This window comes from Aotus nancymaae, unplaced genomic scaffold (genome assembly GCF_030222135.1).
Source record: "Aotus nancymaae isolate 86718 unplaced genomic scaffold, 86718_ANA_hifiasm-v0.15.2.pri h1tg000025l, whole genome shotgun sequence".
NCBI classification, from domain to species: domain Eukaryota; kingdom Metazoa; phylum Chordata; class Mammalia; order Primates; family Aotidae; genus Aotus; species Aotus nancymaae.
This window is the reverse complement of record NW_026988438.1, coordinates 12,890,821-13,179,178: the sequence shown is the minus strand read 5'-3', so window position 1 is coordinate 13,179,178 and position 288,358 is coordinate 12,890,821. Positions and strand designations below refer to the sequence as shown.

The following is a 288,358-nucleotide window of genomic DNA, read 5'->3' as shown; positions in this document are numbered from 1 at the left end:
CTCTCGGGGGAGCTGTGCCTCACCAGTACCCAAGAAAAAACCTGATTACACATGCCATAGGAATATGATTACCTACCTAGAATGATACAAACCTCAGAAAGATGTTGAAGGAACATAATTATTACAGGAGGAGGACTGGGAAAAAATGATTTAAGTTAATTTAGAAATGAACATCCTCTCACTGACAAGTGATACTCACCTCACTGCAGCATACTTAACAAAAATCTCAGTCAGTTTAATGTATTTTTATAACCTTAATGAACTGAAACCTAATTGTAACAATTCATTTCGTCCAGATTACAAGGATAACTACGAAGAGATTAAGAATATAAATATCTGGGAGACCGACATGGGTGGATCAAAAAGGTTAGGAGTTTGAGACCAACCTGGCTGACATCTCTACTAAAAATACAAAAATTAGCCAGGCGTGGTATTGTGCACCTGTAGTCTCAGCTACTCAGCAGGAGATTTGCTTGAACCTGAGAGCAGAGGTTGCAGTGAGCCAAGATCATGCCAGTGCACTCCAGCCTGGTGACAGAGCAAGACTCCATCTTGGGGAAAATAAAAAAGAACATAAATATCATTGGCAAATTATTTTGACTATTTCTTAGGGGCTGTTTTTCTTTCTTTGAAGATGAGTTCAATTTTGGAAAATAGTAAAGTTTGGCAAATACAGCAGGTGATTAATTGGACAATATATATATATAGCTTATTATGCAACATGTTAATGATAACTGAACTGACTTCCTGAGGAGTTGAAACCAGTTCTTTTGAGGACACAGTTGGTGAAGCTCATCCACTGAGAGTTTTGTGTTCTGAGTTTTGCTTTCACGGTTCTTCATGGGCAACTCTCTCAGTTTTTGTTGTTGTTTTGAGACTGAGTCTTGCTCTGTTGCCTAGACTGTAGTGCAGTGGTATGATCTCTGCTTACTGTGGCCTTGGCCTCCCAGGTTCAAGTAATTCTTTTGCCTCACCTTCTGAGTAGCTGGGACTATAGGTGTGTGCCACCATGCCCAGCTAATTTTTTTGTATTAAGTAGAGATGGGGATTCACCATGTTGGCCAGGCCAATCTTCAACTTCTGGGCTCAAGTGATCCACCTGCCTTAATCTCCCAAAGTGCTGGGAGCCACTGTGCCCGGCCTCAGCTCTCAGTTTTGAAACTAATAACCTATGTTAAAGATCTTGAGTTATTTGGTTCTCAGAATGACCTCCAGCTCTTTTAGGTTTTTCCTCATAGTTTTATAGCAATGCTAAGAGACCAATATATGCTATACTTTTGCCTGAAAAGGTCTGAGAGACTTTATTGACTGGGGAATGGAGAGAATATGGAGAGGCCAGAAGAATGGGAGCTCAGAAGAGCTGTTTGGAACTTTATCAACACCTGGGGGAAATGAATACAAAATGAGTCCTTTCCTTTGTTGACCTCAGTGACATGAAAATAAATGGCCAAGCCTTCTTGAGATCCACAGATCTTCATTTCACACTAAAAATGTGCTCAAAGATTCCATTGCAATGACTTCATAAAGTCTGGGGCTAATCAAATATTTCTTATTTTATGATGTTGGCTCTAAACTTGTTTTCTCACAGAAATGATCCTAACATACAAAAGATTGCAGGTTTAAATTTAAGTAGTGTTTTGTTTATGAAGAATTAAAGAAAGGACTGAGAGGGAGTATTTCAGGATCAGATAAAATAAAGAGTAGGATGAATAGCAGGAAATGAAAGAGGCTAAATAAAGATTGGGAAAGACTTCAAAGTACAGACTAAGAACCTGAGGTTCTACCTGGGAGCATGATGGTGCTGAGGAAGAGTTTATGGAAAGAACATTCCTCAGGTAATTTAAGTGTTGTCCTAAATGACAGGGGAAAGACAAAAGGGATGAAAATTAGTAGAGAAGTCTATTAGTAGAGAGGGAGGAATGAACCAGCAGAGCACAGAGGAAAGCTAACTGAAGATTTTAAATTGAACAGATAGTTCCACCATTTATTTTGACTTTTAGCATTCAGAAAACTGGGATTCTACTTTTCTTGAAAGAGCACATCATTATGCCAGTAAATAGCCTAGTGAGTCAAAAGGTGGTCTTGGGAATTTAGAAATGCAGGATCTCAGGCCCCACATTTTAAGGGTCTCAGGTCGTTTCCATGCACATTAAGTTTGGGAAGCACCAGGACTGCAACTGGGAAGATGGATTATGATGTTAGAAGGACTGAGTCGAGTCCTACCTGTCATAGTCATTCTTCTAAAGGTGCCACTGTGGGCAAGTTACTTCATATCATTAAGTCTCAATTCTCTTATTTACAACACAATGGAAGTATAATACCTACCTCAAAGGGTTATTAGGATGAAAGGAGGTAGAACTTGTAAAGCTCTTAATATGGTGCTTGACAAATAAAAAGTAGTCAATAAATGCAAACAATTGTTGCCCTTGACAATGTTGATGTTCCTAACAAAGGTCTAGGAAAAATTTAAACTTATGTTGAGTTTTACCTTTTTAATTTTCAAAATAATTTTCCTAAAGAAGAAGGATGGAAGAAAGGAAGGGAAGGAAGTAGAAGAATGGGGTGGGAAAGGAAAGAAGAACCATCTGATTCCCTAAAGGAATAGGCATATTAAAGACACTACCCAGATAGCTGGATTTTTCCTTTCTATTTGTGGAAATAATTGGCATTGTTCCCTTGGAGCTTTGCATAAAAACCATATGAATCAATCTGTCACAGATTGACACCACCTAAATGAACTCATTTTGCTCTCATTTAGTCCCAGTGGTTTTCTGCTAGTCAGCTAATCAATCTGACAAATGTAATGGTCCTCCTCTGGTCTCACTAGCAGCAAAAGCACCAATGTGTCTCAGCATAGGAACCTGTTATTTGGCACTAGTGACTGTTTCGGATCCTATTATTTCTAGAAGACGTTTAATACTAAAATTATTGCTTTAAGGTGAACAGTTTAGGGAATAGAATTGTACCTTATTTAAGCCAGGTGTTGTTTTTATTTTTGTTTTTGAGAGAGAGTCTTGCTCTGTCTCCTAGAGGCTGGAGTGCACTGGCGGGATCTTGGCTCACTGCAACCTTGGCCTTCCAGGTTCAAGCAATTCTCCTGCCTTACCCTCCTGAGTAGCTGGGATTACAGATGTGCACTACCATGCCCAGCTAATTTTTATATCTTCAGTAGAGATGGGGTTTCACCATGTTGGCCAGGCTGGTCTCGAATGCCTGAACTCAGGTGATCCACCCACCTTGGCCTCCCCAAAGGGCTAGGATTACAGGCATAAGCCACCACACCTAGCCTAAGCCAGATGTTTTTGAAGGAGTCTATCATTTGACAACAGTTACCTGTTTTGAATAGTCAAACAAATATGTTAGGATGATTCCCTATAATATTAGAAGTCAGGACTCTACGATTGTTTTTCTCAATGCCAGTATGGGAGGTTATACCTGTGGATTTGAATGTAGATGATAATCTGATCTAACTGATCTTGCCAGCAAAATATTATGAAGAATTCCTTTCCTAATGCTGTTCCCTCTGTCTCTGAAAGCCCTTATTGCTTTTTTTACAGAATTCTTACTTGTTCCTTAGATTGAGCTTAAGTGTCACCTCTGTGTAGACGTCCCCAATTGCCTTAGGCATAGTTTATGTGTTTACTCTTATGGTGTCTGGTACCTACTTCTGTCTTTTACCGTGTATCTCTCTGGGTAGTGCTGGCTGCCGGTGTGTCTGCCCCCTGCCCCTGCCCCCGCTTCCCTGGGATTGTGAGTTCTTCAAAAGCAGAAACCATGTCATTCATCTCTATTCCTAGCACTTAGCCTAGAGAAGCGGTTGTTGACTACTTCAACAAGTGAATTAATGGCAGGGTTATTGCCTGGACAGTATTTTAATTTCCTAGAGCTAGTATAACTAAGTACCACCAACTGGGTGGCTTGCACAACAGAAATCTATTTTCTTATAGTTCTAGAGTCAGCAGGGCCATGCTGCCTCTGAATTCTCTAGGTGATAATGGAGAGGAGACAGGGAAATACTGGGTAGAAGAGGGCAGTTCCTCAGCAAAGCCCTCCCCTCAGGCCTGGATACCCATGGCCCTGAAGGAGGACAGGCATGTTGGTTTTTGAGCCCAAAAAGTTGCCTTGTGGCCTGCCATGCCCCCTATCCTGCCCTTATATAAGCCTCAAACCTCAGGCTCCAGAAACAGCAGATAAGGAGACAGGCAGACCAACAGCAGAACAGCACAGCAGAGAAAGAGAGAAGAGAAGGAATGTCTGAACACCAAGAGGAGTTTGACTGTGGGGCGATTAGAGAGGAGTTCAGTCACTGGACAGCCAAACTCCAGGGGAGGGTCATCTTCCCACTCCATCCCCCCTTCCAGCTCCCTTTCCATCCTGCTGAGAGCCACCTCCACCACTCAATAAAACCTCTGCATTCATCCTTCAAGTCATGTGTGACCCTGTTCTTCTGGTACACTGGACAAAAGCCCAAGTACCAAGGGGACACTGAGCTGGTTAACACTTTAGCCATCTATGGATGGCCTAAAAGAGCACTGTAACATTGGGGCTTTAGGAGTTGTAGGCACCCAACCCTAGAGGCTGCCATAGGGCCAGAGCCCAAAAATGTTCACCCCAGTTCCTGCACCTGCCTGCTGTGTGCTCCCTGTCCCATAGGGGGTTTGAGCTTGCAGTGGCTGAACAGAGCACCACACCCCTATTGCATATCCTATAAGGTGGGCCATGTAAATCTCCCATCTCAAAGGGGAGAATCCATCCTTGTCTTTTTTTTTTTTTTTTTTCAGATGGAGTCTCATTCTGTCACCCAGGGTGGAGTGCAATGGCACAATCTTGGCTCACTGCAACCTCCACCTCCCAGATTCAAGAGATTCTCCTGCTGCCTCAGCATCCCTAGTAGCTGGGATTACAGGTACCTACCACCACTCCTGACTAATTTTTTGCATTTTTAGTAAAGATGGGGTTTCACCATGTTGGCCAGGCTGGTCTGGAACTCCTGAACTCAGGTGATTCACCTGCCTCAGCCTCTCAAAGTGCTGGGATTATTACCTTGTCTCTTTTAGCTTCTGGTACTCTGAGGTGTTTTTTGGCTTATGGCAGCAACTCTTCAATCTCTACCTCAGTTCTCACATGGCTATTTCCCTTCTCTCTGTCAATTTTTTTTTTTTTTTTTGACAGAGAGCCATATTTGATTAAGGACACCAGCCATATTTGATTACAGACCTACCCTACTCCAGTATGATTATGTATTAACTAATTGCATCTACAGTGATGTCATTCCCAAATAAGGTCACATTCTGAGATACCGATGGTTAGGGCTTCATCTTTCTTGGGGTCATAATTCAACCCAAAACATATAGTAAGGATCTTAGAGGAAATCTCACAGCAGGCATGGTCTATGCCTTCCACTCTATCATGGAACAACTGAATCCTGATTTAGAATTAAGATCACAGGCAGCTTTAATAAATGGTAGCCAGAAATGAAACATTAGGAAAAAGAGGTAAAAATACTATAGCAGGAAATTCATTAATCTCTCAAGTGGTATAAAAGTATTTCTCATCTAGACCTCCCCTCTAATGTTAAATGAATGAAAAGTAATTAAACTAAAATCTTTATAATTGTTAATGGAATGAAATACCATTTATTCTTTACACAGGTTTGACCCAGATATTAGATTCGCAAATATTTATTGCTATTTTATGTTAACTAAAATCTCTTTGATAATTTACCAAACTGTTGGCAGCTCAAATTCTAATAACTTTGGTAAATAACAGGAGAAAAGCAGGCTGATTAATTATTGAAGATAGCATGGGAATATAGCAGAAGAATGGTGAAGCTGGATGCAGTGGTGCACACCGATAGATAGACCCAGCTACTTGGAAGGCTGAGGCAGGAGGATTGCTTGAGCCCAGGAGGTCAGGGCTACAAATGAGCTGTGGTCCTGCCACTGCTCTGTAGCCCAGATGTCAGAGCAAGACTTTGCCTCTAAATAAAAAATAAAAAGATAAAAGGATAATGAGATGTTGATAGCCTAAGATGTTAGCAGTATGAGTGTCAGCATCAATGGCAGATGACACCCCATGGGACAGACATCAACTCATTTGACATTGATGATTGATAGCCTAGTTCTAGGTAGGAGCAATAGAGGTCTTGCAGACTTTGGCAGTGTATCTGCCATGAGGGTCCCAATGAAATGGTAGAGTTCCCTGGCCTCCCTCAGGGGATATGTGACAGGGTGTGGTTCTCTGTTCAGTGACTATGGGTTCAAACCCCTTATCAAAGGGGTAGCACACAGGCAGGTGCAGGAACGGGGTGAGTGCTTTTGGGCTCCAGTCCCATAGCAGCATCTAGTGGTGGGTGTCTGTGACTCCCACAATTGGACACATGTTACAGTGTGTTCTTTTAGCCTTCTTGTCCATGGGTAGCTTAAGGGTTAACCAAGTCACTGGACCCTCTGCCTTTTTGCAAAAGCAGGGGGCCAGCGTGGCAGCTTTCTGTATCCTGAGCTCTTGTCCAGTGTCCTGGAAGAATTGGGAAACACATGGACTTGAAACATGAATGTGGGGGTTTTACTGAGTGGCGGAGGTGGCTCTCAGCAGGGTGAATGTGGAGCTGGACAGGGGATATAGTGGGAAGATGATCTTCCCTGGAGTTTGGCTGTCCAGTGGCCGATTCCTTGACTGTCCCCAGGAGAACTCCTAACATTCCTTCTCTTTTCTTTCTCTGCTGTGCTGTTCTGCCATTTGTCTCCTCATCTGCTGCTTCTGAAGCCTGGGGTTTGGGGTTTATATGGGTATAGGATAGAGGGCATGGCAGGCCAAAAGCAACAACTTTTTGGGCACAAAAATAGGAATGCCTCTTCTTACTTATGGCTATGGGTAACCAGGCTTGAGGGTGCGGCCTTTGCTGAGGAACTGCCCTCTTCTGTAAACCACCACCATAATAAACCAGACCACAGGGGAAGAAATGGCAGACACCAATGGGTAATAAAGAAACCTTCACATAACACAAATCAGGAAAGCAAAGAGAAATGCAAAGAAAAGAAGATAGAATGAGAAAAGGGAAGAGAGGCTTCTGGGGAAATCAGGGAGGCCTAATGACAATCAAGGATCATCTCAACAACAGGGTGCAAATGTAATAGAAGCGGCCTTGAGAAGGGTGAGGTTGGGCAGATGTTATAAGACCTTCTGGCTAAGAAGCCTGTTAGAGGGTGATAATGGGTAAACAGTCGTTTTTTCTAGATAATGGGAAGAATATAGGGAATATCTAGCATGGCTTTGATAGGGGTTAGGGGTCTGAAGAGCTGGGTGTGGAGAAGGGGATGGCTAGGTAAGGCTGCAAGGATGTGGCAGGAGGGCTGTGGATGTACTGACCCAAATGTCCATGTCGGCCAGAAACAGGGCCATGTGTATCACTGTGCAGGTGTAGCCCTGCACTAAATAGCAAGCTGAGCCGGTGTGTAGGGTCTGGAATCTGATCTGGATGCCTCATACCAAGCTGTTGGCTCTGTCTCAAGATGGCATCCCCTTGGAAGAAGGAGGGAGACTTTTTAAAATCTGCAAAGCACCATGTGGGCTAGTATAGCTTTGGCCAATAGCAATTTTTTTTCTGGTCACTTTTTGGCCCCTTAGGCACTGATCCTGCTTCCATCTTCCCCTCCCATATTTGAAAATAGCTCTCTTTTACCCTCACCCATTCTGTAAAGCCTGTGCTTATTTTTTTCCCTCTTTTTTTTTTTTTTTTAAGAGATGTGTTCTCATTCTGTCACTCAGGCTGGAGTACAGTGGTGCAATCATGGCTCACTGTAGCCTCACCCTCCTGGGCTCAAGCAGTCCTCCTGTCTCTGCCTTCTAAGGAGCTAGATCTAAGTATGCCCCATACCCAGCTAATTTTTATTTTTATTTCAGATAGGGTCTCATTATATTGTCCAGGCTGGTCTCAAATTCCTGGGCTCAAGTGGTCTTCCTGCCTTGGCCTCTCAAAGTGCTGGGATTATAGGCATAAGCCACTGCACCCAACAGCTCTGATGGGGGTATTTGACATAAACTTCAGAAGGCCTTTGTGCTGTATCTCCATCTCAAGGTTTCCCATCAGTTACTACAAAATACTTTTCCTGTCTTAATATCCAGGCCTTGTCTTCTTTGATTAGAATCTTCTCAGTGTAAACTTGCACGTTTTAGGGATTAGACACTCTCCATTCTGAGGAATCTCTATATAACATGCACCAACAGTTTACAGGCTTCATTGAGAAGGAATGGTGTTTGAAGTCGTTCTCTTTCATTTCTTAAGCTAAAACTTTTTGAGTCTTGGACCCATTTGAGTACTTGTAAAGCTATGAACCATCCCTTCACAAAGGTACATGTAATTACACATACACTTTCAGTAGGTTCCAGATTCTGGAAAACTCTTTCATAGCACTCCCTAAGAAGTTATGTCCTAGCTCTAGATACCATTTGAGGTAGTTGTAGACCTTGGCATGTTGTATATTAATTTTCCTTTTGTAGAACTCATAGTTTCAAATATAAACAAAAACCTGATGTTACCAAATGTCTATGGCACCTAGAGGCATTTGTACTTACTGCCACTATTCTGAGAATACTCTATGATTTCTCTCTAATCTGTCTCCCGGTCACCAACTGTATTCCCTGAATTTATTATCTTAACCGGTTTATTATAAATGGCCTCCTTACTCTGTATCCTCATTCTTACCCTCTTTCATCCCATGTTCCACTCTTGCTTCCAGAGTGACCTTTATAAAATAAAATTCATGTTATTCCTTGCTTAAAAACCGTTCAAAGGCTCCCTGTTGTTTACAGTATGTGGTTATATATTTGTGACCGCTAATCCTTCATAAATCAGTGTGTAAAACTGATCTGTGTGTGAAATCTGTTGTTGCTCCAACTGAGACTACTTGAGCTTTATCAGAGAGAAAGTGGGCTGAAATGGTCTTGGAATTCAGTGTAGATTGGGGTAGAACTTGATGTGACAAGAACATCAAGCCAGGACAACAAAATGGTCACGTCTTTCCTAGAACTGCAATACCATCGTCTCGGTAGTACAAGCAGCAAAGAATTCTAATAAAAGAGCAGCACAGTGCTAATGGATGACAACATTTAAGTGATAGAATTTATGTGGGAGGTGATTGGTGGAAGCATGGGGAGGGGATGGATAAGTGACACAGTGATGAAAGAGAGCCACCAAAGGGTGTGTTGATGAGGGGTTACTGATGTGGGCAGGTGGACTCTTGTCTGCTGGGGCCTCCAAAAAGAGGTGAAGAGTAAAACCCTGAAAATTGTGTCTCTGCAGGATGAGGAAACAGGATTATTTTCTCACCAACACTTTCCTTTATTGTTTTTTGAGTGGTACCTCTAGACACTCCTAGGCATTTCTGGCTGGGCACGATGGCTCATGCCTGTAATCCCAGCACTCTGGGAGGCTGGGGTGGGCAGATTACCTGAGGTCAGTAGTTCGAGACCAGCCTGACCAATATGGTAAAACCCCATCTCTACTAAAAATAGAAAAAATTAGCAGGACATGGTGGCAGGCACCTGTAGTCCCAGCTACTGGGGAGGCTGAGACAGGAGAATTGCTTGAACCCTGGAAGTGGAGGTTGCAGTGAGCCAAGATTGTGCCACTGCATTTCCAGCCTGAGTGACAGAGACTTTGTCTCAATTAAAAAAAAAATTCAATAAAACTAAAAGTTGGTTTAAAAAAATTAAATTATTAGATTGTTGTATTGATACATTGTCAATGAAGATATTTATGGGGTACAATTTTATGCATCAATACATATGTTATATAATAAACAAATCAGGATATTTAGCAAATCTATCACCTCATACATTTATCATTTCTTAATGATGAGAACATTCAAAAGCCTATTTTTCACTGTTTTATAATATACTATCTTACTGTTAACTATCATCACCTTATTGTGCAATAGAACGCTAGAACTTATTCCTCCTATGTAAGTGTAATTTTATACCCATTGATCAAACTGTCCCCATCCTCCCAAAATTAGCTTTTTGAAAACAAAAAACTGACAAACTCTTACCTAGACTAAGAAAAAAAAAACACAAATAAAGTCAGAAGTGAAAAAGGAGACATTATAAAACCCATACCACAGAAGTACAAGGATCATAAGACATTACTATGAACAATCATATGCCAACAAATTGGACAACCTAGAAGGAATAGGTAAGTTTCTAGACACACGTAACCTACCAATACTGAATCAAGAAGAAATAGAAAATCTTCAAAGACCAATGACAAGTAAGGAAATAGAATCAGTAATAAAAATATCTTATCATGGAGAAGCCCAGAACCTGATGGCTTCACTGCTGAATCCTACCAAACTTTTAAAGAAGAACTGATACCAATCCTTCTTAAACTTTTTCAGAAAACTGAAGAGAAAGAAACACTTCCAGACATTTTATGTGAGGCTAGCATTATCTTGATATCAAAGCAAGCAAAAACATTATAAACAAAAAGAAAATTACAGGCTAGTAACCTTAATGAACATAGACACAAAAATCCTCCACAAAATACTAGCAAACCAAATTCAACACCACATTAAAATATGGTTCAACATACACAAGTCTATAAGTGTGATACATCATGTTCACAGAATGAAGGACAAAAGCCATATGGTCATCTCATTAGAGGCAGAAAAAATATTTGACAAAACTCAACATCTTCCATGATAAAAACTCCCAACATATCAGGTATAGAAATAATATACCTCAAACAATAAAGGCCATATATGACAATCCCAAAACTTTATGTTCAATGGTAAAAAAAATTGAAGCCTTCTTCTCTTAAGTTTTGGAATAAGACAAGGAAGCTTACTCTTCCCACTTCTATTAAACATAGTGTTGCCAGAGCAATTAAACAAGAGAAAGAAATAAAACGCATCCAAATAAGGAAGGAAGTAGGTGAAAGCTTTTCTTCTAAGATCAGGAGCAAGACAAAGATGTTCACTCTGATCACGTCTCTATTTAATATAGTAATAGAGATTTTTGCCAGAGCAATTAGGCAAGAGAAATAAGTAAAAGGCATACACATAGGAAAGGAAGTCACAAAATCATTGAAGACACGATCTTATATATAGATAATCCTAAGAACTCTACCAAAACACTGTTATTATAGAACTAGTAACAAAAATCAATAAAGGTTTAGGATACAAAAATAAACATAAAATAATCAGTAACATTCCTATGAACTAACAAACTATCCAAAAAATAAAGAGAACAATCCCCATCCCCCCTCTTTTTTGAGACAGAATCTCACTCTGTCACCCAGACTGGGGTGCAGTGGTGTGATCTCATGTCACTGCAACCTCCGCCTCCCAGGTTTAAGTTGTTCTCTTTCCTCAACCTCCCAAGTAGCTAAGACTACAGGCATGCTCCATCATGCCCAGCTAATTTTTGTATTTTTAGTAGAGACAAGGTTTTGCCATGTTGGCCAGGTTGGTCTCAAACTCCTGACCTCAGGTGATCTGCCAGCTTCAGCCTCCCAAAGTGCTGAAATTACAGGCATGAGCCACTATGCACAGCCACACAATCCCATTTATAACAGCTACAAAATAAAAGATGTGTATACAGAAAGCTAAAAAGTGTTGATACAAGAAACTGAAGACACAAAAAATGGAAAGATAGTCTATGTTCATAGATTGAAAGACTATTGTTAAAATGTCCATACTACCCCAAATTATCTATAAATGCAATACAATCTCTTTCAAAATTCTCATGTCATTTTTAACAAAAACAGAAAAACAAATCTTAGAATTCATATGGAACCATAACAATCATGAATATCCAAGGCAATCATAAACAAAAAGTCTGGAGGCATCATACTACCTGACTTCAAACTATATTACAAAGCTATAGTAATTAAAACAGCATGGTGCTGGCATTAAAATCAGAAACACCAACCAATGGACCAGAATAGAGCTCCTAGAAATGAACCTATGCCTTTATACTCAGTTGATGTTTGACAGAGATGTGAAGAACGCACAATGGGGAAAGGAGAGTGTCTTCCATAGAGTGCCAAAAAACTAGACAATCATAAAAACTAGACAGAAGAATAAAATTAGATCTTATCTTACCTCATAATATAAAAAAAAAATCAACTCAGAATGGTTCAGGGACTTAAATGTTAAGACCTACAACTATAAGAATACTAAGAGAAAACATAGGTGGAAAACTTCATGACGTTTGGATGGGCAATTTTTTTTTTTTTATTTGACCCCAAAACCTCAGGGAACAAAAGCAAAAAAAAAAAAAAGACAAATGGGATTTTAATCAAAGTAACAGCTTTTGTACAGCAATGAAATCAACAGAGTGAAGAGATATTCTACAGGCTGGGAGAAAGTATTTGTAAGTAATACAACCAGTAAGGGATTAATATGCAAAAATATAAGGAACTCAAACTCAACAGCAAAAAAACAAATAGCCTGATTTAAAAATGGGCAAAGGAACTGAATAGACATTTCTCAAACCAAGATATACAAATAGCCAACCAGTACATGAAAAAAATGCTCAACATCACTAATCATTAGGGAAATGCAAATTAAAACCACAGTGAAATTTCAAACATCTCAGAAGAGTGTGGCAGCTGTTTTTTCATGAAAAATATGAATAACAAATGTTGGTTACAATGTGGAGAAAAGGAAACCCTTGCACACTGTTGATGGGAACGTAAGTTAGTATAGCCATTATGGAAAGTAATGTGGAAGGTCCTGAAAACACCAAAAATATAACTACTATATGATCCAGCAATCCCACTTCTGGGTAAATATTCTAAGAGCTTGAAATCACTATGTGTCAAAGGTATTTGCACTCTCCTGTTCATTGCAGTGTTACTTACAATAGCCAAGTTATAGAGTCAATCTAAGTGTCCATCAACAGATGAACGGATACAGAAAATGTAGTATATTTACCCAATGGAATACTATTCGGCTTTAAGAAAGAAGGAAATTCTGCCATTTTCAATGATGTGGATGAACTTGGAGAACTTTATATTAATTGAAATAAGCCAGGAAGAGGAAGACAAAAACCACGTTCTTCCTTACATGTGAAATATCTAAAATGGAACTCTTAGAAGCAGAGGGTAGAATGGTGGTTTCCAGACTCTGCAAGAGTGAGGTAAATAGGGAGATGTTGGTAAAAGGGTAGAAAGCTGCAGTTAGATGGGAAGCAATAAATGATAATTATTTCAAATGGCTATGTTAATTAGTTTGATTCAACCATTCCATACTGTATGTGTGTGGGTTCATATGTGTGTGTATATACATCATAACATCACTGTGACAGCTTATAATCAGCTGTTGGAAAAGAAAATTTAAAAATAAATGCAAGCAAGTTTTCTTTATTGTGGTATGAAATTTGGATTTTATTCTAAAAGCATAGGAGAGCCATTGAACAATTTTAAACAGAGGATTCAGCAGATATAATTTACCTACTAAATAGATCACTCTGGGACACTTTCTTTTAGATACTAAAGAAAGCATTGTTCATAGATACTGAACCATATACCACAGACTTGCAAAAGTAAGTCCATATCATTGAAATCTTCACAGATAAATTTTTAAAGGTGGTAAGTAAAAATAATTATCCTGCCACCTTCATATTTTCCCACATGTAAATTTCTATTGCAAATTTTTATAATCTTCAACAAGTAATATTTCAGCTAAATATAGATGTATTTTGTTTTTGGCAAAAAATGGCAGTTCACAAGGTAAAAGATAAACAATTTCCTAATGATAAACTTGTTGTAAGTTCAAAAACAGGCAAGGCCAATATACCTTGGGAGAAAACAGTTTTCCAAGCAGAAGTGGAATATGCTAAAGTGCAAAAGGAGTGAGGCAAACAGCATGACATCATTCTCAGAAGAGCAAATAACCATAGATAGCTGAAGTGCAATTTTGTGTGGAAATTCAAAAATTGTAAGAAAAAGTAAAATGGGATTTTTTTGCTGTTCTAGAAACTTTAGATTGTATCATACAAAAATAGAGGTTCATAGACAACCCATCATCAGTGACAGAACATTGGCTGTCATTTTGTAATTACTCAAATATATGAGATTTATTGTGATGATGATTACTATTAAAACTTTTAAATAACCGCAGCAACAAAAACAAAACAGAAAAAACAAACAACAAAAAAACAGGCAAGGCTGTTTTCCTGTATGTCATCATCATGGCTTCAGGGCTCCATCAGAGGAGGAAATAAACAGAAGAATGATGGCCTGACTCAATCTTCCCTTCCTCAGAAAGAACCTCCATACTGTTCCTGAAGTCAGACAGAACCTTCTGATTCTTCATGTCTAATGTCATCTGTAGAACATTCCACACTGTGATCATCTAAGTGGATACCTTTCTTGACTTCTACTCATTAGCATTTAGCTGGGCTCAGACATTGCTACTTCAACAATGCCTGGATCACATGGCATTACTAAGATTTTAGAATCAAAATCATTCTTCCAGGAAAACTGAGTACAAATAAACTTCAAATATATTTGCTCTACGTTTATATAAAAGTGTTTACCTAATTTCAGGTATCTGTGTTGGTGGCATGCTGAAAGCAGCGGCATGAAGAGGATGAGGAATCAGTTAGCTCTGCTGGCTGTGTGATATTGGTCATGTTTAACTTCTGACTCATTTTGACATTTTATACTGTGGGGATAGAAATACCTGCCATACAGAGATGTTGGGAAGTTTAGAGAGTGCATTTACAGTGCTTGGCACCTAATAGATAGTGAACTAATGATAGCTCTTATTGCTATTTTATTTGCCAACTTTACCTATCTGTGGAGTTAATGTCTTTCTAATAATATATGAGTAAGTTAGAGTTGTAATCCCTGTATTTCTCTTTGATATATTTGTTCTATCATCTACTTGGTTACACCTCTTTTCCACAAAATACTCTACCCATAAAATAAGCCATCCCTCCCCAAGGGAGATGTCAGAAATCAAATTCTAAGCTTCTCTTACAGGTAGGGTACATTTGATTGGTCTAATGTAAATGAGGCTTTTATTTTTGCTGGTACGGGTGACAGGAGCAGCAATGGTGGTCATTTTCCAGAGTTCACAAAATTACGTTTCTGAGGCAGCCATAGCCCTTATGACAGCATTACTAGTGGTCGTAGTAAAGTCAAGTTACTGTTGACAGGGAAATTTGATGGTGCTGTTTGGTGCTTCATTCCTTATCTTTGAAAATCCTTTACCTAATATCCCATATTAAGCCCAAGCCTTTTTGCTTTATCTATCTGTGTAGATTCTATGTCTTTTTGGTTTTGTAAGTAAACTTTTTAGTTGGAATAAGTTTGGATTTACAGAGAAGTTTCAAAGCCAATTGGAAATCCACGAAATCACTCTCACTTCTGACACCAAATACAGGTTTCTAGGGTTCCTAAGATCACTCACTTCTAACACCAAGGGCAGGTTCAGAGCTCACCAATTCTACCATTAGGTTTGATTGTTCATTAGAAGGACTTGGAGAACTCACTGTAATCTATCATGCTCAGAGCCACAGCTTGCTATAGCAAAAGGCTACAGACCAAAATCAGCCAAGGGAAGAGATGCACAGTACAGAGTCCAGAAAAGTTTCAAGCATGGGTCTTCCAGATGTCCTTTCCCTGTGGAGTCATGGCCTGTGTTTGCTTCTGACAATTATGTTTGATAGTACACATGGAATAGGGCCCATCAGAGAAACTCACTTGAGCCTGGACTCCAGAATTTATATGGGGCTCAGTCATGTGGACATGGTTGGCCATCCACATGACTGACCTCAGTCTCACTCAACTCAGGACTACCGCCCTCCAGTCAAACTGTTAGATTATGTGGTGCTAACCAAGTTCCCCAGATTAAAAAAAAGAAAAAAAAAAAAAAAGAAGACATCTTTATGAGGCAGGAAATTCCAAGAGCTTGAAGATTACCTCCCAGGAGCTGGGGGCATAGGCCAGAACTCCCTTTGGACAAGGTTAAGTTCTTTACAATACATAAATCTTTTTTTTCCCAACTTTAAGTTCTGGGGTACATGTGCAGAATGTGCAGGTTACTTAGGTAAATGTGTACTGTGGTGATTTGCTGTATGGATTAACCCATTACCTAGGTATTAAGCCCAGCATCTATTACCTATTCTTCCTGATGCTTTCCCTCCCCTTGCCCCCCTGACAGGCCCCAGTGTGTGTTATCCATCCCCATGTGTTCATGTGTTCTCATAATTCAGCTCCTACTTGAAAGTGAAAACATGTAGTGTGTGGTTTTCCATTCCTGTATTAGTTTGCTGAGGATAATGTCTTCCAGCTCCATCCATGTCCCTGCAAAGGACATGATCTTGTTTCTTTTTATGGCTACATATAATTCCATGGTGACAATACACAAATCTTAATACAAATTTAAATACAAGTTTACCTTTCACCTCAGTACTGACACCATTCTTTTGTCCTAATAACTGCCATTTAAGTATCTTATATATTCTAAGCCATGAGCATTATCTCCAGTCACTGTAGCGATATTTTAAGGTAGCTGTTCTGACATTTTATAATTGAGGAAACTGGTGCTCAAAGGAGAAACAGACATGTCTGAAGTCACCAAGACAGTAAATCACAGAGTCAGATTTCAGAGCCAGCTTTAACTCCAAAGCCTGTCCTTTTCTGCAAAATGGCTGGTCTTACTTTGTGACTAATGCACTTACCTTGGACTCATAAAGTATAGACAAGACTGATGACTGTTGACTAATTCATTAAGCTATGTTTAAACATGTTTTTAAAATTAGTCTAAAAATTTATATTAGTCACATCCCTATGAGCATTTTTAAAAGAAAAAAAAATCCATTTGACATATTAATACAAATAGCATTAGTATATTACACAGTTCTGTCCTTGTATTTTTTGCTGTAACTTTTCTTAGGCTTATTTGAATCTCACTTCTTTCCCCCTTCACGGACTTTAGCTAAGTGCTCACTCTTAGTTTTAAAGTGTTTTATTTTCATCTCTTGTCAATAAATAAATCTAGTTTTCCACTTTCCTTAGTATAAGCCAACAAAATTCCAATGTGTTATATGGGATGTGTAAAAATTCAGAACTCCTTTGTAATTCTCATTTTGTTTTAGATTAAAAAAAAAGATGAACTATCTCAATCTTGAGTCACTCTCTTCCTTTGCTTAAGAGCCAGAAATGTAATGTAAGTCATTTAGTCAAAGGTGTAACAGACTATTGCTGCAGAGAAAACGAAGCTACAGGAGTGGGGTTCTAAGTATTTGGTGGGCTATAGTTAATCACTAAGGGCTAAGCATTGGGCACCACAGGGAGATGATAATGGGATGAAACTAATACCATGTCAGGCAACAAGAACTATATGTTCCCAACATTTAAAACAGATTTAAATACATCTAAGCCAGAAAGGCTGGCAGAGAAAATCTGCATGTGCACAGTTCTAAGGAGATAGCAATTAAGTTAACTGCCACCCACTGCATCTTGAGAAAACTGAAGCATGAGGATGTTAGGTGGCTATTAATAATAGCAGCAACAACGGCTACTACTTATTAAGAGGTTTCTAGGTGGCATGTGTTATATTAAACACAAGCACTTTATATCATTTACTCCTCATGTTAACCCTGAGATAGGAATAATTATAGCTATCTTCTCAAATTGAGGACTGAAGTTTATAGAAATGAAGATAGTTGGCCAAGGGGTACAACAATTGCTAAATGATGGAACCAAGATTTGAGTCAATTAAGTCTATGTCTAAACTTTTGTCTTTTACCACTAGGTACTATTTCCAACCATAGACCCATAGTCAATAAGGGGACCATTATAAGAATCTATCTTTCCATGGTTACAACCTGATAGAAACCAAGATGCCTTTATGCCTCATTGTTAGTTGTCTTGATACTGTACTGGGAACAGCCATGTTGTCAGGAAACAGAAAGAAAAAGTTGGGACAACTAGTAATCTCTACTGAAGCCTTCTTGTGATGGACCAATGGAGAGAAAATACATTTTCCTGGCTTTTTAGCCAAACTTCCATCTTTTGCCAATCCTGTGCCCTTAGGAATATTAACAGGTATTTGTACTAACAGATTTTGAACTTTCCTAAGCAAATAAATGTTCTCAGATTAATTTCCCTTCTCCTCCTCTGCACTTGAGAACCTCAAATTAATTCTGGTTTAGACTCAGCAGTTGTAACTGAGGCCGGAAATAAAAGTGAGGTTGACAAAGAACAATTTACTAGTAAAGATATCTTCCTATATAATCCTATCCTCAACCTCCCTAAGTATAGACTAGAGAGAATATATTCCCAGGACAAAAATCTGAGAGGCTTACCTAGAGAAATTAAATGAATAATCTAGAAAATAGAAAGTTTTATAATTTATGTGTTAATATTGCCATATGGTACTTTTCTACATAATGACACTTGGGGAGCCATAAATTTAATGGGCTTCCCACAAGTGGTTTTATTAATATCAGAAAAAATAGCATCACCACTTCTATTCAACATAGTACTGGAAGTCCTGGCCAGAGCAGTTACTAAGAAGAAATAAAACGCATACAAACCAGAAAAGAAGAAGCTAAATTGTTCCTGTTTCCAAATGACATGATCTTATATAGTTACGCACCACTTAATGATGTTTCCGTCAATGACAGATTGCATATACAATGGTGGCCCCATAGGGCCATAATGGAATATCTTATTTTTACTGTACCAACTAGTTTTATGTAAGTACACTCTATGATGTTTACACAATGACAAATATCACTTAACAGTGCATTTCTCAGAATGCATTCTACCCTTGACACATGACTGTATATAAAAAACCATAAAGATTCCACACACAAAAAAAACAAAACTAGCACTACTAAACAAATTCAGTAAAATTGCAAGATACAAAACCAATGTACAGAAATAAGTAGTGTTTCTTTATAGTAACGATGAACAATCTGAAAAAAGAAATGAAGAGAACAATCCAGATTATAATAGCTACAAAAATAAAATAAAATTCTTAGGAAGAACTTTAATCAAGGAAGTCAAAGACCTGTATACTAAAAATTATAAAACACTGATGGCATAAATTGAAAATACAGATAAATGGAAAAATATCTAATGTTCATGGATTAAAAGAATATTGTTTACTTGGGGTAGTATAGACATGTAATCTACAGATTTAATGAGATTGCTATCAAAATTCCATTGACATTTTTTCACAGAAATAAAAAACCCTGAAAGATCCCAAGTAGCCAAAGCAATCCTGAGCAAAAAGAACACAGAGGCATCACACCAGTGATCTCAAAGTCTACTACAAAGGCAGCATGATCCTAACATTAAAAACAGACACATATGCCATGTAGAGCACAGAATGTAGAGCACAGAAATAAACCTTGTGTATTTATAGTCAATAGATCTTTGACAAAGGTATCAAGAATGCACAATAAGAGGGCAGCCTCTTCAATAAATAGTGTTGAGAAAACTGGATATCCACGTGCAGAAGAATGAAATTACTTATCTCGCATCATATGTAAAATGCAACTGAAAATGGATTAAAGACATATTAAGGCCTGAACTATACACTACTAAAAAAAAAAATGGGGAAAAAAACCTCTTGCTATTGGTCTGGGAAATGACTGTTTGGATATGACCAAAACCACAAGCAGCAAAAGCAAAAAGGACAAATGGGATTGTATCAAATTAAAGAGTTTCTATACAGCAAAGAAAACAGACTAATCAGACAACCAATGGAATGGGAGAAAATATTTGCGAACTATGCATCTGATAAGGGGTTAGTATCCAAAATACACAAGGAATTAAAACAACTCAATAGTAAGAGAACAACTCAATTAAATAAAGGGCAAAAATATCTATTGAACAGATATTTAGCCAAAGAAAACATATAAATGGTCATATTTTTATATTAAAAAAATGTTCAATATCACTAATCAGGGAAATGCAAATTACAACCATAATGAGATATCACCTCATATCTGTTAGAATGGCTATTATCAAAAAGAAAAGATAGCAAGTATTGGCAAGGATGTGGAGAAAAAGGAACTCTCGTACACTGTTGGTGGGAATTGGCACAGCCACTACAGAAAACAGGATGGGGTTTCCTCAAAAAGTTAAAAATAAAACTATCATATGATCCAGGAAGAGTATATATCTGAAGGAAATAAAATCAGTTTATTGAAGAGATATCTGCATGCCACATTCATTGTGGCATTGTTCACAATAGTTAAGGTATGGAATCAACCAAATTATATATTGATAGATGAATGAATAAAGAAAATGTGATATAGATATGTACAGTGGAATACTATTCAGCCTTGAAAAAGGAAATTCTGCCATTTGCAAAAACATGGATGAACCTAGAGGACATTATGTTGAATGACATGAACCAGATAAAGAAGGCTGAATACTGCATGATTTCACTTACATATGGAGTTTAAAAAAGCTGAACTCATATAAGTAGAGAGTAGAATATTGCTTACCAGGGTCTTGGGTGGGGATGGGAGGGCATTAGGGAAATGTTGATCAAAGGATGCAAAACTTCAGTTAGACAGGAGGAATAAGTTCAACAGATCCATCATGGTGGACTATCATGGTGAATATAGTTAACAATAATGTATTATATACTTGAAAATTGCTAAGAGTAGATTTTAAGTGTTCTCATCACAAATTATAAGTAATGCATAATTAGCTTGACTAACATTGATGCATTGATTCTACAATGTATATATGAAAACATGTACACCATAAATATATACAATTTAGGCCAATAAAAATGAATTTTAAAAGTAGTTGCACTATAAGTACAGTTTATTATTTAATAAATTTTAAAAGTAGTTGCATTGTAAGTACAGAAGATTATTTAACAGTGATGAATCATATGTGTACAATGACAATGCAGCTAATCATATAAAGTAACTACTATTAGATATGTAAGAATATGTTAATGAAAGCACAATAAATGTTTTAATGTATTTATTTCAGAATAAGATCTACTATACAATAATAAAAGGGATACAAAAGAATATACAAGTTTAATAGCTAGGTATAGAATTTTTAATGCCATAGATAGAACATATCTAAATACTTTTCTTTCTAAATTTTGCATTTTACCACAAAGAAAACCTTACTAATTTTTATTTTGAGACTGAGTCTTGCTTTGTCACCAGGCTGGAGTACAGTGGCGCTCAGCTCACTGCAACCTCCGCCTCCTGGGTTCAGGAAATTCTTCCACCTCAACCTCCCAAGTAGCTGGGACCACAGGTCCATGCCACCACACCCAGTTAATTTTTGTATTTTTAGTAGAGATGGGGTTCACCATGTTGGCCAGGATGGTCTCGATCTCTTGACCTAGTGATCCTCCTGCCTCACCCTCCCAAAGTGCTGGGGTTATAGGTGTGAGCCACCGTGCTTGGCCAAAAACCTTACCTTTTTAAAAAATAAAGTTGAGAACTCTTTAAGCTATGTACTCTGGTCTTTATTTGATGAAATTAGAAATTAAAAGATGATTTATAAAAACTTAGAATTTAAAGAGTCTAAATAATCCCTGAATCAAAGAGAACATTAAAACTGAAATGACAAGATATTTATAAAGAAATGAAACAGAACACCACATATTAAATCAATGGGACTCAGTTGAAGCAGTTCAGGTAAAAATTTATAGGCTTTCAAGTACTTCATATTAAAGATACAATCCCAAAATAAAGGAATTTTGTATTTATCTTTAGAAAATGAGAAACAACAAAAAATAGTAATACCTTCAAGAGCCTAATAGGGAAAAAATTAACACAGCAAGCACAAAATCATGCAAAATTATAAATGACAAAATAAGGAAATAAAAATGAAAGTGAATGAGATTAAAATAATTTTAACACTGTACTATCTGCAACTACTCTATGGGAACAAACTTGAAAACCTACAGGAAAGGAAAATTTGTTAAAAGATATAAATTAGCATAATTATTCCAAGAATAAATTTAAAATGTCAATGGATCAATTAAAAAAAATTGATAGGAGAGTCAATATTTTTCATTACAAATGGTACCAGAAGCAGACAGCTTCACAAACAGCCAATTACAATGTTAAACAATTCCAGACAAAGCATGAACATTTCAACAATTTCATGAAGCCAGAATTTAAATTTAATAGCAAAAGCTAATGAAGTCAGTGTAAAAAAGAAAACTGTAGACCAATCTGACTCACGTGTGTAAAAATTCTATGTAAAAATATTATTGGCCAGGCATGGTGGTTCACACCTGTCATCCCAGCACTTTGGGAGGCTGAGGTAGGCAGATCTCAGGGTCTGGACATCGAGACCATCCTAGCTAACACAGTGAAACCCCATCTCTACTAAAAATTCAAAAAAATTAGCTGGGCATGGTGGCATAAGCCTGTAGTCCCAGCTACTCAGGAGGCTGAGTCAGGAGAATCGCTTGAACCTGAGAGGTGGAGATTGCAGGCAGCCAAGATCATGCCACTGAGCTCCAGCCTGGAAGACAGAGCAAGACTCCATCTCAAAAAATTATCAAATTAAATCTAGCCAAATAGGAAAATTATAATGCAATAATATCAAGTAGAATTTTGTCCTAGCATGCAAATATGATCCAAAATTAGTCTGTCAATAAAAATTATATGATTATATAAACAGAAGACAAGAATAGGAATTAAGAAGACTCAAGTTTCCCATAACAATTTATTTTAAAACTATCACCTTCCTTTATACTTTATCATTTGACTAGAGGTTACATAGAATATACGATGAGAAAATGAAATCATTGGCATAGCTTTTGAAAAAAAGAGAAATGACTTCTTTTGCTGATCACAGAATTGTATCCCTACAAAGTTTTAGAGGGTTTATCTACAGAACTTTAAAAATCATAAAAATCAAAACTTTATAAAAATCAGAGTATTTATCAATGTGAGTGAATACAAAATAAACATATAGAAGTTAATACATCTTCTCTAGCAATATGAGAGAAAATACATTAATAAAGCTATAAAATATTTAGATTTAAATTTAACAAAAAATGTATAGGGTCTACCTGCAGAAAATGATTACTGAAAGGCAAATAAGAGATATTTAACATTATTAAGTGGGAAAACAAGTGATAAAAATTCAATTCTTGATCCAAGATGGCCGAATAGGAACAGCTCTGGATTGCAGTTCCCAGCAAAAACTCAGAGGCCTCTGGAGGTGATCCCCAGGCAAGCAGGGTCTGGAGTGGACCTCCAGCAGTCCTACAGCAGAGGGGTTGGACTGTTAGAGGGAAAACTAAGAAACAGAAAGAAATAACTTTATCAACAACAAAAAGGATGTCTACTAAGAGACCCCGTCTGAAAGTCACCAACCACAAAGACCAGAGGTAGATAAATCCACAAAGATGGGAAGAAACCAGTGCAAAGAGGATGAAAACACACAAAACTAGAATGCTTCTCTTCCTCCAAAGGATCACAACCCCTCACCAGCAAGGGAACAAGGCTGGATGGAGAATGAGTCTGATGAACTGATAGAAACAGGCTTCAGAAGGTGGGTAATAACAAACTTCTATGAGCTAAAAGAACATGTTCTAACCCAATGCAAAGAAACTAAGAACCTTGAAAAAAGGTTTGACAAAATGCTAATGAGAAGAAACAGCTTAGCAAGAATTATAAATGAATTGATGGAGCTGAAAAACACAACATGAGAACTTCATGAAGCATATACAAATTTCAATAGCCGACTCAACCAAGCAGAAGAAAGGATATCAGAGAGTGAAGATCAACCCAATGAAATAAAACGAGAAGGCAAGATTAGAGAAAAAAAGAGTAAAAAGAAATGAACAAATCTCCAAGAAATTTGGGATTATGTGAAAAGACAATCTACATTTGATAGGTGTACCTGAATGTGATGGAGAGAATGAATCCAAGCTGGAAAACACTTTTCAGGATATTATGCAGGAGAACTTCCCCAACCTAGCAAGGCAGGCCAACATTCAAGTCCAGGAAATACAGAGAACACCACAAAAATATTCCTTAAGAAGAGCAACCCCAAGGCACATAATTGTCAGATTCACCAGGGTTGAAATGAAGGAAAAATGCTAAGAGCAGCCAGAGAGAAAGGTCGGGTTACCCACAAAGGGAAGCCCATCATATTCACAGCAGATCTCTCAGCAGAAAGCCTACAAGCCAGAAGAGAGTGAGAGCCAATATTCAACGTCCTTAAATAAAAGAAATTTCAACCTAGAATGTCATATCCAGCCAAACTAAGCTTCATGAGTGAAGGAGAAATAAAATCTTTTATGAATGAGCAATTGCTCAGAGATTTCATCACCACCAGGCCTGCTTTACATGAGCTCCTGAAAGAAGCACTAAACATAGAAAGGAACAACCAGTACCAGCCACTCCAAAAATGTACCAAATGGTAAAGAGCATTGACACAATGAAGAAACTGTGTCAACTAATGGGCAAAACAACCAGCTAGCATCAAAATGGCAGAATCAAATTCACACACAACAATATTAACCTTAAATGTAAAAGGGCTAAATGCCCCAATCAAAAGACACAGACTGGCAAATTGGATGAAAAGTCAAAACCCATTGGTGTGCTGTGTCCAGGAAACCCATCTCAAATGCAAGGATACACATAGGCTCAAAATAAAGGAATGGAGGAAGATCTACCAAGCAAATGGAGAGCAAAAAAAAAGCAGGAGTTGCAATCCTAGTCTCTGATAAAATAGACCTTAAACCAACAAAGATCAAAAGAGACAAAAAAGGGCATTACATAATAGCAAAAGTATCAGTGCAACAAGAAGAGCTAATGATCCTAAATATATACGCATCCAATACAGGAGCACCCAGATACATAAAGCAAGGTCTTAATGACCTACAACGAGCCTTAGACTCCCACACAATAATAGTGGGAAACTTTAACACTCTACTGTCAATATTAGACAGATCGATGAGACAGAAAATTAACAAGGCTATCCAGGACTTGAACTCACATCTGGACCAAGCAAACCTAATAGACATTTACAGAACTCTCCACCCCAAAACCACAGAATATACATTCTTCTCAGCACCACATCACACCTACTCTAAAACTGACCATGTAATTAGAAGTAAATGACTCCTCAGCAAATGCAAAAGAATGGAAATCATAACAAACAGTCTCTCAGACCACAGTGCCATCAAATTAGAACTCAGAATTAAGAAACTAACTCAGAACTGCACAACTTCATGGAAACTGAACAACTGGCTTTTGAATGTTGACTGGATAAACAATGAAATGAAGGCAGAAATAAAGATGTTCTTCGAAACCAACGAGAATGAAGACACAACATACCAGAATCTCTGGGACACATTTAAAGCAGTATCTAGAGGAATATTTATAGCAATAAATGCCCACATGAGAAGCAAGGAAAGATCTAAAGTCAACACCCTATCGTCAAAATTGAAAGAGCTAGAGGAGCAAGATCAAAAAATAAAAAACCTAGGAGAAGACAAGAAATAACTAAGATCAGAGCAGAACTGAAGGAGATAGAGACACAACAAACCCTTCAAAAAAAATCAATAAATCCAGGAGCTGGTTTTTGAAAAGATCAACAAAATAGACAGACCATTAGCCAGATTAATAAAAATGAAGAGAATAATCAAATAGATGCAATAAAAAATGATCAAGGGGATATCACCACAGATTCCGCAGAAATACAAATCACCATCAGAAATTACTACACACAACTCTATGCACATAAACCAGTAAACCTGGAAGAAATGGATCAATTCCTGGACACTTGCACCCTCCCAAGCCTAAACCAGGAAGAAGTTGAAACCCTGAATAGACCAACAACAGGGCTGAACTTGAGGCAGCAATTAATAGCTTACCAATCAAAAAAAGCCCAGGTCCAGATGGGTTCACAGGCGAATTCTACCAGACATACAAAGAGGAGCTGGTACCATTCCTTCTGCAACTATTCAAAACAATCCAAAAAGAGGGAATCCTTCCCAAATCATTTTATGAGACCAACATCATCCTGATACCAAAACTCGGCAGAGACTGAACAAAAAAAGAAAACTTCAGGCCAATATCCATGATGAACATAGATGCAAATATCTTCAATAAAATACCGGCAAAGTGATTGCATCAGCACATCAAAAAGTTTATCCATCACGATCAAGTAGGCTTCAATTCGGGGATGCAAGGCTAGTTCAACATACGCAAGTCTATAAACATAATCCACCACATAAAGAGAACCAAAGAAAAAAACCACATGATTATCTCAATAGATGCAGAGAAGGCCTTTGGCAAAATTTAACAGCACTTTATGATAAAAGCTCTCAATAAACTAGGTATTGATGGAACGTATCTTAAAATAATAAAAGCTATTTATGACAAACCCACAGCCAATATCATACTGAATGGGCAAAAACTGGAAGCATTCCCTTTGAAATCTGGCACTAGACAAGGATGCCCCCTGTCACCACTCCTATTCAACATAGTACTGGAATTTCTAGCCAGAGCAATCAGGCAAGAAAAAGAAATAATGGGTATTCAATTAGGTTAGGAGGAAATCAAATTGTCTCTATTCACAGACGACATGACTGCATATTTAGAAGACCCCACTGTCTCAGCCCCAAATCTCCTTAAGCTGATAAGCAACTTCAGCAAAGTCTCAGGATACAAAATCAATGTGCAAAAATCACAAGCATTCCTATACACCAATAACAGACTTAAAGAGCCAAATCATTAACGAAGTGCCATTCACAATTGCTACAAAGAGAATAAAATACCTAGGAATACAACTAACAAAGGATGTGAAGGACCTCTTCAAGGAGAACTACAAACCACTGCTCAACGAAATAAGAGAGAACACAAACAGATGGAAAAACATTCCATGCTCATGGTTAGGAAGAATCAATATTGCGAAAATGGCCATACTGCCCAAAGTAATTTATAGATTCAATGCTATCCCCATCAATTTACCTATCACCCTCTTCACAGAACTGGAAAAAAATACCTTAAAATTCATATGGAACCAAAAGAGAGCCCACATAGCCAAGATAATCCTAAATAAAAAGAACAAAGCTGGAGGTATCACACTGCCTGACTTCAAACTATACTACAAGGCCACAGTAATCAAAACATCACAGTATTGGTACCACATCAGAGATACAGACCAATGGAACAGAACAGAGGGCTCGGAGGCAACACCACACATCTACAACCGTCTGATCTTTGACAAACCTGATGAAAACAAGCAATGGGGAAAGGAATCCCTGTTTAATAAATGGTTTTGAAAAAACTGGCTAGCAATGTGCAGAAAGCAGAAACTAGACCCTTTCCTGACACCTTACACTAAAATTAACTCCAGATGGATTAAAGACTTAAACATAAGACTCAACACCATAAAAACCCTAGGAAAAAAACCTAGGTAAAACCATTCAGGACATAGGCATAGGCAAGGACTTCATGACTAAAACACCAAAAGCATTGGCAACAAAAGCTAAAATAGATAAATGGGATCTAATTAAACTCCAGAGCTTCTGCACAGCAAAAGAAACAATCAGTAGAGTGAATTGGCAACCAACAGAATGGGAAAATATTTTTGCAATCTACCCATTTTTTAGGGCTAATATCCAGAATCTACAAAGAACTGAAACAGATTTACAATAAAAAAAAAATAATAATAAACCCATTCAAAAGTAGGTGAAGGATATGAACAGACACTTTTCAAAAGAAGACACATATGAGGCCAACAAACATATGAAAAAAAGCTCATCATCACTGGTCATTAGAGAAATGCAAATCAAAACTACATTTACATACCATCTCACACCAGTTAGAATGGCGATCATTAAAAAATCAAGAGACAACAGATGCTGGAGAGGATGTGGAAAAATAGGAACACTTTTACACTGTTGGTGGGAGTGTACATTAGTTGAGCCACTGTGGAAGACAGTGTGGCGATTCCTCAAGGACCTAGAAATAGAAATTCCATTTGACCCAGCAATCCCATTACTGGGTATATATCCAAAGAATTATAAACCATTCTATTATAAAGACACATGCACAAGTTATGTTCATTGCAGCACTGTTCACAATAGCCAAAGACTGAGAACCAACCCAAATACCTATCGATGATAGACTGAACGGGGAAAATGTGGCACACATACACCATGGAATACTATGCAGCCATAAAAAATGATGAGCTTGCGTCCTTTGTAGGGACATGGATGAACTTGGAAACCATCATTCTCAGCAAACTGACACAAGAACAGAAAATCAAACACCGCATGTTCTTACTCATAGGCAGATGTTGAACAATGAGAACGTATGAACACAGCGAGGGGAGCATCACACACTGGGGTCTGTGGCAGGAAACTAGGGGAGGGACAGTAGGGGATAGGGTGTTGGGGAGGGAGAACATGGGGAGAAATGCCAGATATAGGTGATGGGGATGGAGGCAGCAAACCACATCGCCATGTATGTACCTATGCAATAATCCTGCATGTTCTGCACATGTACGGCAGAACCTAAAGTGCAATAAAATATATATACATATGAAAATAAATAAATTCAATTCTTTCAAGCTTGATGTATAAATGAAATTCAATTTTAATTGGTATTCCAATGCTTTTTGGGGGGAATAGTGGACAAGATTATCTTAAATTTTAATATACAATTGTATAAAGTCACAAATTATCAAAAATAAAAGCTGCAAAGGGGAAATTAATTTCTTAAATAAAGTCACACAACTGAAATAGTATATTAGCCAGAGAAATACACTTAGGTCAATGAGACAAAATAGGGGCTATCATGATACATTCCAGAGTAATTAGGAAATTAATATATGACAGGTACTATTTCAATTTAGTATGAAAAGGATAGTTTAAAAACTTTATTGATAGCAATGGCTATCTACTTGAAAAAATTAAGTTGGATGACTTGTTTCAAACTGTATCTCCAAATATTTTGCAGATGAGAAGCTAAAGCATCAGCAGAATGTAATTGCTTCTGGCCACATGGCTGGCGCAGGTGAAGCCAGGGCTTGAGGCTCTTGTGCTTCCAACTTCCTCTCTCTTCCAAGTGGCCTGTGTGTGTGTCCCAAGAGCTTACATAAGGAATTTTGCTTTAGCAGAGTCCCATGGAAAAAACAATGGCAGTTGGGTTTCTACCTTTATCCTCATAGATTCTAATAAGGGTTAACAATGGCCTGAGAGCCAAAGCTGGCCCACTGCCTGTTTTTACAAATAAAGTTTTATTGGAACATGCACACACACACACACACACACACACACACACTTTAAAGACATGCACAAATTAACTTACTAAAACAATATAAATCTGAAAAAAACTTCAGACACTAAGTATAAAATAGGAACTGGGTAGTTAAAATTTTAAATGTTTGTATTTGGATTATTTTTTAAGAGATGGGGATCTCACTGTGTGGCCCAGGCTTGAATATATATAGGTACAATCACTGTACACTACAATCTCAAACTCCTGGTCTCAAACAATCATTTAGCCTTAATCTCCTGAGTAGCTGGGAGGCACTACAAGTGCATGCCACTGGGCCTGGCTACCAATACACCCAGAAGTAAGAAACAGAAATACTTGACTACAGAAACATTTAATATTTTTTGTGTGGTTAGAACCACCACACACACAGTCAAATGCCAACTGTGAAAAAATATTTGTAATATGTATGATGGAAAAAGAAGTTAGTAGATATAACTTACAAAAAGCTATTGTAAATCAATATGGAAAAGATAACCTAATGGAGAAGTAAACAAGTGCTATGAACAAGCAACTAATCGTAAGATAAAACCCAGAGGTTAATAAACATATGAAAATAAAATTATTCATCTCACTAAAAAGCAGGAAAATGCAAATTAAAGTAATATAGAGGTATCACTTCTTGTTCATCACACTGGCAAAAATTAACGAGAGTGAGAACCTCCTTCTGGCATGATTTCTTTATTCAAGCATTCTTCCATTTAACACTTATTAAGTGTGTTACATGAGCCAGGCATTGTTCTAGGTGATGAGGATATAGCAGTGAACAAGAGACAAAAACCTCTGTCCTTATAAAGCTTGCAGTTAACTGGGGAAAATGGCAAAGAAGGTATTCATATTGCTAATGAAAATAGGAAGCGTTATAGCCTTTTGGAAGGAATTTAATATTTATTAAAATAAAAAATACATAACCAGCTTGAATATAACAGTAGACTTGAAGAGATTTCCATGATGTATGGCTGAGTGACAAAAAAGCAAGACTCTGGAATGTATGTAATTAATTATCCCATGGAAAAAAGAAAAGCAATGACAATCCCTCTCCCCCAACAAAGTATAGGTTTACATTTACGTACATCATGGATGTTAAAGCAATCATCTAAGGTGTCAAAACACATGCATGAACCTTAACATTGATCAGTTGAGGAGAGGTGCAACAGGGAAGCAAAAATCTCAAAAAGACTGAAATCTACTCTAGAATTTCATGTGTATATCCAATTTATCTAAAAACTTCTATATCTGATTTTTACTTTCAAGTTTTAAATTCTGCTTTCTTCTGGAGTAGTAATTGCTGGTAGATAAAAACTTTGGGTTAAAGGTGATGTTTTGATACTTGCATGTAATTTTTAACGATCAAGTCAGGGTAATTGGGGTATCCATCAACTCAGTTCAAACATCTTTTTATTTGGGGAACATTACAATTATTCTTTTCTGGCTATTTGGAACTATATAGTACATTTTTCTTAACCATAATTTAAATATCTGAGGTTCTATATTGATGGGAATTGATGTTAATAATTAAGCATCTCAGAGTGGTAATGCTCCATGTTATTATTTTTTACTCAAATGTCTTTTTTTGAAACATTTTAGTAAAAGTCATAAGCATGGATTATGTATGTTCCATATCACAAAAATATACAATAATAAGATGAAGATAATATGAATGTCAAAAATGTGGAGGAGAGTTGGGCAGTTTGGGGGGTTACATAAGGACTTAAATTTCTATTTTTCATAGTTAGCTGTCAACAGACAATGCCCAAAGGTGTTAAATCAAAATATAGAGTTTAATCATAACTTATTGCTAGGAAAGTAACCGTCAGAAAATATAAAACTAGAAATAGTTAAAAGAAGTTATCTCTGACATATAACAGAACTGACATTTGGGTGGGCAGAATTGGTATATATCTTCTATTGTAAATTGTTTTGTACTATTACATTGTTTTTTTCCAGAAAAAAGAACTGAAAATGTAACCAGTTACCAGCCAGATAACCCTGAGCAAGTTACCACTCAACGTCCCAGATCCCTGCCTGTAAATGGGAAAATAGCAGCCATTTCATAGAGTGAATGTGAGAATGTATGTGAATTGCTGACCACAGTGCTTATGATATAGTAAATACTCAATACATAATTTGTGAAAAAGAAATAATTTGTGAAAAGGAAATATTGCTCATTTCAAAACTAAATTCATTTTCAAGATTAAGTCTGTTGCTTCTGTTCTTACTATTGGTAATTCACCTGTTTGTTAGGTGCATCAAGCCATGCAAAGACATTTCCTACTGGAACTGTTAGCAAGTATTTTCTCCCATTCAACAAATTGCCCCTTCACTCTGTTGATTGTTTCCTTTGCTGTACAGAAGTTTTTTAGTGTAATATAGTCCCACATGTCTATTTTTGTTTTGTTACTTGTGCTTTTGGAATTTTAGCCATAAAAATCTTGACTTGACCAATGTCTTGGAGTGTTTCTCCTTTGTTTTATTCTAGTAGTTTCATAGTTTTTAGTCTGCTATTTAAGTCTTTGATCTATTGATTTTTGCATATGGTGAGAAAGGTCTAGTTTCATTCTTCTGTATATAGATATCCGGTTTTCCCAGAACCGGCTTTTGTTTGAGTGTATCTTTTTGAATAGCGTTTGAAATGATTGCTAAAATACTATACATAACTTATCACAGTCTAGTCATATCATCAGTTCAAGTGAAATATAGAAAACTTACCTCCTTTTAAGTCCTTTAACCTTCCCATTTTAATGTAATTCCATTAACTATTTCTTTTATATATTATATATATTTAGACTAGAAAGTATTAAACTTTATTTATTTATTTATTTATTTGGAGATGGAGTCTCGCTTTGTTGCCCAGGCACAATCTCAGCTCACTGCAACCTCTGTTTCCTGGGTTCATGCGATTCTCCTGCCTCAGCCTCCTGAGTAGCTGGGATCACAGGCACCTACCACCATGCCTGGCTAATTTTTGTATTTTTAGTAAAGACGAGGTTTCACCATGTTGGCCAGGCTGGTCTTGTACTCCTGACCTCAGTTGAACCACCCACCTTGGCTTCCCAAAGTGCTGAGATTATAGCCATGAGCCATTATGCCCGGGGCCAATACTTTTTTTCTTCCACAACCAAACGTAATTTAGAAAACTCAGGAGGAGAAGGAAAGCCTAGTATTTACCCAAATTTTTCCTTACTCTCTTCTTTCGTCCTTCCCAATAATCCAGCCCCCCAAAAACCTGAGAACTCAGGATACCCAATAGTGTAGTTCCAGGCCAAAAGCCAGCTTGAGACTCAGGAAGAATCAATGTTTCTGTTCAGTTCAAACCCAGAAAAACAGCAAAACAAAACACAGTGCTCCATTTCAAAGGCAGTCAGAAACACATCCTCTCTTACTCAGAAATCAGCCTTTTTGTTCTATTCAGAGTATCAAGTAATTGGATTAAGCCCACCCACATTAGGGAGCACAATCTACTTTATCAGGCTCCCAACTCAAATGGTAATCTCATTCTAGTCTGAAATATTTGAGGTCCAGGAACAAAAAACCAGGTAACTCATCACCATGTTGTTCTTTGTTCCCATATTCCTTAATGGTCAGCTCATTTTCTCCACCTTTCAGCATTTTCTTGTTGTTTTACACCACTTTCAGAGTTTTCAGTTGCACTTATCAGGAGAAATAGGGAAAAATATACTTGCTCCATCTTTCCAAAAGCAAATATGATTTGTTTGAAGTTAATCATTTTATCTCAGGCACTGAAGGAAAATAATTCAATCACTGGTTGGTCAGAGAGAGAGATCATCAATACTAAAAATTCCTTCATTGATTTCACCAAAAAGGTTCTTAGTCTAAAACCCCAAAACGAATCTCAGGTTACTTTTTCTATTTTCAAATATGAGTAATGCTTTTCAGAAAACTTCAGTTTTATTCTTTAAACTGAAAGTTCCTTGAGGTCAAGGGCTACTTTTGTAGTTCCATGGTTATTCAAAATATACTTGGGACATACTCTCTTTCCAGAGCTAGATTGAGAAAGATCAAGACCTAGTAGGAGTTTAATAATAATAACAGTATGGCTAAGGCTAAATACCAAGAATTAGGCCAGATGATTTTCCCAGAGCATCAAATATTATCTCTAATTTTCACAAAATCCTATAAACTGACAACAATTTCCTTTTACAGCCATGGAATTTAAGATTCCAAGAAATTAAGTGATTTGTCTGAAGAAACATGGCTTGGAAATAGCAAGGCCAAAAGTTGGTGTTAGGATCCAAGGCTGATGCTCTTCCCTTTACATTATAAAAATATGGAAAGGGAGTGGCTGGGCGCAATAAAAAATATGGCAAAAGAACTGGCAGGACTTACTTACTGCTTAGATTTGGGGTGTAATGAAAGAGAACGAATACAACTTTGGAGTTAAGGTTCTTTGCAGAAAAAGTGATGGCTCCTCTCAGTTACTAAGCAGGAAGAGATTTAATAGTAGGAATCAGTGCTTAGAAAATTATAGAGGAAGCAAAAGAGTGGAAGCCAGCCTGGGTCTCCAGAAATACTTTCCAGATTCCAGTTCTGACCTGCTAGGGATTTACTACTACAGATACTATCACTGGAATTATTGCATTCAAAAGACATCCTAACATATGGCTAGGTTCCTGCCAACACTACTGCCTTAGCTGTCACTGGGCCCCAGAATCTGGAGCCTTCCTGCTGCAACCATCACAATTCTTTCTCAGTACCTACGAAGATGAAGAATGGACCTGGAAATATGGCTGTAGAACCTCATGTCTACATGGCCTTGATTTGAAAAAGAGTATAGCTAAAAAGACAGCCTTCCCAAACTAGGTAAGTGCATTCAGTAGGCAGAACCTAATTGTTATTCTGACCCAGGATTGTAAAGGAATCTGAGAAATGTAGTTTTAGTTTTTCAAACTTTGTAATTAAAAAAAAAAATCATACTAGAAGGAGGGTGAACGGAGGACGAGCAAGACAAACCATAATATCCTCTAAAGGTCTTTAACCTACAGGACTGGTGGGATGAAGTTGCCCTTTACTGTTATTAGGGACATCGGAAGAATTTTGAAAAGGCTGATAATAAGTTCAGTATGTGAATTTTCACTGTGATGAACAATGGAAATGTCATTCAGGGATTAGGAATTAAGCAGGAGATTTAGATTAGGAGATATCAGCATATAGATAAAATCTAGTCACACATGCAGCTGAGACTGACCAGGTTTAGAATACAGCCTAGGGGAAAACAGTGCAGTTAAGGCTTGAATAACATGGATTTGTACTGCTCATGTGTCCATAAGCAGTAACCCACCTATGAGTCAACTTAGGTGTGAATTTTCTTCCAACTCGGCCACCCCTGAGACAGCAAGACCACTCCCTCCTCTCCCTTTTCCTGCCAGTCTATTCAATGTGAAGATAAGAATAAAGACCTTTATGATGATCTACTTCTACTTAATAGTAAATATATTTTCTCTTATGATTTTCTTAATAACATTTTCTTTTCTCTAACTTGCTTTATTGTAAGAATACAGCACATATATATATATATATACACACACACACATATATATAAAAGAATACATATAGCATACAAAGTATGTGTTAATCAACTGCTTATGGTATGGGTAAGATTTCTGGTCAGCAGTAGGCTAAGAGTTCAGTTTTGGGGGAGTCAAAAGTTTCACATGGATTTTTGAATGTGTGTTGAGTCATTTCCCTTAACCCCTGTGTTGTTCAGGGACCAAAACTGTACTGGCCATTTTAGTCTATAGATGAAGTCAGTTCCTAGGGGGAAGGGATTAGGTAATCAGTGCCTTATTTTCTGCCCAAAAGCCCAAGACAATTCCTTTTAAAAAGTAAAATGGCTTTTCTTAGAAAACTGATGCAGCATGAATACAACGAATGGAAAAATACAGTGAGAGCTTCAGTGTGATGATTTTGTAAAGATAAGTTATTAAAATTTTGTTACACCTAGAGATTTCTTATCAATTTAATTTCTAAAAACCAAAATATGTACATGGTATCAAATTATATAATACAAACAGTGAAAATTGAAAAGCCATAGTCTCCCCATCCCTCTCTACCCTGCACCGACTCTGTATCATGTATGAATTGAAATGAAAATGAATAACCAAAGACGTAACTGTTAATATAATACCCACTAGTAGTTTGGAGGTAAGAAGTGCAGAGTTTGTTCATGGGTCCAAGGTCACTATCCCCAAGTGATCCATACCTCAGGGAGAATGTTGCAACTTCATGATCATGTGGATTCACTTTTCATGCATTTTATCAATTGTTTGTAGTCCTGGTTCACCTGAAACCTCCCTTCTGAAGAAGCCTCTTGCTCCTCTCTCTATCTGCTGCTTTCTAGCCTCACTGCATAACTGTTGTCCTAGGAATCCCGCTCCTGGCCGTTTTGGGTTGCAGCTACCACAGTTTTCTTGAACTATGCTTTCTTTCTCCCCTCCTCCATTTTGGTAGAAACATCTTTAAATGACTTTTTGAGGAAGGGCTAAATGTTCTGTCATTGTTTGTCTGAAAATGCCCTTATTTACACTCTTCCTCGATAAGTCATTTTGTCCCCTTAGAATGCACCGCTCTGTAGCTTCAGAGAATCAGCACGGGCATTTAGCCAAAAACTGTTGTACATTAATTTCTGAGAAGATTCTGTTCAGAGGGCTGATTGATATGCTTTGAGTGTGTCTATGGTTAGATGTGTCTGTGGGTTACAGCTGTTTCCTGTTACAGTACATTTTACTAACAGCAAATTTGACTTTTTAGTAGCAAAAGTTACTTTTATGATTTCTATAGTTATGGTTTATTTTTAACTTGATTTTGAGGTCTTTCTCTCAAGAGTGACCATAAACCAAGATAATCACTTTCTAGGAGAGCTCTGAGCAGGAGAAAGTTAGATTCGGGTGTATCAGGCAGGTGAGACACAATGAGGAGGTAAAGCCAAATACATGAAACAAAAGAAAGTTATTACTTACGGTTAGGGGTGCCGACAGGAGACTGACGGGAAGGCTGGCAGCGGCAGGGAGCTCAACCGACGGGTGGGGAGCGAGAAGGAAGAGAAAGGAGGTGTGGGGCCAGGCCTTTATTAAGGTGCACAGGTGTTATCCCTTACAGTTTCCTCGGGGCTTGTGACTTTTTTAATTTAAAGAAAACACCTGTGAGGTCAGGCACTTGTTTACAAGACTCTGGTGTTAACCATTAAGTCTTAACATGGGCAGCACCTGTGGAATACGTTGGGTTTGGTTCAGTGAGATGAGGAAAAAATGGGTTGTATTGCAAACAACCACATGTGGAGGGAAAGTTTTAACTGGGCCAAAGGTGACAGGTTATGACTGGGCTTCAAATAACTTATGGCAGTCCTAAAAATGGATGCTGAGGCAGCTACTGTACAAACAAATCGATGGCAATCCACCCCTGGGTGCCCTGGCTTGATCTTTTAAATGTAAGACAGTTGTAGCTTGAGTGGTGAAGATATTGACTGCAAAGAGAATAATATCATTCCCAAGAAATAAGCATTTCAGTGTGGCACTATTGTTGGTTATGAGCTAATAATTGAGTAAAGTATATGTAAATATTGGTGGTATTGTGTCCAGCCAAAGGGTGGTTGTGGTTGGAGGTGCAAGGCAAGAGGCTGTGGTAGAAAGCTGGATGGGGTCACAGGAGAAGTCACCAGAAAGTAGTCGGTTCTCTCCCCAGGTGGCTGTGGAGTTGTCTGATATGAGATAGGTGCCTTCTGGGGAAAACAATAATCATCATTAATTTTAGTAATGTCTATCAGGTTTTCCTTTAGGCATGCAAGTGTAGGGTGTATTTTGGAAAAGAGCAAGGAGTATACCAGGATCATGGGCTAAGCGGACACTGAGTTCAGAAAGAAAAATTTAAATATCCTGTGTCAACTTTGTTCTTTAGGAGAGGCAGCCCATGGCTGTTGCTGAGTGAAGACTTTAGTGTAAGAGGTGAAGTCTCCAGCAGAGGGGGCAAAGTCATCTCCAGCAATAAGGTCTTGGGATGGTCTTGCAATGTCATCTTAGGCAATGAGAGCTGAAGCATTGAGATTTGGGCCCTTGCAAAGCTGTGTGGGATGTGGTACTGGGGTATCCTTTTAAGTGGGTACCTACTTAGGTTGATATGGGCTTCTGGATTGAAATCAGTAAAAATGGCCAAACCAGTAGTCATAAGGCCATCAACAGAATGGTGTGCAGCTGCATCTGATAGGGGGGGTGTGTGTGTGTGTGTGTGTCTGTGTGTGTGTGTGTGCAAGTGGATGTTTAGGTTTATCAGATATCAGATGCCTGGCCTATAGGAAAATCTATTTTTAATGAGTCCCAGGAAAATATATGCCTTCGATCTGGCATCCAGCCCTTGTGGGACGGACGGACTGACTTCTTTCCTTCCTTCCTCCCTCCCTCCCTCCCTCCCTCTCTCACTTTCTTTCCTTCTTTCTTTCTTTCATCTCCCTCTGTCTCCCAGGCTGGAGTACAGTGGTGCAATCTCAGCTCACAGCAACTAGCTTCAAGCCATTCTCCTACCTCAGCCTCCCAAGGAGCTGGAACCACAGGAGCACGCTATCACACCCAGCTAATTTTTTTTTTTGTATTTTTAGTAGAGACGGGGTTTCATTGTGTCTCAATCTCCTGACCTCGTGATCTGCCTGCCTCAGCCTCCCAAAGTGATGGGATTAGGGTGTGAGCCACCATGCCTGGCCTACTTTAACTTTTTAAAGGTTTTTTTTGTTCTGTAATTGATTATTCTGTAATTGATTGTTTAGTATATTGTTTTATGGTTGAAATAGCTTCTCCAGTTTCTCGACTTCTTAAGGGAATCCTCCCCCATCTTAAGCTCTGCTTTGTTCCTATAACAATTATGTACAAGTTAAATAGTCTGGTTTCTTTTTCTTTCAGGCAGCTGTGTTTTTCTAAATGTCGTGTGATTTTTGTTGTTTATTAATAAGAATGAAGAATTGGGGAGTCAGGTCTGACTTGAGCTCTCTCTGTCTCTCTCTCTCTCTCTCTGTTTCTGTGTGTGTGTGTGTGTGTGTGTGTGTGTTTGGCAGGGTGTCAGTCAGAAGGCTTTATTTAAGGTGAAATTCCCAGGAAGGAGCCAGAAAAGCTCTCAAATTTGGGGTTGGGGACAAATTACACTGCTTTTACTTACAGGATAGGACTAGTTTGGGTCCTGGCTCTGCTTCCTAGCAGCTTTATGACTTTGGGCAAAGTACTGACCTTTCCTATAGTGCAAAAGTGTTTTACAGAGCAAGGGCTTCCTCTTCAACATTCTTATATCTTTCTACTATACCTGACAGGGCTAGATATATAGTACAGTCCACCATTCCTTCCTTTGGGTCCCTACTGTACTCCCTTGCAAAACTTATGCCTACATTTTTATTGTCTTCTACTCACCTCAGAAAGACCTGTGGGCAGAAACCCAGTCTTATTTATCTCTGTATCTCAACAAGTAGTATAATGCTTGACACATATTAGGAGCCTGACAAATGTTAGTTGAATTAATAAATCTAAATCTCAATAAATACGCATTTCAAAGATGTGAAATTATGGAACTTGAGATAGCTCAAACTTAAAATCCTCTAAACTCCTTCTTAAAACTTCAACTATAGTCTAGATGTCATGTTGTATTACTTCTGTGGAAGAAGGGAGATCCATAATAATTAATGTTGACAAAGGAGTAATGAGCTTAAAAAATTATTAGCTAATATTTATTAATCATAAGATATTCTCCAAAACTATCTCTAGGTTGGTCAAAATGAAGACTCCAATGCAATAAAGAAATATAATTTAATTTAGTTTCATTTCTTTTCTAGGGTAGACAATGTTTATCTTATGAACAAATTTATTTTTTTAATCTCTTTGCTTCTGCAATTTTGATTGGTCTTCCAACTGCTGGCCATCCATCATCAGCAATTAAACTAGGTAAAGATTAATCACTGAGAAATTATTTACTGAAACTAGACCTAATACTGGGAACTTAATTGTAAAAGTACTTCCTCAGACTTCAACTATAGGCCTAATTGTTACATTTTCTATAAAGCTGTGCACTTGTTCTGTTCTTTGGTCAGAGTGATTTTTCACCCTAGCACAATTCTGTTTCAGTGACTCAAGTTTCCTAGAACTGGAGTGGTAATAGTGCGAGCCCACCAGCTGCAGATGTCCTGGTTAAGACCTTCTCTTCATTTTAATTCAATTATAACCAGATATTTTCCCCCTTGTTCATTCATGTTTAATCCAATATTCATATATATGAAAAGGAAATTTGATAAAGTTGTGAATGTATTATGTTTATATGTAGAATGTAGAAATTGAGGTTAAGTTTATTTCAGCTCTAATAAACAAAAAATCTCAACTAATTTTTACATTTCCATTCCCAGCCCTCTGGATCAAGTTCTTATTACACTGTGTGGATTATTACAGTATCATATTAATCAACTGGTATGCCTGACTTAGCTTTGCATGACCCTGGTTGTTTATTGTAATGAGAACCTACTGAATTGTTTTACCAGAAATATTTTCTTTGCTCTCCTATTTTTATTGTTGCAACAGGAGCAGAGCAAAGGGAATGTACGCTAAGATTTTTGTTTTTGGGTGGCAAAGCTCAAGAAAAATCTATTGTAACACTAAATATAGGGTTTAAGTTTCTAACAGAAAAAAAAATCTACCTATACAATGGAAGGTAGAAAAAATGAAAAAATGAAGCAAAGAAAATGTTTAAATAGAAAACAGAAAATAAGGGCCAGTGGCTCACACCTGTAATCCTTTGGGAGGCAGAGGTGGGCAGATCACGAGGTCAGGAGTTTGAGACTAGCCTGGCTAACATAGTGGAACCTCATCTCTACTAAAAATACAAAAAAAAAAAAAAAAAAAAAAAGGGTGGTTGTGATGGCAGGTGCCTGTAATCCCAGCTACTTGGGAGGCTGAAGCAAGAGAATCGCTTGAACCTAGGAGGCAGGGGTTGCAGTGAGCCAAGATTGTGCCACTGTACTCCAACCCAGGTGACAGTGTGAGACTCTGTCTCAAAAAAAAAAAAAAAAAAAAAAAGGAAAGAAAGAAAACAGAAAATAAGAAAACAGAAATCAAGTCTGGTGTGATGGCTCATACCTGTAATCCCAGCACTCTGGGAGGCCAAGGTGGGGGGATTAGCTGAGGTGGGGAGTTTGAGAACAGCTTGGCCAACATGGTGAAACCCTGTCTCTACTAAAAAATACAGAAATTAGCCAGATGTGGTGGCATGCACCTGTAATCCCAGCTATTTGGGAGGATGAGGCTGAAGAATCGCTTGAATCTGGGAGGTGGAGGTTGCAATGAGCCCAGATCATGCCATTGTACTTCAGCCTGTGCAACAGAGCAAGACTCCATCTCAAAAAACAAAAAAACAACCACAAACAAAGAAAGCAGAAATCAGATAGAATGTAATACTTATATAATAATTTGCATGTAAATGTGTTTAAAATGCTAATAAAAAGACAGATGCTCTCAAATTGGATTAAATTATTACTGCTTTGTCTTTAAAAACAGATTTAAACCAAAAGGATGCAGAGTAATTGAAAATAAAAAAATGTATATCACAGAAAAAAATGAACCAAATAATGATGTGGTAGCTATTTAACATCATGAAAAACTAATTGAAAACTAAAAGAAATGAGAACAGATAAAGAAGGACATGTATATATACTGATTTTAAAAACAGACTAGGAAGCTTTGATTAAGAACATATATGCGGCCGGGCGCGGTGGCTCAAGCCTGTAATCCCAGCACTTTGGGAGGCCGAGGCGGGTGGATCACGAGGTCAAGAGATCGAGACCATCCTGGTCACCGTGGTGAAACCCCGTCTCTACTAATACAAAAAATTAGCTGGGCACGGTGGCGCGTGCCTGTAATCCCAGCTACTCAGGAGGTTGAGGCAGGAGAATTGTCTGAACACAGGAGGCGGAGATTGCGGTGAGCCGAGATCGCGCCATTGCGCTCCAGCCTGGGTATCAAGAGCGAAACTCCGTCTCAAAAAAAAAAAAAAAAAAAAAAAAAAGAACATATATGCATATAATACAGCTTCAAATATATAAAGCAGCAATGAATGGATCTATGGGGAAAAACAAATAATCAATATTTGTTGTTAGACACTTTATACACCCTGTCAGAAAATGATAGAAGAGTGAATTACATAGAAACTTCAAAAAAATTCAAATTACCTGCTGACTTGACATGAAATGCTTATATGCAAAATCATAAGATTCATAATATGCAACTACATATCAATGACAAACTGGTTGAATATCAACAACTTAAAATAATTTTAAAACATATTTGTATATTTTATTTTATTTTTTTAAGAGACAGGCTCTCACTATGTTGCCTAGGCTGGATATGAACTCCTGAGCTCAAGCCATCCTCCTGCCTCAGCCTCTGGAGTAGCTGGGACTACAGGCAAGCACCACTGTTCCCAGCTTTCCAATTTAAAGAGTACTTTAATAGTTGCCAGCCACTGAAATGTTCTGAAATACTGATATGTAAAAAAGATCTGATAAGAGTAGTCTCAAATTTGACAATAATGTTAAAAAATTCATATGATATATACCAAGACAGAGAAATTAAACTGAAAAAAATTTTTTGAAACTATCAATAATAAAAAGCAAATTTCAATCTAAAGTGGAAAAGGAAAGACTCAATTAACTTTATAGTAATTCTATTAAAATATTGTAAATTTGTTGACATATGAATATGTGATCAAGGAATATGTGCTCAAAAATGCAGGGAAAATAGTATTTTATGGTTGTATTGTATAGTTATTTAATAAAAGCATGCATTTTTCTGTGTTTTTAATGTCTTTGATATTGTAAACATCTAAAAATTTTCAAGTTATTTTTATTTTGTTCTGATTCTAATTAATTCACCTTTGTACCTACCTTTGTATTTGTGATCATATTCTATTTCTCAAAGAGAGTTCCCCAAATTAACCATATGCTTCAGGATCCACAAAATCCAAATTTGTTCTTTCCTTCAATATAATAGTTCTAGCTCTAGATGGAGGCTATAATCCCTAACAAACTAAAACAGGAATAGAAAACCAAATACTGCATGTTCTCACTTAAAAGTGGGAGCTATATGATGAGAACTCATGAACACAAAGAAGGAAACAACAGATACTGAGGCCTACTTGAGGGGGGAATAGGGAGGACGGAGAAAAGCAGAAAAAAAATTGGGTACTAAGCTTAATACCTGGGTGATGCAATAATCTGTACAACAAACCCCCATCTCACAAGTTTATGTATATAGCAAACCTTCACATGTACCCCGAACCTAAAATAAAAGTAAAAAAAATAGCTCTGAAGAGAAACTCTAAGGACAATTTCTAAAACGCTATTGAAATATACAGATCTGAATTAGTAAATAGATCATATTAGTGAATGGTCAACTTAGTATTGTTTCAAAATGTCTCCTCTCCAAATTAATCTGTATATTTAAGGCAATTGAAATAAAAATATTATATAATTTTTCTTCTCAAATTTGACAGAATGATTCTAAACTTTACATTTCTCTCAGTCAGAATGTAGTCAAATCTAAAACCATACCAGTGATTTTAACAGATAGAATTTAATATATATAAAATTGTCAACCAGATATTGAAGAACAAAGAGGTAAAAAGAAAGCAATGACATTCTCTAGGCCTGGGGAAACAAAGGGAAGAGGTTAGAATTCTGGAGGAAGGGTTTTGTGGAGCTGGGACTTAGACCTTTGAGGAAGGGGCACAACTTGGCTAATGCCTCAGAGCTCTGACAAGGCAACTCATCTGGCTGATTCTGGCATGTCTGAGGCAGTGCCTGTGGTGAGGCTGATTTTGAGAAAATGGGAGAGACTATAAAATGAAGTCAACTGCTGGTACTGTAATCAACTGCCACTGTTGGGCGAAGAAGTTTGGCTGGGACAACACTAACAGGAAAAAAAGCAGATAAGAAGGAACAAGTGTCTTGTCTTCCTCCTCCCAGGCACCCTTTAATATCCCCCAGTAACAGAGCCTAAAAGGAACCCACTAGGAAAAGGAGAAATGCAATTTTACAAAGAGAGTGCAGAGGTTAACTGGAAGCTGAAAGACCATAGCTTAACAATCAGTATAGCATGGCAGAATACAGGTCTTTTAATAGTTGGGATTGTGGAGTCTGTCCTGCAGACTCTGGCCAAGCAACAGATAAATGGAGTATGCAGACACAGGTGTTTTTGCCTGTGAACACAGCTAGGGGACTGCATAGTTTAGCATAGTAGACGAGAAAGTGCGGCCCCTGATAAGCTGGAGATGTCTGCATTTATTTAGTACAGATTTAATAACAAAGGCCTATAGCAAACACCATTTGTGGGTAATTAACATTGTGCACCCCAATCCTGTGCGAGGATGATCAAAGGTTGAAATAGGTAAACACACTTATCTAGATAAATTCCTTTGCACTCCCTTGTTATCTGCCCTTTGCCATTAACTCAAAGTAAGATGATTAGGCTGCCTTCAGCCATAACTCTTTCCCTAAGCTTTTGTAAAATCTCCCAGCCATCCAAGAAGGTTTGTATCTTTCCTATTATTTTTGCCACCACCCTGACTGATCTCTTGCATCTCCCACCTTTCTGTTTTTTGCATCAGTTTTGTTGATTGAGGTGTATAGATGTGTGCAGCAACAGGTTTGTCAACCACAGTGGTTATGTTGTGTTCTAGCTTTGCATCCTAGAAGTAGTAAATGACATAAGACAAACATGAGTATAATCAGTAACATTCTTTTCCAATCAAAGTGTGACATGTAGTGTTACTTGGCACCTCAGTCCACTGTGTGCCATTACGGAGAAATCCCACCATAGGTATGTCAATCCTTCCTAGCCAAGCAGTTGCATTGTTAGAGGCTAGGAAGGGGGTGTCTGCCCAAGTACCAGGTGGGAAAAAGGCAGATTTAGAAGATAGGCACAATAGAGTGTAGCAGGTACAGGTTGTAGGCAGAATGAGAGAATAAAAAAGGGACAAATTATCTGGAATGAATGGTGTCTGTGTCTGAAGCAGGATTCGCTTAGCCTCCTGGCTTGTCTTCTTCAGCATCCCCTAGGTAATGTTTGGGGCTTGTGTCATTCGAGGAAGCCACATCATCCAGGTCTATGGGTCCTGCAGGGTCATTTCCATCATTTCTGGTATTGGGTTGGGTCTTAGACACACCACGGTATGGTTTGATGCATGGTACCAGAATCTAAACAGGACCTGAGGGGGTGTGAAAACAAGTATTTCCTCTTCCTCATGTTAGCAAATCATTTGAACCACACCATACATTACTATTCACCTCTTTCCATAAAACTGCAGGTTTTATGTCTTGAGAGGTTTTAGTAAAGTGCTTTCCAATAGCTGATTGAAATTTGTCATCTACATTTAAGAAATTAAAGATAACTAAGAGTCCTTACTCATATTCCCCCCTTTTTGTTTTCTGAGCATATTTTTAAGGATGGAGTGAATTACTTTTGTAGGCAAAACTACAGGAGTATGAGATAAGAACTGAAGTAGTTTGTCAGCAGGAAGGGCATGCTCTATATGGCCTCCATAATCATAGAGTGTTTTCTGAAGATCTAGAGATAGGGGCAATACTGCTTTGAATTGGTTTTTTACTCAAAGGAATTCTTATGACATCAGGGTCATAACCTACCGACAGATCGCATAGTCTGCAGCCCATATGGATAACTAAGTAGCTGGATATAGGGGAGGAATAACAACAGTGGTCATAATTAGAAGGAGGTCTGCAAAGTGACACCCCTATTGGGCTAAGAGGTCCCATCCCCAAAGGTTAACATGGATGGGCACGATTAGAGGTTATATAACTGCCTTTCTTACCTCTGAATCACAGCATGTGAAGGGGTACGTGATCTGCTTGGCTGTGCATGCTTCCCTGATGCTGACAACTTTTTGTTTCTAAATGACCTAAGTCCAAGTTACTGGCCAGTTTTGATCACTAATGATCAAAATATCTGCCCCTGTGTCCAATGAGCCAGTAAAATTCTTATTTCCAATTTTAAGGTAATCATGGGTCTTTGATCAGTGATTAATTGGTTCCGATATACTCCTGTGGATCCCATGCTTTCAGAACTTCCCTTTCCCCTTTCCTTTCCCTGGGTTTTGGGGACCCAGTATGGTAAGAGTAGTAACTGAGCTATCTTTGAGCCAGGGGGAAGAATATGCAGACCTTTACATTCCATCACAACTAATATCTCACCATGATAAACACTATCAATCACTCTGGTGAACACATTAATTCCTTTACTGGATAGGCTTGATCACCTTAGGACTAATCCTACTGTTCCCAGAGGCAATGGACCCCAGATCCCAGTTGTAATCCTTTTAGGGTCTTCTCCTTCTTGTAGCACTAATTCATTGGGGTAGAGTAAGCCTAGTCCTGTGTGCCCAGTGGTGGCTTCTCTGAGAGAGAGGACTGTGGGCTTTCCATCTGACTGAGGAAAGCCGCTGGCATTGCCCCAGTTGGGAGTAGGGCCTAGCGACAGCACCTCATGAAGTTTCCCATCTGATTACTTAGAAGGTTGCTGTTTTTATCAAATTTGGATTTGCACTGATTTGCCCAATGTTTCCCCTATATACATCAGGGGCATATAGAAGGAGATTCTCTTCCTGAGTAACCTTGCTTTCTGTTATTGGGGCAGTCCTATTTCATATGACCTGGTTTTCCACATAGAGAGCAATTTGGGATTTTCTCCCCTTTCACTTTAGGAGGCTTTAATGCCACAGCCAATATTTTGGCTTTGTATGTTTCAGTTCCCACCAGTTGACATGTTCGTATACGTTCCCTGATTATAGCTGCCTCTCCTCTGATTGCCTGCATTGCTCGCTGGCAGTTGACGTTAGCATTTTCATGAGCCATTTGCAACAATAAGGTATCAGTGGACTGAGCATGACTAATTTGTCTCTTAATTGCCTGGGTTATCCAATTGATGAATTCAACAAATGGCTCCTGAAGCCCCTGTAGAACATTTATAAAAGATCCCTGTTGAACTCCGCTTTCAGGAATTTGGTCGCAATCCCTGAGAGTGCACAATGATACTTGTGCATAGGCTTGGGGAACAAAACTTGTTGTTGTACATTGGCATGGGGACCCCTCCCCTGGAGCATAACAGCTGTTATGTCTTGCCCAGTCACTTGATTCTGGTTGGCTTGTTGTTTGCACAACTCATCATATTCTGTTTTCCAGAGGAGGAACTGACTAGGTTCTAAAGTTATTTTAGCTAGCACTGACCAGTCCCGTGGGGTCATATGGAAGTTGTCTGCTACGACCTCAGTTAATCCTTTTGTAAATGGGCTAGCAGCTCTGTTTTCTCTAATGCTTTTTCTTATGTCTCTATAAGCATAAAAATAAAATGAGTTCATATACCTGATTGCCTGTCAATTTTGCATTACTGGGCAGGTGAAGAGCTCCCCTTCTAATGCCAGTTGCCTAAGACAGGATCCCATAACTGCAGCATATCCCTTGTCTTATTTCCAATTTATTGGGAAAGGGGGCTCAGGCAAAAATCTCTTCTTTCTCTTTGGTGTTTTTACCTGGTAATGGTGGGACTGAGGGAGAAGGAGGAGGTGGTAAGGTAGGTGACAGTTCCTCTTTCCTTCCCTTTTTAGGCTCTTCTGTGTAGAGCGGGGCCAAAGCAGCCCTAACTAAGGCCCATAATGTTAAAGATGTTACTGGGACCCTTTGCCCTTGTGCATTATTGTGTTTAAGATTTCTTCCCACTTGTTTCCAGAGCTCTACATCAAGCGTGCCTTCTTCCGGGAACCATGGGTTATGGGAAACAACAGTTTGCATTAGGTGTCTTAATTGAGCCTGTGAAACTGAGGTTCCACCAGCTTTAAGCAACTGTTTCAGTACTTTGATATGCTGTTTCTGTTGTGCTGATAACTGTCCCATGATGAAACTCTAGCTTGAACAATTCCCTCAAACTTGGAAATCCCAAGTGGGCACCAATGAATTAGTGACTTGCTGACTGTACAGTCTCTTCACCTTCATTTTTGAGGGTTCTGTCATGATCCATTGCAGCATTCCTCACAAGGGGCACCAGCTGCTAAGTCTGTCCTGCAAACTCTGGCCAAGCAATGGATGAATGGAGTACACAGACACAGACACAGGTGTTTTTGCCTGTGAGCACAGCTAGGGGACCACACGACTTAATACAGCCAACAAGAAAGCATGGCTTCGATAAGCTGGAGATGCTCGCATATTTAATGGCAAAGGCCTGAAGCAACCACCATTTGTGGGTAATTAACATTGTCAACACCTGAGTAGGGGGCAGTCCTGTGCTCAGATGATCAAAGACTGGTTTCCAGAGAAATAGGTAAACAAACTTATCTAGATAAATTTCTTTGCACTCCCTTGTTATTTGCCCTTTGCCCTTAGCTCAAGATAAGAGGGTTAGGCTGGCTTCAGCCATAACCCTTTCCTGAAGCTTTTGCAAAATCTCCTGCCCTTCCAAGAAGGTTTGTGTCTTTCTTATCATTGTTCCCACCACCCTGACTGATCTACTACATGGGATATTTCTGAAAATGAAGTGTGAAAGCGAGGGGCATGCTTTCTCACGTTTTAAAACATAATATTAAAAAAGTTATTTCAAAAGTTTGGAACCTACATAAGAGTAGAAAAATACACCAAAGGGGCAGAACCCAGAGATAATCCTTGGAGACTTATTATGGAGACAATCCATAATAAATGGACAATCTTGATATTATAATACACTTGGCCTCACACATCAATCAGGAAATAACTTTTAAAAATATCACTGCATTGGAAAACCAGATTATTTTATGGAAAAGCATATACAATTGACCCTTCAACAATGCAGGGGTTAAGGGTGTCAACCACTCACTCAGCTAAACATTCACATTTAATTTTTGACTCTCCAAAAACTTACCTACTAAAAGCCTATTATTGACTGGAAGCCTTCCTAATAACATGAACCGTCAATTAACACATATTTTGTATGTTATATGGGTTAACATTATAACAATATTTGCAAAAATACAGTATGCTAGAGAAAATAAAATGTTATTAAGAAAATCATAAAGAAAATTTATTATTTGTTAAGTGAAAGAGGATTGTCATAAAGATCTTCATCCTCATCATCTTCATGTGGAGTAGGGTGAGGAGGAGGAAGGGCTGTCTCAGTAGTTGGCAGGGGTGGAATAAAATCCAGGTATAAGTAGACCACACAGTTCAAACCCATGTTGTAGGAAACAAGAATAAATAAAAGGTTCCTCTTCAAAGCTTTCCTCTTAGTTCATTATGAATAATTCATAGTTCCCTCAAAAGTTAATTTACTTCAAAGCTTTTGCTAATATCTTATAGTAGCTGTTAGTCATAATAAAGAAATGAGTGTATCCTGTGTTCTTAATTCTTATACTTTAACCTAGATATTTGCCCTGACATGCCTGGACAAGCCCAGGCAAGTCATAGATCATAGCTTATTTCTCTTCCTTATTTGGAAATGTTATTGCTTCTCTAAGCATTTCTCAAATTACTTCCTGTTCTCCTTTGCCTTTACCACTTTAGAAAAGTTTTAAGTTGCTAGCCAATTGGGTGCAGCCTAAATTGTGAAGTCCAGTTCCAGCCAATGGAATCAGGACACAACAGTAGGGTGAATGCATTACATATAAATGGCCCTGCCTCCTTTGTTCAGTGTCCTTTCATGGCAAGATGGCTAACAGAGCACTCTTTCTGCAGAAAGTAAAGTTGCCTTGCTGAGAAAATTAAATTTATATTCAAATGCTACTCTTTTGCAGCACTGAAAATTCACATAACAATTTGGGGGCTTATCCAGTATTGCCATCCCCACCGGGGTGGTCTCTGGTAATCTCTCATGAGGAGGTGCCCTGCTGCCTCTTTGTGGAGGCTTCAGGGGTAGAGAGCTGTGGCCCACCGCATGCAAGGAATAAACCTGGATTCTCAGCAATGCCGGGGGTGGGGAGGAAGAGATTCCAAACCGCGGCAACCAGGGGCCTTACTCAGCAATCTCATGTACAAGCCAAGGTAGGAAATGTTACAAAGAGGTGACAAAGTACTTCCTTGGTGGTCAACTTCTGAAGGGTTGAATGTGTGTGAATGCGTGTTGTTTGTGTGAATGGTGACAAGTCCTACTGCTGGATGCAGTGAGTGGGTTCTTTCTCATTCTGTGGCTACCTCATACAGCTTATGATGGATCCTGCCATGGAACTTATACTGGCGCACTGACGCTGAGAGCCCTAAATCTCCTTTGGGGGAGCATTCAAGGGGGATGGTATGAATGAGAAGAGGAACCTTCTCATTCATACCATCAGAAGGAACCTTCAGAAGGGGGAAGGGAAGATATAGGTCAACCTTCCATGGCAGGGAAGGCAACAAATTCCTAGCTTGAGGGGTTGAGTCTTCTGTAAAAATGGAATAAGCAAGAGATTTCCAGTTTAGGGGTTTGAGTCTTCCATAAACAGTATAGGTGAGAGATTCCCAGCTTTGGGGTTTGGCCTTCTGTAAATGGAATAAGTGAGAGATTCCTCGCCTGGGGGTTTGGGCCTTTCATAAAAACGGAATAGGTGAGAGATTCCTTTTTTTTTTTTTTTTTTGAGATGGGGTCTTGCTCTGTCTCCCAGGCTGGAGTGCCATGGCCCAGTCTCAGTTCATGGCAACCTCTGCCTCAGGGTTCAAGTGATTCTCTTGCCTTAGCCTTCTGAGTAGCTGGGATTACAGGTGCCCCACCACCATGCCCAGATAATTTTTGTATTTTCAGTAGAGATGGGGTTTCACCATGTTGGCCAGACTGGTGTTGAACTCCTGAGCTCAAGTGCTCCACTAGCCTTGGCCTCCCAAACTGCTGGGATTACAGGCATGAGCCACCATGCCTGGCCAGCTGTGCTCTTTCTAATGAGGGATGGAATCCCGGAAGGGGTCTTCCCCAGATCTGTCACTTCTTTAAATGCTGTATTTAAATGCTCTAAGGGCAGAAGCCACTCTTAAAACTGCTATTCTTATTTCTTGAGCATTCTCTTTACTTCTTGCCAGCTAATTCTTCAATCCCTTGTTATAGTCAATAATTCTGTGTATTAAATTTTATTTTAAACTTGCCTGTTCAAATTATTCTGTAGTTTTGTCTTCTGATTGGACCCTGCCTCATACAGCCATTAATTAGTAATTGTAGCACTATGCATTAGAGCATGATAATTATGAAGGAAAACATTACCATTTAATATTTGACTAGCAGGTCATTTTTTTAAATAATTGTTTCTAAAATCTGTGAAAGATAATTCAAAGCAATATTTTCCATGTATACTATAAACTATCATAAAAATAAAGCATTATCTAAATTCTCAAAAGGTTTAAGATGGAAATATGATTTGATAGTGTCTCCAATTTTCAAACACTTCAGTAAAAGAGTTTTTGAAAGGTACTGAATCTATGCCATTAAAACCAGTGATTGATAATAAATTTTAATCTGCTCAAAAGATTGCCTGGATGGCTATGAATGGTGTATTTCAAACTGTTGCTATCACCTTGGGGATCTTTGCCTACTTGGGGCTAAAATCCTCAGCAGAAGCAGGGCTAGGCACTGATGCTAACCAAGACCCTCCTGAACATCCAAAGGTCATTGGGATAAATAATCTGAGTAATGCCTGAGCAACTTACGTGGTGACTGGTAGTCTCTAAAATTCAGTTTCATTCTCAGTAATCTGGTTGTAAAAAAGCTTAAAATGCTCATCTATGGCTTCCTAGATTTCATGGATAGGCACTCAAAGACTATTATAGGTTTTTTAAATGAACATATATTTGGGCTGGGCACGGTGGATCACACCTGTAATCCTAGCCCTTTGGGAGGCTGAGACAAGTGGATCAAGAGGTCAGGAGATCGAGACTATCCTGGCCAACATGGTGAAACTCCATCTCTACTGAAGTACAAAAAGTTAGCTGGGCGTGGTGGCATGCATCTGTAATCCCAGCTACTCAGGAGGCCGAGGCAGGGGAATCACTTGAACTCGGAAGGTGGAGGTTGCAGTGAGCTGAGATCACGCCACTGTACTCCAGCCTGGTGACAGAGCAAGACTCCATCTCAAAAAAAGAGAGAACATATATTTGAACATTAGTTTTATTGATAGACAATAAAAACCCAAGATCATAACTTAAAGAATGTAATTCTTGTGAATGGTAGCAAGCCCATAGGTCTGGATTCCAGCCTTAACTCACTACCTGTAGACCTGTGGCTTGTTTTTTGATCCTCCCCAGGCCTCACTTACTTAGGCATGTAAAATGAAAATACTAATTTATCAGATTTCTTCCAGGGCTAAAGTTTATGATTCTATGAAGAGAAGAGCTTTCTCAAAGCTCTTCACATGCTTCCAGTTTAGACTCATTTTTTCATAATTCTTTCTGTCTCTGTTAGCTAACTTCTAAACACATTACTGACCCCACATACTAAAAGGCTACTAATGGATTTTGGCCTACAGTAGTGACTTGACTATCTTTTCTCTCATTATACAAATCTCCCTCTCTGACCACTTTGATTTGGGGAAACCAGATGACACACGTGAAAAGCGATTAATGTAAAGCAGAAGTCACTTAATATCTTATCACACATAAAGCTTACTATTTCTACGCATGTAACTTCTGCTTTACATTAATCGCTTTTCACCTGTGTCATCTGGTTTCCCCAAATCAAAGTTCAACATATTTTTTTCTTCATGTTCTAGAGAAGAATGCGATATTCACATAGCACATGTTTTATAAATATGTGTTGATTCCTATATGCTCTTCTTCTAAAGATGGATGAAAATAATTAAATGGTGGAAACCAAATCTTTTTCTTTCTGAGATGCTTTGCCTGAGGAAAAACAGAAACAGAAAAAAAGATTGATAATAGTTTTTTTCTAGTAATTTGTGTTTTAATTCTAAAAAATTGAAAAATGTAGAAGCGAATGAAGTAGAAGAATGTTTTATATTCATCCCCATCCTGTTCCCTAGGATGTTAACAGTTCAATGCATAATCTCAGAATCTTCTGGTAAATATTTCCGGTGCTTCCTGTAACAACATCTGGAAAAGTGTGCAGCTACACTCCATTACCAGAAAGACAAAGAAAGACAACTCTTACTATTAGTCTGCTGATAATACAAATAGAATACAGAACAAACAGCTACAAAGTAATTCTTCATTTTTCCCAAGTTGCTGCCCTTAGTCCACTCAGAGTCTGCGTGTAATGGACTTTGGAAGGCCTTTCTCACTCCAGTTTCCTTCCTTCTCCATTCCCCACTCCAGATACTTCTCTGTCTTTCCCAGCCTATGGAGGACTCCCTCCCTCCCTCCCGGAAGGCTCTCAAGGTTATGACACTGGTTTCTGGCTTCCTCCTGGAAGGTCCTGGGAGGTCCTCCTTGAGAATAAGGTATGAGTCTTTTCAGTGTTTCACAATGAAAGCTTCAACACATCTTTTCTTACTCATATTAACCAGCTCTCCAGCATAGCTTTGATGTGTCACCATCCTAAATAAGAAAGGATGCCTTACCAAAGAAGTGAGAAAGGGAAATAGGAGACGAAGAGAAAGAAAATCAGATCTATTGATCTATCTATTGATCCGTCTCTTCTATTATCAATAATAAATATATAATTCTATAACAATTCAATATTTTGTCACATATATATGAAATTATACATATATGTACACACACATATATAAACATGTTATAAATGTGATTATTCTAAACAAATGTACTAAACATATTAGTCTACAACTTGGTTTTTTTCACATAATACTCCTTTTAACTTACTTTTTTCACTTAAATTGTTATGGATATTTTTCTATGATAATATATATAAAATTGCTCAAATTTTAAAAAGCTATATGTACAATAGCTTATCTAATCTATCTCCTAAGTATGTATATTTAGCTTAGTTTGCACATTTGCTTTTGCATATAATGCTGCAATCAAATCACTGGAATATATATATGTATATATATATATATGGTCATTACACATTAAATATTTATACTGTAAACATTTTAGGATAAATACCTAAAAGTAGACTTGTTGGGTTAAATGATATGCACACTTAAACTTGAAGTTGATACTGCCTACTTACCTCCCAACCATGGTTGTACCCATTCATATTCTTATCAATAGCATGTGGGAACCCTGTCTCATCATGCCCTTATCAATTCAGGATTTTTTAATATTTTGTAAAATACTAACTAATATGATAGGTGGAAAACAGCATCCTCAAGTCTGAAGTTGCATTTCTATAATTTCATGTGTTTTTTAGTCATTTGCATTTCTAATTCTTTGAACTGTCTGTTAGTATCTTTTTTTTTAATGTCCAGTCCATCTATTACTGAAACCATTTTTAATGGAGATAATTATCTATCATATTGATACAAATATACAGATTTATTTTGACTTTTAGCTTTGCCTATTATTATTTTAATTAGGTAATTATTAATTGTAAACCACTTCTGGGAGTTAAATTCAACAATATTTTCCTTTTGGATTTGGCATGATATATCATAGTAAGAAAGACCTTCCTCCAATATATGATAATGTTTATCCATAAGCCTTTTTTTCTTGTGATATTTTTGATCTACCTGGAAATTATTTTGGAGAAAGATGTGAGAAAATAGAATGTTCTATTTATTTCTTTTTTTTCAAACTGGCAAGCCAGTTTTACAAGAAAAAAACTTTTTATTTTCATTTTTAAATTATCAAGTCTCAGGTATGTCCTATCATTTTAAAAATGTCTTCCCCTTACCACATTGAAATAGATGTTTTTGTTTATTATTTCTTTCTAGACATACCAAGGCCATTATTTATTTTTACAAATTCACTTACCTGGTCTGGCATCCCATAAGCTTGAGGTCAGACAATACTCAGTCTTCTTCTGTAAATCCAGTTTTTTGTTTTTTCTTGGAACCTTGATCTCTGGGAAAGCAATAGCAATACTAAGTTTCAGAGGCTTTGGAAACCCAGGCTGGTTATACAGCTTGAGGCCAGCAATGTTATCAGAACAATTTATCTTTGTACATTATTCAAGTTAGAAATACATATAATACTTACTTTTTTTTTTTACTTTTAATTTTTTTATTGTACTTTAGGTGCTGGGGTACACTTGCAGATCATGCAGGATTGTTGCATAGGTACATACATGGCAAGCTGATTTGCTGCCTCCATTCCCTCATCACCTATATCTGGCATTTCTTCCAATATCCCTCACCAACTTCCCTACCCCCACTGTCCCTCCCTTAGCACCCCTCAATAGACCCCAGTGTGTGATGCTACCCTCCCTGTGCTCACGTGTTCTCATTGTTCAACACCTACCTATGAGTAAGAACATGTGGTGTTTGGTTTTCTGTTCTTGTGTCAGTTTGCTGACTATGATGATTTCCAGATTCATCCATGTCCCTACAAAGGGCATGAACTCACTGTTTTTTATGGCTGCATAGTATTCCGTGGTGTATATGTGCCACATTTTCGTTTTCCACTCTATCACTGATGGGCATTTGGGTTGGTTCCAGGTCTTTGCTATATTGGGTTGGTTCCAGGTGCTGCAATAAATATATGTGTGCATGTGTCTTAATAATAGGATGATTTATAATCCTTTTGGTATATACCCAGTAATGGATTGCTGGGTCAAATGGTATTTCTATTTCTAGGTCCTTGAGGAATTGCCACGCTGTCTTCCACAATGGTTAAACTAATTTACACTCCCACCAACAGTGTAAAAGTGTTCCTTTCCTCCACATCCTCTCCAGCACCTGTTGTCTCTTGATTTTTTAATGATCACCATTCTAACTGTCGTGAGATGGTATCTCAATGTGGTTTTGATTTGCATTTCTCTGATGACCAGTGATGATGAATATTTTTTCATATGTTTGTTGGCCTTGTAAATGTCTTCCTTTGAAAAGTGTCTGTTCATATCTTTTGCCCACTTTTGAATGGGTCTGTTTGTTTTTTTCTTGTAAATCTGATTTGGTTTTTTGTAGATTCTGGATATTAGGCCTTTGTCAGATAGGTATATTGCATAAATTTTTTCCCATTCTGTTGGTTGCTGGCTCACTCTAACGACTGTTTCTTTTGTTGTGCAGACACTCTTAAGTTTAATTAGATCCCATTTGTCTATTTTGACTTTTGTTTCTATTGCTTTTGGTTTTTCAGTCATGAAGTCCTTGCCTATGCTTATGTCCTGAATGGTTTTGCCTAGGTTTCCTTCTAGGATTTTTATGGTATTAGGTTTTATGTTTAAATCTTTAATCCATCTGGAGTTAATTTTAGTGTAGGGTGTAAGGAAGGGATCCAGTTTCAGCTTTCTGCACATGGCTAACCAGTTTTCCCAACACCATTTATTAAACAGGGAATCCTTTCCCCATTGCTTGTTTTTGTCAGGTTTGTTGAAGATCAGATGGTTGTAGATGTGTGACATTCCGTTCAAGGACTCTGTTCTGTTCCACTGGTCTATATCTCTGTTTTGGTACCAATATCATGCTGATTTGATTACTGTAGCCTTGTAGTATAGTTTGAAGTCAGGTAGCGTGATGCCTCCAGCTTTGTTCCTTTTGCTTAGGATTGCCTTGACTATGCAGGCTCTGTTTGGTTCCATATGAAGTTTAAAAGTGTTTTTTTCCAGTTCTGTGAAGAAGGTCAGTGGTAGCTTGATGGGGATAGCACTGAATCTATAAATTACTTTGCGCAGTATGGCCATTTTCACAATATTGATTCTTCCTAACCATGAGCATGGAATGTTTTTCCATCTGTTTGTGTCCTCTCTTATTTCTTTGAGCAGTGGTTTGTAGTTCTCCTTGAAGAGGTCCTTTACTTTCTTTGTTAGTTGTATTCCTAGGTATTTTATTCTCTTTGTAGCAATTGTGAATGGGAGTTCACTCATGATTTGACTCTCTGTTTGTCTGTTATTGTTGTATAGGAATGCTTGTGATTTCTGCACATTGATTTTGTATCCTGAGACTTTGCTGAAGTTGCTTATCAGCTTAAGGAGATCTGGGGCTGAGAAAATGAGGTCTTCTAAATATACAATCATATCGTCTACAAATATTGACAATTTGACTTCCTCTTTTCCTAATTGAATACCATTTCTTTCTTTTTCTTGCCTGATTCTCTGGCTAGAACTTCCAATACTATATTGAATACGAATGGTGACAGAAGGCATCCTTGTCTAGTGCCAGGTTTCAAAGGGGATGCTTCTAATTTTTGCCCATTCAGTATGATATTGACTGTGGGATTGTCATAAATAGCTTTTATTATTTTGAGATACATTCCATCAATATCTAGTTTATTGAGAGTTTTTAGCATAAAGGTCTGTTGAATTTTGTCCAAGGCCTTCTCTGCATCTGTTGAGATGATCATGTGGTTTTTGTCTTTGGTTCTGTTCATGTGATGGATTATGTTTATAGATTTGCATAGGTAGAATCATCTTTGCATCCCCGTGATGAAGCCTATTTGATTATGATGGATAAGCTTTTTGATGTGTTGTTGCATTTGGTTTGCCATATTTTATTGAAGATTTTGTGTCAATGTTCACCATGGATACTGGCCTGAAGTTTTCTTTTTTAGTTGAGTCTCTGCAGGGTTTTGGTATCAGGATGATGTTAGTCTCATAAAATGAGTTAGGGAGGATTCCCTCTTTTTGTATTGTTTGTATTGTAATACTTTCAGAAGAAATAGTACCAGCTCGTCTTTGTATGTCTGGTAGAATTTGGCTGTGAACCCATCTGGACTTGGGCTTTTTTTGGTTGGTAAGCTATTAATTGCTGCCTCAAGTTCAGCCCTTGTTATTGGTCTATTCAGGGTTTCAACTTCTTCCTGGTTTAGGCTTGGGAGGGTGCAAGTTTCCAGGAATTTATCCATTTCTTCCAGGTTTATTGGTTTATGTGCATAGAGTTGTTTGCAGTAATCTCTGATGGTGGTTTGTATTTGTGTGGAATCTGTGGTGATATCCCCTTAATCATTTTTTATTGCATCTATTTGATTCTTCTCTTTTCTTTTTTATTAATCTGGCTAGTGATCTGTCTATTTGTTGATCTTTTCAAAAAACCAGCTCCTGGATTTACTGATTTTTTGAAGGGTTTTTTTTGTGTCTCTATCTCCTTCAGTTCTGCTCTGATCTTAGTTATTTCTTGTCTTCTGCTAGCTTTTGAATTTTTTTGATCTTGCTCCTCTAGTTCTTTCAATTTTGATGATAGGGTGTTGACTTTAGATCTTTCCTTGCTTCTCATGTGGGCATTTATTGCTATAAATATTCCTCTAGACACTGCTTTAAATGTGTCCCAGAGATTCTGGTATGTTGTGTCTTATTCTCATTGGTTTTGAAGAACATCTTTATTTCTCCCTTCATTTTATTGTTTATCCAGTCAACATTTGGGAGCCAGTTGTTCAGTTTCCATGAAATTGTACGGTTCTGAGTTAATTTCTTAATTCTGAGTTCTAATTTGATTGCACTGTGGTCTGAGAGACTGTTTGTTATGATTTCTGTTCTTTTGCATTTGCTGAGAAGTGATTTACTTCCAATTATGTGGTCAATTTTAGAGTAGGTGTCATGTGGTGCTGAGAAGAATGTATATTCTGTGGATTTGGAGAGGAGAGTTCTGTAAATGTCTATTAGGTTTGCTTGGTCCAGGTGTGAGTTCAAGTCCTGGATATCCTTGTTAATTTTCTGTCTCGTTGATCTGTCTAATATTGACAGTGGAGTGTTAAAGTCTCCCACTATTATTGTGTGGGAGACTAAGTCTCTTTGTAGGTCATTAAGAACGTGCTTTATGTATCTGGGTGCTCCCATATTGGGAGCGTATATATTTAGGATCATTAGCTCTTCTTGTTGCATTGATCCTTTTGCCATTATATAATGCCTTTTTTTGTCTCTTTTGATCTTTGTTGCTTTAAAGTCTATTTTATCAGAGACTAGGATTGCAACTTCTGCTTTTCTTTGTTCTCCATTTGCTTGGTAGATCTTTCTCCATCTCTTTATTTTCAGCCTTTGTGTATCCTTGCATGTGAGATGGGTTTCCTGGATACAGCACACTGCTGGGTTTTGACTTTTTATCCAATTTGCCAGTCTATGTCTTTTGATTGTGGCATTTAGCATATTTACATTTAGGGTTAATATTGTTATATGTGAAATTGACTCTGCCATTTTGATGCTAGCTGGTTGTTTTGCACATTAGTTGACACAGTTTATTCATTGTGTCAATGCTCTTTACCATTTGGTACATTTTTGGAGTGGCTGGTACTGGTTGTTCCTTTCTATGTTTAGTGCTTCTTTCAGGAGCTCATGTAAAGCAGGCCTGGTGGTGATGAAATCTCTGAGCAGTTGCTTGTTCATAAAGGATTTTATTTCTCCTTCACTTATGAAGCTTAGTTTGGCTGGATATGAAATTCTAGGTTGAAAGTTCTTTTCTTTAAGGATATTGAATATTGGCTCCCACTCTTTTCTGGCTTGTAGGCTTTCTGCTTAGAGATCTTCTGTGAGTCTGATGGGTTTCGCTTTGTGGGTGACCCGACCTTTCTCTCTGGCTGCCCTTAGCATTTTTTCCTTCATTTCAACCCTGGTGAATCTGACAATTATGTGCCTTGGGGTTGCTCTTCTTGAGGAATAGCTTTGTGGTGTTCTCTGTATTTCCTGGACTTGAATGTTGGCCTGCCTTGCTAGGTTGGGGAAGTTCTCCTGGATAATATCCTGAAAAGTGTTTCCCAGCTTGGATTCATTCACTCCATCACATTCAGGTACACCTATCAAACATATATTCAGTCTTTTCACATAATACCATATTTCTAAGAGGCTTTGTTCATTTATTTTTACTTTTTTTTTTCTCTAACCTTGCCTTCTCACTTTGTTTCATTGAGTTGATCTTCAATCTCTGATATCCTTTCTTCTGCTTCGTTGATTCAGCGATTGAAACTTTTGTATGCTTTGTGAAGTTCTCGTGTTTTTCAGCTCCATCAGTTCATTTATATTCTTCTCTCAGCTGTTTATTCTCATTAGTATTTCACTGAACCTTTTTTCAAAGTTCTTAGTTTCTTTGCATTGGGTTAGAACATGATCTTTTAGCTCCGAGAACCTTCTCAAGCATGTTTCTGTCAATTCATCATACTCATTCTCCATCCAGCCTTGGTCCTTTGCTGGTGAGGACTTGTGATCCCTTGAAGGAGGAGAGGCATTCTGGTTTTGGCTATTTTCATCCTTTTTGTACTGGTTTATCTACCTGTGGTCTTTGTGGTTGGTGACTTTCTGATGGGGTCTCTGAGTGGACGTCCTTTCTGTTGCTGATGAAGTTATTTCTTTCTGTTTCTTAGTTTTTCTTCTAACAGTCAGGCCCCCCTGTTGTAGGACTGCTGGAGGTCCACTGCAGACCCTGCTTGCCTGGGGATCACCTGCAGCAGCTGCAGAACAGTAAGGGTTGCTGCCAGTTTCTTCTTCTGTTATCTTTGTCCCAGAAAGATACCCGCCAGATGTCAGCCTGAGCTCTCCTTTACGAGGTGTGTCTTTGGTTATATGGGGGTTGGGGAGCTGCTTGAGGAGACTGTCTGTCCCTTATAGGAAGTCAAGTACTGAGCTGTGAGCTCTGTTGTTCTGTTCAGAGGTGCTGGGTGGGTATATTTAATTCTGCTGCAGCGGAACTCACAACTGCCTTTTTTTTCCCAGGTGCTCTCTCCTGGTAAGGTGGGGCTTTATTTATACATTCCTGTCATTCTGCTGCCTTTTTTCAGAGATGCTCTTCCCAGCGAGGATGTAGACTAGTCACAGTCTGCCAGCAGAGGCATTGCTGAGCTGCCATGGGCTCTGCCCAGCTGCTGTGTGAACTTCCTTGCAGTTTTGTTTATAGGGGTATAGTTAGAACTGCCTCAGTAATGGCGGTCTGCATCAGTAATGGTGGACTGTTTCTATAATGGCAGACTGCCACGGTAACGGTGGACTGCCTCAGTAATGGTGAACTGCCTCAGTAATGGCAGACGCCCTTCCCCTGACAGAGCTGGACCATCCTGGGTGACTGTCTCCCAGGCATTCCAGTTTCCAGTTGAAACAGTGCCCGGATTTGTGTGAGTTTTTGTGTGGAGACCCACTGCACTGGCTGAAACAGCTGTGCTGGAGACTTGTGGTGATTTTCTGCCTGGGAATCTCCTGGTCTGTGGGCAGTAACAATTCATTTGGAAATGTGGTGATCACTCACCCTCTGTATTTTCACTGGGAACTGCAATCCAGAACTATTCCTATTTGGCCATCTTGGATCCTCTCAAAAGTTACATATATTCTTATTTGGCCAGAATGCTATTTTCAATTTGACATATTTGGAGTGCCAAGTGGGATAATCATTTATTAAATTAATAATTAACAGCATTATGATAATTGCCATTTTAGTTACTTAGTTTTAGAAACCCAAATAGCTCTTAAAAATTGTTTTTGTTTGTGAAATATAAATGAGGCATAACATATGTAGATCACTCAGTCTAAATAATCACTGTATAATTTATTTTCTTCAAATTTGCTGGAGTATTATTTTATGAATAATATTTGATCTAGAATATTGAGATTTTTAAGAAAAAGAATCTAGGCCACGCATGGTGGCTCACACCTGTAATACCAGCACTTTGGGAGACTGAGGCAGGTGGATCACCTGAGGTCAGGAGTTCGTGACCACCCTGGCCAACATGGCAAAACCTTGTCCCTACTAAAAATACAAAATAATTAGCTGGACATGGTGGCAGGCACCTGTAATCCCAGCTACTTGGGAGGCTGAGCCAGAAGAATTGCTTGAACATGAGAGGTGGAGGCTTCAGTGAGCTGAGATTGCAACACTGTACTTCAGCCTGAGCTATAGAGCAAGACTCTGTCACCAAAAAAAAAGAAAAAGAAAAAAATCTTTTCTTTTTCATTCTACATTACTTATTTCATCTGCTAAGGTCTGAGTTATTGTTTCTCTTGCCAGATAAATATATTCAAATCCTATCTTCAAGGGGATGGTATTAGGAGGTGGGGGGTGGTATCTTTGGGTGTGATTAGGTTATAAAGGCAGAGGCCTCATGAATGTGATTACTGCCTGAAAGAAATCCTTCATGCCTTTGCCAGGTGAGGCTACAGTGAAAAGATGGCCATCTAGGAAGTGAGTCCTCACCAGATAGCCAATCTGCTGACCCTTGATCTTGGACTTCCCAGTCCCTAGACCTGTGAGAAATAAGTGTCTGTTGTTTATGAGCCACCCAATTTATGATCTTTTGTTATAGCAGCTTGAAAAGATTAAGACGTATCCTTCTGTCTTTCTTAAGCATTATAAAAGCTTCAGTGATACAATTTTGAAATTCTGATAATCATCTAAGCAAATCTAAGGATTAGAGCAGCAAAAAAAGAGAATAAAGAAATTGGAAGATTTCTGGAAATAATAACAGGTTATAACACAATGTTAGGGAGTAGGGAGTTATTCCTTCTGGCTGCAAATAGCCCTTATTCTGTAACATATGTAAACATGTTATTTCAGCTGAAATTAACAGTATGGAAAACAGAACGAACTTCACATGCTTTTAGAGAAGTAAATTGTGTGTTACAGCAATATCAATAAATAATGTAGAAGCATTGATGTTTACCATTGTAAACTTTAGAGCTGGACATCTCTGGGTTTAAGTCTCATAGCCGAAATTGACTGGATGTTTGAACTTGGGCAAGTTAATTTTGCTAATCCTCATAAAATAAACTCTCATATTTTTTGAGATGGCACATAGTCTTGGCATTAAAAATATTAGCTGTCAATAGTGTATACTACCAAAGCTTTTGAGATTTCATAGTTACCCAGGAACTAAGGAACCATAACAGCCAGTTCTCATTCACTCAGCAAACTGAAAAAAAAAAAAAAAGTTGTGGAAACACTTACCTTAGCATATCTTCAGGAACAGTCAGCAGTTAATTAAATTTGAAGCTGTTAGAATAAAGTGAAAGAGAACACGAGTAAGAACTAGTCAAAAAAAATCACAAGACACAGCAAAAATGCAGATTCACAAAACAGGAGATGAGAACTGAAGATATGATGATATTTACTAAGAGCATTTTTGATAAAACAATACTGCTGACTCCTCTAAAATACATTCTAAATAACATTTTTACTTTAAAAATATATTAATTTATTGTTTATTCCTTCTTTTATTCAACTTTTATTGTCATTGCCTTGGCATTTTTGCAGCTTTGTTGAGATATAAGAAAAACTGCATTTTTTTTGTTTTTAGCTCAGTTGCTTTCTTCTATAACTTTCACATTATTTTGATCCTCCATTTTTTTGTGTGTACTCCCCCAACACAAATACTCATCAGAAGAGACAGACTATGTTGTTACCTTTTCTCAGCCTTCAAATACTGCTTTCTCTCTTGTTACTTGTGTTGCTCTTCATATAAATGGAAAATTATTAGATGATTGTGGCAGAAAATATGTGGCAGTGCTGGTTATCACATGCCTGCTTAGCATGCTTTCAATTACAATGAAGATCCCAGTTCTGAGAAGGAAATTTCATTTCTCTAAAAATTCAAAAAGTAAATTGTTTATATATAAAATAATGTTTATATAATACTTGTATATATAATTTATATATGTCATGTTTATATATAAATAAAAATGTTTATATATAAAATAAGAGCTATCAAAATTTTAAAAGCTTAAAATTGTTCTCTTTTTAGAACCATAAAACTGACTATAGTTTCTTAGTCCAGAAAAATTAAAAGAATATTAAGTAATAGACAGGACTTCACACTCTTACGGTCTTAGCTACTTAAAAAGCACATTTTGGGCTGGGCGTGGTGGCTCATGCCTGTAATCCCAGCACTTTGGAAGACCGAGGCGGGCAGACCATGAGGTGAAGAGATCAAGACCATCCTGGCCAACATAGTGAAACCCCATCTCTACTAAAGATGCAAAAGTTAGCTGGATGTGGTGGTGTGCGCCTGTAGTCCCAGATACTCAGGAGGCTGAGGCAGGAGAATCACTTGAACCAGGGAGTCAGAGGCTGCAGTGAGCCAAGATTGTGCCACTGCATTCCAGCCTCGTGACAGAACAAGACTCTGTCTCAGAAAAAAAAAAAAAAAAAAAGCACATTTTTCTGTGTCTTACACAGAATCATATTGTAAAAGTGCCACTTGTCAATTTAGGTGTGATTTTGTGTAGCTTTTATTCAAAACATTATTTAGTAATTCCAATCAAAACTAAGGTACAGATTTTATGGAACTTGACAAGCTAATCTGAAGATGTATAAGAAGAGCAGTGGTCCAAAATGCACATGAAAGGAGCATAATCATCTGATACAGAAAAAGAAGAAGAAAGAAAGAAGAAATGGAGGAGGATGAGGAAGAAGAGGAGGAGGAGAAAGAAAAAGGAGGAGGATGAGGAGGATGGGAGTGGGTATAATTTTTTCACTAGACACAAGATTTATAATAAAGTTCCAATGACTTTCAAAGTATTATATTAATGTGGGGATTGATAGAAACCATGGAAAAGAATGTATAGTTTAGACACAGACATACATAAAGACTTGGTATCTGACAGAGGTGGCTTTGTAGATGAGTAGTCAGTAAATGGTGCCTAGATATTTAGTTACCAAAATAGAAAAAAATAAAGTCAAATCCTTACTTCACACCACACACAAAAGATGAATTAAAGACCTAAATAAAAAAAAAGGATATAACAGTTTAGAAAAAATATAGGAGAATACCCTTATAACCGCAAGATAAAAAAGGTATAGGAAACACAAACTGTCATAAAGAAATTGAGAAATTTGAAATACATGAAAACTAAAACTTTTAACAAAAGACAACATAATTATGGTAAAAAGATAAGCCACAGACTGGAAGAAGCTATTTGCAACACGTACAAGTTTTGCAACATATATCCAAGATATATGAAGAACTTGCACAAATTAAAAAAAAAAAGTATGCAAGTTAATAGAAAAAGGGCAGAAAACATCATCAATTCACAGAAAAGCAACCAGAAGAGGAAACACACACATACACACACACATACACACACACACACGCACACACACACACAATCTTACTAGTAGTCAGTAATCTTACTAATAGTAATTTTAATGAACATTATAATATCAATCAGATTGACACAATTTTAAAAGTATAAAGAATGATGTGAAGCAATTGTAATTTTATACACTCCTTGTGAGTATACAAATCAATTCAACCACCATAGCAACTTGGTAATAGATGGTAAACTGATAATTCCTATTATTCACAAAAGCCTGAAAATCTCCTCATAGGAAGAAAAATCTTCAGGGTTGTATTGATCATAATATTAGGTTGGTGCAAAAGTAATTGCAGCTTTTACCTTTACTTTCAATGGCAAAAGCTGCAATTACTTTTGCACCAACCTAACAGAAAAAAAGAGACAAACTATATGTCCATCAATGAACCAGAACTATGCATATTAACATAATGTTGCACAAAAAATACATTACAGGCTGAGCATGGTGACTCACGCCTGTAATCAGTACTCTGGAAGGCTGAGGCAGGCAGATCACTTGAGGTCAGGAGTTCGAGACCAGCCTGGCTAACATGGAGAAACCCCGTCTTCACTAAATGTTCAAAAATTAGCCAGGCATGGTGGTGTATGCCTGTAATTTCAGCTACTCAGATGGCTGAGACATGAGAATCACTTGAACATGGAGATGGAGGTTGTAGTGAGCCAAGATTCTGCCACTGCACTCCAACCTGGTCTGTCTCAAAAAAAAAAAAAAAAAAAAAAATTACAAAAGAATATTGTAGTATGTTACTGCTTAAAGTTTTACAATTTTGTGAAAAAACATATTGTTTAGGGTTATAAGCAGTTGTAGGAAAAGTATAAAGAAATGCACAGGAATGAGAAGCATCTACTTTGGGGTGATCGCTGCCCACTCAGGAAGGAAAAAAGGGAATGTGATAAGCTTAAGCCATCATAATATTGTAATTCTTAAACTGAAAGGTGGGCATCTGGGTGTTCATGATTGTAAATCTTTATATCTTTTTGTATATCTAAAATACTTGATAACAAATTTATTTTAAAAAGAAACAATAATAGGGTAGGGTGCATTTTTACCAAAGGCCAAAATAAAAATTATTGAGTTGGAATTTATACTTAGAAAAGGGACTTACATTTTTCTTAGTCACACTATAGTGATTGGGATGGGGGGAACACAGATTTTTTTTTCTCAATCTTTGTTTTCTCCCCACTACTATTGTATTACATAATCTTCGAAAAGGCTAAAATGAATCAGAAACTTGTAATATAGACAGTAAAGGTGTCCCATAATCCAATTCCTTCAGAATTTTGCAGACTTTACTCAACTGTTATTATTATTATTTTGGCTTGTTGAGGGAGCTAAGGCCATTCTGATTTGTGATCCTTTGTGAACATTGAGGATGTTGACAATGTTTAAAAGCAACTGATGTAGATTCTGAAGGTGTGGTATAAATAAGAGTTTCAAGCATATACTGAATAATGATATTATTTAGTGTATTTCAAAGTGACTCCTTTGAAAGATGCGACCGCATTGGATTGAGCAACCATAATTCCTACTGGACTTGCAATGCCCTTAGGCCTATTGATTATTTTCTGGATTGCAGTGACATGACAATACAGAGAGAGAGATTTGGAATGACATTCTGCCATTCATCACAAGCTGGAAAAGAACTGTATTAATGAAATAATACTTACAAGCATAACTTTGATTTTTACAAATGCGTGTTTGTTTTAGAATCTCATAGCCTTACATCTTTCAAGCCTAGGTCAAAAAAGAAAGAGGTATCTTTCTTTATTCTTCAGGAAACATAAAGTGCCAGAGCATATTCCTGATGCAGAAGCTGCAACAGAAAGTGGGATATAAGTGATCTCTATCCTCACAGAGTTTATTATTCTTTATCTGTATTGCTTTAATGGTGCTCACTATTTTTGTCATTTGTGAACATTTCATTCTACTAGACAGTGAGTTTGATGCCACCCTCATTTTCCAATCATCAGTGTTTCCCTATGGAATTTAACACAGTACTTTACAGCTACAGACAGTGAATCAACGTGTGTTGAATCAATAAATGAATGATTTTTCCCAGAATGCTTTGTTGGAGTAAAACAACATAGCTTCTCTTTGACTAAATTGGTAGAAACTAACTTAATTATGTTATTATGTCTTGGAGTCATATTAAGAAGTTTGCATTAAGGAAACTATTAAAATGAAATGATAGTGCAAAAATCAGCCTTAATATTTTTTCCTTGGAATTATAGAATATAATTTATAGCCTAATATTGGTGAATCATGTATGTAGGGAAAGGTTATAAATGTAGAATAATATACTTACTGAACAGGCTTAATATCTATTTAGGAGCAACTATTATTATGTACTAGGAAAGAATATTATTTTATAATATTGCTGAGGAAAAAGTTTTTAAAATTCTCTAAATATCTAAATATATCTTTATGATAGATAATACCTAAATAAGAAAAAGTTTTGAAATAATCTCTTACTTTGATTTGGTTTAAAAAATATTTTTCTTTGTGTGAAGACAAATTCCAAGGGTAAATATTTTGAAGAATTAAAAGTTATAACCTCAAATTTAGAGCACTAAGAAAAAGTATAGAAAATGTGTTAAAATTGTCTTCTACCCAGGTATACTCTTTTCTAACTCTCCACTTTAGAGGGGTTCACTGCTCTCTCGCTCTCTCTCTTTTTTTTTTTTTTTTTTTTGAGATGGAGTCTCGCTCTCTCACCCAGGCTGCAGTGCAGTGGCGCAATCTCTGCTCTATACAACCTCCGCCTCTTGGGTTCAAGGGATTCTCTTGTCTCAGCTTTTCAAGTAGCTGGGACTTCAGGCATGCATCACTATGCCTGGCTTATTTTTGTGTTTTTCAGTAGAGGCGAGGTTTCACCATGTTGGTCAGGCTGGTCTGAAACTCCTTATCTTGGGCGATTGGCCTGCCTCAGCCTCCCAAAGTGCTGGGATCACAGGTGTGAGCTACCGCACCTTGCCTGGAATTAGTCTGAGGGGGAAGCTGACAGCAATAGATCTGCAGTAGGCTTTATTGTGAATCCAGTAACTTTAAAATGATTTTCTGGGTTGGGTGTGGTGGCTCACCCCTGTAATCCCAGCACTTTGGGAGGCCAAGGTGGGTGAATTACTTGAGGTCAGGAGTTCAAGACCAGCCTGGTCAACATGGAGAAACCCTGTCTTTACTAATAATACAAAAATTAGCCTGGCATGGTTGCAGGCGCCTGTAATCCCAGCTACTCAGGTGGCTGAGGTAGGACAATCACTTGAACCTGGGAGGCAGAGGTTGCAGTGACCCGAGGTCATGCCACCACACTCTGTCCTGGGCAACAGAGCAAGACTATGTCTCAAAAAGAATTTTTTCCCATTGCAAAATTACTAAATATAGAATGATACATGATATACAGAATTCCCCTATTCTGCAGCTGGATGCCCCAGGAGCAGTAAATCCTATGTTCCCTAGAATTCATTTATAACTTTGCCCACTAATTTATGAAGGGCTTCTGCAAACTCTCAGAAAAGCTAAAGTTAGGCCATATTGAGGATCCAATTTCCACAAAGTGATGCTAAAAGGACCAGATGACACCTGCACATGTAGTAGGTTGTGTTACAGGAGAGAAACCTTAAGGTAGAGAACCCAAATCTTTAATAATGTGCAGTAAGCATGCCTGCCCTTTGCTCTAGAGGAAAACACTATCTCTATATCCCAAGACTGTTTGCTACAGAAACATCCTTAAATAGTCTGGAACAAAGAACAGTAAGTACCTTGCTGGCAATATGTGCAGAAATGTGAGCAGCTCGTGGCGAACTGTCTTTCAACATTCTCCCAGATGACCTGATTCGGGCTGGACTGATAGTTCTATTAAAAAAAAAAAAACTTTTCAAAAATTTCAAAATCTTTTCCTATCCATTAAAGATAAGAGGTTTTCATCTCCCTGACTAGTTTCTGTTTCCTCTAAATTGGTTTAATATTATTATTTAGAGACAGGGTCTCACTCTGTCATCTACGCTGTGATCATAGTTCACTGTAAACTTGAACTCCTGAGCTCAAAGGATCCTCCAGCCTTAGCCTTCTGAGTAACTAAGACTCCAGATGCATGTCACTGTGCCTGGCTAGTTTTTAACTTTTTGTAGAGATGGAGTCACACTATGTTTCCTAGGCTTGCCTCAAACTGCTGGCCTCAAGCAACCTCCTGCCTTGGCCTCCCAAACTGCTGGAGTTATTTTTATTATTATGTGTTATTTATGGTCTCTATCTTCTGTGTTGGGAATTTTCTTTAGATGCTTGATAATTTTAGCAGTTTGCTCACTAAAAACAGGAGACTAAATAGCTTATTGGTATTTCTGAATGCATAGGTAGGGCTTTGTTGCCTGTGGTGTTATCTATTGAGTGATTTCATTGAATCATCTGGAAAGAACATTGATGTCAATATGTTTAGGTCTTTTCTCCAGCTAATCAGTTTCCCTACATAAATCTCATCCAATCTTCTGTTTGGGTGCTAGTGAACTGGCTTTTAGGGTTCTGAGAACCCAGTGGTGGAATCATCACACATACATTTATGCACACATTAACAAAGTCTTTTTGTTTAAATAAAGTTCTCCCAAATCACACTTCTCTAATTACAAATAAGGTTAAGAATATTTTACCTGCATTTACTGTCAGTGTGTTTTCTCTTCTGTGAAATGACCATGTCACGTTCATGTTTATACTGAGTTGGATTTTTCTTTTTAGGAATTATTGATGTATTCCTGTTCTGAACCCTATGTCAACTGTCTGTGTGGTGTCATTCTGCAGGTTTTAGATGTTCTTTTCCTGCTATCTGCCTCCGCTGAGCATTTTCCTCAATATAGCCTTTCTTGATTCCTAGACTCTTGTGATGTGGCCTTTGGTCCAACACCCCACCAATGTACCAATGCGGCCTGAAGGTCCAGTCCCTATCACCACCCCATCCCCATGCTCCTCATAGGCCCTCCTGTGCTGTTAGAGGCCAGGTGGTGTACGAAGCTTTAAGAGCTCATTACCCATCCTACATGGTTCCTATTTTCAGGGGATCTGTTTTTACTGTCTCCAACTCCTTTATTGATTTAAAAGAATATTTTATCCATTTATCCATTTTTTCTTGCATTTTTGGGTGTTTTGTAGCCAGAGTGCATAGTGATCTCTAATGCAGTTTGTTGCTAGAAACAGACGTCTATAATTTATTTTTCTTCTTTCTAAACACTGTATCCATTCTGGCTGGAATTTTATAGGAGCATATATCTTCTGGCTAGGACTTTGAAATGTAAAATTGAGTTTATGCACTAAGGTTTAAAGTTTTTGTTTTTTTCATTTGTAGAAAAGAATACCTTAGTTATGTTCCCAATTTTAAGGGAATCTATGCCTCATTTTAGTTTTGTTTAACTAGAGATAGATCTCCAATGACTTAGTTATAGGTAATCTTGATAAAGTTGGTGGGTACATTTAATTTTAAGTAAACACGTTTTTTACAATAATGTCTTAACCAATGTTTCCTATAATAAGTGTTCTTAGTCTCAAGGTTGTAAGTTTATAATCTTTGGAAACATTAAAACAAAACTTTCAATATTGCAGAGATGCATTTTGGCTTTCCAAGCAGTCTAAGACAGGAACTTGAAATTTTCTTAATGTTTATGGCAATTGGTATGTACGTATTTCTAACCTTCTCCTTATCTAACAAGACACAATAACTGTGAATAACTGCCTGATACTTCTTCTAAAAGCCCCATGTTTCAAGTTTCTCATTCTTTCAAAAGTATCTTCATTAAAGTTCCTTGTACAGTAGTTATATTTTCTGGCAAAGGCTGAGTTAAAGAATATCAGGCTCATAGTTATCTGTTTCCATAGGATAAATAACTAAAAGTTGTTTAATGAAACTCTTTCCTGGAGAAAAAAGGCAATCCAATAGGTTAAGGCAACTACAAGTCAAAACTCTAAGGTAGCAATAGGCCTGAATGGTACGAGCTCTGAGAAATGACAAGACCAAGATACTTGTTTAAACAAATCTTACATCCATTTCCTTCATAAATTTATCTTAGTGAATTATTAGAAGCAAAGGAGATCATCATAATTTAAAAATGTTACTTATTTTAATTACATTTGGTTGACAATTTTATCTCATAAATCGTTTCTAACACTGCAGAAATTTTACCCTTAACATTGGTCCCTAACTAAGGTCCCAGAGTTTCCTTCAATTTTCTATGGGCAACCTAATGCATAAGGCTGCACGTACAAGGTCCTTCTATTACTGAACAATTAGCACAGTGCTAGGTGCTGGTGGTGATGGTGGTGGAAATAGACTGTTGTTACAAAAGACTACTTCTTTTTATGATGCAAAAATATGCATTCTTGTTGAGGCAGCAAGATGCAAATGAAACAAAATAGACTGGCATATAGTTCTCTCTCTCTCTTTTTTTTTTTTTTGAGACAGAGTTTCGCTCTTGTTACCTAGGCTGGAGTGCAATGGTGCGATCTCGGCTCGCTGCAACCTCCACCTCCTGGGTTCAGGCAATTCTCCTGCCTCAGCCTCCTGAGTAGCTGTGGCGTATAGTTCTTAAACATTAATGTGCATATAAATCATCTAACCTCTATATGCAATGCAGATTCCTAGCTCTCTACCACCAGAGATTCAGATTTGGTAGATCTGATTTTTCAAAATGCTCTGGTAATTCATTTTGAGCAACCCTATAATTGGAGCTTATAGTCATGTGCAAAATAATGGCTATTTTAGGCCAAAGGTCTGTCACAGAAAACTTCAAGGAAGCGGAGAATAGGATAGGATTGTAAAGCATGACTTGGGTTTTTATGTCTGGAAAGGAGAGAGAGAGAGAGAGAGAGTCTTTGGAAAAAAAAAAAAAGAAGTACTGTGAGCTAGAGGCTAGATTTGGAAATGGTTCCTATGAAAAAGAGCAATGAGTAGATTCTCCTGACTAAAGCATGGAGGTCATAGCAGCCTGCCTTGAGAAGACTGAAAAGACAAATGGCCAGTAAACACTTGTTGGATAGAATTGCTGGTTTCTTTCCTTCTATTTTTCCTTCTGGGGAATGTTTCCAGCCAGTGCTGAGAGATATGATTTGAAGTGGGAAGGAAATTTTTCCAGAATAACCTTAGCTCTGGGAGCTCATCATCTGCAGACCTGGAAAATTAAGTAATTTTTTTTCTTTTTCATCCCATTCTCTATTAAAAGCCCTAATCTGTCTCCTTGTCTCTCTTTTATGGAAGTGTGTACTTTCTATCTTATAGTAATTCAAAGGTTCATCTCGTCTTCCTCATTAGACTCTAGATTTTGTGAGGGCAGATTCTTAACTTATTCATTTTATTTCTTTATAGTCCATCATATAATGCTATGCACAAGGGCAGTATTCATAATATTTGTTTAAAGAATCAGTTGATGACATTATCACTTCACTAGACTAGGTACTTTGTACATAATATCATATTTAGATTTTTGAAATCTACTATGAGTTAGGCATTGTTATCCACATACTGCAAGGAAGAAAACTGAGGTTTGGAAATGTCAAGCACTTGTCTATTTTCACACAGCTACTAAAGGGCACAGTCAGAAAAGAATGCAGGACTGGAAACTCTAACTGACTTAAAGGATGTACTCTTTCCACTGCTGGATGGAACAAAGAAATGAATGAATGAGAGAATGAGGAGTATAAAGCTAAGTAATTCAAGGGAATGATAAATGAGATTTTAATCAGAATTTCAATCTTATTTTATTCTAGAGGTGGAAGGAAGGAAAGTTGGGGATTCTTCAGTTCTCAGCTCTTTGAAAAAAGGTGTGGTCTGCTGGAAGGGAGTGCCAGAGCACAGAATGTACAGTTAGAAGGTGCTGGAATGTAGGGCAGGGCCCACTGGTTATTCTATACCTACGTTGATGGGGAGAGAGACCCAGCTGTTTACACACGACATTATGACAATGTGGTAGAGGAAGAAAGCAAGACCTTTGAGGAGAGTTAGTCATGAGGGAACAATCACCCAAGTGATTGGTAAAATATATAGATTCTCAGGTTCCATAGCCAGAGATTCTGATTAAATGGCCCTGGGGTAATGTGCAGGACCATACAATGTGCAGTCTAGGTTGAAAACTCACTGTTCTAGGATTTAACTTCATTTCTTGAACATCAGGATTCAGCCTCACTGTTACCACAGCGCTGACCTTCACAGGTGTTCTCTATGGAAATAAGTCACTACTTCAAGGTTACTGGTCTCTGGATGTTGAATAAAACAGCATGATTATTACTAGGGGACTGTTTTGTTCTCATGTGATAGTAGGCATCTTTTTCTGAGCAAGTCCTGCATTCCAAGTGATTTTGCTTCTGGGATCAAATTACACAGCTATTGGCATCAGATTGGCTTAGCAAAATTAATGAAAACATAATTGAGCAAGTTTTCCTCAGCTGTGCCATTTGAAGCATCCTTATAAATTTTTAAATAATAAAGTAGTAACATAAATTAAGAAAGTGATTGTTAGAATTGCAAGTTAGACTTTTCAATTAAACTCAAATTACACCTCTAATGAAGTGGATCATTAGTGATGATTTCAAATTATGAAGCAATACTTAAAAAAATACAGCATGGGGTTTGAAGTGGAAGACCTAGCTCTAAAACCTGACACTGTAGTAGTAGATGGATAACTTTGGAGAACATAGTAACTTGTCTGCACCTGAGTTTCCTCATTTATAAGATGAGGATAATAATACTTCCTTGCAATAGTGTGACGGTAAATGCATAACGACTGGCTCTCTGGAAGGAGAGCTGGTTTGTGGCATTTGGCAATTGTTGATACGCAAATATTTCCACCATTGCTGATATCAAGTTACTAAGAGAACTGGCTCTAAAAATTTAACAACGGGTTTGTGTGAGTGCCTCTCCTTACTGACATATTATTATGATAAAATACTGTGTAGAATAACTAACTCAGTGTTCGACCCAAATGTACTCAATATGTACAGTGTTTCCTAATTCTTTAGTTTTCAAATTTTTCAAATGTTACTCTATTGAAAATAGAATTGTTAACCATTTGAAAAACAAGATGTTTTAGGGCCGGGTGTGGTGGCTCACACCTGTAATCCCAACACTTTGGGAGGCTGAGGCTGGAGGATCACAAGGTCAGGAGTTTGAGACCAGCCTGGCCAACATGGTGAAACTCTGTCTCTACTGAAAATATAAAAATTAGCTGGGCGTGGTAGGGCATACCTGTAGCTCCAGCTACTTGGGAGGCTGAGGCAGGAGAATCACTTGAACCTGGGAGGCAGAGGTTGCAGTGAGCTGAGATCATGCCAGCGCCCTCCAGCCTGGCAACAGAGCAAGACTTCGTCTCAAAAAAAAAACATGCTTTACATGGCAGAAAAAGAGCCATACTGTTCTGTTAATCTGAACTTGAAATGGATTTATGCTCTTCAAAGCTGGATTAGTCCTAAATTCACCATGTCTCCCTTCATGAGTCCTTGAAAAATCTATATTTACATATTTGAAAATTATGAGATCTGTGTGAAGATTTTATTAGCAAGTATTTATTAAGCACATTTTGAGTTCTCAGTATTATGCTATACACTGTGGATTATGTTGGTAACTTCTTTGAAAGGTAAGGTTTTCATGTGTGGAAGTCTTAGATTGTCTTTAACGCTTTCTACTTTCTTCCCAATGACCTTGTCTCCGCTCTTGGCATCCAGTGCTTCTCCTTGCCTCTTCTCTTTTCTCCATATAATCACTTCTTCTAGGGGCATTTTTTTTTCTGCTAAGGGACATCATTAGAAAGATAATGGTCAAATCTGACAAAAGAGGATGAAAATAAAGGAGCTTACTGAGAAGCCAAATATTTATTTGGCAGCATCCCAGGTAGGATCCAAACTGTATTTTCCTGACTTCGGCAAGGAGTTTGGTGTGAATAGATTGCATCAGTGAAAGCATTCAAAACCCTTCCCTATCAAAGCATCCAAGTTACTCCTTATTTCCTGAGTCCTAAATTCAAGGCATGAATGAGTTAACAGTCATCACATTTGCTTTCTTTCTCCTGTGGGCCTCTCATCCTGGGCCTATTCCCATAGTTCTTGCCATATACTCCAAATAAAATCCAGATTCTCACTCAGGAATAAATAAATCTGATACATTTAGGTCTTTCCTCTCAGCTAATCAGTTTCCCTACATAAATCTCATCCAATCTTCTGCTTGGGTGCATAATCTAGCCCCTGACCACTGCTCCACTAATAACACCAACTTGCATTTATTGAGTGCTCACTGTAAGCCAGAGGTTGCCCTATGTTCTGACTGGAATTAAGTCATGTTATTCTCAAAACAAAGCTTTGCACTTTTAATCTTGCTTTACAGATGAGGAAACTGAGGCCTTAGTTTAAATTTCTTGTCTGAGATCACACCAGTCCAAAGTGGCAGGGTTGAGATGGAAGGTCTAGTGAGGATTTCTTTCCTAAAGGACATGTGGTGAGGATGATATGAGTTCTGAGGATGGCCACACCTGTTGTCAATGGGACAGGGAGTAAAGCCTACCATGGGGAGAGGTGCCATGGAAGAGCCAGGAGAGAATGACACAGAGCATTGCCAACAACTGGTCCAGAATATGGCAAATATATATATATATTTGAAAAAGAGAAGGAAGGATGACGGTGGACTTTGTCTAACATCACAGTTATGGAAGGTATGTACCCAGTGTGCACCAAACATACAGTTTGACAGACACATGCAGTTAGTTCTCTGTCTCACCATTGCTATCCATTTTTAAATTAACATTTATGGGAGACCAAAATATTCCATCCAAAAAAAATATGAAGAATTATTGAGCTGAAGGCAATTAAGAGGAAACAGATTCCAGAAAACTTTCTGACCTATTGTTGAAAAACAGGGCATATATTGGCCTCTTTTCCTAGGGAGAGCAGAAGTTAACACTGAAGACAACTTGGCACTCTTATTGGCCTGGAGATGGCACCAGAGGAATCTATATTATCAAGGTTTACTAACCATCTTTTATCTGCCATTTGTTTACCTTCCTCAGAGTTACCATCCCTAGAGACTCAAAGTCATTTTTGTCTTGTCACTTCTCTAAAAATTCATTATTCTTTGTTGAAGATGTTATATAAGCTGAAATTCAAAGCCACCACTTTGATAAGTCATTCCCTGGGTGTCTCCCATATATATGAAATGTATGTGTTAATAAACTCTGATTTTCTCTTGTTAACTTGTCTTTTATAGGGTTCTGTTTCAACTAAGACTTTATGAGCGTTGAAGAAGACATTTCTTTAATTCCCTTACACTTTCCGTTGAAATATGCATATGGAAAACTGCTCAAGGTATACCTTCACACTTGAAAGAACTTTCACGATGGGAATAGCCCATGTAACCAACATCCAGATGAAAAAATGGATCATTACCAGCACCTGAAAGCCTCTTTATAACCCTTCTCATTTATTTACACTGTCATTCTTCAAAGGTAACCAGCGCCCTGACTTCTCTCACTATAAACTAGTTTTTCTTGTTTTTGAACTTTATGTAAACAGAACCATACATATTTAATATTTTTTGTTTGACTTCTTTTGCTTTGGCTTTTGTTTCTTCAATTCATCCATATTATTGCATGTAGCAATGATTTATTTGTTCCCATTGCTTAAATATACCATGGTTCATTTGTTCTGCTTCTGATGGACATTTGAGTTGTTTCTAGTGTTTGACTACTATGTATTGTGCTACTGTGAGCATCCCTGTACATGTCTTTTGGTGCATATAAATGTGCATTTTGATGGGTATATACAGAGGAGTAGAATTCCTGGGCCACAGGATACGCATATGTTCAGCTTCAGTAGATAATGCCAAACTTTCTTCAAAAGTGGTTGTACTAAATTATACTCCTACCAGCAGTATATGAGGATTCCAGGTGGTACAAAGTGGTAATATCATTCTTTTCCATTCTGGTGGGTGTGCTTGATACTTTGTGGTGGTTTTAATTTGCAGTTTCCTCACAAGAATGTTGGGTACCACCGTTTATTGGCCATTTGGATATCCATTTTTGTGAAGTGGCTGTTTAAGCCTTTTGCCCATTTTAAAAATTGGGTTGTATGTTTTCCTTCTATTGATTTGTAGAAGTTTTGAAAATGCATCTCATCAGTCTATTTTGCAAGGATTTAAAAATCTATATATAATTAGCTAAATACAGCTTCTTCATATCCAGTGCTAAGAATTGTACTTAATACCTTGTTAACTGTTGAAAAAGTATTTATTTTTTAAATGGTTGTGTTTTCAGCAGTTTGGTTTCAGACCTTTTTTTCCCTCACATATAAGGCATTCCTGTACTCAATAATGACAAGACAGTTATTCAAGAAAAGCGCTTCCTCTCCCTTTTTCCCTCCTTCCCTCTCTTCTCTTCTTCCCTATTTCTAGTTCCCATTCTACCTCATTTCATTCCTTCTCTTTCTTTCTTCCTACCTTCCTGAAACAGTTTATATTTATGTAAAAGCTTTATAGTGAGCTTCTTTTAGAGACTTTGATCTCAATTCATAGAACCAAATCTCTTTTCTGAGAACACTGCATAAATAGCTGGGACTCAAGTTTATGTAAATCATCATATCAGAATTACCTTATGATGCTGTTTTCCAAGCACTATCTTTCTTGAGTCATTTAAAACTGCTTTAAAAGTTCATTTGAGAGAGAGAGAGAGACCCAAGTACACACTCATTATAGAATTTCAGATGAACCATGTAATACAAAAGGAACACTGATAAAATATGAAATAACAGATAATGCTGTTCTTCCTATGCTGGTATGCTTGGTAAAGCACTCCCGATATATGAACATTCAGAACTACATAAAAGATAAATGCTCTTCATTACAAAACATTCTCTGGATTACAAAGGAATTCCCAGTAATTCACAAAATGCACTCTTTTGTTCCTCTATGTTCAGTTTGCTTATTCTGTTTCCTCTGCCTTTTTTACATAGCCAGCTCTCCATCTATGCTTAAAACATAATTTTATTTACAGAAAATGATTTATATATAAACTTACAACAAAATATTGCATCAAATAGATTATCTGTAGAAAAAAAGAATACTTCATGATATCACTAGAAGGGAACTTTCTTTAAATGCTTTCTCTAAGTTGTGGAAATTGATTTCTATTGATGGCTTCATCTTTCCAATTCTGGTGTCATGCAATGTTGGCAAAATAGCAGAGCATTAAAAGAGCTACTAATTAACAAGGATATCCAGGACTTGAACTCAGATTTAGACCAAGGGGACCTAATAGACATCTCCAGAAATCTCCATCCCACATTAAAAGAGCTACCAATTAACAAGGATATCCAGGACTTGAACTCAGATCTAGACCAAGGGGATCTAATAGACATCTCCAGAACTCTCCACCCCAAATCCATAAAATATACATTCTTCTAAGCATCACATCACACTTAATCTAAAATTGACCACATAATTGGAAGTAAAACACTCCTCAGCAAATGAAAAAAAAAAAAAAGGAAATCATAACAAACAGTCTCTCACACCACGGTGCAATCAAATTAGAACTCAGGATTAAGAAACTAAAAACTGCACAACTACATAGAAACTGAACAACCTGCTTCTGAACGACTACTGGATAAATAATGAAATGAAGGCAGAAATAAAGATGTTCTTTGAAACCAATGAGAATGAAGACACAATGTACGAGAATCTCTGGAACACATTTAAAGCAGTGTGTAGAGGGAAATTTATAGCACTAAATGGCCACAAGAGAAAGCAGGAAACATCTAAAATCATCACGATTAAAAGAACTGGAGGAGCAAGATTAAACAAATTCAAAAGCTAGCAGAAGAGAAGAAATAACTGAGATCAGAGCAGAACTGAAGGAGATAGAGACATGAAAAAAACCCTTCAAAAAATCAACAAATGCATGAGATGGTTTTCTGGAAAGATCAACAAAATAGATAGGCTGCTAGCCAGACTAATAAAAAAGAGAGAAAAATCAAATAGATACAATAAAAAATGATAAATGGGATATCACCACCGATCCCATAGAAATGCAAACTACCATCAGAGAATACTAAAAACACCTCTATGCAAATAAACCAGTAAATCTGGAAGAAATGGATAAATTTCTGAACACTTACACCCTCCCAAGACTAAACTTGGAAGATGAATCCCTGAATAGACCAATAACAAGGTCTGAAATTGAGGCAGCAATTAATAGCCTACCAATCAAAAAAAGTCCAGGACCAGACAGATTCACAGCCAAATTCTACCAGAGGTATAAAGAGAAGCTGGTACCATTCCTTCTGAAACTATTCCAAACAATACAAAAAGAGAAAATCCTCTCTAACAGATTTTATGAGACCAACATCATCCTGATACCAAAACCTGGCAGAGACACAAGTAAAAAAGAAAATTTCAGGCCAATATCCATGACGAACATTGATGTGAAAATCCTTAATAAAATACTGGCAAACCAAATCCAACAGCACATAGAAAAGCTTATCCATCACTATCAAGTCGGCTTCATCCCTGGAAAGTAAGGCTGGTTCAACATATGCAAATCTATAAACATAATCCATCATATAAACAGAACCAAAGATAAAAATCACATGATTATGTCAATAGATGCAGAGAAGGCCTTTGACAAAATTCAACAGCTCTTTATGCTAAAAACTCTCAATAAACTAGGTGTTGAAGGAATGTATCTCAAAATAATAAGAGCTATTTATGACAAACCCACAGCCAATATCATACTGAATGGGCAAAAACTGGAAGCATTCCCTTTGAAAACTGGCACAAGACAAGGATGCCTTCTTTCACCACTCCTATTCAACATAATATTGGAAGTTCTGGCCAGGGCAATCAGGCAAGCTAAAGAAATAAAAGGTATTCAATTAAGAAAAGAGGAAGTCAAATTGTCTCTATTTGCAGACGACATGACTGTATATTTAGAAGACTCTATTGTCTCAGCCCCAAATCTCCTTAAGCTGATAAGCAACTTCAGCAAAGTCTCAGGACAGAAAATCGATGTGCAAAAATCACAAGCATTCCTATACACCAGTAATAGACAGAGAGCCAAATCATGAGTGAACTCCCATTCACAATTGCTACAAAGAGAATAAAATACCTAGGAATGCAACTAACAAGGGATGTGAAGGACCTCTTCAAGAAGAACTACAAACCACTGCTCAAAGAAATAAGAGAGGACACAAACAGATGGAAAAACATTCTATGCTCATGGTTAGGAAGAAGCAACACCATGAAAATGGCCATACTGCCCAAATTAATTTATAGATTCAACACTATCCCCATCAAGCTACCATTGACCTTCTTCACAGAAGTGGAAAAAAACACTTTAAATTTCATATGGAACCAAAAAAGAACCTGCATAGCCAAATCTTAAGCAAAAACAACAACAACAACAAAAAACAAACAAAAACTCCACAAAGCTGGAGGCATCACGCTACCTGACTTCAAACTACACTACAAGGGTACAGTAATCAAAACAGCATGGTACTGGTACCAAAACAGAGATATAGACCAATGGAACAGAACAGAGGCCTCAGAAATAACACCACACATCTACAACCATCTGATCTTTGACAAAACAAGCAATGGGGAAAGGATTCCCTGTTTAATAAATGGTGCAGGGAAAACTGGCTAGCCATAAGCAGAAAGCTGAAACTGGATGCCTTCCTTACACCTTATACAAAAATTTACTCCAGATGGATTAAAGATTTAAACATAAGACCTAACACCATAAAAACACTAGAAGAAAACCTAGGCAATACCATTCAGGACACAGACATGGGCAAGGACTTCATGACTAAAACACCAAAAGCAATGGCAACAAAAGCCAAAATAGATAAATGGGATCTAATTAAAGTAAAGGGCTTCTGTACAGCAAAAGAAACTATCATTAGAGTGAACTGGCAACTAACAGAACAGGAAAAATTTTTGCGATCTACCCATCTGACAAAGGGCTAATATCCAGAATCTACAAATAACTTAAACAAATTTATAAGAAAAAAACAATCCCATCAAAAAGTGGGCAAAGGATATAAACAGAGACTGCTCAAAAGAAGACACTTATGCAGCCAACAAACGTAAGAAAAAAAACTCATCATCACTGGTCATCAGAGAAATACAAGTCAAAACCACATTGAGATAACCATCTCATGCCAGTTAGAATGGTGATCACTAAAAAATCAGGAGACAACTGATGCTGGAGAGGATGTGGAGAAATGGGAACACTTTTACACTGTTCTCATTGTTCGACTCCCACTTATGAGTGAGAACATGCAGTGTTTAGTTTTCTGTTCTTGTGTCAGTTTGCTGAGAATTATGGTTTCCAGAGAAATAGGGTGCCAGGAGGAGGAGGATGTAGAGTCCAGAAATCATTGCTTTGAGGTGGGAGAAATAACAGTGTATTTGTGTGATGATGGGAACAATCTACTAGAAAGGGGAATGATGATGCAAAAGAAAGAGGAGAGAATTGCTAGAGTGACATCCTTGGAGGTGGGAACTAGGTGCAGGAAAGGGGCTGACCTTACAAAGGGTCACAGAGTATGTGCTCAAAACATGTTGAAGGAATGAATGACTTCACACTGTGGGGACTTATTTTCACTTCTATTTTTATCACTATATGGGCCCTCAATATGGTATAGTGAGTGACTAAAAGCAGAGTCTTCGGAGTCTAAGAGACTTGGCTTTGAGAACCACCCCCCTGATGTCTTAGGCAAATTTCTTAGACTCTCTATGTCACAGTTGATGTATCTGTAAAGTAGACATAATAATGGCATCTCTCATAGGGTTGCTGGTGTTATTAAAGGTGACAAAAAATATATGAATTGCCTAGCAAAGTGTCTGGAACATAGTGAGGGACTCCAAAGTGGTAACTTCTATTGTCAGCCCTGCCTCTGCCTTGGGCAGCAGTACTGGGTACCTAGAACTAGGAGTCCAGGGTGAATGCCACATGAAGCCCACATCCACCCCGAGAGTTTCCCTCTTCTTCCATGGGCAGCTCATGCCACAGTAGTGCAGAACATAGCATTCTTTGTTTCAGCCCTGCAGTATTCTGACAATTCTGAAGGAGGAGTTCTGGAGGCTAATTTTCTCTCCTTGTGGAGCCTTCCCTAGGCTCGGGCAGATTGCAGGACTGAAGCGAACTGCCAGATAGCAGAGATGGTAAATTGAAGGCACAAGGTGGGGGAGTGGGGTGTTGGAGGGGGTGCTGGTGAGGGCAGCGGTGTTAGTGATTAACTTCACCACAGATGTAACCAACACTGCCTTGAGTAGGTGGTCAATAAACAAGTTGATATATTGATGGGATATATTATACCACTTCCCAAAGAATTTGAAAGCCCAAGCAAAGGTAGCATAAAACTTAAAATCAATTAACTATATTAACAAAGATGGGCCAGATTTTAGTCTCTTCATGTAATCAAACAAATATTTACAATTTGCCAAAGTGTATCTTGGCAAAAGTGTAGCCTGTCCATCAAGATTCTTCCACAATCTGCTTGTTAAAGGCTTTCACAGACCAAGCAGTAACACTCAAAACACTGATTTAGTTGTGACTAACACTTCATGGCTGATAATTGTGGTTTGTTTGGGGGCAATATTATGGAAAAATAAATTATGGTGGTCTTGAATCCATGTTGGACAAGTTATTAAGTAAAAGGTCCACACTCTGGGGGAATATGGATGAGAGAAGGGAAGCCAGCATTAAGATAACTAAAGGAAAGGGAAAACCATGGCCTTTCTCGATTTTAAAAAAATTGGCATAAGCAGGGGTCACTGAAAATAAAATGATTTCATACAGTTCTCATGACAGTATCCTAAAGGCTAGAGTCCAGTGATATAATTAATTCGGAGTATTTAACACTTATATTTTCAGCTTAAATCATAACAATTTCATCATTTCTGGTTTTTATACTGATTAGAGTGCCTGCCAGTCAACCATAATGTCCCTCAATTGAGTAATTGTAAATAGTACTTTGATAGTCACAATATTTCATTTGTTAAATTTTGCATCTTAAATTTACCAATGAGAGCTCAGTTTCAGTCAATATCTTCACACAGTTATCATATAATCAAGTCCTAAGGTTTGCCTTAAATGAATTAAAATTATCTGTATTTGATTTATATGTCATAAAGTTTCATTTTTCTGGGTTTGGGCTTTAGCTGTGCTATAATTGTCTTGACTTTTCTCTGTATCTTCATATTATATCATAATAATGTGGAAAGATAATATATAAAGACAATTTCCAAGGCTGAAGGCCTTTTACTCATTATGAAGTCTTACATGTTTTGATACTTGTGAAAGTATCGTAAGTTGACCAATACTTGAAAGGTCAAGGAAACAGCCACAAACAAAGTGTGGGGCATTGCTGATGGGATCCTTATATATCCCTGAACCTAGTTCCAGGACCACCTTCAATATAACACCAAGAGGGGGCATCAGTGTCTGGCACGACGTGTCAGTCCCCCTGCTGGAGCCAATGGACAGACATTCACTGTGAAGAACTAGGGACTTTTCTGTAAATTGCTTCTTTTTATTTATTTATTTATTTATTTATTTATTTTTTCTCTTTTTTTTTTTGGAGACAGAGTTTCGCTCTTGTTACCCAGGCTGGAGTGCATTGGCATGATCTCAGCTCACCGCAACCTCCACCTCCCAGGTTCAAGTGATTCTCCTGCCTCAGCCTCCTGAGTAGCTGGGATTACAGGCATGTGCCACCATGCCAGGCTAATTTAGTATTTTTAGTAGAGATGGGGTTTCACCATGTTGGTCAGGCTGGTCTCGAACTCCTGACCTTGTGATCCACCCACTTCGGCCTCCCAAAGTGCTGGGATTACAGGTGTGAGCCACCGTGTACATTACTTCTTTTAAACCCCTGTAAGGTTGGTAAAGTAATCTCCATTTTAATGAGTTCACAGATGAGAAAATGGGTTCAGAGAATTTAACTGAGTGGTTTACCCATAAAATGGCCAAACCAGAACAAACCACTATATTTTCACTCTAGGTCCAGGGCTCACAATACTCTATCGCTTTAGCCACACCCTCCCTTTTTGTTCTTGAGAGACAGCGCCCACCAGCGCTTCATATTTCCTGTTCTGCCTTCGGCTGTGGGTTGATTCATTCACACATTTATTTATTTATTCATTCAACATATGTATACAGAGGCCCTATTAAGTTCTAAGAGCTCTGCTTGCTATTGGAAATGCAGCCATGAACAAGAGATACAGGGTTCTTGCTCTTGTGGAGTTTGTGTTCTAGTGGGAAACCAGTCACCAAGTGAGAAAATATTACATGAGATGAGTGTTGCCATGACATTGGAGGAGGAGGTGAGATTCTGGCTCAGGTCATCTTTGAACTGCAATTTGAAGGCTCGTATCATGACTCTATTTTGTCATGGCGTCACATTTGTAGAAATACCAATTTGATTTCCAAAAATAATAAAAATTAAAATTTAATGAGGTTTCTTGACAAAATGCCAAAGAGGAATTTTCTACATAACGTGATATGAATAACATTTCCTAAGCACATGCTGTGTGTGAGGCATAGGGCCTGTATTGAGTAGAAACTACTAATGCCCCCATTTTATAGATAAGGACACTATCTGTAAGACGACAGGGAGATTAAGTAACTACTCAAGATAGATGGTCACATAGCTAGTAAGTAATAAAAATGGAATTTAAATCCAAATATTTTGGCTCTTAACCACCATATTGTATGACTATGTAGAGGCAAGATTTCTTAAAAACCTCTTTCTTTTTCCCTTTTCTCCCTTTTCCTTCTATATGTAAAATGCCCAAACGATTGTTCTTCAAATTTAGTCTCCTGGTTTCTTGACTCCTCTTCTTTACTTTCTCTAGTTGGGCCTTTTAAAAAGGGCCATTTAGTGTCTAAGGCTTTTTTCCCATTGTCAATCAAACCATTAGCCTGGTTACCACAACTTAGGGTGAGCCCAGGATCTGACCAAGTAAGACAGAGTCCTCCCCTTTAGAAGGTATGTGGTGAATCAAATATGGAGGTGGGCATTCTTGCTTGAACAAAGAGGAGACATTTTGATGTTTTCACTTGCAAATGCTTTATAATTTCATCTTTTTTGTCTGTCAGAGAGGAGTCAGTGATATTAGCAATGCTAGGAGTAAGAAGAATGGCCAATCGGAAAAAAAGCATGTACCAAGGTCCTGGGCAGAGACAGCATGGAGCTTATGAGGTATTAAAAGCTATCCAGAGTGGCTAGGGAAGGGTAGGCAGCAAGGTAGACAACAGCCAGATGGTAAAGAGCATTATAAGCTTTGGAAATGATTTTATACTTCCTCTTTTTTTGTGGCAACCAACAGAATGGGAAACAATTCTTGCAATCTACCCATCTGACAAAGAGCTAATATCCAGAATCTACAAAGAACTTAAATTTACGAGAAAAAAATAAACAACTCCATCAAAAAGTGGGTGAAGGATATGAACAGACACTTTTCAAGTGAAGACGTTTATGCAGCCAACAACATATGAAAAAATGCTCATCATCACTGATCATTAGAGAAATGCAAATCAAAACCACATGGAGATACCATCTCACACCAGTTAGAATGGTGATCATTAAAAAATCAGGAGACAACAGAGGCTAGAGAGGATGTGGAGAAATAGGAACACTTTTACACTGTTGGCAGGAGTGCAAATTAGTTCAACCATTGTGGAAGACAGTGTGGTGATTCCTCAAGGATCTAGAAACAGAAATACCATTTGGCCCAGCAATCCCATTACTAGGTATATACCCAAAGGATTATAAATCATTCTATTATAAAGATACATGCACACGTATGTTTACTGTGGCACTGTTCACAATAGCAAAGACTTGGAAGCAACCCAAATGCCCATCAATGATAGACTGGATGAAGAAAATGTGGCACATATACACCATGGAATACTATACAGCCATAAGAAAGGATAGGTTCATGTTCTCGGCAGGGCCATGGATAAAGCTGGAAACCATCATTCTCAGCAAACTGACACAAGAACAGAAAACCAAGCATCACATATTCTCACTCATGAGTACTGAACAATGAAAACACATGGACACAGGGTGGGGAACATCATCACACACCAGGGCCTGTCGGTGGTGGGGAGGGCTAGCAAGGGGTGGGGGGATAAAGGAGGGATAGCATTAGGAGAAATACCTAATGTATACCTATGTAACAAACCTGCACATTCTGCACATGTACCCCAGAACTTAAAGCATAAGTTAGAAAAAATCTAGGTAGAACTTGGGACCATTCAATTAACTATGGAAGAATGGCAGGGGGAATTAGTCTTTTTGGGTTCTGTGCTAACAATATTTATACTCTATCAATTTAGCTAAGCTGGAATTACGTTTCTCATTATCCCCTTTCCTGAACAGTTCCAAATTAGTAGAGGCATTTTGCATGAGACTTTGAAAGCAGAAGTGAAGCAGCAGCCATATTCTTTTTACACTGGAATATTGATGCAGAGGCACCAGTGGCTATTTTAGCTCAGGCATGTTGTCATTTACCTATAGGTTTCCTTGCTGGCAAGGCTTGCAGCTTCTTCACCTCCTGCCAGATATTGTTTCTTCTTCTTCTTTTTTTTTTTGTCCAGACAGAATCTGGCTCTGCCACCCACACTGGAGTGCAGTGGCACGATCTCAGCTCATTGCAACCTCTGCCTCCCAGGTTCAAGTGATTCTCCTGCCTCAGCCTCCCAAGTAGCTGGGACTACAGGTGTGCACCACTATGCCTGGTTAATTTTTTGTATTATTAGTAGAGACAGGGTTTCACTATGTTGGCCAGGCTGGTCTCAAACTCCTGACCTCAAGTGATCTACCTGCCTTTACCTCCCAATCCCTATGCTGGGATTACAGGTGTGAGTCACTGTGCCTGGCCTGATACATATATTTTTTCTTTCTTTTTTTTTTTTTGAGGAGTCTCACTCTGTCACCCATGCTGGAGTACAATGGTGCAATCTCGGCTCACTGTAATCTCTGCCTCCAAGGTTCAAGCAATTGTCTTGCCTCAGCCTCCTGAGTAGCCAGGACTACAGGTGCCTGCCACCACATCTGGCTAATTGTTTTTTTTTTTTTTTCAGATGGAGTCTCATTCTATTGCCAGGCTGGAGTGCAGTGGCGCAATCTCAGCTCACTGCAACCTCCGTCTCTTGGATTCAAGCAATTCTCCTGCCTCAGCCTCCTGAGTGGCTGGGACTAGAGGTGCATACCACCATGCCCAGCTAATTTTTGCATTTTTAGTAGAGATGAGGTTTCACCATGTTGGGCAGGATGGTCTCGATGTCTTGACCTCGTCATCCACCCGCCTTGACCTCCCAAAGTGCTGAGATTACAGGTGTGAGCCACTGTGCCCAGCCTAATTTTTGTATTTTTAGTAGAGATGAGGTTTTCACCATGTTGGCCAGGCTGGTCTTGAACTCCTGTCCTCAAGTGATCTGCCCGCCTTGGCCTTCTATTATGGAGCTGGAGCCCAAAAACACTCACCCCAAGTCCTACCTGTCTGTGTGCTCCCCCTCCCATAAAGAGGGGTGGTCAGGGAACTCCTGTTTCACCAGCATCTCAAATGCTTCATTTCTATGCCGTGAATCTGCAGAAACTGCAGCGTATTCACTTTTAGTTTTGTTTTTCCAGCATCCAGTCTGCTCCTGGCATGAATAGGTTGTCCCGTATGGTTGAGTGGAGAGAGCACAGGGAAGTTGTGGGAAGGTGATGGATAACACAACAGTTAGTATGGACCATAAGTTATATTACTTGCAAAACTTTTTCCTCACAAAGTAGTTTATCTGAGCAAATGTAAAATGTATTTTCTCAGACAGTTAATTAAGCCAAATGCATAGTGAACAACTTGTGGGCTTTCCTGGAGTCACTTGGGCTTTGCATGCAGCCTTTGAATCTGGGGAGGATATCCATGAATAATTTAGTATCTGGGAATGTTACCTGAGAACTAGGACTCTGAGCTACTAATTAGCTGCCCAGAACTAAGAAGCTTTCTATGTTGTTCTTACTATATTCATAAAAGCATAATCATGTGAGATTATTTTCAAGGAATAACATCTTTAGCAATATTTTATGGTATTTTGTGTATTATGTGTGGGCTTTTGCATGTAAGTAGCTGAGAGGCAGGATGTATTTAGATGTGGAATTGTCTAAAAAATGAAGTTTAGAGGAGGAATGTGTGTGGGAGGGTGGGGGGGGCTGTTATTCTGAAAGACTTTGCAGTCAGAAGAGACACTAATTCCTTAGGTTAAAGGACAGTCACATGGATGAGTCTTAAGTGCTTACTGGTCCACACAAACCACTGGGAGGTCTGAAGAGCATGACTGAGTCCTCCCAGCCATAACCAGGATGGTGCCCTCTGTTAAAACAAGACAAACAGAATGTTAGACAAATTGAATGTAACAGACTTTAATTGGGCAAAGAACAATTTTCAAATTATGCCCCTGAAGCAGAATAAGTTTGGAGAGACTCCAGGGCTGCCTCATGGTCATAGAAGATTTATGGACAGAAAAAAGAAAGTGACATACAGAAAATGGAAGTGAGGTACAGAAACAGCTGGATTGGTTACAGTTTGGCGTTTGTCTCATCTAAACATGGTTTGAACAGTTGGCTGCCTTTGATTTGCCCAAATGTGGTAATGGGGACAAGAGTAGGATACATTCTTTTTACACATCTCATTAGGTTACATTTACTATGTATGGAGAAACCTTTAGGCTGAACTAAAAACACGTAAGGAGGCAGCTTGAGGCCAAACTTAATTGAACAATTCCCCTCTTTCAGAGGCTAAGCAAAACTTTAGGCATTCAAGTCACTCTGTCACCATTGTAAATGTATTTATTTGGTATCCCACTGAAACACAGCAGAACAGTGGGTTTTGTAAGGGGGGTACAAGGACGTCAGGTTCGTATTTTTTGGTAAGGGTTAGAGCAAAAGGGACTTCTTTACTATGCTGGAATCCCCTGTTCTCAGGAGGAAAAAACTGGTTTGCTTTGGGATCTGTCTGCTGCCTTGAGTTTCAGTTTGATTATGCTGCATTTGTCGTGAGTGATGACGTTTTAGTTTTGTCTGGTCTGTTGTGGCCTAGTGCACAAGCTCAGTTCAATACAATGGCATCTGGCAATTTTGTTTAAAACTTCTCTGCTCTTTCGGTCTGCTTCTCTCTTAGGTGAGAGTGTGACCAAAACTTTAGGCTTTGGCACTACTGTCAGTTAACATCATTTTGAGTTTCTGGTCTCAACATGTCATTCATAGGTGATGGTGTCCTCATGGTCATGCATTTCTTTGAGCTTTTGTCATTCCAGCTGAAGTGAGACCATTTGATATTCTACAGAAGGCTGTATGAAAACATTGCAAACTTTTGAGATGTGCCAGGGAGACTACAGTTATTACTATGAGGAAGATAATACTAAGAGTTCGGAGTATGCTTTTTAGCCAGAGCTTCCATAAACCAAACCAACTAAAATCAAATAGAGCAAAGAATGAGCTAGAAAAAAATCTACTAGTTTCAACAAAGAAGCCCATTAATTCCCTACAATAAAATCTCTATAATGCCCCATGTATTTATACATGTACATCAAGAAGTGTCAGCAACTCTATAGATTATTCTGTATTATACCAGTAAGCATTCAGAGCAATTGTATTATTTAGCATCACTTTAGCAAGATAATTTTTGAAAGTCTGTTGTGAACCCACAGAATTTGCAGTAGAATCTGATATAAAGCCTTTTATGAGCGACAAATTTCTATTCATGTCTAATTTATTCCAAACCACAGATAAAGGAAGCTAGCAAACTATTCCAATTCTGAAAAGTGAAGGCCTCCTGGCAATATTCTCTTTAACCTAGAATGTAGGTTAACAGAAATGGACGAATGTTCAGTTTCTGATTGCTGATGAACCAACAAATGCACCATTAAATTTCTCACCCAAACTTGCTTTTCATTTTCTATTCATCAAAGTATAAGGTTTCCCATATATAAGGTTGGCTGTGAAATCCTCCACAAATAAAAGTATGCCCCATGGGTGCACACAAGACCTCTTTTCTAGTTCTATTGTTCATAGGGGCATAAAGAAGGGAAAAATTAAGACAGGAAAGAGGCTCATGATAGCAGAGAAGTTTTGCTTTGTGATCTTAGGAAAGCTGTCCACATCTAGAATGCTATGTGCTTCTGGGGACAAACTCCCCTAGTAAGCTTTACCTCAAAGCCTCCATTGGGTGCCCAGTTCCAAGAGTCTGGACGGGCCCTTCTGGGCTGTGATATTATGGAACCAAGTTTCAGGGTCCTGAAGTTTTGCTGCAGTGTAGGTGGAAAGGGCAGTCTTTCTCTGATGTTTCCAGAAGACCCAGTCTCTGGGTTCTAGATTGTGAGGGGTTTAATTGTCCTCATTTGGTAATCATGAAAAACTTTCTTTACTGGGTAAAAATACACCTTGGCCTAATGCATTAAAGCCTTGCATCGTTTACTCATATCGGAATTTAGAAGCAGAAGACACATGAGGTTTTATTATTAGGACCATAGGCCTTCCAGTGACTATTTCATAAGGGGTCAACTTATGTTTTCCACTGGAAGTGGATCTCATTGTCATCAGTCTGCATTACCTTTGATCAGGAAATCTAGTCAATTCAGTTAGTTTTGCCTAATACTATTTATCTGCCGTACCTTATTCAATGATTTTACAACTTGCCAGTGAAATGAGTACTTTTATTGCTGGAGATTTCTCCAGTAATGCACCATGAAAGAAACATATTTCCTAATAACGTTTTAGCTACTGTTATAGTATCAGTATTCTTGCATGGGAAAGCTTTTATACAACCAGAAAACATGCATTGAAAATGACAACTGAATGAAAGCCCCCCATTAAATGTTAAAATCCTACTACCAGGTAGCAGAAATGTACCTGAAGTTTTGATTGTATTCCCAGGATTACGGGTTTGACAAATCAAACATTGGTCATAAACCATTTTAGCAATTTAGAACAGTCATCACACTAACATATATGTGTGTGTGTGCGTGTGTGTGTGTATATATATATATATATATATTTTTTTTTTTTTCTATTTGGATCATTGTATTGCTTCCATGATAAGCTTAGGAAAGGCACAGCTTTTAATAATGGAAGTTTTAACCAAAAAGGACCAGATAGCCATCCAGGCTCTCCATTAACCCATGCTTTATATTGAATTTATAGTCTTTTAAATAGTAGTTTTATTTTTCCAATTCAGGTGCATAGGTAATTATACCTGAATTGGAGAAACAAACTGGTATTTAAGAGGATATAAATGTAATAACTCAATTTAATAGTTGGTTTGTCATAGGTAATTTGAGTTGGACCATGGAGCTCTCTTGAACTGCAAATCACATTTTAGTATTGGCTGATTTAGCATGAAAATCTGGCAGAGTATTTGTTTGGTATTAATTCTTGTCCTGCTGGGTTTGCAGTTTTATAATCCAATCAATTTATTCATTAGAGTTCTGGGAATTTTTACCCAATCTAAATGATATGATCCTAAAGTTATCCAAAGCCTGTATTCCAGCATGGTTGTCAGGGGTCTTTCCATGAACCTCCTTAAAGATACAATATTTTAGGATTATACTTGCTTACAAGCTTTCAGAAAATGCATTAGAATCAAGCAACTGGCCAGGTGTGGTGGTTCATGCCTGTAATCCCCGCAGGTCGGGAGGCCAAGGCGGGCACATCACCTGAGGTCAGGAGTTTGAGACCAATCTGGTCAACATGGTGAAACCCAGTCTCTACTAAAAATACAAAAATTAGCTGGGGGTAGTGGCAGGTGCCTGTAATCGTAGCTACTCAGGAGGCTGAGGCAGGAGAATTGCTTGAACCCAGGAGACAGAGGTTACAGTGAGCTGAGCTCGCACCACTGCACTCCAACCTGAGTGACAGAGCAAGACTGTCTCAAACAAACAAAGAATTAAACAATTAACTGTGGAAATGACTTAAAATGGTCATGTTAAAGATACAACTTACGAGAAAATTTTATTTCTGTGGCCTATAATAATTTAATATAATAACCATAATTATGACTGATAACATACCAAGACATATCAGAATTTTAGGAACCTCATACAATTTTGGAACATATATTGATAACATAGTCATAAAATATAACTCGAAAGTTAAACATCATTTCTCATTTGACAATGCTTCCCATGTAACTTAACATATCAAATAAATCTGTTAATTATCTTAAAGGAGCCTCCTTTAGGAGGCTTTAAGGGCCTTCTGCAACATCCCAAAGTTAGTTTTCAGTCAAAAGATTTAATTTTAAATTTGATTTTAGAAAGCTTGTTAAATATGTCAAAGGTTTAAAACAATCAAAACAGGATCAAAGGTGACTGTAAAATAATAGTGATGCGTAAATATAAATGTGATATAAAATAATAGTGATGCGTAAATGACAATTTAAAGTTTTTATTTTTTTTTTTGAGATGGAGTCTCACCCTGTTGCCCAGGCTGGAGTGCAATGGTGTGATCTTCGATTTTGGCTGGGATTACAGGCACCCGCCACCGTTCTCCAACTAATTTTTGTATTTTTCGTAGAGACGGGGTTTCACCATGTTGGCCAGGCTGGTCTTGAACTCCTGACCTCATGATCCTCCCACCTCGGCCTCCCAAGTGTTGGGATTACAGGAGTGAGCCACCGTGCCTGACCAAAGTTTTTAAAAAGCAGTACTCTGGTTTCTCTTCAGATCATATAAATGTTTAGCTTTTTAAAGTTTTTAAAAAGCAAAAATCTTTATTCTTTGATAGAGAGGAAACTCAGTTTTCCAAACAATCAAGAGACCTAAAAAAGACAGCATGAAACAGAATCTCTCTTCTTTCTTTTTTCTTTTTTGTGCACTTTACTCAAAAGGTAAACAAAAATATTTTACCAGCTCTTATTAACAATACATGAAATTCTTGTTCAAAATATAAAACCAAATCCTACTTTTGTATCAGTGTGTTATCAATACTAACGCTAACTTGAGCAATCTTATAAACAAATCCATTCAATCCCAATCAGCTTGTTACCACACAAGATTTCAGTAAAGCTTTTATAATTTTTTTTACACAATTTCATTCTATTCTTTTTCTCTTTTCAACTTTCTATATTAATTTAATCTATATCATTTTTATTCCTTTATTTTGAAACAAACTTTAAATAACTTCTAATTTTGACAAAATTATTTGTTTTTCAACAAGTACATATTTTCATGCCTTTACAATGTTCCTCACCAAAAACATATATTGCTTTTCTTTATACACTCTGCATACAAAATTATTTCTCTAGTAAACAACTGTAAATCTAGTAGTTTTTTTTTTTTTTTGAGATAGAGTCTCACTCTGTCACCTAGACTAGAGTGCAGTGGCGCAATCTCAGCTCACTGCAACCTCTGTCTCCCGTGTTCAAGTGATTCTCCTGCCTCAGCCTCCTGAGTAGCTGGGATTACAGGCACGTGCCAGCATGCCTCGCTAATTTTTTGTATTTTTAGTGGAGGTGGGGTTTTACCATGTTGGCCAGGCTGGTCTCAAACTCCTGACCTCAGGTGATCGTCCCACATCGGCCTCCCAAAGTGCTGGGATTATAGGCGTGAGCTACCACGCCAGGCCAATCTATTAATTTTAGTTTCATTTATTAGCTACAAATTCAACTTAGTAACCCTAATTTCTAGTGAAATTCTAGGAAGTAAGTAATTTTGAACTGTTTTATATGAGTATTTGTAGATGAAAACCAGTTCGTAATTTTTAAGAAAGATGTTTCCTACAATTTTTTAAGTAACAAATCTAGATACATTTAGTTTCCTTATACCATATAAAAATAAGATGCAAAGTATATAAACTTAAACATGCTTAATAATTAATGTTTCAGTATTTTAACTTAGAAATGACTTGACATTTTATGACTACCTATTAGTTGATTTAATACAACATGAGTTTAAGATTTTAAGTTACTGAAAAGAGTTGTGAAACTATGACACTTGTACCCTCCCTGACATCTTCTCCAGTTGTACAGGTCCCAAGTACTCATGTGGTACCAAAGGATGACCAGGAAGGGCAGGGACCATCTAGGTCCTGAATTTACACACTGCCTATAGAGCTCAGGACAGAGGACAGAGCTGGGAAGAGGACCCCTGGAGGATTCAACATCTCCCAGAATAGCCAGAAGGCAAAGCTGGACCAGGGAAGAAAGGGCCATACTGGGCTACACTCTGCCTTGCATCTGGCCATCCAAGCACTGAGAAAATGTACCTAGGCCTCAGCATGGCTACTTGTCAAGACTCCAGAATCCAAAGGTTCAAAACCAAGCACACAGTAAGATGTGTGCTTCAGGGAAGCCCAGCGACCAGCCCTTACCACTTTAGCTCACAGAAATCAAGTATCAAAAATATTACAGAAGAAGCAATTTCATAACATTAAAGGTATCAGATACAGCATAAACCTCTCTGACCAGTATATTCAGATAAAGAAGCCTGAATTATATTAAACTGACAATTATGAATTCATTTTTATTTTACTAATAATTTTAAAACCAGCTTTATTTACAAAATATTATCACATAGCATAACACATATAGACATATAGAAATACAGACAGACAGAAGCAGGTCTTTTTTTTTTTTTTTTGAGACAGAGTCTTGCTTTGTCACCTAGCTGGAGTGCAGTAGCGCAATCTTGGCTCACTGCAACCTCCTTTGTCCAGATTCAAGCGATTCCCTGCCTCAGCCTCATGAGTAGCACCACCACACCTGGCTAATTTTTTGTATTTTAGTAGAGACGGAGTTTCACCATGTTGGCCAGGATGTTCTCAATCTCCTGACCTCGTGATCTGCCCGCCTTGGCCTCCCAAAGTGCTGGGATTACAGGTGTGAGCCACCACACCCAGCGTTATTTTATTATTATTATTTTTTTGAGACAGAGTTTCGCTCTTATTGCCCAAGCTGGAGTGCAATGGCATAATCTTGGCTCACTGCAACCTCCGTCTCCCGGGTTCAAGCAATTCTCCTGCCTCAGCCTCCCAAGTAGCTGGGACTAGAGGCATGCACCACCATGCCCAGCTAACTTTTGTATTTAGTAGAGACGAGGTTTCACCATGTTGGTCAGGCTGGTCTCGAACTCCTGATCTCAGGTGATCCACCCGCTTCGGCCTCTCAAAGTGCCGAGATTACAGGCATGAGCCACCGCGCCCGGCAGAAGCAGGTCTTATAACTTTCATAAAGAATTCTCATTTGCTGGCTTTCAAATAGTTTTTCTTTTTCCCATTCAGACTACCAATCTTCCAATGACCTGTTTTATTGCTCTGAGTAATCATCAGCTAGGCAACACCAAATTTGTATTTCTAATAAGATGACTCTTAGGTGAAACATGGTAGAAAGTTTGTATCTCAAAATCACAGAGCTGGCCTTGGGCCTAAATATTGTATCATCATTTGTCCAAACCAAAGAAAAAGGGTATAGGTAAGGCACAGTTAACATTACAAGAAAAAGTTAAACGGGAGAGTTCCCTGTCCCCCCTTTGCAGAATATGTGACAAGGTGTGGCTCATCTGTTTGGCCACCCATGCTCAAATCCCTTATTGGATTGGGAGCAGATGGGTAGCTGAAGGAGCAGAGGTGAGCGCTTTTGGCTGCCAGCCCCACAGTAGCATCTAGGAGTGGGTGCCTGCAACTCCCAAAGCCCAAGTGAGCATTTTACAGTGCTCTTTTAGCTCTGCCATCTTTGGACAGCTTAAGTGTTAACAAGCTCAATGCCCTCTTGGTACCTGGGTCCTTGTCAGGCATCCAAGAAGAATCAGGTCACATGGACAAATTGAAGGATGGTAAATGTGTGGGACTTTATTGCTGGGTGGAAGTAGCTCTCAGGAGGATGGATGGGGAGCTGGAGAGGAGATGGAGTGGGAAGATGATCTTCCCTTGGAGTTCAGCTGTCCTGTAGTCAATCTCTCCGACCATCCCTAGCCAAACTCCTCTTGACATTCAGACACTCCTTCTCTGCCATGCCACTCTTCTGCTCCTTTGCTCTTCTGCTCATGGAGCTTTGGGTTTGAGGTTTATATGGGTACAGAATATGGGGGTGTGGTAGGACAAAAGGCAACATTTGGGGATGAAAACAGAAATGCCTCTTCCCATTTAGGGCTGTGGGTTTCCAGGCTTGAGAGTGGGGCCCTTCCTGGGGAACTGCCCTCTTCTACCCAGTATTTCCCTGTCTCCTGTCCATATCAAAACTGCCTTAAACAAAAGACTTGTTATATAAATTTGAAACAATGGTAAGAGTTTCTAGTGACTCAGTCCTCCCTCTCTTCTTAGTGTACAGAGGAACACACCCTTAAAAATGAAGACTTTTTCATAGATGTAAATTTTTTTACAAAGGGTTTCAAAATAGCTAAATGCCAGAAAGTTATATTTTTGGACTGATTTAGTTCAATAGTTAATCTTTTTAATTTAGCTACTGTTTCTTGGCTAAAATTACTGAGTTCAGGGTGGAACTCATTAAGAAGAAAAAGTGCAAAGAACAGATTCTCTATGACTGGACTCAGCACTCAGCATAGATAGCTTTGAAAGAAAAAAAAAAGAAGCAAACATACTTCACTTGAGGGCTTATCTTTTATAAATACTTTATTCAAGATAGCTTTTTTTTTTTAGACTTTAGGGTGGGATAGTAACTAAGCAAAAGTTTAGTTAGATTTAATTTTTCTTACCAATCAGTTGCATAAGTCTTTTATTTGCCTCATATAAAGAGTCTTTTAAAAGAGGGAATAAAAATTTTGAAACCTTTTTAGAAGTTTCTGCACATCAATAAGCCTCCCTGGATGAGACTTATTTGGGAGCCCTCATTTTAAATGCATTCTTAAAGTGCAATGTTATTCATTTGGAATGTTCCACAGGGATTTAAAACTACTGATACAGACAGGAGGCAGGGAAATACTGAGTAGAACAGGGCACTTGCCCTGCAAAGGCCCCACTCTCAAGCCTGGAAACCTGTGGCCCTAAATAAGAACAGGCATTCCTGTTTTCATGGCCAAATGTTGCCTTTTGGCCTGCCATACCCCCCTATCCTGTACCCATATAAACCCCAAACCTCAGCCTCCAGAAGCTGATGAGCAGAGAAACAGATGAGTGGCAGAATGGCATGACAGAGAAGAAGAGAAGGTGCACCTGAACATTGAGAGGAGTTTGGCTGGGGGTGGCTGGAGAGGAGATCAGCTGTGGGATGGCTGAACTCCAGGGTAAGACATCTTTCCACTCCATCCCCTTTCCAGCTCCCCATCTATCCTGCTTAGAGCCACCTCTACCATTCAATAAAATCCCCGCATTCACTATCCTTCAAGTCTGTGTTACATGATTCTTTCTGGATGCTGGACAAGGACCTGGGTACCAACAGAGCAGGGTGCAAAAGGCTCTCACCCTGGCTCTCCACCAAGCTGGTTTAACATTTAGCCATCTGTGGGTGGCAACTGCTAAAAGAGCATTAATTGTAACACATCCCTAGATGCTACCATGGGGCCGGAGCCCAAAAGTGCTCACCCTGGCTCCTGGACCTGCCTGTCTGCATGCTACTCCCCTGTAAGGGGTTTGAGTGTGCGGCAGCTGTGCAAATGAGCCACACTCCCATTGCAAGTCCTGTAAAGGGCTCAAGGAACTCTCTCATTATATTATCTTTAGTAAGATTTCAACATTTTTGCAAGCATTTGCTGCTTCCAGGGTCTAATACTTATACATGCAAACGTAGGTATGGTTGGAAGGTACAGTGCTAAGTTTTTTAGAAATTAAGAATCCAATTTTTACCTTGAATCCTGGTTTTGGCTCTTGAATCTCCATGATCAACTTAACCGATGATTTTTTTCCTACCTAAATATCCCAGAGAAAAAAAATCAAAGAAGACAGAACATAAAAATCTCTGCAAATTTCCGAAAGTCAAAGTTTGCACCTCCTATAGTATTTTGCTATTTACTGCCAGTTTCTGTCTCATCCCATCATATATCCAAGGCCTCTAACTGGATCCAAGCTAGTTACTTAGTTAGTTTTCAGATCCAGTCTAATCCTAGACTCTGTCCAGTTTCTCTCCTAACTTCCTAATCCAGTTCAGATAAAAAAGTTGGTCAAACTAATTTGGAGAGCTCGAAACACAAGTCCATGGAGCTCTGGAATCCAAGAGAGAATTTACCCACAATCACCAGTTCCTGCAAGAGAGCAATGAACACAATGGGCCTGGCAGGTATTTTTCTTGGTCTTTCTGTGCTCCTGGGGGTTGCTAGAAGCACTACTTTGGGTTCCACTTCTAATGCCATCAAACAAAACAAGAAACTTTAGACAAGTTAAATTTAACAGAGTTTAATTGAGCAAAGAATAATTTCAGATCGAGTAGCCTCCCCCCCCACCAAACCAGAATAGATTCAGAGCAACTCTGGCACTGACACATGGTCAGATTTGTGGACAGAAAAAAGAAAATGACATGCAGAAAACAGAAGTGAGGCACAGAAGCAACTAGATTGGTTACAGCTGGGCATTTGCCTTATTTGAATATGGTTTGAACAGTTGGCTTCTTTTGATGGGCTGAAATTTGGTGATTAGTATAAGAAAATAGTGTGTTGAAACATCCAGTAAGGTTATAGTTCACTCTGTGGAAAAACCCTTAGACTGAACTTAAAATATGTAAGGAGGCAGCCTTAGGCTAAGCTTTATTTAACACCTCTGTCTCTATCTTCCTGTTCCTCTGTCTGGTCATTAGAAGGCAGGTATCTTGAGACTAAATATTCATTGGCAGCAAGTAAAGGTAGCGTCCCAGCACCTCACCAGCTCTGTAACTATAGGAAAGTTACCAGTTTAGATAGTATCTCACTCGTGTGCCTTGAACCTCAACCCTGCCTTCCCACACAACCACCATCAATGTGCCTCTAGCTTTTGGATATGGTTGGGGAATAATGAAGTGGCCTAAAGACATACTTGGTTTCAAATCCTGGCTGTTCCTCAGTAGCTGTGTGACTCTATCAGCCACACAGCTTCTGTAAGTAATGATCTCACTTCTGTAAAAATGGATAAAAATGTGGCCTCATGCATCTAATGATTAATTGTAATAACGTACATAAAGCTGTTAGCACAGGGCCTGAAACTTGCTAGGTGCTGGTAAGTAGTAGCTAATAATTTTATTATTTATATCATGTTTATGAACGGGCTATTATTAAATTTATTCAAAAGGCCATGTGGTTCACAAAGAAGATTATTTATAGAGTGCAGAAATCATTTCCTAGAAAAATCATTTCTAACATATAGCTCATTGGCTGGTGAGATAAGTTTTGAAGATAAATAATTTTTTTCCTTGAAGTATCTTCCATCAAGAATTGGAAACAGGTCTCAGACAGTATTCTTTTTCTCAGTGCCTGTGGAGGCAGTTTTAGTTGCAAGAAGCCAACTCATTCAGCTTACCTCAAGCTAGGATTCCTAAGGCAGTAAGAGGAAGAGGAATTCGGGTTAAGATTCACAGGGGTGTACACAGTCCTGCCCCGTAAGCCATGATTATGCCACTGCGCTCCAGCCTGAGTGACGGGAACAAGACCTGGACTCAACAAAAACCAAAACGAACAAATAAAACCTTCTATCTGATCTCTTGCTACTTCCCTTGCCTTCTTGCCGTCTGGTCAACAAAACAATCAGGGTGTTGCTGCTCAATATGTCTGCTTTCTTTCAGACTTAGGTCTCTCAGAGCAAAACCTAAATCTCTACATGGTCAGTGGTCAATGTGGTGCCTGCCCCTTGACCTCTCTAACCACATCCTTGACTTCTCTCTTTTTTCTCACTGCGCTCCAGCCACTCTGGCCTCCTGATTGTTCTTCAGACACAATAGGAGTCTCTTTCCTTATGGCTCTTCTACTTCTGTTCTTGCTGTGTGGAGTGCTCCCTGTTCAGATACCTACATGGCTTCCTTACTCTCCTCTTCAAGTCCGTACTCAGAGTTACCTTCTCAGTGTGGCTTTCCCTGGCCATACCCTTTCCCTCTCCAAGGCATGAATCTCTCCACACCCCTTCCCTGCTTTATTTTATTTTATTTTATATGCATACATACAATCCAAACTGCCCTATGCGGAAAGCAAGCCATTTCTGCTGGAATTACTTTTTGATAGGCAAAGAACCAAGTAGGCTTTTCATGAATTTTGCTTTGGACACACATTCAAACCTTAGCCTCTGGATCAGAACCAACCAAGAACAAAGGCACACATATGCTCTGTCACTCATGTGTTGAGTCTTTGGTGGAATAAAGCAGTTTCCAGCAAAGGGAAGTTTTTCACATTACATAATAACTGTTTACGTCTAAGAGGCACATGTAACCCCCAGAGGCTTCTGTGTGTCTTTTATTTTTTGTATTCTTCCCTGAGTACACATGTCATTGTCTCTGAACTATAAGAGGCTGTTCCCTGTGGGATCTGAGACTAAGGAAGCCTAGAAATTGGGCACTTGGGGATAAATGGGGCCAACCAGGATAATAAGTTCTTTGGAGGCAGAGAGGGGTGTCTCTGTCTCTCTCCTACTAGCAAATAAGGATAGGCAGGGAAAGAGGACACCCTGGGGGATAGATAGAGAATTATCTGCAGGATGGTGGATTTTGCCTAAAGAAAGGGAAAATTATTTTATAATTTGATTCCCTGTACCTCAACCAACAGCCACCTCATTTATTTCAAGGCAAAAGTGAGATTCAAAAGCAGTATTTTTAAAAGATTCCTGGTATTTGAATAGGAAGCAGAAAAATGATTTTCCTGTGTTGTTAGTATGAATAATGTGTATTAAGAAAACAAACAATTTTGACCTTTATAATTACTTTAAAAGTAATAAGTGTTTATGCTTAAAAGTTTAGAAAATGCAGGAAAGTATAAAAGAAATAAAAATCACTCATAATCCCATCACATCTTATTTAGATGTTTATGTTTTCAATCTTTGTTCTATTAATATACATACTTAAAAAATGCAATTATGTTCTATATCCTGTTTTATAATTTGCTTCTTTCATTTAATTTATCATGTACTGTATATTGACAACATCTTTGTTTTTCTAAACAATTTTTAACAGCCACATCATATTTTAATATATGTGTGTATCAATATTTCCCTATTCCCCATTGTTAGACATTTAGGTTTTTTTCTATGGCAATGTGAACATTTGCTTTAATTTAAATAGAAATAAAAACTACATGTGCATTTTAAAATAAAGTTACGTTTCTTCTTTTTTAGACTTTCACTCACTAAACATTGAAAATTTCCCTTGGCTGTTGCCTGAAGGCAGGAATCTTTCTTGGCTGTTTTGAAGAGGGTTTTGTAGACAGTTTTCAGGAGGGAGATAGTTGGGGTGGGGTTATTTAGTGGGGCAGGGCATGAGGGTGGTTCTTATTAGCAGTTAGTCATGGAGTTAAATCTTAATGCTTGAAATATTTCGAAGCCAAAATTATGAGTACATGGACTGCAAGGTAGGGGTATGTCTGTGTGTGTATGTATGTGTGTGCACGTTGTGTTTGCGAAGTTGGCAAGTGGGATGGGGTTAGTTGGTGTAAATATGATTTAATCAGAATGAAATTAACATGCTGAGGTTGAAGGTGGGTTAGATAAATCCTTTTTTTTTTTTTTTTTTTTTGAGACAGAGTCTTCCCTGTTGCTTAGGCTGAAGTGCAGTGGTGCAATCTCAGCTCATTGCAAGCTCTGCCTCCTGAGTTCAAGCAATTCTCCCTTCCTCAGCCTCCCAAGTAGTTGAGATTACAGGTGCCCACCACAATGTCTGGCTAGTTTTTGTATTTTTTTTTAGTAGAGATGGGGTTTTGCCACATTGGCCAGGCTGGTCTTGAACTCCTGACCTCAAGCGATCTGCCCACCTTGGCCTCCCAAACTGCTGGGATTACAAGTGCGAGCCACTGCGCCCAGCCTGATAAATCCTATTCTTAATTGAATATGTAGAGGTCCCTATTTTGCAAGTTAGTATTTTGTTTTCACTTAGCAATTCCCTTCTTTCTTTTTGTCTTCCTCCCACAAATCTCCACTCTCACATTGCAGGTGGTGAACATTAAAGCTCACAGCAGGAAAGGGACTGGAGCAACTACTTCTCTGTCTAGGCTAAGGTCAGTTTGTCACACTAGGCCTAGAGTTAATTGTCTCTGGATCTGGATCTAAGTGCCAGAAACTTCCTCTTTTCTAAAATATTATTGTTCAATACTTTAGATACCTTCTTTGTTAAACTTTCCCAGGTCTCTAGTCTGAATGAATTATTCTGTCATGGGCATGCCCACTTACTTGCAATTATTCAGAATTCATATTCTTTTGCCTTGTTGCATAAAAAGTGATTTGTTTGTGTCCCCCCCACTCCCTTGCCACCCCCCACCAGTTGAGTTCAAGATCCTTATCCTCTTCATTGTCATGCTTCTTATGCCTGGCACAGAACCTGACTTAGGTTCTTGGCAAATATTTGCAGTTACATCAAACAGAAGAAATAAAACCCCAGGAGATAAGATAAAGCGCCTGGACTGCATATACTTCCTTCACTTTTAATTTCCTTCTGTTTTCTCTTTTCTGTTCACCTGTTTGTTGTTTCCATTCTCCTTATCAATTACTCAGGGTTAGGATATTTAATTTAAAGTTTATTTATTCAGAGTCTTTGTACTATAAGGGGGAAAGAAACTACAAGAACAGAAACCAATTAAATATGTAACATTAGGTTGATGTATCATGTTAAACATCAACCATAACCAATAATAAATAAAAGAACATAAGTATTCTTTGATTCAAATCTCAGCAGATCAAAGGCTGGTCATTTTCTGTGAGTTTATCTTTTTTTCTAAATATGTTCACACATCCAGGTTTACAGAAGAACTGAAGGAAGATCTGGTATGTATGAGGTTAATTCCTCTGTTAGGTGAAAAGGCTGTCCTAGTGGATATAGATGTGCTCTTTTGTCTGTGGAGAATTTTGATGTTAGATTTAACTGAATTTGTTGTTTTATACAGTACTTGAAGCCCAAGGGAAATTTTGCTTGTTTAATAAAGAAACAGCATTTTATATAAATCCCAAGTGACTTGATAAACACACAGTATAAAACATGTCTAATTTTTATGCTTAACTCAATTCAATAAACATTTATGGGGCATTCATTATATGTGAGATGCTCTACAAGATGGCAGGAGAGCAGGCAGGAGAAAAGATGGCTCCTGCCCTCAGGAAGCTAACAAGTATACTACTCTTATATGTAAATTGCCACCTAAAATACACATCTTGATGAAATAAGGACTAGGTAGTGTTTTCCTGCACAAAATACATACTTTACAAAAGGGGAACCTGAGGTGCTGAGTGGAGAAATGAAGTTAGCCCAGGCTGGATGAGATGGGTAAGTGGTTCTGGTTGGGTTGACTCTTACTACTTTGGCCATGCTAGCCCTTTCTAGCAAACACTCCTATCATGTTTCTCCTAGACTTCACCATACCTCCCACAGGTGGAGGAAGAAGACCCGGAATATGACAGCTTTCTTAAAGGTGCAGCTATGCCCTTGAGAACTTACTGAAGGAAGAGAGGCCACAGTTTTCAACCTATTTTGGATTATAGATAGCTCTGAGAATCGAATAAAAACTTTCGGAGCCTGTCTTCAGAAAACTGCAGTAGGTTCCTACAGACAATGCCACGAGCAATTTCTAGACTCCCTGAGGCACACCTGTGGTTATAGCTGAATCCATCTCTTCCCTTGCACTGACTAACTCTCCTCCTTCTGGGGTACTACACAAATGAACTAAATAGCTCCTGAAAGCAAGGAAAGGGACTCAGGAAACAGATCCAAATGCTCATGCTCAACCAGTCAGAAAGGAAGCAAATAAGGAATAAAAAGTAATCACTCTCTCTCTATCTCTAGCTTGATGTAGAAATAAGTAATTTTTTAAATAGAGAAAGTTGAAAATTTTAATTGTTACAACGTTAAAAAATCTATAATGGTAGCAAAATCTCTGCAAATAATGTAAAATAAAAATATTTATGCAATGTCAACAGGAGGTTTTTGTTTGAAATATGATGAGTTTTCACATGGTGGGTAGATTCAGGATTTTTTAGGGATAGTGGAAAGTAGTATGAATAATGTGTATTAGGAAAAAAAGACTTATTTGTGATAAAGGATAGGAACTTTGGTTATTCTATTATTCTTTTCCCTTACGTTATTCTTTCCTTTCCCAATCATCCTTGCTTTTCCTTTCTACATTTGAGCTCAAGTTATTGATACAGGAAATACTAAAGACTTATTCAGCTATTAAAAAGAAATAACTTTATCAAATGTCAAGCAAAGGTGATTGGGAAGAAATCCTCCCAAGCAAAACAGTAGTTTGAAAATGTAATCTTTTAGAAAATAGCAAAGACCTTTAAGAAAATAAGCTGATTATTTTGGTTCAAATTTGAGTCATTAAATATATATGTAGCTATAAAACCAAACTCAACCATTGTCTGCGTAAACTTTTCTTCCAAACCAAGTAGAAAGAGCCTTCATCAGAAATGCTTTAATGAAAAGTTTTGTTTAGCTTTTTAAATGCTGAATTTTGACCTTATGTTGATTTTCTAACTTTCATTTTCTTAGCTCCCCAAAACGAAGGTTATGAGTACAGAGAATCACCAAAGGACAAGTTTGAAAATCCTCCGCATTTAAGATCTTACATAGAGACAGCACTGGAGATAATTTCTATGGACATATTCTCTTACGCTGAATTGGTATACCTGGTAGAACTGTAGCAGTATTTTCATCTGAGTTCTAATTTGTACATAACAATTCAAACAGAAAGATGCAATCACCTAGAGAACTTTTATGCTGAGGCCAGGGCCGTACTCTGAGCATAAGTGGAACATTTATGTGCTCAAAGCTGCCACAGTAATTACAAAAGAAGCACTGCACTCTAAGGGGCTGCTGGGAAACAATAAGGCTGGGAAGGGTAAGCTACTGGACTAACTCCGCAGAAGAACATGGATGTGGCAGAGACTGCTAATTCTCTCTTTTCCTTCTAAAAATAGAATCTTGCATGTTTTAATTGGATACATAGCCACCTATGTAGAAACTGTATTTCCCAGATTTCCTTGCTCTAGGCATGGCCATAGAATGCAAATGGAAGTACCATGTATAAGGTAATCAAATATGTTTTAAATTTATAACTGCAGGTTAAAATATCTAAAGGATCTAATTAAATTAGTTTATAATTGGGACCAATCATTAATCAGAGACCTCTTAAAATCATGTTTAAACTGCCATATTTATAAAATAATATGGCTTGTAAGAAAACACCTAAAAAAAACACCTAGGGTTTTGAGTTTTGAATATATTTATTATCAAATAATAAATTTAGTATTAAGTTACTGATTAAAATGTAACTTGTATTCAGGGCTGCAAGGCTGTTTTGGGTATCCTACACTGTTAACACTTCAGATTTTCAATTAGGCATGAAGAATAAGATGGGACCTTCCAATAGGTCTGAATCACTGGTTAATTTACTGATGCCTACACTTTCATATACTCTATTCATCAAATCCCCAAGCAGATGACAGCTACCTGAGACAAGAGATAATAATGAATTGTTCTTTATAAAAACAATGGAAGCTGTATACAGTGTCAATTGACTCATCTTTTTTTGTTGTTGCTCTTCCTGGAGAACAAGCGGGGGCTTTTCAGTTCAGAGATCACAGCCGCCTATCTCTGAGGTCTTTAATAATTTCAGACTGATTATGGATACCACATTTTTTGATTAATTGAACTTTAGTGAAAAGAGAGACAAATGAATGAAAATAAATATTCTTGGCAGTTAACAAATCTGTTTTAGGCATTGCTTTTTTCATATATGTGAGACAAAATATTGATCAAAATGCACAAATAAATCATGAAGTAATAAAAGAGTTTCTTAGTGCCATGCTGTCTTTTTTGGGAGCATGAGCTGATAGCTTATCTCACCCTAATACTTAATGTTCGACTGGGTTTTAGGGAGTTTCCATTTTCCCTACCACTTTCCCACTTAGGTAGAGTTTCCACCAGCCTTTCAGAATATTGAAGTCATCAGAGTGCACCAAGTTTGATTCTGGGAGGCCAAGGTAGTGTGGCAGGATGGGCCTGGGCTTCACCCAGCCACCAGTTGGTAAAAGTGCTGGCTTAGGAGTCAGGAGAAGTGAGCTTGAGTCCGAGATCTTCCATTTGCTAGCTGGATCAGTTTAGTCGTCATCTGAGCAATTTGAGCCTGAGTTTCCTCACTTAGAAGAGCTTTTGTAAGAATCATATGACTAGATGTGTAGGAAAGGTTTTGCAAACTAAAGAGTGACATCTAACAGGTTGCAATGTAGTGAATAAAGTCCAGAAAAGCATGATCCGTAAGTGGAAATTTTTAAAATGGAGTACAGTACATTTAAATTTTTAAATGGAATACAGTAAATTAATACAATATATTTAGATGTGACCTTTACATTTCTAAAGAAGACTTGTAATAGGGCAAAGATAAATTTTGGCTGAATTAGAAAGTTTTTTTAAAAGTCAAAACTGAAGCCTCGGGTGATCAGGTCCCAAGGACTGCAAAAATTCTGAAATATTCAGTTGCCTTCTTATGCAGATAGAGGGTATTCTAGAATACTGTAGTTGATGTCACCAAGATGGATGACTATTTGGTAATGACTATTTCCAGGCTACACTTTTACCTTAAGTTCAGATTTTCTTTTTTCAACTATCTGTTGAGCATCTTCCCTGAAGACCACACAGACACCACTGTCTTCATCTTCTAAGCCTTCTTCTGATTTCTCCCCCTTTACTCCTGACCACATCTGTCTATGCTCCTGAACAAGACCACTAGAGTTGTTCCTCTAGTCTGTATGTATGCTGGCTGTTGTTGGCTCCACTAGAACTAAAGCCTAGGATAAACCCCCAGACAATGTACAGGGACAATAGCAAATCAGTTGTGCTGTCAGAGACCAGAAACCTGGGAACCACCCTGCACTGCATTCTTTCCACCACCCCACATCCATCCCATCAATCACCAAATCACGTTGACTTTATTTAGAGGAAAGACTATCTGTATATATGCTAGCTGAATTCTCATTACAAAACTGTAAATAATGTATTAGCATCTCCATTGTATAAGGGATAACTCTTAGGCTCACAGATATTAAACAACCTCCACACAACTAGTAAGTGTCAGAACTGAGATTGTTCCAACTCTAAATTCTGGATATTATTTACAGCTCTATCTCTTACACTGAAAAGAAGCTTCTCCTGGTAGGCTTTCAGTAGGGTTAATCTTCATATTCTCAGCTATAATGTCCTAGTATTCAGTGCTCAATAAAAGTGCCATATAGGTAAGTTTCTGTGCTGTTCTGGCAACAGTTTCTTGGTTTGATGCTGAGCTCCTATAGAGCAGGGACCTGACCTTATTTATCTTCGTTTCCCTAAGTTCTAGAAATTGGCTAACTTATACATAGCAGGCACTCAAAAAACATTTGATAGATCTACTTAAAATATTAGCACATTACCTTCATAGTTCTAGTCTTTAGAACACATGCTGTTTTCTTCTGGCTTTTCCAAGCCCCAAGACCAGAGTGGAACTAGTTTAAAAAACTAAGTTTTGCCTCAGCATCTAAAAAGGATAGAACAACACTGACAAAAAGAAGCTGCTGAGAAGATTGATGACTCACACCTGGGCAGCTCTTTTTTGTTTAAAAATATACTCTTATAATATGGAAGAAAACCTTAAGGATCTAGGGCTAGGGGAAAAGTTTTGTTTGTTTGTTTGTTTTTTTGAGACAGGGTCTCGCTCTGTTGCCTAGGCTGGAGTACAGTGCGCAATCTTGGCTCACTACAACCTACGCCTCCCAAGTTCAAGGGATTCTCCTGCCTCAGTTACCCGGGTAGCTGAGATTACATCTGCACACCACGCCTGGCTGAATTTTTGTATTTTTCGTAGAGACAGGGTTTCACCATGTTGACCAGGCTGGTTTCGAACTGCTGACCTCAAGTGATCTGCCTGCCTTAACCTCCCAAAATGCTAGAATTACAGGGATTACAGGCATGAACCACTGTTCCCAGCCTAGGGAAGTTTTTTTTAGCCTTGACATCCAAAGCAAAATCCAAAAAAGGAAAATTGCTAGATTAGGCCTCCTCAAAATTCAAAACTTTTGCTCTGCAAAAGCCTTGTGAAGATAAAAGAAAAGCTACAGGCTACAGACTAGGCAAAAATAATTCAAACCACATATTCATCAAAGGACTAATATCTAGAATATATAAAGGACTCTCAATACTTTACAGTAAGACATCCAAAGAATCCAGTTAGAAATGGGCAGAAGACATGAAGAGAAATTTCACAAGAGGATATACAAATGAGCACATGTAAAGCTGTTCAATATTATTCTCGTTAGGAAAATACACATTAAAACCACAAAGAAATATTATACAATTATCAGAACAGCTAAAATAAAAACATAGTCATAATACCAAATTCTGGGGAATATGTGGAGAAACATGAGCCCTCAAACATTTTTAGTGGGAATGGAAAATGAACAGCCACTCTGGAAAAGAATATGGCAGTTTCTTTAAAAACTAAACATGCTTAACATATGATGCAGCAATTACTGTTTTAGATATTTATCTCAGAAAAATAAAAACTAATATTCACACAAAAACCTGTATGTGAATGTTGATAGCAGCTTTATTCATAATAGCCAAACACTGGAAACAGCTTCTCAAATGTCTTTCAGTGAGCAAATGATTAAATAAGCTGTAGTACAGGGGTTCCCAACCCCTGGGCTGTGGACCGGTACAGGTCAGTGGTCTGTTAGGAACTGGGTCACACAACAGGAAGTAAAGGGGGGGCAAGCAAGCATTACCACTTGAGCTCCGCCTCCTATCAGATCAGCAGCGGCATTAGATTCTCAGAGGAGTGCAAACCCTATTGTGAACTGCACATGCAAAGATCAAGGTTTCGTGCTCCTTATGAAAATCTAATGCCTGAAGATCTGAGGTGGAATATTTTCATCCCCAAACCATACCCCCTACCTTGTCCATAGAAATACTGTCTTCCATGAAACTGGTACCTGGTGCCAAAAACGTTGGGGACTGCTGCTGTAGTACATCTACAGTATATGTACATCTGTACCATCTATGGGATATGTACATCTATACCATAGATGTACTATGGCAGCAGTTCTCAATCTCTGTTGTAATAAAAAGCAACTATTGATACAGGAAGTTGTATAGATCTCAAAGAATTATGCTATGTGAAAAAAGTCAATACCAAAAGATGATATATTGCAAGGATTCATTTATACTGCATTCTTGAAGTGGCAAACTTTCAGAGATGGAGAACAGGTTTGTGGTTGGTGGAGATGGGATGAGAGGTAGGTAGTGGTGGCTAAAAAAGTAGAATGAGGGAATCCTTATAATGGACCTGTTCTGTGTTTTGATGGTGGTAGTAGTCACATAGATCTACATATGGGATAAAATTGAATAAAATTAAATACACGTAAAAACACACAGATGAATAAAAATGGCTGAAATCTGAATAAGTTTGGTCAATTATATCAATGACAATTTCCTGGTTGTGACACTATTCTATAATTTTTCAAGATAATGCCATTGGGGGAAAACTGAATAAAGGCTACATGGAATTCCTCTGTATTGTATGTTACATCTTCATTCAAATTTCCAATGATCTAAAAATAAAAAGTTTAAAAAATTGTCTGAAATTAGATAGAATGATGTTATTCTTTATTTTATAGTAAAAGAGGGTAAAAGGCTCAGATAAATTAAATATCTTGCCTAAGATCATTCAAATACAGAGTGTAGAAAATGAATCTGAACTCAGGTTTCTCTGACTGTAAATTTGTGTCTCTCTTTTTTCATTATTTTATACTTACAGAAATGACACCAAAAATCTTACTTTCCATGGATGTTCACAATCAAAATGGACACATTAGTATAGATTGTTAGTTTTGTTAATAGTGAGATTTAGTAAGTTCTTTAAGGAAAAGGTATGGAATGCAAAGCAGGTAAGAGGTAGGACAATCTTGCCTCTTAGGAAGTTGCTGGTGAATAAAATAAGGATCAACATCAAATATCATCACTGCTTACTTCACTCTTGTGCCCATGACAAGTTCTGTTAAGCACTCATTTTGGAACCCAGAATCTTTGAAGGGTGGAAGATGGTGTACCATGTGGCCTTTGGCCTCCCAAGCTGGAGTTAAAACTGAGAAGTTTAAAGAAAGACCTTTTCTGCAGTTTGCTAAGCATTTTGGACTAGGTAGTCGTCCAGAGAATTCTAGGGTTCTTTAGAATAAAATTGCAGGACCATTTTTGTGTCTTCTGGAGACGTAAGTGCTTTCCTGGGTGTTCTGGCAATGTGTATACTGTTTTTATTAGTTAATGCTCCACCCCATCAAAGTTTTGATAACCAAGAAGAGATTCTCATGCACGTTCCTGTAATCGCTTAATATGTACTTGCTGCCTGATTTACAATGTCATTTTAATCTATCCTGAATATGAAGTAGAAGTCAAGCTGGAATCATTATTCACCATGTCAATATTTCTACAAACTTCCTCTCAAGGTCTAGGGCTGGCTCTCCTCCTGGAGTCGGTTTTCATAATATGGAAGGTTGCTGTTAAGATAAAAATACATCTTATCTCTGGAACTCTCAGGTACAATACAGTATAATGAATCTTCAGCTTGAAATCCTTTGACAATTGATGCAAATTGTGTGTAGTGAGTAGTGTGGAACAGAGAAGAATGTGATTTTATTTTCTTTGAGCATGAAACCTTGGCTAGTATCCATCTTAAGGTAAATATCAAATATAAATCTGCACTCCACACACACACACACACACACACACACACACGCATGCATGCATACACTCCATCTGTACTATGAATGACTTAGGTGAAACATGCTTGCTCTTGAGCAGGAATATTATAAAAATTCTGTAAATTCTGTATCCATAAAAGATAGATAGTGGAATTTTCTTTAGTTGATCAATAAAAAGGACTTGCTAAGTAATGTTAGTGAGTAAACAGACATGTGAGATTGGATATATCAAGAGCTTTAAACAAACACTGACTGAAGCATTTGTAATGCTAGCCAACCTGGGCATTGTGGATAGACATTGACAGACTGAATAAAAAGATGTCCTGATTTGCAGTTATTTGCAATAGAGGGTTTTGAAAATTCCAGGAAGGAAACCTGGACTTTCCTTGTACTTTTATAAGATTTATAAGTTAACAGTTCCATTTGTTTGGAAGAAAAGTTTATAGTGCCTGAAGCTATGATAGATGAGCTATGGTAGATAAAGAGATAAAATGATTTTTCTTCTCAAATAATAGAAATATTCTCAAATTGGAGGTAATAGAGGAGAACCACGCACACTTCAGTGAAAAGGACTGAAAGTTAGTGGAGGTGGTGCAAGCATCGCAGCCTCGTGCTGAGCATTGGAGAGCTGCAGCCCTTTGCTTTCTTAGAGGAATGGCAAATGCTACTTTATTAAACTTACCCAGTAGGAACTTGGATGAGATGAGAACCTGAGGCTTTGTGGAGTCCCAAAGTGGGAATAGCTCAAACACTGCTTAACAAGGTGTACAGTAAAGCAAAGACTCTCATCCAAGCCATATGGGACCTGAAGGGTCTGTGAGCAAAATGTCAGCATAGATAATAGCATGGATTTGGAAACCTGACAAATTTGGTAGCCTACCATAAGGCTTTTCTCTCACTGAATAAAACTTTATCTGACCTCATGTTACCTTTCAGAAAATGTTTGTTCTGAATTTGCAGAAAAACATCTCAAATATTTACATTTTAGACTTTGTTTTCTTCATCACAGTATACTATTTATCTCCATTGGATTAGCAAGACAGTATTTGTCAGTCTGTACCGGATGGAAGCTACTTTCCTTTTAATTCCATTACTCTTAATGTCAGTATTTAAGACAAATATCCATCGCCCTTAGACAAATAATTCAGTTGTTTTTGTTCTGAATAAATTATGAGGTTTTGGTTTCTGATGTTTTCTGCCTCCAAAAGGTTGATAAATCCATAAATTCTTGAAATAGCTTACATGTCAATGTGCAGAAGAGTAAAAGAAAACCATCCTAAGATTTAAAATCTGCTGTAAACAAATTTCAAAGGATATCACCTTCTTCAGGTCAAATTCTGACATGTGATAGCAGTATTTGATAGCCATGGTATCTAGCAAGTATCCTTGCTATTCCGGTGTGAATAATTCCTAGTCCATAAAGGTCTATAAAGTATGTCAAATCTCTTTTAGTTGCAAGGGTCAGAAAACCCACTTGAACTTGTTTAGGAATTAACTGAGACCTTTGACTAAACTATAGGGAGGGCAGAAGTGGGACTGGCTTCAAGAATAAAGAGACTAAAGACTTGAATGCAAATAGGACTTGTCTAATACATTTGAGGAATGGCCACTGACAACTTTCAGACTTACCTCTTCAAGGTTGTCCAACAGAAAAGGTAGGGCTGCCCTTTCCTTCTCTCCTCTTCCTCTTGTCTTCCCATTTATTCCTCTTTTTTCTTCCTTCTTCTCACTTCTTTCCTTCTTTCTCTCTCCTCTTATCCTTTTTGATAACTGCAATTACATCAAATAATTTGGAATCTGGTTGTACAATTCAAGGTTGATAATTATTTTCTGTCATCTTTCTGAGGATCTTGTTCTATAGTCTTTGGGCATCTGTTGTGGCTGCTGAGAAGTGAATTGTATGCCTAATTGTCATTTTTTTGTAGGTATGAATTTGGTTTTACTTATTATACTCAGATCTCTTAGTTATTGATTCTGATACTTTGTGGCTCCTATAATTCTGGGAATTCTCAACTAATGTCCCTTTAAACACTTTTATGTTCACATTCTATTTATTCTTTTTTGATAGACTGTCTCTTAGATTTAAGTTGTTCCTTTTTACTTTATCCTCCAAGCTTCTGAATTTATCTTTCATACTTTCCATCTTTTTTATCTTGCTATATTGTTTTATTTAGCTTTTCAGGTATGTCTTCCAATTCACTATTTTTCTCTTCAGCTTGTCTAGTCTGCTCTCTAACCTACTCTGTGAGAGTGGCTGTATTTTTCATTTCTTAAAAGATTTTACTTTACAAATACGTTATTTTTTATAATATCCTTGTCTTTTTATGTTATATTTCATTTTATATTTTTAATTATTTTAGGCCTACTTATTTTATAGTCTCGGTCTAATAATTATTTTGTTTTTGTTTCTTTGGCGAGTTGTCTTTCCCTCCTTTCATTTTGGATTGAGAAAATTCTTGTGACCTTGGTTAAAGGAAGTTTGTTCAGCAAAATTTTTCATTTACTTTTGGGCACCAGGGTATGGGGGAGTAGGTGGCTCACACCCCTTCCTGGAAAGGCAGCAGGAAGCATTGCCATAGGTGAGCTGAGGCTCATGCCTCTGGTGTGTTCTCTATTGTTCCATTGGTTTTCACTTACAAATTCACAGATAAAATTATTAAGAATCTCCAGATGGTGACACTATCATTAAGCCTCCTCAGCCTGCATACGGGAACGGAACCAGCCCCGAACTCATCAGGCTAATTATCTGGGGGGTTGTCTCTCATGTGAAAGGCAGAGCAAAGATTTGCAACCAGAGCAAATGGACACCAGCCTATCACCCTATTCAGGAGTCTAATGAAGAAATGTATGGCAATGCAGCCTGGCTTGCAAACTAATTTTTAGTCGGCAACTCATTATGAAAGTGATACACCCAAGGTTATGTGAATTTAAATGAGAAAGCTCAATACACTTGTATAATGAGATGTCTAGTCACAACAAGTATATTTCCCTCAAAGGTTGGATTCTCACGTCAGAGTAATTTCTACAGTTTCTGGTTTTGAGATGGTATTCCAGGAACCATCACAGCTTATATTAGCTTCATTTTCTTTTGCTTGCTTCATAAACTGGTTACATTGTCAGGCATAAGGAAAGTGACCCTGGCTGAGTGACTGATACAAGGAGTATTAGTATCCAGTGAATGAGCGGCTAGGGGACTGCCCACAGAGTGAACAGTCTCGGTAAGCTGGAGCTGCTTGTTTTTTATTCATTACAGACATAATGCCAAAAGCCTGGAGCCAACACAATCTGTGGGTAACTAGTATTGTCATTTCCCCTTGCAGGACGCAGTCCTACAAGTGGATGCACGGATGATCAAAGGTCAGTTTCTGGAACACTTAAGAAAACAAGCCTATTTAGATAAACTCCCCTGCATTTCCCTGCACCTGCTTCTTGCCCTCTGCCTTAGGGTGAGCGAACAGCTGCCTTCAGCTTCTTCTCCCCTGAAGGTATGCAGGCCTTCTGACGTTGCAGAAGCCCTGCTTCTTTCCCTATAATTGCTCCTGTCATTCTGACAGATCCCCCACAAAAGTGTTTTTTGTTTGTTTCTTTGACTCACTCTACAGTGATTTAATGAGAGAAGTAGATGATTGGGAATCTCTAATCCCAAATCCCAGATATTAGCTTTAAATATGTAACTAAAATAAAATTGGAGTTCTTGTTCTCTCTTCCCTCTCCCTCTTTCTTTCTTTGTCTGACTTCAAGGTAATTATACAGTTACCCAAAAGTAATGACACAAAAAAGGAAAAGGAAATTAACAACTGGCAATTAAGAATGTAAATTTTTTTTTATTTTCTTTCTTGTAAAAATATAACACAAAATATTTTCACCAGAATAAGGAAATTCAGAAGGATATAATCTAGAAAGTGAAAGTCCTTTATCACTGCTCCATTTCCCTATCTTATTCTTTTCTTTAGTAGGGGTAACCACTATTAAGAGTTCAGCTGGGTGCGGTGGCTCATGCCTATAATCCCAGCACTTTGGGAGGCCAAGGTGGGCGGTTGACCTGAGGTCAAGAGTTTGAGACCAGCCTGACCAACATGCAGAAACCCCATCTCTACTAAAAATACAAAATTAGCCAGGCGTGGTGGCACATGCCTGTAATCCCAGCTATTCGGGAGGTTGAGGCAGGAGAATCACTTGAACCCAGGAGGTGGAGGTCGTGGTGAGCCGAGATCGTACCACTGCACTCCAGGCTGGTCAAAAAAAAAAAGAGTTGGATGCACATGTTTTCCAGATATTTCTCTACTCTATGCATTTACATAGGTATATCGTAGGTAGAAATGTATACCAGAGGGAGAAATCAAGAAGGAAATATATAAGGAGCTTTTCATTGTATGGAAGGAGTGCAGCATCAAGTTTAGTTAGTATAGGTAAAATCAACAAGACCTTGCAAGAGACTTAAGGGGAGAAAACAACCAAGGAATGCTTTGAATTATTTTAAGTGCAAGTGTTGGAACAGACAAAAGCAAGGAAGGGATTTGGCCAACTAGATTATGGTTCTTGGTAAAAGCAGCAATCTCATAATCCATTCTCCATCATTCCAGCTACATTCCATACCCCCAGTGTACAGTGATGACATTCTAGTCAGATAAACCACATACAAATGTCATGGACAGTAATCAAATGTGGGGGTGGCTACAGACTCCAATTAGGTTTACTTTGGTAACAGAGTTTTTCACTCTATTTCTATCCTTATGTGTGGATGGTGTAGGGAGAAGTTTGGGAGGGGTTTGTACCATACACACAAAAAAATATCAGGAGGGAAAAGGATAAAATGCATCTAACAGGGTTGACACAGGCCTGTTCTAGTGAGCTTTTGGATACTGCAGACTTTCTCCCCTGACTGGCAGAGCTGGCAGTAAGTTATACATCAGGTAGTTGTTTATCTCTATCTTAAGCACTGATCTACGATTCTATGATTCATAAAAATCTAGAACTTAGAAAGCCAGGGGGGAAAAGTTGTTCACTCTTCTGGTGCCCCAGGTAATGATTCAGAGCACTCTAGGGGTGTGTGTGTGTGTGTGTGTGTGTGTGTGTGTGTGTGTGTGTGAAATCCTTTTATTTCCTTCCCATTGGGAAAGCTGCTTCTAGGAAGTTTAATTGACTGAAAGGTCTATAGTTTTTCATTCTGCTGTCTTTTCTTTTTCATTTGGTCTGCAACATGGATATGATATCTTGAGCTTCAGCAGCTGCCTTCTGTCAGAAAGTGGCCTTAAAGAAAGAATCCCCATGGATAGAGTATTCTATCCCGAGATACGAGGAACCTGGGTTCGTGAGGGTTTTGGAGCACTCATATCTGTTTTAGACTGCCTATTGTTAATTCTCTCTCTCTCTTTTTTTTTTTTTTTTTTTTTTTTTTTTTTTTTTGAGACAGGGTCTCATTCTGTCATCTAGGCTGGAGTGCAATGGTACAATCTCAGCTCACTGCAACCTCCACCTCCTGGGATGGGGTTTCGCCATGTTGACCAGGCTGGTCCAGAACTCCTGACCTCAAGTGATCCATCTGCCTTGGCCTTTCAAAGCGCTAGGATTACAGGCATGAGCCACCATGCCCAGCCTGTTGTTACTGTTCTTTAATACATTTCTTAAATGTTTAATGCACTGTTATTTCAGGTTTCCTGTTATATAGAAGCCAAACTTAACCTTTGTACACCATCTATCTCTTTTTGTTTATTTTATGTTCCTTTCTTGTGTGCTGTTGGATTAAGGCTTAATGTTATTTTAACTGTGTAGTATTTAATTTTCTTTCTCTTAATGATTTTGAAGTTATACACTCTATTTCTTTCCTTATGTTTGAGGTACGTGCTGAAACTATGTTTTTATCTTCCTGTTGAGAATGAATTCTCACTTTTATCCTTTCACTGAACAGATCAGGAACCTAATAATTTCTGATTTTTTTCCTCACACAATTCCCCATGTCGACATAATTTATTACTTTAATATTTGAATATTAGTAAATATTAAGACTCTCCCAGTATTATTATGAAGTTTTATTTTGAAACATCTATTTTATGATATTTTAAGAGCTACATAATGTCAGAGTTACATAACATATCTTCTCAGTCTACGCTCTTGATCTAACCTACATATAATTATATGATAAAAATATTCATTAAAATACATTGAGGAAGTAGAGGAGGGGTTAAAAGCACATCACAATAAAAAACTTCCTCCCAATCCTTTCATACTCAACTCATCGAATTTTTTTTAGCATTTATGCAAATGTATGTATTCTGTCACTTTCTCTCTCTTTCTGTCTCTCTGAAAACTGTTCTCTTTGAAGCTCCCTCACACTGCTCTTCTCTGATTTTTTTTCTTTCACAACTATAGTCCTCACTCCACTTTCTACATTCGTATCTCTTTTCTTGTATCTGTCTACCATACAAAAGCTCCATGACCAAGAGACATACACAAAGAATTCTTCCACCTCAGAAAAGCTGAAAGGGGTGGTTATAATTGCCTAAGATTTGATGTATACTTTAATGTCATACACAAATAAGAGAACCTGCTCCTTAATAGAATGCCATTATTTGTTCTCATGTAAAATGCAGAATAAAACTCCTGTTTATCTCTTCATTGTTATAAATCTCAGTTTCGTGAGTTATGTTCCCTTTAACTTTATCTATATCAAATAAATTATTCAAGCATAAAAGGTATTATGTTTGGAGAAACACTGAAATCCATAGTTAGATATATAGACAATATAGTTCAGAATAAAGGAGTTAGGTAACACCCATCATACCTAACCCATTTCAACAAAGCCCAGCTAGTGTAAATATTAAAGGGAATGCAGCATGCAATTCACATACAAACATTGCTCCTTTAAATCATTAGTATATATATATATATATATATATATATGACATGAAATTATTGTAAAGTTATTAGATAAAATACCACAGGGAACAAATCAGGTAAATAAACATAATTACAAATATAGCAGATAAGTATCATTTCCAAAGTAAAAAGTTGGTAGAATCCCAGGAAATTGTTTTCTGAATATAAAAATAGAACTCAATGTTATGCCAGAAAAAGCTTTAGAGTTTACATTTCTAAGGGACGGCTCTTTGAAATACACAAATTAATATCATCCTACTCTTTGGGATATGTCTGAGTGGAGATTCTGAAGTGGAGATGTCAGGGGTGAAACTGTTTAGGAGTAATGAGTGCCTATAAGAACGAGTGAAGAGGTGGCCAACAGGCCCTTAGACCTAGGAGTTAAAGTTATATACATGCATGTTCTGGGCATACAATTAGACACAATTGCTCTCCTATTTAATCAGTATCAGCCATGTGTCAGATACAGGGCTCCAAGCATAGAACTGACGTGACAGTTCTAGAACTGTGAACATCTTGAGGCCAGGGATTATGCTTCATTCTGTTTGTACACAGTAGGTGACAAATGTTTGATATTCAAGACAGAAAATATCAAGGTGCCCCAGTAAACAGAAATGCTTCATGGTTTACTCAGGGTCAGTCTAGTAGGGCTATTTGCCCAAGTTAGCTAACAAATTTTAACCACCTCCAAGAAGAAATAGGTAATTCAAACCCAGTTTTAAAGGTGGAGGACAACAGGTTTAATATTTCCATTTATAATGTGTTCTTGTGATGATGGTATGACAGGAAGGTACAAACACTTTTTGTTTATGTGTACTTTTACGTGTTGGTATGTCCACCAGGGCCCAAAGTTAGTTTAAAATGAGGTTTTCCTGGAAACTTGATTTTACGTCTAATGAGATCCAAGAAATTGGGAAAGAAAAGTACGTTTCTTATTCATGGCATGGTTGTGCTTGAGACTATCTTCCCTGTGCTAGCTTTTCTTCATGTTAAAAATAAAAGATAGGCCAGGTGTGGTAGGTCATGCCTGTAATCCCAGCACTTTGGGAGGCTGAGGTGGGCGGATGACCTGAGGTTAGGAGTTCAAGACAAGCCTGGCCAACATAATGAAAACCTGTCTCCACTAAAAATACAAAAATTAGCTGGGGATGGTGGTGCACACCTGTAATCTCAGCCACTTGGGAGGCTGAGGCTTGAGAATAGCTTGAACCTAAGAGGTTGAGGTTGTAGTGAGCCAAGATCACACCACTGCACTCCAGCCTGGGGGATAGAGGGAGATGCTGTCTCTGAAAATAAAATAAAATAAGATAAAATAAAAGATAATAAGATGTATAAGACAAAAAGGGGAAAGTACCCTAAAAGATAAAGTAAAATTATAGAGGAAAATAGCTGAAACAGTAAAAGTAAACTGCATGGTAAAATCCATTAATCAACCAACCTAGAACAAAACAAACCTACTGACTCAAGAGGAAAATAAAAGTTATCTGGATCTAAATGGCTGAAAATAGCTGGTAAGTCCCTAGTATAAAACTAATGACAAGACAGAAAATCTTACTTAACAGTATTGGAGGCCAAAGCTCCCTGTATTAGGGTTCTCCAAAGAAACAGAACCAGTAGTGTGAGTATGTGTGTATGCATGTGTCTGTTTATCTATCTATCTATCTTTATAATGAGGAATTGGCTTATGTTATGATGGAGGCTGAGAAGTTCCACTATCTGCGTCTGCAAGCTGAAGACCCAAGACAACCAGTGATGGTAATTCTAGCTCAATAACAAAGGCCTACATGTGGCTGACTAAAGGCATCTGGTACTCTCCTCTTCCACAAAGAAGAAACAAAACAGTGAGTAGGTAATCACATTCCAAATAGATGATCTAAGAGAGAATAGTGGCATTTAACAGAGAAGTGACAGGCAGGAAACATCTAAGGCAAGGAAGGAGAGGGAAGCCAGGCATCTTATTCAGCCAGGATTAGCTGGGAGCACAGAGAGGTTTCTCAATGTGGAGAAAGAGTAAGTGAGAGACCCCCAGTGGTCCATATTTCCATTGCAGACTCCTGCAATCCTATCAATGGGAATACTCCTCAACCCTCACAGGCCCTGAGACTAACATAAGGAGCTACCTGGAGACCTCATAATGGCACTACTCCAGACAGGGAGCTCACGCTGGGTCTCATGCACTCCCTGAGCCCTAAGCAGCTGCAGTACAGTACCATTTTGAGAGCCAGCACCCACCAGATTACATTCTGCCCTGGGGTCCAGCAGTCCCTGTATCTCCACATCCCTGTAGCCCCATTGACATTTCTCATCTGCACCTGCCACTGTGATTGGCTGCTGCCACCAGTGCCACAAGGCAAGCCATTAACAGAGACTTTGCTGCCCCAAGCAGCAGAGCTGCTGCACATTTTCATGCACCCTGAGAACACAGTCTCTTGCCTGCAGCTGCCAATGCCCCTGGCTGCCACCACTGGGGCTGAAGTATGAGCCACTGACAGAGACCCTGCTGCCAGCATCAGCAGAGCTGCCATGCATTTACAAGTACCCTGAGCACAGGTCTGCCCACAGCCATGACCTGTGGCCAAGTGTGTGTTCCCCAGGCACCTGCCACTGAAAGCAACCCCACCTTCCCCAGCAGCAGGACCACAGTGCAGCTGCTACTGCATCCACTTAAGCATTTTACTAAGGGCCTGGGGATCACCCTACCCCTGCCAACCACAGCGAGTGTCTGCATGTGCCACCAAAGAGTTTGGGGACAGGCCTAGGTGGCCCAGATCCTCCTTCCCCCTACAGTGTCTGAGCATGCCATTTGGGGACCTCAGGACCATTGAACTCCTTCCATCACCACTGCCACCTGAGTACTCCTTTTGGGGCCCTGAGGTCAGGCCTACCCAACATGCTGCTACTACTATGGCTGGCACCCACCCAAATGCACCACCTGTGTGACTGAGGGCAGGCCCTCCCAGCCTGTTGTTGCCATCACCAACACCAGTATGGCCTATTTGGCAGCCAGAGGGTTGTCTCACCACTGCTACTGCCATCATCCATGCTATGCCTGCTGCCTGGGAGCCCAAGGACCTGCCCGTCTACCTGGCCCATTACTGCTACTACTGGCACATGAGCAAGCTACCTGGAGGCCCAGGAGTCAGCCCTTCTGGACCTGCTAACACTGGTGCTAGTGTATGCCACCCTGGGGCTCAAGGGTGACATGCTTCGTCTGCCACTGCCAACAGTGGGGTCTAAGGATTGGCCTACTTCTTGTCCTATCCCCAGTAAAAATGTACCAGACTCCAATAACAGTTGCATCCTAAGGAAATCACAAATATCACTGGTACTATTTGTGCGACCCCGGCTGTGGGACCCCGACCCACGGAGGCAGGCGCTCGATAGACACGAGGCAGGACGCGTGGTGACCGGTACCGGCTTTATTGGGATCTCCGGGCGACTCAAGCGGGAAGGGAGGAATCGCGTGTGCTTTCTTTGTTCGGTCGGTTTTATAGGGGCAGAGGGCCTGGGGCGGTAGAAGAGCTGATCTGGCAGGTAGCGATTGGCTAGGGAGAGCTGATCTGGCGGGTAGTTATTGGCTAGGTTGGTTGCTGGGCAGGAAGCCTGCCGGGCGGGAGCTTGTGGGACGGGAGGTTACGGGAGAGCTGATGGGGCGGATGGTGATTGGTTCAGTGACCTGCCGGGCGGGGAAGGTTGCTGGTCTTGGGCCGGGCCAGGATATTAGGCCCTTTCCACATGGCTGGGGAACGGGGCCAAAAGTCCTCTACCAGACACTATTTACAGCCAAATAAATCACATGGAGATTACACTATTACAAATCTTTAGAATCAAAGTCAAAGAGCCCTACACAACCAACACCATAGATATATCCTCAGGAAATGTCCTCTCCTATGAAAGCGAATTCAAAAGATTGGAAGAAGCAACTGGTATATCAGACATGCAGCTATCAATGTAAGGACACAAGAATCATGAAACAGCAAGGAAATATGACATGTTCAAAGAAACACAATATTCTTCAGCAACAGACTCCAGTGAAAAAGACACTTATGAAATCCTAGGAAAAGAATTCAAAATAATGATAATAAGAAGCTCATTAAGATATAAAAGAACGTAAATAAAAAGTAGGAAGAAATTAGAAAAACAATTCAGGATATGATTGAGAAATTTACCAAAGAGATAGATATCATAAAAAAGAACCAAACAAATTCTATAACTGAAAAACCCATTGAATAAAATAAAAAATCAATTCAAAATCTTCAATAGGCTAGATCAAGCAGAAGAATTTCAAAACTTGAAGACATTTTTGAAATAATACATTCAGAAAAAAATAAAGAAAAAAGAATAAAAAAGAATGAACAAAGCCTTTGTGACATATGGGACACCAAAATCAGACAAGCACACAACTGAAAAAGAAAATGATGGACCAGTAGCCCTGATGAATATAGAAGAAAAATCGTCAACAAATACCAGCAAACCCAATTCAACACCACATCAAAAAGATAATACATCATGATCAAAGTGGGATTTATCCCAGGGCTGTAAGGATGGTTCAACATAAGGGCAATCAATAAACATAATACATCACATCAACAGAATGAAGGATAAAAACCAAACATCTTAATAAATTCAGAAAAAAAGCATCTGATAAATTCAACATCCTTTCATGACAAAAACTCTCAATAAACTAGGCATAAAGGGAACATACCTCAACATAATAAAGGTCATATATGACTACCTCACAACTAACATCCTACTGAATGGGAAAAAGCTGAAAGCCTTTCCTCTAAGAACTGGAACAAGACAAGGATGCCAAGTTTCATTATTTCCATTCAACACAGTACTGCAAGTCCCAGCCAGAGAAATTAGGCAAAAGAAAAAAATATAAGGAATCCAACTGAAAAAGAGAAAAGTCAAATGATCCCTCTCTGCAAAAGCTTCTGCACAGCAAAGGAAACAACAAACAGAGTGGAGACAGCCTGTTGAATGGAAGAAAATATTTGCAAACTATTCTTCCAATAAGGAAATAATATCCAGAATATACAAGAAACTCAACAATAAAAACATACATTATGAAAACTAATAAAAAGTGAGCAAAGGCCATGAATAGATATTTCTCCAAAGAAGATCTACAAATGGCAAACAGGTATACAAAAAAAAAAAAAAAAAAAAAAAAAATGCTCAACATCACTAATCATCAGGGAAATGAACACTAAAATAATAATGAGATATCATCTTACTCTGGTTAGAATGACTATTACTAAAAGACAAAAGAAAAAGCAAACAAAACAAAACAAGAAAACAGATGCTGGTGAGAATGCAGAGAAAAGTGAACTCTTAAACATTGTTGGTGGGAATGTAAATTAGTATAGCCACTATAGAAAACAGTATAGAGATTTAAAAAAAAATAGTAAAAATAGAGCTACCATAGAATTCAGTAAGCACACTACTTGGTATCTATCCAAAGGAAAGGAAGTCATTATCTCAAAGGCATACCTGCACCCCATATTTATTGCAGCGCTATTCACAATTACCAAGATATGGAATCAACCTGTGTCTACTAATGAACAAATAGATGAAAAAAATGTGGTATATATACACAATGGAATACCATTTAGGCATAAAAAAGAGTAAAATCCTGTAATTTGCAATAACATGGCTAGGACTGGAGGTCATTATAAGTAAAAGAAGCCAGGCACAGACATACAAATACCATATGCTATTACCTGTATGTGAGAACTAAAGGTAGAGAATAGAATGACAGATGCCTGAGGGTGGAAAGGAAGTGTGTGTGGATGGGTGGGGGTTGGTTATGACCTATAGAAATAAGTTTTAAAGTTTGATAGCAGAATAAAGTGATGATAATTTACAAAAATGTATTGTATATTTCAAAATACCTAGAAGAGAGGACTTAAAATGTTACCAACAATAGAAATGAGAAATATTTGACATGATGGATATCCTAAATACCCTGCCCCTTTATCATTACATATTCTACACATGTAACAAAATATCACATGTATCTCACAAAAGTGTAGAAATACTATGTATTATTATTTTTAAAACAAAGGTCTGAGAATCAGGGGGCCAAAGATGTAAATCCCAGTCCAATGTGAAGACTGATGACCCAGCTCAAGCAAGCAGGTAGGAAAACAAAAGGGGTGGCCGGGTGTGGTGGCTCATACCTGTAATCCCAACACTTTGGGAGGCCAAGGCAGGTGGATCACCTGAGGTCAGGAGTTCAAGATCAGCCTGACCAAGATGGTGAAACCGCATCTCTACTAAAAATTAAAAAATTAGCTGGACATGGTGGCAAGTGTCTGTAGTCCCAGCTACTCTGGAGGCAGAAGCAGGAGAATCTCTTAAACCCAGGAGGCGAAGGTTGCAGTGAGTTGAGATTGTGCCATTGCATTCCAGCCTGGGGACAGAGCGAGACTTCATCTAGGAGGGTGGGCAGGGTGAGGTGTAAATTCCTCCTTCCTCCACCTTTTTTTTTTTGTTTCCTATTGAGGATCTCAAGACATTGAATGTTGCCCACCTTCATTGAAAAGGGCAATCTACTTTAGTGAGTCAACCGTTTCAAATGCTAATTTCATTTGGAACAACCTCACAGACACACTTGGAAATGCCTTTTAATTTGGAAACCCCATGGAACAATCAGATTGACTTGGTTACCATCCCAGTTCTCTTAACCTTTTTCAGAGCATCGGCTTCTTTGGTAATCTGGACCCCTGGAAAAGTGTGTATATGCGCTACATTTCTGTTGTACCCAGGGGCTCTCTGAACTCATCTGTGAGCTAGTTAAAGCCTTGGACCTGCCCTCTTAGAAAAATTGTCCACTTCATGTCCCCGGCATTCTGCACCACACCAATCAGGTGCCTTTCCTTGTGCCTCTCTCCCCCTTATGGTCTCATGAGGTACTTGCCACTTCTAAGGGTAAATCACTTGCTTTATTTAGTTCCTTCTCACAAATCAGATGTTGGACTATGTAGAGCTAAGGTACACAAAATAAATTAATGAAATGAACACAACCCTAGACCCCAAAAAGATGATGATCAAACCTTACTAAGTGGGAAAAAAAAATCTGACACCACTAAAACTTTCTCCAGCCCTACCAGCATTACTATGAAGTGTCTGATCAGTTTCAGGCTTTCACCAAAGTTGATACACACTATATTTATTTACCTATAACCCAAAGGGACAAGTTTGGAATGTGATCCTTCATATTCATCCTATGCATACAATGGTTCCAGTTTGGGTTCCTAGGAAAATGGATGCTCAGATGGAGGCTAATGTGCAGGCTGTTTATTAGGGAGTCAGTCTTTGGAAATTAACACCTGTGGAAACAAGGGGTAGAACAAGTGTGGGCACAGGGAGACATTGAGCTGTGAGGTAATCCTGAGGACAGCTTCTGCCAACCCTACAGCTTTCAGTAGAGCTAAGATGGCCCTTCAGAGTTGGCCTACATTGGGATGAATTGGCTGTGTCCCTATACCTCCTGCATGCATCAATCACTGGATGTTGGCTCCCCAGGAAAGACTTGACTTTCAATCAGGTGTCCCCCTGCAGCTGCAGCAATCCCTGAAGCAATCTACAGCAAAAGACCATCTGCTGACATCATTCTTCCAGCAGCTGGGGCTACAATCCTTTTTTGAAGGATGCATCTTCATGTACATCACACAAGCTGATCCACTTCAAGTAAGCTTCAATTCACACAAGTTTGGTTGGTTTTAAATGGAGTCAGTTTCAGAAAAGCAGGATGTCTACTATCAGAACTAATTCATTAAAATAATATTCATAAAATTCTTATGATGTGCCAGTTACTGATTTAGGCGATGATGATATGGCGGTGAAAAGCCTCTACCCTCAATCTAGTGGAGGACTCAGAAAATAAAAAGGTAAGGCAACAAATAATTTCAGATAATGACAAGTGCCTTGAAGAAATTAAAGCAGGGCAAGAAAATAAGAAATGACTGGGTAGGAGTGAAGGAGGTGCTAGCTTAGGTTAGTGGACAGGGAATGTGACATTCGAGTAGAGAACTGATTGAAAGGTAAGGCAAGTCCTGTGAAACTCTGCGGCTAATAGTGTTTCATGCAGAGAAAAGGAAATGTAAAGACCTCGAGCAGGACTTGGCTTTGCTCATTTAGGGGGCAGCAAGGCCAGCTAAGGGGAATGACAGGGAAGAGGTGGGGTCAGAGAATCAAGACCTATTGGGCCAGGGGACCTGAAAAGGAATGGAGATTCATTTTAAATATAATTGAAAATCCCTGGAGAGCTTTCAACAGGAAAGAGACATGACCTACTTTACATTTTTAAATTGTCTGTGGAGAATGGGCAAGAGGATGTTGTGGAAATGAAGATAACAGATTCAACCTTTTTTAATTGTAGTAAAATATGCATTGCATTAAATTTACCATTTTAATGTTTTTTGAGTGTACAATTCAGTACATTCACACTTGTGCAACTGAAACAGACCCAATAGTCTCATAGAGGATTCTTTTGGATAAACGTAGAAATTGACCCCTCTGGTCTTACAGCTTGAAACCAACAATTGTTTTATCTGAGTTCTTTCCTCAGGAAACGATCCCCAGTCCTCTCAAAAAGTACCAAAGAACTGAAACTCTCCAGATTACTGCATCCAGAGCCAGGCCTCTCATATTGTTTCCCTACCCTTCCCTAGTTCCTGATTCCTCACATATTGTTATATTTCTTCCCTGCTATATAAACCCCTAATTTTAATCAGTCAGGGAGACGGATTTGAGACTGATCTCCCATTTCCTTGGCTGTATCACCTGATTAAATCCATCTTCCTTGGCAATACTTGTCATCTCAGTCATTGGCCTTCTGTGCAGCGAGCAGCAGGAACTAGATTGGACCCTTGGTGTTTCAGAAACTCAACCATTACCACTATCCATCTCCAGAAATCTTCCAGCACCCAAATGGAAGCACTGTACCTATTAAACAATAATTCTTCATTTTCCTCTCCCTCCAGCCCCTGGTAACCATTATTCTACTCTCTTTCTATATGAATTTGACTATTCTAGGTATCTGAGTGGAATTACACAATATTTGTTATTGTCTTTCTGGCTTATTTCACTTAGCATAATGTTTTCAAGGTTCACCCATATTATAGCATGTATCAGAATTTTATTCATTTTTGAAGTTGGGTATTTTACTACACATACATACCACATTTATTCATTCATCCATCAGTGAACGTTCAGGTTGTCACAGCTTCCACTAACCACTGCACCCTACAAAATGAACTTCATTGTATATTATGTCATTGTCAATGAAAACAGATAAAAATCCATATGTTCTTGTTCATTTTGAATTTGGGGGATGTGTTTTCTTATAACATCTACTTATCACAATTCACCTCAGGTTGATGAAGATTTTGCACTAGGAGCAGAAGCTCTACATAAAAGTCTTTTTTTGTTCACTGTTGTTCTGTGATACTGGACACTGCCAGGTGTCTCTGCTGAGCCACGGTGACTTAAAAAAAGAAAAAAGAAAAAAAAAGTCTTCTTGTTGTCTAAGGAAAAGCTTGCTTTTTCATTACTATTATCTTTAAAATGTACTTTATAGGAATATAGGAATGTTTTTAATTCGCTTGCCTATTTTGTAAGAATTAAATTAGTTAAAATTAAAAATATAATTCCTACATCCACTTAATTATGGCACAATAATTCTACGAGCCCACTGCCCTTGACAGAACGTATTTTCTATGTGGGCAGGAATGAAGAGGTGTCCCAGTGACCCAGAATGAGGTCTGACACGTAGGAGATGCTCAGTGAATATTTGTTGACTGTAACAAATAACATGTAGGAGGGTACCATCTACCTGTGGCATCGTTGGGAACCTCAGCGTATCTCATGACAAATGATCATAGGACAAGCGGTCAGAGTGAGAATCCCAGTGTCAGTCAGTACATTAATGTGTTGGGGATAATTTCTTATTTTTTTTAGATTAAAAGAAAATATAAATGGAAGTTTTAATACTTTCTTCCTATATCCCAGTGACTCGTCTCATATAGTGTACCTTTCTTGGAGACTGGTGATTTTTGACTCCAGGGGGAATTATAATTTACTGAATTAACTTTATTTTTCTTAATTTCTTTTCAAGTGTTTGTTTCAGGGCAATACTGACTTAGCTTAGGTCTCTATTATGAGGTGTAAATTGTGTGAAATCCTATTACATTTTATTTATTAGTGATTCTAATGACTTTAATGCAGGCAGACATCTCATTAAACATGACTGAATGGTTATCTTTGACAACAAAGTTGAACTTAGGCCATAAATCAGTCAATAAGTTGCTTGTCCCCACTAGTATTCAAAGAGATGCATCGGATCTCTATGAAAGCTAGAAATGCTTATGGGCCTGTTGGCCAGTAGCATACCAAAATACTGTGTCTAGGCTGTGAGACATGGGTTAATGACCACTTCCAGAGGGTAGTTGCTGGCATTTTCTCCAGTGTTCTCTCAGCTTCTGCTACTTTTATTCAGCTATGACAGACAATAAAGAACCTTCCAGGACCTATTGCAGCCATGGCCTTAATTATGGCTCAGATGTCATCTGCAGTAAGAAAAGGCAATGTGACCACAAGTTTCCATGAGATCTGTATGCATTTCAACACAAGTGCTCTACAGAGATCCTTCCTTCAAAGAAACAGCTAGAAAAGCTCCAAATATTTGATGCTAACTCTAATATAAATTCTCTATATATTTTTTGTTAAATTATCTATATTTAATTTGAATAATCAAGACACTTAATTCTGAGAAAACAAGTGGCCTATTTGTGTCAACCCATTACTTCTAGCTTTATTTTTCTGCATACAAAATACAAAGGGATCCTGACTCTGTGATTGGTAGAGTGAACAGAGGGCTTGGTTTCTTGATGTGGAAGCTACCACACTAGCCTGCCACATGAAATTAGAACAAGTTAGAGCACTTGTATGTTTCAGTTTCCTCATTTATTGAGTCAATATAATTATGCTAGATTACTTAGAGAACTGATTAGTCTTTGATCTAATTGAGAAAGGATCCCTCCAAACCAAACTGTGGCAACATTTGTTTATATCCTGGCAATGTTTTAAAAAGAGGCCCTTTTATTTTTTATTATTTAAATTTTTATTATTATTATTTATTTTTATTATACTTTAAGTTCTGGGGTACATGTGCAGAATGGGCAGGTTTGTTACATAGGTATACAAGTGCCATGGTGGTTTGCTGCATCAGGCACCCCATTATCTACATTAGGTATTTCTCCTAATGCTATCCCTCCCCTAGCCCCAACCCTGTGACATAAAATGCAGATGTAGAAGCTGCAGCAAGTTATCCAGAAGATCTAGCTTAGATTGTGGATGAAAGTGCTTATATTACATCTACACCATGGAATACAATGCAGCCATAATCCTTAGCAAACTAATGCAGGAACAGAAAAGCAAATATTGCATCTTCTCACTTATAAGTGGGAACTGAATGATGAGAACACATGGACACACAGAAGGGAACAACACCCACTGGGGGCTATCAGAGGGTGGAGGGTGGGAGGAAGAAGAGGATCAGGAAAAATAACTAATGGGTACTAGCCTTATACCTGGGTGATGAGGTAATCTGTACAACAAATCCCCTTGACACAAGTTTACCTATGTGACAAACCTGCACTTGTACCCCTAAACTTAAAATAAAAGTTGTGGTTACATTAAATAATAGATTTTTAATGTAGATGAAACAGCTTTCTGCTGGGGAGAAGATGCCATCTAATACTTTGATAGCTGGAGAGAAGTCAATGCCTAGTTTCAAAGCTTCAAAAGACAGGCTCACTCTCTCTTTAGGGGCTAATGCAGTTAGGGACTTTAAGTTGAAGCCATGCTCATTGATCATTCTGCAAATCCTAGAGTCCTTGAGAATTATGATAAATCTACTCTGCTTGTGTTCTATAAATGAAATAATAATAAATCCTGGATGACAGCACATCGGTATACAGAACTGTGTACTGAATATTTTAAGCCCACTGTTAAGACCTAATGCTCAGGAAAAAAAAAAAAAGATTCCCTTTCACTGTTCACCCAAGAACCTGTTCACCCAGGAACTCTGATGGAGATGTATGAGGAGATTAATGCTGTTTTATGCCAGCTAGCATAACATCCATTCTGCACTCCATGAATCAAGACTTAATTTCCATTTACCAGTCTTATTTAAGAAACAAATTTCATAAGGCTATAGCTGTCCTAGATAGTGATTCTGCTAGTGGATCTGGGCAAAGTAAACTGAAAACCTTCTGGAAAGGATTTACTATTCTAGATGACATTGGAACATTTGTGATTCATGGGAGGAGGTTAAATATTAATATTAACAGGAGTTTAGAATAAGTTGATTCCAACCTTCATGAACAACTTTGAGAGGTTCAAGACTTTAGCCAAGAAAGAAATTACAGATGTGGTGAAAATAACAAAAGGACTAGAATTAGAAGTGGAGCCTAAAGATGTGATTGAATTGCTGCAATCTCCTGATCAAACTTGAATGCATATGGAGTTACTTTTAAAGGACGAACAAAGAAAGGGGTGTCTTAAGATAGAGACTACTCTTGATACAGCTGTGAATATTGGTGAGATAACAACAAAGGATTTAGAATATTCCATAAAGTTAGTTGATAAAGCAATGACCAAGTTTGAGGGGTACTGACTAGGTTTGAGGGGCAATGACCAGGTTTGAGGGGTACTGACCAGGTTTGAGGGGTACTGACCAATTTTGAAAAAGTTCTACTGTGGGTAAAATGCTATCAAACAGCATTGCATGCTACAGATAAATCTTCCATGAAAGGAAAAGTCAATTGGTATGGCAAACTTCATTGATGTCTTATTTTGAGAAATTATCACAGCCACCCTAACCTTCAGTAACAACTACACTTGATGAGTCAGCAGCCACCAACATCAAGGCAAGACACTCCACTAACTAAATGATTACAACTTCCTAAAGGCTCAGATAACTGTTAGCATTGTTTAGCAATGAAGTATGTTTAAATTAAGGCATGTATGTTGTTTTTTAGACATAATGTAATTGCACACTTAATAGGCTACAGCAGAGTGTAAACATAACTTTTGTACAAACTGGAAAAGCAAAAAGTTGTGTGACTTGCTTTATCATGACATTTGCTTTACTGGGGCCTGGAATGAATCTGCAATATCTCTGAGGTATGCCTGTACTTTGTTGTAGGACTTAACATTTAATATTTGCTTTATGCTTTCCAAAAATATTTCATGGATATGATATTGTTTGATCTTCACAAAAGTTATGTGAAGTAAGAGGAGCAGGGACTATTACTCAGATTTTATAAATATTTTATAGTTCAGAGAAGTTGAACCCAAGTGAATCCAGGTTAGTTAAGGCAGACCTAGACACTAAGCTAGGATGATCCAACTGTTAGTTGAATATTTCCTTACAAAATATTTACCATCTAGGCCAGATTACTGAACCCAATCTTCAATTACCTCAATTCTGAAAAACGAGAACCACATTTTCTCCATCAGGCACAAGAATGTTGTGAAGCTAAAGTGCCTGTGCATGAAGCTCTGAGGATGTCTCTGGGATGAAAGGTGGTAAATGAATTTATCTTGTGATACGACAGCGCATTACTTTATGGCCACATAAAAAGTATTTGGTGAGTTGGGAGTGAAGGTCATGTACAGTGGCCATGTGAACAGTGGGGCCAGCTAAATGAATATCTAGACCTAACTGGAGCCAAGAAATGCTTATTTGTACAAATTGCGACTCCTCGATTTTGGGGTAATTCCATTTATATACTTGTTTCATGGATAATGAGCCAGACATACAAGGCTTTCCCCCAACCCTCTTTTTTTTTTTTTTTTTTTTTTTTTGAGATGGAGTCTCGCTCTGTCACTCAGGCTGGAGTGCAATGGTGTCATCCGGCTCACTGCAACTTTCGTCTCCTGGGTTGATCCAATTCTCCTGCCTCAGCCTCCCAAGCAGCTGGGATTACAAGCATGTGCCACCATGCCTGGCTAATTTTTTTGTATTTTCAGTACAGATGGGGTTTCACCATGTTGGTTAGACTGGTCTCGAACTTCTGACCTCAAATGATCCGCCTGCCTTGGCCTCCCAAAGTGCTGGGATTACAGGTGTGAGCCACTGTGCCTGGCCAACTGTTTAGTTGGATGGTGTATAGGTGGGGAATCTTTTTTTTTTTTTTTTTGAGATAGAGTCTCGCCTTGTTGCCAAGGCTGGAGTGCAGTGGTGCAATCTCTGCTCACTCTAACCTCTTCCTCTCAGGCTCAGGATACTCTCCTACCTCAACCTCCTGAGTAGCTGGGATTACAAGTATGTGCCACCATGCCCAGCTAATTTTGTATTTTTGGTAGAGACAGGGTTTCACCATGTTGGCCAAGCTGGTCTTAAAGTCCTGACCTCAGGTGATCCACCCGCCTCGGTCTCCCAAAGTGCTGGGATTACAGGCGTGAGCCACTGTACCTGGCCCCAAGACTTTTTATTATCACATCAGCCTTTCTGTCATGGAATTTGGCCTCAAAAATTAAATAAACATTTAAGTCAAAAGGAGAGTGAGAATATTGCCTTCTAGCCTTTCCTATAAGATTTGCTGGTATTTAAGTGAGGCGTGATTCTGCCTGGCACTGTGCTGAGGCCCTTATTGCATGTGTTACATGGTTAATCCATTATTCACATTTACTGGTGAGAAAACTGAAGCTCAGAGATGTAAAGTAATATGGTCTAGCTCACAGAGTTTCTATGTGGTGAAGCTGGGGTTCCAGCTCAGGTCTAATACCATTAGAGTCTTGGGTCTTTCCTACTTACTCATGCGTACCAAGACCCAGCTAGTCCTGGAGTGCGCAAGGTACTGAGACTACAAGGGGGAATATATGAAAAGGGTCTGCATGTAATAGTTGCTTAATACATACTGGATAAATGAATGATCAGGTACCAAAACGAATTTGATTATACCCAGAAAGTAGGTATAGTCAAATTCGTTTTTGCACCTGATCATTCATTTATCCAGTATGTATTAAGCAACTGTTATATGCAGACTCTTTTCCAGGTGCTGGAGAGACAACTAGGAACTACATAGAAATGGTCTGTCCCTGAAGAAACCTAAGGGTTGCTAGAAAAAGCAGACAAATGAATGAGCAATAAAACAAAGTGTCATACATGCTACTCTTGAGATATTAAAAAACATCCTACTGGATCACAGAAGAGGGAAGGAGAATGTTTATGACTGGGGGATGTTTATGCCATATCTTAAGTGGTTGATAAATAAAGGTAGAATGTTTAAATTCTAAAGACTCACCTCTCAGTCATTTTACTATTTTTCTCTAATATTTATCTATCTGTCTCTACGTGAACATATAGCGTGTGTGTGCACGTGCACACAAACACACACATACACACATGTATGATACATCCCAATATAGCCAGAGACCATGGGAACACAAAATTTAACATCAGCTGAGTTAGTGTGTGAATGGGTAGCAAAAGCTCCAGCATCATCAACAGCAGATGACCAGGTCACCTATGGTGAGTAAGAAGGTTTCCTCTTCCATGGCCTTTTCTTCATAAAGAAAAGACTCTAGCCAACCAAACTGTGTTTAGGTTTCAGACAAAGCTCCTACAAAGCTCTTACGGCCCCAGGGAAAAAAGAAAATGGAACCTTTATAGCATCTTGCTATAAAGTTTCTAATCATTTCTTCTTGGATTTCTTTCACGAATTCAGCTTTCCCTCCCCTTTAAAGTTACTTATTTTTCTTTGGTGTCAATCTTGGACGCCACACTCAACATGCATGTCCTCTTTAGATGTGCATTCATTTTTAAGAATCATATTTCAGAAACCAGTGGAAGCTTTAACATTATCCAGGCAGTTCATTCCCATACACTGAATTACATTTTAAACAAAGGAAATTTCTTCTGTCAGACATATAATTCTCAAGTTTGGACTTCGATGAAGTAAGATTATAATGTGTTTTCTCCAGTAAAAGTTAAACATTGTTTTCATTTTGGGTAGTAGTGGAAAAAATGATGTTGAATGTTACAATGGAATGTATAATTTTTCTTCCCAATGGATATATTCTGCAGATGAGCTAAATATTTTAAATGTCTAACAGGATTGATAAATGATGGCTGTTTATTTTGTGAATAATTTTATGGTCTACATTATGTTTTAGGAAAAAAATAAAAATCTCTCTGGCATAACACTGTGGTATAAACACTATTTGTTTCTCAGAAACTAGATAAAATTTCATGTTTATGTTTTTCTCATTATTCATTCATAAGGTATATATATATTCAAGATAACTATACTTTGAAGAAAGGTTAAAAATTATTCATCCACTTACCTAAGAAATTACCTACTGGTGAGGATAAGTACAAATATCTTTAAAAGTAAATAAACTTGACAATGTGCTAAGCCACCCTGAAGTTTCAGGCTCAGTTGTTCTTCTAAAAAGAATATGATTCTGGCTATGCTGAGAGTGCCTGCAGCAAGTACTTGAAATCCAACTTTGACAGGTTAACTCTGACATCTCTGGGTTTTGCGGCTTTCAAATACATACTACCAAACCTTGTTAAAATGTCAATGTAATTTACAATGAACTTATAGAGACAACCAGTAGCCTCAAGGCATATATAATTAAGCATTACTGCAATAGAAAAAAAATTGTTTCTCTAAAGCCAAATATTTGGAACAAAACTACCATGCCCATCTATGCCATGGTTTACCCAAAGCCATATCTTTGTGCTGTAGAAAGTGATGGTCTGTGCTTTATCTCCCATTGGATTAATCATTTGGCAATTTTCCTTTCCTAGACAGAAGCTTTTTATTTATTCCAAGATAGTCCCTATTTTGTAAAAGGGAAAATAACCCATGTTAAACATGTAATAGTCTACTTCTCTATTTACTTCAATATTTTTAACTAGTAGGCGTAGGGCACCCACTTTAAAATCATGGGATACACGGGAGGAAGAGGGAAGGACTCATGCTGGAAACAGCAGAAGGAAGAGAATTCCTTATTGGTTTTTAATATGTGCCTGTCCCAGGTGTTTATTGAAACCTTGCAAGTCTTCATCTTCCAAACGATTGGATTCAGTTCTTGGCAAAATAATACATTTTGGGCATCTTAACAAGGACAGCAAGGACATAGGGAGACAACAAATATACCTCTGGGTTTACTAAGCTAAACTTAAAAGTTTTATTTCTTTTGGAGAAACTAATCCTCTTCATCTTTTTACCTAGGCCAAAATTTCCCTAGGTAAGGTAAAAGTTTCTCTACTTAGTAGCTGAAAAATGCAATTACCACTTATCCTATTTTCTAGCTATACAAATGTTAAAATTATCTCTACTCAAAAACTTTGGTGAATTGTTTTGAGATCTTTGAAGCAAAGCTATTGTGTGATTAATGGCCTCATCTCTGACCAGTTTGGAACGGTAGAGTCCATGGTCTGTCAGGATGAGAGAAACCAAGAGGCTGGTGACACTTTTTCTAATGCCACTCTCCATCTTTTAGCTGAGAAAAAAGATGGCCGCAGGGGCATTCAGGGGGTTAGCTAAGATGTTTTCCTGATATGAAAGTGGTGTCTTCTTTTCCAAAGGCCTGGGTTACAAGTTACATTCTTTTCCTTTAAAAAGTTAGCCCTGCAGCCTGGGGCTAACACATGCCCCTTTTCACCTGAGTTGGCAGGGAACCTTTAAAAGTTTTCTGGCCCGGCCAAGACCTGAGAATTACTTATTTATATTTATCATTTGTATATAATTATATTCAGAGTAGATTTGGCTACAGGATTCCTGTGCACCTGTTAGAAAATGGCACTGTTTTGACCAATATCTTATTCCATCAGGTCATTTATTTTATGTCTTCAAATTGTAATTCTCCTCTCTTAAAAGAAAGAGAACATTTTATCTTCAAAATCAAAACTTTGTCTGCTCCTTGAATTTGGTTCTTCACAAGTTGAATAGCTCTACACACCAGCAGTTTTTCTGCTTTTTTTCTTCCACTTGATGACTTACATGTTATAGAAAATATAGGATGGAGGCTTGTCCTCTACCCTACTCTCCCAATCCCCTGTGATAAAGGCACCAACACAAACAGAAATAAAACCTATTTGAACATTAAGAGTCTTAGCTTAACAGACTTCTCTGGGAATCATAAGAGAAGTTGCCTTCTAAAATAATGCTGTTTATTTAACAGTAGGACTAATGGCAAGCTGAAATTCATTACATATTCATGAAACTGACTTATGGTAAAAGCAAATCTTAAAGGGAAAATCTTGGAACTCAGAGTTCCAATATTATAGCTGGCACATATTTTTTTAACAATTGCTTAATTTCAAAAATTTTATTTTGACCTTTGAATTTGTTATACCCTCACGTTGCCTACTCTTCCTCAGAAAGTGGAAATTTCCAAATTGCTGAAGATTCTATACTATAATAATCTAATATCCATAACCTATGGATGTGACAGAAGGATGGAAAAATTGCTATGAATGTTATTCTCTCTGGAGGCAAAAGTCTGAAATGTCTTTAGGAAACAAATCTTAAGTTTTCTTAGCTGGAAAAAGCATAAAATATAAAATATAAACATGAAAAATTTCCAGCTAGTTGATGTAAAGTTAACATTGAGGGGGAAGAGACAGCTGTAAACTATAAACGAGTAAGAGGGGGGAAAAAAAAACCCAAAAACAAAAACCTGAAACAGAACAACAAATGAGGAAACTGCCAGTTTCATTGAGGGTCAAAGGAAATAGGTAGAAGTGTCAAAGTGTGGCGTGGGATGCTCACATCTAATAGACGGCCTGGCTGCTCTTGTCATTCCCCCGGGGCTGTAGCGATTGAATGGCGGCTGCTGCCAGTAGCAGGCTAATTCCTCACCAGGACAAGCAGAAGGATGGTTCAGAAACACAGAGACCATCAGGGACTGTTTCAGTATTAGGGAGCTACTACCATCTAATTGTTTACGTTCCAGATCCAGCCTCCAGACTGAAAGTTGACTAAATTCCTTATGGAAACATATCAGCGTTCAGTTTCCTAAATGACCTAACATGTTGGTTTTGCTAAACAACTTAGGGCAAAAATAATAGAGGGGAAGAAAGGAGAGCAGTCCAAAGCACAGTGCCTCATGAACTTCACTCAGTAAACAGAGCAATCAGCCCCAAATTAAGACTGTGTGTTGTAAATAAATTTTTATTTTTTTCCTATTAAGCCTCTGTTCATATTTCCACTTTTTTTTTTTTTAAACTACCACTGGCAGAAATGATGGGCAGGAGAACCAGAACAAGGAGGAGTCACCAATAGATAGGGCTCTCTATCTCTCTCCGCATAGCTCTCAAAGATTTACTGAGATCCAATTACTATGTGTTACTGGCAGCCTGTCATTTGATTCTTACAACATACTAGGAAGTAAAACTGGGACTCAGAGAGTTTAAGAAACTTGGAACTTGCTCCAGGTTACACCACTGTTAAGTCATGGAGTGTGATAGGGAACTTGAAGGGTGGAAACACCAACTTTCCTGAGGTCTCCTTCCCAGAATGATGACAGCAGGGATTCATGACCTCTCTGCTGGGACATAGGCAGGGGTCACTGCAGGTGTATGCATGTCATTGTCACATATAACTTGTCTCTTATCAGTAGAAAGGCAATCTCTTCAGGCCTTTTTCAGACCAAAAGGTAAGTAGGGCTGTCCCTTTTTTGCTGTCATGTCGCATCCTGGAAAGTGTTAACTAACCACCAGTGCCTACTCCTTATAGTGATGAAAAACACACAAGTATAGAAAGTTATGTTTAGAATATTATGCTATGTATTATGACTGCTGGAACATAGTCACTGGTTCCCTTCAATTTATCTAGTGAGCAGGTTGCACTATGGAGTTTATTCTGAAACAAAGAAATTTCTTCATCCTCAGAAAGCCGCAAAGGACCCCAAAGGTATCTCTTCCCAGTTTTGACAATTTCCTCACTAATCCAGGCTCAGATTAAAGAATTTAGCAAGATGCAGAACAGTGGTTCTCAATAAAGAATAATTTTGTTCCCCAAAGGCCATTTGACAATATGGATTCTGTGTGTGTTGTCACAGCTGAGGAGGGGATGCTACTGGTGTCTAGTGGATAGAAGCAAGAGATGCTGCCAACCCTCTTACAATGCATAGTGCAGTGCCCCACTACAAAGAATTATCAGACCAACAATATCAATAGTGTGGAGGTTGAGAAACCTCGATGCAGACCAAATGGAGGAAGAAATAAAAAGGCAACAGGATACCATATTACCTCAAATAACTCAGGGACCATCAATTTAAGGTAAATTCCAATAGTCCTGAGATATACAATGGGCTCCTCCCAGGCATACTGGGGGCCCCCCTGGAAGGTTGCTGTGATAATTACTTTTAATGGCCTCATATTTCTTAGGAAAACATCCCAGCTAGGATGCAGTTTTGAAAACCCATTAGTATCTTTATTGTAAATGTCTTCAGTCCCGCACCACGGAGGAATCATGGTGTGAGCGTGTTTTAAAAAGCAGCCGCTGCTTTGTTTCATGAGAAACCACAACAACAAAATAATGTTTCATTTTTCTACCACATTTTGACAACTATTTTCTCTACTCTGAGGCTGAATATCTTCTATAAAATATTCAAAGCACAGAGTGTAATTTATAACTATAAAATATCTCTGCTGACTTTAAAGTTTAGCTTTTGAAGTTGCCTTGCTTTAAATACTTTTTTTAAAATTTTTGCATTTCATACCAAATTAGATTTGAGTTGCCCACTGATTATCTTTAAGCTAATATAGCCTTGGTTTCATCATGCAAATAGGAAAAAAATAAAGTATTAATTATTTTTATACTCATAGGGACATATGATTTTTTGAGCTTTAATTTCTAAATGGTAAACATAGCACATAAACACACTTATTATTAAAAAATTTAATGTAATCCCAGCACTTTGGGAGGCCAAGGCGGGTGGATCACGAGGTCAAGAGATCGAGACCATCCCGGTCAACATGGTGAAACCCCGTCTCTACTAAAAATACAAAAAATTAGCTGGGCACGGTGGCGCGTGCCTGTAATCCCAGCTACTCAGGAGGCTGAGGCAGGAGAATTGCCTGAACCCAGGAGGCAGAGGTTGCGGTGAGCCGAGATCGCGCCATTGCACTCCAGCCTGGATAACAAGAGAGAAACTCCGTCTCAAAAAAAGAGAAAAAAAAAAAAATTTAAAAGCACACACAACCATGAGGCAGACTATGGTTTTATACTTTTCATTTTTAATTTTTAAAATAATTTTTGCATGAGAAACACACATGATCCGAAATTCAAAAGTTACCAAAGGGCTTACAGATAAAATGAAGTCTCTTCTCCATTCCCAGCAATTCAGATCCCCCCTCTGAAGGCAAATCCTCTTACCAGTTTGTGTATTTGTGACATTTATTCTTCCCATAATGCTCCATGCAGTTGACATATATTTGTTTATGTCCAAAATGCCAAGGACTTTATATTATTTCATTTAATCCTCACATCAGATTTGAGGACTAGAAAATATTTCAGTTAAATATTTAAGAAACACATGAATTATTTAAGAATTATATGCAATTACAAAACACAAAATATATGAAATTTTATAGGTCAAAAGTAGTCAAATATTAGCAAGTCATATGGTGGGACCTTATATTAAGTAAGGAGATTTTCATTTTCTGCAGCAAGATGGAGTATATAGCTTGAGAACTTTTCTGCTGTAAAACACCTTGAACTGCATAACCAAGTTTGCAAGAAAGAAAGGGAAATTCCCAGGAGGCAAGCAAAACTTGGGAAATAAAATCGGCCAGAAATCCTTAAAAAATGTTGAAGTTAAACATCCTTAACAGACCAAGAAATAAGGCCCTGGGATCAAAGGGCCTGAGCCAGAAGTAGAATTGAAACCCCCATAAAAATAATAGGGGCTTTTGAATAACTATACCCTCAGTATAGGGGAAGTCTAGAGTAAAAATCTGCCCTTCAGCACTGATAGGCAACAAAGAAATTTGTCCTTCCTGGTCTCAGCTCCAGGTGTAGTGAGCAAAACGGGTTCCCTGAGAGTTCTTTACCTCAGGGGTAATTTTTCCTAGTGTTTGAGATTCATATTTATGCTTCCCGCATAGAATGGGAAATTACAGCTACAAAACTGGTGTAAAAGGCCAGTCAGAATGGCTAGTATTTATTAAAAAATCAAAAAATAACAGAGTCTGGTGAGGATGTAGAGAAAAAGGACTGGTTATACACTGTTAGTGGGAATGCAATTTATTCAGCCCCTATGGAAACCAGTTTGGAGATTTCTCAAAGAACTAAAAACAGAACTACCATTTAACCCAGCAATCCTATTACTAGGTATATAACCAAAGGAATATAAATCATTCTACCAAAAAGACACAGCACTATTCACAATAGCAGACATGGCATCAACCTAGGTGCCTAGCAATGGTAGATTGGATAAAGAAAATGTGGTACATATACACCATGGAATGCTATACAGCCGTAAAGAAGAATGACATCATGTCCTTGGCGACAATGTGGATGCAGCTGGAGGCAAACTAACACAGAAACAGCACCAAATATTTCATGTTCTTACTTATAAATGGGAGCTAAATCTTGGGTTCGCACAGACATAAAGATGAGAACAGTAGACACTGGGGACTCCAAAAGGAGGGAGGGAGAGGGGCAAGGACTGAAAAACTATCTATTGGGTGCTATGTTCACTATCTGGGTGATGGGATCAATAGAAGCCCAACCCTCAGCACTACGTAATACACTCTTGTAACAAACCTGTACATGTGCCCCCTGAATCTCAAATATAAATTGAAAAATTTGAAAACAGTTGTATAAAAGGGGTTTGGGGCTAAAAAAATACTTGATTCGTCTGTCAGAAGCAAACACAAAATCACCTTGGAGAGAAACCTCTTCAGCCCAAGCCAGAAAAGATTTCGTAAGATAAAACTAGACTTATCATAAAATAAATAAAAACATAAGAAAAGTAACAAGACACTATGAAAAAAACTAAGATTTAAAACAACAAATAGGACTTACTTAAAATAAATGATCATTGAAATAAAAAGTCTCATGGGAAGGTCAAACAGCAAGTTATACACAACTGAACAGAAAATGATTGAATGAAAATGGAACTGAGGAAAGGTAAAGATGGGGAATATATAAAAGAGAGTTTAAGGGGAATGGAGAATACAAAGAGAAGTTTCAATATGCATTGAAAATAAATTATAGGTGAAAAGAAAGGTGAATATTTAAAGAGATAATGGCTGAGAATGTCCAGAATAGATAAAAGACAAAAATCTTCATTCTTAGAAAATATGAGTCCCAAGTAGGATAGAAACCTACATACCTCATAGAAAAACTGCTAAAGATCAAGGGCAAAGATCTTTAGAATAGCTAGAAAAATTTAAAGAGAAATTTTGTAATTTGGTAGAGATTACAATTCCAGGAACCAGCAAAAATGGGTTTGTACTCACATCTTTCAGACTCCAAAGCTTATGTACCCTGCAGTTGCTCTATTCTGCTCCTTAGTGCACTTCATTTCTGACTTTTCATCTATTGCTGAGTTATTCTCAGCTTACATGAAATGCCCTTAGAAATATTTTTTCTGTTCTAAACCACTGCTTTTAGCTTTTATTCTCCACTTTTTAAACTTTAAACATGTTATTTATTTATATTTTATTTTTTTCTTGAGGTGGAGTCTTGCTCTTTCACCCAAGCTGGAGTGCAATGACATGACCTTGGCTCACTGCAAATGCCGCCTCCTGGAGAATTCAAGTGATTCTCCTGCCTCAGCCTCCTGAGTAGCTGGGACTACAGGCACATGCCAACTCACCCAGCTAATTTTTGTATTTTGGGCAGAGATGGGGTTTCACCATGTTGGCCACGCTGGTCTTGAACTCCTGACCTCAGGTGATCCACATGCCTTGGCCTCCCAAAGTGCTAGGATTACAGTTGTGAGGCACTGGACCCAGCCTAAACATGTTATTTATTTATTCAATAAATATTTATTGACTGACTACTGCATGCAAGGCATTGTTCTAGGACAAAAAACAAAAACCTGTATAAAACAAAATAAAGATTGGGAAACACCAGTTTTAATATTAGGATGCCCTGATAGAGGTCTAAACTCACAAACCTGTTACAGGTAGGTAGTTAGGCACGAGCAGGGCAGGAGAGGACTCTCTCCCATCCAGTAGGAACATCGGGTGACGGTTCAGCAATTATCACTTTGCCTCTCTAAAAGAGATAATTTGGCAGTTGGCACCAGGGAGAGGCCATTTCCTGATGATTCACACATGTTAACATCAAAATGTTAACTGAATGCAGACCCTAAGAAGAATAAACATCTTGGGCATGTACATTAAGAGACAAAATGGCAAAGTAGTGCATTCCAGGGGTACTTTCCACTGGAAAAGGGAAGAAAACCTTAGATGGGCATGCGTACAATTTCCTAAACACACCATGCATGCTCAATTCCTAAGTGTAAGGAGGGCACTGCACATGTAAGAAGCCCATTTAAAGGAAGAATCATGGTAAAGAGCTGATCCTCTAAAGTCCCAGGTATTTGTTTTGCTTTGTTTTGAGATGGAGTCTCACTCTGTCGCCCAGGCTGGAGTGCAGTGGCTCAATCTCAGCTCATTGCAACCTCTGCCTCCCAGGTTCAAGCAATTCTTCTGCTCAGCCTCCTGAGTAGCAGGATTACAGGTGCCAGCCACCACACCCAGCTAATTTTTTTGTATTTTTAGTAGAGATGGAATTTCACCATGTGGGGCAGGCTGGTCTCAAACTCATGACCTCATGTGATCTGCCCATCTTGGCCTCTCAAAGTGCTGGGATTATAAGCATGAGCCACCATGCCTGGCCTGAGATCAAGTTTAAACGTTCTCTTTTTCCTCTTGGACTGCGGTGCCCACTTGTCTTTCTTCCAAGGGAACTATCCTTTCTTTCCTTTTCTAAAGACTTTTAAAATAAACTTCCACTCCTGCTCTGAACTTGCTTTCAATTTCTTTTTCTGCTTTAAGACCCTCAGTTGAATTCTTTTTTCTGAGAAGGCAGGGACTGAAGTTGCTGAGAACCTGTATGGATATGCTGCTGGTAACTCGGAGTAGCTTGGATTCCTGCCACTCGGCCTGATAAGTTGTTTTTTTTTTTTCTTTTTTGGTAGACAGTCTTACTCTGTTCGCCTGGCTGGAGTGCAGTGGTGCTGAAACCAACCCAATAGTCCCAGATAGTGTTTCTTTGGATAAACATAGAAATGGACTCTTCTGGTCTTAAAGCTTGAAACTTGCATATGTTTTATCTGAGTTTCTTCCTCAGGTAAGGACCCTGAGGATTCTCAAGAAGTATCAAAGAACTGAAACTCACTGGGTAATGGCATCCAGACAATGACATACCAGGCCTCTTATTCATCATTATTGCTTCCTTACCCCTCCCAAGCTCTTGGTTTTTTCACACATAGTTACATTTCTTCCCTGCTGTATAAACCCCTGATTTTAGTTGGTCAGGGAGATGCATTTGAGACATATTTCCATCCCCTTGGCTGCAGCACCTGATTAAAGCTTTCTTCCTTGGCAATACTAATTGTCTCAGTAATTGGCTTTCTGTGCAGCAAGCAGCAGGACTTAGACCAAACCCTTAGTGTTTTGATAACGGTGCCATCATGGCTAACTGCAGCCTCAACCTCCTGGGCTCAAGCAATCCTCTTGCCTCAGCCTCCTGAGTAGCTGGGACTAGAGGCATGTGCCACCAGATCTGGCTAATTTTTGTCCTTTTTTTTTTTTTTTTTTGCAGAGACTATATTGCCTGAGTCTGATCTCCAACTCCGAACTCAAGTGATCCTCTCACCTCAGCCCCCAAAAGTGCTGGGATTACAGGCATGGGGCAGTGCACCCAGCCAATAAATCTTATTTTTGCTGGGGAGGTGGAAGATATCAAGCTGGGCGAACTCTCGACTTTTTAGTTTAGTGAGATGTGCTTTAATTACTTTATTTGATGAAAACTGTTTCTTTTCTCTTTCTACGTTTTTATTGCGTAACATGAGTCCCTAGTTTATTCTGCAGATACTTGGTGTTCTATTCCCATCTCTGTGCCTCTCAACCATTTTGCTTTGGTAGCATCAAAATGAAAGCAAAAATAAGGAACAACAAAAAAATAGGCTTAACCAAGATTTCAGAGAATAACCACTTAACGTGATCTTTAGCCACATTCTACTTAGTCAAAAACAGTGATTCTACCTACCCTTTAAAACATATCCCATGTATATATTACCTTGCATTTGTATAGGTATATGTATCTTTAAACACTTTCAAATGCATCATCTTGAAATTCATTCATATGAACATATTTTTCAGAAATAAAACTTTAAAATAGTTTGATAAAAAGCATACAATTTAGACTTTTAGGGAGTAACTAAAAATATATATAATTTTGCAACACAAGGAAGCAGCACAAATTATTGGACCACAGGAAAAATATACTAATCCATTAATTCTTTTATAAAAGCCAAACTGAGTACCTAAGATATAGGTAAATTGTTGTTTTAAATTTAATTTTATAAAACATTTTATTGTGTTGAAGGATGACAGAATATACTAACTCAAAATATGCTACTTTGGCATAAGGATTGAGAGCTAAAGTCACTTGAAAGACAGCAGCTGCAAGAGGGGCTCTCTGACCTTTCCTTTTCTTCCTGAAAGCAAGAAATAAAACTCCCATCTTAAATATGCCCTCTCTACTTCAGGAGGAAACATTCTTATCACCAGAGTGAAGCCAAGAGAATTCTGTAAAAACAGACCTTGTTAAAATAACTTTTTTTTTTCTCTTAAGACATAGTCTTGCTCTGCCCAGGCTGGATTGCAGTGGTATAATCTTGGCTCACTGCAGCCTCTGCCTTATGGGCTCCAGCCATCCACCAACCTTAGCCTCTCAAGTAGCTGAGACTACAGGCACATGCCACGATGCCTGGCTAATTTTTTGTATTTTTAGTAGAGATGGGATTTCGTCATGTTTCCCAGGCTGGTCTCAAACTCCTGGGCTCAAGCAATACACCTGCCTCAACCTCCCAAAGTGCTGGGGTTACAGGTGTGAGCCACTGAACCTAACTTAAAATAAGTAACTTCTTTTGGACTACTCATACATTTTAGTTATGAAACTGGCCCAATTGCCTCATAGAACTGATGTCTATGGTTTCTTTTGAATTAACACAGAAATGGACCCTCCAGTCTTAAAACTTGAGAAAGTTACATTTATCTTTTTTTTTTCAATTGCATTTTAGGTTTTGGGGTACATGTGAAGAACATGCAAGATTGTTGCATAGGTGCATACGTGGCAGTGTGATTTGCTGCCTATCTGAATTCCTTTCTCAGGAAATCAACCATCAGGCCTTCCAGATAGTATTAAGGAATTGGAACTTACCAGATAACCTCATCTGGACATTGAGGCACCAGGTCCCTTACCCATTATTATTTATTTATTTATTTTCTTTCTTTTTTTTTTAATAACACTTTAGATTCTGGGGTACATGTGCAGATCATGCAAGATTGTTGCATAGGTACATTCATGGCAAGGTGGTTTGCTACCACCAACCCCCCATCACCTATACCTGACATTTCTCCCCACGTTATCCATCCCCCACCCTTCCTCCCACTATCCTTGGTGGTGGGGTCCCCACCAAGGGACCCCAGTGTGTGATGCTCCTCTCTTTGTGTCCAAGTTTTCTCATTGTTCAACACCCACCTATGAGCGAGAACATGTGGTGTTTGATTTTCTGTTCTTGTGTCAGTTTGCTGAGAATGATGGTTTCCAGGTTCATCCACATCCCTACAAAGGACACAAACTCATCGTTTTTTATGGCTGCATAGTATTCCATGGTGTATATGTGCCACATTTTCTTTGTCCAGTCTATGGGTATTTGTGTTGGTTCCAGGTCTTTGCTATTGTAAACAGTGCCACAATGAACATGCACGTGCATGTGTCTTTATAATAGAATGATTTATAGTCCTTTGGGCATATACCCAGTAATGGGATTGCTGGGTCAAATGGAATTTCTATTCCGAGATCCTTGAGGAATCGCCACACTGTATTCCACAATGGTTGAACTAATTTACACTCCCACCAACAGTGTAAAAGTGATCCTATTTCTCCACATCCTCTCCAGCATCTGTTGTCTCCAGGTTTTTTAATGATCGCCATTCTAACTGGCATGAGATGGTATCTCAATGTGGTTTTGATTTGCATTTCTCTAATGACCAGTGATGATGAGCATTTTTTCATATGTTTGTTGGCCTCATACATGTCTTCTTTTGAAAAATGTCTGTTCACATCCTTCACCCACTTTTGAATGGGTTTGTTTGTTTTTTTCTTGTAAATCTGTTTCAGTTCTTTGTAGATTCTGCATATTAGCCCTTTGTCAGATGGGCAGATTGCAAAAATTTTTTCCCATTCTGTTGGTTGCCAGTTCACTCTACTGACTGTTTCTTTTGCTGTACAGAAGCTCTGAAGTTTAATTAGATCTCATTTGTCTATTTTGGCTTTTGTTGCCAATGCTTTTGGTGTTTTAGTCATGAAGTCCTTGCCTATGCCTATGTCCTGAATGGTTTTGCATAAGTTTTCTTCTAGGATTTTTATGGTGTTAGGTCTTATGTTTAAGTCCTTAATCCATCTGGAGTTAATTTTACTATAAGGTGTCAGGAAGGGGTCCAGTTTCTGCTTTCTGCACATTGCTAGCCAATTTTCCCAACACCATTTATTAAAGAGGGAATCCTTTCAACATTGATTGTTTTTGTCAGGTTTGTCAAAGATAAGATGGTTGTAGATGTGTGGTGTTGCTTTGGAGGCCTCTGTTCTGTTCCACTTGTTTATGTTCTGTTTTGGTACCACTACTATGCTGTTTTGATCACTGTTGCCTCGTAGTATAGCTTGAAGTCTAGCAGCATGATTCTGCCAGTTTTGTTCTTTTTGCTTAGAACTGTCTTGGCTAAGCGGGCTCTTTTTTGGTTCCATATGAAGTTTAAAGTGTTTTTTTCAGTTCTGTGAAGAAGGTCATTGGTAGTTTGATGGGGACAGCATTAAATCTATAAATTACTTTGGGCAGTATGGTCATTTTCACAATATTGATTCTTACCAACCATGAGCATGGAATGTCTTTTCCATCTGTTTTTGTCCTCTCTTATTTCCTTGAGCAGTGGTTTGTAGTTCTCCTTGAAGAGGTCCTTTACATCTTTGTTAGTTGTATTCCTAGGTATATTATTCTTCTTGTAGCAATTGTGAATGGGAGTTTGCTCTTGATTTGCTCTCTGTTATTGGTGTGTAGGAATGCCTGTGATTTCTGCACACTGATTTTGTATCTTGAGACTTTGCTGAAGTTGTTTATCAGCTTAAGGAGAGTTTGGGCTGAGACGATGAGGTCTTCTAAATATACAATCATGTCGTCTGCAAATAGAGATAATTTGACTTCCTCCTTTCCTAATTGAATACACTTTATTTCTTTTTCTTGCCTGATTGCTCTGGCTAAAACTTCCAATAGTATATTGAATAAGAGTGAAGAGAGAGGGCATCCTTGTCTAGTGCCAGATTTCAAAGGGAATGCTTCCAGTTTTTGTCCATTCAGTATGATATTGGCAGTGGGTTTGTTGTAAATAGTTTTTATTATTTTGAGATGTGTTCCATTGATACCTAGTTTATTGAGAGTTTTTAGCATAAAGGGCTGTTGAATTTTGTTGAAGGCCTCTGCATCTATTGAGATAATCATGTGGTATTTGTCTTTGATTCTACTGATGTGGTGGATTATGTTCACAGACTTGCATATGTTGAACCAGCCTTGCATCCCCGGGAGGAAGCGTACTTGATTATGATGGATAAGCTTTTTGATGTGCTTTTGCAGTCAGTTTGCCAGTACTTTATTGAAAATTTTTGCATCTATGTTCATCATAGATATTGGCCTGAAGTTTTCTTTTTCTGTAGAGTCTCTGCCAGGTTTTGGTATCAGGATGATGTTGGTCTCATAAATGAGTTGGGGAGGATTCCCTCTTTTTGTATTGTTTGCAATAGTTTCAGAAGGAGTGGTCCCCACTCCTCTTTGTATGCCTGATAGAATTTGGCTGTGAACCCATCTGGATCTGGGCTTTTTTTGGTTGGTAGGCTGTTAATTGCTGCCTCAACTTCAGTCCTTGTTATTGGTCTATTCAGGGTTTCGACTTCCTGGTTTAGGCTTGGGAGGGTGCAAGTATCCAGGAAGTTATCCATTTCTTCCAGGTTTACTGGTTTATGTGCATAGAGTTGTTTGTAGTAATCTCTGATGGTAGTTTGTATTTCTGTGGGATTGGTGGCGATATCCCCATGATCATTTTTTATTGCATCTATTTGATTCTTCTCTCTTTTATTTTTTATTAATCTGGCTAATGGTCTATTTTGTTGATCTTTTCAAAAAACCAGCTCCTGGATTTATTGATTTTTTTGAGGGTTTTTTGTGTCTCTATCTCCTTCAGTTCTGCTCTGATCTTAGTTATTTCTTGTCTTCTGCTAGCTTTTGAGTTTTTTTATCTTGCTGCTCTAGCTCTTTCAATTTTGATGATAGGTTGTCGATTTTAGATCTTTTCTGGCTTCTCATGTGGGCATTTACTTCTCTAAATTTCCTTCTAGAGACTGCTTTAAATGTGTCCCAGAGATTCTGGTACATTGTGTCCTCATTCTCGTTGGTTTCAAAGAACATATTTATTTCTGCCTTCATTTCATTGTTTTTCCAGTCAACATTCAGGAGCTAGTTTTTCAATTTCCATTAAGTTGTGCGGTTTTGAGTTAGTTTCTTAATCCTCAGATCTAATTTGATTGCACTGTGGTCTGAGAGACTGTCACGATTTCTATTCTTTTGCATTTGCTGAGGAGTGATTTACTTCCAATTATGTGGTCAATTTTAGAGTAAGTGCGATGTGGTACTGAGAAGAATGTATATTCTGTGGCTGTTGGGTGGAGAGTTCTGTATATGTCTATTAGGTCCGCTCGTTCCAGTTCTGTGTTCAAGTCCTGGATATCCTTGTTGATTTTCTGTCTCGTTGACCTGTCTAATGTTGACAGTGAAGTGTTAAAGTCTCCCACTATTATTGTGTGGGAGTCTAAGTCTCTTCGTAGGTCATTAAGAACTTGCTTTATGTATCTAGGCACTCCTGTATTGGGTGCATATATATTTAGGATAGTTAGGTCTTCTTGTTGTATTGATCCTTTCAGCATTATGTAGTGTCCTTTGTCTCTTTTGATATTTGTTGGTTTAAAGTCGATTTTATCAGAGACTAAAATTGTAATCCCTGTTTTTTTTTGCTCATTATTGCCTAACTGACCACCTGCTTCTTGCTGAACAACTTCTCTTCTTTACCTCTCCCTAATTCCTATTTTCCCACATATGGTTACACTTCTTCCCTGCTATATAAATCCCTAATTTCAGTCAGTTGAGGAGTTGAATTGGAGGCTGATCTTGTATCTCCTTGGCTGAAGCACCCAAATAAAGGCTTTTTCTCTGGCAGTACTCATCGTCTCAGTGATAGGTTTCTGTGTGGTAAGCAAAAGGGCCTAAACTGAACCTCTGGTGTTTCAATAACAGTTACTTCTCCACAATTGCTTTTCTTTGTTCTACCCAGCACATAAGCACTCAGGTTTTTTGTCACTTCTCTGGATCTTTATTTTTCTATTGGGCTCCCAGGTACATAATAAAAATGTATAAGCTTTTTTTTGTTGTTAATTTATCTATGTTAATTTAATTCTCAGGGACACCTGGAGACCAGAAGAGGGTAGAGGAAAAGTTTCACCTCCCCTACAATGTAAATAAAGGCATAAAATAACATGAAAGGAACATCTTGTGCTTTTCGGCTACTTAAGAAATAGAGAAGTAACAATATTTTTGAAGACTCCTGTGTGCACTTTCATGATGTTATATTTCTCTTTCCTTTCCAGAGGCAGCCACTATCCTGAATTTTGTGATAATCTCTCCATTCCTTTTCTTTATATTTTAATCACATGCATGTGTCTCTGAACAACATATTGTTTAGCCTTGCCTATTTTTGAATTTAATACAAATGAAACTATAACTCTGTATCTTTTCTTAGTTTGCTTTTTGAGTTCAAAATTATTTTTCCTGAGATTCATTTATGCTGATGCATATAGCTGTAGTTCATTCATCTTCACTACTGTATCATCTTTAATTGTAGGATTATATTACAATTTTTAAAATCTATTCTACTTTCATAGACAATTGGGCTGTTTTCTTGTGTTTGTTGCTATTATAAACAATGTTGCTATGAACATTCTCATACATGTTTCCTGAGGCAAATGTGCAAAGATCTCTCTAGGATCTATTCCCTGAAGTAGAATTGCTTGGACAAGGGTTATAGGCATGTCCAACTTCATTGGTAGATAAATTGTCCCTCAAGATGTTTGTGTCAATTTAAATTCTTACTTGCTCTGAGAAATTCTATTGCTCCATGTTTTTCCCATTACTTGGTTTTGTCAGACTTTAATTTTTTTTTTCCAGGCTGGTGGCTGTGAATTGGTATATCATTGAAATTTATATGTTCACTCATACTAATGATGTGAAGGATCATCGACTATTTATTTACTGGGTTTCCGTGCTACTCATGAGACATGACTATTCAATACAAAAAATTTGATTATTTGTATTGTCCTACTGATACACAATATTTTTATATATTTTGAAACTAGTTTTTATGTTTTATGTTACAGGAATTACTAAAATATTTTCCAAGTTTGTGATTTAACATTCTTTATGGGGTCTTTTAATGAATAGTTGTTAATTATAAGATTAAATTTATTAATATTTTATTACAGTTTACATTATTTAGTTATGAGATCCCTAAGGAGACAGAAATCTTTCACTTACATTTTCTTCTAAAATTTATAATGTTTTGCCTTTCACATTTAAGACAATATATCAGAAATTTATTTTTGTGTAAGGTATGAACTAAAGGTCAATTTTCCAATTTTTTCCTTGTAGATGAACAATTATACTAGAATAATTTATGGAATAATCAATTCTTTCCTACTAATTCTGACTTCTGTTGTGCCATATTTCAAGTTTTATATGTAGATAGGTACTTTTCTTGTTTTTCCATTTCGTTTCATTGCTCTATGTATCTCTGTAATTATATAGTTTTATTATTACATTTTTTAGGTTAATAAAATTCTCTCTACTTGGTTCTTCATCTTTAGGATTACCTTGGCTCTTTGATCTTCCAGTAGGTTTTTGAATCTAGGATTTTTATTTGTTTAAATATGTAATTCCGATGAATATGTAGATTTGAGGAAACACATATTCATAATATTAACCTTTCCAATATGTGAACATAACATATATGTCAATCTATTTAGATATTCTTTAATGTCCTTGGATCCTATTTATTTATTTAGAGACAGAGTCTTGATCTGTTGCCCAAGCTGGAGGGCAGTGGCATGATCTCAGCTCACTACAACCTCCACCTTCCAGGTTCAGGTGATCCTCCTGCCTTAGTCCCCCAAGTAGCTGGGATTACAGGTGCACGTCACCACACCCGGCTAATTTTTGCATTTATATTGAGATGGAGTTTCACCATGTTGGCCAGGCTGATCTTGAACTCCTGAATTCCAATGATCCACCCGCCTCAGCCTCCCAAAGTGCCGGGATTACAGGCATGACCCACTGCACCTGGATTTTATTATTCTCTTTATAGAGGGCTTACATATCTTTTGATATGTGTATTCCTAAGTACCATCTATTTTTGGTTGTTTTTGTAAATAGTAGTACCTTTTACACGTTTTTTTGAATCTTCTGTTTGTTGGTGGTATAAAGAAATGCAGTTCGCTTTTGTGTATTAGTCATACATCTTATCACCTTGACAAATTCCCATAATTCCTATATTTGCACAACCCTTTGTATTGTTTATATAGACGGTCATTTCATCTGTGGATGACAGCTTTTTCTCTTCTTTTTCTATTCTTATACCATTTTCTCCTTACTAAATTATTTAGGATTTCCAGTATAATGTTGAATGCTAGTGATGACAGTAAGTATGCTTGTGCTGTTCCTTACATTAAAGAAAATGCTTTTAGCATTTTGCTACTGAATATGAGTTCTCCTTCTATATACAATTGTCTCTTGATATCCTTTGAGGATTGATACCAGAACACCCACTGATAACAAAATCTATACATTTTCAAGTTAGTGATATAAAAGGGCATAATATTTTAAGCTATGTCATTAGATATATACGATGTCAGATTATCTCTTCTTGGTGAATTAAAAATTTTATATACCTGGGAGCCTGTTATTTTGATGCTACTTTTGCCTTAAAGTCTATTTCGTTTGATAGCATTTTGTCTATACCAACTTTGCTTTGGTTGGTATTTGCCTAAAGCATAATTTCCCATCTTTCCATTCATTATCTTTAAATGTCTTTATTTTTTTCACATATGCTGGTAAACAGTGTACAGCTAATTTCAATAATCAAATCTAATAAACAATAAAATAATTTGTAATTTTTGTTTTAGCATTTTTTTGCAATTTAATGTATAGAATGAATTTATTAAATTTAATTCATTGGATTGATACAGTTAAAGAATGTTCTGCTGGCTGAATTCTTTTTATCTTTTTTAATAATGTAATATGTAATAATTTCTGTAACATTTTAATAATAATATATAATAATTTTAAAATAAAATGTAATAAAGTTGTATCTGAAGACTGAGGAAAAAGCTCCAAAGGCAAATTCCAAAACTTTAGAAAAAAAGAATGGTGGCAAGTGTCAACAGAACTGATGTGTAAAATGACAACTATAAAATTGTACCACTATGGAAAATAAAATCATATAATTGAAGAAAACTGTTCTGTCATATGTCTTACATTTTAAAACTTGTCAGGAAAAGTTATTTATATATTATAAAGAAATTGACCACATAATTGGAAGTAAATCACTCCTCAGCAAATGCAAAAGAATGGAAATCATAACAAACAGTCTCTCAGACCATAGTGCAATCAAATTAGAACTCAGGACTCAGAAACTAACTCAAAACCACACAACTTCATGGAAACTGAAAAACTAGTTCCTGAATGTTGACTGGATAAACAATGAAATGAAGGCAGAAATAAATATGTTCTTTGAAACCAATGAGAACGATGACACAATGTACCAGAATCTCTAGGACACATGTAAAGCAGTGTCTAGAGGGAAATTTAGAGCATTAAATGCCCACACAAGAAGCAAGTAAAGATCTAAAATCGACACCCTAACACCAAAATTGAAGGAGCTAGAGCAGCAAGATAAAAAAACTCAAAAGCTAGCAGAAGACAAGAAATAACTAAGATTGGAGCAGAACTGAAGGAGATAGAGACACAAAAACTCCTTCAAATAATTAATAAATCCAGGAGCAGGTTTTTTGAAAAGATCAACGAAGTAGACAGACCACTAGCCAGATTAATAAAAAAGAAAAGAGAAGAATCAAATAGATGCTATAAAAAATGAATAAAGGGGATATCACCACAGATTCCACAGAAATACAAACTACCATCAGAGAATACTACAAATAACCCTATGCACATAAACCAGTAAACCTGGAAAAAATGGATAAATTCCTGGACACTTGCACCCTCTCAAGTCTAAACCAGGAAGAAGTTGAAACCCTGAATAGACCAATAACAAGGGCTGAAGTTGAAGTAGCAATTAATAGCCTACCAAGCAAAAAAAGCCCAGGTGCAGATGGGTTCACAGCTGAATTCTACCAGATGTACAAAGAGGAGCTGGTATCACTCCTTTTGAAACTATTCCAAACAACCCCAAAAGAGGGAATCCATCGCAAATCATTTTAAGACCAACATCATCCTGATACCAAAACCCAGCAGAGACTCAACAAGGAAAGAAAACTACAGGCCAATATCCATGATGAACATAGATACAAAAATCTTCAATAAAATACTGACAAACCAATTGCAACAGCACATCAAAAAACTTATCCATCACGATCAAGTAGGCTTCATCCCAGGGATAAAAGGCTAGTTCAACATATGCAAGTCTGTAATCGTAATTCTCCACATAAACATAACCAAAGACAAAAACCACACAATTATCTCAATAGACTCAGAGAGGGCCTTTGACAAAATTCAACAGCCTTTATGCTAAAAACTCTCAATAAACTAGGTATCGATGGAATGCATCTCAAAATAATAAAAGCTATTTATGACAAAGCCAATATCATACTGAATGGGCAAAAACTGGAAGCATTCCCTTTGAAATCTGGCACTAGACAAGGATGCCCTCTCTCAACCAGGCAAGAAAAAGAAATAAAGTGTATTCAGTTAGGAAAGGAGGAAGTCAAATTGTCTCTATTTGCAGATGACATGATTGTATTATTAGAAGACCCCATCGTCTCAGCCCAAAATCTCCTGAAACTGATAAGCAACTTCAGCAAAGTCTCAGGATACAAAATTAATGTGCAAAAAATCACAAGCATTCCTATACACCAATAGCAGACTTAAAGAGAGCCAAATCAAGAACGAACTGTCATTCACAATTGCTACAAAGAGAATAAAATACCTAGGAATACAACTAACAAAGGATGTAAAGGACCTCTTCAAGGAGAACTACAAACCACTGCTCAACAAACTAAGAGAGGGCACAAACAGATGGAAAAACATTCCATGCTCATGGTTAGGAAGAATCAATATTGTGAAAATGGCCATACTGCCCAAAGTAATTTATAGATTCAATGCTATCCCCATCAATCTACCTATCACCCTCTTCATAGAACTGGAAAATAACACCTTAAACTTCATATGGAACCCAAAGTGAGCCTGCATAGCCAAGACAATCCTAAGCAAAAACAACAAAGCTGGAGGCATCACGCTACCTGACTTCAAACTATACTACAAGGCTACAGTAATCAAAACAGCATGGTACTGTTATCAGAACAGAGATATACAAAGCTCTGCTTTACAAGAGCTTCTGAAAGAAGCACTACACATATAAAGGAACAACCAGTTTCAGCCTTTCCAAAAACATATCAAAAAGTAAAGAGCATCAACATAATGAAGAATTTACACCAACTAATGGGCAAAACAGCCAGCTAGCATCAAATGGCAGTATTAAACTCATATAATTATTCAAATTGGATAAAAAGCCAAAACCCATTGGTATGCTGCATCCAGACCTATCTCACATGCAATGATACACAAAGACTCAAAACAAAGGGATGGAGGAAGATTTACCAACCAACCAGAGAGCAAAAATAAATAAATAAATTAATTAATTAAAAGCAGGAGTTGCAATTCTCGCCTCTGATAAAATAGACTTTAAAGCAACAAAGATCAAAAGAGGCAAAGAAGGACATTACATAATGGTAAAAGGATCAATGCAACAAGAAGAGCTAATGATCCTAAATATATATGCACCCAATACAGGAGCACCCAGATACATAAGACAAGTTACTTGTAAAGAAATTTAGACTCCCACACAATAATAGTTGGAGACCATAACATCGCATTGTCAATAGTAGACAGAACAACGAGACAGAAAATTAACAAGGATATCCAGGACTTTAACTCATACCCGGAACAAGTAAATTTAATAAGCATTTATAGAACTCTCCACTTCAAATACACAAAACATACACTCTTATCAGTACCACATCACACCTATTCCAAAAGTGACTACATAATTGGAAGTAAATCACTCCTCAGTAATTGCATAGCATTTCATAGGTTTAAATGAAATATTGGTTGGCTGCTTGTTTGTTATTTTCTTCCCTTATTCCTTCCTGACCACATCATTAAGCATAATAATTGGCATAAAAGATGTTTTCAATACCCATTTCTAGACTGCATTCTAGCCTGGGCAATAAAGCAATACTTCCGTTCTCTCTCCGTTCTCTCTCCCTCTTTCTCTTCCTTTTTCTTCCTCTCCTTTATTTTATTTCTTTCTCTCTTTCTTTCTTCCAAAAAAAAAAAAAAAGAAAGAAAGAAAACAGACGTATAGACCAATGGAACAGAACAGAGGCCTTGGAGGCAACACAACACATCTACAACTATCTTATCTTTGACAAGCCTGACAAAACAAGCAATGGGGAAAGGATTCCCTGTTTAATAAATGGTGTTGGGAAAACTGGCTAGCCATGTGCAGAAAGCAGAAACTGAACCCCTTCCTGACACCTTACACTAAAATTAACTCCAGATGGATTAAAGCCTTAAACATAAGACCTAACACCATAAAAATCCTAGAATAAAACCTAAGCAAAACCATTCAGGACATAGGCATAAGCAAGGACTTTATGACTAAAACACCAAAAGCACTGGCAAAAAAGCCGAAATAGACAAATGGGATCTAATTAAACTTCAGAGCTTCTGTACAGCAAAAGAAACAATCAGTAGAGTCAACAGAATGGGAAAAAAATTTTGCAATCTACCCCTCTGACAAAGGAGTAATATCCAGAATCTACAAAGAACTGAAACAGATTTACAAGAAAAAAGCAAACCCATTCAAAAGTGGGTGAAGGATATGAACAGATACTTTTCAAAAGAAAACATATATGAGGCTAACAAACATATGAAAAAATGCTCATCATCACTGGTCATTAGAGAAATGCAAATCAAAACCACATTGAGATACCACCTCACGCCAGTTAGAATGGCGATCATTAAAAAATCTGGAGACAACAGATGCTGGACAGGATGTGGAGAAACAGGAATACTTTTACACTGTTGGTGGGAGTATAAATTAGTTCAACCATTGTAGAAGAAAGTGTGGCAATTCCTCAAGGACCTAGAAATAGAAATTCCACTTGACTCAGCAATCCCATTGCTGGGTATATATCTAAAGGATTATAAATAGTTGTATTTTAAAGACACATGCATATGTATGTTCACTGCAGCACTGTTTACAATAGCAAAGACCTGGAACCAACCCAAATGCCCATTGATGATGGACTGGACAAGGACTATGTGGCACATATACACCATGGAATATTATACAGCCACAAAAAATGATGAGCTCATATCCTTGTAGGGACATGGATGAATCTGGAAACCGTCATTCTCAGCAAACTGACATAAGAACAGAAAATCAAACACCGCATGCTCTCACTCATAGGCAGGTGTTGAACAATGACAAAACATGGACACAGGCAGGGGAGCATCACACACTGGGGTCTATTGGGGGGACTAGGGGAGGGACAGCTGGGGGTAGGGAGCTGGGGAGGGATAACATGGGGAGAAATGCCAGATATAGGTGACAGGGATGGAGGCAGCAAACCACATTGCCATGTATGTACCTATGTAACAATCCTGCATGTTCTGCACATGTACCGCAGAACCTAAAGTGCAATAATATATATATATATATATAAAATTCAAAATGGGATAGACACTTGAACAAACAAATACACTACAACAGCCTTGCTGTAGTTTCATTATAGTTACCAAAACCCACAAAATGTTTTGCCTGGGTAATATGAAGTAGGAGAAATAACTCTTAAATCCTTCATATGCATAACTCTTACTTGGACAATGTTGCCAATTAATTATGAAGCAGTTTATTTTGTATTCGTAAATAGAATGTACAAAGAAAAGGAAGAAAAATTTACCTTATACCTACAAGAAAATCGTGCCCAACGACATATACAGCATGACCAGAAGAGGTAGGGCACAGTAACCTAAAGGGTAATAGAACAGGCTTTTGTCAACTCACTATGTCCAGGCCAAAACCTTCCAATCATAATCATATTATAAGAAACTAGTGAATATTTTTGTTACATTAAAAGTCCTGTTTCCTAAATGAATGAACACAAACAAAACTTAAGATATTTCCAAAATGCATGTGTTTCCTGAGACTTCAACTAACTCCCAATGGCTTGGCAAAAATTTGAGTTATTCGTAGAAATCTCAATGGCTTTAAACTCTGAGTTTCTGGGACATTTTGTCAGTATAGCCTGAAAAAATACTTTAAATATATGCATTTAAGTAGTTATCTTTTTTTTTTTTTTTTTTTTTTTTGAGACAAAGTCTTACTCTGTCACCCAGGCTGGAGTGTAATGGTATGATCTCAACTCACTGCAACCTCAGCCTCCCAGGTTCAAGTGATTCTCCTGCCTCAGCCTCCCAAGTAGCTAGGATTACAGGTGCGTGCCACTACGCCCAGCTAATTTTTGTATTTTTAGTAGAGATGAGGTTTCACCATGTTGGCCAGGCTGGTCTCAAACTCCTGACCTTAAGTGATCCACCCACCTTGGCCTCTCAAAGTGCTGGGATTACAGGTGTGAGCCACTGCGCCCAGCCGTCGTTATCTATTTTAAGTCTTTATGTATAGTTTTAAAAATAGCTATCCTAAAAAATGGTTTTGCTTATTGTTCTACATATTTAAAACTTTGTATCTTATGCTTTTTGTTTACTCTGAATCTCTAGGTTCACATGGAAGACCTCTAAAAGCTGTAATCTGATCTTGAATTTACATGTCTCAGCATTTACATTCTGATCCTTTTCATCCACAGGAGGTTTTAGAAGAAACTTATCAACTGGGATTATATACACACTGAAAAAGATGCCACTGAAAATCAAGTTTAACTCTTTTCTGAGGTATGCTGCCCATGACTTTGGTTGTATGCCTATCCTAGACATTAAACGTTCAGCCACTGATTTGTGGACCATGACAGTTTGCTACTGATCAACCTGGCACACAGGCAGAGGTTGAAGGACAATCCACTTTGAATAAAGGAACTTTGCAAGCCATTGTTTCAGGAGACCCCCTTATGGTTTGAATAAGGGGCTAAACACACCTCCTGACATTCATCAAATAATTATAGGTTCTTTTTTCCTCTTGTGGGAAACAAATAGGTTTAGTAATTGTGTCATCTACTTAGAAAGTCACAAAAAAACCGGTATCTTTCCCAGAAGAAAATCTTTGTATTTCCTTCATCTGCACAGTGAAAACCTTATTTGTGGTATTATCTTAAATCCAAAGGGCAACAATAAATATCAAGCAGGAACCTTTCACTGCAAATTCTATCGATAAGGAATAATTTGATAACAACAAAGAATTTTCTTCTAACCTGACTTACATTATTGGAGGAATGAACAAATGCATTCATATAAGCACCTTGAAGTAGTCAATAGATATTTAAAAAAGTTGCATCATAATGAAGAAAAAAGGCCCCACTACTATTTAAATGCTGACAATCATGAAGCTTCTATGTGCAGCAGAAGGAGAACACTCTCCCTGCTCACTCACTCTAGACAAATAGACAATCATGCCAACAGATTTCATAGGAGAAACAGACATGCAATGCTGCCAAAATTCCTGAGAGAGGTACCTCTGTCTGAGGATTATGTTGTCTTTCAGTGTGCAGCCAGAGACCTCCCTAGTGAACCCAGTTAAATGAGGTAACATGGTGAACTGTTCCCAGGGCCACGCCTCCCCACCAAAGGGAAGTGTTACAACATCTCCTTCTAACTCCCATTCCCAGCCTCTGAGCCCAGAGCTGTCCAGACATGTGAAAGAAAGAAAACTCCCCAAAGAGCTAAAAACAATGAGGAAACCTGAAAGTTTTTCAACGCTATATTGAAGTGAGAATGAAGAACAGCAGAAATACCCTCTCAGCTCTGTCTGAGGTTGTTTCTACAACCTCACTGACTAGTTTCAAAAGACTCAAATTCATTTTAGAGAAGGAAGTCAACCAGGATTTGGCCAAAGCCTAAAGCAGGGATGTCTACTTTCCTCTATACTGAACTTCCTGAAGTATCTGATTCACCTTTATATCTCTGCAGCGGCTAGTGCAGTATCTTGCTCAGCAAATTCCTGGAGGGACAGAGAGGAGAGTAAAATGCTCTTTCCATTTCCTTCATCTGCACAGTGAAAAACTTATTTGTGGCATTATCTTAAATCCGAAGAGCATGGCAGAAGGGCTTGTCTACCTTATGGAAATGGTAGAAAGACCAAGTCTCATCCAGAGTCATGGAGAAATACAAAGAGGTATTTATTAATTTCCAGGTGACTAGCTTAAGTCCTTTGTTGATTTTAAAACAACCAAATGCTTCTGAGATTTCATAAGTCAAATGAGTTTCAGAACCTTGCCAGTAAATTTCAAAGAATGTAAACTTATTTGACTTTTTATCCTCAGAAAAAAACAAGAATAAATTTCAAGGAGGAGGCTTTCACTGCAAATTCTATTGTTAAGGAATAATTTGATAACAACAAAGAATTTTCTTCTAACCTGACTCACATTATTGGAGGAATGGAGGAATGCATTGATATGAGCACCTTGAAGTAGTCAATAGATATTTTAAAAAAACTGTATCATAATGAAGAAAAAAGGCCCCACTACTATTTAAATGCTGACAATCATGAAGCTTCTAAGTGCAGCAGCATGAGAACACTCTCTCTGCTCACTCACTCTAGACAAATAGACAATCATGCCAACAGATTTCATCTGATTGTATCTTTCTATTTTATTTTTGTTGGAACTAGAGGTATAAGAACTAATATTTATTCACCAATGCTATATCTAAAAGATCGCCAAAATTTGGAAAAGAGCTCAATAGAGAGATGGGAAAGAAGAAAATCCATGGAGAAATAGCAGCCTTTGCTGGTGTTTGCTCTCACTAAAATAGATGTATAATGGTGATACTTACTGGAACACAATCTTAAATGGCACATTTGTCAGAGAGGATATGCATTAAGTGGATGATGGGAGAGGGCTACAAACATTCTGCCTAATTTTAACTTCTGAAATTTTAGCCCTGTCACTGAACTCGTATTTTGTAGTTTCTTGGATTTCCTCAATAGAAATGTCAGATTCAGACTTACTTTTCTTGCCTACCCTCAGTCACTCATCTCTGAGTCTTGGTTGAGATGACAAAGTTGGCAACAGAGTGTCAGAATTTCTCTGTGTTACCGCAATTCTGCACAGAGTTGCTCTCCCACTTGCCTCCTTCCACGGTAGGGGACATGTCCTAGGACTGGCTCCTGGCTCAGTGCATAAGCCCCTGGGCAGGGCAGATGCTCACTCAGGATCACATTCTCCCTGTTGGGGACACCGAGGTTCCTATCTCAACCTATTACCTCCAGGCTTGTCATCTGATTTCTGTATTTCTTTCACGCTGATCTGGGTTCAGTCCTGATTTCACCTTTCCCATAAAGTAGGCTCTCTGCCAGTGATGCTCTCAAAAGTATCTACATTTCCAGAACATTTTTTCCATCCTCAAAGCACTCATACTTACTGCCTCACCTTACGGAGACATACACACATACCTTAGCTTTAAACCTACTGAAGACAGGTCTTTGCTTTCTTAAATTCCCATATTCTTATTGACTAGCAAATCTCTTAAGCATATAACTTAAAACTGTTGGGTAAATACTTAGGGATCTTACTTTATGAAATAGACATGTTTAAAAGTAAAGCAGATGTAGATCTCATTTAAAATACACTGTGTACACTAGCTTTTTCATGAGATCCTATGCTGACTACTTTTTTTTTTTTTTTTTTTTTGAGATGGAGTCTTGCTCTGTCGCCCAGGCTGGGGCAACAGTGCAATCTCCACTCACCACAACCTTGGCCTCCTAAGTTCAAGCGATTATCCTGCTTCGGCCCCTGAGTAGCTAGGATTACAGGCATGTGCCACCACGCCCAGCTAATATTTTGTATTTTTAGTAGAGACGGGGTTTCACCATGTTGGCCAGGCTGGTCTCCAACTCCTGGAGTCATGATCTGCCCACTTCAGCCTCCCGATCTGCCCACCTTGGCTTCCCAAAGTCCTGGAATTACAGGTATGAGCCACCGCAACCAGCCCATTGACTACTTTTGAACAAAATTATACTCTAATGGTTTCATTGTTTTTCTTTTTTCTTTTCTTCTTTGAGACAGAGTCTTGCTCTGTCGCCCAGGCTGGCGTGCAATGGCTCGATTTTGGCTCACTGCAACCTCTGCCTCCTGAGTTCAAGTGATTCTCTTGCCTTAACCTCCTGAGTAGCTGGGATTACAGGTACCGAACACCACACCCGGTTGATTTTTGAATTTTTTTAGTAAAGGCGGAGTTTCACCATGTTGGCCAGGCTGATCTCCAACTCCTAACCTTGTGATCCACCCACTTCAGCCTACCAAAGTACTGGGATTACAGGCATGAGCCACCGTGCCCAGCCCATTGACTACTTTTAAACCAAAATTATGCTCTAACGGTTTTCTTAATAAGTTTAGATTTTTATTCACAGGTTTTTAAGGCAACTCACAGAGAATTTGGAACCCCCTGGAAGCTACCTAAATGTTATAATATTGATTCATGCTATAGCAAAAATTGTGCCAGATAAATGTTTTCTGCATATACAAAAAACCATCAGTCTTCTGTAAACAACAGAAACCATGATGTTTTACCAATCTATATGTATAACTAAGCAATGCAGTGGTTCTGTATCTTAGTTTTAAAGATGGTACTAATTGAAGAGTTCAGGATTTTTGCTTTGAATTTTATTCAAATTCCTTAGTTTATAATGACCTAAGCATCTTTCTAGAGTCTAAACTAAAACAGCATTTTCAACCTTAACACTACCAACATTATGGACCAGATAACTGCTACTGGATGGCGGGGGGCGAGGGTGTCCTGCACATCGTAGGATGTTTAGCAGCACATCTAACCTCTACCCACTAGATGCCAGTAGTACCCGCCAATCTTCTGAGTTGGGACAACCAAAAACATGTTTAGACTCTGGCAAATATTCCTGGGGAGAAAATTCCATTTTCTTGTGATCTCTGTACCAGCAGCATTACCATTACCTGTTGGTTTATTAAAAATCCAAATTTGAGCCCATTTTGACCTAGTGAATCAAAATCACTGGGAATGGTATTTAGGAAACTGTCATTTAACAACTCTTCAGGTGATTTTGACACACACTGAAGTTTGAGAGCTGCAGAGACCCAAGTCCCTTGCAAGGTTGGGGAGGGTGGAGGTGGGGACTCTCTAAGAATCCAAACATCTAGATCATACCCTAGACTAATAAATTATAACCACTGGGGGTGGGACACAGGCATCAATAAATTTTGAAGCTTGAGTAATGGCTCCATGAATTGCCTGGGGACTCTAAAAATACTCACAACTGGGCCCACTTTTTATCAATTAAACTAGAACCCTTAAGGTGGGATCCAGACATCAAGATTTTTTCCCTCCCAAGTACAATGTCACAGGTGATTTTGGAACATAATAAGCACTCGGTAAAACTTTTTTTTTTCAAAGTACAAGCCTCTGAAAACACAAAACAATAAAAAGATCTCTTTAAAGAAATATTTATAGGCAAGTATTGAATTCTTATTCTAACCCAGACAAACTTGTTGGTACCCAGAGTCAGGTACCTAGCAAATGTAGCTTGCTTACAAATTCTGGAAGCTGCCAATGTGAAATAAGCTATTTCAATATTACCAGTCACTCAGATAGCCATATGCAGAAGGCATAAGATGAAAACATCCTTTCACTGCTGCTGCTTTTCACGGATTAGCTGGGGTGTATGAAGAATCTAACTGTGGCTCTTCCTCTGGGAGACTCTTTGGGTCAATTAAGCCTACTGCCTACGTACCTGGTTAGTCCTGCAGAGTGCATGCTCTTTAACTCCCTCTGTTCTACCCTCAGCTGTTCCTATTCTTTGTTTTTTGGAGCTTTTCCTACTTTTATGAACTTTTGGATGCAGAGGATAGGTTGACATTTTGGCAGAGGATCATGACATACACAGAAATGTCTCTCCATGGTAAATATAGCTCAGTAGGGAAAAGAATCAGACATTTCTACAGAGCTTAGTGATTTTCTTGATTGCCTGTGCAATGAAGTTTTATACATCCAAACAACTGAAAATAAAAATCTATTTATAAAATATTCATAAAAATAAATATATTGATACATGTGTATGGGTTCTAAAAATCAATCTAATTCACACAAAAGGCAAGTCCTAAGAAGAAATCAAGAAGACTCTGTGTCACTTTGTAGGTCTCTTTTGGATTGTTATTATTTTCAACAGATTCTGTGGTTGTTGAAGAGCTTTGAGTTTATGTGTCAAAGAGGCATGACACAGCCTAATAGAACTGTGTATGATTCCTGATCCAGAAGTTCCTGGTTATGTATCTTTGGAGAGTTAATCTCTCTCAGCCTTAGTTTCCTTACTGGAGTTGTTTCCCACTGGAGTTGTTATGGGTGCTACATGAGATAAAGAGTAGGTAACTCAGATCTCGCTCCTCCAGCTCCTGCTGGCAATAAATCTCCCATGTTTGACACAGAAACAATAGGAGGTTCAAACAAGAGGCCATCACATTGCAAATTCTGGAGACTGTTTTCAACATTAATTCAAGTAGGGGGAGAATAGGGTGAGAGATCTTACTGCTCCCAAAGAATCATTAAAAGTTATAAAAATAATGATCCGTATTAAGACATACTTTTTTATTTCTAGAAACATTTGTGTTATTTTGGTCTTGTATTTGTACAGAAATAAAATTAAGTCTAATTTGTCACCACCCTTTGATTCAGAAAAACCTCAACAGCCTCTTCACTAGGGACAGAATCCAAATCCTGCTAACAGGGGCAAATACTGATGAACACATCCCAGTTCAGAGAGCTCTAGATCAGACTGGCCATGAGTGTCATTTACATGGTGTCATGGTGCTTTGCTAAATGTATCTTCTTGTTAATTAGATGTTTAAACAACAATAGTCCAGCTTCTTTATCTTTAGGGACTATTTGGTGGGCTTAATGCTGTATAATGTCTTATATGTTTAGGATTGCAAATGTCACTTTTAATAAGTAATTCAAAGCTTGAGTGAACTAAAGAGTAGGAGCCTTAATTATATGACTGAAAGCAGTTGTTTTCAGCAAGTGTGTGGTCTTTGGACAAGCAGAACCAGTAGCCTCTGGAAATTTTCTTTAGAAATGCATATTCTTAGACCCCACACCAAATCAACAGATTAGAACCACTCAAGTAGGGCTCAGCACTCTGTGCTCTGACAAGCTCTTCAGGTCACTCTGATGTCCACTCAAGTTTGAGAACCACTGATCTAGTGCTGTGCTTCCTAAATCTGAGTGTTCATCAAAATCTTCTGGAGAGCTTGTTAAAAAAAAATCTAGATCAACAGATGATCACATGCCATTCCTCCAGATTCTGATTCAGTTGGTTTGGGACCAAGAAATTTAAAAAGATGCCTCTAGGTGTTTCTGTGGATTGTCTAGGTTTAGGAACCACTTTATAAACTACCAGATTTCAGTGGCTCACATTTGGTGGAATGAGGGAAAAGAAGAAAGAGAGGAGAAAAGGAGAGAGGAGTAGGAAAAGAAAAGCGAGGAAAAAGAGAGAGGGAAGAAGAGGAAGGGACAAGGCGGGGGAGTACGGAAGCAGAAAGGACAGAAGAGAGGATGGAATAGTTTTTCCCTCTTTAAGTCAAATGCTTCATGATACACCTACATTTAATAACTAGTTTCAGAAATAAACATTAAGAATTTAATTGCAAGCTTTTCAATGAAGTCTAGGGCAAAAATGGTGTCCTTTCTCCCTAATTCTTGACTATCACTCATTGTTTAATTTAGCCCTAATTATCTATCAGATTTCACTAGAATATCATTGCCTAACGCACTTGAAATATTTATGCTGGAGTCAGATCCTTTAAGGTCTTGTCCTTAGCTCTGAAATCTTAGGGTTGGAATTAAAAAATCCTGTCAGTAGTTTGGCCTCAATATTCTCCAATGCCAGCTTTTCTGCATCTGAAATACTAAGAAGCTGTTCCTCTCTGGTGCTAATGGAAGGCAAAGCCCGTCTAACCCCTCCTCAGCTGCCCTAGCTGAAATCATCTACTATCTTCTCTGACTCCCTGTTACCTCTTTGTGTGTCTAAGAAATAAATTATATCAAGTAAAATGTCTACAAATGACAGAACCAAAAGCTCTTGCAACACATTTTGAAATATCATAAGAAGAAAAACGTTATTTTCCACTCTTAACAAAGTATTACCATTCCAGTGGTAATTTTAGCCCTAACATTTTATTATGAAATGAAAGTCTCTTTCTAACTCCCTAGACTAGGGCGCTGGTAAACTATGACCTGTTACCTTTGTTGCACAAACACTGAGCTAAGAAAGGTTTTTACATTTTTAAATAATTGAAAATGCCAACAAAGAATATATTTAATATGTGAAAATGATATGAAATTCAAATTTCAGTGTCCATAATGAAATGTTATTGGAATACAGCCATATTCATTTGTTTATTGTCTATGGCAGCTTTTGTGTTATAAAGTAAAAAGCAGAAATATTCAAAGGCAATAGAGATCATATGACCCATAAGGTTCAAAAATATTTTCTATGTGGACCTTTACAGAAAAAAATATGCCAACACCTGTTCCAGACTCTGAGTTGTTAAAGGGAATAGATCCACAGCTATTTATCTTAGCCCTAGTTACCTACCAGTGGTTTCCCACCTTAAGTATACAACTTCATGTTTTCCATTTTATGGATGCATAATTTGTTTTGCAGTTTTTATAATCCACCTTGCTTCTGAAAGCAATGTTTTTTCTGTCATGAATAAAAATATGAATAAGAATAGGCTGCTTTGCACAAAGCCAAAAAAGTTTTCAAAATTCCACTTTCAACAGTTTTAACTCATTTTTCATTTTATTGTAAGTTCTTATTTTGTTCCTGCAAAGAATCTGACAGGAACATACTTATCAATCATCTCTTTCAAAGAGATAGTATTGACATCTGAATTACAACTAAAATAGAGGGAGAGAGGATGAAGGGGAAAGTATGAATCAGGCTTAGAAAAACAACAGTAATTCTAAAGATCTAAAATTACCTGAGAAATAAGATCATCAAGAAAAAAATGAAAGCCAGCAGCAACCATTTCTCAAGATTGTGGCTAGCCGAAGTCTAAAACAAATGAACAAACAAGCAAACAAACATTGTTTCATAAAAAAAAAAAAAAAAAAAAAAAATTCAGAAAATGAACCAAGAAGTACAGAGTTCACTTTTTATATTTCTAATAATGATGTGACCTTTGGTTTCAGATCAGTTCTCATAAGCATGTATTTTTCATTTTCAACATTACTGTTATCTTCAAATAGTTCTACAATAAAATAATTCACAAGTACATGTAAAGTACTTTCATGTTCAGTTCTTTTGCATGTAAAATTGCTAGGGAATGTACTAGTTTTATATGCAAAATTTCATTTTCTTTGCATTATTTTTTCTTTAAATGCCCAGCATTTTATGAAGGTGATAGAAATCCTCTTCTACCGTCTCAAATTACATGTCACAATCCCAAGTTAGATGCCAGAGAAAATTGCTACTCAGGAATATTATTTAGATTTTACTTTTAACAGTAAGCATTTCTTTGAATGTAGGCATTTAGATGTTGATATCATTTTTAGTGGCAGGACAAATGACCATACATCAAAACATGCTAGAAACCTGTGCTGAGTTCTAGATTGAACAAGGAGCAAGTGAAATGTCTACAAATTGTATATTTTAGACATGATAAATGTTTCAAGGCCTACACACCAAACAACTTTTAACTGGAGCCAAAGCAGCAAGAATAGTTAAAGGAAAACACTACTCTCATCATTAAAAAAAAAAAAAAAAATCCCAAAGAGTTAAATTTAGTGAGTGGTTAGTGTGCAAGGTATTGTGTTAATTATCTTACATGCTTTATCTTGTTTAATTACCTATCTGATGACTCTATTTTTCAAAGTTTCAACACTTTTGATCCAATGTTACATCAAACAGCATCTCTTAGTGGGTGAAAACTGGTTAAGGAGGTAGGAAGAGCCAAAGGATGCAGCAGTGCCCTTGTCTAGCTCTTCATCCTAATAGTACCCAGACACCTGTGGGGCTGGGGAAGGCAATCTCAGGACAAGCACATCAGACTTCTGATGTCTAGGTTTTCACAGCACAGCACTGAGAAACAGGGGCAGTCATTTTGCTGGATTTCATGCATTGTTCCTTTCTGAGGATATGACATCTGGTAATGAATTGGTCAACACTGTGGAGGAATAGGAATGTTGATTATGGATTTTCTGGAAAAATTGGGAAGTCAGGAGACATAAATTACATTTTTTTTTAAAACTTTTGTATTCCCCACTCCCCACCCTTGCACACAGAAGTTTTAACTTTAAAGCGATGACAAAAAGGTAAATTCTAGATTAGGATTTTAGCAATCGCTAAAATAGAGTAAGCTGGTTTCAGAGTTCAGTAAAATTGAGGAAAACTCCCTATTTGTTTTGCTTATTTGAGGATGAGTTCCTGAGGGGAAAGAACCACAACAATCCCTATATTTATCTATTGCTTAAAAGAATAACTAGACTCATTTTCTAGTATATCCCATCACTACTGACATAAAGCAAAATCTTACAAGAATTTGAAACATTTGTAATAATGGAGGCATTGATAACCCTGAAAGATTTTTAGACTACCTTTCCTCATGTTTGCCTATGTTGTTGGGAATTCACAAAGAGGTAAATAATTACAGTCAGAAACCACGGTGAACATCTGCAGACATCAGTTGCCACAGGATATTCCTTGCTTAAAGTCTAAGAGGAGGACAAATAAATATTTAAAATTCTTGTTTTTTGACTATTATTCATACATTATAGTCTCAAGCTGTTTAGTTTTAACTATTGTCTTTTTATTTTAAAATATTTGATATGTGAGCAATTACCCCACTACTAAAATGTCATATATTCATGATAGATATTTTAATGAAAGAGCTTGCAAATAAAATTTATGTCCAGTGTTCTAAAAAATTACATGACTGTTGTTTGAAGTCAACTGTAAACCAATACTGATTAGTCTCTTTCTTTATAAAACAGAGAGCTAATCATTACAGAGTAAAAACTATCATATACAGACAAGATATCTTTGGAAGACCAAACAAATCTATAAAATCAAGGCAATTAAAAAAACCCAAAATGGCTGGGTGCAGTGGCTCATGCCTATAATCCCAGCACTTTGGGAGGCTGGGGTGGGCAGATCATGAGGTCAAGAGATCAAGACCATCCTGACCAGCAAGGTGAAATTCATCTCTACTAAAAATACAAAGATTAGCTGGGCATGGTGGCATGCACCTGTAGTCCCAGCTACTCAGGACGCTGGGGCAAGAGAATCACTTGAACCCTGGAGGTGGAGGTTGCAGTGAGCTGAGATTGTACCACTGTACTCCAACCTGGTGACAGAGTGAGACTCCATCTCAAAACAACAACAACAACAACAAAAAACACCAACCCCAAACATAAAAACTAAAAATGTTGTTCAAAATATTTGTGCTTGTGAAATTTGCATTTTAAAATATCATTGGTATAATTCCCATTTGAAGACATCTTGTGTTTTTATGCAGTCTCATTAATCATGGGACAGTATACAGCTCTGAGGTACAATGAGTCTTCAAGAATGTGTGGGTTTTGCTCTTTATTTAATGTAAAGTTATGGGGCTTTCAAAATCTGTTCATATTGATTAATTCTTTTAGTCCATACCCCTACACTATGGAGCAGGTAAGAAGTTACACCTTTCAGACAGAAACTCTCAGTAAGGGCAAAGGGTTTACCAAGGTCACACGGTTATAAATGCTGAAGTCCTTACAAGAAGCCAAGTCTTATTCATAATTCATTCTATTCCATAAAACTTTTCTATTGTATAGTAAGACTATCATAGCTTCTTAAAAGTCACTTCTAAAGCTAAAATTTTATGATTCTGCACCTCAGCTCCCTTATGTCTGTTATGGACATAACACTTACTATGCTTATTTGACTCAGTATTACAGAATTATCACACATTGGTGTGATAGTTCACATCAATGGCTTATTAGGTAGCCAGTGTTCCAAGTTTCATGAAGTGAGACTTAACAGCCTGCAGTTTCCATGAGACTTGGTAAAGACTCAGGTGATTGGACCTGGCAGGAAATTTTCAGAACTAATTATTCAAGACACTGAGAAAAAGTAGAGCTATGATCTCCCAAAGGTTACAAAAGACTTACCACGTTGGCAGTGATAAGGACTTGCAATATACAGTAGGTAGGTAGAAAAGAATTTTCTATGGGGGCTTTGTGTCTCGTCTGGGAGTTGGGATAAAAAGGAAAAATATCATAACTTAAAACATCAGTCTGATTAAAATTCTAACATGTGATGTATTATAACCATGTTTACAAATGGTCTAGACAAGTGGTTTGGATGCTAAAAAAATTCTTTCCCTTTCTCTTTTCACTTTTCTTTTCCTCTCTTTTCATTTCTTTTTCTTCCTCATTCTCTTTTTCTTCCTCATTCTCTTGATCACTGAATGAAGGACAGCCCTTCCCCTAACTCACCTGAACAATTATTAAAGCAAAGGAAGAGTTAGAACCATACTATTTGGGGGGATGTGTCTTGAGGCAGCTATAGAAAGAGTGGCTACAGCCTTTCAAATCATAGAGTTAATAAGATGGAGATTGTGCTCAGAGTTGGGGGCACAATTTGAGATACAAGCCACCTTAAACCAGTAAGGACTGCTTTCAACTCCAAGTAACAGAAAACATGGCACACTAAAGGGCTTATGTACATCAGGGGTTTGTTTATCTTACGCCTTAAGAATTCAGAAATGGGTCATCCAGAGCTAGAGCTACAGTCCAGCATAAGCGCATTAAAGAAGCCAGGGCCCTCTATCTGCTCCTTCATCTCTAGTGAATAAAGTACCTATTGCTGTCTAAAAGCGTCATCACACTGTAGGGGCCAAGGGAAAACTTCCCCTTTGTCCTCTGAAGATTTGCTGAAAAATCAAGTGACAAAAGGCAGATTAACAGGAGAAATGACAAATTTATTAGCATGTATGGGAGGATTTATAGTGTGATGACCCCACCACACAATGGGGTACAGATGGTTATATACCTTACTTCTTCTTAGGGGAAAAGGAGATTGGAAAGTATGGATAATTTTAGGGGGGCTATTAAATTATTTTTAGGGGAATTCAATGGGCTTGTAGAACATACAGTGGCCTAGTACAAAGTCTGTTGGGCACACCAAGCAGACAATGGTTTGTAACAAAATTCTCTCCAAATGTGTTGAGAGACTTCAGTCTTTCTTTCTGCATATCAGTTCTATTTATGAAAACTCAGGGAAGGGTCCAGAGGTAATTGTTTTCTTCTTTGATGGGTCCAGAGTAGGCAGATAGGGAAACTTCATGCTGTGCTTTGAGAAAGAGGGAGAGAGAACTGAGAGATGGGAAGAGAGGAAGGTCAGAGAGACCTCGAGGCTTCTTCCTCAGTTCAGCATATCAAAGCACCCTATTTTGGGATGTCAGTTTCTGATCACCAACAACACACTTAACAGCTTAAAACAACTCAAATTTATTATCTCAGTTTCTGTGGGCCAGAAGGCTGAGAATGTTGTTTAACAGGGTCCTCTGCAGGACTGCAGTTAAGATGTTGGCCAGACTGGGTCTTCATCCAAAGCTTAATGAGACAGAGCTGCTTCCAAGCTGTGATGGTTATTGATGGCATATCATTCCTTGTGGAGTGCTATACCGAGGGCTTCCGTTTTTTGCTAGCTCTTGGCCGTCCACAACTCACAGTTTTCAATTGGTTCTTAGACAGACACTGCCCGAAGTTCCTTGCCACATCTACCTCCCCAACACGGCCTCTTGCCTCGTCAAAGCTAGCAACAGAGAGTACCTCAGTGAAACAGATGTTACAATCTTAATCACAAGAGTGCTGTCTTACCACTTTTACTAATCTATTGGTTAGAAGCAAGTCACAGATCCTGCCAATACTCAAGAGGATAATACATGAGGGTATGAAGACCAGGAGGAGGGAATCAAGGGTCCATCTTAGAATCTGTCTGCTGTATCCAGCATGGGCACAAGATGGCTATTACAGCTCCAGACATCCCATGTCCCAGGCAGAAAGAAGGAGAACGGGGATCAGTAGTACCAGAAGACTTCCCTTACACATCATTGGTCAGAAATGTGTTGCACAGCCAGGCCAGCTCAAAGGCGGTCCAGAAAGTCTAATGTTTCGCATCCACATCTGTAGCGAGGTAGCCAAGAAGGGTTAGAAACAGAGGTTGTTATGTTAGCTAACCCACAGGGCTAGCTATTCCAAAGGAAGACTTTGGCATTTATTCCAAAGGAAGACTATACTGGGCATGGTTTGGAAGAGAAATTGCAATCTGTGAAAATGGAAGGAAAAGATTTGTGTGGTTGGGGTTTTAGTGATTTCACAAATTAGGACTACAAGACATGAGATGACTTGACATGACCACAGTGTGATGTGATGTATTTTTTTCTACCTCTCAGGCAGATGTGGCCTGGAGAAATGGAGAGATACATATATATGTATGAGGGTTATAAAGCAATGAGTTAGGTCCAAAGCACATATCAAAACCAGCCTCTAATTTTCTACTCAATATTGCAAACATGGTAGTGATGCAAATGGACCTACACCTTTATTCTTTCTTTACTGCATTGGCTATACTTTTTACGAAGCTAGCAAAGAGGACTCCTACCTTTTACTAATGCTTGAAGAACCTTAACATTTTTGTAGAAAATATGCCATAAAAATGGAAAAGTTAACTATTTTCAGAATTGGTTTTAATATCATCATTTCCTTATGTGAACTTTGCTCTCACATACATGCCCTTAGCATTTACTTTAAAATTAATTACTTGCCCTTAAACTTTGGACAGACTAGCTCTCAATTCAAAATGGACCACATTGCAAAAGTCAGCTCTCACCTTATTTTATGCCACAAAGAAATCAATTGAGCTGGAACTTTGCATGGATGTGGTAGTATTGCCTCAAGACAAAGTTTTCTAGGAACGAAATACTTTATAATCATGAAAGAAAATCAAATTATCTTCTAGCTGTGCTCTCCTTAGATGTGAAAATTGTTGCACAAAAACTAGGCTCAACTTTGCCTGCAATATTTTTTCTCTTCGCTGCACAGTTTATTATTTCTTGATGGAATCACATCAAATTCTAGCCATATCAAGGTTCTTTATGAAAAAATAGTATGTCCTGTCAGTTTGAGAGATGAGTGGCAACACAAAAGACTTTAGTTATTCATTTCTCTGGCGCTTATTAATTTTCCAAAAAGAGCATAACAGAATTCCAAATGAAGTTCTCTAGCTTTTCACTTGATTGATATATTTCTAGTTTATTATTATTTGAGCTAGTAAACTGGAATATATTTACATGTTCTGTCTTGATTAACTAGTACCTTTCTTCCAAAAGTTCAGCACTGATTAAAAACCATTGTTAATACTCGGGGCAACATGCAGACACTTCTATCCTGAAATATTAGATCTGTGATACCTGCTAACATCTTTCTCCCAGGTATAAAGGATGGAACGCTTTGAAGTAAACAGGAAGACTGCCCACAGTGAAAAGACGAAATGAGGCTGTAAAACAGCAAGAGGCACACTTGCCTAGAGATTCTTTAGGGGGCAGTAGAACGGAAGGTTTTGGATTTGGAGGCATAGATGTATTTATTCATTTGAAGTTCATGTTATATATAAGCTAAGAGAGATTTGACATAGATTTCAATTCCATACCTTGATGGCTTTTCATTTTGACATAAGCAGGTCAAAAGGATTCAGGGTAATTCAAGGTGCGTTCTGACATTACCTAACATCAGATTTCTGTTAGACCCTGGACAACTTTGTTTTTCTACCTCCTATAGAAACTCTCTGTTTAAAAAGCAATAAGAATCACCTCTTAGGCAGTGATTTCTCAGCAAGTTTAGGAAGCACTTTAAACAGTGATAGGTCTTCTTGTGCTACCGTTTGAATAAGTCTGATGGAACCAGTCATCTCTGGACAGCTCTTCTAGTGACCAGTGTTTTTGTAGGCTTCTTCCTATTTTAATGTGTTTTATATGAGCAAGGACCTTTTATGGTTTCTGCTCTAAGAAACTGCCACAAAATTAGCAGCTTAAAACAACATGAATTTATTATCTAACAATGCTGTAGGCCATACATCTTACATCAAGGTGTCAGCAGAGCTGTGCATTTCTCGGGTGACCCTAGAGGTGAATACACTCTCTTGCCTCTTTCAGCATCTAGATTCCTTGGTTTGTGGCCCCTTCTTCCATTTTCAAAGCCAGCAATGGTGGATTAGAGTTCTTTTCATGGGGCATCACTCTGATCTTCTGTCTGTCTTTCTTTTTTATGGAACCTTGTGATTACCCCTCCTGGATAACCCAGGATATTGTTTTTATTTTAAGATCAGCTGGTTAGCAACATTAATTCCATCTGCAACTTTAATTCCCCTTTGCCATGTAAGGCAATGTATTCAAAGATTCAAAGGGAATTAGGTGGGAACATCTTGGGGGGTCATTATTCTGCCTGATACAGTTCCTAAATTGTGTTTAAAAACAAAGGTGGTTTTAATCAGTCAGTCACACCAAAGAGTATAAGTTTAGCTTTATCAACCAGCCTTGCCTCATAATTAGGGTTCAGGGTATAGTTTTGTGGCCGATCAACTGTGTTTCCCTCTTCTAATCCTTTTCAAATTAATCAAGGAGAGAACTCCCTCTGTATTTACCTCTTTCTACGTTCGGTCGCTAAGAATCCCTGTAAGTTCATGTGACAGAGACTGAGAGCTGTTAATCAAAGTCTGTTGTTTCTTGGTTCTCAGATAGACTACTTTTCCCAGCCTCTCTTGAAGTTGGGTGTGGCCATAAAGTGGGTTTGAGCTAATGGAAGTGTAAGATTCTACCAGGCCTGGCTCATAAAATCCTCCTGCAGTGGTCTTCCGTATTTTTCCCCCTTTTTCCTGATTGTGTTGGAAATGATGGTGGTGACCTTAGAATCTAATGGTTTGGCTACCGAAAGCTCCTCAATGGCAAAGTGTTATCAGAGGTGCCCCTGAACTAGATTCCCTACCTAGGACTGGAATATAAGAAACAAAGGCAGTTCCTGTTCTAAAAGCTGTTGAAGGTATGGAATCTCTTGGTCACAACAGCTCAGCCTGTATTCATTAATTGCTTGCTCCTGCACTCTTGTCTTGCTGCACTCTCTTTTCTTCTTTACAGTGTATTTCTCCAAACACAGACTCCCTGTGCAATATTCTTGTAGCTGCCACTGCTGCTGCTGCTGCTTCCCAGGCTGTTCTTATTGACTGCTCAGAGTTCAGAACCACCCACTAGCTTATATAATGCTTTTGTGAGTATTAAGAAAGGTGTCTTTGGGTGCTCAAAATAAATAAAAGTCACCTTTTTGGGCTGATGTACTCCATGAGTGTACCACTTGACAAACAGACCAACTTTTTGGTAAATCAAAAGGTTCCCCTTTCTCCGGATAGACGCATGCAGGTGCCAGGGCAAGGCTTGGTGAGCTATTTGCAGGCCTGGATTCCAGCACACACACTGAAAGGCATACACACTGCACAACTCCTTGTGGAGGCTCTGCTGGAACCCATCCATGGTGCACTTTTCCTCTGCCGATGACACTTTCACTGCCAGTACCAATGGGCCCACATCACGGTTGTGTAAGCCAGGCCCATGTGCCTCGGATGACTAAAGACATTTATTCCATTGGAATCATCTTTTTCACTCTTCTATGGAAAAAATATTTTTTAAAAAAAGATGTGATTCTGACTGTATGAGCATTCTCTCTGGAATTAGAACCTTAATATGTGCTGTCTCCAGGTGTTAAGGAATGTCTAACTGGAAATATTCAGAATTGTGGAGGCATAAGGAGTGGGAACCCAGAGTGAATCTGACTTGGACTATTTCCCTTACCTTTATTCTCCAGGAAGATAGCACCCTTATCTATCAAATATCCTTGTCTGGCAAACAGGGCACCCAGCAAATGCACACCAAGTTGGAGCTTACTGGTATTTCTGAATTGTGGTGCACTGTATTTCCTACTTGAAGCTCCCCCCAGACACAGGGAAGTTTCTGTATGTATTTGCCAAATCAAACATAATTTTCTTCTTGGGAACATGGGAAGACTACATTTTCCAGGCTGTCCTGCAGTTAGGTATGGCCATGTGACTGAGTTCTGACTAATAGAATATGGATTTAGAATAATGTATGACACTGCCAAGCCAAGATAAAGAAAGCTTATCTTTAAAGAAAACTTCCTTCAAGATAAAGAAACCTTATTTTTCTAATGTAAATAGATATTTTCTGGGTAAAGAAGATGTTTGGTTATATTGGAAACATGCATCTCTCCTCGTCTCAGAGAAGAGGAGGGGTAGATACTTGGCTTCTATATAAACTACTATTTTCATAATTCGGAGTTCCTCTTCTGCGGTACAAAATCCTCCTTTTTTATCTGTAGAGTCTGTTTTCCTCATTATATAAATTACAAAAAGGGAAATAGATTAGTTCAGTTATTGCTATTAGCAATAATAAGTCTGATCTTTGATCCAGAAACTTCACGTTTACTTTCAGGATGAAAGAAATAAATATAGATACTTAAAACCACAACCTGTGATACCTGTATATTCTCTCCTGGCTTCTTGCTGGATGCAGAGTGCTGAGTAGAGGACTCTGAAGTCTTAAGGAAAAGCAGAGCCACTAGATGGAAAAAACCTGTGTCTCCCAATGTCTGTGAAGAGAAGATACTTCTGCTGGTCCACGTGGGACTACAATGTAAGCAAGAAATTTTCCTTTAACATTTTAAGCCACTGAGTTTTTTTTGTTTGGTTAAAACAGCTGACCTAACTTATTTGAAATACAACATAAATCTCAGTTCCCATGATAACTTGACATCAAAAGCACTGTGTTAGTAGAATTTATGTGTATCTTACAAATCAATGAATATAATACCTTTTATCCTTAGGGTTATTTCCAGATATTATATTGAATTGATATTATATTGAATTGATATTATATTGAAATGATCTTTAAAATATATTATTCAAAATACTTAGCATACTGTCTGTAAATAGTAGAAGATGTGTTATATAATAATGATGCTCTTATCTTTTAGGACATTGATATAATAGGTCTATTCATATTTTATTTAAATTTAAATATGTAAATGTCCCTTTTTAAGGAGAGGTTTAGTGTATTATATTGTAATGACATTCAGCCTCACTTCAAAATGTAGCTAATTTAGATCATTTCAGAGAAAATGACAACTGTTCCCTTGTTACAAAGAGCATAAATGAGATGATTTATAATTTTTACTGACTAAAGTTAATCACTGATGTTAATAATACTTTATACTTACATAACACTTTGCTTCAGTGTATTTAATGCCTATTATTACAAACGCTCAAAACATCTCTGTGAGCCAGGCAGGAGACAGCATTTAGCAGATGTGTACTTGTGTGTGTTTGTGAGGGTGAGAGAGAGAGAGGAGATTGAGTGTGCGTGCTTCCTTGGCTATCCTACAGGTGTAAACAGATAAGAGGCAAGTCCCTTTAGAGCAGACGTTTCCCCACAAGTTCTGTAGAAACTGTGGTGCAGGCATGGAAATGAAACAAAGGTATGAAGATATAGATTATTCATACTGGCTTGGCTGAAGTGAGAGTCCAGGAGTAAGTACAGGTGTCTGAGGGCAACAGAGTCTAGGGTGTGGTTACAAGTGTCCCATGGGCAGGGCACCTGAGTCTGTATTCAAAGTACGTTAGTCTTGTTGGGTGATCTTGACTGTGCCTTGCTTCCCTTGGTTCCTACTGTCTTTAGTACTTCTCAAGTATCTTCCTTGATTCTTTGAGGTACCCAATATTCTAAAGCATGCTTTTTTTTTCCCTTAAGTTGTCTGAGTTGGTCTTTATTTTTGGCATCCAAAACCTCAACTGCCACAAAGTGTTCAAAATTATTATTTTTGATTTAAAAATTTTGTTGAAATGAAAAGTTGGTGCCAGAGGAAGAAGGGGAAGTCTCTAGAATGAAAAGCCTGTTCAGGAAACCTGAGTAGCTCCCTGAGACCCACTTGCCTTGGAGGATATCAGCCCCAGCAGCTGATGTTCTGCTTCCCTGCTGGGACTCCTGGTGTAAAGCTCCATGACTCATTAAAGCACAAGGTGTCTAATTCCTAGTCACCCTTTAAACCTCAGTTGACCTCTCACTTTTTCTGGGAAGTCTCCAAAGCTTCTTTTCCTTCAATTCTGCCCAATTTGTGGTCCCATAGCATGCTCTGCATACACTTCACTGTGCTCAGTACACTGCCCAGCTGTGGCCACACTTTCCCGTAAACTGGGAACACCTCTGTGAGGGAGCTTGTGCAATGTGTCACTGTGTCCCAGGCCTGATGCAGTACTTACAACATAATAGGGACTCAACAAATGTCTACTGAACAGATTTCTCCAAAACAAATGCCCTCAATATATTCCCAGGAATGCATTACAGATTTTTGGGCTTCTATTTGCTCACATTCCTAAATGGGAAAGCTATTTAATACATGCCATGGCATTGTTTCCTGCTGTTTTTCTCAGCCTGGACTGGCACTAAAGTCTTTTACATGAATGGTCTCTTTGAATGGTAGTGACATCATAAGGACAAAGACTGAATTTGGGATTTTAGAGACTTGAAAGAACTTGGGGATTATTTATCACAAATTCAAAATTTTTACAACAAGAAAACTGAATTTAGCAATTTTGATTCACAGGAGTGGGGCCCCATAGCCGGTTAGAAGACACATCTGTGATGACGAATCTTGTCTCCTGATTTCCAGCCCACTGCCCTTGTTCCTAAACTATTATGCCCTTTCCCAATACAATTTTATGTATAGTTCCTAGTAGAGTATTTGGCTTGTCCCCAGAAAGGGAAGGGTGATGACTAATATCTGCTGTCCCCCTCCTACACAGCATACAGGCATTATGCTAGACAGTCTATATTTCTTATGTCATTTAATTTTTAAATAATGCAATAGAAGTAGGTATCATTATCTCTATATATTATAAAATAACGAATCTGTAGCTCTGTGGGGGAAGTTGCTCAAGGATACAAGCTGAGATCCAAACTTGGCCTGTGTGACTCAAAAGCTATCATGCAATTAGATGATCACACAAACAGACTACTTCCTAACACAGTGGAATGCTGTAGAAGTGACTTGTTCTCCATCTGAGCTTTCCTGCCCTCCACTTACCAAGCCCAGCATTTGACTGATCCAGTCCTACTTTTTTCTTACAATATGCTCCTTTTTCTACCCTTTCTACCAGTTTCTTTTCCAAACTGACTCAGAGCTCATCTTCTCCTGGAAACCTTGCCAGATTACCACTCAGGCTTTCACCATATTCCTCTGCATTAAGGAGGATTAAGATATCATGGGCTGTCTCCTCAAACCCTCAGGCAACAATCTATGCAAAGCATCTCAGAAAAATAGTTATTATTGCTTAAAATTCTCTACCTTAAGGGCATTTATTCTAAAATTTCACAACTACCAGTAACAAATTTAAAAATTACAAATTAGAAGTAATTTGGGGATCACACTCTACCCTTTGTACAGATGAGGAAACTGAGATCTGGAGAGGTTAAGATAATACATAGAGTTAGATCCAAATTTAAAAAGTGGTTGAATGGATTTAGGTTTGTTTTCTCCTATATTCAGTGGGAAATGGGAAGAAAACCCAGTCATGGTCAGTTCTGCAATATTTCTTTCTTTCTTTCTTTTTTTTTTTTTTGAGACAGAGTCTCACTCTGTTGCCAGGTTGGAGTGCAGTGGCATCATCTCAGCTCACTGCAACCTCCGCCTCCTGGGTTCAAGCGATTCTCCTGCCTCAGGTTCCCGAGTAGCTGGGACTACAGGCATGCACCATCATGCCCGGCTAATTTTTGTATTTTTAGTAGAGACAGGGTTTCACCATGTTGGCCAGGATGGTCTCGATGTCCTGACGTCGTGATCCGCCTGCCTTGGCCTCCCAAAGTGCTGGGATTAAAGGTGCTAGCCACCGAGCCCAGCCTCAGTTCTGCAATATTTCTTCACAGGAATAGGGTTAGGTAAAATCTCCTTTCAGCTTTTTCTTGTTTAGGACACATAGTTTTTGCCTATCTCTTTTTGTCTTGTCTCTCCTCACCCCACTCTCCTCACTCTTCCCATACTTAGTCATGCCTTATTCCCCAAAGGATTTTAAGCAGCTGCCATGTAGTCACTGTTTCTCTAGGTTTCCCTTTGACAGGGTTTAGCTCTGTGTCTCCACCCAAATCTCGCCTGGAATTTTAATAATCCCCACATGTCAGGGGAGGGCCTGGTGGGAGGTAATTGAATTATGGGAGTGGGTATTTCCAGTGCTGCTTTTGTGATGGTGAGTAAGTCTCATGAGATCTGATGTTTTGATAAAGGGGAGATTCCCCTGCACATGCTGTCTCTTACCTGCCACCATGTAAGATGTGACTTTGCTCCTCAGTCCCCTTCAGCCATGATTGTGAGGCCTCCTCAGCTATGTGGAACTGTGAGTCAATTAAACTTCTTTCCTTTACAAATTATCCAGTCTTGGGTATATCTTTATTAGCGGCATGATAACAGACTAATATACCCTTCTAAACACATATTTCTCAGAAGATCTCTTTTGACCCACTGGAATTTGGAACAAAAGCCTTAGAAGGAGAAAGCTATAGTCACCTGTCCTGAGTTCTCTCTAGAATACAGATCTCCTCAGAAAGTCATGACCATAATAGGAGCCTGGCTAAAGGCTCACTTTCTTTTACGTATTCCACTATTCATGTGGATTGCCTCAGTTTCCGTTCTAGGGGGATTTAGGGAGGTTTCAGGGAGGTCTACATTGAGCTTCCTGTAATATTGTTCCAGGCATGGACAAAAAATTCCAAAGGTTTTTGTAGTATCCACAAAAATCAGTCAGATGAGCCACCCTTTTACAGTTTTTAAAAATTACAACTATGACTTCCTAATCATTTTCCATCTTGTTAAAAATATAGAAGTGGCAGATTCCCTATAAAAGTTTTCTCACACACACAGGGTGCTCAGGAAGTTCTTCCCAATGTTAGAGCCTCAGGGGATCAACAGTTAAAGGTACAAATCATTTAGTCTACATATGAAGTTGATGTTAAATGTTGACTTTAAAGACACAGAAAGCGAAGTTTGCTGAAGTAACTTGCCCAAGGCCATACAACCAGTGAGTGGGAGGTGGGATTTGAAACTAGGAACATCTGATTGCCACACCTGTGCTGGTTCCGACTCAGTCATCTGCCTCTGTGGTTGAACACATGGCACATCCCATATGTGGTGGATCATTGAATGGGGGCAGCACTGGATCACAGATGACACACCCATCCTAGGTAGCTATCCTTTTTCTTTTCTCCCCAAACTAAAATGACACCAGGAAAGTACCAATATTAAACTTAAACAATATAGACACTTTTCTGGATTCTGGTAAAAATAAGGAGCCTGACATTAAAAGCCATTTAATTTAGAGCACCTTAGTTTGGGGGTGGTCTATTTGTGTGGAGGTGTCCTTTACCTGTCATGACAAGGATGTCTTGGATTTCATATTGTTTTCTTATTGAAAGTTTGTAAGGTCCTGAAATAGGATAAAATGGGATGGCACAGTAGAAGGAGAGGCACTGATTGTTCAGTAAGTCTTACTGAACTTTTATATCATTTTACTATTTTTGCCAGAATAAAATGGATTCCAGAAGATATTCTTTGCTATTTTCTCCTATGGCAGTTTCTTATAAAAGGGAAACAACATGTATAGTTTATATGTTATGTGTATATATATATTATATATATATATATACACACACATTTATATGTATATATGCATACATGGAGATTGAAAATGAGAAATATAGAGAAAATTATATATAAAATCATATATACATAATTATATATGTAAATTATATGTGTGTGTGTGTACACACACACACACACACACACACATATATGTGGAGTGAGAAAGACTGTTCTCATTTTCTACTTTTTCACTCACTTTGAATCCCAAGAGGAGTTGCCTCTGGATATAGTATTACTGGAAATAAGGCCACCTGATGACTTAGTCCTCCTGATAGAAAAATGGCTATTCCTTTTGCCCAAGCCATTTCTACTAAACATGCAAATGGTAAAGAGAAAAAAGATTTGATAAAGCTTCCATAATATCTCAAACAAGCAGTTTATGAGCAGAGTAGTGACAAGTGACAAATGGCACAAGATCTCTACATGGGCAAATAGCAGCGGAAGACATTTCTACGCACACTGGGCCAACATTAAGTAATTGGACAAATATGATTGAAACAGATTTCATCTGTCTTAAAGAGAAATAGAGATTATTGTCAGAGTCCAGATAATTGGGTCTATATAAGTGGAGAGATCTCTTCATTAATTCACAACCTGTGCAGCTAAAATTAAATTAAAAATAAAAATCTCATGAAGGTAGTCTATATAGAATCATGGCTAAGAATATACAGAAAATGAAATAAAAAATAAATTACTAAAGAAAGTAAAGGTTTTCTTTCAATCATAGTCAATCCTTATATTAAATTATCTGAGCTTTAATCTAGGATTTAAAATTATTTGCAATGAATGCTGTTCTTTTTCAGCATACTTCTAACTCATCTTGCCATAGACTCATGTATTATTCAGGTTGTACATGCTTTGAGTCAAAGCATGCTCACTGTGAGGAATATCAATAGCAGTTAGGTTTCTGAGAAAATAAAATGAGGAAAAGTTGGTAAAGTTAAAAACAACGTTGCTTCTTTAAATTCCGTTGGTGAACTGCCAATGATTTTTTGAATCCTATATTAGATGATTTTATTTCTGTTTAAATACAAAAGAATTTAGCATTGATAGAAAGTGCTTGTGTTTTAAAAGTGTGCTTTTTCCCCCCAGCTTTGTAAGGCTTCTGGACAAACAGCAGAGGTAATTATAATCACAAGCCTATAGTCTTGCGAAATCACGGTCCAATGAATCTTGAGTCAAGGTAATAGTATGTTCCTAGTCACCCCCTTCCAGAATGGCACCAAGACTCTGCTAAATCACACCTCATAGCTATCAGCCCCCCGCCCTCTTCGATCCCCCGCATATGGAGCCAGGCAGGAGAAAAACGCTCCTTAGTGGGAGTCTTGCCAGTAGCACAGGAGACAACCCCATTCCAGGTTCTGTCAGGGTCCCAGGAAGCCTTTTCTATATAAACTGCAACGATCAGAACAGGCAGATTTTCTCACCTGTCACTTTCCATTCTCTTGAAGATTTAATATGAAAGTTTCCTGTATAAAGAAGAATCAGTGACATGATAATCACAGTAGTAAGATACCAATATAGCTGAAATATGGGGGAAAATGTTCTAGCAAAGTATAACACAAAGCCAGTATGTCTCAATATTATGAGTCTGTATAATCCTGTAATTTAAGTTTTTGTTTTCTACTATCATGGAAATATCTTCAAGAGTGCAAATAAGAAACTAAAGATACAGAAACAACTATGATATGGTCCCTGCCATGAAAAAGATCAAGAAGCCTATTCAGAGAGAGGGACACAATTACGAGTGATATAAATATCATAATCAGAGTGTTCAAAGTTCTTGTTTTGATTTAAAATTTGATAACTTGAATGCAGCTGATGAAAGAAGTAATTAACACTGTTGATAATTTCAACTTAGGAAACTAGTTTCTCTTTCATTAAGGTCAAAGATTTAGAAATTATCCCTATCAGAAAAATAAATACATACTAAGTAAAATAAAATAAGGAGAAAAAACTTTTTAAGGTCATTTAATGATAGCATCAAAAAATATTCATGATGAAGAAAGATAATAGTAACCCCTTAGATTTGGTCCTAGAAGCTGTTGTGTTTTGCCATGGTCTTCTTTCAAGGGGGTACTGATTGCATCAGTAATACCCAGAACCTTATAAGTGATCAAAGGAAGTGAAACATTTTGTTCCTGTTTGAATTGTCTTGCTTTCTTAGCCATAAAAAATTTGAATGAGAACCCATGTGTACAAATGGGCTTTGAATTCCATATTCCCTCTAATTTCATGCATTAATTTCTGCTATTTTCTTTTTTGAAAAATCTTATTATTTTATTACTACTATATAAGGTCCTGAGTTTTCTTCAAGTTCAAGGTTATATCCTATTTCCAAATAGGCTGCATACGTGTACTGTAACCTGCATTTTGGTGTATCTGCAGTTTTAAATGAATATGCAATTACAATGATGGTTGTCTTGCCACTTTATTACCTTTTTGAGGTAATCACATATAGATTACACAAAAGCAGAATGTTTCTTTAACTTTGAGATTTTTAAATCACTTAGTTTATTATTTTTTACCTTGGGAAGTGAGTTTGGAGTTTAATGCCTTAATTAGACATATGGTTTAACACATAAATACAGGATTTTTAGGATGATACACAACACAAAAAATGGGATCAACTGATATTTTCCTTATCAACCACTGACCAGCAAAAAGAAGAATACAATTAACAAAGATCTGGAAATCAGTAGAAGAAAGGGCAAGACCACAGACCCACATCACCACCCTAATCATTTATCAAGGTCCACTCCACAGCCAGAAATTTGTATCTCTTTAAATACCAAGTTAACAGGTAATCGACTAACCATGGAAGTACAGAGTAGAAGTTGACTTGGGGTTGGCAGGGAATATTCAGGCTTTTTAAGGCTTTGCCTTAAATTGTCAGAGGAGGAAGCAAATTGAGAAGAGGGAAAAGGTCAGATCAATCCTTTTCAAAGAAATTCCTTTTCTATGGGAAAAGAGGGCTGATTTGACCTTTTTTCCTCCTTCCTGGAACCAAAATTTAGAGATTATTGTGATTCTTTGAGTACCAACAGGTTCCTGGATGGGGTAGAGGATACTCTAGTCTGCCATGAATGGCCCTAACTATATAGTCCTAGAGAGCCTACATTTTTCCTAATAATAGGGGAATAATTTTATTTTCTTACTTGTTAAAATCAAAGAGCTGTAGATGCCTAAAGCTTTAATTTCAGCACAGTGTTTTCATATGAATTTGAAAATTATTTGCTAATTTTCAAAATAGTAGTTGATCATTCTCTATACTCAAAGAACACCAACAATGATTTAGGAATCAGTTTGAGCCCCAAAGCATTTTAGTTTTCAAACATTCTTTGTTAGTTGGATGCCACCAATTTTTATTTTATCTTTTCCAACGGCTGCTACCTACAGATTTCACATCTGTTTCACTAGTATGCCCATAAAAAAAGTTGCTACTTCCTCTAACTTACATGAGATTTTAATGAATGTTTCAGGAGCAAATCACATGCTTCATAAGACTGCTGCTTCTCTCAGGTAAGTTGACAACACAACTTTTAATGAGCATAATCAGAAATGAGATGCCGATCCTACCTTCAGAAAGGCAGATCACTGTGAGATGACGATTATCATCCAGCCATTTTCCTAACGAACTGACAAGGAGGCCACGTGCACCTGGAGAGACCTCGAAGAGAGGCTGCTAATTGCCGCCCACCATTCACCCAAGGACGTATGACTAACAGACTCAAATGACAATCAACGAGACAGTTGGAGAGGAGGAAGATTCCAAAGACAGCTTGCCCACCAAATAAGACTGACGGGCGAATAGAGACATTCACTCTGAGCAGAAGAAAAACAAGCATATTCAGATTACTTAAAGGAATTTTTTTTTAATGTAAAGTTTGGAGGTTAAAAATACTTTGCATCTCAGCTGAATAGCTAGCACTAGCATTTGCGTATGTCTAGAAATTGAAGCCTTGACTTAAAAAAAATTTTTTTAAGATTAGGATTCTAAAATGAACATACAAACTGAATGATACGTCAAACAGTTACAAGTTCACTTTATAAAATATTAAGATACTTTTTTTTTTTTTAGATAGTCTCACACTGTCACCCAGGCTGGAGTGCAGTGGCACTATCTCTGCTCACTGCAACCTCTGCCTCCCAGGTTCAAGTGATTCTTGTGCCTCAGCCTCCTGAGTAACTGGAATTACAGGTACATACCACCATGCCCAGCCAATTTTTGTATTTTTAGTAGAGATGGGGTTTTGCCATGTCACCCAGTTGCCCAGGCAGGTCTCAAACTCCTGGCCTCAAGTGATCTGCCTGCATTGGCTTCCCAAATTGCTGGGATTACAGGCATGAACCACCGTGCCTGGCCTAATACTAAGATTCTTTTATTGACTCTTGACTACTTCCCTTTTCTGCCACCACCATGCATATGCACATACCTAAATTTGTTGTAATTATTCCTGAATGTCTGGCAGTTTCTAGAAGATCCTTTTGAAACTTTAACCCACTGGGTGACCTTGATCAGAGTCACTTGCTTCCTTAACTGTAATGGCGATAATTTGAAGAGACTACCTGGAGATTGCATCTATATTAATCATTCAATGATCCCTAGTGAGGAAGGGTTTGGTGTGTTGGCTCCTGTTCCTCCTGGGACCTCAAGACCATAGAAGAGGCACGAGGAGCTGATAAACAAACCGTGTTGAGAGAGATAGACATTGAGTTGTTGCTCACCATTCTCTGCATTCAGGTAACGGACAGCAAAGTGTCTGATCCTGTAGTGCCCCCTTTCACCATCACGACCAGAAGTGCAATCCCACTAGAATCAGGCTCATCTTACATTTACACAAAAGCTGTGATTGAGGAATTTTTTTTTTTTTTTTTTTGAGACAGAGTCTCGCTCTGTCACCAGGCTGGAGTGCAGCGGCGCGATCTCGGCTCACTGCAACCTCTGACTCCCTGGTTCAAGCAATTATCCTGCCTCAGCCTCCTGAATAGCTGGGATTACAGACATGCGCCACCACACCCAGCTAATTTTTATATTTTTAGTAGAGACGGGGTTTCACCATGTTGGCCAGGATGGTCTTGATCTCCTGACCTCGTGATCTCCCTGCCTCGGCCTCCCAAAGTGCTGGGATTACAGGTGTGAGCCACCGCACCCGGCCAAGGATTTTTAATATTGCACTTTATACTTGGAATCCAGGTCACAAAAAAGTAAAATAGCTTTACAGTGCTCCATTAGGATAGATTCAAATGTGATCTTGGCAAGCATGATTAAGAAGATGAAAAGATTCTCTCATTTTGATAAAACTTGACCCTAAAATGTGGAAGCAAAAACCATAATCAATTTCAGACAGGTGGCAAATCTTATTCTTTAAGGTGATTTTTAAAAAATAAAATAAGTTCATTATTTAAATCCATGAGCAATGAATGTTCATTGAAAAAGCATTAGGAAACAGAGAATAAAAACTGAAACCAACAGCAAGGTTGCTAAGAGCTGTTCTGTATTATAAAACACTTGGGCTGGAAAAATCAGCAACAATGCCTTATTGCTGTGTGCTCTTGGGTGAAGTCACTTAGTATTTCTAAATTTTACTTTCCTTACCTGTAAAGAGACTATAAAATCTATATTACAGAACTGTTGCGAGGACTAAATTTAATAACATAGTTAAGGCAATTACACAATTACTGAAAAACAGCCAGTGCTCTATAGAAGGTAATTGTTTCTGTTATTATATTTTATTATTACTCACCATAATCTCACTGATAACTTTGGTTCAACCATGTTTGCAAAGATCATTATGATGTTATTTCAAAGCCCTTAAGGTTCTAGTATCTGTAAAGCTTTTGTACCCATGGGTTATTTTCCATTATTCTAACTATTGAAGTAACAAGTGAGATTGATTGTTTCCAGTCCCTTGGAAGGCAGAATTAACTGCTACACTATTTGGAAGGAGTAGGCACTACCACAGTGAACAACAGATTGGTCCTGCCAACTGGTACATTGATATCATGGCTGGACACACAGTCCATCTGATAGGACATAAGAATGTCTATTATATCATAATCTTGGCTTGTTTTAAAACTGCTTTCATATACAACATGTCATTTGATCTTATAACATCCTCTTTTTCCAAACTCTTCCAAAGATTCTATACTATGTGCTAAAAAAGCTTCTAGCTGTGCAGGATGGTCAAGCCTCTCAATGACCTAATTTTAACTTTCTCTTCCTTTCACACTCCCCAGGTTCCTGATAGAGTTATCTTCTTTTGGGTTCTCCAAATGTTGTAGGCTTTCTCATATTCCTTACTTTGCTGATATTATTTTCATTCCTTAGAGTACATTTTCTCAACCTTCCACCTTGCTGACAAAGCCAGCCCAGGCTCAATTCTAGTGCTTCTTTTTTATAATGTCTTACCTGCCTTCCATACTCAATTCACTAACCAGTCTGACCTCTTTTAGGGGCTTTATTATGTCCTACTTCTTTTATAGTATGTTTTTTCTGTATTTGTCTCAGTTCTTTTACGAACTGTGGGGTCCTTGTGGGCAGGAAGTCTCTCTGGGAATGTCAGCATCTCTCAAAGAGTATTGCTTATAAAAAGAAAACTCTTAAACATGCTTACCAAATTAATTTTATTTGATACTTGTGGCAAATTTGTTACTGGATCAGGAAGGCATGACTAACCTTTAGCAGATGAAGAAACTAAGGCTTGAAGCTGGTGAAAGGAATATGTCATGAACTCCATTATCTGATAAGGCAGACCAAAACATGATCTTTAGATTCCTAATCTAGAAGTCTTCCTACTCCATAACACCACTCTTATTATAGCTCTGTGCTATAATAGGACAGGTAGAGTTACCAAATGAGTGTAAGCACTTATCCCTAAGTTATCTACTACTTACTTGAGAACAAAGGACTATGACATGCAGAGTAGTGCTTGGGAAGGGGCTAGTCTCAGCCTAAACCAGAAAATCACAATTAAGAATTAAAACATAATTGGACAAAGTCAATGTCACTTCAGTATGTCTACATGCCACAGAGTTGTCCTTTATAGCAATTTTAAATAATATTTATTTAGGTCTTTATTTATTTTTGCCTTATCTCCTCAACAAGGGCTATATTTTATACACATAATACATCCAAAAATATGAAATAAGTAGACTTCATGTATCTTGTGCACCTCCTTTGTGTAGTTATGTATATGGATAGGAAATAACAATATTTTACAAGAAAATAACTTTGGTAAAAGCAAATTTAGGTTAGCATACTGGGACGGGGGTAAAAACTTGATTGGCTATAAGGAAGACAGGAACAATGCATTGAAATACTTAGCAAAAAATACTAAACCTGCCTTGCAAATGGAAGAATACATTTTAATGTCCTAATGAACAGAAAATCCTGTTCATTCACTTATTTGGTATAAATGAGCTCTGTCTAGAGAAGAAAGAAAATAACATAAAATATGATACCCTTGTCCTCTCTCCAGGATTCCTCACCACTTCCTCACTTCACAAATACCTGATCTGTGGAATTGCATAGTGCACTGTGCTTAGAAGAGCCCAGTGTTTGATTTAATGCTGAATTCTTAATTTTTGAACAAAGAACTCACATTTTCAATTGGTACTGGGTCATGAAAACTATGTAGCCAGTTTCACTTACCACCTTTCAAGCCTGTAAGATGTCTTGCAATTAAGTTTCTTCTAAACTAACAGGGTTATGGGAAGTGTCTTGCTCTCTCTCTTAGCCCAGTGACAGGAAACACTTTACTGAAGAGATTTTAAGAGGAAAGGACTGTGAAATCATACAAAGGTCAACAGTCTCCCTGAAAGTTGATGTCTGGAAAGTCCAGAAAGAATTATATAAGTAGGAATACTGGAAACTGCAAATCCAGACTTCCTGTAACATTTTTAAAAGCATTCATGAGAGTACAGTAAAAGATTAGCACTTAGGCATTGTGGGAATCATCTCATGATATTCTCGTTGGCCAGAATCTTATTAGAGTAATGAGTCTGGCTTTAGCTTTTTATCTTGAAAACTGAGAAATCTTAAAAGAAAGGGGCAGAAATTAAAAGAGTAGGAAATGGAATCCATTGAAAATGTTAAAGACCTTGTGTTAAATTGTCTGAAGTTCATAGCTTCCATCAAGTATATAAAGAACTAGCATTTGAGCAATTATTTTTCTAATATTGCAAAGGAGATTCTTCTTGAATGGGATGGGCCCAAGATTGTGGGAACTTTGAGTGCACTCTATGGCAAGAAGAACATCTGTCTTTAACCTAGGGTAGGGTAGGCAAAGCCATCAGAAAGAAAGTCCTATATGAGTTTATTGATTGAAAAGGTATGATAAGCAGTATGCCATGAGTGAGAAATAGATATAGGTCAAGATATCCATTTAGAATGTACATTTAAAAATATTATCATTATTAGTTATTGAGAAGAAAACCAATAGGATCAGTGAGGTTAATCATGGGAGAAGAGAATGACTAACTTGAGAAGAAGGGAGGCAAAGAGAAGCAAAAGGAATTAGTTACTAACATTCAATTGATTACCTGAAAACACACTGAAATCTCCTGAGATAGGAATGGAATGTTAATATAACTGAAAATTCTGAAAGCCTCTCTCTCCTATGTATGCTTCTCTGCTTCACAGCTACCCATCATTTTCCTGTGTACCTTTGTCCAAAGAGTCCCTCCACATTCTATCAGGAAAGTTGGTGGATGAGGCTGGTGGTAGCTGCAGTCTGTGGTTTCATAGGCAAATCCAGGCTAACAAAGGCACATCTTTGGAGATTCACCTCCAAGGACAACAGACAGACTCAATCCTTTTTTTTTTTTGGTATCTACTTGGGTAAACTGAAGCAACTTAGATAACCATCTTAAAAAGATATATTTTTTTCCCAGAAAATTTAAGTGTTTTCATTTGGAAGAGGGATGGGGAGAAGAGAGAAAGAAGCAGGGAGGGAAAAAAGGAGAGAAAGATGGAGGTAAGGAAAAAGGGATAGAGACAAAGACAGAGAAGGGATGGGTCAGAGGGGAAAGAGGCAGAAGAAGGAGGGGGAGAGAGAGAAAAAAAAGGAATAGAAAAGAAGAGAGAAATTCCATAATACATCAAAAAGTTAATTTACTTCTACAAGTCAATTTATAACTAGATAAACGTTGTTTTTAAGAGGAAATGAACAGACATTATCAATTTGTGTCTCTTTTCTTTCCTTCTCTGAACTGTATTAACTCCCCTCTTCCTTCATGTAAAAGCAGTAATTTAACATGCCAATAAACATATGTAACCAAAACATTCTTTTGAACATTATGCTTATAAACTATCTGGTGATAAATAAGATACAAAGGGAATGGCCTATGAGCGGAATAAGAGATATGAAATGGATGATGATTAAATGAAAGCCTAAAATTGAAAGAATGCCTAAAATAGAAAATGTAAGTTGCAGAGTAAATCAAAAAATAAAAGACAGGAAATAGTGTAATAATGTAATCATGAAAGGAAATAAAGAAGGTTAATTGGGATGAGGTACTAGGGAATAAATAAGAGATTTATTCTTATGCTTGTATTATATGCTTTCTTTGTCGGATATATAAATATAAAACAAAATTTCTAAAAGCATAGGGAACCTCATGAATCCTAAATCAGATCAATAATTTACTAAGTTTGATTAGATACAGCCACTGAATAAGTCATACCAATTCTTGGCTCTGTGTTCCCAACTTAGTAGGAGTAAAAAATTGCTGGTAATGTAGTTCTCACCTCTCAACAGGCAGTTTCCATCTATTTGACATCACTTGAATCCAAACTAAGAGTAGAAATGATATAAGTAGTTGAAAGTCAAAGTACACAGCTTTATTCTTTGCCGCTGTAATACAGTTTGGAAATGTATCTGTGAAGGCACTAAAGCTGAAAAATAAGCTCATATTGAAAATACAGATTTTAAAAAACACAACTGTCAACTGTTTATCTATATGAAGTGATTTTCATGGGCTTTTCCCCTGAAAAAGTCACTGTACATGTTAAACAAGTGTCCAAAGAGATTTACTATGAATTATTCCATGAAATGTCCTATATTGTTTTAGACAGGTTACTTTCATTGGTGTGGGTGTGGTGGGGTGCAGTGTACAATGCTACCTTGACTGATTATATTAGCCACGAAGCATAGCAACAAAATAAAACAAAACTTTTGATGTTTGCAGATTCGGAATGACTGCTTAGCACACAAGGATTTCTCTAGTAGTCATGTCTAGGCAACCCCTCCCTTCTTTTTGGGAATTGTATTCCCTTCCTCCTAGATTTAGACACATGTGGCCGGGCGCGGTGGCTCACGCCTGTAATCCCAGCACTTTGGGAGGCCGAGGTGGGTGGATAACGAGGTCAAGAGATCGAGACCATCCTGGCCAACATAGTGAAACCCCGTCTCTACTAAAAAGACAAAAATTAGCTGGGCGTGGTGGCACTCGCCTGTGGTCCCAGCTACTCAGGAGGCTGAGGCGGAAGAATCGCTTGAACCCAGGAGGTGGAGGTTGCAGTGAGCCGAGATTGCACCTGAGCCGAGATTGCACCATTGCACTCCAGCCTGGCAACAGAGCAAGACTCCGTCTCAAAAACAAAACAAAACAGACACATGTGCCAGATGTGAACTATCCTTTTTTTATGACTACATTTCCCCAGTGATGAGGTGGGAACCTGACTCTACCCATTTCAATGAGCTTAATCCAGAGCCGGGCGCGGTGGCTCTCGCCTGTAATCCCAGCACTTTGGGAGGCCGAAGCAGGAGGATCACGAGGTCAGGAGTTCGAGATCAATGAGCTTAATCCTAGGACTCTCTAGTAATCATACCTCCACACACCATCCCTGACCTTCATTGACCTTCAGTGAATGTTTCAGAGTTTAAGAAACAAGTTATCCAATTAAATGTCCTTCCCAGGTTTTTAACCCTTGTTGGAGAAGATAATCTCTCTTCTCTGTTTAAATACTGTGACTGTGTGAACCTGGAGATGCTGGAAGCATGTTTATATTCTTGTGGAAATGTTACTCAGAGATAATGAAGCAAATCGGAAAGAGAAAGAATGCTCAAAAAGTTAAACATGGGATTACCATATGGTCCAGCAATTCTACTCTTAGGCATATATCCAAAACAATTGAAAGCAGGGACTCGAATAGGTACTTGTACACCAATGCTCACAGCAGCATTATTCACAATAACCAAAAGGTGGAAACAATCCAAAAGTCCTTCAACAGATAAATGTATAAAGAAAACGTGGGCCAACCGGGTCCCCTCCACACAGCAACATGGCAGCTTCTCTTCCTCAGCATGGTGACTGGCTTTCCCTCAGGACCTGTTGCCACAGGCAGACCACGCACTGGCAGCCTGAGACCACCATGCAGTTTATGTTGCTTTTTATTAAGAGTTGTCAGTGAAAGCCTCAACTGCAAAAATGGTATATCCCAGTATTGGACAAAGAGAAGGAAAAGATGACAGGAAAACTTGTTCAAACCACTTTAGCACATAAACCTAAAATGTATAAATGTTTGAAGACTGTTTACAAAAGATATGTCAATCTGTATTTTTGCTGTGCTATTGAGAATCAGGGCAATGAACTAACTACCCTAGAAACAATTCATCAGTACATGGAATTACTTGACAAGTATTTTGGCAGTGTGTGTGAACTTGATATCATCTTTAATTTTGAAGAGGTTTTTTTTTATTTTGGATGAGTTTCTTTTGGGAGGAGAAGTTCAGCAAACATCCAAGAAAAATGTCTTTAAGGCAATTGCACAGGCTGATCTACTGCAGGAGGAAGCTTAAACCCCATACAGAATTCTCAAAAAAGTTGGACTTACATAACCCTCCTCCTTGTGGATGACTTCTTGTGGCATTTCACACACTTAGATGACCACTGTCTTCACGTCCATGTTAGTTAATGGTATAAAATGATGCCTTGTTAGTGTTACTGTTTTTCTAAACCACTTCATTCAAGCCTACACAATTTTCTAAGAAGGAACTTTGATTAATCAAATGATAAGTTAAGGGACTGAAATATGAATGGAACAGAAAAATATGACTTTTCTGGATATTTTACAGTTTATAGGTCAGTTTCTCTTAATCTGACTATGTGCACATATGAAAATGACATATCTGTATACATGTAAAATGAAACAACCAGGCAAAATACATTTATTAACCACTGTATTTGACAAAGGAAATTCTTAAACTATAATGTGAAACCTCATTTTATAAAACCAAAGACTAGTGAACATTTCAGTGTACATAAAAGTAAAGGGAATTGGCATGTCACCTACTGAGTGAATGGACACTTAACCTTGTTGAAAATTTAGAAAGCAGATTTATGCCAGACTCCTACTGGAAGCTATATACCTTTTAAAAAAAGGAGGGGTGGGGTAGGGGGAGAATACAGATTATTTTAAATGACTAAATCGGAATGATGCTTTTTACACTAAAAGTTATTTCTTAGACTTTCTGAACCTGGAACGAGAAACAGGATTGTTTAATTACAGCAAGCATGCAATTTTTAAGGTGAAGGCACATTTGACTCTTGAGATGAATTTTTGTGCTCATAATCACTTAGTTGGATTGTTTTTGATGCCCCAAAATAAGGTGGAAATGTTAATTTGCCAGAGATTGTTTATAACAGTATCACACAGAAAACATGCTGCTCTCTTCACAAAGTATTGCATGTTAAGTCAACGTATGAAGTATAACATTCCTTCTGTGGTGCTTATTAAAGCCAAATTTATTTTGCTTTCCTATTTCTTCCCTCCATATAGAAGTGCTATAAATTTCACAGTGGCTTCTTTTCCTTCCATGGCACTGCCTAGTTAACAGAAGCCTTACAAAAATTTTGAAAGAAATCTTTCTTTTTTCTTGAAATGGAGTTTTGTTCTTATTGCCCAGACTGGAGTGCAGGGGCTCATTCTGGGCTCAATGCAACCTCCACCTCTCAGATTCCAGCAATTCTCCTGCTCAGCCTCCCAAGTAGCTGGGATTCCTGGGATAACAGGCACCTGCCACCACACCCAGCTAATTTTTCTTGTATTTTTAGTAGAGACGCGGTTTCACCAGGTGGTATCAAACTCCTGACCTCACCTTTCATATAAAAAAGTGAGAGTTAAATGAAGTAAAAGGGCATGAGTTGGCCCTAAATTTTTTACAGCTATATAATTGTCCAGCATCACTTTTCTAAGTACTTGTAAGTATGTAAACATGTCTTCATGGTTTATACTTTCACTTGTATATGCTGGGATAGATTAAGCTTTGTTGTGACTATGACCAATATTCAGGCCATGTGAGCACTGTCTTATTGCATCATCAATTAGTTGTAATCAGTGTTGAATGTACACAGACACAAAAGTAAAATGTGGGACATACCTACAGTGGAATAGCATTCAGCCATAAAAAGTTAAACTTTTATACATACTATAACATAGATGAAGCTTAAAAACACTATGCTAAGTAAAATAAGCCAGACACAAAAGAACAAATATTTTATGATTTCACTTATGTGATGTACCTTGAATATATAATTTATAGATATAGAAAGTAAAATAATAGTAGTCAGGGGCTGGGAGTAGGGAGGGATAAGGAGTTATTGTTAATGAGTACAGTGTTTCTGTTTGGGATGATACAAAAGGTCTGGAAATGGTTAGTTGTGAAGGTTGCAAAATATTGTGAACATAATACCACTAGGGCTAAACACCCCAATCAAAAGACACAGACAGGCAAATTGGATAAAAAGCCAAAACCCATCGGTGTGCTGTATCCAGGAAATCCATCTCACATGCAAGGATACACAAGGGCTCAAAATAAAGGGATGGAGGAAGATCTATCAAGCAAATGGAGAACAACAACAAAAAAAAAAGCAGGAGTTGCAATTCTCATCTCTGATAACATAGACTTTAAACCAACAAAGATCAAAAGAGACAAAGAAGGACATTACATAATGATAAAAGGATCAGTGCAACAAGAAGAGCTAACAATCCTAAATATAAATGCACCCAATACAGCAGCACCCAGATACATAAAGCAAGTTCTTAATGACTTACAAAGAGACTTAGACTCCCACACAGTAATAGTGGGAGACTTTAAAAGCCCATTGTCAATACTAGACAGATCAATGAGACAGAAAACTAACAAGGATATCCAGGACTTGAACTCAGACCTGGACCAAACAAACCTAATAGACATTTACAGAACTCTCCACTCCAAATCCACAGAATATACATTCTTCTCAGCACCACATCCTACCTACTCTAAAACTGACTACATAATTGGAAGTAAATCACTCCTCGGCAAATGCAAAAGAGCAGAAATCATAACAAACAGTCTCTTAGACCACAGTGCAATCAAGTTAGAACTCAGAATTCAGAAACTAACTCAGAACCACACAGCTTCATGGAAACTGAACAACTTTCTCTTGAATGTTGACTGGATAAACAATGAAATGAAGGCAGAAATAAAGATGTTCTTCGAAACCAACGAGAACAAAGACACCACATACCATAATCTCTGGGACACATTTAAAGCAGTCTCTAGAGGAAAATATATAGCAATAAGTGCCCACATGATAAGCAAGGAGAGATCTAAAATTGACACCCTATCGTCAAAATTGAAAGAGCTAGAGGACCAAGGTAAAAAAAAAACTCAAAACCTAGCAGAAGACAAGAAATAACTAAGATCAGAGCAGAACTGAAGGAGATAGAGAAACAAAAAACCTTCAAACAATCAATAAATCCAGGAGCTGGTTTTTTGAAAAGATCAACATAATAGACAGACCACTAGCCAGATTAATAAAAAAGAAAATAAAGAATAATCAAATAGATACAATAAAAAACAATAAAGGGGATATCACCACAGATTCCACAGAAATTCAAACCATCATCACAGATTATTACAAACAACTCTATGTACATAAACTAGTAAACCTGGAAGAAATGGATAACTTCCTGGACACTTGCATCCTCCCAAGCCTAAACCAGGAAGAAGTCGAAACCCTGAATAGACCAATAACAAGGGCAGAAGTTGAGGCAGCAATTAAGAGCCTACCAACCAAAAAAAAGCCCAGGTCCAGATGGGTTCACAGCCAAATTCTACCAGATATACAAAGAGGAGCTGGTACCACTCCTTGTGAAACTATTCGAAACAATCCAAAAAGAGGGAATCCTTCCCACATCATTTTATGAGACCAACATCATCCTGAACCAAAACCCAGCAGAGACTCATCAAGAAAAGAAAACTTCAGGCCAATATCCATGATGAACATAGATGCAAAAATCTTCAGTAAAACACTGGTAAACTGATTGCAACAGCACATCAAAAAGCTTATCCACCATGATCAAGTAGGCTTCATCCCAGGGATGGAAGGCTGGTTCAACATAGGCAAATCTATAAACGTAATTCACCACATAAAGAGAACCAAAGACAAAAACCACATGATTATCTCAATTGATGCAGAGAAGGCCTTTGACAAAATTCAACAGCCTTTATGCTAAAATCCCTCAATAAACTAGATATTGATGGAATGTATCTCAAAATAATAAAAGCTATTTATGACAAACCAACAGCCAATATCATACTGAATGGGCAAAAACTGGAAGCATTCCCTTTGAAATCTGGCACTAGACAAGGATGCCCTCTCTCACCACTCCTATTCAATATAGTATTGGAAGTTCTAGCCAGAGCAATCAGGCAAGAAAAAGAAACAAAGGGTATTCAAATAGGAAAGGAGGAAGTCAAATTGTCTCTATTTGCAGATGACATGATTGTATATTTAGAAGACCCCATCGTCTCAGCCCAAAATCTCCTGAAACTGATAAGCAACTTCAGCAAGGTCTCAGGATACAAAATCAATGTGCAAAAATCACAAGCATTCCTATACACTAATAACAGACTTAAAGAGAGCCAAATCAAGAATGAACTTCCATTCACAATTGCTACAAAGAGAATAAAATACCTAGGAATACAACTAACAAGGAACATAAAGGACCTCTTCAAGGAGAACTACAAACCACTGCTCAACGAAATAAGAGAGGACACAAACAGATGGAGAAACACTCCATGCTCATGGTTAGGAAGAATCAATATCGTGAAAATGGCCATATTGCCCAAAGTAATTTACAGATTCAACGCTATCCTCATCAAGCTACCGATGACCTTCTTCACAGAACTGGAAAAAACCACCTTAAGCTTCATATGGGACCAAAAGAGAGCCTGCATAGCCAAGTCAATTTTAAGCAAAAAGAACAAAGCTGGGGGCATCACACTACCTGACTTCAAACTATACAACAAGGCTACAGTAATCAAAACAGCATGGTACTGGTACCAAAACAGAGATATAGACCAATGGAACAGAACAGAGGCCTTGGAGGCAACACCACACATCTACAACCATCTGATCTTTCACAAACCTGACAAAAACAAGCAATGGGGAAAGGATTCCCTGTTTCATAAATGGTGTTGGGAAAACTGGCTTGTCATGTGCAGAAAGCAGAAACTGGACCCCTTCCTGACACCTTACACTAAAATTAACTCCAGATGGATTAAAGACTTAAACATAAGACCTAACACCATAATAACACTACAAGAAAATCTAGGCAAAACCACTCAGGACATAGGCATAGGCAAGGACTTCATGACCAAAACACCAAAAGCATTGGCAACAAAAGCCAAAATAGACAAATGGGACCTAATCAAACTCCAGAGCTTCTGCACAGCAAAAGAAACAATCATTAGAGTGAATCGGCAACCAACAGAATGGGAAAAAATTTTTGCAATCTACCCATCTGACAAAGGGCTAATATCCAGAATCTACAAAGAACTAAAACAGATTTACAAGAAAAAAAAAACAAACAAACCCATTCAAGAGTGGGTGAAGGATATGAACAGACACTTTTCAAAAGAAGACATATATGAGGCCAACAAACATATGAAAAAATGCTCATCATCACTGGTCATTAGAGAAATGCAAATCAAAACCACATTGAGATACCATCTCACACCAGTTAGAATGGCGATCATTAAAAAATCAGGAGACAACAGATGCTGGAGAGGATGTGGAGAAATAGGAACACTTTTACACTGTTGGTGGGAGTGTAAATTAGTTCAACCATTGTGGATGACAGTGTGGCAATTTCTCAAGGACCTAGAAATAGAAATTCCATTTGACCCAGCAATTCCTTTATTGGGTATATATCCAAAGGATTATAAATTGTTCTACCATAAGGACACATGCACACGAATGTTCATTGCAGCACTGTTTACAATAGCAAAGACCTGGAACCAACCCAAATGCCCACTGATGATAGACTGGACAGGAAAAATGTGGCACATATACACCATGGAATACTATGCAGCCATAAAAAATGATGAGTTTGTGTCCTTTGTAGGGACATGGACGAACCTGTAAACCACCATTCTCAGCAAACTGACACAAGAACAGAAAATCAAACACCGCATGTTCTCACTCATAGGTGGGTGTTGAACAATGAGAGCACATGGACACAGGGAGGGGAGCACTACACACTGGGGTCTGTCGGGGGGGAAATAGGGGAGGGACAGCAGGGGGTGGGGAGTTGGGGAGAGATAGCATGGGGAGAAATGCCAGATATAGGTGATGTGGAGGAAGGCAGCAAATCACACTGCCATGTGTGTACCTATGCAACAATCTTGCATGTTCTTCACATGTATCCCAAAACCTAAAATGTCATTTAAAAAACATGGTTAAAATGACCAAGTGTAGTGGCTCACACCTGTAATCCCAGCACTTTAGGAGGCTGAGGTGGGCGGATCCTGAGGTCAGGAGATTGAGACCATCCTGGCCAACATGGTGAAACCCCATCTCTACTAAAAATACAAGAAAAAATATTCCCTGGGCTTGGTGGCATGTGCCTATAGTCCCAGCTACTTGGGAGGCAGAGATTGCAGTAAGCTGAGATCATGCCACCACACTCCAACCTGGGAGACAGAGTGAGACTCTGTCTCATAAAAAAAATAAAAATAAAAAGGTTAAAATGGTACATTTTGTTATGTAAACTTAACGTAGTAAAATAAGACAAGTCTCCTGCCTCTCATACACCCACACCCCCCACCACACACACAGACACAGGGGGAGCGGGGTGGGGAGAAGGAGAGATTGAGGTCGGAGGGAAGAGGGAGAGTCTGAAAAACAAAGATCTGACAGGTCCCTCTGTTCAGTTGTCTTCAACTCAGTTCCTCCCCTGCCTTTTCTGCGGTTCAAAATTTGCCAGATGTTTTCTACTTAGGCTAGTTTATGTTAAGTTTCTATCACTTGAAATCTACAGTTCTAATGCTGCCCTAAAGAAAATCTTCACCTAATTTATATAGACCCAAACCCAAAGACAAACCCATGTTTCTGTGTGTGTGTGTATGTTTCAGACTGAGGGTTTCAACTTTTCAGAACTCATTTCTGTACTTGCAGATTAATTTGAAGGGAGAGATGATGCCACTTTCATTAATATATTGCCCTAAGACCTAGTACAGTGCTCTCATGCTTCATACAAAGTGAGTCCTAGGACAGTATAAGGACGAATTGGTCATAAATTCCTAAACCTACATACTTACATGGGTTTCTAGATAAATTTCTTTTTAAAATGAAGTTCTATATCTCTTATCATTTGCCTTGGTTTTGGTAAAAAATACTTACTTAAAATAATGTTCCATATTGTTGGCCTGAAATCCAAGGCCCATCTTGGGTCTCTTTACTAGTCTAAGAATTATTAATATGAGAGTCAACCTAATTTAAGACCACTAAATCACTGACTAAAAGACCAACATTTTCTGTATCCATCACTCCCATCTATTGTTCCATGTCCTTCAAAGGGTTCTAAATATTAGCAAAAGCTGGAATCATTCATGATTTTGGTTGTATTGCAACATCCTTAAAATTAGCACTTTCCTCTCTCATGTAACAGAGTATAATTTAAGGTACTTAATAGGTGAGGACTTGACAAAAAAAAACAAAGTTATTCAAAAACATGTTACTTTGCCCGCCCTGAGATGAAGGCCATCAGTTTTCAAACCTGCCAACCTTTCAAGCTGTTCAACATTTAAAAGCTAAATATATGCTTTAAAATTATATCTAATAGATGCCCCAGAATTCTATTTTTAACAATCTTGTAGTGTTTATTTGGTTGACGTACACGCTTGCAAAGCCTTTCTAGTTTCACAAACTAACCAAGATGGTTTATTAGGGACTCTGACGCAAGGGGTGGTGCTGTGAAAACAGATTAGGTTTCAGTGCCCTTAGAGTGCTCACTCAGAACACATCTGTCAAGGCTCTTGAGGGCAGTTGGGTTTTTTTTGCACCAATTTCTAACCTGATTACATAGAAAAGAAAAAGACTTGGATGCCAAACCGGAATTATATCAAAGTTCTCACTTGCAGTAGGAAAATTATTGTGAAACACTGGTTTTCTAGGAAAAAAAAATAATCAACACTCTGCACTGTTATCCAAGCAAGACAGTATTGGTATATTGCCCAAGGCCATGTAAAATTTAATTCTTTCAAAGTTTTAAGTATGAACAACATCAAACATATGCCAAACTAAAGAGAATAACAATGAACTCCTTTATATTCCTTAGCTAACAACTATCAACATTTTTCTGGTATTCTCTACTGAAGATTTTGAAGAGGATTATCATAAGATTGAAACATTCCTACTACCTTTAACCCAAAAGAGTTTAGATTTGTTTTGTTTTGTTTTGTTTTGAGACGGAGTCTCACTCTGTCCCTACCAGGCTGGAGTGCAATGGCACGAACTTGGCTCACTGCAACCTCCGCCTCCCAGGTTCAAGCAATTCTCCTGCCTCAGCCTCCTGAGTAGCTGGGACTACAGGAACATGTCACCACACCCAGCTAATTTTTGTATTTTTAGTAGAGATGGGGTCTCACCATGTTGGCCAGGATGGTCTCTATCTCTTGATCTCATGATCTGCCCACCTTGGCCTTCCAAAGTGCTGGGATTACAGGTTTGAGCTGCCATACCTGGCCTAGTTCTTTTGATTAAAACTAAATTTTTAGTTTCTGCCAAAATTGATTAGACTGTAATATACAACTATGAAACACATAATATACAAAGAATACCAAAATGCACATTATTATTCTGGTAAAGATCTATATAATTTCTCTAACTCAATATACTCATCAACAATGTTTTCTTAAATAGGATATTTTTCTGACTCTAAACCAGGCTTCTAAAATTAGGCTATGTTTACTTGGATCAGGCGGCTTTTTAAAAAATATTATTTCATATTTTGATTTGAAGTAATTGTCTCCCTTCCACCTAAGAAACTAGTAAATTACAAGAGCTCTTTTCAGTTTTATCATAACAGAGATGAAGTGGGCTCAGATACAACACAAAACTGAAAAAGTGGACCTTGTCTATCATGTCAGTGGGTCTACATTGATTGATTTAAAAGTGTCTGTTTCGATTTACAGATTTAATACTATTCCTATGAAACAACTAATGAAATTTTTCACAGAATTAGAAAACGCTATTCTAAAATTTATATGGAACCCAAAAAGAGCCAGATAGCCAAGGCAATCCTAAGCAAAAAGAACAAAGCTGGATGCATCACCCTATACTACAGGGCTACAGTAACTAAAATAGCATGGTACTGTGACAAAAACAGACACGTGGGCCCATGGAGCAGAACAGTGAGCCCAGAAATAATGCCACACACCTACAACCATGTGATCTTTGACAAATCTGACAAAAACAAGTACTAGGGAAAGGACCCCCTATGCAATAAATGGTACTAGGAGAACTGGCTAGTCATACACAGAAGACTGAAGCCAGGCCCCTTTCTTATACAAAAATCAACTCGAGATGGATTAAAGACTTAAATGTAAAACACAAAACTACAAAAATTGAAGAAAACTTAGGAAATACCATTCCGGACATAGGCCTCCACAAAGATTTTATGATGAAGACTCCAAAAGCACTTGCAACAAAACAAAAAAATGACAAGTGGGACCTAATTAAATGAAAGAGTTTCCGCACAGCAAAAGAGACTATCAGTGGAGTGAACAGACAACCTACAGAATGGGAGAAAATATTTGCAAACTGAATTCAACAAAGATCTAACATCCAGAAACTATAAGGAAAACAAATAAATTGGCAAAAAACAAACAACCCCATTTAAAAAAGGGCAAAGGACATAAATAGACATTTCTCAAACAAAGACAAACATTTGGCCAACAAGCATATAAGAAAAAGCTTAACATCATTAATCATTAGAGAAATGCAAATCGCAACAATGAGATGCCATCTCACACCAGTCAGAATAGCTGTTATTAAAAAGTCAAAAAATTACAGATGCTGGCAAAGTCGCAGAGGAAAGGGAATGCTTATATTGCTGGTGGGAATGTAAGTTAGTTCAACCACTGTGAAAAGCCGTTTGAAGATTTCTCCAAGAACTTAAAACATAATGACCATTCAACCCAGCATCCCATTACTGGGTATATATCCAAGGGAATATATTGCTCTACCATAAAAACATATGCATGAGGATGTTCATTGCAGCAGTATTCACAATATTGAAGACACAAAATCAGCTTAGATACCCCATCAACAGTGGACTGGATAATAAAACTGTGGCACATATATACCATGGAATACTATGCAGCCATAAAAAAGAATGAGATCATGTTCTTTCCAGGAACATGGATACAGTTGGAGGCAATTATCCTAAGCAAATTAACACAGAAACGGAAAACTGAATACCACATGCTCTCATGTGTAAGTGGGAGCTAAACCTTGAGCACACATGGACACAAAAAAGGGAACAATAAATACGAGGCCCACTTGAGGGTATAGGGTAGGAGGACAGAGAGAATCAAAAAAGCACTGCATACTATGCTCATTATCTGGGTAATGAAATAATCTGTACATCAAACCCCCATGACACAAAATTTACTCATGTAACACACCTGCACAGGTACCCTCTGAACATAAAAGTTGGAAGGAAAAATAAAAATAAAAAAAAAACCTGGCAGAGAAACACACACATGTACAAAAATAATAAAATTATCAATTCACTTTTTGTCAAATTTAATGTTTTCTATATTTTTCAAATTTTGTAAAATGCCATGCAATTACTTTTAGTTTGACCAAGAGCTTGAGCATTTTACTTTAGAAAGGTATTTTAGAAATGCAGTTAGTTTAAAGCATAATGCTAAGAGAATGTAGCCAAGCACAAAGGCGATGTATTTTATGATTCTGTTTGTATGAAATGTCAAGAATAGACAGATCTGTGGAGACAGAAGGTAGACTGGTGGTTTCCAGGGGCTGGATGGGAGGGAGTGACTGTGGAGTGACTGCCATGGCATGTGAATTGTATCTCAATTTAAAAAACTTGAGTCAAAAATTTTAAAAGTAACTGAGGTAGTTTAGTCATTATTAATATTATCCTTCACTGCTACTCATTTTGAATTTGTCTCTTTTTAAAAAAAATAGCTTTATTGAGATAGAATGCACATAATATAAAATTCAACCCTCAAAAGAAGCCAATTCAGAGGTTTTTAGTGTATTCACAGAGTTGTACATCACCACTATCTAGTTCCAGAGTATTTTCATTGCCACTCCTTCCCCCACCAAAAAAAGCACATATTTATTATTAGTCATTAATTATCCTCCCCTCACCCAGCCATTGAGCCCTCGGTGACTGCTAATCTACTTTTTTTTCCTCTCTCTTTTTTTCAGTCTCACTCTGTCACCCAGGTTGAAGTGCAGTGGTGCAATCTTGGCTCACTGCAACCTCCGCCTCCTGGGTTCAAGCAATTCTCCTGCCTCAGCCTCCTCAGTAGCTGGGATTATAGCACCTGTCATCTCTTTTTTTTTTTTTTTTTTTTGTCTTTTTAGTAGAGATGGGGTTTCACCATCATGGCCAGGCTGGTCTTGAACTCCCAACCTCATGATCCACCTGTCTCGGCCTCTCAAAGTGCTGGGAATACAGGCATGAGCCACTGTGCCCAGCCTAATCTACTTTCTATATTTATGGATTTGCCTGTTCTGGGAATGTCATATAAATGAAGTAATGCAATATAAAGATTATTGTAACTGAATTCTTTTACTTAGAATAAGGCTTTCAACATTCGTCTATGTAGTAGCACATTTCAGTACTTTCTTTTCATTGTCAAATAACATATTATGTATATCACATTTTTTATTTAGCTACTTTTCAACTGATGGACATTTAGTTGTTTCCTTTTTTGGTTAATATAAATAATGCTGTAATGAATATTTCTGCATTGGTTTTTATGTTTTTAATTTTGGGGAGACAAGTGTGGAATTGCTAAGTCACATGGCTACTCTATGTTTAAGATTTTGAACCAGGCTGGGCAATGTAGCAAGACACCATCTCTGCAAAAAACTAAAAAAATCAGCTAGGTATGCTCGCATGTACCTCTGGTCCCAGCTATCTGGAGACTGAAGCAGGAGGATTGGTTGAGCCCAAGAGTTCAAGGCTACAATGAGCTATAATTGCACCACTGCACTCCAGCCTGGGTGACAGGATGAGAACTTGTCTAAAAAAAAAAAAAAAAAGATTTTGAGGAACTGACAAATTGTGTTCAAAAACAGCTACACCATTTATATCCCCAATAGAAGCAAATAAAGTTTCTAATTTCTACACATCATAAAAAAAGCAGCTGCTTAACAACACAGATGTCCATGGACAGCTGAATAGATAACATGTGGACTATACATACAATGGAAAATTATTTGCCCGTAAAGGGACAGAAGGTCTGATACATGGAAGAACCATGAAAATATGATATTAAGTGAAATAAGTCAGACACTAAAGAAAAAATATTGTATAAGTCCACTTACATATGGTACCTAGAAAAGGCAAACTTATAGAAATAGAAAGTAGAGTACTGGTTACCAGGGGCTGAGGGGAGTGGGGAAAGGGGAGTTATTGTTTAATAGAAATAGAGTTACTGTTTGGGATGACAAAGTTTTGGAGATGGATGGTGGTAAGGTTGTATAACAATGTAATATACATTTATTTTTGAGAGGGAGTATTGCTTTGTTGCCAGGCTGGAGTGCAGTGGCACAATCTTGGCTCACTGCAACCTCTGCCTCCCGGGTTTAAGTCATTCCTTTGCCTCAGCCTCTCGAGTAGCTGGGACTACAGGCTTGCACCACCATGCCTGGATAGTTTTTTGTAGTTTAGTAGAGATGGGGTTTCCTGACCTCTTGATCCACCCAACTTGGACTCCCAAAGTGCTGGGATTACAGGGTAAGCCACCACGCCTGGCCAACAATGTAAATATATTTAATGCCCTGAACTATATATCTTAAAAATGATAAAAAGGTAAATTTTATGTTGTATATATTTTACAATAAAAAAGTTGCTGCTCTAATAACAAACCAAATTTTGACTTTAAAATGTGCAAACTTTAGGCTCAGCATTTCTACTCTCTTAAGAATTTAGCTTAAGGAAATAATCAAGGATGCTGCAGAAAACAAGGGTGCTCCCTGGAGTGACAGAATGGTGACACTGAATGTCCAATGACTGAGGATTCATTACACACATTACGGTTTACATATTTGATCAACTATTGTACAGCCACTAAAATTATAACTTCAAGTGACATAGTAAGACATTCAAGATAGTTAAGGGAAAATGTAGGAGGGAAAAGAACACACCTAATGAGTTGCCCCTAAACTTATCCCTTCTGTTTCTCATAAGAGATATTTAAAAAATTATTTAAAGTACATATGTGTACACATGCCATTGAAATGCACGTTCAGTTGCTCACTGCTTGCAGAGTTCAATTGAGAAGAACAAGGTCATCTAAAGTGACTTTTTATTACAAAGCTAGGTAGGGGAAGAAGTACAGGCTTCCTGCATTAAGGAGACTACTTTGCTTTTGGAGCAGAAAAGTGGGGTGCTTTTAAAGCAGGGATGGAAGTGAGCAGTTCGGGGAGCTGCACAGTCGCTTCAGTGCCCTATCTACTGGGCAGTTTAGTTGGCATCTTCATGGACAGAAATACGTTGTAAAGGTGGCTGAAAAAGTGGGCCTGCTTTGGGTTGGAAATCAACTGTTACCTCTAAAGGCAACCTAGTGGGTTAAAGTTCCACTCTGAGTTTCTAAGCACATAGTTAGATGAACTTGTCCTGTAAAGATTGTCTGGTGAAGAGGAAGAAAAAAGCCATAATTACATTTATAAAGAACTAAATAGGAGTAGGGAAAAGGGGGACAAAGAAAAGAGAGTGAAAAATAAACTATTTCTTAGGAAAATGGGTGTACTCTTAGATGCATACATTAAAAGTTTAGACAATACATCAAGGCACAATCCATGATCACTTCTGGAATGAGATTGATGGCTATATTTACCTGAGTTTTTTTTATTTTCCACTAAATTTTCTACTATAATTCTTTCTTCAGGAAAGAAGTAAAAATAAATATTTGTAAGTAACTTCTTCTCCATTGTACCTAGTCTCCCATTTTCAAGCCCAAGTGAGATCATCATCACTGGTCACACCCAGCGGATGGACTGACAGATGCCTCCCTTGGACAAGACCAAGACTCTAGCTCCAGCCTTTATTTAATGAGCCTCTTCCGTCAGGTCGCCACTCCAACTTTTTCTGTTGGATTCCTTCATATTGTGTCTTTGCTTCCTTTACCAAACTGTGAGTTCCTCTTGGGGCAGGGATTAAATCTTAGGAATCTTCCCATTCTTTCTAGATGCCCAGCACTGGACATGGTCCATAGGTAATTAACAAGTGGGTGCCGTATCAATAAAATATAGCATATTTGCCTTCCCTCAATAGGTTTGGACTACAGGGGGCAAGATTTAGTGTGTATATGTTTTCTCCTAAAACACTTCTTGTCCCTTGGCCTCTATACTAGCTGCACTGGAAAGAATATCAAAGGTGAAAAAGAATGAGTAACTGGATGTCAAATTAACAAAGCTTTAGTTTTATAAACAAATAAGTGGGAGCTATGGAAGAGAAGGATGTGAAAGCAGCTTGTGTATTCAGGACACCATTGTGCACCTGTCATTCATTGTGTGATACCTGCTCAAATATTCTTGCTCTTATAATTTAGATTATCAGTGTTTCTCATTAGGTGAGTTTAATTGATACATCAATGTGTAAAGGATACAAAGTTCTCCTTCTGCATTGTTGTATGTTAAAAAAAATTCAAGCAACGATACATCATTAAATAAAATGGATAACATTTACTGACCCAAATGCACCAGGTACTATCCAAAGCACTTAGAGGTACGATCACATTTAATACAATAACCCTAAGAGGCAGGTACTATTGTCTTTGTTTTATAGATGATGAAACAGACACACAAAGAGCTGAGGTTCTCAGATCATGCATAGCTAGAAAATAAGACAGCCAGATCTTAAATCCACACAATCTGTCTTTAGAGGCCATTATGGGAATATTCAAGTGGTAGACATTATAAAGTCAGTAAAGATCCATACCAGCATGAGAACTGAGATAATACAGTGGAATGACTTTAATGTATTTGCTTTATACACTTTTGTAATTTTAAACAATGGGAATGTAATACTTTTAAAATAAAACTATTAAGTATAAATAGAAGAATTTTGAGGTTTGTATTATGCAAATTACCAAGTAGTTAAGCAATTTAACTGTTAACTTGGAATGAACCTACAATTAAGATTTACTACCATAAATTTATCAATCAATCATGATCTATCCTTTGCACATAGTATGAATGCACTACAGAATTTAATTTGGAAAACCATGAGTAATTTCAGAGATGATTGCAGGTTGCTACATATTATAAGCTGTCATTTGTCACTGTTAAAGGGGTAGATTTCTGATTCAACATTTTGAGAGTTCTAGAGTAAAATGTACCTTTAAAGTGCTTATTAAAATATTGAAGTTGGATATTACTGGACTAAGAGTATAATTCTATATTCCTTTATAAGAACACTTTATTTAAGGCATTTCTAAAGACCTCTTAAAGCTCTTATATCCAGTTCTCTGGTATATATCATTTTCTTTGATTTTTAGCTCAGCAGATTCTCTCTGGTAGAGTGTTGAATAGTGAAACAAACATCAAACTGGTACACAAGAGCCCTGGATTTGGCTCTGAATCCAGGTCTATTTTTCAAGTCAATTCATTTTTTCTGTACTTAAGATTCTACATCTGTAAAATGGCAGGTGGTGCTGTGGTTACTGGATGTTTTCCCCAAGATTTCTTCTGGCTCAAAATTGGACAATTCTACAAGCCATGTAGAGAGGTTATAGAGATAATCTATAGATTATAGATATCTATAGATATAGAGATAGTCTATAGATTATCAATGCTACAGAGATAAGCTGGGTAAAAAGCATGAGACAAAAAGACTACACAATTACCTTTTTATCAATCAGGATTTTCAGTTGCCAACAATGGAATTCACACTAGCTAGCTTAAGCCAATTGGGATTTATGAAAGGATATTAGGTAGCTCAAAGAATCTCCAAGAGAGTCTGAAAAGCAGGTGTGGATGCTACTTGGCAAGGATCATCATAGCCAGAAAGAACAACCAACTCTATATGCTGGAGATGGTTACAGCAAAAACACCACTCCTGCTGCTGTCTGCCGCTACATGCTGATCATGCTCGGCACAGGACCTTAAGCCCCATCACCACAAACTTTCACACTTGACATGTGTTATATCTCTCTGGGCTCAGTCACCTCTTCATGGGCCACTCTTCTGCATCCAGACCTCATGGACGTATATTTTGTTACTGGAATTTAAGTTTTATACTCATCCCTCTCACTACAAGAGATCCTGGGGTAAAGGTTTTGTTTTTAATTTTCTTCTGGGAAGGTAGACTTACAATGTGGGAATGCATCAAAATGCAGATATTCAAAAGATATTGGGCAGGACAAATATCCAGAAATGTTATTCCTGGATAACAAAACTTACATATCTTCTAGCAAAAGATGTTTTTTATACTTGTCTTTAAAGCTTATTTTCTTTAAAACCTTACCATCTCATATTGAGCAGAGCTCAGTTGTAGAAAATAGAATACGTTCAGAATTAGATTTCATTCAGAGATTTAGTGCTTACACAGTCGTTGGGCAGGTTGGAGAGGCCAGCTCTCAGCTGAGCTTTTGGGAATAACACCACCACCCCAGAAGTCGTTCACCAAAGGACTGCTGCCTCTGTTACTACTAAAGGAAGCAAGGAAGCTGAGGCATCTGCTAGAACTGCCGGCAACAAGTGCTTCTGTGATCTCTGCTAACAAACTGGCCTCATTTACTGCCCCCTTGACAGCCACTAAACTAGGGTCTAGATGCTGAAATTGTTATGACAGCTGCTGGAAAGCAACCATGTGCTTTCATGATGGTGATTGGCAGAAGAAGGAGAAGCAGCAGCAGCAGTTCAACTTCTGTCTTCTGCCATCCGAATCTTATTCAGATGCATCGGCTGGGTAGAAACTAAATCACCTGAAGAACCCAGAACTGGCAAAGAGTCTGGAAAAGTTCACCGGAAGAGCCCAGAACTGGCAAAGAGTCTGGGAAAGTTTCCTTGAACATTTTCATTTCTGGTATTTGATAAAACAAATGACAAAGAGGTAGCAGGGGAGCAGAGGGAGCCAATCTTCAATATCTACCACATTGCGCTGAGCTCTTAGACAGCTGGTGACATTCATTCTTATCCATGAGCTATATCCCTCTAAAAAATCTCACAGGAGGTTGGTATACTGCATTGACACTCAGGATTTCAAAACATGAAAAAAGTTGCTTATGGTTACACAGCTAGGAAATGGAAGAACTAGAATTTGAATCTAAATTTTCTGTCTCCAAGTATAGTAGTCTTTCAACTCCTCCCTACCTAGGTTGGGGCACAGCCTGGATAACTACACACACCCCCCACACACACACCTGTTTATTTGCTATGTGGCATTATCTTTCTTTCCTTTAGCTTAGTCTTGGGCCCCAGCTTAGATCATGAGACAGGAAACACAACTTTTATTGTGTGCTCATTAGTCGTTTTATTTGCAGATGCTAAAATTGGCAATGTTCCTGCTGTAATGGAACATAATGGAACCATAATTGCATAGCAAAATCACAATGAATCTACTCCCATTTATGGTCAGAAATATGACAGCCTTACTTCTGAAATAGTGAGAGCTTCAGATTGGGGCAGTGCAAGATTAAAGCCCATTTTTCCTAGGAGTAAAGCTTAATAGTAGAGATAATTCAAATACTGTTTCTTACTAAAAATTTAATTATGATATTTCCTTTTTTTTGATTTGGAGTCTTGCTCTGTCATCAGGCTGGAGTACAGTGGCATGATCTTGGCTCACTGCAACCTCCACCTCCTGGATTCAAGCAATTCTCCTGACTCAGCCTTCCTAGTAGCTGGGACTACAGGCGTGCACCACCATGCCCAGCTAATTTTTGTATTTTTAGTAGAGATGGGGTTTCACCATGTTGGCCAGGATGGTCTTCATCTCTCAACCTCATGATCCGCCTGCCTTGGCCTCCCAAAGTACTGGGATTACAGGTGTGAGCCACCTTGCCCAGCCAAAAACTCTAAACAGTAAAAGAAACATTCAACAGAGTAAACAGACAACCTGCAGAATGGGGAAAATATTTGCAAACTATGCATCCAACACAGGACTGATAACCAGAATTTACAAGCAACACAAACAACTCAACAACAAAAAATAACAATCTCATTAAAAACTTAGCAAAAGACATGAATAATTTGCAAAAGAAGACAAAGAAATGTTCAACAGGCATATGAAAAAGTGCTCAACATCACTAATCATCAGAGAAATGCAACTGAAAACCACAATGAGATATCTATCATCTTTTCTGGCTATAATGGCTATTTTCACAAAGGCCAAAAAAAAACCAAAACACAAATGCTAGCAAGAATATGGAGAAAAGAGAATGTTTATCCACTGGTAGTGGGAATGTAAATTTGTACAACCCCTATGGAAAACAGTATGGAGATTTCTCAAAGGACTTGAAATAGAACTTCCATTTGATCCAGCAATCCCACTACTGGGTACTTACCCAGCAAGAAAATAAATAATTACATCAAAAAGAAACCTGCGCCAATATGCTTATAGCAGCACTATTCACAATAGCAAAGATCTGGAATCAACCTAAGTGTCCATAAATGGATTACTGAATAAAGAAAATCTGAGATATATATGTATAGATATATTTATATATCTATACATATATATACACACACACACATATATACACACACACATATGTATATACACACACACATATATACACACATACAATAAAATACTATTCAGCCATTAAAAATAAAAATAAGTGAGCACTAAATAATATATACAGATGAACTGTGTGGGATAATCATCATTGGAGACTCAGAAAGGTTGGATGGTAGGTGGGGAGTGAGGGATCAGAAATTACTTAATGGGTACAATGTACACTATTTGGGTGATGATTATACTAAAAAGCCAGACTTCACCTCTATACAATATATCTATGCAAGAAAACTGCACTTGTATGCCTCAAATTTGTACAAAACAAATAAGTGAAACAAAAAAGAATAGAAGAAAAAAGACCTTTAATAACCAAAACATAATCATTAAGCTCCTTATATGGGAACTATCTCCTTAAAAATACATATTTATCTTAAATTTTTTTATATAAGGCAGAAAACTATAATGTCTTTCCAGGTAAATGTGGACATATAATTCTATTTCTTCCCTTTGCTCAGTATTTGCTTATTATAGAGCTTGACATTTAGTGGAAACAACACACTATATTCAAACTCTGGCTAGGGGACGAAACACTACGGCATGATTTCTTTAGTTACAGGATTTCAGGTCTTCCTTGAAATAGACTATAGAAGTGATTCTCAAACCTGAGTGTTGATGAGAATCACCTTGAGGGTGAAAACACAAATTGCTGGGCTCCAGCCTCAGGATTTCTGATTCAGTAGATCTGAGGATAAAGCATGAGAATTTGCATTTCTAACAAGTTTTCAGACAGTGCTGATGCTGCTTGTCTGGGGACCACACTTATCACTTGATATTTTCTAGTAAGTGAGTGCTCTTTCATATACAGAGCATTTATTGACAATGTATTAAATAACATTATATAGCACAAATAGGTTTAGAATTATGGATTGTCCATCAGCTCAGTTTCATCCAGATAAATGCCTTACTCTGTGCAACCTAGAAGCAGCTAAAATTTTTATTCACCAAGGGGAAAGGAACCAAGAAGAGCATAGTGTGGAAATTCTCAAATCAGGAATTCTGAATCTGGAGTTATAAAATCTTGTGTAAATTCTGACTCCATTTTTTATGAAAGTCATGAATCATGACCAAGAGACCTGCACCCCATCCTCTCTCAACCTTGCTTTCCTCGTAAGAAAACTGAGGATGACACCATCTGCCCTAGAGAACTTCATAAATTCTTACAGGGATCAGTTACGTAATGTTCAGAAGTAACTCATCAACAGGAAAATAATAAACGAATACGAGGTAGAATTCCATCTGGGAAAAAATAAGTTCAGTCTTGACAAGCACGTTCCCGAATAAGTGTAACGACAAAAATGACAAAGTGACAAAAAAATTAAATCATATGTTCACACATTAAATAAAAATAACGGTTGACCACATAGAAGAAATTTTAGAAATTAAAATTACTGCAACTTAATAAGCATCTATACTTTGTAAGTTACATTACATACTTGTAAAAGGAAAAAAACAAAGTGTTTTTTTCTACCCTCTACTCATACCACTCAGTCAACACAACACTTCTGACACCATATTCCCCAGTGGACACCAGCTGGGTGTCCTTTAATTCAACTGAATTCTTACACTATCAACATACAGTGTCAGATTCCACATGTTAAGGACTCAGTCTGACAATATTGTTCCCCACTTCAGATGCCAGTCACAAGTCCCAGGTTATGATGTGTGCTTCGGACCAACTATCTAAAAATTGGGGGTTCCTATGACCCCCTCCTTGGGTTGGATTAATTTGCTAGAGTGACTCACAGAACCCAGAGAAACAGTTTACTTATGTTTACCCATTTTTATAAATCTGATGAATAGCCACATGGAAAACATACATAGGGCAAGGTATGGAAAAAAGGGCAAGGAACTTCCATGCCCTAGCTGGGCATACCACCCTTCAGAAACCCCCATGTGTTCAGATATCAGGAAGCAATCTGTACCCAGTCCTTTTTTTTTTTTAATGCAGGTTTTAATACATAAGCATGATTGATTAAGTCATTGGCCATTGGTATCAACTCAACCTTCAGCCTTTCCCTTCTCAGAGATAGGGTAGAACTGAAATTTTCAACTCTCTCATGGTTCATTTCCCTGGAAACTAGCCCCTAACCTAAGGCTATCCAGGAGCCCACCAGGAGTCATTTCGTAAAAACAAAAGATCCTTCTACCACTCAGGAAATTATAAAGGTCTTGGGAGCTGTGTGTCAAGAAGTGTGGTCAAAAACCAAGTAACAGGACAAAAGATTCTCCTAGTGCTTTTATCTGAAAGAGTTTTTGGAGCTCTATGCCAAGAACTAGGCAGGAGAGACCAAATACATATTCCTTATTATATTGTAGGGGATCATCTCTAATCCATTTTACTTCTTAAGTTGGCTCTTTGGCTGAATCTAGAAACTAAATTGACATGAGGCAGATTAACAAAAGAAAAGCATGCAAGTTTTATTAATGTTTGCAGGTACATGGGAATCTTCATACGGAGGGAAATCTGAAGAAGTGGCCAAAGCAAGATGTTTTCACACTTTTTAAACAAGGAATGATACATTTGAGAAGAGATGGCAGGACAAAGGGGATCTGGCTAGAAGCCAGGGACTCCCTAGGAGATCATTGGGAGGAGGTGGAAACTAGTGAGAGATAAAGGTTATTTCACTAAATATATTTATTCAGGTCCATTGCAGCCCCTAATTTTCAGTCTATAGTGACAAGGGCTATTTTTATCACCCTGTTTTGGGGAAGACAGCCCTCCCAAAGGAATCTTTATGTCTTGCTGCACACAGGAAGGGACAACTCAGCTAGCCTTTTCTGAACTACAATTTCTCCAATGTTTCCAACTTGAAATAATAAACGTATCAATCCAGCATATTTTGGGATGGCACTGTTACCCCATCTGGCATCTATAAGGCCGTAAGCCTTGACTGAACAGTCAGACACCTCTAACTCTGCTTATCTTTAGCAACAAGATGCCTGAGATCAGAGGTTCCCCTGTTGTTCACACCAGCTAAGATCAGTGGAATCCAAGATAACAGCCCATATGACCTCTGAACGACCTCCAACTTCATTATAATCTAATTTCCATGCTAAATATAACTCTCACCACTGCCATGACAGCTGACAATCACCACAATGACTGGAAGAAGCCATAAAAAGATAAAAGAAGGTGGCACTTCAGTTCTAAGAAGTTCACTGCCCATTCCCAGAAAATACATGAATATCCCTCCCCTTGCTTTTAATGTCCAATCCCTTCATTAGAGAATCCTTGTATTTTTTTTTTTTTTTTTTTTTTATTGCATTTTAGGTTTGGGGGTACATGTGAAGAACATGCAAGGTTGTTGCACAGGTGCACACCTGGCAGTATGATTTGCTGCCTCCCTCCCCTTCACCTATATCTGGCATTTCTCCCCATGCTATCCCTCCCCAACTCCCCACCCCCCCACTATCCCCCCTCCCCCCAACAGACCCCCGTGTATAGTGCTCCCCTCCCTGTGTCCATGTGTTCTCATTGTTCAACACCCGCCTATGAGTGAGAACATGTGGTGTTTGATTTTGTGTTCTTGTGTCAGTTTGCTGAGAATGATGTTTTCCAGGTTCATCCATGTCCCTACGAAGGATGTGAACTCCTCCTTTTTAATGGCTGCATAATATTCCATGGTGTATATGTGCCACATTTTTCCTGTCCAGTCTATCATCGATGGGCATTTGGGCTGGTTCCAGGTCTTTGCTATTGTAAACTGTGCTGCAATGAACATTCGTGTGCATGTGTCCTTATAGTAGAACGATTTATAATCCTTTGGATATATGCCCAGTAATGGGATTGCTGGGTCAAATGGAATTTCTATTTCTAGGTCCTTGAGGAATCGCCACACTGTTTTCCACAGTGGTTGAACTAATTTACACTCCCACCAACAGTGTAAAAGTGTTCCTATTTCTCCACATCCTCTCCAGCATCTGTTGTCTCCAGATTTTTTAATGATCGCCATTCTAACTGGCGTGAGATGGTATCTCAATGTAGTTTTGATTTGCATTTCTCTAATGACCAGTGATGATGAGCATTTTTTCATATGTTTGTTGGCCTCATGTATGTCTTCTTTTGTAAAGTATCTGTTCATATCCTTCGCCCATTTTTGAATGGGCTTGTTTGTTTTTTTCTTGTAAATCTTTTTTAGTTCATTGTAAATTCTGGATATCAGCCCTTTGTCAGACGGGTAGGCTGCAAAAATTTTTTCCCATTCTGTTGGTTGCCGATTCACTCTATTGACTGTTTCTTTTGCCGTGCAAAAGCTGTGGAGTTTGATTAGGTCCCATTTGTCTATTTTGGCTTTTGTTGCCAATGCTTTTGGTGTTTTGGTCATAAAGTCCTTGCCTACGCCTATGTCCTGAATGGTTTTGCCTAGGTTTCCTTCTAGTGTTTTTATGGTGTTACGTCTTATGTTTAAGTCTTTAATCCATCTGGAGTCAATTTTAGTGTAAGGTGTCAGGAAGGGGTCCAGTTTCTGCTTTCTGCATATGGCTAGCCAGTTTTCCCAACACCACTTATTGAACATGGAATCCTTTCCCCATTGATTGTTTTTTTCAGGTTTGTCAAAGATCAGGTGGTTGTAGATATGTTGTGTCGCCTCCGACGTCTCTGTTCTGTTCCATTGGTCTATATCTCTGTTTTGGTACCAGTACCATGCTGTTTTGATTACTGTAGCCTTGTAGTAGAGTTTGAAGTCCGGTAGTGTGATGCCTCCTGCTTTGTTCTTTTTGCTTAGAATTGACTTGGCTATGCGGGCTCTCTTTTGGTTCCATATGAAGTTTAAGGTGATTTTTTCCAGTTCTGTGAGGAAGGTCATTGGTAGCTTGATGGGGATAGCGTTGAATCTGTAAATTACTTTGGGCAGTATGGCCATTTTCACGATATTAATTCTTCCTAACCATGAACAAGAATCCTTGTATTTTAACCCTGTCAACTGCCACAAGTGAAGAGGTTGATTTGTGAGCCCTGGTCCTACTTCCCCATTCCTTGTCCAGTGAATCAAACTTCCCCTGCTTGATGCTTGCCTTTGGTTTCCTGCATTGGCTCTGTGACACTGAACAGGGAAAGATCCCATTGTTTGGGGCAACTGAGTTTCAGTAATAGCATGTCTCTCACTTATTCATGATCACAATATCACAATCCCTAATCTTGAAATGTTTAATATAAATAACAATTTTTTTTTTTTTTTTTGAGACGGGTTTCGCTCGTTACCCAGGCTGGAGTGCAGTGGCGTGACCTTGGCTCACTGAAACCTCCACTTCCCAGGTTCAAGCGATTCTCCTGACTCAGCCTCCCTAGTAGCACCATCACACTCAGCTAATTTTTTCGTGTATTTTGAGTAGAGATGGGGTTTCACCATGTTAGCCAGGCTGTTTATGAAATCCTGACCTCAGGCGATCCACCCGCCTTGGCCTCCCAAAGTTGCTGGGGTTACAGCCGTGAGACACCACACTCGGCCATCTTTCATGGTTTTAATACCAAGTCATATTTATGTAGTACTTTATAATTTTCCCAGTGTTTTCTACTACATTATTTAATCTTCAAAATCACCAAGTGAGGCAAGTAGCATTTTTACTTCTTCAACATTCCTACTAATTTTAGTGGCTGTGGCTTCCCTGTTGCCCTGGAGGTAGCAGAGAAACTCCACTGTGGAATCTGATATTTTTTTCATCTCATGACACCTACAGGCATTATTTGAGCATAATAAGATGGCTGAAACTGTGGGTGCATAAGCAATTTTTTTTTCTGGAGCTTATCAAGGTAGACATCTTTCCCTCTCTTCAGAATCTTCCAATTTCTCTCCTGTTACTCATACCCCATTCTTAAGAGAAGGTAGGGTAGAAGAGGAGAGCTTTTGGGTTTTATTTCCCATCATCCCACGGAGTGCTCTTACCTCTGTTTGCGGTCTCCTGAAACAGCTGTTCTGGACAGCCAGCATTATGAATGCTCCCAGATGGATCTTGGTGCTTCTGGAATCTTGCTTCTGAGGATTTCCCCTTTCTTAAATTCATAGTTGTATTTTGTAGTCTAGTATTCCAACATCTAAATAAGAGGAGCACCAGAGGTGCACACATCCCATTCAACAAATGGAAAAGCCAGAAGGCCAGATCGCTAATGATTCTACCATAATCACACAAAGGATTACAAAGCAGTGAGGCAAATGGCGGGGAGAGTGCCTCATGTAAACCAAAAAGTGACTGAGGCAAGTCTCAATTGAGATATAGAGATTTATTTAGCCAAGGAACGAGGAGGTGCTGAGGAAAAAATATAAGTCACCAAAGCCTCTGTGACCTGTGCTTCTTCCAAAGCGGTTTTTGGGAGCTTCTGCATTTAAAGGGGAAAGAGTATGCAGGAAGGGATAATAAGGAGATATGCTCATATGTAATGGAGAGGTACTAAGAATGAAAATATTTTTAAAACATTATTTATCATACTTTAAGTTCTGGGGTACATGTGCAGAATGTACAGGTTTGTTACACAGGTATACATGTGCCATGGTGGTTTGCTGCACACATCAACCCATCATCTAGGTTGGTTTTGTTTTTAGTTTTTTTTTTTAGATGGAGTCTCACTCTGTCACCAGGCTGGAGTACAGTGACAGGATCTCGGCTCACTGCAGACTCCACCTCTCAGGTTCAAGCGATTCCCCTGCCCCAGCCTCCTGAGTAGCTGGGACTACAGGCATGTTCCACTATGCCCAGCTATTTTGTATTTTTAGTAGAGACAGGATTTCACCATGTTGGCCAGGATGGTCTCAATCTCCTGACCTTGTGATCTGCCTGCCTCAGCCTCCCAAAGTACTGGGATTACAGGTGTGAGCCACTGTGCCCGGCCCCATCATCTAGGTTTTAAGCCCCACTGCATTAGGTATTTGTCCTAATGCTCTCCCTCTCCTTGTCCCCCACCCCTCAACAGGCCCCAGTGTGTGATGTTCCCCTCACTGTGTCCATGTGTTCCTATTGTTCAACTCCCACTTATGAGTGAGAACATGCAGTGTTTGGTTTTCTGTTTTTGTGTTAGTTTGCTGAGAATAATTGTTTCCAGCTTCATCCATGTCCCCGCAAAGGACATGAACTCAAAGAATGCAAACATTTTGAGTAGCAGGGAAGAATATAGGCTAGGTGGATAGTAAACAACACACAATAACAGGCAGCAATAAACAAAAGAGCAGTGGCAGGTCTGAAAGGATTAGTTGGGAGGTAAGTGCAGAAGCAATAATAACCACTTGGGGAGTTTGTTTTTGATGGACACACCCAGGCCTACGCTGGAGATGCTGATTCAGAGGATATGGCTGGAGTCTGGGTATCTCTGAATTTAAATAACTCTCCAGAAGAGACTGATTCACCCTTTTATTAGATGACCATTGCTCTAACATCCCTGGAGGGTGATACTTCTCAATTTAAAAGATAACGCAGGTAATTAGTTCGTACTGAATGTTCCTTTCCAAAATTCATGTGTTAAACTCTTAAACTCTCAATATGATGGTATTAGGAGATGTGGTCTTTGGCAAGTAATTAGGTTATGAAGGGAGAGTTCAGATGAATGGGATTAATGGCCGTAGTAAAGAAGCGCCAGAGAGCTGCCTTAGCCCTCCTATGGTATGAGAACACAGAGAGAAGACACCATCTGTGAACCAGGAAGCGGGCCCTCACCAAACACCAAATCTGTTAGTGCCTTGATCTCAGACTTTCAATCTCCAGAACAGTGAGAAATGAATTTCTGTTGTTAATAAGCCACCCAGTCTATGGTGCATTGAAATAGCAGCCTGAAGAGACTACACAGAAGTGATGACCACTAGTTCAGCCTCTCACACAGCCCAATCAGCAGCCCACAGGACAGCCCTGGCTGGCTGGAGCTGGGTCATTCCATAGGCTCACTCCTTGGCTTTCTACAACACACCCTGGCTACATCTGTTTGGTGTATCTTGTCATTTAAAAAGCTAGAATGTATTAATGGTCTCCAAAATGGTTTTTCCCTTTTTACTACTTATATTAATGAATGGCTTCAATTTTCTATCTGTCACTCAAGTGTTCCTGGACTAAATTTCATTTCTCTCTTAATCTTCCATCTAGTCACTTGCTAATTGCTTCTACCTCCTTAACAAGTCTCAATTTTGTCTCCTACGTCATCCAAATAACTGTACTTTAGTTCAGGTTCTCATGATTTCCTATCTGGATTATGATAGTTATCTCCTGAATTGGCTTCTTTACCTTCTGTTTTACTTTCCTTTAGCCCATTCTCCATAAACCTGATCTTTCTACTTTTCCAACTAAAATGCTGTCATAACAGTCCAATGCCCACAGAATAAAAATCCAAGCTTAGCATACAGAATCCTGCCTGGTCTGAGGGGTCTAATTTAAAATTTTATAACCTAATGAGAGATGCAGACGGGACGAGAATGGTGGGGATTTTGGCAATCGCACACGCTCTGTGTAAAGAGAGGGGCCGTTTCCAGCTCTCGTTACTCACTGCCACATCAATGCTATTACATATTTCACTTTTCAATATAAACTGTATTTATGCACTATCTCCAAATTTTTAATTAAATATGACAACACTCCTCAAGCTACCTACTCTTCAAGCCTGTGGACTGGATCCGGTCCAGGGGTGGCTGCTTCGTACCCTCTGTTTTTGACCTTGTCCCAGCTCCATGTGAATAGGTCTGATGTCCAGGGATTTCATAGCTGATTAAACCATACAATGAATACACATTACTAAAACCTAACCCAAGAGAAGCAAGAAATTACGTAAACTTTCACCTTCCTGCCCATTCAAAACCCATTTTCTCAGGCTGGGTGTGGTGGCTCCACCTGTAACCCCAGCACTTTGGGAGGCGAAGGCAGGCCAATCACTTGAGGTTAGGACATGGAGATCAGCCTGACCAACATGGTGAAACCCTGTCTCTATCAAAAAATACAAAAATTAGCCAGGCCTCGTGGTTTGTGCCTGTAGTCCCAGCTACTCAAGAGGCTGAGGTGGGAGAATCGCTTGAACATGGGAGGTGGATGCTGCAGTGAGCCAAGATCATGCCACTGACTCCAGCCTGGACAACAGAGTAAGACCTTGTCTCAAAAAAAGAAAAATAATTTCTCCATTACAGAATAAAATTAACCTTTAAAATTTATCACAAAATCGTTTCCTTTGGCATAGCTTTTTACTTCTTTCTCTTTGCTTTATTTCTTATTCCTTACTTCCCTAGAATTGGGAGGCAATAAACGGTCTTCTCTTCCACGAGAATGCAGGCAGTCATCACAATAAAAACAGACGAGACAAAAGTGTCCATGAAGGCTGGGTACGGTGCGGCATGCCTGTAATTCCAGCGACTCGAGAGGCTGAAGTGGGAGGATGGCTCGAGCCCAGGGTTCTAGACCAGCCTGGGCAAAATGGTAAGACTCTTTCTCTAAAAAAATTTTTTTAAGTCAACAAAAGACTTAAGATGGTAGGGTCAGATGACCATTTGGAAAGAAAGTTGGAAGAAAGACTCTGGAGGCTGTGTTCATGCCAGTGAAACAGTTCACCTATTCAATTCTCATTACCAGAATCACTATAAGGCAACTTCACCTCTCCATGAAAAGCTTTTCAAACGAGCTGTAACACTAGCCTCCTCTCAGAAACACTAATATGAAGAAAACATCAAAACATAGATTTTCTCCACATTATTCAGGGGCACCACCCCTCTGTCATCCACAGTTCATTTGACATATTATTTTTACTTATTTTTGAGGTGGAATCTTGCCCAGTCACCCAGGCGGGAATGCAATGGCGTGATCTCAACTCACTGTAACTTCTGCCCCCTGGGTTCAAGCAATTCTCCTGCCTCAGCTTCCCGAGTAGCTGGGACTATAGGCACGTGCCACCACACCTACCTAATTTTTTGTTTCTTTAGTAGACACAGGGTTTCACCATGCTGGCCAGACTGGTCTCAAACTCCAGCCCTGTGATCCTCCCGCCTTGGCCTCCCAAAGTGCTGGGATTACAGGCATGAGCCACCACGCCTGGCCTCATTTGACACATTATTAACCTGAGAAGAATACCTGTAATTTCTGTCAGGTTTAGTACATTTATAGCAGCAATCCCCTAAGCTACCTAACTTTAGGACTCTCACCTACAGAATACACTATTTTACCCCCACAGCACTAACTCCCTATGAGAGAGAGAGAAAAAAACAACAACAACAAATATCCCATGGTGAACACGATGTAAATGCTTAGCCTTTAATCTCCCTTACTTATTCTATTACCTGAATAGGTCACACACCACTGAATTTCATAGCTGGCATTCTCTTAAGAGAAGTTCCCAGGAACAAAGACCTTTTTTGGTGACTTTTTGTCTAAAGTTTCTGGTTTCAGAAAAGTTGTACTACTTTTAATTTATATGCTTCCAGTGATGTCTTGTTGCAGCCAGACAGAAAACATATTGTCTTTCATTAGATGGCCCCTGAGTGAAACTTGAGTCATTTTTCCGGTGAAGAGATGAAAAAGAGAGAGGCTGAATGACATTCTGGAAGGAAACGCTAAACCTCCCAACATGTTGCTGTGGAATTCATAGTTCAGAGTCTGGTTCAGTGATAGGGGTTCAGAATATTGCTTTTTTATCAGGGGCTGGGTATGTGGCTCACACCTGTAATCCTGGCACTTTGGGAGGTTGAGGCAGAAGGATCATTGAGGCCAGGAGTTCAACACCAGCCTGGGAAACATAACAAGAACCTGTCTCTATAAACAAAATAAGAAAAGAAAAGCAAGTTGCTTCTATTAAATCACTTAAGGATGTGAGGCCCTGGGAAATTAGACTAATATATCACAGAATGCTAGAAATATATTGGTGAATTGGATTAGAATGTTGTGTGTCTTTTTTTTTTTTGAGAAGGAGTCTCGCTCTGTCACCAGGCTGAAGTGCAGTGGCGGGATCTCAGCCCACTGCGACCTCTGCCTACAGGGTCCAAGCGATTCTCCTGCCTCAGCCTCCTGAGTAGCTGGGACTAAAGGCACACACCACCATGCTCAGCTAATTTTTGTATTTTTATTAGAGATGGGTTTTCACCATGTTGGCCAGGATGGTCTTGATCTCTTGACCTCATGATCTGCTGCCTAGGCCTCCAAAAGTGCTGGGATTACAGGTGTGAGCTACCTCACCCGGCCAAGTGTGTACTCTTCCCACAAGACAGCCAAGTTGAGAAACCAAATGAACCTCCAGAAGTTGCATGGGACACATCCGGAAGATGAGGTAGCAGACAGTTCGATGGATAGACCAGGATGCTCCGCCTGCTTGTGCTGTCCCTCCCACCATGGGTGGGTGGCTGCCGATTTCTTTTTCCTTCTTTTTTTTTTTTTTTTTTTGAGATGTAGTTTCACTTTTGTCACCCAGGTTGGAGTGCAATGGCATGATCTCAGCTCATTGCAACCTCTGCTTCTTGGGCTCAAGCAATTCTCCTACCTCAGGCTCCCGAGTAGCTGCGATTACAGGCGTGCGCCACCACACCCAGATAATTTTGGTATTTTTAGTAGAGATGGATTTTCACCATGTTGGCCAGGCTGGTCTCGAACTTCTGACCTCAGATGATCTACCCACCTCGGCCTCCCAAAGTGCTGGGATTACAGGTGTGAGCCACCACACCCAGCCAGGCATGCCTGTTTTTAATTGTGTTCACTAAAAATACAAGCACTCAACACTATTGATAACACATCCATAACATCTTTTACATGCCTCTGCTGTAAACATTTATGTGTATCTTCCATCTTTTTGTATCCCAGATGTCAGCTCTCTGAGCTCCCCCAAGGATCTATTTACCTACTCAGATAAGGAACAATACAAAATTTATTAATGGTCTTGTACGAGGGATGGAATGAGCTACTTTAAAAATCCTCTTTGTATTCTTATAAAAAAAAAATCGGTCTGGGTGTGGTGGCTCATGCCTGTAATCTTAGCACTCTAGGAGGCAGAGGTGGGTGGATCACTCGAGGTCAGGAGCTCAAGACCAGCCTGGGCAACATGGTTAAACCCTGACTCTAAAAAAAAAAAAAAAAAAAAAGGCTAGCCTAGCATGGTGGCTTGTGCCTATCTATAATCCTAGCTACTTGGGAGGCTGAGGCAAGAGTACCGCTTGGACCCGAGAGATGGAGATTGCAGTGAGCAGAGATTGAGCCACTGGACCCCAGCCTGGGCAACAGAACAAGACTCTGTCTTAAAAAATAAAATAAAATAAAATAAAAATAAAATCTGATTCTAATCAAGCCTCTAGTTCTTACTCATGGTTAGTATGAAATATAGAAGAATAGGTTTAACCTCAGGGTGGGAACCCACAAATTCCAGCATGTGAAAAACTCTGCAAGACAATTGTATTAGTTTCTTCAGCAAATGAGTGGCAAATTCAAAAAGAAAAAAAGGAAGGGAAGCACAAATAAAAAAAAATTATTCTAAGTATATCAAATAAATACAATACACAAATATTGTTTCAAATATACTTTTAAATGTATATCTTACGACCATAATGTTCAGCCAAACACAGATAATGCATACTTTTGAGTCTATATACAATTCCAAATCCAGATAGTGGTTACCTGTGGATGGAATAATCACTGAAGCGCATATGATTTTGGGGGTGCTGGTGATACTCTGCCTCTTTACTGGGGTCCTTGTTATATCAATACGTTTATTTATGAAAATACATTGTATTAGTTTGTCCTCACATTGCTATAAAGAAATACCTGAGACTGGGTAATTTATAAGAAAAGAGGTTTCACTGGCTCACATTTCTGCAGGCTGTACAGAAAGCATAGTGACATGTGCTTCTAGGGAGGCCTCTGGAAGCATCCAATCATGGCAAAGGGGAAGCAGGCATGTCGCATGGCAAAAGCAGGAACATGAGAGACAGAAGAGAGGGACTACACACTTTTAAATGACCAGATCTCTCAAGATCTCAATCTGAGGACAGTACCAAGGGGGATGGTACTAAACCATTCATGAGTAACTGACCCCATGATCCAATTACCTCCTGAACCACCATTGCAAAATTATGACTGAAACAGTGAAAGAGATCTAACCTAACTGACTCCATCTTGGCTCTAACCTTTAAGTTGTCCTTGTTCCTTCCTGGATATAGGCGGAACTAACTTTGGGAGAAACTTAGTTTATAGTTTATCATTTAAAACAAAGATGATAACATCCCTGATATGGTTTGGCTGTGTTCCCACCCAAATCTCATCTTGAATTGTAGCTCCCACATTCTCACATATTGTGAGGCAGTTTCCCCCATACTGTTCTCGTGGTACTAAGTCTCATGAGATGGTTTTTTAAGGGGTTTCCCTTCTCGATTGTCGACATGCCTTTCGCCTTCCACCATGATTGTAAGGCCTTCTCAGCCAGGTGGATCTGTGAGTTCATTAAACCTCTTTATCTTTACAAATTACTCAGTCTCAGTTATGCCTTTATCAGCAGTGTGAAAACAGACTAATATAAGCCCTGTCCCAAAACAAACCTCCTTCTTGTCTGGGGACTAGACTGCCTTTGTGGAACTAACAAGTTAGCTGCAAGATTAGAAATTATGATTTAGGAGTCATGTGGCTGGAGGCGACAAGATTCTGATCCTCCCTAAATTCTTCTAAGTTCGGTGCTTGAGATATTTTGCAGACCCTGAGCTTGATGGATTAGCTGGCACCACTCAGAATGATAAACTGGCTCATCTGATCTTGTGACCCCACCCAGGAACTGACTCAGCACAAGAGGACAGCTTCGATTTTCCATGATTTCATCTGCTACTTAACCAATCAGTACTCCTGGCTCACTGGCTTCCCCCCACCCACCAAGTTGTCTTAAAAACTTTGGTCCCTAGATACTCAGGGAGACTGATTTGAGTAATAATAAAACATCGGTCTCCTGCACAGCCTGCTCTGTGTGAATTACTCTTTCTCTATTGCAATTCCCCTGTCTTGATAAATCAGCTCTGTCTAGGCAGCAGGCAAGATGAACCCATTGGGTAGTTATACTCCCACCATGCCCACCCTCAACATTGGGGATTACAATTGAACATGAGATTTGACTGGGGACACAGATCCAAACCATATCATACATTACACTGTAAATCTATGGTTTATGTACTTTTATGTTGCAAAATAAAATGTTTTCTTACACTGATGAGGCAATTGGAACACTGATATTTGATGATACCTAGGAATTGCCAGGGTTTTTTTGTTGATGTTATTGGAGTTTTGTAAAAAAAAAAAAAAAAAAAAAAAAAAAAAAAGTCTTATGTTTCAGAAAGACACACAATTATATCTAGGTAAAATGTGATGCTTAAGATTTGCTTTAAAAAGTGGCTGGGCATGGTAGCTCACACCTGTAATCCCAGCACTTGGGAGGCTGAGGTGGGTGGATCATGAGGTCGGGAGATCAAGACCATCCTGGCCATGGTGGAACCCTGTCTCTACTAAAATACAAACAATTAGCCAGGCATGGTGGCATGTGCCTGTAGTCCCAGCTACTCGGGAGACTGAGGCAGTGGAATCACTAGAACTTGGGAGGCAGAGGTTGCAGTGAGCCGAGATTGGGCCACTGCACTCCAGCCTGGCAAAAAGCAAGACTCCATCCCCCCGAAAAAAAAAAAAAAAAAGGTAAGGGAAGTGAGGGGAGTAAGTTAAAGTTTAGATTGGTCATGTAAATTGTCATTGTTGAAGCCAGGTAATAGTTACATGGGGGTACATTAAGCTATTGTCTGGTATATGGTTGAAAATTTTTCTTACAAAAAGTAATTGTAGAATCCCCAGTAGACACTTTACTTTGTCCACTGTTACAGCCCACTGGATTCTTGTCACCCACTGCACAAATAAGGCCAACACACTGAGACAGAAGTGTCACAGCAGAGAAGGAGTTTATGGTAAGGCAATTGAGTAGAAGGATGAGAAATATTTCTCAAATCCACTTCCCTAAGAATTTGGATGCTAGGGTTTTTAAGGATAATTTGGTGGTAAGGAGCTAGAGAATAGGTGCTGCTGATTGGTTAGGAATGAAATCATAACAGTATTAGAACTGTCTTTGTGTGCTGAGTCAGTTTCTAGTTAGGGGCCATTGGTTCAGGTGGTGTCAGTTGTTCCACCACCAGAATGTAAAATCTGAAAAATATTTCCAACACCGGTCTTATGTTTTAAAATAGTGTTGTCTATAGGATCAATTAGAGAACTTACAAATCTTGTGATTCCTGAGCATCAAGCAAGTTAGGAAACAATGACTAGTTATCATTTAACTATGCATAGGTCTTAGCAGAATTCAGGCCTTTATCATAATTCTATCCTGTGGACTTTTATTAGTTTTACAAAGGCAATTTCAGTCCCTGAACAAGCAGGAGGTTAGTTGGAGGAAGGAACTATCCTTGCTTTAAACTATAAAGTAAACTGCTTTCATACTTAGCTTCGCCTACACCCAGGAAGGAGCAAAGATAGTTTGTGAGGTTAGAAGCAAGATGAAGTCAACTATGTTAGTTTTCTCTATCTGTCATAACTTTTACAAAGGCAGTTTCAATTATTTCTCTCTGTTCTTCTTTTGGACTTTTACTTCTCTCCTTCCTTTCACCATTGCTCCTTCTCAAAGGATCTACTCCTCTCAGTACAACTTTTTTTTTTTTTTTTTTTTTTTTTTGATAGAGTGTCACTCTGTCACCAGGCTGGAGTGCAGTGGCATGATCTCGGCTCACTGCAACCTCCGCCTGCTAGGTTCAAACGATTCTCTTGCCTCAGCCTCCCACGTAGCTGAGACTACAGGTGCATGCCACCATGTCCAGCTAATTTTTGTATTTTTAGTAGAGATGGGGTTTCACCATCTTAGCCAAGATGGCGTCGATTTCTTGACCTTGTGATCGGCCCTCCTTGGCCTCCTAGAATGCTGGGATTACAGGCATGAGGCGCCACACTGGCCTCAGTACAACTTTTAATCTATTTTCCTTCATATGCAGTGCAGCTTAGCTAGACTCTGTTAATCTGAGAACCAGCACATGCTACCAACCCTGAGGGCTCAGCCTCTAATCAAGTGAGTTTACAAAAACAATCAACAAAGATGGGTCTTTTCCAGGAAAAGAGAGGAGTCCTATTCTAACTGCCATGAAAAACAATTTTCTTTATTCATTCATTCATTCATCCCCCACCCACAATATGCATAGGTAGGGTTTATCTCTTAATTAATTTAAGAAGTATTGTTAATAGCATCAGGAACATAGTTGTTAACCTTTCCTCAGAGTGGCCTACTTCTACTGATCACTAATATAAACCACTTCATTATAATCCTTACAAGTTTTGCTGTCAGAAAGCGATCTTCTCTGAAATTGGTCCATCTTTTTGATATCGCTTAGTTCCCTCCACACCAGCTATAGTTGTTGAATTTTCCTTTAAATGAGACATTTTGAGTTTGTCAGAAGAAGGAGGGACAGAAAGCCCTTAAGAATAATCTACTGACTGAGAGGAATTTCTGCAAAGAGCTGACGAGGTAAGAATGCCAACAAGCAGGTTTAAGACCAAAACATTCACTCAAGTGAAACTACATTTGTTTTCCAAAAATAGGGGTGGCACAGGATAGTTAACTTGCATTAGTCTTGAAACACATTTTCAGCCTAGAAGAAAAGCATACAAATCGTTCCTGATTTAGGAATTAATAAACAGATGTGATTTGGAGAAAATTAAAACATTTTATCAACCTCTGTGAAACTCATGACTCAGATTATGTGAGCCTAAACTACCAAGCGTTATATCACATCTTCTCAGCTCATGGGTTTCTGTTCCAGTGTCCCACTGAGAGCATGCCCTCAGTGGTAGGGGCCATCGAGTTTTTTGTTTTTGTTTTGTTGAGAGGGAGTCTCACTCTGTCACCCAAGCTCAAGCACAGTGGCACGATCTAGCTCACTGTTACCTCTGCCTCCTGGGTTTGACAGATTCTTTCATCTCGGCCTCCTGAGTAGCTGGGACTAGAGGCACGTGACACCACACCTGGTTAATTTTTGTTATTTATTTATTTATTTATTTATTTTATTTTTTTGAGATGGAGTCTCGCTCTGTCTCCCAAGCAGGAGTGCAGTGGTGCCATCTCGGCTCACTGCAGCCTCCACCTCCCGGTTCAAACAATTCTCCTGCCTCAGCCTCCCAAGTAGCTAAGGTTACAGGTGCCCACCATTATGCCTGGCTAATTTTTTTTGTATTTTTAGTAGAGATGGGGTGTCACTATGTAGGCTGGGCTGGTTTCGAACTCCTGACCTCAGGTGATCTGCCTGCCTCAGCCTCCCAAAGTGTTGGGATTATAGGCATGAGACACCATGCCCGGTGGCCTTTCAGTTTTATCATGTCTATTGGAAGGTCTGTAACCTGCCTCACTTACACTTCTGTCACTTATACTTCTGCTGTTTCTCCTACCCTACAGATTACCTTTAGTTACAAGGACTCTCCATGTCCTTCCTGAGCACACATCCCCACAGCCATCTACTATCAGTGCTCCGAGGCCTTCCCCTAAGACTGTATTGCATAGTCAAAAACAACTAAAAAACACCTTCCTAATATCCAAACAAGAAATGGCAATTTAAGTAATGGCAGAATTCTTTGGAGAAATTCAATGTATCTTAAATGCCCAGAGCATTCATTTGACTCTAGACAATCTGGACAGAAATAATTGTGAAGCAGGTAAATTTTCCTGAGAGTTCAGGACAGGGACTGATAGAGAAGGATGGTCTCCAGGTTATGGAATATTATAGCTTTGCACTGCTTACAATGAAGCTTTCACACAAACGCCACCGGTATCTGAATGGAGAATAATCCTACTGTGTTAGTGACGCAACTTATAGCAGCACAGGTGTTTGGAGGACCCCTGAGTACATATTCATGCTACCTTGAATCAAAAGGCAAAGAGATTTCCTCTTTAAGATCAGACAGTTCTAATCTGGTAGTCATCAGCAACTGTGCTTTGAGATACTTTGAGTTTCCATATGCAAGAAAGGAAGTGATAGGCTCAAAGCAACACTTTTAAAGACACTCAAGAAAGTAGGGCGTAGTCTGCAGCCACACAATGGGTGGGATTAGCCCACACAGTTCTGTGTAGCTCCTGGTGAGGTGAGTGTACATGCTATAGCTTTGTCTAAGAGGTAGTATGCATACAGTCTTCAGAGCATGGGCTTTTGGTCAGATTACTAGAGTCTGTCAAACCTTCTCTATTTATAAGACAGAGATGATAACAGTGCCTGTGGCATTGGCTTTTGTGAGATTAAAATCATTTAGTATGTGTAAACCCTTAGAACAGGGCTTCCTGCCCCATCCTCAGCACTCAGTAAATGTTAGCTATTTTGAATTGAGGTTGCTGAGTAAACACACAAGAATGATGATGATCTTGGAATGCTGTTTAAAAGAAATTTATAAGAAGATTCCAGAGAAATGTGGTGCAGTCATGCCTTTGTGGGTTAGAACTCATTTTAATAGAACAGTATGTCTCAAATGATAGAAGAAAGAATTGTATGGCATCATAGAAAAAATAAGACTTGGAGGGTTAAGACCTGAGTTGTCACCAGCGCTGTGACCTGGGATCCAGCAACTCCTTTGTTTGGGCTTATAGGGAAAGTTCATCTCTGTGGTTTGCTTCTAGCTTAAAACTATGATGTGATGGCAAATAACACTTACATCACTGATTCTTTGATTAGTTGCATATTAAGGTTCAAAAAAGAATACCAGGCTGGATCCCCGTGCCTCCATTCTCCTCTTACTTAAATCATCTTATTTCAATCTTCTCTTATTTAAATCACCATATTTAAATCATTTGAATTATCTATTTAAATGTTAATCGGATCATCTGATTTAATAATTTTATCATACTTATAAAATATAATAGATTAAAAACCAGAAAGTCTAAAACCTGTCCACAAACAGCCAAGTGAAAAACAGGACAAACTGACATTAAGGTGGAATTTGACAAATATTTATCTTAAGATAACAGATCTTTGTCTTCCATCTTCTTTAATAATGTTTATAGTGATAAATATGTCCTGAGTGGGTTTTTTTTTCCCAGAAAAGAATTTCTAGAGATCAAGCCACACTGCTGACCAGTTCCTCTTGTTCCTGACTGCCCACGTTTCCAGACAGCTGGTGAAGGTTATGGCTGTGGGCTGTGGTCATGAAACAGGAGCATGCTGACCCAGGGTGCTTGCTGCCTGCTAAGTTAAAGCCCAACCGTTAAGAGGAGTTAAATTACTTAACAACCCAACAGCAGGGATGGCAGATCTGAAAAAAAAAATTTAAGATGATGAACTTTAGTTTCACACAAAAATATGCCTTCAAGAATAGTCTCTAAAGGCCGTTCGTAACCATCTTTTTGAAACCATAAAAAAACCTGACATACATTGATATTTTCTCCAGCTAATTCCCTTGAAGAGGCAGTGCTCATTATCAATTCAAAATTTAAACTGGTGCACTCACCAGGAAGAATAAATGAAATTCTGCAGACATTATCATGCAAATTCCATCTTAAGCTTTCCAGTTGTAAAAATATTCAGTTGTTTATAGCCACCTTGGCATTTCCACGTAAAATACAGATTTTTAGAATAACAGGACAGGTTTATGAAAAATAAAACAAGGCTAACATGTTATTTAAAATGCCACAAATGGAGACTAAAATTTACAAAAGCTGACATAATATTCCAAAGGCAAAACCTGAGGTGTACATGACATCTATTCCTCAGGCTTACATACATATTATTTCAGACAAATGGCTTAGAAAACCCCAAATCCTTTATTCACAAAGGTTTCACATTTCTGGTAAGAGAAATCCAAACCAACACAATGGACTCTAAGTAGAGTCTAAACAGCACTAGGTACTGTATCAACATAAAAAATAAATAAGCCAAGATTCTGCCATTGCTGTAGTGAGAAGTGTGAAGAGAAAACAGACACATAACTGAAATATAAAGCAGACTGTGATAAATATTATAGAAGGCACCAACAAAATGCTTCAAAGTGCTTGGGATTGAAGGGAGAGAAATATTAGGTTTGTGGAAATAAAAGATTTTGTGTGGAAAAGGTGTTACTTCAGCTGAATTTTAGGACAGCAAGCAAGTGAAGGGGAAAAGGCTATCTCAGGTGACTGTATCTGCAAAAGCATGGAGGGGTCAGGACATCATCCCACTTGGCTTGAAGGAGGGAGCATCCAAAGCAGCCCGGCTTGATGATTGAATACTGAATTGGAGGTCTTCTGCAGAGCACAGGTCCTTAGAGGCAAGCTGTTATTATTCTTTATTCTGCAGGCATCGTTCCTCTAGGAATTTTTATGTCACTCATAAGAAATTGAACCATCTTTAATTAAAGCCACCTAAGTTGAACAAAGGAAGAAGAATGACTAGAGAAGAAATTGATGATGTGAGGAAGAGTGGAGATTGATAAAGACAGATAATGGAGGTGTTAGGAGCAGGTGGGATCCATGGACTAGGGTAGGGGTTCCTATAAGGAAAACTATTTTTTTTTTTTTTAAGAGCAGGGGTCAGCAAACTTTTCCTGTCAGAAGCCAGATGGTAAATATTTTAGGCTTTCTAGGCGACATGCTCTCTGTCCCAACTATTCAACACTGTCACTGTATTGTGAAAGCAGATATAAATAAATGAATGAACATGAATATAGTCCAGTAAAACTTGATTTAAAAAATGGCTGACAGGCCAGATGTGGTCCAGGGGCCACTGTTTGTTTACTCTTTTCCTTAGAGAATTAGCAAGGAAGAAAAATAAATGTACTAAGATATTCAATAGAGATAAAAGAAACGAAAGGCTTTGATTTTTCATTAAAAAGGAGGGTAAATTATCTGTTAAGAAATGTACATGAAGGACAGAAAGAAATGGCGACATCTTAGAACAACCACCGTGAGGTCAACTAGGAATGAAAACACTCAAAGCAGCATTCAGCTACTCTAGAACCAGAAAGGAGAAAGTCTACAAAAGCATTGTGCAATCTGAGACTTGGCTAATTCTTAATCGTTCTTTTGTATCTGTTACATAACTTAAACACAAAGATCAAGCCATTGCATATTGCATTGTATTGACAAGAATGTACCGTTGTAAAGTTCAAAAAGAAGAGTTTCTTCTTGTCTTTACTCACAGGTCTCACTACACCTGTGTAGTTGTTCCAGGTTTAAAGACGAGAGAACTCCAACCCACTTTAGTGTCATCCACACAGCAGTCCAAGCACTGTGAACATGAGACAAGCAATCAAGCTTTGGCTGGGACCCAAAGAGGAAAAGATGAAGTAACGGACAAACTCAAGAATATTCCTCAGCCATCAAGTTACCAGCAATAAGATAAGAGCCAAGGCTGGCATAAAGGAAGTCAGTTCTCTGTGTTTTGTTTGTCATCTCAGATGCAGGGAGATCTAACACAGAGGATACATAGGTTACTATTTCTCCAAGAGTAACTCAAAAGTTTCAGAAGCTATCTGACACGAAATATTTCAGGAACTTAAGGTGAGAAGAGTGAGCAAATAGCAGGCTCTTTCCTTTAGAAAAATAAGTTTTTAAATTAACTTGAGCTCTTTACATTTCCTTTAAGAACCACAGGCTAGTTCTGGGCTCCCTACATACTATGAAGGAGAGTGTCACATGTCAATCAAACATAGCATGTGATGGGAAAGATTGGCAGGCAACAGTGGATATACTTCTATTTCCTTTTAATGATACTCTGGAGACATGGACACAGCTTTCAGGCATTTTGATCATGCAGGCAGTTAAAAGTATCACACCGAGCACGAGAATCACCACAGCTGGAAAGGCAGGCGCAGTTGCCATCTATTTGAATTTGCTAATTTGCCTAAAACTGACAAAGCAAGGCTTGTCAAAGAGGATTATTTGGCACCGTCAGTCTCTCCCTAAGAGGATTTCCATCATTCGGCCTTCAGTCCCTGTTGATCAAGAGCAGTGTGGAGCACAGTATTTTCCCTACACTTGTCACCTCAAACCATTCCTTTGTTTCACTCAGAAATAATTCACATCTCGACTCCACTGTTAAAAAGTGGGGTTAGAGCTCTCTATGGTAACAGTATTTGTAGGCATTATCTAAGCTTTCAGAGTTGCCTCTAGTGAAAGACATAAAAAATCCCAAGTACTGTTCAACACCACAATACCATGTGTTATCTTCCCCCTGTCTTTGAGGGGTATCACAAGCTTAAGGCCCAAGAATGCCCATCTCAAGAGAGGTCAGAGAACCATGATACACAGTCGGCCAAGGAGAGTAAGGTGACAGAAGCTCAAATACCGGGCTTGAGATATGTTTTCTGATTAATTGAACAAAATCTGCAGCAAGCAATTCTTCCTGCCTGTCTTCTGATCTTATTCCTAGCCTCCCTTCTCAGTAGTATTTGCCTTGTTGCTACCATGTATGTAACATGGCAACATTTTTATTATTTGTTCAGTGTTATGACTATGGGACAATCAGGAGTTGGACAGTGTCTCTTAAGAATCCTAAATGAGCAGTTGTCCCAGTTTTACAGATGAGAGACCTCCAACTCTGAGAAGTTGCAACATTTGCCCAAGCACACACAGCTATGGCAGGTTGGGATTTAAACCCAGGTGTATCTGGCCTCATAGCCTGTGCTCTTATCCAGACATGGGTCAGTGAGCCCTAAGGAGTCTGCTCAGTAACTGAGGATTTTCCTCCCAGGAAGGGGGATGTCTCAATGTGTATACAACCATAGAGACACAGCCAAGTGCCCTGGTATCATAGCAGTGGAGAAAGCAAGTGTCATGAAAAAGTGTTAGAAGTCTCATAACAATCAAATACGTACAAGCTAAGTCTTCACTGGAAATGAATAAAGCTTGCATCTTTACAGTTGACATAATGAAAGTATTTGCAATTTGCTTTCATTTGCAAAGTCTCACTTCATCTGCATAGCAACCTTAGGAGGATCGCAGTGCAAACACCATTTCTATTTTTCAGGTGAAAAATCATGAAGTTTCTAAGAGGTTAGACAATACACCTAAGGTTACATGGCTAGTAAATGGAAAAACCAGGATTAGAAACCTCTTTTTCCAGTTCTGAGCACCAATTTTCTCCCTAATAGTAGGAAGCTTCTGTTCTGTGTATTGGTTGCTTAATAGATCTGTGAATAAACTTCTCCCAACATACATTGTTTACCCCTCTGGTTCCTGAGAGATGGCATTTTCCAGTGCCATAGTCCTAGTCTCAGGGCAATCAGCACACCCTCAAAATGTGAGAATAAAACTGGTCTTCATTAGCAAGCAGTATTTTGATTTCATTGCTAAAGTTAAACAAAAAGTGGGAAATCTTGACTATATTATTCCAGGTAAAGTCCATAACTCTATGCTATAATAAAAGAAAATAGAAACAGCAGCATGAATTTTTTTTTTTTAAGTTAAGAGTGGGGACAGAGGGCTTAGCCAGAATCCCTGGACAGCAGTGTAATGATACATTTATATTGTCGAGTGTCACTGAAAAAAATCATGGAAGAACCAGAAAGCAAAAATAAGAGTGTGGACAAGCACAAATGTTTGTGAAATAAAAAAGGACAACAGAAAACAGAAGGAACCAAAAATAGATACAAAGCAAAAATTGAATCTGAATCATTAGTCACAGGCAACAATGCACAAGAGAAGAAAATAAGTCACTAAATGCATACCATTATATTAACCTGTTATTCTCCTGGCTTAGGGATATGTCACCAAAGGGGAAAAGAAGTAACATAGAGCAGAGAGGGACAAGAGGAATAAAAAGAAGAGAGTTGAATCCTGGAAGCTCAGGAAAAGACACAAAGTGTTCAGTATGAAGGAGACACTCTCCTGGATGATGAGGCATATTTCTCTATTGCTTTCAGTGTTATTATTATTAAATAAACTTGAGTATGAAGGGCTGGGGGAGGACTTTTGACAATTCTAGCTGTCAGTCCCTCTGCCGACAGTTGCTATTTTTTCCTATTGCTATTTCATTCCTTCCCAACTTCTCCCTTTATCTGGTAGGTGACTGAGCTGAGCGGTTCCACCCCCGCCGTGCATGCTTCTCTCTCTTCACCCCTGAGCTGAGGCTCCTTGGGAGGAAACCATACTTTCTGCTGAAAGAGGCTGGGGTCAACAAAGTCTTCGCATGGTATGAGTGGCACTGGCAGGCTGGAGTCCAGAGTAATATAAAGTTTGAATACAAATATTGATGGCAGAAACTGGCAACAAACCCTAGAATCAAATGAACGGTGTGGGAGGTCTCTGTTACCCTGGTTTCTAAGGGCAAGGACTATCATCTCCTTGTGGTCTTAAACTTTTTAGGTGATTATTTTAGAGGATCTAGATCAGTGTAGTAACAGTGACATGGAGTTTTACCCTGTAATTACTAAAGTCATGAAATTTCAAAACATTTTAGTAAAGATCTGAAATGAATTGACACTGCACACAAACTTACTTATGGGTCTGTCAAAGGTTTTCAATAAACTGCCTTGTCTAAATCGAGTTTATTTTGAAATATGATAAGCCCAGATTTATTTTTTTCTAACCCAACACATTCACTTTTTAACTGACCTCCCCACAGCTGTACCATCCACTTGAAGAAATGATACGTGCTGTGGATGTCACTGTTCCCAGCTAAGTCTTAGTGTGTAGCTCTGGAGGTTGCTTCAAATTAGGGCATCAATGCTTCATGGTTGGCTCTCTCTCCAGGTCCTCATTTCAACCCCCGCAAAAGCCCAGTGACTAACGAGACAAATCCAAGTCTTTGCTGAGAACTCTCTGACATCTGTCAAACTAATAAGCCCTCCTACACTTCTCTTTCTGCGTTTATCCTGACAGACAAAAACTGTGGGCAAAAACATCCAAACATGGACTTCCTCTTGTCTTTTTAGTTTAAAGGCATACATTCGTCAGGTGAGAAGTTCCAAGGCAAATTCCAAATCCCCACTGTGATTTTTATTACATTCTTGCAGACTTCCAGGTAAAGCTATATTTCATCGCAAAGTTTCCACTTAACTGTTGTAAATAACTTTTCCAAAAATCAAGCTAGGTATTATCAACAGCATTTGCTGGTTGCCAAAAATGTGCACAGGGCAATAAAATAAATCAGCTGGAATTATGATAAAATTATTACATACTAGTTATTATGACATCAACTCTTTGGCTACCATAGGAGGAAATACATTCAAATAAAGTCGGTTTACCTCATTTGCTAATGAAGATGGATAAGTGAAACTTGTGTTTGAATTCTGAGACTTACTGTATGTAACAGTGGGTTTGGTCTATGAACCAGTACCATCAGCATCACCCAGTAACTTGCCAGAAATGCAAATCCTTAAGCCCCACCCCAGACCTACTGAATTAGAGCCCTAGGGGGCATGGTGGAGGTTCGCAATCTAGTTAACAAGCCCTGCAGGTGGCTATAATAAAGGCTCAGGTTTCAGAACCATTGTTAAACAACACTGGATTAAAACTGAAGTGAAAACACCTGCCACTTAAAAATTTTACTTTCCATGACTTTCAAAGAGGCATCAGATCTTTAAAATGAACTTTTCATTTTAGAAATAACTTTAGATTGGGCCGGGTTTGGTGGCTCATGCCTGCAATCTCAGCACTTTGGGAGGCCCAGGCAGGCAGATCACGAGGTCAGGAGTTTGAGACCAGCCTTACCCATGGTGAAACCTATCTCTACTAAAAATACAAAAATTAGTCAGGTATGGTGGCAAGTGCCTGTAATCTCAGCTACTCGGGAGGCTGAGGCAAGAGAATCACTTGAACTCGGGAGGCGGAGGTTGCAGTGAGCCAAGATTACACCATTGCATTCCAGCCTGGGATGACAGAGCAAGACTCCGTCTCACGAGAAAAAAAAAAAAAGAAATAGCTTTAGATTTACAGAAATGTTGTGAAGATGGTACAGAGAATTCCCATATATCCCACACCCAGTTTCCTCTATCGTTAACATTTTGCATTAGTACAGTACATTTGTCACAATTAATGAACCTATATTGACACATTATCATTGACTAAAGCCTATACTTTATTCAGATTACCTTAGTTTTGCCTAATATCCATTCCCTGTTCTAGGATCTCATCCTGGATATTATATTACATTTAAATTCCTTAAATATAAAATAAACCAGCAATCCCCAGTGTATAATGTAACTTGATTCTTATCAAAATTAGCCATGGAAATGTCTCCATACTTGCCTTGTATGTGCAATAAAATGCCTCGTGGCATTTAACATTTCTTATTCGATTGTACCTGATATCCCTTAGAAGTTTCAGTTTCAGGTTGTTAATTAGACTATGCTACATATCGCTACTTAATGGATCTGATATCTTGGGCAAAGATCACTTGACTAATTTTCTTTTGCTGCTTCTAAAGCTGTTGAATTTTCCCTGTTATGCCAAATTCACTTTGTAATTAAATTATTTAGAGAAAAGAAACTCTCAGTAAAATCACATGGAGACCCACATAAGACTTGATGCTTTATAAAGTGTTCTATTACTGATACAAGTTGATATATTCTAAAAATCCTGTCTCTTTAGTTGTTGTCTTTGTTCAACACATTGTTCTTAGCATAACAGTGCAATTATAATGCAATTGTGTTATTTCAGGATTAACGTCTCTGTCTCTCCCGCTAAAATGTAAGAACTATCAACAGGGCTCTACCCAGTTTGCCTGACGTTGTATTTTCAGAGCTTAGCACAGTACTTGACACAAGGTAGATGTTCAATAGCTACTTATTAAAAATGATGAGAACATGATAAGGAGAACACATACAATAAATAATAAAGATATTTAGATATTACAGTAATTTAACCTAGTAATTTATAAGGAAGCCGTGCTCTGAAGGAACTTGCAATGGTTTCTGAGCATGGATCATCCAGCCGCCTGCTCCGCTTCTCCTCTCCACTCCTCCCTTCCCTCTCCCATAGAAAGCAACGCAGACAAGACACCTGACATTGCATCTTGCTAGAGAGAGACACGAATTGCCACAATTTGGTTTTTTAAATTGTGAATTCTAAGTGAACATGTGAACTTTTCTTAGAAGGAGGCTAATGGCCCATGGCTGCCAACAAGAAATAGTATAAATGAGAAAGAGGAAGGTACAACAGAACACAGTATCTTCACATCAGCCAGTGCTCAGGCCACTTGTTTAATTCATCATCAGATTTTTTTTTGTACATTATATTATCAGAGAATGTCAGAGATATTCCAAATAGTGTTACATTAAAGAATAATGCACAATAAGACAACAACAAAAAATAAATTTAGAGCATGTAATGAATTCTGATGTCTATTTACCAGCTTTAGACTAATAGCTTAGAGATTTCAAATAGCAAGTGCCTCATAATGGGATTTTTTTTTCCTATGACTCTTTTGCCCAGTAAAAACAACAACTACATTTTAAAAGTTTACCTTCTGTCCAGGCACGGTGGCATACCTGTAATCCCAGCACTCTAGGAAGCTGAGGCCAGTGGATCACCTGAGGTCAGGAGTTCAAGACCAGCCTGACCAACATGGTGAAACCCTGTCTCTAAAAATGTACAAAAAAAAACCCAAACAAAATTAGCCAGGCATGGTGGCACATGCCTGTAATCCCAGATACTCAGGAGGCTGAGGCGGGAGAATCGCTTGAACCCAGAAGGTGGAGGTAGTAGCGGGCCACTGCACTCCCAACCTGGGTGACAAGAGCCGAAACTGTCTCAAAAAAAGAAAAAATAAAGTTTACCTCCCTTAGTATTTCATTTTAAATGATTTTCAGGAAGTGTAAGATTCTGAATATTCATTTAAAACTTAATATTTCCAACAAAATATGACATTATAGAAAACCAGAATGCAATAAAGCATTTTGAATGACTCATACCCTTAGAATTTGTACAAATATAGCATCTCTTATCACCCACCATAAGTGGTAAGTTTAACGTTATTTTCTGTGAACAAAAGTCCCAGTGAGCTATTATTTATTAGCCTAGCTATAAAGGTTGTACCGTTTATTTATGAGAGTATAAGTATAAAACTGTTATCCATTGCTTTTCTAGTTCCTAACCACAAACTCTGCTAGGCTGCTTTAGGCATGCAAAACAGAGCAAAGCCAAATCAACACAGTCTTCTGGCTTTTGCCTCTCTGGGGAGAAACCAGCACCTCTGCTGCCTTGCAATTCTGAATGTAAAATAAAAGAAAAGAAAAGGGTTATGGGTAAGATTCTAGCTGAATGGGACTTTAGAGATCTGCCAGTTCAACTCTCCTCTAAATGAGAAAACTGAGGCTCTGAGAAGTCTGACTTCTTCAAGGTCACACAACAGAGTTAATGTAAATAGTGATGGGAAAAGAAATAAATACTGATGAAACTAAAACTATCTCTTTAACAATACTTAAGTCCCAGATAATGCATTTATTCAAGTTGCATTGATATAATTAAATTGTAATACAATACAAAATCTGCCGATCATTACAATATGATTCTACCTGTGGAGGGTGGCATGGTAGACAGAATAATAGCCCCCTAGAGGTGTAAACATCCTAATACCAGAAGCTGTGAGTATGTTACCTTACTTTTGCAAATGTGATTGAGTTAAGGATCTTCAGATGGGAAGGTTATCCTGAATTATCACTATCTGGGCAAGCCCAAAGTAATCACAAGAGTCCCTACAAGAGAGAAACGAGAGAGTGAAAGTCAGAAAAGGAGTTATGACAATGGAAATACTCTAAATCTCTTTTCTTGGAATTCTATTAAAATGGATTGCTTTATGCAAAGGTATGAATGTTTATATGCCCCCCCCTGCAAATTTCTATGTTGAAATATTAGTTCCCAAGGTTTTGGTATTAGGAGCTGGGGTCCTTGGGGGAGGTAATTAGGTCACAGAATAGAACTGTCATGAAAGGAATTGGTGCCTTTACAAAATAGGCACAAGGTAGTTTGTGTGTCCCTTCCACAAGCAGTGAGAAGGTGCTGCCTATGAGGAATTAGCCCTCACCTGATACCAAACCTTCCAGAACCTTGATCTTGGACTTCCCAGTCTCTAGAAGTGTAAGAAAGAAATTTCTGTTGTTTATAAGCTACCCTGTCTATGAAAATTTATTATAGCAGCCTGAACAGATTCAAACACTATCTTTAGCATTAGTAAGGTGCAATTCTTCTAATAGGCTGCCTAGTCACATATAAAATATTAATCTTGGATTCTAAAGACAGGGTAGAATTATATACTCTGATATATTGTACATTGTAATTTTTTTCAACAAATTACATTGACATAGGGTCATTGGCTATACTACAAGGATTTCAATTACAGAGATAAGTTCTGTGCCATAAACACAATGTTATGTAGTAATTGTGAAAAGAAAACCATCAGGTAAAAATTTCCAGGTAAAATAATTAGTATGGTTCAATCCTTTGTTTCGTATATTCTAATTGCCTTCCTATTTGTGGAGAGCCACTTAGTTTAACTTATTAATGTCAATATAAACTTTGCTCACCGAGAAAGCACAGCTAAAGAATGATGGGGACTAACTTTGATAAGAATCAGGATGCATCACATACTGGAAATTGCTGATTTTCTTTATGTCAAGAAATTTAACTTGAACATATGCATAATTTAGAATTAAGTGTTTGAATCATGCCAAATATCACTTTTAAAGTTGGATTTGCTCTTTATCTTAATTTGAAATAAATGGAATTGTAATAGCTGTCTTTCACTGAAGGCCTCTCATGAGTCCGGCACTCTGCTAGATGCCTCATTTATACTTCTCACTTAATCTCCACAAACCATCTTCAAGATGGAAACTATTACCTCCATTTTTACATAGTAGAAATTATGCTCAGAAGAGGACATAACTCATGCAAGATTACACCACTGGAAAATGACAGAGACAGGATTTGAAGACAAGGCGGATAATTTTATTATTCATTCCAAATTTACCTGCGAGACAGTAACCAATCTGTTCTATGTTGTACTGTTGTGGTTAGATACATTCAGAAAGTAGAACACAAGATTCTTGTAGATATGAAGAGTTTCTTTTAGAGTAAAAAATAAATTATCAGATAATAGAGAAGAATATAGAGCACCTGATCACAAATGCTACCTTCCGTAATCACCGGAGAGTTTGCCTCCTGTTGTCCTTTCCTGGTCATTGCACGATATAGACAAAAGGGTGTAAAGAGACGAGAATTGAACGCAGAAGATAAAGGCTTGAATTCTTTCTCCTTCTCTTACTCCTGTGTGACTCTCTTATTTCAAATAAATTTTAACTTTACATGGAAGATCTAAAATGTAATCATATTCCAATACAACATTCCATACTACTTAAATATTGAAATCTCCATTCTATATGTACAGGAAAAAATCTGGAAGGACATAAACAAATGATTACATGATCATAATAGTTTTGAGAAATTCAACTTTCTTGTCTTTAATCTTTACAAAGAAAAGGTATTTTGATATAATGAAGACTTTTTTAAGTGAATCAAATATACAAAATACAAAACTTGTTTGGTTAACCTGCAGGTTAAGTCTCATTTTATTTTGCCTCCAAGAAGTGGTTAATAATTTTTACCTCACTGGATTTTAAAGAAGGTGAAGTTTCTAGGATCTCCAAGCAAGGCTTTGAAGTAAAATGCTTTCTGGAAGGGAAGGGAAAGGACCAAATCTAAGGAGGGACAGAATTAGGGGGAAATTAGCAAATGCCAGAAAAGGAGCAAGGCTTGGCCTCTTGTAGCAAAGGGACCAAGAATAAACAGGCTGGAATGTTGTTTGGAAGATTAATAATGATACAAAGAAAGCACACAGCACAGCGCATGATGCAAGAGCTGCTTCCCCAGTGGCAGCCGTTGTTGGACGTGAGTGATGTTCCAGGCATGGTGCAGAATGATGAGATACAGGCACCACTAACAAAAGGCCAAGCTCCATCCAAGATCTTCGACACCTATGCAAGACAACCAGGCCAAACAATAGACATACTCCATAAAGGTACTCAAGGCCTGGAGCATCCAATGGTGGGACAGGGATCGCCCAGGATCATAAGTTCAAAAGTGAAAACCTGTCCTTCAAGGCACTTGCAGTGTCAGAAGGAGTCATGGCCAAAGATTTGCACACACTTACAGGGAAAATGAGGTGGGGTCAGGAACAAGGTTGACGTGATGCTTGTCTGGTAAAAACTGAACAAAAATTCCTTGAATTGCCTCCTCCTAAAATCCAAGAGCCAAGGACAGGGTAGAACTTGAAGGGTCATTTAAGTGTCTTGAGCTGCCAAAACTAGGGAAAATCTTGAGCTAGTAGCCAAGAAAACAGATCCATGTCAATGAATCACTCATCTAAATGAATGGTTATAAATGATAATGCTGTTGGTTAAGACTTCTGCTCTGACCCCTACCCAAGCCCTGTTTCTCAAGTGACACAGGTCTTTCTAAAATACTCTTTGAGAAAACAGGGACAGGGGATCCTGTGGAACCTGCTGCGAAGGCTTCACCTCTCTCCATGGGCTTCTTCTTGCCTCTCCTCCCCACAAACCACTTACGTTATTGTTAGAAAAAACACAAAAGCAATTTTAAATTTAAAAATCTGCCAATACAAATGACTAGGATAGAAGAGGTCTTGTTTTTCATCATCATCAAAGCAGCTCACATTTTTTAAGTACTTTTTGAATACAGACATTTCTATCTATTCATTTAGCAGGTATTTACTGAGAGCCTCCAGGCACTGTTCGGAACTCTCAAAGGGGTGCTATTGAACAATACCGATGGGGTTGCTGTTCTCATGGAGCACCAGCTTCTACTGGGGGAGCAGGTAATGGATAATGGAATAAGTAAACAAGATGCATTTAGATTCTGATAAATATCATGAAGCAAATAGAGCAAGTGAAATTAATCGTGCTCTATTTTAGATAGTGTAGTCAGATAAGTCTTCTCTTGGAAGATGGTACTCAAACTGAGGTTCAAGTTATACAGTGTCCTGTGAGGTCATTCGAGGCAGGGCAAGAAGAGAGCTGATGTGTCGCAAGATAAGGCTAGAGGGGATGCAAGGGTCATGTGAGGAACTTGGCATGTATTTTCTGTATGTTAGGAATCATTGGCAGGTTCTAAGCAAAAGAGTGACATGATCTCCACTTCTAAACTATCACCCAGAATATTTTATGATGCTAGCTTACAGTGGGCAAGCCTAGAGGCAGGAAGACATGTGGGGGTGGCTTCTGCATAGACCAGTCCAGAGGTAACAGAGCCAGAACAAGGCAGCCAGAGAGAAGCTGCAGAGAAGACAGAGCAATCAAACATAAGCACCATTGGCTCCCATGCAAGAGCCTGGGGAGACAGTCAGTTTGCTATGGCGTAGAACTGACAGGCTTAATTACAATTTTGCTAGGGAGTGTGAATGACAGAATAATCAAGGGTGACTTCTGGTTTGGACAGTTTCATGGATGGGATGCCATTTGCTAAGATAGAGAAAAATGAGAAAGACATGGATCTTTGAAGGAAAAAATTAATCTGCACGACCCTATAAGATAGATACTATTATTTTCTCCACATTATAGATGAGAAAATACAGCCTTCAAGAGGTTGTTAAAAGTCACATAGGTAAATAGAAAGCACCATGGTGATATAAAACCCAGAAGGGTGGGCTCAAGTGCCTGCCCTCCCAACTGCTCCTGCACTGGCTTTTCAGTACCACTCATGTCCTATGCACTTCAACAAAGACTAACTCAAAGCATCAAAACCCAATAGCTTAAACATTCCGGGAGTAAAATGTATCGGTACTTGTGAGAAGTAAACAGGCTTTCTAGAGGAGGAAGGCTAACCTGGAAATTTGAACAAAGGGAATAATATGAATCCTTTTCTTGTGAATAGTATTGTTCCAATAGTATTAGAGCTACAGCACTGGTGATATCAAAGTCAGTTTCCTCCCAGCCATCTCTTCTTCTAAGAGAGATAACATGGGCCAAAAGCACTGAGCTTCCCAATTCTCAATCAAAGAATTACAGGAAAATACAAGCAAAGGCAAATGAAAAACACAAAACATCTGCTTTGTCATTAAGTTCAAGTGCTGGTTTTCCTTTAGGACTATCTTAATTCCATGGGAGCCAGTCCTTTTTTCCAATGTAATTCTTAGCGAGGACCTTTACCCTAACAGGATATTAAATATGACAATCACACCTGTCCTTCTATGATAATAGGAGCAGGGGAGAGGCCCAATCAATCATGAGTTCCCAGCACTGTGCTTTGAGAAACCCAGAGAATTATTGAAGGCTGCTCCGAAGATTACTGGCATTAACGTTGGGCAGGAAGAGATGGCTTATCTTGCTGATTGGAACCAAGTGTCTCTTGGCTTGCTGCTCAGAAGGGATCCTGTGTGACCTCACAGGTTGCCACTGACAATTGCTTTCACTTGGCTGTGGGGGTGGCATTTGACATAAGAACACTGCAGAACAAGAGAACGTTAACAGCACAATTAATAAACCACATCTTTTAAAAATAGGGTCTATTTTTACATTTATTCCTGAGTTGCAAAAAGTTCCTCCTTTGAGATGTTGCTGTTTTCACTGATGAAAGACTAAAATTAAATCACCTGCTTCTCCAGAGGATACCTTTCTTGTATTCTCATTGGCAATGTAGCCTGCCTCTCTGAGTTGTGACTGGGCAGCACCATGACAAAGAGCAATGCTTACATGTTCTTGCTGTGAAGTAAACCCTAGGGATTAGAGGGATTTAGTGGTGTTGAGCCCATTAAGAAGTCTCACTTTTAGTAAATCCTGTGGATGCTAGAGTTCATCTCTTTATCCAGGTTTTGAAGCCTTGCACTAAAGGTACTATTCAGAGTGGTGAATCCCAATCTTTTTGCAAAGAAATTAAGTTTGAATATCTGGGGGAATTTTCTGGCTCTGGAAATATTGTTTTTCCATCCTGTCCTGGAGCCAAAAATGCTAAAATAGGACTCATTTAAGTGTTTGTTGTGGATCTTGGTCATTTTTAGTTAAAATAAGTTCTTTAATTTTCTTCATTTTCTCTGTAATTTTTAGAGTCTCTATGACCAAAGATAATTACGTTTCTTAATTTCCTTCATTTTAAATTCATATCCAAGGCTTCAAAGAGATTGGTGTTCCTAAAATGGGTTTTGCCAGCTGTGCAGTCTCTGGGGCCCTGGTACTATCAGACTGTTCTGTCCGGATGAGGCAGAGCAGAGGGAGAAGCCATATGGAGCTCACATGACAGCAGCTTGTCACAACCAGAGCAATAGCAGCCTTGAGCTGGCTGTGTTGCTGTGATTTCTCTTAAGAGGCAGCAAGTGTACAGCAACAGTGTGGTATGGAGGACAGGAAATACTAGTGACTCAGATGAGATAATGTAGCAAGGCAATGAGGAGAAACTGCTCTGAAGATCCAATATAGGCTTCTTGACCGTGGCAAGCATGGGATGTGGAAGTGGGACATAAATACCTCATGAATAGACCATCTGTTGGGGGAAATCCTTCCAACATGGTTAAGAGGATTATATTTTGAACACAAGACATTTTCTGTTAGGCTTCTCTCTGGAAGGCCCTGGCATATATTCACACCGCTACAGTGACAAATGTAATCAAAGAGACTGAGCCACAGCCATGAAGACATCATAGAACAACTTCCGGCTAAAGGGAAGAACTCCCTGGATCCCACCTGCAAATGTGGGTAAGATTGCCCTGTGTGGTCAGAGTGTGCAAAGGCAATAATTAGGGTTGGTTTTACACCCAGCATAAGCACAGAATTTCCAATGTTAGAAAGCAGAGGGTGATATCTTTCATTTGAAAAATGATTTGTAGGCCAGGCGGGTGGCTCACACCTGTAATCCCTGTACTTTGGGAGGCCGAGGCAGATGGATCATGAGGTCAGAAACTCGAGACCAGCCTGGCCAATGTGGTGAAACCCTGTCTCTACTAAAAATACAAAAATTAGCTGGGCGTGGCAGTGCACGCCTGTAATCCCAGCTATTCTGGAAGCCCAGGCAGGATAATTGCTTGAATCCAGGAGGCAGAGGTTCCAGTGAGCCGAGATCACACCATTGCACGCGAGCCTGGGTGATAGAGCGAGACTTTGTCTCAAAAAAAAAAAAAAAAAAAGAAAAATTATTTGTTTCGGGTAATGGAGTTGAGAAATCTACAGTCTAGAAAGTGATATGTGACAATGGCCTAAAAGGTTGTAGTACTTTATGTAAAAGTCTTAAGTTCCTCTTTCTAAAATCAGTTGCATTGATTGAATGCTAACAATACCACTTTCTACCTAGAAGAATCAACTGGAATGCGGGTTTAGGTTGAATAAATCCTGACTTCACACTTTTTGTCCAACATTTTGGGAATACCAATTGAACAAATCTCCCTAATCACTTTGTTGACAGCAATCTGCAGAAAAAAGGCACAATCTATGTAGGCTTTGATTTACTCCTAACTAGTAAAACACTCAAAACTGTTTCAAAACTGGTTTATCATAATTGCTCATTAGCAAAACTTAGCAAAAACAAGGTGATAATGGTCAAATTACTTCTTTATTACTTATTGTATAAACATTCTTTTCTCATCTGTTGATCCAGATATTCAAGCAATTATCTCAAATGCATGAAGCATTCAGAAAACAAAGGAGAAAGTGACAGACTCAAAAAGAAACTCCAACCTCTGCAGACGCATTTGACTCTGGGCTTGCATATGAGGAATGCTCTCAATTTAGACCCTAAGTCATCAGATCAGCTCACAGAAAATCTGACTTCTTGGGAAGACTTCTCATCTAATCAAAACTTGTTGTGTGTGCTAACGAATGTGTACTCAACATAAAGCCAGTAGTAACTGAACATTCATTCACATATATTTGTGTGACAGGCAGTTCTAAACGCTGGAGATTGAGTGATGACCAGGACATGATCCCTGCTTCCAAGGAGCCCCATTTTATTAAAGGAGATAGAATGGGCCATAGAAATATATTGTTCTAAGTGCTACATAAAATCTGAAATCAATTACTCATCTTCCCAAATCTGACACACTCCTGTGTTTTATAATGTATGCATACTGGTTGGGAAAGGAAAGAACATACAGAAAGGGTAAGTAGAAAGTGTTCTGATGGCAAAGCTAGTTCCTAGCACTATGTTAGATGGTTAGACTCTTAGAGGAACAGATCTCGAGTCAGAGACCTACAAGGAGCTAGCCAGCATTGGTAATCCCAGGCATCTCTGGAGTAATAAAGCGTAAAGATAGGACTCAAGTAAAAGATTGGGACAGAAGGACTTTGAATCTTTTTTGTTGTTTGGTTGGTTGGTTGGGTTTTCTTTATTTGTTTGGTGAGAGTGCAGAGTCTCTGGACTTTAAAACACTAGGCCCAGTTCACACTGAGGATACTATAAACAAAGATTAAGTGAAAGGTTTTAAACTGAACATTGAGACGTTCAGCCTTCTTTTTCTACTAGGTTCCCAGAACACTGGCAGCCAATCGTATTTCTTCCAAGAAGGAGGTCAAATGGTGTTTGAGGATCCTGACCAGCCCACCAAAAGTGCCTAAAGGTACTGAGATGTGGGTTCTCAAGGCCACAGCTCATCCAGATCACCCTCCAGCAAAGACCACACTCAACACAACACACCCATTTGCACAGAACTTCTAGAGCAATGATGTCTCGGCAGAAAATGTGTGGCATACACTAAAAGGATTAACTGTAGAGACTTTAATGAAGGGATTACTTATATAAAAGTGGAATTTTAAAGGAATTTTTTAAAAATGGTGATCAATCCAGTGATGAGCATGAATGGGAAGACCTGAAAGGGCATGGGAGAGAATGTTACTACAAGAATTCAGTCAGAGCTGCAGCTATGAAAGAGGGTTGTTCCTGTCACAGCAATAAAACAGTGGTTCTCAACCTAGGGCAATTTTCCCCATATGAGACATTGGCAATGTCTAGAAATATTTTTAGTTATAGTGCATTGGGGAAAGAAGGTGCTACTGGAATTTAGAAGATACAAACCAGGGATGCCACTAAACTCCCCACAATGCATAGCACAGACCCTATAACAAAGAACTCTCCATCTCTAAATGTCAATAGGGCTGAGGTTAAGAAACCCTGAAATGGAAGGACAGAGCCACTGGCTGAACAATGGCTGGATAGAGAGCGAGTGAAAATTGAGGACCCCCTCTCCCTGTCTGGCTATATGTTGAATTCTTGCCAGTGCCTCCATTGGTTGAACCTAACAGGAAACTAGAGAGCTATTGATCCCAGATGGTGTGGTTCATAGCACTCAGCCTCTGGGGCACTGACAGGGAAGGAAATTAGTCTGGAGAGGCACATGGAGAATAACCACACAGACGTCGATTGCTTTTAAGTGCTAAAACTTGAAAATGAGCAGAGAGGCAAGGCTGTAAAATAAACAAACCAAAAACACTCAATATTCTGAGCAATGAGAGAATATGCATGAACCCAATAATATAATTAAAAATACTGAAAAAAAGTAAAATTCAGGGAAGAAAAATGCTTGGCAATTACAAATGTAATAGCAAAAATGAAAACTTTATACGAGTGGTTTTATTTTGGGCCTGAAAACTGGCAAAAATGTTAATTTTTGTCTAGGTTCATGGGGAGCAAAACACACAGTACACAAAACACATCAGACTCAGAAGTCAGGAGACAGAGGGGCCACAAGAGCACAGTCCCTCCAAGGTAACTAAATACTGTGGGAAAACATTGGATCAATTCAAACCATTCAATTGGAGGATGAAGCAATTTCATCTTGTTCAAGTTCACTGTGGCCTCACTTCATAATCGGGTGACATATATCTTTGTGTTATACAGTTTTGTTTACTTGTTTTGCCTCTAAATCTTATCAAAGTGCATAGTGAGGCTCCTCAAGCAGAGGAGTAAATTACATCTTTCTTTTTATTTTGATGTATTTGGAAATGTCCTGACAGCTGGCATAAAAGGAAGGAAAAAATTCTCTGCTTGAGAACCTCATGAACTAACTGAGTGAGATAATGACTGGACAAGTTGGAAATCCTTATCCCTTGGGCCAAGATCTTCAAACCACTGAGGAGGAAAAACAGGCCCTTCGCTTTCCAAGTGGGGTATAGAAGGGGACAAAACAGTTGCCTTCACTCAGATTGTCTCTTTATTTGGCTTAAGGAACATATGTCAATTACTTAAGGACGTAGACCTATATAAAGCACACTGATCAAGATCATGAAAAGACAAGCTGCAGACTGGGTAAAAACATTTACAAAAGACATATCTAGTGGCACTGCTTGTATAGTGATATCGTGCAAAATTCCCCATCACAAAAGACATATCTGATAAAGGACTGTAATGTAAAATATACAAAGAACTCTTAAAACTCAAGAAGAATATGAACAACCTAACTTTTAAAAATGTACAAAAAACCTGAATGGACACCTCACCAAAGGAAATATACAGATGGGAAATATGCATATGAAGAGATGTTCAACAACATCTATCATTAGGGAATTACACATTAAAACAATGAGATAACACTAAACACCTATTATGATGGCCAAAATCCAAAACACCGACACCACCAAATGCTGGTGATGATATGTACCAAGAGGAACTCTCATTCACTGCTGGCAGAAATGCAAAATGGTACAGTCATTTTGGAAGACAATCTGGCAGTAGGATCTTACAAAACAAATACACTAATGGCCCAAATAGAGCTACGTCACTGGAAATCTACTAAATATGTAGGACGTAGTTTTGCTCTAGTGTGTAGTTTGAAAACATGTATCACATGATTTGTAGAGGACTTACTCTTCCACACTTTTAGCACAAAAATTGTTGACATCGAATCAGATATCAACTATGATGACCCCAGTCATCATAGCAGGAAGAGGTTTTACAGGGGCAGTCACCACCCAGGGTCACTCAGCAGTAAGGAGACAGGTCTAGCAGAGAGCGAGGGTTTACTGGATGCCTTCAGTTGAAGAAGAGGTGAGTTAGCAGGACTGCTGCATACAGTTGGGCCAGTTATTCAATGCACAGGGACAACCAGCCAAGGAGATCATGGCAGGGGTGAAATCCAGCTCTAGTTTCATTCTTGAATTCTCTAGGCAGACTGCATCTGCCTAGAGAGAGGGTACCTTTTCCTAGTTTGCACCAAGATGCTAAATCAGATACAAAAGACACTGGTGTCATGACCTTTCATGTGTACCTTTCAATCAGAATTAAGTGATCTAGGGGCTGTATACCAGTAGTTTTGCTGGTGGGAAGAGGTCTTAGTTCATCTTCTGTTGCTTAAAGCAAACTGTCTGAAATTAGATGTTTTATAAAGAAAAAGAAAATTCTTACATTTTTGGAGGCTAAGAAGTCCAAGGTCAAGGGGCCGCATCTGGTGAGGGTTTTCTTGCTCGTGGGGACTCTGCAGAATTCTGAGTCAGTGCAGGGCATCACATGGTGAGGAGGATGCATGTGCTAGTCCAGATCTTTCTTCTTATTCTTATAAATCCACCAGTCCCACTCCCACAATAACCCATAAATCCATTAATCCATAAATGAATTAATCTATTCATGAGGGCAAAGTCCTCTTGACCTGATTATTTAAAGGTCCCCACCTCTCAATACTGCCACAATCAGGGATTAAGTTTCAACATGAGTTTTGGAGGGGATAAATATTCAAACCATGACGGTGGTAGATCCACTGCTATGGTTATCGTCCTTCGAGGCTGGCTAACTGTTACTATTACCCCAGTTTAAGCCCAGACTGAGGAGGCCTGGGTAACTGTAGGTCATATATATAGATTTTGATTTAGTTAAAAGCTTTTATTGGTACTTTTACAAAAGCATTTTAATACATACAAAACTATTTTTTAGTGTAAAGTTAATTTAAGGTAACTTTTAGACAGGAAGGTACATTTTTATTTTCTGTCCTTAGTCCCCTTGTCTTTTTTTTCTCTCCAAGAGTATCTTGACATTACTGTATGTGGGAAGCTATTTAACCTGCCTTTAAAGAACATGTATAATGTGGTTCTGAAATGTGGAACAATATACTTTATTTAAAATGTTGAGGACGTTATGTAGCTCTAGAGGAGAGGAAAAATAGATTTTTTAAAAAGCAAAGGAGCTAAATACAGCAATTATTTCCAATAACATTACATGCTGCCTATTCAGAGTGTTTTTCAAGAAACACACACATTAAATGTTACGTGTTAATCAGACCCCTGTTCAACATGAAAATGATTAGGGCATAAACATTTCATAATCTGAAGTTATGATTGAGGACTGAGAATGATATCTCCTGACTTACTCTGCGGAACAGATAATCAAGTTGTCTTTCCATAACTGAACCTGCAGTGAATGTTTTATTGGGAAATAAATGAAACTGATTATATATTCTAGGCAAAAAAAAAAAAAAAAAAAAATCACCGTAATTACTTTCAATCTCCTCATTAATGTTTATCCACTAGCAGACATTTTGAAAATTGTTAGAAATTATAAGAGGATGGAAGCAAGAGCATGTTCATCACAGGAATTAAGAGCAGAAAAGACCTCTTGGGTTGGTCCATCCTTCTTCTAGTCAAGAAAGCACCACATTTATTCTGCTCGGTCCAACTAAAGGATATAGGTAATGGGCTCAACCACTTTTCTCAAGGCAATCTCGCATTGATTTCTTTACTAGGTTTCAGAAGATAATGGGGGCTTTACCACAACTTGCAAATCAATTTCTAAAACTGCCAGTCTTCAAGGCAACTCTTTGGCCTGAAAGTCATTTCGAGCTAATCCCGTTTGCAGTGCTGACGGCTCTCTATTACTCGCCTTTTCCCACTGCCCTCTCTGTCACTAGACCACAGTGCAAGTTTCTCTTTCTGTCAAACACTGCCCATAGAATGAGGCAAACCTGGGCAGTCCCGTGGCAAGACTGAACGATATACTTGGTACATACCTGGGTGCCACTCTTCCCTCTTCACCCCAAGAATGGTTCCCCTCCTTTCAACAGATGACCTACATGAGACTGGTCAGGCCACTGGGCTTCTGTTTCTTAGCCCCTCACTGCTCTGTCCATCTTCCTCCTGGAACCTGCCATTCTGCATCTCATTACTAACCTCCCTCTAAACATTTCCACTGAATGCTTTGGAAACAAATTCTTGGTACTCTCAAAAGTGTCCTATAAAGTTTCTTCTTTCTTTTTTACCTGATTCTCAATTTTGGTCACTTATATTCCACCTTCACATATATGTATGTATTTGCTATATCTGTATGCTATTTGTTTGGGTAAATATGGGCTCTTTCTATTTCAGCTGAGAAACTGACAGGAAGAGATGCATTTTAGCAAGTGGAATAAAGCAACAAGTGTCATGTACTTACATCTCAAAGTAAAGTGGTACCCAAGACATAAAAGGATATTTTGAAACTAGTTCATTTTTAGCCCTCTCCCTCTTCAAGGGTATAAATGGGTTGACCATATAGGGCACGTAATATTTTCTCCCCTTAGCCTCCGTAGGAGGGATAGGTTGAAAAAGATGGAAAATATACTACTAGAAGCAGAAACTGGGGTTCAGCTTTGGGAGTAGCCAGAGAAGGGACCTTCCCATTATTAAAGAAGCCACAGTCACATCTTCCTTTCCGAGTGAACTTTAGGTAAACACTTAACACCTTTCACTGAGAATCTGCCAGATCCACAGGGCACTGATGCAGATTTCATTTGTGCCATTCTACTACTTTCCTCCACTCCCCATGAGTCAAAGGCAACATGGGATAGGAAGAGGGGAAAGCTGCCCTAGCAGTTGCAGAGTGGATAGGGAGGCCAGCTTTGCCCATTCCTACTTTAGACACCCCAGTCTGAAGCAGCACCAAGATGGCCGGGAGAAAGGATTCCTTTTGAAGCAAGTTTGTAGTTTTGGTAATTAAACTGTACTGGTACCCTTAATTACTGAACTGACCCTGTTTTTTGGACCGTAAGGGACAGAAAGTCTTTGTATTATGCAACAGTGTCCAGAAAATGGTATGGGTTGGCTCAATAGCAGGAGGTCTACAGATTGAGCTTAAAAGAATAACTGGGTTGGGGGCAGAAGAAAAAAATGTTTAGTCTTTCACTCAATGATATCACACTCCTTCATATCACACTGTTAGCATTTGTGAGGCTCTCTAGAGACTGTTTAAGGCTTAGTATCCAGGGCTACATATATACACAGGGCTCATCAAATACTCAATACAGAAAAAAACAACCAAAATGCTCCAATGTCAAAATCATTCTAGAGGCACAAGAACATCCTATCAGTTGGCCATATTTAAAGATTCAGAGCTCTGGGTGGAATCTTATCTATGAACACAAACTTATGGTTTTTCTTACATTATTTTTAATCAGGTGTTTTGAGCTACAGTTTATATATAGTAAAATGTATGCTTTGTAGGAGTACAGTTCTACGAATCTTAAAAAATCTTTAAAAATGTACACATCTATTTATTACTACCACAATTGAATTATAGAATATTTCTATTACCCTCAAAACTTTGCTTGTGTCCCTTTTCAGTCGATCCCTACTGTGCCCCTACCACCAACTTCTGTTTTGGCCTTTCCCGTAATGTCATTTAAATGGAATCACACAATGTATAGTATTTTCTTCCTGGCTTATTTTATGTAGTATAAAGTTTGGAGACCCATCTCCATTGTGTGTATTAATAGTCTCTTTTTATTACTGAGTAGGATTTCATTGTATGCTTAGTCTATCATCTGTTTATCCATTCATTAGTGAACTGACATTTGGATTATTTTCTGGAGATTATAAATAAAACAATTCACCTTAAAATCTTAAGATTTTCTTTAGTTTTGTCTTGAACAGTAGGTTTAGAATGTTTATTACATGTATATTAAATTATATATATATTTAGAGAGAAAGACATCAATACACATAACTATGAATATGAAGCCTTTTGTCTTTGTATCCTTCAAAGACACTCATCTCAGAATGACTGGTGCTGTGTAAACCATGCATACCATGCTTTAGGAAATACTGATCCAACTGGATTCTTTCCCCCCTCTTCACTTTACTCCCCAGGACCCAGCTTCCACTGCATGTTTCCTGAAGTTGGCAGTTCCTTTTCTCACATATCATGGGGCAGGAGGCGATTCTAGTACATTCCTACCTCTCAGGGCTGCTTCCAGAGAGCTTCTCTTCCAACACCCCGGAATAAACCCACAGGCTTTGAAGCTGATTCCTTTATACAATGAACACTTGGATAAAGGAAATAACGTTCATTTTGGAGGAGATGGACATCTATAGGTAAAAATAAGGTCTGAAATACTTGTTTTAAAAAGAGAAAATATATTTGAAATACAAACGAACCTACAGAAACACAAGTGAGCCAAGTACAAGTAACTAATTAAGAATTATTTTCCCCATGATTTACCTTTGTAATCTTCACTTTTCTTTTATCAATGTCCTATGGTGAATTACCTCTAGCAACTATTGTCAATTATCAAAAACCAAAGTATGAACAGCATGTGAAGAAAACTGTTTCTTTAGAGGCTGATGACCAAAATCTCAAGTATTTATGTTTAATTTCTAAGTTATTAGGAGTTTGCCCTCTAGTCCTCAGAACATAAGAAATTATCTTTCCACTTGAGTAGAAACGTTATTGATTGATTGAGAAAGAGTTTTACTCTGTCGCCCAGGCTGGAGTGCAGTGGCATGATCTCAGCTCACTGCAACCTCCACCTCCTGGGTTCAAGTGATTCTCCTGCCTCAGCCTCCCAAATAGCTGGGACTACAGGTGAGCACCACCACACCCAGCTAATTTTTGTATTTTTAGTAGAGATGGGGTTTCACCATGTTAGCCAGGATGGTCTCGATCTCCTGACCTCCTGATCCGCCCGCCTCAGCCTCCCAAAGTGCTAGGATTACAGGCATGAGCCACCGTGCCCAGCCCAACTTTTATTATTTTTTAAGAATCAACATTGATCTTTCAGATAAATAAAATCATTTTTTCACTTTTGCTTTGAAAAAGAGAGAAGGATTGGAAATGACCAGCTATCAATTTTACTGGTATTGAAAAGGCTGAGAGGATGGCCTAGATTTGGATTATGTAAAAACAATGGACTTCTAACAAGGGCAGAGGGAATCAAATGAGGAAAAATGTGCTCAGCTATGAACTCTGCAACCTAGTTATACAGAAGCGGGTAAGGGAAATGCTGCGTAGAGGAAGGCATGCTCCCTGGCTAGGGCTCCACCCCGGGCCTGTGCCCACAGACCTAGGTGAGAACAGGCATTTTTGTTTTCCTGCCCAAAAGTTTCATTTTCCAAGATCACCCTGGCCTGCCACGCCCCCATCCTGTGCCTATAAAAACCCTGAGAACATAGCAGGCAGACACACAGTGGCCATCGAGAGGAATACATCAGCAAAAGACAGATGCAGGCACGCTGGCAGGCCATCAATTGGGTGGGAGTTGGGAACAAGTCAGAGTTTGGCTGGAGCATGCGGAGGAGCGCCCTAGCTGCTGAGTGGCCTGACTCTAGAGAAAAACCATCTCCCTTCTGGCTCCCCCATCTGCTGAGAGCTACTTCCATTCAATAAAAGCTTGCATTCATTCTCCAAGCCCATGGATGATCTGATTCTTCCAGTACACCAAGGCAAGAACCCCAGGATACAGAAAGCCCTCTGTCCTTGAGGGAAGGCAGGGGTCTAACTGAGCTAACGCAAGCCACCTACAGACAGCTGAACTAAAAGAGCACCCTGTAACACATGCCCACGGGAGCTTCAGCTATAAACATTCAACCCTAGACACTGCCACAGCCTGCCTGTCTGTACGCTCCCCTAGATGTTTGAGCAGCGGCGGGGCACTGAAGAAGTAAGCCACACCCCCATCACATGCCCTTCAATGGGAACAAAGCAACTTTTCCTGTTTCACGAGTAGAACTTCAAAATAAATTCATCATTACCAATCTCTGAACAATTAATGGGAAATTAAAGAATAATATTCTGGAAAATAGGTGCCAAGGAATAAATAAGTACACAAAGGAGAAGGGGCTTCATAATTATCAATCAAAAATAGTTGGGCTGGACGTGGTGGCTCATGCCTGTAATCCCAGCACTTTGGGAAGCCGAGGTGGGTGGATCACCTGAGGTCAGGAGTTTGAGACCAGCCTGCAACATGGTGAAACCCTGTCTCCATGAAAAATACAAAATTATCCAACTGTGGTGGCATATGCCTGTAATCCTAGCTACTTGGGAGGTTGAAGCAGGAGAATCACTTGAACCCGGTAGGTGGAGGTTGCAGTGAGCCGAGATCCCACCATTGCACTCCAGCCTGGGCAATAAAATTGTTGTTATCTCTCTCCTGTTCTTCTCATCCATATACCAAATAACATGCTTCTTCCATGTAATTTATAGATTTCCTAAAAGAAGTTATCTGTCAAAAAGCAGAACATCTCATTAAATATCAACTTGACTTGTTAAAAAATTAAACTAAGATGATGGGGTGACAGATGCAGCAAATGACCATGGCACGTGTATACCTATGTTTACAAGCCTGCATGTTCTGCACATGTACCCCAGAACTTAAAGTATAATAAAAAATAAAATAAGAAATTTAACTAAATAAATACATATAATTAAAACTAAATAATACACATAATTTTCAAGCACATGGAACATTTATGAAAATTGTCTGAGAAAGGAAGTCTTCATCCATTTCAAAGAATATACAGAATACTTTGTCTTGCCTTAATGCAGTGTAATTAGAAACAAATGATATTAAAATTGCCCTAAAAAGACATTCTTTCCTTCAAAAAGACCAAAAACTTTAAAACAAACAAAAAAAGAAAACAAAAAGGGGAGAGAAGGGGAGTAAGATCTTCACGAATAAACTTTTTTATGCATATTTCTTTTTTTTTATACTTTAAGTTCTGGGTTCATGTGCAGAATGTTCAGGTTTATTACATAGGTATACACGTGCCTTGGTGGTTTGCTGCATCCATTTCCCCATCATCTATAATAGGTATTTCTTCTAATGTTATCCCTCCCCAATCATCCCACCCCCTGCCATACCTCCTCTAGCCCCCCCACCTCCCAACAAGCCCTGGTGTGTGATGCTCCCCTCCCTGTGTCCATGTGTTCACATTGTTCAACACCCACTTATGAGTGAAAACATGCGGTGTTTGGTGTTCTGTTCTTGTGTCAGTTTGCTGAGAATGATGGTTTCCAGCTTCATCCATGTCCTTGCAAAGGACATGAATTCATCCTTTTTATGGCTGCATAGTATTCCATGGTGTATGTGTGCCACATTTTTCTTAACCAGTCTATCTCTGATGGGCATTTGGGTTGGTCCCAAGTCTTTGCTATTGTAAACAGTGGTGCAATAAACATACATGTGCACGTGTCTTTATAATACAATGTTTTATAATCTTTTGTGTGTATACCCAATAATGGGATTGCTAGGTCAAATGGTATTTCTGTTTCTATATCCTTGAGGAATTGCCACACTGTCTTCCACAATGGTTGAACTAATTTACACTCCCATCAACAGTGTAAAAGTGTTCCTATTTCTCCACATCCTCTCTAGCCTCTGTTGTCTCCTGATTTTTTAATGATCGCCATTCTAACTGGTGTGAGATGGTATCTCAATGTGGTTTTGATTTGCATTTCTCTAATGACCAGTGATGATGAGCCCTTTTTCAAATGTTTGTTGGCTGCATAAATGTCTTCTTTTGAAAAGTGTCTGTTCATATCATTTGCCCACTTTTTGATGGGGTTGTTTTCTTCTTGTAAATTTGTTTAAGTTCTTTGTAGATTCTGGTTATTAGCCGTTTGTCAGATGGATGGATTGCATAAATTTTTTCCCATTCTATTGGTTTCCAGTTCACTCTAATGATAGTTTCTTTTGCTGTGCAGAAGCTCTTAAGTTTAATTAGGTTCCATTTGTCTATTTTGGCTTTTGTTGCCAATGCTTTTGTGTTTTAGTTATGAAGTCCTTGCCTATGACTATGTCCTGAATGGTACAGCCATGAATAAATTTTTATATAGCTTTACTAAAGGACTAAGAGAATACTTTAGTATTCATGGGAAATGTAATATGTATGTTAATAGAATGGCTCATATGGTAAAGATGTTGATTTTTCTCACATCTGCAACATCTACAAGTAGCTAGAGTTTAGAATTCAAAATGTTCAAAGAACTCCTATTAACAACAACAAAAAAGATAACTTGGTAGAAAAATAAGCAGAGAATATGAATAGGCAAGTCAGACAAGATAAAATGCAAATGACCAATAAGCATTTAAAGGGAAATCAATTTCGCTAGTAATCAGAAAAATTCAAATTACATAAAGAGATTGTATTAGTTCTTTCACACTACTGATAAAAACATACCTGACATACCTGAGACTGGGAGGAAAAAGAGGTTTAATTGGACTTACAGTTCCACATGGCTAGGGAGGCCTCAGAATCATGGCAGGAGGTATAAGGCACTTCTTACATGGTGGCAGCAAGAGAAAATGAGGACGAAGCAAAAGCAGAAACCTCTGATAAACCCATCAGATCTCATGAGACTTATTCACTATCTAGAGAATAGCACGAGAAAGGTTGTCCCCATGATTTAATTATCCCCCCCTACCCCAGATCCTTCACACAACATGTGAAAATTCTGGGATACCAATTGAAGATGAGATTTGGGTGGAGACACAACCAAACCACATCAGAGATCTTATTATTTTTTCATCCTTTTAAATAACAAAAACATTCAAACATCAGACAATATCAAATACTGAAAGATTGTGAGAAGTGGATATACTATTGTTGCAGCCCCTCTTAGGAGCAATTTGGCAATATCAGTTAATAAACCTGAAAAACAGGTTTAACTGATTACTGTCTTCCTTAAGCCAGTCACAGGACAACAATAACCATGATAGCTCACATGCCTGGAGTACGTACTTGGTAAAGGTTAGTATTCCAAGTCCTTTTTGTATATGAATTCATCTGATTCCCATAATAACTGTATGGTGTAGAAACTATTGTTATTCTTACTTTCTGGGTGGGGAAACTGAAGTGCAGAGAGAGGAAAACCTTGGCTAAGGTCATCTGGCAGAACCAGTCCTTGACATGTGACTGTCTGGCTTCTGAGCCTGATTTCAACCACTTACCATATACTGCCTTTCTAGAACAATACTATCTCATGTACACAAAGTTATGAGTGCCAAAATATTTTGCAGCAGTGAGCAAAACTGGAAGCAAAATAAATGTCTTCCAAGAGGACAACAGATAAATAAAATAGGTTTGAATACTGTTGGTGATTAAAAGATGAATTAATACATGGACAGATATTAAAAAATAGTATGATAAGAAAGTATTTTTTATACAACTTATAAAAAACCTGTCTGCCTAATGGAAATTGGGGTGGGGGCAGGTATGGCTAAGTTACCATGAAGTTTATAATGCAATATTTTACCTTTAAAATAATTTTACTTTTTCAAAGTTAACTTTCAATAGAAAATTTTAAACAATATTTTACTTTTTCAAAATAAACTATCAATGGAATACTAAATATCTTAATCTATCAATAAAAGAACAAAACAGATGCAAACCAAATAGGATTAGTAAAACTGAAGGGAGAATGATTTTAACCACTAATGTATGGATCTCTTTATTTGCAAAAAGAAAAATTCATGTATTACACATGTAATTTTTAAAAATTAACATAAAAAGGTGAGAATTAAGTAATTCAAATGCTTATTATAATTTATTCTATGTGATTGGGTTATATGTGATGATTATGTGCTTTATTCTGTGACGTTTCAAATTTCCAAATATAAAAGGAAAACAACCCAAATAAGAAAGAACAAGCAGGAGAAGGAAGAAACAAAGGAAAGAATGTAAGGGAAAGGAAAAAATGATGGCTTATATTTTCAAAGTTCATATCTATTGGGTTTCAGGATGTACACATGCTGGAGGAATACAAAAGAGAAGAATATCACAAAAGCTCTGGTATTAGGAAAATTGATACCAAGAATGAACCTGGCATGACAATAAACAAATATGTTTAAGACAACAAAATTAGTTTGGTGGTTTGCTTTTCTATTTCGTGTGTGTGTGTGTGTTTTATATAATGGAAAAAAGGGCAAAGAAGGAATATGCTTAGTGTGTAGAATCTAATATAATATTCAAAGGAAACAAAGTTGAGCTTTTGAAACTCCAGTTAAAATTGTATAAAAAATCTGGAAGTCATAATTAATGTGTAATATGTCAGGATCAAAATTTGCAAAGATTTGACAAGCTGGAAACCAAAAAGATACAATTTACCAAAGATGATTCATTCCCTTTGTTGTGTGTGGGGGTGGGTGGGGCATATTTATGTGCTCTGCGGAGGTTACAAAGATAAATAAGAAGTAGTCACTGTAAGAGATGATATAAAAATATTTAGCTACTAGTATGACAATAGCACCAGGTAATTAGAAAGAAAGCAAAACAACAAAAAGTACTCCCATCCCCACCATAGCCCTTACCCTTTGAAGCTGGGTAATGTAACAGGACAATAAGAAAATGTATTCACTGCCATGCAATGTATAATGTCATTGTTACTGAATACTGTAAAGGGCTGGAAGTGCGTGTGTGTGTGTGTGTGTGTGTGTGTGTGTGTCTCTGTGTGTGTGTGTGTGTGTGTGTGTGTGTGCGTGCGTTCATGCTGGGGTGATTGTAGCTGTGGGTATGGAGGAGATGACCCTCAAAGAAGGGATGAAACATCAGGAGATGGAGAAAAAGACATTGCAAAGAGAAAGGACAGCCTGAGAAAACGTGTGAAGGCAAGAAATCATGGGAATCTTTGCCAGAGAATCCAGAATAGATAGCCCAAGGTGGCTGGAAAACAAGTGCATAAAAAACACGGGGATTTTGCCTAGAGCACATAAAGTCTACATGGCAAAAACAAGTGTGTTTGAATTTAATTCTTCTGGTAATAGTGAGTCATCAAAGGTTTCTTGATTTAAAAGGAGCACCCTGACTAGAACCATCAGGCAAGTGAAAGTATTTCATCTTGAGCTATTCTCCTTATCTCCTCTTGTGCTAGACAGAATAATGACCCTCAAACGTGTCTGTGCCCTAATTTTTAGAACCTGTGACTATTTTACCTTTGCAGATGTGTGTAAGTTCAAGGGCCTTCTGATGAGATAATCCTGGATCATCAGGGTGGGCCTAGTATAATTACCTGAAATTTTAAAAGCAGAGAAACTTTCCCATCTGTCAGAGAGACATACAACTTGAGAAGGACTCCTTCTTTATTGCTGGCTCTGAACACAGAGCAAGGGAATCATGAGCCAAAGACTAAAGTGACCTCCAGAACTGGAAACAGTCCTCAGTGGACTATACACTTGAAAGGGGTGAATCTCAGTCCTGAAACTGCAAGGAACTCAATTATGCCAACCACCTGATAAGCAGGAAACAGATTCTCCCCCACAGCTTCCATAAGGAAATGCAGCCTTAGGCAACTGAATTTTATCTTGGTGAAACCTGTACTGCACTTCTGACCTACAGAGCTGTAAGATAGTAAAGGTGTGTTTATGCTGCAAAGTTTGTGGTAATTTGTTATAGCAGAAATAGAAAACTAATACTTGTATATTTTAGGTACTCCGGTTATTTCAGTGAATCATGCACCCTCCTGCCCCAGAGTCTATGAATGCATTTTTGCATCTAAATGGTACACCTTGTCTCAGATCCCACCACCTCCACAACCTTTGCGAGGAAGGTTTCTCTATCTCTATGCTCTATGGTTTACAATTGCTACTTTCTCAGAAAGGCTTCCATAGAATCTAAATTCCCATAGTGGCTGTGTTCCCTGTTGTATCCCAAAGTCTCAAAGGTGTCTTGCTCACTCTTTGTAGATGTTCATTAAATACCTGCATAACAAAGTAGAACTTTTAAGTAATGGTGTACCTCCAAGTGTTCATTTGCTCACACAAGGTAGTATCCACCAGATCGCTCCTTTGTAAAAGAACTTTATGTTTCTAATTAATAAGTATTCTGTGTGGCAATAATTTGAGATCCTGACTCAATTGTTTTAGAAGTCATTGATGATCCTTGCTATATCTACTCTTATAATTGGACACAAAATTGTAATATTCTAACTCTATATTTCTTCCATTTGTTAGCTATTCTGTTAAGAAGAGTATTCTTTCCTCAGCCTTCTCTTTAATACTGCTATGGATATATATATATATATATATATATATGCACATACACACATATAGCCATATATATATGGCTGTATGTATAGGTGCATATATATATGGCTATATGGATGTATACACATGTATATAATACATATACATGTGTATACATATACAGACATGGGTATACATATACACACATATGCATGTATATATGTATATATACACACACACATATATAATAGTTTTTTCCCCTGAATGTGATTTAATTGTTGTTATTACTCTGATGCTTACTTGTCTCTAGTTTGGCCAGAGCTGGCCCTTTCAAGCTAACTGCTGTGCCCTTTCCATAATAACACCTAAGATTTTGATTACTTTCTTGCTTCCTGGCACAAACTTTTCTAAGCTCATCTTCTAGTGTTTCTGCCTCAGATGTAGAATCATGGAAACTAAAAGGACAAAAAATGATAATTATCTCATAGAAAGAAATTTACTACAAAAACATAAACTATTTTTATCCTTATACTGAGCATGGTATAAAATACTTGAGGCAAATAGGCTTAAAACTGCTTAATAAAAAATTTTATTGAGCCTAGAAATAAATCTGTGCATTTACAGTGAACTCATCTTTGACAAAGGTGTCAAAAACATACATCAAGAAAAGGACACTCTTCTATAAACAGTACTGGGAAAACTGGATCTCCATATGCAGAAGAAAGAAACTAGACCCTTTCTCTGGTCATATACAAAAACGAAATAAAAATGAACGAAAGACTTAAACCTAAGACCTGAAACTATGAAACTATTAGAAGAGCACTGGAAAAACACTGTAAGATATTGGTCTTGGCAAAGATTTCTTGAGTAAGACCTCAAAAGCACAGGCAACCAAAGCAAAAATGGACAAATGGGATTGCATCAAGCTAAAAAGATGTCTACACAGCAAAGGAAACAACAAAGTGAAGAGGCAATCAACAGACTGCAAGAAAATATTTGCAAACGGCCATCTGGCAAGAGATTAATAACAAGCATATATAAGGAATACAAATAACTTCAAAAAAAATTTGGTTTTAAAATGGGCAAAAGATCTGAATAAACATTTCTCAAAAGAAGACATACAATTGACCAATAGGTATATGAAGAAATGATCATCACTAATCAGAGAAGTGCAAATGAAAATTACAATGAGATAGCATCTCACCCCAGTTAAAATGGCTTTTATGCAAAAGACAGGCAAAACTATTGATGGGAATGTAAATTAGTACAACTGCTAGGGAGAACAGTCTGAAAAACTAAAGATAGATCTACTGGCTGGGCATGGTGGCCCACGCCTGTAATCCCAGCACTTTGGGAGGCCCAGGCAGGTGGATGACCTAAGGTTAGGAGTTTGAGACCAACCTGTCTAACATGGTGAAACAACCCTGTTTCTACTAAAGATACAAAAAATTAGCTGGGCATGGTGGCGTGCACATGTAATCCCAGCTACATGGGAGGCAGAGGCAGGAGAATCGCTCAAACCTGGGCGGCAGATGTTGCAGTGAGCCAAGATTACACCATTGCACTACAGCTTGGGCAACAAGAGCAAAACTCCATCAAAAAAAAAAAAGTACTATATGAGTTAGCAATCTCACTACTGGGTATATAGCCAAAAGAAAGGAAATCAGTGTATCAAAGAGATATCTTCACTATCATGTATATTGCAGCACTACTCACATTAGCCCAAATAAGGAATCAACTTAAGTGTCTGATATGGTTTGGCTGTGTCCCCACCCAAATCTCATCAACAATTATAATCCAAATTGTACTATCCATGTGTCAAGGGAGAGACCTGGTGGGAGGTGACTGGATCATGGGGGCAGTTTTCACGATGCTGTTCTCATGATAGTGAGTTCTCATGAGATCTGATGTTTTTATAAGTGGCAGTTTCCCCTGCTGTCTCTCACCTGCTGACATTTAAGATACGCTTTATTCTTTTTTGCCTCCCACCATGACTGTAAGTTTCCTGAGGTCCTCCTAGCCATGCTTCTTGTTAAGCCTGCAGAACCATGAGTCAACTAAACCTCTTTCCTTTTTAAATTACCCGGTTTCAAGTAGTATTTTTATAGCAGTGTGAAATGAACTAATACAGTGTCCATCAGAGAACTGATAAATAAAATGTGGTACATATACACAATAGAATATTACTCAGCCATAATAAGAATGAATTCCCATTATTTGCAACCTGGATAGAACTGAAAAACACTATGTTGAGTGAAATAAACCAAAGAAAGATAAATATTGCATGTTCTCCCTAATATGTAAGAGTTAAAAAACAATTGAACTCATGGAAATGGAGGGTAGAATGATGGTTACCAGAGGCTGAGAAGGGCAGTCAGGAGGTTAGGGTAAAGAGTAGATGGTTAATGGGTAGGAATATACCATTAGATTTTAAAAGGAGTAAGATTTAGTGTTCTATAGCACGGTAAGATTATTTCAAAATAACTAAAAGAGTGAAATTGGAAGTTCCTAATACAAAGAAATAAGTGTTTGAGGTGATGGATACTTTGATTACTCTGATTTAATCATTATGCATTTTATGTTTGTATCAAAATACCTCATGTACTCCATAAATATGTATAAATATTATATATCCAAAATAAACATTTAACAAAATTTAAAGAAATCATTGAGGCACAAAAAAATGGCTCAAAACAGATGGACAATATGAAATTGAATGAAACTCTGGCTCCAGAAAATTTATATAAAACTTAAAATTTCCCTCAAATACTTGTTTGAAATCAGTGACAGTTCTCAAACTTGAAAGTGTATCAGAATCATTGGAACAGCTTGTTAAAACACAAGCTATTTGTTTTAAAATAACATGTGGGCCCCAACTCCAGGGTTTCTCAGCCAGTAGGTGGGGCCTGAGAATTTGCATTTCTAACAAGTTCATAGGTGATGTTGATACTGCTGGTCTGGGAAACTAGCTTCGAGAACTATATGTTCCCCCATTTGATTCTTTTGTCTTTCGTCTTTCCCTGACATGTTATGTCCTTTCCCTGATGCATTTCATAATTTGTGTATCACTGAATTTCAGTCATATTATTCTTAGTACCTATACACTTGTCTGGATAACTATATATTCGTGAGCAGGGAAACCCAGATTGGGGAGGATGGTGGATTGGGGCAAGAAGCTGGTATTTGTTCATCTGCTGGCCATCAGAGGGAGTGCTGGTCAAGTTTTGTTTTAGAGTCCTCTGAGAAGTGTGTGTTAGCTCTTTCTAGGACTGTAAATTATTCTTCTCTAATAGGTCCTCACCATCCACTATATAAATGAGTTACAAAAGCTTCTATCTTAAAAAAGAAACCTTCTCTGACTCCATATGATTTTGGTTTTTTTTCTCTTTTATAGCAAAATAGCTAGAAATATTTTACTTTCTGTCTTCACTTCCAGACTTCCCATCCCATCTCTATCTTCTCTTACACGAGGTCACCACCTCTCCATGTTGCCAACTCTATGGCTTATTCCTGGTTCTCATCTTACTTGCCCTCCCAGAAGCGTTTGAATTGAGTGATTTCCACCTTCATCTGCTTCTCCTCTTTGCTTGTTCTCCTCCCCTTCTAACTTCTTGTTTGCTGCATCCCTCTCTTTCAGTGTTCCCAAGTACTCCAGTTTCTGATATGAAATATCTTCTGTTCTCCATGTACGTGAACTTCCAGGTGATCTCATCTGGCTTTAAATATCATTGCCACACCACACCATGAATACAATTTGATGATGGCTTCCCCACCCCACCCACTCTCTACTCTTGGCCCAATGTGCCTGATGTGTTATTTACAATCTGATGTATCCAGAATCTCTGCAGAATGCACCTTAATTCTTGACTATACTTCCACAATCTGTCTGAAAACTTATATTCCTGCCTCCTGACTTCTCTTTCAAACTCAATAACAAAATATCTTTTTACTTATGTCTTTTCATTTCTTTCCTTCACAAGTGATCCTGTGACTGAATACTTTATTTTTATTTACTTATTTTTTTTGAGACAGAGTCTAATCTCTCTCTGTTGCCCAGGCTGGAATACAGTGACATGATCTCGGCTCACTGAAACTTCTGCCTCCCAGGTTCAAGTGATTCTTCTGTCTCAGCCTCCTAAGTAGCTGGGATTACAGGCATGCATCACCATGCCCGGCTAATTTTTGTATTTTTGTAGAGATGGGTTTCACCATGTTGGCCAGGATGGTCTCAACCTCCTGACCTCAAGTGATCCACCTGCCTCGGGTTACCAAATTGCTGGGATTACAGGCATGAGCCACTGCACCCAGCCTGTGGCTGAACAATTTATCCACATGCCTAAGCACGTTTTCTATAATTATTCCCAGTGCTTCTCATTGCTTATCCTATTCTCTAAATCTCTTAGAGATAAACCATATATAACAAAGAACATAATTTTGTATGGAATGAAGGTAATTATTAAATATGAAGCAAACAGCAATAAAAGAATCTCTTTAGCAATAAAAAGAATTTCTATGTGTGTATATACATATGCATTTGTGCATATGTATATATAAATATATGTGTGTGTTTATATATACATTTGAAAGCCAGAATAGTCAATGCAGTCTTCATTTTGAAAGATTTTTATCCTAAAATTTGAAAGCCCAGGTTTGATGTTTTAAAACTCAGTTCAATGTATCTCTTTTAAAAGATTCATCGTTTTACATAAAACTGGGATTGTGTATATGTGCATGAAAAATGAATGAACATCAAAGTCTATTCAAAATGTTCAAAGTGAGAGCTTGTTCAGATTACACTCATAGAAGTTTCTAGGCTTTATAGTTCCATTGAGGCTCTAGATAAATTATTTTAATTGAATCTAACTTTGTAGCATTGACTCGCACACACTGGCATGCAGTAACACTTGTGAAATTTTCTATGTGAAACCAGTCAAGAAATATTTGCCAAATATCTTTTGGTCAATGTGCAACTGCAGCTACCAAGGGACTCGTTTTTCTTCCTTATTGTAGATCCCATGGCCAATCCCTGGTCTCTGAGAAAAGAGGCAGGTCATAAGGCAAAGCAGGCACCAGGTCTGTGTCCTGGTGGATTTCAGGAACTCACCAGGTGAAAGCAATGGGATGAGGGAGAAAGGACACAGGGTTTTAAGACAGAGGTGTCCCATCTCTCTCACTTACTAGCTGGGTTATCTCAAAGATTTTATTTAACTTCTTTGAACTTCACCTATAAAATAGGAAAATTAAGATTTCATAAGTAGTACAAAAATGGAATATGAATTTATATAATGGTACTCTGTAAAGGGCTATATCCACATTCCTAACTGTATCAAGCCATCCATTCGTTCACCTAGCTTTCTAGAATCACTTAATTTCCCCTCACTTCTGTAATACAGAATGCACTCTTAAGTTTTGTACACAAAATTTATATAAGTGTAAAAACATTCAAGTAATAGCTACTCCAAACTTTTCTTAAGGTGACATGTTTTCCTATCATGTCATCTTTGTCATGATTTCTTTATTTACTTCATTTCTGGCCAAAAGCACATAAAAGCTAACAATTTTTCCTTATGCTATAGCTTAGGAAACCAAGCCAAATTCATCCAGTGGTGTTTTTCTGGTTGGAATTTCCTACAAACCAATACTCTCTATTTTGCTATGATATTCCTTATGCACGCGAATTCTGTAAGCCAATGGAGAGAGTGAGTAAGATATTGAGAACTAGACTGGCAAAAGAAAATTCCCAGATTTCACTGGCATATGAGGTTACGTCTGCATCAATACGCACATTTCTTAACACAGTGCAGGATTCACCTAATACACAGGAAGTCCAGGCATTTGTGAAAGTTCCCTCCCTCAAGTATTTTAGAGTATTTCCAGAGTGATAGTCTCTCTCACGTACTTAGAAACCATTTCAGTCATGCTGCTGAACCCTCTGCTTGTGACCCGTGGGATGAGAAGTGAGGTAAAAGAGAAAGAAGCTCACTGGAGCTCTTGTTCTCAGTCCACATTACCCTGCTCTCTTTCTTCTCCTTCTGTCTCTCCCTCACCCCAAACAGGAAACTCTGATGCTTATCAGTTCAGACCAAACCGTATGTTACTCAAATAAATGAAAAAATACAATGGCTTTAGAATTGAAAAAAATAAATAAATAAATAAATAAACCTCAACATCCCAGGAAGCAGAGTGAGGGGTAGTAAGACAGGGAAGGAGAACCACTGGGTGCATTGTTGAGCTGGATCCTGGGACTCAATACCACTGGGACCTTTGACAAAAGCATGTGGAAGCACCTTAGAATTGTCCCTCTGAAGGACAGGAGGGTGAGACATTTATCTCCAGGGATATGTCCAGGGAGTTAAAGGGGCATTAACTCCCTGACACTTCCAGGTTGGCTGTGTGCTCAAGCTCACCTGTAGCTTTGGAGAAAGCCCTGAGGCAGAAAAGTAGAGTAACTCCAGTGCAAATGCTAGCAGACAGAGCTCAGGACCATCCACCATGGCTGCCACTGAAATCAGAGGTGGGCTGAGATGGGACATAGGCGCAAAATGCATCTGTTGCAACTAGCGTCAGTGAAGTTCAGCCCATTTACTATGCCTATAACTTCCATGCAATAAGAAATATAACAATCAGAATGAGAGATATTAATAGACAGTCCCTACAGCACCAAACACTTGTTCTACTTCAAGTGCTAGACATAAAGAAAGGCAGTAGAGGATGACGGGCAGATCATGAACTTCAGGGCTAGACAGATTTGAGTCAAAGTCCCTGTTCCACCATTGTTAATTGTATACTCTTAGCAGTTACTCAGTTTGCTGAAGCCTCAATTTTCCCATCTGTAAAATAATAATATTAATGGCTTCTTCATGGAATTCTGATGGGAAGTAAATGAGATAACCAGTATAAGCCCCTAGTTCAATGCCAAGTACAGTGCCTGGCACAGAACAGTCAGCCAATAAACATTAGTTCCTTTCTACTTTAATGAAGCAGAACTACTTCCCCTCAAACATTTACTCAGATGAAACAGAGCTCATGTTATCCAGAGAATTATAGGTTGAAAGTTGTATTAGTTTGTTCTCACACTGCTATACAAAATACCCGAGACCGGGTAATTTACCAAAAAAAAAAAAAAAAAAAAAAGGTTTAATTGGCTCACAGTTCTGCAGGAAGCATGGCAGTATCTGCTTCTTGGGAGGCCTCAGGGAGCCTTATGGTGCAAGGCAAAGGGAGGGCAGGCATCATACCTGACAGGAGCAGGATGGAAGAGCAGGGAGGTGCCACACACTTTTAAACAACCAGTTCTCATAAGAACTCACTATCACAAGAATAGCACCGTCTCCTGGTGCCAAACCAGTGGTGCCCAATCCCTGGGCCACAGACTGTGGCCTGTTAGGAACGCTGCTGCACTGCAGGTAGTGGGTGGGGGGCAAGCAAGCATTACTGCCTGAGCTCCGCCTTCTGTTTGATCAGTGGCAGAATTAGATTCTCATAGGAACGCAAACCCTATTGTGAACTGCCCATGTGAGGGATCTAGGTTGCATGCTCCTTATGAGAATCTAACACGTGACTAGAAATTTTTAGTTTATCCTGTTAATCATAACTTTCCAGTATATCCCAACTGTATCCAAGTTTGAAACATATAAAACTGCCCTACATTGGTCCAAAGAAGTTTACAGTAAAGTTTGATCAGCAATTCCCAGCAGTCAGCTTTGGAGTCTCAAAATTTCAGTCAGGCTCCATAACATTGGTAGGAATAAACTGAATAATAAAATTTAAAAAACCATTCCTGAGCTTTTAAATCAACATCTCCAGTGACAGGTGGAGCTCGGGGTTCTGAATTTTGTACGATATTATTCTGAATCACACCCAGGGGTGAAAATTTTGAAAAAATAATCTTAAAACTCAAACATTTTAGTTTGAACTTTGGTTGGATTTCTTTCCTTTATGGTCTAATTTATTTCCTTTATGCCCCCTGCCTCTGTATTTTCCCACTGGAATCTAAGAACTGGAAGAAAACAAGATGGATTTTCTGTACTATCTTAATTTATAGCATTTCCCATGTACATTTTATTACTGAATTTTCTATATGATCCTGTGGGGTTACAGACAGAGAAGCGGAGACTCAGAGGAATCAGATAATTGATCAGCTTCCACCTTTAGTGGTAGAGCCAGGAACTCAAACACAGATCTTTTTTCAGTGATTTTTAGATTACATTTTTACTGAATCACAGGAGTTTCATCTAGTTTTTAAGTTTTCAAGGTTTTTTTCCTCTTCCTAGTCAACATTCAGAAAAGGCCTTGTCAATTTTTTTGGCACAAAATAGCCTCCAGGGCAGAATTCTAACCCTGAGACAAGATAACATGATTCTAATACAGTTATTCATAAAGATATAAAATAGACTCACTCATATCAAATGTGTTAGAGAAATAATCATTCTGCCAACACATTTAATTTAGGTGGAAAATATTTGCTTTGCTGACTGGCTGATTAATCACATCCAATAATTACAACATTAAAATAATAATTTATCAGACAAGGGTGGCAGCCCTCAAACAAAAATAATCTACTGCTTATTAAATAACACATTAAAACAACTCGTTTTATTGAATGAGCTGAAATTTGCTGTTTATGTTAATTTATACTTCTTTGAGCTCATAGTTTAGCAAGAATTTCTAATCATTTTCTTATGAACCTTGTATATAACTGATCTGCTAAGCCTGTGACTCCCAAATGAGGTTAAGTTTTCTTTGTATATGCAAACTATCATAGCAGGAACCCTTATTGACTTTCTGGCAGGGATTAGCCTCTTTCAATTCATCTTTTCACCCACTGATTTCTCAGGTCATTGCCTTAAAATTCCTCATTTTTCCTATGCTCTGGTTTCTCCTCTTGCTGCCAGGCCATGTTTTCTGGGGCAGATGACCCCTATGTCATCAACTCACTTCTGGGCCATTGTCTTCCCCTGATACTACCAAAAACAGTTTCAATTCCCCAAATTCCCATACACAACTGAGACTAAACCATACTGTTAAAAAGAGCTTACAGAAAGCTCAGAGACTAGAGAAACTTAATGGACTGCTGTTGGAAGTCTCTAAGAGACCATGAGTGTCCCTTCTGTTTCCTGGCAGGCCTCTGTGTGGTATGGCTTTCGAACCCTTCTCATCAAGATTTAGATATTTCTACAACTAAGAGTCTAGGCCTGCCTGACTGCCTCCTCTGCTAAAGATAAAGGGAGATCTGTTGTTCCTAAGGCTCATCTTATTTCCTCTTCTATGGTAATTGACATTGGGAATATTCATTCTCTTCCAGGGAAAATATTAACCCACAAATAAGGTGTATTCTCATCCTGTGTCTAATACAAAGGGTCATGGCCCATATTGTGGCTCTTCCAATCTTAAATGAGAAGGGGCACCGATAGCCCAATGTAGGTAGTGCTATGACAACCTAGTTCACAATTTTTCACAGTATTTTCTGTAGCATGCATGGAAAAGAAGATAAGAAATGTCTACCCATCTCCTAGACCTCCTGAAGGAAAATACTTGAACAAAAGTCATTCACATTTTCCAGGAACATAGAGTGTATTTCAGGCACAGGGCAATTTCTGAGTCTATATGGGCTCATTTTCAGTATTAACTCAATTGTATTACTACACAGAATGCTTAATTCCAGTCTGAGGCATCTGCTTTTAAGTTAATTCCCAAGAGCAATGAGTAGAGATTTCCTTATGTCTGCAGGACTAGAACAGTTTAACAATGAGAGTTTTCTTCAAGGATCAATTCCAATATCTGCTCTAGAATATTTAAACAGCCTGTGCTCTCCTTAAGGGCAATTTCCCATCTTTATAGCTTAAAAGATAAGCTACAACCTTTATTTAGATAGATATTTTATTTTAAATGCTGCTACTTTATATGGCTTATCAGATTTATTCAATTCCTCTTTAAATTGAGGTGGGAACCCTATAAGCTATTAAGAAAAAGAATCAACGTAAGGCCACATGAATCAGTCTCTTAAAGAGAAATATCAATTATTTTTTCCATAGGTTAAGAAAGGAGAATATATAACTTTATCAGATATATGGAAAAAAAGACACCAGGTCTGTTATTGTGGTCAAAAAAAAGACCATGAGAAACAAAGTGAAAGTAAAGAGAAAAAGATAGTGATATTAATAAAGATTGAGGCACAAGACAGAAAAAAATTATATACTCGTGTACACACACATGCCTATACATTAAAACACATCATACACATGAGACTCTCACATGAATAAGATGAGGTGGAGAAGATGACATATTGAAACCAGGAAGTACACACCAAGATCACAGGTAACATGATAGTAATCTTGTCTTCTGGTACACGCCTACTAGACTCTTAAAATCACGTTTTGGTTTTGGTTTTTAACTATAGGCACAAATAAATAGAGTGAGCTATTTAAATGTAAATCATAATTGATATAATATCCTATAATTGATATGATTCTAGACCCCTAAACCAGTATTCATCCTAAGTCTAAAAATGTCTTTAAAACCAAAATTGTATTTTTTAAGTCCAGAGTTTAACGCCTCTATCTGCCTCAGTGAAAACTGGTAAGATTTTACAATATCCTACAAGGGAAATTAGTCTTTTCTCCAGAGAGATAATCCACTTATTTTAGGAAGCTAAATTAGGTGTTCTACAGCCACTTTGACATTTTTAGCACAGAACCCTAAGCTGAACATTCGCTAAACTTTGTTTCTCTCTCTAAGTGGTTCCGCACTTAACCCACTCAAACAAGATAGGCCTTAGAATCTGACAAATCCACGTTTAAAATCTGGCTCTGTCATTTCTTAGAAATGGGAATTTAACAAATGTATTTAACCTAAGATTGTGTTGTCTTGGCTCTTGTTTTGTAAATGGAAATGATGGAAGATTAAATGAGGTAATGTATATAAAATAACAAGCTCAGCACTAGCACACATCTTTATGAAGGTCTTTTTTCTTCCATTTCATATATTACATGACAGGTAGCATATCTGGCACTTTAGTAAGTGCACTTTCATTGAACACTAAGCAAAGCATTCTTCATTCCTTTTCAGTAACAGCCAAACGCTCTTCTGTGTGCCAAGCTCTATTCTCTATTTTAAGTGCTTTACATATATAGCGCACTTAATTTTCTCAGCACACTATGAAGCAGGCATTATTATGATCCTTGTTCTGTGGATGACAACAGAGGAGGAGAAAGGTTAAACAACTTGCCAAGATCCAGTAAGCTGGCAAGCTGGGAAGCTGAAATTTCCAATCAGTTGTCTGGATACAGAATCTCATTCAAGATGAGATTTGGATGGGGACACAGCCAAACCGTATCAGATAGTGTACATCTAAAATAGATTTTGACAGACTAGAACTCAAGAGTTAAATTTTCCAATTTTCAATTATAAGACATAGGGCAATTTAACTCCCATAAATTTCACCTTCTTTATCTTTAATGGGCATGAGACTTCACAGAGAAGCTGTAAGGATTAAGTCAGATATAAAAGTGCCGAGAACATTGTTTTGCACTTATTAGATACTCAATAGTATATTCTGTCCTTTCCTTAGGAGAAGGGGCTCAGATATAGTTGGATGCCAGATAGAAATATCCAGGCCCTGGTTGACATTGTTTACATGGCTCTGGCAGCTGTTAATTATTAATGCTTCTTGAAATCAGTTCATTCCATTCTACTTCAATAGCTAGATAGCTATTAGAGTCAAAAAATTTTCTTCTTCAAGACTTAAAAAAGACAAAATATTCAAACTTGGTAACATATTTAATGTATTAAAAATGGTTTCTGTTTCCCTGAGTCATTAAAGAGGCAGTGTACATCTCTTTTTATTTTTACTGGGAATTCTTCCAAATTGCATTAGCACTCAATCTCCACCACTGAGAAACTAATGTGTGGCCCCGATACATTAGTATCTGAGTCAATCATATAGCACTCTACCAAAAGCCCAGCAACTGGCTCATCGTTATTTAACTTCCATCATGGTCTGCAGTAGGCAATATGCTATATACAAAGGAATTATTGTGGCCTTGACATAAAGTGCAAATTCCTTTTTCTTCCAGTTTATAGAAAAATTGAAAGAAACATTTAAAGTGTAATGGCTCCTTGGATTTAAACTTAATGTATTTTGGTTTGGAAAGAGTGCTTGTCAGGAAATCATTACTGTGCTGAGGTTTGACTCACACATCTATTTCTGTACTAATCTCCCATCAAGGAACAAAATAGTCTTATCTTTACAGTGCCAATCAGCTTAATCCATCAGTCGAGTATCATTTTCCATTTGTATTTTTGTATGGGATTTTCTGTCACTGCTATATGATAGAACCCCAAATTATTGTCTAGAAGTCCATGTCTATCTATCACCACTTTATATCAACGTGATCATTGATGGAAAAATTGATTTTTAAGAAAAAACTTAAAACATCTGGATAAGTGAAACTGTTTTATCTACATACTAAAGAATACACATTTTAAAAATAATGTTGTCTCACTTTCTTACTTTATCCTAAACTTGAAAAAACCTTTTTAATATTACCTTAAGTTAAACAAACTAACAGAAGGCAAGAAATATAAGATAAGAGATATTCCTTGTTCTTCCAAGTTATAAATCATCAAAAGGATGATTATTTAAACATATGAAATCTTGCATGCATAAATGGCTGTGGACCTAAGAACTCTGCTCAGAGCCTATGATTGAGCTGGCCACAGAAGACATATAACAGGGGCAACATAGTGCTCAAACTGGAGCTTCGTCAACAGTAGCTCTCCACTCGTGAATGCCAGGAAGAAGTAAAAATGCAATATGACAGGAAGAGTCATTTAAGAGATACCCAACAGGATGCTTATTGACCCAGAATTAAATATGCAGCATCCTAGATGGACAAAATATAGGATATAACTGAAGGGTAATTTGATGAGCTAATTAAGTTATTCTTTCAAAAGTGCAAAGAACCAATTATTCATATAACATCTGAGTGGGATGGCTTCCTTATATGCTTATTTTGCAGAAGAAAAAGTAAAACACATGAACAGTGTGGGCAAGCTGGTGGAAGACATCTTGGAGGACTGAGAGAACATGTTGAATGCCTGAAGGTTTATTCACAATGTAGTCATTGTGAACGCTAGTGGAGTTTGTTCACGCCTGTGATACCTGCCTCAAGGAGTAAGGTTTACATATGAGACTGTGCATTAGTACACAGAATGTAAGCATACATCCACAGTAAAACAGATAATCCTATTCACAGAGAGGAATAATATCTTTGTGAGTATAAGCCAATCATTTTCATTCTTCCTGTAAATTTTTGTCCATCTGAAACTTTATATGTCTAAAGTTTATGGCCTCAGAGAAAGAGACATTATGGAAGGAGTGAGAGAGAATGGGTTTCCTAAATAACTTTATAAATTCTTTTAGGATACCAAGATCCAGGACTCAGCTCATAGACACCCAGAATGTAAAGAAGTTCTCTCTCACTCTCCTAGATCATAAAACTTGTTTCTGTCTGATAAAGAGGAAATAGAGACTTGAAATGAGAGAACAAGCTGGCTTTTTTTTTTTTTTCTGGGAGTTTGAGGGAATTTAGAAAAAGAAGATAGGATGGGAAGAGATAAGAGAAAATGATGAGTCAAGTGTCCTCAGGAGTGAGGAAAAGCTAAGGACAGTGGAAACCTCTTGTCCTGGTTTTTCCTGTGGGATTTAAGAGGGAGTTTGTCAAGTAGCATCAAATCATATCACAGTAAGCCAAGTGGTACAGTACAGTTTGTCAGACAACAGGAGACCTTGATATTTGGCTTTCCTGATCCCATCAGGGTTTGTGGGTAGCAGAGATGAGATCCAGATGTTCTTGCAGCCCCAGTGTAGAAGCAGTTGACCATCATAGAGTTGAGAGTTCTGGGGCTGTGGTAGAACCCACCACAGTGAGGATGTAGTAGAATGCAGGAAGTCAGAACTGAGGTGAGGCTGAGTCAACAAGGGAGGGACAAACAGGGATCAGATATTGAGTCATGCTAGTCACAGATGTCAACTGCACATGTAAGCAGGAACAGCCCCTAACAGGGGGACAGAAGGGATTGTACTGGAGCCCCAAGATGCCAGTGGACACCATCCCCATGGACTCAAACTCTTTTCCTTCACCACGAGGTTACATTGCAGCACACCCTCATACTTACACAAGCACTGCTTAGAGGGGGTGGAGGAAATAAAAACCTACACCTATTTTGTTTTTCTTAGTGAGTCTGAGCATATCCTAAATTAATGGTTTAAGTAACTTAAACTGACAGGATGATATTAGTCTGCTTAGGCTGCTATAGCAAAATACCATATACTGGCAGGCTTAAACAACAGAAATTTATTTCTCACATTTCTGAAGGCTGGGAACTCCAAGATCAAGATGCCAGCTGGTTCAGTTCCTGGTGAGGACTCTCTTTCTTGATTGCAGGTGGCTGCCTTCTCACCATGTACTCACATGGGGGAACAGGGAAGCTCTGGTCTCGCTGGACCAGCCGTATCAGATGTGGGCCCCACCCTTATGAGCTCATTTAACATTTTTCACTGCCTCAGAGCCCCTACATGGGGTGTTACAGTTGAACAAATACATTTTGCAGGGACACAATTCAGCTCATAGCAAGTGCTAAATGTTTATTTTCTTCCTTCTACTCAGTGGCATGAAGTTTTGTTTCAGGAAAACAAAATGGATTATAGACAAAACAAAGACACATCTTCTTTGAAAGAAAAGTCGTATCTGAGTTTATAAAGAGTTACGACTGTACCCTGTCTCTTTGTGATTGTACACAAATGCAAACATAATAATGAAGCAATTAGCTATTTTCTTAAAATGGGATAGACCCTGGGTCATTAGTGGCTGTGGACAGCCATAGACCAACAAGCTTGAATCAATGCACTGGGCTTAGAGTAGTCCATTTTCTGAATCTTTCCATGCCTTCAAAATAGTGGCCCTGACCCTTCTGTCCATTCTCTGTATTATGTATATCTCAATAGATTTGATTGATAGGACAATTTTATCAAATGAGTTGTCACTTTATGGAAGTATTTTTTCTCCCCCAAAATACTCATGTATTTTCTAGTTAAAGGTTAAAGAAAGAAAAACTGATAAAACTGCATGGGGCAATGTAAGAATAAGCAGAAAAAAAAATAGATCCTGCTGTTTTAAACTAACTATACATAGCCCACAACCTGATTCTAACTGTGATATTCCCTTTAAGAAATGCTGGCTTCTCCAAAATATTTGGCAAAGCTGATCTATAAATAAATCAGTGGTCTCTGCAATGGGGATAAGCAAAACCAAGGGCATTCTCTGCATGGCTTTGCTTCTTCCTCATGACATTGTGAGAAAGAGAAAGGAAATGCTTATGGGTATCATGGAAAAAAGAGGAGGCGTCAATAAAGAGTCATAAATCCAACTGATTGTAATTCATCCCAGATGGAAAGTTTGGAAATTCTGTTAAAAATACAATCTCTTCATATTATTTTCTGCATTAGTAAGAAATGGAATTCAAAAGCTCTGTCTTCACAAGCTGAGTAATATTAAAAGATTTTTCCCTACAAATTCATTTCAGGTATCATTGTGTGTCTCCCAACAGAAGTCCCCACGTCCTTGAAGCAGGCTCCATGTTGTAGTGGGAAGGTGTGTTGTAATAAGAACCAAGCAATTTATGTTCAAACCATCTTCCTAATATGTATAAGTCACTTTGTTATGCCTCCTTAATTGTAAAGTATCTTGTCAAACTCAACAGGTTACTCTGAGGCTCTAAAGAAACATAAGCAGTCAGACACAAATATAATCATTAAATAGCACATCTTGTTTATAATAGGCTTTCAAATGATTTTTTAATGAGGCTGGGGGCAGTGGCTCACACCTGTAATCCCAGCACTTGGGGAGGCTGAGACAGACAGATCACCAGGTCAGGAGATAGAGACCATCCTGGCTAACACCATAAAACTCCGTCTCTACGAAAAATACAGAAAATTAGCTGGGCATGGTGGCATGAGCCTGTAGTCCCAGCTACTCTAGAGGCTGAGGCAGGAGAATTGCTTGAACCCAGGAGGCAGAGATTGCATGACCTGAGATCGCACACCACTGTACTCCAGTCTGGGTGACAGAGAGATACTCCGTCTCAAAAAAAAAAAAAAAAAAAAAAATTTTAAATGAAAGAAACATAAATTGGAATAAAAATATTTAGGCTTTTTGCTACCTGCATATCAACAATCTTCAAAAAGGATCAATACTTCCTGCATTTTTACATCAAAACATATAAGTCATTTCAAAGATGTGAAAAGTATGAACAGATAAGATTAGCTTGAAAGTAAAAATAAAAAGACAGAGAAAAAGGAATTATTCACCAAGAAGCAATGACACCATTAGGATGCCCTCTTGAGCCTAACACTGTGTCTAAAATTCTCTAAGAAGCTTAACTGGCGTTAGCAGTCTTATTTAGTTGGGTTTTATTTAGTTAGCTCAGTCAAATTGCCATTTTGGTAGACTTATTGCTCAACAGCTGCTCATCTAATCAAGAAAAAGCCAAAACTCAATGAAGAGTCATTTCCTTGCTTCTTTTCATTCCTGTGCAAGTGACAATTGAATTACATTTTCAAAATATTTCATACGCAGGAAAATTTAGAACATGCAAGAAAGCCAGCTGCAGAAGACTGAAAGTCAGCTCAAAGCCATATCAAGATGCAAGAGATTTATTTTGCTTAGAACAGTCACCTATGGCAACAGCATCTATTTAATGGATGTGTCCCTTATTGCTTTTTCTGTAAGTAAATGATGTGATATTCTGGGTAAAGCCACTGAATTTCTCCTGGGATTAGTGTCACCTGCAAATACTGCTACTCTATTAATTTAGACAGGCTCAAACTAACCTCCTTGCCACACAAGTAGTGGATACACTAGTCTAGGTAACAATAGAATTGTGTTTACTTCAAGCTCAGTTCACAGAAGATCACATGGGGAAAGTGTTTCCTTATCTGCAGTCCCTATATATATGTCAGCATTGTGCAACTCCAGGGGGGCACCAATCATATGAATACCATGCTATTTATGTAGTGGTCCTACAATTGTGCATTTTCATAGGAAGAGGGGATATAGCTTCCATCAGACTTGTAAAAATGTTCCCAACCTCCCAAAGTCAAAGACATTCATTAGATTTCAAAAAATAGAATAGAAAGCAGCTTATCTTTATATCTGAATTCTGTTTTTCTTCATTATGCAAAAGGACCAGCTTTGCAAAGTAGCTTTCTTGCATTTAGGTTAAAAGCTTCAATTTATAGTTAATTGATTATTATTCAAAGGCAAATTATCCATGTCCTGTATCTGTCAGTTTTCCCTACCTATTTTATTTCTGGTTGTCTTCGCTGATTGGTTATAAGCTTGTCCACGAGAAAGTATACATAAGGCCAGTGAAGTAAAGGTATTACTTATTAATTCTGCTGAAAATCTGAATGAAGAAGATATATTAACACAATCTACTGATTTTCAATAGGAAACTGTTCTATTTATTTGACATTTCCAGTTCTTCTTGTTATTCACATATCTTTTCCCACTGACAATTGGAAGGCAACCTTGCCTAAAAGACAGTTATTTATTACACCATACAAAGCATGTGCCTTTTCTCCTGCTTATTTAGCAGTGTGGTCTGTCAGAAACATTTAGAAAAGAGAACATCTTAGCTATCAAATGTACATAAATGGTTGACGAATTATTTCCCATGAAACTAGGGATTAAAGCAAGTAGGTATGTGTGTTTTGGGAGAATGGAGGTGGACATAAGATATCAAGCATTCTGTGTAAATATTAAATAACTAATACTCATTTTACAGTAACTTATCTTCCTGACAAGTACTAAGTAGCTTCTTGTCTGCATTCTGATACTAAGGAAATATAGAACTTGCTCACTCACACTAAATAAATGCAGCCCAAAATTCACTCACGGTGCCAGTCTCTGCTGCAGCAATTCAAAGGAGAATCTTGCTGTTCAGGTAGAAGAAATTCAATCACCTTGTGGAGATAATGAAAAAGCTTCATGCTTTTAATCAGATATTGACTGATTACCATAATATTCTCCCATAGCAATAGCTGTAGGCATAAGAAAACAGGGAAAGAATGGAAGAAATTTTTAGGGGAATACAAAATAAATAAGTATTTGAGACTTGGACACTGCAAAACAACAGCAATTGATACTTTAAAAGCTTTGGTTTCACTCTTGCAGCCCATAAGAAAGTCTGTTCTTATTGATTATTGGGTTGCTGGCAGAGTATGAACATTTGTAGACAGTTCTCCAGTATTGTTAATTATCCTTGTCTATTGGATTTCCTGCCAGCTATCCCAAACCGTGAGTACTATGTGTGGTTCAAGGAATAAAGTCCTAAAACTATAGGTTCTATTTACGTTAGATTCCAGTCTATATGTTTCATCTAATCGTGTTACTGGACTTTAAATGGAATCTGTATTTCTTGTTTTGTAGAACACGCAGCACAATGTATACAGACTTGTTGTGGTTAATTTTGATAAAGAAAAACACAGGAACGGTCTTTCTTGTCTCAGTAACATGTGCCTTTTCTGGTTGATAAAGCTTCTCTCTGTGTCTCTAAGGACAAGTGAGCCAGCACAGTTGTGTTCATAATAAGAGAAAAATTTCATTTTGCAAACATTTACAGAGCTCCCACCCTCTGCATAGCACTATTTCAGGTGCTAAAAGACATAATACTGCATTACTATCCTAAAAAAGATTATCCCAAACCAAAAAAAAAAAAAAGAAGAAGAAGAAAACATTTTTAAATACAGACATAGAAAATTTAATCCTAAGGGATTAATTTTACAAATACATACAAAGCATGAATCTGTTAAGAGATTTTGAATTTGTATAAAAATAAAGGGTAGCAGGGTTAATGCAAAGGGGAGGATGAAGAAGATATAAGATATAAGTTGGAATTTGTGTCCTTACAGGAAAAAATATTACACTAGTCATAGGACTATAAGCAAGCAGCTTCTATTTACAACATGCTTAAATTAAAGTCATAAAGTATGTGCCACAGCTCAATCCAGAGTATCTCTCTTGACAGCCTGATGTGCCTAAAGATAAAGGTTATGTGCAGGGTCAAAATTCAGTAACACCTAAATGGAATAAAGGATTATATTATGGGCTCACTGGAGAAGGTTCTCCCAAAAGTCTATGAATACTACAACTCTGAAATAGCTAGGACTTGATCATAGTGCCAGCATCATTCTCAAGTTTGAAGGTCTCCCTCCTGTCATTGCTGGAAGATATTTGCTGAAAGATGTTTTACTGTATTTCTGTATTATCTTTAGTGCTCTACTGAGAAGACACACATTGCAATAGCTTTAAAAAATAGATGTTAGTCTGGGGATTATTAAAGTTTCAGATTCACAGATTACTCATTTGTTCCTATGTTTTAGAATCTGGATGTCACTGTAAGATGCTCAACAGGCTGTCCTTGCAGACTATGAAGATGGGGATCAACCCGGTGGTACAAGATGTAGACTGTATAATGTGGCTTGAGGGCTTTACCCTATCCTGAATATCTCCTTACTAATGTCACAGCAGGTCATCACCATTAAAGTCAATCTTTCCCTTAAAGAAATCTCGTAAAATAGAACATAGGGCCGGGCGCGGTAGCTCACGCCTGTAATCCCAGCACTTTGGGAGGCCGAGGCAGGTGGATCACGAGGTCAAGAGATCGAGACCATCCTGGTCAACATGATGAAACCCCATCTCTATTAAAAATACAAAAAATTAGCTGGGCATGGTGGTGCGTGCCTGTAATCCCAGCTACTCAGGAGGCTGAGGCAGGAGAATTGCCTGAGCCCAGTAGGTGGAGGTTGTGGTGAGCTGAGATCGCGCCATTGCACTCCAGTCTGGGTAACAAGAGCGAAACTCTGCCTCAAAAAAAAAAAAAAAAAAAATAGAACATAGATATTTTTGTAAGAAGTAAGTCTAGGGCATGACATTGCAAATGGCAGAATAGGGAGCCCTGGACATTCTTCCCTCAATGGACATAATAATTCAACAATAAGACATGAGGTAATTTCTTTTGTGAGAAACCAGACAACTCTAAAAAGGATCCTGTACACCAAACAAGAGAAAAAGCAGCTGAATCAAAGCCAATAGGAAAATGGGGGGCACCCTCTTGCCATCATGCCTCCCCTGCCAAAATACCATAAAATCTCAGTTTCTGATTCTCTCAGGGAGGAGAAAAAATTAGTGTTAATTCAACATTCAGAATTGTGGGACAGAGGAACATCCCAAGGAACAGGCTTCTGTCTCAACAGTCTTGAAGCACTGACAGGACCCACCATACTCTAGATCTTTGGGGCTTGCTAAGAATAAAAACAAACTAGGCAAAGTGTTTCTGTTCCAGAAGACCCACACCATAGAAGACAGATGCCAGAGGGAACGAGAGATTACAAGCTCCTTAGAAAAAAAAAGTAAAACCTTATATTAGGTTCAGAGAAGATCTATCCACAGAAAAAGCTGACATCAGGCTCATATAAGCAGAAAGTAGAATGGTGGTTACTAGGGGTTGGGAAAGGAAAAATGGAGGGTTGCTATTTAATGAGTATAAAGATGGGTAGTTACTAGCGGTTGGAGAAAGAAAAATGGAGAGTTGCTATTCAATGAGTATAAAGATTCAGTCATGCAAGATTGAGAGAATTCCAGAAATTTGCTGTACAACATTGTATTTATAGTTAACAATAATGTACTGTACACTGAAAAATTTTGTTAAGAGGGCCAATTTCAGAGTCTGATCCCTAGGCCTTCTAGGGATGAATGGCAATGAGGACTGAGCAGGGAATTTGGAGATAAGTAGAGCCAGTCCAGGTGCTGGCTCTGGCACTTTCAAACTGTGTAACAAACTGTACAGTTAAAGTAAATAATTTAACGTAGTTAACTCATTTAATTAATGGACATCAAGTAACAGAAGATCCCCACTTATGAAATGAGTTAACAACTGTACACAGAGCTTCACGTGAGTTTAAATAAGTTAAATACCCAAGTTTTAGAGTTGGAAATAATCTCGAAATCATCTCATCCAATGGCTTTCAAATATTTCTATAACTGTAAGGCTATCAAACCAAGATGCTCTATGACAGGTTTATAAATTATTAAATGAGGTTTCCAAAACAATCCAAATATTTTAATATAACCTTTTTTTTTTTTGAAGGCCCTGGGTTTCCTGGGTGTCCAGGACAACAATTATAGTAAGATTTAGGATAGAAGTAGAGTATGCTTTCTTTTTTTAAATATAAAGAGAGAAATCTCATTGTGATACGAAGTGGAAAGGTACGATCTACATGAAGCTGGGGAAGTATACAAATGGAAATTGAAGACAAGAAAATATGTTTCCTCAAAACTACAGAGCCCACATCTACCTTAGAAAGTCTTTGTATACCTGCAGAATTATGCATACATCAATTTGATAACCACTAATCCGGCCCCACTTTCACATTTTAAAAATGAAGAACCAGAAGCTCATAGAAATTAAATAACTTATCCAGTACTAGACAGTTGCTTTGTGGCAGAACTGGCACTAGAATTTAGGTTTCCTATTTTCCAAGTTGTTCTTTCCAACACACTATGTTATTCTCACTTTATATATGAGTCACGTATGACTTTAAAATCCAGTCTGAAAAGGTTAAGAGTCCTGAGGAAGACGACTCTGATCTTGGTCAGACTCAGGCTTAGGTAAGACTCCATTTACAAGTAGATTCTTCATTCAATAGGTTTTTTTAAATCATATGTTTAACATATTGCTAAAATACCCAATACTTTTAGATTGAGTAACACCTTAGAAGTTGTTAGCCATTTATATTTCAATGTGAATAAAGCATGTTTCTATATTTCTATATGGGAACTAAAAGGGAAGAGCAAATGCCCCTTATCAGTGATAGTCCAATCGGGAGAGCAGAACCACTACACCGGATACAGAATAAGAGATTTATTATAGAAAATAGATCTGAAGCAACTGTGGGGCCAATCACAACCATCCCTGCTGCTAAAATTGAGTTACACTTATCCAGGGCACCTGGAGTACGTGAAGGGAAATGCAAAAATATAAACAAACTTTAGGTTTTATTCAGAAGAAGGAATGAAAAAGAGGGGAATAATTTTTACCATTAATTGCAAAAGCCAGGCTTTTGTGAGAGAAAAGATGTTGGGGATCCCAAAGCTTGGCTTTTCATATAACATGCTGAGCCCATAGCACTAAGAACATAGTGTCTATGTGGTGATTACTGAAGCAGTAGAAGGCTTGATGACTTTGGCTGTATTTCTTACTCAAGAAGTATGGAGTGCCTGATTAGATAAGAGGGGGATTCAAAAGTTGTGAATAAGGCTTAAGATGTGGGTCTCAGAATCCTATCATCCAACTGCTTATCCTCCCTACTGGAATGGACTCCAATGGGGAGGCAATGAGGAGAATAGCTAGGTAAGTTTTAGTAAAGTCTCAGAAAAAAAGCACTGCTGGGAGATGGTAAACTCAAAGAGAAGCCTCTTTTCTAACATGGATCCTGAGTAGTAGAGAAGCAATGGCCAAAAATATTACCTGGCTGGATGAGACTGGGAGAAGTCTCAAAGAGTCTTATAAACCCCAGCACAATGAAGAGAAAAGAGCCATGAATTCCAGAACCCTGCAAAAGAAAGAGTTCAGAAAGGCAGAATGGGGGCTGTACACAGAAGATAGCCTTCAGCTGGGTCTCACAAACCTGATAAATAAGGCCATGGACCTGGTGCCCTCAGTCATAAACATCAACACAAAACAAGAGCAAACCACACCTCAGCAGAGGTCAGCAAAGGCAGATGACTACTGGGCACTAATTAACTTATCCATGGTGGCTTAATGTTAAGACTCCCTTTCCTCCCTCTACTGCCTCCACTAACTTAGATCACCACCAGGATAAGGTGAAGACTGAGGCACAATCTTGATTTTTGGGCTAGGCACTTGCCCAAAGGAAATGGAGTTTGAAAACAGAAGTCATTTAATGACATTAAATTGTCAGGATAAACATTTCTGGCTCAATATAGTAGCTCATGCCTGTAATCTCAGTGGTTTGGGAGGCTGAGGTGGGACAATCACCTGAGACCAGGAATTCTAGAACAGCCTGGCAACATAGCGAGAGCTTCTCTCCACAAAAAGTTTTTTTTTAAAAAGTAAAGTGTGAACTTTTCTGGCATCCGCAGAAATGAGCCCAGGAACTGCATTAATTCCAGCCATAGATAAAATAGTTACTCTGAATTTTGAACTAAATTGTGCCTTTCCTCCCACAACAAATTCATATGTTGAAGCCCTAATCACCAATATGATCGTGGTATTGAGAGATGGGACTTGTGAGAGATAATTAGGTTTAGATGAGGTAATGAGGATGGGGTCTTCATGATGGGATTAGTGCCTTATAAGAAGAGGAAAAGAGACCAGAGCTCTCTCTCCACCATGCAAGGGCAAGGCTAGAAGGCAACCATCTGAAAGCCAGGAAGAGAGCCCTCACCAGGAACTGAATCAGTTGGCACCTTGATCTTGGACTTCCCAGCCTCCAGAACTATGAGAAACAATTGTCTGTTGTTTAAGCCATCCAGTCTATGGTATTTTGCTATAGCAGCCCAAGCAGACTAATATATTTTGGTTTTACTACTTCTGTGATTTTTGAAATTTTATACTCTTATAGAGATAATACAAAATTACACACCAAAAATGCTTTAACTAATATATTCTTTGCTGCAAGATAGAAAAGTTCCTATTTCTCTTTGCCATTGCAGTAGTGCTTTTTGTTTTATTGCTAAAAAATGAAAATGGAAGACTGTATTCACAACTGGATCAGAGAGCAGTGTCAAGTCAATAGAACGTGATCAGAAATTAAATTAAGGAAGAAAAAAATCAAAGCATGAATAATTGCCAAGAGACAGAGAATGTTCTCTCTTCATTAGGAATCCCCTAAATCCCTGGAAAGCAGATCCCATACACTGGAATAACATGCAATAGGGACTCAAGTTATTTTATTTGGACATTAAAAGAGAAGACAATTTCATAAACTAAGGACTCTAGGATAACTTATCAAGAACTATTTGTCTGAATTTCCATGAGGGTTGTATTTCCCTTGGAGAAGCCATGAAAACATGGGAATTTTACTCTGAAACTAATGAAGCTGAAGTTTAGGGGTCTACATTTACACAGGCATCTTCAAGGCTCTGAGAGGGGTCCTCTCAATGTGTTCATACAGTCAAATGTTTCCATAAAATTTGCAACTGTGTATAAATTTAAATGCATTAACTTATAACTGTTTCTCTTTCTATTCTGACTAATCTTTGAGCCTTACCTCCCCTCATGTCATTTGGGACTAAGGTGGTCATGGGCACTTTTAGGATCCAACTGGGGGAAGATGAATTGATAGTAAATTTAGTTTATCTGTGGTGGGATACATTTACATGGGTCATAATCGCGCTACGAATGTAGAGGTTGTTATTTCAAGCAGTGCTCCTACCCCGCCCCTTTACCTGGTATCATGTGACGGAAGTGTAGGGTTAGGTTTTATGGGAAAAATAATGTGCTACACAACATCAAGAGTTCATGGGCATGGCAAAACCCCATCTGTACTAAAAATATAAATTTTAGCCAGGCGTGGTGGTGGGTTCCTGTAATCCCAGCTACTCAGGAGGCTGAGGAAGGGAGAATTGCTTGAACCCGGGAAGTGGAGGTTTTAGTGAGCTGAGATGGCACCATTGCACTCCAGCCTGGGTGACAGAATGAGACTCTGTCTCAAAAACAAAACAAAACAAAACAAAACAAAAAAGAGTACATGGGAAGGGAGGAAAAACAAGGTTTGAAGCAGATGAGTCAAAAATTATGAAAAATCATTTCAATGATTATATATGGAAAATTGTAAACAGATTCTCCTTGATACCTAGTGAGAATGGAAGCTCTGACCTATTAGGAATATATGCAGTAATGTAGTGTCAAAACATAAGATTTTTTTTTTGTTAGAAATTTCATAAAATGCAATGGATCAAAATTCATTTGTTTGTAAGACACCAACCAGAGCGACCCTACAAAGAGTTAACACATCCGTGTGGGAGCTCACATGTCTAGGCATCTTGACTATCAACAATCTAAAAGACAAACTTTAAACAACCTTTCAAAGGAAAAATTGAATTCTGTTTCTATATCTCTGATAAAAATGTCACAGAGTCACTGTGTATGTGGAAAATGCTCAAGCCAGTTTTTCCTCTGCTCTCACGCCACAGCAACAAAAATAATCAACACACAAGTAAGCTGACTTCAGTGACAAAATGTAGGGGAGGGTGTTCTCCCTACCAGCAAGTAGCAGGGAACACTATCTATGGAACACCAACTAAGTGTCCTCCAGTTCAATTCTCACACTACCTAACTGGAGATAGTGTCAGATCCCACAGTTTGGGTGTTCAGTCCCCAAGACTCACTCCCACCCCTTGGGACACAAGGCCTCTGGAACTTCTGACTGACTGGCTTCAAGATGGGGTTCCCATAACCCCCAATTTGGGTTAATTTGCTGGAACAGCTCACAAAACTCAGAAAAACACTGACATTTACCAGTTGATTATAAAGGATGTTACAAAGATACAGATGAAGAGATGCACAGGGAGAGAAGATATGGGGACATGGAGCTTCCATGCGCTCTCCCAGATGTGCGCCCCCTCCATAAATCTCTGAGTGCTCAGCTATCTGGAAGCTCTCCAAACCCCTCCTCTTGGTTTTTATGGAAGCTTCATTATATAGGCATGATTAAACCATGATTAATTAAACCATTGACCACTGATGATCAACTCCATCTGCAGCCCCCCTCCCCTCCTTGGAGGTTGGGGGTGGGGCTGAAAGTCCCACAAGCCTCTAATCCTGCCTTTGTAACCAACCCCACCCTGAAGCTGTCAACATTTTTATCTAAGAAGGCAGTACTGGTCAGGCACAGTGGCCTGTAACCCCAGCACTTCAGGAGGCTGAGGCAGACGGGTCACGAGGTCAGGAGAATGAGACTATCCTGGCCAACATGGTGAAACCTTGTCTCTACTAAAACACAAAAAATCAGCCAGGTGTGGTGGTGTGTACCTGTAGTCCCACCTACTAGGGAAGCTGAGGCAGGGGAATCGCCGGCAGAGGCTGCAGTGAGCCGAGATTGCACCACTGCACTGCAGCCAGGCCACAGAGCAAGACTCCGTCTCCAAAAAGAAAGCAGCACTTTGAAAATTCCAAGGATTTTAGAAATTTTATGTAAGGAAATGGGGTTGATGACCAAATATATATTTTACAATATCATTCACTGTCATAAGACAAGGTGACCAAAACATTTTGAAACATCATAGCTAAATGTTGAGATTAATATTATTTTGAGCTTTTTGCTCTGTTGTTG

At 38.4% G+C, this 288,358-nt stretch overlaps 2 long non-coding RNA genes and 1 pseudogene across 2 annotated transcripts; 1 reads left to right on the top strand and 2 right to left on the bottom strand.

Moving 5' to 3' along the window:
* Positions 1-54,087: 54,087 nt before the first annotated feature.
* LOC105716294 (uncharacterized) lies at positions 54,088-62,656 on the bottom strand. Its single transcript, XR_001107243.2, has 3 exons — positions 62,607-62,656; positions 62,152-62,196; positions 54,088-54,205 (listed from the first exon to the last, which is right to left on the bottom strand). It is a non-coding gene; the product is annotated as an uncharacterized LOC105716294 (long non-coding RNA).
* Positions 62,653-280,032, bottom strand: LOC105716295 (uncharacterized). Its single transcript, XR_001107244.2, has 4 exons — positions 279,898-280,032; positions 111,745-111,885; positions 97,087-97,149; positions 62,653-62,785 (listed from the first exon to the last, which is right to left on the bottom strand). It is a non-coding gene; the product is annotated as an uncharacterized LOC105716295 (long non-coding RNA).
* On the top strand, positions 192,029-192,494 carry LOC105716292 (AP-1 complex subunit sigma-2-like; annotated as a pseudogene).
* Positions 280,033-288,358: the final 8,326 nt, after the last annotated feature.